The 288,358-nt window shown below is 37.4% G+C and overlaps 1 protein-coding gene and 1 pseudogene across 1 annotated transcript; both read left to right on the forward strand.

The window, feature by feature from the left end:
• Positions 1–778: 778 nt before the first annotated feature.
• ADGB (androglobin) lies at positions 779–175,642 on the forward strand. Its single transcript, XM_032873132.1, has 36 exons — positions 779–910; positions 26,032–26,194; positions 31,197–31,289; positions 34,259–34,330; positions 36,361–36,570; positions 48,588–48,727; positions 51,222–51,308; positions 57,167–57,369; positions 59,273–59,413; positions 60,891–60,985; positions 75,142–75,316; positions 77,113–77,203; positions 83,258–83,387; positions 89,071–89,104; positions 89,996–90,179; positions 91,051–91,114; positions 94,468–94,570; positions 97,247–97,388; positions 98,992–99,106; positions 102,587–102,754; positions 107,149–107,284; positions 107,932–108,069; positions 110,264–110,357; positions 113,783–113,917; positions 114,418–114,571; positions 119,564–119,751; positions 123,730–123,914; positions 136,130–136,329; positions 138,689–138,800; positions 147,655–147,824; positions 160,090–160,266; positions 161,687–161,789; positions 164,327–164,533; positions 169,862–169,952; positions 170,842–171,028; positions 175,371–175,642. Exons 1-36 carry the CDS (start codon positions 837–839, stop codon positions 175,554–175,556), a joined length of 4,947 nt encoding a protein of 1,648 aa, XP_032729023.1. The 5' UTR covers positions 779–836; the 3' UTR covers positions 175,557–175,642.
• Positions 149,541–157,892, forward strand: LOC116876695 (annotated as a pseudogene).
• Positions 175,643–288,358: the final 112,716 nt, after the last annotated feature.

Consider the following 288,358-nt stretch of genomic DNA (forward strand, 5'->3'; position numbering starts at 1 on the left):
TCTCCTGTTTACAAATGAGTAAATGAGGCTCAAAAGGAAAATCTTGCCAAAGGCAACTAGTAAATACCGCTATGGACAGGCAGAGCATTAGGTTTGAGCCTTAATGGGTCTTGGTTTGCTTGGATCTGTTTCTTCTCCTCCAGTGCCTTCCCAAGTGAGTGTATCAAGGACCTCTCGACTCTATGACTAGGATTTATTTTTTTATATGAACAACGGAGACACTGGGCTTTTCCATCACAGACTTCATTCATTATTAGCAAAACTTGAGCAACTAAGGGTGTCATGATCTCGTCTTCCCTACAGGGATCCCCCTGCACCCACCCTATTCTCCTGGACAGCCCTTTTCAAGCCATTAGCCATTCGGAGCGTCCATAATGTGTCCTTAGTTGAAACTGAAAGAGCTTGCTCAGCGGAGAGAAGACCAGGGGAGAGGCGACATCGCATAATAAACCGTCTTCAAATAATTGAAAATCCAAAAGAGAAGAATATGTCTATGGTTCCCAAGAGCAAAGCCAGGTAGAGCGGACCTGATAGAGCTGCGGTTTATGAGAGCTGCCCATCACCCCTAACGTCAAATCCATGCCAAGGCCCCCCAGATTTCTCCCCAGTCACCCCACCCCTAGGCCACCTGGAGGTGAAGACCTGAGCTCGCCGCGCCAGCGTCCCCGGTCGCCGCCCCCAGAGCCGCTGCGCTAGAGCCGAGGGGGACCCGCCCTTCTGCTGCAGCTGCGAAGCCGGCGTCTCCTTGGCAACCACGGACGCGGAGCGGCCCCGGTGCCACTCCTCGCTCAGAGCTCCGTCGCCACTTGTTTCCCGGGTCTGAGTCTGCCTCTACCATGGCCTCCAAACAAACCAAAAAGAAAGAGGTGCATCGTATCAACTCGGCGCACGGATCGGATAAATCTAAAGAGTAAGAGACCTCTGCCTGCCCGTCCCGCCCTGGCCTACCCTGGTCCTGGGGCTGCTCTCCTGCCGCAGGCTCTGCCAGGGCGGGAGTGGGGCCGGCCTACTCGCAGCTCCTCTGTCTTCTCTGGGAGATTCATGCTCCCATTCCTTCCTCATGCCTACCTCCACCCTCCCCCTTCCCAGAGCCCCTGGTTTCTCTGCCTCAGGTGCCCAGTGGCACTTTTGGTTTCCCTCCGTGAACCTCCCACTCTTCCCGCCCCTCCCCTCCTTCATAGCCCACCCAGGTACATCCTGGGGCGCAGCTGCCTGACGAAAAAGGCGTAACTCAAAGGATGTCCCGTTAGGGTCACATCTTCCTGGCCCCAATAATGACACACACACACACACACACACACACACACACACACACACACAGAGAGAGAGAGATTTGAACTCAGTGCTTAATGGCTATTCCCTAGCTTCTATGGGCCCCATCCAACAACTAAAGAACTTCTATCAGATGACATCGGAAGTAAAATGGTTTTAAAACGTTAAACCTAGGGACGCCTGGGAGGCTCAGTGGATTGGGTCTCTGCCTTTGGCTCAGGTCATGATTTCCGTGCTAGGATCAGCCCCCTGTCAGGCTCTCTGCTCAGAGGGGAGCCGGCTTCCCCCTCTCGCTGCCTGCCTCTCTACCTACTTGTGATCTCTCTCTCTCTCTGTCAAATAAATAAATAAATAAAATCTTAAAAAAAAAAAGTTAAAACTATATAAATATATGGTTCATGTTACTAATGTAACTCCTTTCCTACACACATCCCCATAGTCCTGATTCTCTAGTTCCCAGTTCTGTTTTCCCTCCTAAGCAGGCTTCCAGCTATCTGGCAGATAATCCATTCAATTTATTAACTTAAATTTTAGATACTATATTACATATATAAGTGATTTTAACAAGATCTTATAAATCAGGTCATTTTAACATTTACCAAAGATTTTCATTCTTCTGGGTCCAAGTCTTACAAGGCCCTATAGGATCAGACCCCTATTACTTTTCTAACTTTACCACTCCTTTGTTCACATACTAGTCTCCTGTCCACTCCCTGGAACACCTGTGTTGTTCCTACCTCAGGATCTTTGCACTTGCTGTTTCTACTGTGGGAAAGCTCTTCTCCTGAGATTTTTATGTGGTTTTCTCCCTCACCACCTTTAGGTTGTGTACCTAAATGTCATTTTCTTGTGTCAGCTTCTTGGGCCAACTGGTTTAAAATCATAGCCTCCATTTTCTTGCCCTCCCTATTTTGTTACTTTATCTTTCTTGAAATTTTTATTCATTTAACATACCTATATATTTTGCTTTTTAAAAATTATGTTTACTTATATATCTTCCTGATAGAATGTAAGTTCCACAAGGGCAGAGCTTTTTTTTTTTTTAATATACTATTGACTCCTTAGTATTTCAAGTGATTCTTGCCTTGTACATAGCAGACACTCAAAAATGCTTATGTAATGAGTGAATGACTAATTAAATAAGAGATTATAACAGGGTTGCAATGGAATTTTTGAATATATAAAAAAAAACCCTTAGTCAATGATGGTTATAATTAATGAACTTTGATGGCTGACAACTCTCAAGGAGTTTTGGGGAAAATCTTTGACTTTAAAGAGTTTATGTCCTCAAAGAGATGAGATTGTTAACTCTCATGGGCGGGGGGTGGGGAACTGACCAAACCAGATACCATAAATCATAGTACATGGCCTGGGCCAGTGATGGTTGTCACATTAGAGAGACAAGGTGCTTGCTGGTAAGATTCTAACTCTTTCCTTGCAAGCAGTTCCCATCTCTTTTTGAGATGATAATGTTATTTCCAACATGTTTATTTCTTCCAGAAAATATTTGAGTTGAGTTTATTGCATCAATAAAACTGTATATGTCAATTAATGAAAATACAAGTGTAAAGGCAAATAGTTACACAAAATCTAGGCTTCGCTAGAAACTATTGAGCATCAACTCATTAGATTTTGCTGTACATAATATAATAAAATGTGAAGTTTATTATAAATCAAGTCTCCCTTCAAAATTTTTCTGGAAATTCAATCATAGATATCAGGCTAAGTCATCATCAAAAGATAAGGTGTCACCTGCCTGGGACCTAGGTAACAAAGTCTATCAAGGCTTCAGTGTAATTGTCATTTGGAATAGTCTGGGGATATTTACAGTAAGCTTTTCTACATCATTTTACTGTACCAATAAATGCAACCAACTCTAACATGGTCCTAGACATGGAAAGGAGAGAAAGGGTCTTCAGAGCTTTGAAAATAGCAATCTCTAGCATACCTCTTTTATTCCCTCAAATTATTGGTCCTAATGAGGACAAATACCATGTCTGGCTCTCGCCTAGCATGGCGGCTAATACTGACCATTTCCACTTGTTGATTAAATGAGCTCATAGTTTAGTGACCCAGCTTGGTTTCCATTCCTTCTGAATTAGATTAAAGCCTGGTTCTCCTTCTCTTTCTAATCTGTTTTGCTGAGATGGCAAAGTACAAAAACTGAGAACTTACAACTGAGAAAGCAGAGTCATCTACATCCAGCTCTGACCAAATTCACATGTCAGTATGACTTTGAATCACCAAGCAATGTCATGCCAGTGAATTGAGTTGTCAGTCCTTACATTAGATTCACTTACTATCATTTGGTCTATTTTCCTGTCTCAGGAAGGATGGAATTTCTGTTTTAGGGTTCATTCTGGCACAAATTTTCTGTAACATTGGACATGTCATTTTTCTATTTTGACATTCAGTGTTTTTCTTCTTTAAATGAAGAACCACCTAATTAAAATTGCCCCAGATCCAACATCTGTCCTCCCTTTTCTGCTTTATTTTCCCCTCCAGCTCTAAACTTCCATGACTTCATCAGATTAAAAACAAACAAACAAACAAACAAACAAACAAAAAAAACCTCTACTGTGTCCAAAATGGGTGAGGGAATTTTGTTACAGTTAAGTATTTAACACTTTGATTTAATTCATTTTCCTAGTAGAAGTTATCTTTTAAAAATTCTATGTTCAGGAGCAATAACTGTCGTAACAACTGTCACAAATTATAACTTTCAGTATCAAATATCTAATGATAATTAAAAATTATAAACCAGTCTAACTTAATCAATTTGAAAACTGATAGGCATGGCAAATACACCTTCATAAGTTAGATGCTATTAGAAAGGTTTATAGTGACACTTTAAGTCAAAACTTTGATTTTCTTGGAAGTACTGAATATAATCCTTTGTGTTATCATGGCTAACTTAAAAGAAAGAAAAGAAAGTATGCCTTTTAAATATTAGCAGTTATTAGAAATGTTGAAGCTTACATTTGTAAACACCAAACTCTTTGGAACTGTAATGGGCAGTTTGAAGTGGAGACACAATTTGGTGTTTATACTAAGCAAAGTTTTGTTTCACTTCCAATAGCACCTTCAAACCAAGCTTAAACAAATAGATAATCTGTTAAACTAGCAAGGATTATGCAACCTTCCAGATTCTTAATGATGATGAAATATCATTAACCCTCTTTCCAAAACAGAATGAAATCTATTTCATAATGATCAGTAATCTATCCTTACTGACTGAAATGCACATCTAAATATTTTGTAGACTTCTCAAAAAAGAACAACGTATCAGTCCATACGAAAATTTGAAAACAGGACTAATTGTGATCAATGTTATAAAAGCAACATAAAGTAGAAGAATAAATATCTTACTGAGGATTAAATTAAGTGGGTTCTTGGTCATCAGAGGTTCAAGAGGGAGAGCGGATTAAATGAAAACATGCCATAGTGGTTGGTAGATAATATGTTCCTCCACCTTCAGGGATCAGGAAAGAAATTCCCCATGAGAGAGTGGGAAGGTGCCTATGGCACCATGTCCAGTCCTCATAGCTCCACAGAGGAAGGCAAAGGTAAGAGAGCCAGTGGAGGACAAAACAACTCAGGGCTCACAATGAGTTTTGTGATTTCCCAGATGACTTCTATTGACCCCAACAACTAAGGTCAATTAACAAATTTAAAAGGTTACTTCCTGTGACAGAAGCTTCCTTAGAGCAAAGCTTTTTCTTTATGTCAATTTCTCAAGAGTTCAGTGAGTACTTCTCATGCACAACTCACTATGTAGGTCTGAGAGGACAAGGAATTGTGAAACATGGTACCTTCTCTCCGGGGATATGTGGTCTAGGAAGAAAAAATATCCCCTAAGATTCACACCGAAGTAACTAGGAGGTATATGGTGATTCCACATTGGTCAGGGGTACTTGTTGGAAATAATGCAAGAGGCCGCATTCCATGTTCGCATGGAATTAGATGAGAGACATCATGAGAGTCCTACAATGAGGGCTCTATAGGGAAGAGGAGAGGAAGATCACTTCCAAACAGAGGAGGTCTGTTCTCACTCCTCTACCAGCCAATCCCCAATTCAGAAGGCACAAGTTAGCAAATTGGTCAGTGCAAGCTATGGGCCTGTAAATGGCACAGAAAGCCAACCAGATGGCTGGCTTAGAGTGTCTGTGTCTGAATGGACTGGCCCTTAAAGCATCTAAAATGAATATGCAGCAGAATGAGAGGGACGGATTCAGGGATTTAAACTTAATTAAGGGATTTGAAGTATAAGGGAAAACACGGATGTTTTTCTATATTAAAATAATGATTTATGAGGAATAATTCGACTCTTGTCTGCATGGACTATATGTTGGATTAAGAATCATAATAGCAAGAAATGGATGGTGGTCTGAGAAAATGGGGAATGCCTGATTTGGAGAGCTCTCCATGGCAGTGAGGGACATTATGAAAGGAGAACTCTCAATGATAGTGAGGGACATTTTTTAAAAAATTAGTTTCAGAGGTAGAATTTAGTGATTTATCAGTTGCATATAACACCCAGTGCTCATTACATCAAGTGCCTGCCTTAGTACCCATCACCCAGTTATCCCTTTCACCCACCTGCCCTCTGTCCAGCAACTAGTGAGGGACATTTTTATTTATTTATTTTTTATTTTTAAAGACTTTATTTATTTATTTGAGAGAGAGAGAGAGAGCATGAGCAGGGAGGAAGGGCAGAGAGAGAGGGAGAAGCAGATTCCTGGCCAAGGAGGGAGTTCATATGGGACTCCATTCCAGGATCCTGAGATCATGATCAGAGCCCAAAGCAGACACTTAACTGACCAAGGCACCTAGGTGTCCCAGTGAGGGATATTTTTAAAGGGGAACTGTCAATGGTAATGAAAGACTTTTTATAAAGAGGGTGCAGAGCTGATCTGTAAGACAATTTTATTGTCGAAGACTACAAAAGCCAAATTTCTGATCTTCAGTTGCGGTGGTAATACTTATTGTGATGTCCAGGAAATGATGCCACCCTGTCTGAAAGAGAAAAGTGTAAATAAAATTCAGTGGCAAATTTCTGAAGGCCTTGCCTGGTTTATCTGGCTTATCTGCATTCTCTCAGGGCCTGGTACAGTGTGTGTTTAACAAATGTGTATAATTTAATTGAGTTGAACTGGAACCCTGGTGGGGTTGCTTGGCCATAAAAACCCTCTGGGTCAGAACCAGAGTGAGACTGCAAGAGTAAGGAAGATGGCCTGTTGGACATACTCCAGAACGCAGGGTAACTCTTGGCACACACTAGGGCATTATATAAATGTCTGTTGCGTATCTTTAAATAAAAAATCTCAGCCCCAAAGTTCTGCTTAATGAGGACCATTAATAAGTACCACATTTGTCTTGGGGAATGCCATTGGTTCTCTTTTTAAAATAAACCTAATCTGGGATGCCTGGGTGGCTCAGTTGGTTAAGCCGCTGCCTTCAGCTCGGGTCATGATCCCAGGGTCCTGGGGTCGAGTCCTGCATCGGGCTCCTTGCTCCGCAGGGAGCCTGCTTCTCTCTCTGTCTGCTTGTGCGTACTCTCTCTCTCTGGCAAATAAATAAAATCTTAAAAAAAAACCTAATCTGTACATTTAAAAATTTATTAAGATTTTTTGTGGTTTAAGAATCATCGCCAGCAGTGAAATCTATTTTTTTTTTTTTTTTTTAGGATCACCCAATTTTTAATTTGTTTAGTTTTGGAGAAGAAATGGTTCCCTCTAAAGTTGATTTGGTAACATTATTAGAGAAGTAGATGCTACCTTAAAAAGATGTAAGTTTATAAACTCATGAATTTGTATTTCATTGTTCCCTAAAAACATAATCAGATGTGTACGTTGAAACTGGTAGCATTATTGCTAATGCCTCTAGATGTGCAAGCTAATGTTGCCTTTATCAAAGGTGAGTATTTAAAAATATTTTCATTGACTTTAATATTTCTTTGACATTTCCAGGTCACAGTTTATTTAATTCAAGGGATTAAATAATCTATAAACTGATTATACTACTTGGTATGAGATGAAATGGCTAAAAAGTGTATTTAAGACAGATTAAAAATAAATCTTTGATATGAGCTATATAATTTGATATGTTTTGTGTAATGTGAAAAACTGAATAGAAATATTACTACTGGGGCACCTGGGTGGCTCAGTGGGTTAAAGCCTCTGCCTTCGGCTCAGGTCATGATCTCAGGGTCCTGGGATCGAGCCCCACATCAGGCTTTCTGCTCGGCGGGGAGCCTGCTTCCTCCTCTCTCTCTCTGCCTGCCTCTCTGCCTACTTGTGATCTTTGTCTGTCAAATAAATAAACAAAATCTTTAAAAAAAAATATTACTACCACTTTTACCCTCAACAAAGAAGATGCGCATATATTGTCATAAGAAGTATAGGTTCAGGCTAACTAATTCTAAATTCTGGGACTACACCTCTGCTAATTTGTAGGGCTGAATTCACATATGCTACATGTTTAAAGTGAACATTTACTTCTATTTTGCATGGGTTTTTTTGTTTGTCTGTTTTTTGTTTTTGCTGGTGTCAAAACAAATGCTGTGGTCCAAATACTTTATATTTATTTTTTTGCCATAGGATGAATATCAGAATTACATATATTACTCCAGTTGTAGTTCTTAAAAAAAAAAAAAATCACTGCGCCCTTTCTACGCTCGAGGTTAGTTATAAATTAGTGTGAAAGTCTCCAGCTTGTAAAACCTCATAGATCCAGAGGCAAAAGGAGAGGAAGCAGGAACAATGAGCTGTTTTGCTTGCTTTGGTCCCAGGTATGAGTCAGAAACACAGTGAGAGTTTAAGCAGGTAAGGTCAAGGTCAAAGGTGAAGGCTGTACTGCACACACTGCCAACAAGGCCCTTTCTACATACTATTATAATGAATGAATTAGCCCCATGTTTGCTACACCTTGGGTCAAAGTCTAGGAGAAATTAAGGACTGGTTTGCACCACCAACAAAGAATGAGGTCATGAGGAAACTAGCTGGAGTTAGAGTAAAAGAAAAACACCATGTGCTCTTTATACATATCAGCTTTGCTGATGGAAGGTGTCAGATCCTGGGAAGCTACAGAAGCATAAGGTCCTCGTGTACTTTGACTTGGGACTGGAAAAGCAGATGCAGCTGCCTCTTCTTCAGCTCTCAGTCCTCCTCCTGTCTTTCCAGAGGGTTTAGCTGCCTCCCAGGGAGCATGGGTCACTCCAGCTGAATCTCACCTCTCTTGCCCTTTCCCTGAGGTCTCTCTTCTCTCTGGCCTGCCCCTGCCTTGCTTTCTTTCTTCTGCCCCCTGCATGAAGTCATTCTGCAGTGGTCTCACTCACCTCTCCTCTCACCCATTTGTCTCCTTTTTGATCATCTAAAACAGTCATTCCTGATTAAAGTGGACTAAATTAGCATCTGTGGTCCTTTTCATGTAATTGAGCTCAGGTTCAAGTGGACAAATCCACTCGGAGGTGGTCTATTGCTCCAGGTTAAATATGTCTAAAATAGGGATCATATTTTTTCTCTCCAATGTACGTATTTCCCGTGTGGTTCATTTTGAAGAATCTTATTACCATCCACGCTGACCCTCTCGGACTCCAAAGTTCAGTCATGGTTGACTTTCCCCTGCCCAGCATCTGGTTTGTCTCTTTGTTCTTTTGATTTTACGTTCAAATTGCTTCTCTAGCCTGGCTCAACCTTCCTTTTCTTCCCTGTCATTTTCTAGTTTGGGCCTTTTGATAACTCCAGGTGGAACCCTTGAGAAAGCATTCCAACTTCCTTGCTTTCTTCCGTCTATTCCCAATCTTCTTTCTATGCAGTACTGTTAGTCATCTTCTCAACACACTATTCCACTAGCAGGATGTTCCTGCTTTACAAAAGAAAGAGGGAAGGGAGGAAGGAAAAGAAGGAGAGGGAAGGCATGGAACTAGCTGGCAGGGCCATAGCCCACTCCGACTCCTTCCAAACACTAACACACGATGGACATTCTCCCACTTTTCTACCTCTGTGCCATTCCCCATCCTCTTTTCTCTGCTTATGGTTGCTTTGGCCTTACCCCTGCCATTCTATGAATATCTTAAGATCTGCTTTTCCTTGCAGCCATCACGGATTGGCAAAATTAGAAATCATCTTTCTCCTCTTCTGTGCAGATAAAGCACTTAGTTTTTAACTTTTTTCAAGCCCTTTCACTTTTGCTTTTGCGGTTTTCTTACTGTGTGTATTGATGCTCACTAATTTTAACTTATTTGAGAACAGAAACTGAGTCTTAACCCATCTTCATATTTACTCAAGCACAATGTATTGAAAAGAAATGATGAACTTTAAAAATTAATATCCAATTAAATAATTTTAATAAAACCAAGAGGATAAAAGGTCAGCACGACAACCTGGCTTTAACTATTTTTAATTGAAATTTTTTAAGATTGCAATTTGTTTCCTTACATATGTGAGCTTTCTAAAGAGTATGGCTCAGAATGTCCCAACCCAAATTAAGTCAGTTGTGTAATTGTGTTCATATTCTAATTCTTTCAGGGTATTAGCTGACCCTACTTAAGAAGGCCTGCTGATTGCACAGTGGGCAAATAAACAGCCTCCCACTATGACTAATATTGTGTCTTAACTCTGAACAGCATGCTTGAAGAAAATAATGGCAAAATTCCAGACCCTCATTTTATTGAAGTTTTAATCCCCACAGTGAAAATAATCTAATTAAAGCACATATAAGACTGTGTATATGTAAATCAGCTTCTGATTTTCTTTCTTTCTTTCTTTCTTTCTTTCTTTCTTTCTTTCTTTCTTTCTTTCTTTCCTTCTTTCTTTCTTTCTTTCTTCTTTTTTGCTTAGAAGTCTCTAATGACTTTGTACCAGCTAAAGTTTTCTTTGAAGATTTTCAACTCTTAGACATTTTCTATTGTATTATTTAATCTTCTTAATTGATTTAAGAATTTTTAAAAAATCATTTTGTCATCTTTGCAAGGTATGTGATTAATGTGTTTTTAAGTTTTAAAAAATTATTTATTCATGTTTTAGGAATAATTGGATTATAAAATACATTTTAATACAATTATGGATTACTTTCATTATATATAAAGATAGTTTTGACTTCTTCCCAATTCCAAATTATTCAGGGTATTTAATTTATCAGGAATAGGTATACATGAAAGACAAAATATATAGACAAAATATATTTTATTGTATATAACTCAGTAATCAAATATATCATACAATATGGATTTAATTTTACTATGTATTATGACTCTAGGAATGGATAATATTGCTATCACGGTATGTTGTTTGGAATTTCCTTAATTTGCCTTTTATAATCCCCAGGCTTGTTTTCTTTTTATTTCTGAGATCAAGACCTGAGCCAAGATCAAGATTTGGATGTTTAACACACTGAGCCATCGAGGCACCCCTCTTTTTCTTTCTTTTTTAAAAACAGGTTTATTTTTTAAAATTCTTAAAAAAGATTTTATTATATTTATTTGGCAGAGGGAGAGAGCACAAGTTGGGGGAGGGGCAGAGAAAGAGGCAGTAACAGACTCCCCACTGAGCTGGAAGGCTGACAAGAGGTTGATCCCAGGAGCCTGGGATCATGACCTGAGCCTAAGGCAGACACCTAACTGACTGAGCCAGCCAGGCAACCCTAAAAACAGGTTTATTCATGTAAATCTGACATACAGAAAATTCCATGTATCTAAAGGATATGTTTTGATAAGTTTTGAAGTGCATCTACACACATGAAAACATCAACATGATTAAGACAATGAAGAGATTTACCTTTCAAAAAGGTTTTCATGATTTCTTGGTGATCCCTACCCTCTGTCCCTTCCTCACCCCAGTCTCCAGGGAACCACTCTTTTGTGTTCTGTTACTACAGATTAGTTTTAATTTTCCTAGAGTTTTATATAAATGGAATCATTTATACTCTCTGTGTGGTTTCTTTCATTCATTATATTTATTTTACTTTCATATTCTTTCATGTTGTTTCTAGCAGGTAGTGTAGAATTGGTATTATTTCTTCATTGAATATTTAGTAGACTTCACCAATGAAGCCACTTGGACCTGGACTTTTCTATGTAGGGAAGTTTTTAATGACAAATTCACTTTCCTTAATAGACACAGGGATACTCAGTATCTCCAATCCAACCTGTGAGTTATTCTGAATTTATGTCCTTCAAGAAATTGTTCCATTTCATCTAAGTTATTGAATATATGGATTTAGAGTTGTTTGTAGTATTTCTTTATTCTCCTTTTAATGTCTAGAATCAGTAGTGATGGCCCACTTTGGCTTCTGATATTGGTAGTTTGTGTCTTTTGTCTTATATTCTGATCAATCTGACCAGAGTTTGATTAATTTTGATGATCTCAAAGAACTGGATTTTGGGTTCATTGATTTTTCTCTATCATTTTTCTATTTCTATTGATTTGATGTAATCTTAATTTTCTTGCTTTATTTAGTTTAGATTTTACCAGTTTAAGGTAGAAACTGAATATATTGAGACTTTGATTCTTTCCTCATATAGGTTTTTTTGGCTATTATTTCTCCCTTATGTACAGCTTTAGTAGGATCCTGTAAATTTTAATGTTTTCTCCATCTTTATTCAGTTCAAATATTTTCTAACTCCCTTTAACATATTGGTTAATCATAATTGTTTTATTTCAGTTATATTTATATCTTAGAATTTTCCAGATTTTTTTCTGTGATTTCTAATGTAATTCCATTGGTCAGTGAAGATACTTTTTATAATTTGAATTCTTTTTAATTTGTTGAGACATTCTATGTCTTAGATCGTGGTATATCTTCATAAATATAATGTGTATTTGTGAAAAGAATGTGCATCTTATTGTGATAAAATGTTCTATAAATGTCAATTAGGTCAATTTTAATGGATATTGTTCTATATAGTGTATCTTCTGCAGCCTTATTGATTTTCCATCTGGTATTTTTTTTTTTCTTCCACTTAAATTTTCTGCTGATGAATGCTTTCAGTTATTTATGTCAGGAAAAAAGTGTTTATATCATTTTCACTTTTTAGAAATATTTTTGCTAGGTGTATAATTCTAACTTGACAGATTTTTTTCCTTTTAATTTTTAAAAGATATTCCCTATTCACTTGCATTGTTTTTAAGAGAAATTTGCTGTTTTCCTTTTTCTTTGTTCCTCTGCATGTAATATGTGTCTTTTTTTTTCTCCAGTTATTAGCATTTTTTTTTCAACAGAACTTTTAAGTCATTTGCTTATGTTGTACTTAAGCATGATATTCTTAATGTTTCTTGAGTTTCAGGCTAATTGAAATTCCTGAACTTGTGGATTTGTAGTTTGCATTTAATTTTTAAAAGTTTTGATCATAATTTCTTCAAATATTTTTTTCTTCCTCCTAGCCCTCCTTTGAGGACACAAATAATCCCCAGATTGTTTGAAATTGTCCTAGAATTCACTGATGCTCTGTTTATTTTCAATTCTTCTTTATGTTTCATTTTGGGTTATTTCTATTGTTATTGTTTTAAATTCCTTAGTCTTCAGTATTTTTTCTCAAACACTTTAGTTTCCATTTCAGGTATTTCAATCATTTTTTAAAAAATCTCATGTGTAAAAGCTGAATTTCTCCTCCCCAAAAAAAAAAAAAAATCTCATGTGTATGAGAAACTACACAAGATCAAAGAAAAAAGTACTCAAAAGGATTGGAGGACTCACACAGAGCTAATTCTATTGTTATCATCCACAAAACCCAAAGTAAATAGAAAGAATGGAATAATAAAGATTAGAGAATAAATAAATGAAATAGAAAATAGAAAAACAATAAATAAAATCAATAAACCCCAAATTGGTTCTTTGAAAAAATTGACAAATGTTTAGCTAGGTTGAATAAGAAAAAAAAAGAGGAAAAACTCAAATTACTAAAATCAGAAATGAAAGTGGGGACATCACTACCAGTTCTATACAAATAAAAAGAATAACAAGAGTTCTATGGACAATTGCATGCCAACAAATTAGATAACCCAGATGAGGTGGACAAATTCCTAAAATTGCAAAACCTACTAGAATAACTCATGAAAAAACGGAAAATCTAAATAAGCTTGTAACTACTAAGGAAACTTAATCAGTAATCAAATATCAATATCTCTCAAAATGAAAGGCTTTGGACCTGATGGCTGCACTGAAGAATTCCACCAAACACTGAAAGAAGATTTAATACCAATCTTTCCCAAAATTTATGAAAAATTAAAGAGGAGGGAATATTTTCTAATTCATGCCATGATGCCAGCATTACCCTGATAACAAAGCCAGATACAGACCAAAAGCTTTTAAAGATATTGAGGCAAAGATCATCAACAAAATCATTGCAAACAGAATTCAGAGAGGTAGTGAAAAGAATATACACCCCAGCCAAGTGGGGTTTATTCTTGGAATGCAAGAATGGTTTAATTTATGAAAATAAATCAATATGATACACCATATAAACAGAATAAAGATAAAACCCACACAATTATCTCAATTAATTCAGAAAAAGCATTTGACAAAATTCAGTGCCCTTTCGTGATAAAAACACTCAACAAGCCAGGAATAGAAGGAAAGTACCTCAACATAATAAAACCATACATGAAAAGTCCATGGAGGATATCATACTCAATGATGAAAAGCTAAAAGCATTTCTTCTGAGTTAAGGAACAAGACAAGTGTGCTCTCCTTCACCATTTCTGTTCAACATAGGACTAGAAGTATTAGCCAGAACAATTAGGCAAGAAAAGAAAATAACTTAAATTGTAAAGGAGAAAGAAGAATTCTGTTTGCAGATGATATGATCTTACATGTAGGAAATACTAAAGATTTCACAAAAAACGTTAGTACAATAAATTCATCAAAGTGGCAGGCTAAAAAGTTCACAGCTCACAAAAATCTGTTGCATTTCTATACATGGACAATGAACAATCTGAGAAGAAAATGACAAAAACAATATTTACAATAGCCCCAAGAAGAACAAAATACTTAGGAATTAAACCAACAAAGGAGGTGAAAGACCTGTACAATAAAAACTAAACAACACTGCTAAAAGAAATTAAAGGCATAAAAAAATGGAAACACTTCCCATGTTCATGGATCGAAAGTCTTAATGACATTTTAATGTCATTACTATCCAAAGCAATCTACAGATTAAATGCAATTCCTATTAAAATATCAGTGATTTTTGTTTTTTGCAGAAATGGATAAACTCATACTAAAATATATATGGAATGGGTGACCCTCTGAAGATCTCAGTAGTTCTTTCTGTGAAGCTCTCTGTTCTAGTCTCAGTCTTGCAAACTCTAGCAGCTCTGGTCTCCTCCAGGCTCTCACTTCCTGTTCCTCTACTCAAGGAATCTGCTATGATATGCCTGGATGACCTCTTCTTGCACTACAGCCACAAATTCTCTCACAGCCATAAACTGAGGCAGTTATAAGGCTCACCTCATTTGGTTCCTATTTTGTGAGGAGCACCATCCTTCATCACTTGATGTCTGCCTTGAAAACCAGTTTCATGTGTTTTCTTCAGGTTTTGGTTGCCTTAGGTGGGAGGATAAATTCAGCCCCCATTATTGCAACTGAAATGAACATGATATCTCTTCGGTTTATTACCTAAATTTTACATTTTATTTCTAAATATTAAGATAGGAGGGTTTGAAGCAGTATTTACAAATATATATCCACAAATAATATATTGCAGGTATGGGTACAATTCTTTCCCCAAAAGTGAAATCCTAAATTATATGTAATTGCCAGTATATATTGTCTCCTAAAATAATGGTTTTTGATATAGTAGAGACATCCTGTTATAAGAATTTTAATTAAAAGAATGCAACTTATAGATGTGATGGGGATAATCTTTAATCACATTTTTCATAATAATTATCTGTGTGCTCATTTTTTAGCTGTATAGAAACTTCAGAGTTCCTCAAGCTTTCTGTTTTAAAACTGATGGTCCATTTTGGGTAAATATTACATACTGTATATCTAAGAATAAAATGTTCATCTTTGTACAGTGGGCAAAGTGTTTACCTTGCTGTTCACCTTGTATTGCATCCCCACCTAATTTCCCCACTGCTTTGCACGATATGCTCATGCAGTGCTGGAAAGCTCATAGTTCCCTGCACCCACTCTGCTGTTTCTTGCCTCTGTCCTCACTCTTACGCTCTTCTCTCTTCTTACTGATGCCCTTTCTGCTTTCACAACCTGGAAAATTTCTCATTATCTTTCAAAACAGCTTAGATGCTATTCATCTCCAGGAGTTTTTCCTAATTGCCTTACATTGGGCACAATGCCATCGGTGAATGCGTCCATCTCTGCGGATACCACATTATATTGACATCATCTGTTTACCTGTTTGAATTCTAAAATAAACTCAAGATTAGAGACATGTATTTATGAGGCTGTAACCCTATCATCAAGCACAGAGCTTGTCACAGAGCAGGTGTTCCAATAAATGTTAGTTAAAAATAAGTGAACTGTTGGGTGAGTGAGATGCTTTTCTCATTCTGAAACAGTATTTTTCTAAAATGTTTTAGTCTCCAGACAGATTGGTTGATTTGATCTTTATTAAAAGAATTCTGCATTCTCAATTTCCCATCTACCTAAGGCAGAGTTTATACTGAGTTGTTTTCTAATATCAGGTCCACTCTTTCTGCTCTTTCTCCGTTTGGAAGTTTTAAATTTTATTTCTTGAAGGGTCTTTGCAATGGCTTGAATATTTGTTAACCCTAAAATTTGTATATTGAAATCCTAATCCAAATGTAATGATGTTGGATATGGGCATTTGAGAGGTAATGAGGTCATGAGTGTGATGCTCTCATGAATAGGATTTAGCATCTTTTTAAGAAGAGGACAGAGAGAGGGGCAGCTGGGTGGCTCAGTTGGTTAAGCATCTGACTCTTGGTTTTGGCTCAGGTCATGATCTCCTGGGTCGTGCGATGGAGACCTGTGTGGGAGTGGGGAGTCTGAAGGATTCTCTCTCTCCCTCTGCCTATCCCCCGACTCGTGCATGCTCTCTCTCTCTCAAATAAATAAACAGATCTTAAAAAAAGAAGAAGAAAAAGAAGAAGAAGAGGAGGAGGAGGAGAGAGAGCTATCTAGCTCTCTTTCTACCATGTGAGGACACAATGAGGACTTGGCCATCTGCAACCCAGAGGATGTCTCTCATTAGAACTTGATCATACTGGCATCTTGATGTCAGACTTCTGGCCTCCAGAACTGTGAGGAATAAATTTCTGTTGTTTATAAGTCATGCAATCCATGGTATTATGTTAGAGCAGCTCAAACTGACTAAGACAATCCTTATTTTAAAAACAGATTTATCTTCAAATACTTTCCTATATAGTCTACAGTTACCATTATTCCTAAAGAAAAAACAGGCACACTGTGTCCATCAGAATTCCCTTTCCCATCTCACTTATTTTTGATAGTTTTTAAAAACCCAAAGTTATTGTAATCATTATTTGTTAGTAGGAAATATTTTTTAGAATTTTACCAAAATATATTGACTCATTTGTTTGCCATTGCTATTTGTAGCCTACACTTTCAATCTAGGTTCATTTCCTGTTTTCCTTAGATAAATCCTTCAATAAATATTTGTATAGGAATCTATTATGGTAAATTCACAATTTTAAATATTTTTCGATAATTTAAGATAAATGTTTCTACCTCACTTATAAATAAGAGTTTAATTGGATCTTAATTTCAAGATTGACTGTTATTTTACCTCAGCTTTGATGATACTACTTCCTTATTTTACTGTGACAGTGATTGCTGTCAATTTGATAGTTTTTACATTTATTTCTTTGTGTAGACAGATATTTCTTTATGTAGATAGATTTTCATCTTCATCATTTATCTACAATGTTAGTTGATATATCTAGAGACAGATTTGCACCCCCTGACCTCCCATTTATTTTATGTTATTGTTGATGTATTTTTTTTTTCCATCTGAAGACATATCTTCCATCAATTCTAAAGATTTTTCAGCAGTCCTATTTCCAGATATTTCTCCCTACCCCCATCCTAACTATTTTATCTGTCTGCACCTTCTTTTAGGCATACCCTGGAGTTCTTCAATCTATCCACATCCTTAGTTCACATTTTCTATCTATGCAAACATTTTATTTTGTTTTGTTTTGTTTTTTAAGCTTTTATTTGAATTCCATTTAGTTAACATACAGTGTAATATTCATTTCAGGTGTACAGTATAGTGATTCCACACTTCCATAGAGCACCCCTTGCTCTTCACAAGTGCCTTCCTTGTGCTGTGTCACCTATTTCACCCATCCCTCCACCCATCTACCTCCCCTCTGGTAACCATCACTTTGCTCTCTATAGTTAATAGTCTGTTTCAAACACTTGATTTTAAAAACTCTACCTTTTAAATCCCTAGTCCTCTCCTTTCTTTGGCTTTATTTAGCCTATTCTTTCAACAGCTGATGTTGTCATTGCTGCAATTTTCCAATCAATATGTCTTTGTTCATATTGATCTCGTTTTTTGTTTGTTTGCTTAATATCTTCCTGTGCTTGTTGCAAAGCAGAACTTTCCCTCCTTTATCTTTTCAGTGATTCTAAACATTTAAATATCTCTTAAATTTGCTACATTATTCTCTTTTCTTGGGTGTGATTTCTTTTTTTTTTTAATTTATTTACTGACTGTCCTTTGTAATTTTTAAATTTCTTTTTTTCCTTTTTAGTGTTAGTTTTTCAGTTCACATTTTGTAGGTATTTTAAACTCATGTATACTGTTCTTTGCCATGTGGTTGGGATGGTTTTCCAGAATAAGTCACTCCCTACCCATTGCAACATCCAGTTGTGATACACTGCTGAAAAGGATAGGGCAGTTGTTACAATATTGAAATACTTCCTTATCAGTTGACAAATAGCCACTTTTTTGAGGTTTCCAAAGAATATCTCTCTCCTTTTGGACTCTGACCTCTCTGAAAACCTCATGACCTATTCATAATTTAGTTACTAATTGATTAAGGGACCAGCAGAGGGTCTCTAGCACACTGTTCTAGCATACACACAATATAAAAATTTTCTGATTAGAGGTGCATTTTTGTATTAGCCTGCTCCCACCCAAGTCTTAGCATTGGGAGGTTGAAGGCTTTTCTCCCATATGGAAAGTGCTATCCCTGATACCACCCGCCCATTCCCATTTTTTTTTTTCTATAACCAACCTATTTCCTCATAGAATCATAGGAAAGTGACACATTGCCTGTTATGCCATAAACTATAGGAAGAGTTATACCAGCCCAAGTTCAAACTTAGAAGCTCATGAGTAGCTCTAGTCACATGATCATTCATGAATCCTATTTCTGATCTCTTGACACTTACAGGGTAAACTTTGCTTCTTTTCCAAAATGGACTTAGAGATTTTAAGCTTGGACTACCACTGCTCGAATCTAATTCCAGTACCTACTTGTAGATTGCACTATCTCAACTCCCTATGCACCCCTACAGGTTCTTTCTAATTAGTGCATTGACTTCTTTTTTAAACTGAGATATAATTTACATATAATATTATATTAGCTCAGGTGTACCACATAATGATTTGATATTTGTAGATACTGAGAAATGATCACCACAGTTAAGTCTGGTTAACATCTATCACCACACATAGTTAACAAATTTTTTTTTCTTCTGAGAATTTTTAAGATCTACTCTCTTACCAACTTTCAAATATGCAATACAGTATTATTAACTATAGTCGTCATACTGTACATTACATTCTGCATGACTTAGTTATTTTATAATTGGAAGTTTATACATCTTGACACCTGCACCCATTTTGCCCATCTCCTTCCTGCCTCTGCAAACACTCATTCACATTTTTCAATGTCTTTTAATCATGAGCAGTTCATTTCAGTCACAAATATATATATGTAATTAATAGATATATTAATTCCATATATATAAGATATATATATGTATTTTATATATAATCATCTTAACAACTCTAAACCTATTGCTTATTTAATATATCATTTTTATGTCATGATATTTTATGTCATTTTCTGTCCAACTTGAACTGCTGTTGTAAATTTGCTTCCTTTCTGCTGTTGCTTTTCTTTTCCCCAGGAGCATCTTCATATTTTATGTATCTACTCTGGAAATCAGCCCGTTGTCTGGCTCTGTGGAATTTTTTTCTCCCTCCAAGCATCAGTTTCCTTTAAAATATCGTTTGGCATTTTGAATGTACAGGCTTGATGTTATAAACATTCCTCATTGACATTAAGTTTTTTAAAAATAATAAATTTCCATAAATATGCTTTGTCTACAGATTTCTAGCCTCTCCTAAAAGTGTGGGTGAGACTTCCTCTATCTCAATAGCATATTTAGACTCACTGTGTAGAAGGGAGTATTTAGTCATATATTCTGAGGATATGTTTATCTTTCAAATCTCTTATACAGCTTGTAATTTTAATGGATTGCTAGTACTTGGGTATGTTGCTATGAAATAAAATAACTCGGGTACCCCTGATACTTTAGCGTGTCAGGTGTGATTTCTCTGCATCTATGAGTTTTCCTAGAATTTGGCACTATTTATCTCCCAGTATTACCAGTTCACACATCTTCAAAAGTCCTGAACTACTCCTGCATTTAAAGATTAGCTTGTTCTCAGAATTGATGAGACCAGGAATACTGTGCTTTGAGTGTCTGAGGGTCTCAGCTATCCCATAGCAGCAGGTACATTCTGGCAATGAGTGTCAAAGGCACACTGTGCTGACTGTTTCAAAAGTAACATATTTGAATCAAATCTACTGTATATTTGACATTGGGCCATATTTTACTATTGTTTATATTGTGCGTGTAACACTATACGTGAGCTATTGAGCTGGTATGAAATGCCTCAAATGAGAGTATTTTTTAAGTGATCTTCAACACAGATAGAATCAAATTTGATATGTTTACAAGGGAAGTAGGCCAATTAGTGATAAAGCTCAATAGTTTAGGGGAGGAAGCCAGAACATTTATTTACCCTTGACAGAAAGAAGAGGAGAGCAAAACATAATCTCAGCAGAGCCTTTATTTTTTTAAGAAATTAGATCCTCCCCTTACAAAAAGAACTTTTAAGGAGACTGAGCTTCCTGAATGAGTTAAATTTTATCATGATTTTGTTGGCTACATAGTCATGGATTTCTTTTTATCTCTACAGTTGTACCAAACCTGAATAAAGCAGAGGTACTCTTAGTTTACTATTTTATGCCTTTGTTTTCCTATTAATATTTTGAAAAATTTCCCTTTCTTCCTGAAAACTATTCTAATCATCTTTCTGTCACCTTTTCTTAGATGCTTCTTAGAAATACTCCTTTACAATGGATATATTCTTAGACTTTCTTTTCCAGCAAGATAGTGGATTAAGACAAAAAACAAAAAACAAAAACAAAAACCTAATACTTACAAATGCCTACCTAAAGAAATAAAAAATCTTCAGAATCCAGAAATGAGGAGGGAACTGAAAGTCAGGATGTTTTAACTCTAAGCTGAGACTATAGCTTCCCTGGGGAAGGCTTAGCAGTCTTACGAAAGTAGATTCTTTTGTTTTAACATATATAGGACAAATGAAGGAAGGGAGTGCTCCAACCTTGGATAAAGGCATGACTTTCCAAAAGTTTAATTCTTTTTAAAAAGGTGAATAAGAAAAATCTGCCTTATAATCTTAGATTATAAGACAGTTAGCTTTTCTACACTTAGTGTCTGGCTGGAAAATAAAAAAATCTTCCTTGAGAAATGGAAATCTTGGGATTGAGACTTATGTAGGTTTGAGATCTGATTTTAAAGTACTTATGGGTTCCTGGATGCCTTCTTTATTTGGGATTTCTGAAAGAAGAAAATTCCATATTAACATTGAAAAAGCATTCTTTCAATACAGGATTGCCTTGGGGGAAGGGGATTGGAGAAAAAGAACACCCTGATAAGGATGGGCTCATAACAGAAGTGTCCTAAAACATGAGAATATACCAAAAACCAAAAAAAACACAAAACAAAACAAAAACACAAAAAACAAGAAACAAACAAAAACCGACAAAAATCACAAGAAAAAATAATCAAATGTCAAAGACTTAAGATAGCAAAAAGTAATGTATAAGTAAATTACCACGTGTAATGATATAATGATTTATAATGCTAAAAGTCATAAAAGAAGAAATCCAAACCCTAAAAAAATAATTCTACCCTTTATATTTGTCAATGTTAACAATCAATGCTAGCTACAATATCAAAGAAGCAAGTAGGAAGTAATCAATGTTAGCTACAATACCAGGTAAACCCCAAATCACACAGCAAAGGATATTTCTCATTTATATTAGAGTTTGATGGGGAGTTTAGGAGTGGCCTTGCATGTGCTAAATAAGGATTGTTGGCTCTTTCCATCTTGTGGCTGTTACTGATGAGGGAACAGAAGGCAAGCTGAGGACAAAGCAGAAGCTGACACCCCACAACACCCCCCAAGCCCCAGATGGTATCTATGTGACATTTCTCATGCACTCTTGGCTCCCTAAAGCTACAGAAAGGAAAAACAAATAGTTAACTTACAGAGATCACAATCCTGCAAGTCTCCCTCGGTTTACAAATGTCTTAGCAATCTATAAGAACAAAGCACTTCCATCAATAACCTAGCTTTGAAGGAAGAAGGAAATGTAGATACAGTTAAACGTTCTTATAACCTGCAGCCCATTGACAGATACTTGAAGCAGGCAGAGTGTAATGTTCCTCCAGGAAGCTTCCAACTATCCTAACATTAATGCCTTGCTGGGGGGGCGGGGGAACAACTTTAACTTGACAATGGCAAGGCCTCAGGTATCCTGTGAGTCTTCTTTAACATATGAAAATTCTTTTGAAACCCCCATGTTCCCTACCTCCCTCAACTCCCAAGTATATAAGCATCCACACCTCACAACCCTGGTGCAACAGCTCTTTCTGCCCACGGGTCCTGTCCCAGGGCTTTCATAAAACCACCATTTTGCACCTGAGATGTCTCAAGAATTCTTTCTTGGTCATCAGCTCCAGACCTCACCCCACTGAACCTCACCTATATTCCAAAACCCCACCAATTACCATTTCCCAAGATCTTCTCTGAAGTATTGAGCATGCGGACAAGTATGTCATCGGATGTTTTATGAGCCTGGAGGTAGGATACAACATATCTCCCCATACATGCTATTGTCTAAAACACCACCACAAAGTACCAGCCAAACTGCAAAGGACTGGGAAATATAAGAAATGAGGAACAGGACTGGTAAGCCATCTGATCAACTTTTACCTATTCATAAAACCTTGAAACAGTCCTAATTAGAAAAGATAGTAGTAGTATGTCAAGACATTCATTCTTTTAGTTCATGTAAATAGAAGGCAGAGAGGGAGACAGATTTCTTACGTTATCCAGGCACTATTTCAATTGCTGGGGATAGAAGGAGTGAACAAAAAACCCATGGATCCTACTCCTGTGAAACTTAGAAAGCCACCTGTGGAAACACACAAGCACCAAAGGATTAGTGAGAGAACCATCAAGTGCTATAAAAATGAAGCAATATGAAAGGAGGCAAAGGGGTTGCTATTCTAGATAGGATGTTCGAGAAAGTCCCTCCCACCCCCTGCCCTAGAAAGTGAAATTTGAGAGAGAACTTTCATCTTCTTGCTGCTAAATTCAACATTTATTTGTTCATATTTCATTTTGTTGATCTATTAGCAGCATTTGGATCTACTGTTCATTCTCTTACTTAAAAAAATGTTTTACTTGACTTTTAAGGCATAACCCTCTACTGTTTTATTTCTGTTTCTGTTTCTTAATGCTGCTATAATAAAATACCACAAACTTAGTGGCTTAAACAGTACAAAACTATTATTGTGCAATTCTCGAGGTCTGAAGTCCAAAATGGGTCTTACTGAGCTAACGTGAAGGTACCAGCAGGGCTGCTCCTCTCTAGAGGCTCACAGAGAGAATCCATTTCCTTGCCTTTTTCAGCTTCCAGAAGCTGCTCACTCTCTTGGGCATGTGGCCTCCTCCCTCTGTCTTCAGAACCAACAGTTTTGCATTTTTCTATTCATTCTTCCGGAGTAAAATCTCCCTCTGACGACTTCTATCTCCTTCCACTTTTGAGAACACATGTGACTGCACTGATCCCATGCAGATACCAGGATAACCTCCCATCTCAAATACTTAAAGTTGTCTATAAACCCTCTCTTGCCAGGAAAGGTAACCTATCCCAGAGTTCAGAAATTCGGGTGTGGACATGGGCGGGGGAGGAGCGAGAGGTAGGGGATGGGGAGGATGTTATTCTGTCCCCCACACTCACAGACTGCTTTTCTCAGTTTTCTTCCTACTCTTTCTGACTTTTCACATGGAGTATCAGAGCAGGTATACAGCTATACTATACTGATAGTCAGAATACTGAAATATTTTAATATTGATTGTGGAATAACCTTAACAATAACATTACTAATAACCCTGAGCCCTAGACATTTCTGTCTTCTGCTTGCCCTGAGCCCCTGACCCACCCTGAAGACCTCATACTCCTGACCCTGTGACTCAAAGTAAATAATATCTAACATAACGAGGCTTTAAGGATTGGTCAATTGCTCACCAGTTGTTAGGTGTCTTGAATAGCTTTAAGTCTTAATAGCCTGAAGTCTTAAGACTTCAGATATCATCTAAATGCTGATGACTCCAATTTTCACTTTTAGACTGATTCTTTCTCCCAAAGCCTTAGAATCCTATGTCTAACTAACTATTCAACATCACCGCAAACATGTGATATGCTGCTTTACTCCTTACCTCTGTTCTGCCCAAACCCAGAGTCTTCTGTCTTGCAGGAAACATCAGTTCAATCTATGGGCTTTCTCTTAAAAACAGGGGCCTCTCTCTTGCTGCCTCACCGTCAGCAACCTGATCCAAATCACCATCCGCTCTCACCTGTTATTTCAGCGCCTTCTAAATTCTCTCTCTTGTTCGCTTTGCCCTTTTCTCAACATAGCAGCAGGCATGAATGATTATAAACTTCCCTGCTCAAAACTTTCCTTTGGCTTCCTTTCTCACCTAGGGAAATCAATGTCCTTCCTTTGGCTTCCATCACCTTTATAATCTCTGCATCTCCTGTTCCCTCTCTGAAATTACCACCTTTTACCTTCCTTCAGCTCTGCTGATGTCTTTATTCTTCAGATAAGCCAGGATGCGTTCCGCATCTGGAAGCCTCTGCCTTGGTGCTTGTACTTGCCTTTTCCGGTCTCCAGAACAGCCTTCCTTGGATCCACACGGTTTGATCCTTCATGTTCTTTCCCCGTTGAGTGAACTATTACCCTATGATGCAGTGCTTTCCTTAACCACTATATTAAAATGATGTACCTTAACTCCTCAGCTCCCCCTTCCTATTTTTTAATTCCCCCTAATTTTTCCCTTTCTAATGCACTCTATATTTTAGTTAATTTATGCTGTGATTTTATGTTTCTACCCACTAGAATATGAACTCTATAAGGGTAGAGATTCTTGTCTGGTTTGTTCACTGCCTATCCAAGGGTCTAGAGCAGGGTTGTAGTCATTCACAGTTAAAACTTGAAAAATTAAATGTGACATGTATTTTAGACTTTAAAGGTTACAATAATAAAGAAAAGGTAAAGTCAAGGTTTAGAGATATAAAATTGCAACATAATAATGAGTGTATAAAACAAGTCCAACTTCTCTGTAGATAATTAGTGAAAATATATCACAAACTTTAAATATGCATGTATTTGGGTACTTTACATTCTCTTATTAAAATCTATCCTAAGAAAAGAATTAATAAGGTATGAAAAGATTTGGGAATAAGGAAAGCCTCTGAAAGCTTGTTTATAATGGTGAAAAAAAGGGTGCCTTGGTGGCTCAGTTAGTTAAGAGCATGCCTTTAGCTCAGATTATGATCCCGGGGTCCTGGGATTGAGCCCCGTGTTGGACTTACTGCGCAGGTGGAGAGCCTGCTTCTCCCTGTCCCTCTGCCTCTCCTCCTGCTTGTACTTTCTCTCCCTCTCCCTCTCTCTGTGTTAAATAAATAAAATGTTTAAAAAATATGTAATAGTGAAAAAAATTTTAAATCAAAACCTTCAAGTTTTTAAATACAGAAACTTAGACAAAAGGAAGTATATTTATACAATTGAACAGTATGCAATCATAAAATTTGTATTTAGATAAATTCTCATCGACATAGGAATTATTTATAATATACTGATAAATGGAAATAAACAGTCTATAAAGGGAATGTGCTGAATGATGCTATTTTTGAAGAAGGAATGTATATCTTTGGACAGTTGTTAACAATGTGGTTTATAGAATGGAGTGGGAATGTCTTTCCTACTTACCTAATATTTAAAAAATTGTATTTTAAAATAATGATCACATAGCATACTTATACTGGGAAAAATCAAAATTATATTTGTAATGATCTTCAGAAAGCCATTCATATTATATGTGCAAGGATTTTAAGTGTGAATTGCATATAAATATTCCCCTTCATGGCATTTTATGTGTTTATGATGAATGTCCTGCATTAGCAAGTAGGGCCTGAGGCTCAGAATTTGTTTACAGAATAATCTCTTCAGGTATTTTAGTTTTTTTGAACCCCAACCTGTGGAAGCTGTCTGGCTACAGGTGACAACGATTGAAAAATGTCTTTAACATGACTGCTGACAAGACCATTAAAGTTATACCATGCAATGAACCCAATATTTTACCTCAGAGATTTGACTTAAAACTAACCCACCTCCCTGCTCTGTTTCTAGTCAGTACTACGTGGGCAGTAATGTGCAACCTAGCTCCGTTGAGCAAAAGAAGGGGAAATTCCCAATCTGGCCAGAATGGAGTGAGGCTGACATCAATGCAGAGAAGTGGGACGCAGGCAAAGGTGGAAAAGAAAAGGACAAAACGGGAAAAAGCCCTCTATTTGTAAGTCCGCTTGAATGTGACTAGAGCTCATTTTAGTCCTAATTTTATAGTAGCATAAGATTTGTTAACATGGGAGAGTGCTCATTCTTCTCCAGAGGCTCCCTTCAAGAGAGAAATTTTGTCTTTGTCCACCTGTCTCCCTCCATCCTGCCTGTCTTTCCAAGCCTTAGACCTGGGCTTTTCTAATTCCATTTAAGTAAGAGAAAGGAGAGAGATGATCAGAGGGTCATAACGAAATAAAGGGGAAATTGATAGAACAAGTCAGATAGTAGATTTTGGACAGGGTTGGGAACAAGTCATTTAGAGTAGTTTAGAAAATGAAAGCCCCATCAGACCTGTGAACTGTTATCTGGTGATGATAGGAGATTTTTTTTTTTTTTAAGTTGTTACTGTGAGATAAGGGTTGAATCTCTTAATATCGCCCCCCCCCCTGAAGATATTTGGGGAAGGATCTCAGGTACTCTTTGTTTCTCTATGGCCATTGAAACATGATGTGTCCCTGGGATTGGAGCTGAGAACAGTGTGCCTACATTTTCCAAGTATATATCTTAGGTTCTTTTGCCTTTTTAAAAATGTTTACTCTATTTCTAAAGACTTCTTTTTGAGGGTATGAGTCTGGGTTGCATTTTAAATATGACCCTTTGGGGCATCTGGGTGGCTCAGACGGTGAAGTGTCTTCCTTCGGCTCAGGTCATAATCCTCGGGTCCTCCCATGGAGCCCAGCATCAGGCACCCTGCTCACTGCTCCGTGGGGAGACTGCTTTTCCTTCTGTCTCCTGCTCCCCCTGCTGGTGCACGTGCTCTCTCAAATAAATAAAGAAAATCTTTTAAAAAAATTAAAAAATAATATATGACCCATTTATTTGGTGCAACAATTCATTTAACCAAAATGTTTATGAAACACAATGCAGTTTCAAAACACAAATAAAATTGCCAGAATGACCATGATGAACTCTGGGGTGTTTATTTGCATCGAGAACTCTGGAATGGTTCTTATTAACAATTATATTTAGTTCACAAAATGCAGAAGTATAAACTGCATAATTCATTACAGTAATTTGTTTATAAAAGATTACAAATGTAACTAATTGCTGGTTCTGTTAGTACCTGAACAATTTCAGATTAGGAAAGTATGAGGGAATACATTCTTTTCACCATACCTAGGGTGACTGTGGAACTTTTAGACAGACAGGGCTTTTGAACTCTGTGGGTTCAAATGACAATGGTCATAGTCTACATATTTTTAACAGAAATTTACAAGTAATGGGGGTTGAGTGTGAATGTACGTCAGGAAGATAGACTGTGCAAATCCTCAGGTAAGCCCTGAGCTCTAGAAAAGACCTAAAGACAAGCCATTATAGAGTGTGAAGGATAACAGGGTGAAGAGCAGCTGTGCCTGAAAACTGAAATAGGAAATAAGATATAAATAAGATATAAACTGTAACATGTTAGGGCCCTTAAAGTGAAATGGGACTTTAAAATAACTTTAAAATAACTGAATTATTTGTAAGGGAGGAAAAGCCTTTACCAGGTGACTACTAAGAAATCCTGCAGATCTCTGGGAGGTTAGGCATCAAATTCTGGAACTTACCAATGTTATTAAAACAAGGGCACATCTGTTGAAAGAACATTTATTGGAGGCAAACCATTGAGACTGGAAAAGTAACGTGTGCTGGATACTTGATGCCCATTTCATTCGGGGGCAAAATATAGGAATGTTGCTAAGTGAACATCAGACTCCAACCTTGATTCTGTGATCCTCGGATCATGTATAAAACTGCATGATTAGGGCAGCACCAGCCCTCCTCCTGTGGTGAATTGGGACTATTCCAATGGCGTGTGACACTTCAGAACCTGAGCCAACATTCCATTCTGCCTCTGCCATCTTCATAAGGCCGAAGAGTATCAGGTCAAACCCTGGTTCTTACAACAGCCCAGATACCATATGGGATACAATCTTGTTTCCTACTCCCAGTTCTGTTCTACAACCTCAACATTCACGGCTGTGAAGTGACAGTCCCTCATGGGAGTGAGTGGTGGACACCCCAAGCATGTCACATTTGCAACATCCACAGTTTACCAGGGTCAATTACCTTAAGCATCTGACTATAGCAAGTATCCTTGGAATTTTATAGAAAGTCTCTTCTTTAGATGTGAGGCTAGTGATCAGGAAATCAGCATCAGATAAACTAACCCTTCCTTGTAATTCCAGAGTCAAGTCTCAATTCTTCAGCTAAGTGACAGCAACAAAAAGACATGGTGGGTGAACCAAACTGAGATATATATAATGAAACATTGTAAGGTGCATATAATAAATACACCTAAGGCAAAATGACATAGAAAGATTACCATTTACCACTAACTTAACATGGAGAAAAGGGAATCATACCAGATTATGATATGGTAAACTCCCATTTGCCTTTTTTTTTTCTCTCCTTAAAGACATTTAATAATTCAAGGTATGACAATGAAAGGCCAAACAGAAAGTAGTGGCTGGGGTTTATGCCAGTTTTTCTGGGCTGGAGAGAGAGAGGATATTGACTGGGGCTGCGAAAACAGCCAAAACTAGAACCCAAATCCCAGAGGTAATTACAGAACCACAATCTGAATATTTCCCATATAATCTTATTTCAAGACATTTAACCAAATCCTAAGCTATATGAGTGAAGATTTTGCTGCTGAGCAAATGAGTAAAAAACAACAGTTTGGAAGTTAAATAACAAAATATTTCATGATGCTATGGCAAGAGATTGGAATTTAGGGTATACCAAGGTGAAGGGACTCAGACACTCCAGCTTTTCAGTGAGTACCCAAACATGGCTATAGCATTCTGTGTTGAGTAAGGGTAAACCAAGCCTACACCAGCCCAGTCAAACCCTGAGACCCAGTGTTGATGGGGTCAAGTTCATTTTGTACTTTGCCTGCCAGAAAGGATGAAATCCTCCTCTCTGGAGGAAGGTGTCATTATTTAGGACCCATATACATTTTTATATGCAACATTTATCGTACAACCCAAATTTATCACACATGAAAAGAATTAGGACAAAGTGGCTGAAAAACAAGAGGAAAATTAAATAATAGAAATAGATCCATGAGTGACTCTGATTTTGGATTGTCAGATAAGGGACTTTAAAATAACTGAATTATTTGTAAGGGAGGAAAACAAAACAACATGAGGCAACCCCGGAAGTCTAGTGTGTCTCTTGGAAACGTCAGTCTATTGTTCAGGGACTCCTTCTTGGATCATTTTCACTAGATATTGGGATTGCCTTTATCTTCATTCAAAATATTTCAGAATCTTAAATATGCTCCAGATACACATAGACACTTTGTGAAAAAGCTCAGACAGGGCCCTCAAATATAACCAATTTCTCAGGTCACACTAGCATTTGGATAAAAATGAGATTACCATAAAAATCACAAAATAGTATTTTCTTCCCCCTGTCATTATTAACTGAGGTGAAATTTAGTACTCCTTATTTTTCAATATAGATATTTTATATTCCTACAGCATTGTTTTTGTACTCCCAGCACTTTTCATTTTCTGTAAGGCTCATTGCCACAACTTAATTATTTTAGGATCTGTGAGAACTTTTACACAGTAGCTACTTGAAATCTAACTTACTATATTCTAGCATTCGAGAGTAGATATTTGGATATCATTCTTCCTCCAGAGCTCACTAACTGACTCATTCTAAGGACTCAAAAATTAATAAATTAATTGCATTCCTGGGCATTTACCTCCGAGAAATGGAAACTTACGTTCATATAAAAACCTGTAAGCTATATACAAAAATTTATAGCAGCTTTATAAGTAAGAGCCCCAAATTAGAAACAGCCCAAATGTCCTTCAATGGACAGATGGTAAACAAACAAACAAACAAATATCCATATCATGAAATATTGCTCAGCAATAAACAAAACAAACTGTAAATTGATACTTGCAACAGCTTGAATGAATTGAATATCCCGGGAATTAGGCGGAGAAGGAAAAAAGCCAATCCAGAATGTTACATGCTATATGATTCCATTCATATAACATTATTTTTTTTGAAGGTTTATTATTTGTTTATTTGAGAGAGAGTGCATGCATATGAGATCAGAGAAAGGGGCAGAGGGAGGAGGAGTGAGAATCTCAAGCAGATTCCCTGCTGAGCACAGAGCCCAAAGCAGGGCTTGATCTCACGACCCCAAGATCATGACCAGAGCCGAAACCAAGAGTCAGACTCTTAACCAACTGAGTCACAAAGATACCCCTCATATAACATTATTGAAATGACAAAAAGAGACCAGATTAATGATTGCCAGGTGGTAGGGATTAAACAGGTGGTAAGGGGGTGGGAGGGTGGGCATGGCCATAAAAGGGCCTAGGAAGGATCCTTATGTTCTTGGAACTGTGGTATACCATGACCGTCAACGTCAGTATCCTGGTTGTGACATTGCACTCTGGTTTTGGAAGATTTCCCACTGGAGAAACTGAGTAGAGAGAACACAGGAACTCTCTTTATTATTTCACAGCATGAGTTGTGAATCTATAATTATCTCAAAATAACATGTTTAATTTTAAAAATTAATAAATGAAAGTCAGATCCAAGGTTCAAAAATTTCACTGACATACAATCATATTTATGATTTTTTAATTTTCCCAAGTAAAAACAAGAAAAATCTTTTCAGTGCAAAATATGTCCATATCTGGCCCATCCAAATTGCTTTCCTACCATACCTACCTCACATTCCAAAGCAGCTCATGCTCATTTTGATTGCTTCCTCTGCAATAAAATGTTACTCAACAATTGAGGTTTTGTTCACTAAATACAGTATTATTAACTTCCATATTCACCAAATACTCCATGAGCTACTTCTGAGAGCAATTATACAAATTGCTCTATAAATGCATATTTATTGATTGAATCTATGAACTTACTGATTTTTACTAGGATTGAGTTGTTTTCATATTTTTAGAATCATATGGAGACAACTCAATATATATTTTTTTATACAGCATTTTTTTGAAGACCCCGAAGGAAAGATTGAATTACCACCGTCGTTGAAAATTTATTCCTGGAAACGTCCACAGGATTTTTTAATTAATCGGGTAAGAAACATTTTCACTACTGAACAAAATACATGTTAACTATGAGCTATAATATCCTAGTGATGAAAATTCTCATTTTTAAAACAATGTAGGATAAATTTTTCCCATGGTATTTAGTAAGAAAAAGGAATTACTTTTTGACATTTAATAGAGATAAATGTGTATCAGCATAGTTTAATATCACTTGTACTGGCAACCAAGAGCATATTGAAATTTTGTGTAAAGTCTTGAGTTTTTTTTTTTTTCTTTTTTACATGATATCAAAGAAGAGCCTAAAACGTGTGGGAAGTTATTCCTTAATTTCTGACTGACAGAATTACCCTTTACTGCTGCTTAGCAGGAATTTATGTGGGCTGAAGGTTGTTTACTCTAATGTTTATTAGCATTAATTTTCTAGCCCAGGAGACTGGCACTTGGCTCTCTGCGTTCTAGGTATTCCTGAAGCATTTCCCAGGGGCCATCTTCATTTCTGGACTTGACACGCAGCCACTTGAGTCACATTGACTGGGACATCACCAGAGAAGCCATCCTTTAAAACAGCATTATGTACATGAAAACTTTAGATCCACTGGTCTGCCTTCTTAACAGTCATGTTAGTTTGAACATATTTGCTGTTTCCAAGGGTCTAAATCATCACTAACTCCTTTTTTTTTTAGTTTATGACTCTCCTAGAATTTTCATTTAATGCACGGAAAACCAGTAGGCTAAAATAGTTATTTAGCATTAATCAAATGGTTGTAAAGGAGCTGATTCTTCCATTGGCTATGGAATCCACTGAATCATAGTTTCACACAAAGTGATTTTATTCCTAAAATTTTTAGCGTTTATAAGCACCACTACTATTGCAAGAAAATACAATTTATCCACCATATTTCCAATTGCTGTTACTAACCGAGAAGGTCAGATAATCCTAATTACAAAGATATTTAGTAAAATAAAAGAATAGGATATATTTCCAACAGAATATTTATTGAATGCCTACTTGTAAGCTATTTTAAATAAATCAAATGTCCAAGCCTTTAAATTACTTATAATATTAGATAATACTGTTATGAAGAATATAAGTTCTTTGGTGTTAATATAGTGTACTTAATAATAGTGTATTATTCATAATATTCAGGCTCTGTGCAGTGGAAGTGCAGGGTTTACATTCCACGCAAATAAAGGATATTAAGTCCCTAAAGTGAGAGTGTTTCAAATGTGAATAAGTAGAAAAGTTTTACACCACTTTTTCTTTTTAACATACCTTAGTTCTGAGAGATAACACTTGTATTATAAGTGAATTCATCCGTTGTTGGTGGTAACACTTCTCCCAACATTTATCGTAATGTTGCTGCCCAACTGAACACCTCTGTTCTGTGCTGACCTCTTCCTCTTGATCTTGTGCACAAACTCCTCTTGGAGTGCTGACCAGAATAGCCACAGCTGAAAGTCTAGCTAGCTAGGATAGTCTTAGAATAATGTTTTTTTAAGTTTTAATGTCTAGATCCACAGTGGTAAGTATATTTTACATGGAAACTCATTATCTGTGGGCATACAGAAAGCTTAGACAAAAATTTAGCAGAACGATAACGACCTTCCTACATGAGCTTGACTCTATTCTACTCTAAGCCAAATATGAAGTCGGAGGACACGATTTAAGTCAGAGAGAAGCTAAATTATGAACAAACTTAAGAGCCTGGATTCAAGATATCACAATCAACATGGGCTATACAGCTGAGGAGGTTAACAAGCTCTGACCACTGAGGGAATGATCAGTTTTGTATATTTCTGAGAATCAGGTGTGAGTGGTTCAGGTCCTTGAGTAATGATGATACTGAGCAGATGTAAAGTGTCTGGAGATGGATTCTGTCTCAAGGACAAGTGTAGGGAATAGAGACCTCCGTGGAGACGTCCACCTTAATATTTGCTGCCTTTTACACACCATTGGTTTCTATCTTCTACCGATTGGCAGGTAGCTATTAAGTCGCCCACCTCGAATTTTAGTTATTCAATATTTAATCTATAATCAATTTTAATGTAGGTTGTTATTGTTATTTTAATGTAAGTTGGCGAAGAGTGTGGCCATTTTAGAAGTGCAATTAGCCAAAACAGAATTTAAAATATACGTTTTTGTATAAAATATTTTATATAATATATATCGAACTTACTATGGTCATAAATTATAAACTAAGAGTCAACTCAGGCCTTCAAGGTAGTTTCGGTTAATTTCTCTCACACATAAAGAAATATTTTATTGAGTTCTCAAGATGCTCGTTATACATGTGATTGAGAGTAGTTGACGACATTAGTTTCCATGAAAATCTTTTATTAATCAAAACCATATTTATGTTAATTTGATATGTTAAGTATATAAGCTTGATATGAATTGTAACAAATTTTTAAAAATTGTTATAAATCATATGTTCCCTTATTATGTTTATTCCTTAGTGATCTAAACATACAAAAGCATCTTTAGATATATACCAATTAAATAATGACCACCATATGATTTTTTTAAAGATAAGAGGATTTCAAATTTGGCAAGATTTTAAAAAGCTGTCATACCTAGTATGTTTTATCAAAGGGATGAAGATATTTTTCCTGCTAGCATGTGTTAACTAAGCTTCAGGTTTAACTTGAAAGGCTAATTTAAATTTTAAGTCATTTTTTAAACTCTCAGACTATGTGTGTATGCATGCTGAGACCATCTGCATATATTATATCTTATAACATTTCATTTGTATATGAAAATACTGTGTTTGATAGGCATTACATTATGAAGTGAATGGCACCCATAGCTCTAAAAGGGTTATCTTATGGAATAATGAGCTTCACTTATTTTTTTTTTCTTTTAATTCCTCTGGTTGTAAGAAATGAGATCAGGTTTGACTTGTTTATATTGCATGAAACTATATTTCATTCAGCTACATTTCCTTTATTTTTCCTAATGAGGAATATCTCTTTTTTACATATATTTTTAATTTCAGGCTCCAGTAGTTGTGAGAAATGAAATCCTGTTTGATTTGTTTTCAGCAAATGAACATTTACTCTGCAGTGAGGTATGTAAGGAAGTTTTAACTGAAGCCTGTTTTCAGGCTTCATTTTCCATACCTGCTTAAAACAATTCCCAGACCGTCAATTTCAGTTCTCCCTTGCTCACCTCTAAGTTTTGGTGTAACTCAGTATTTTATACACCAGACATTCAAAGAGGTAGAGAAGCCTCTTCAGTTAAGTTTAATGAGCAGATGGTGGGAAAATGTTAGCATTAGCTTTGTTGTGCCCCTACTCTGCTGCCCCATAAACCCAAGGTAGCTGGGATCTCATGATCTGGGCTTTCTCCTCTTAGTACAAGTGCCTAGCAATGGACAAGAAGTTGCTTGGAACTTGCTCTATATAGTGCTCAAGGGCAGGGCATCCTGATGTTGTTTGACTTGCTAATACAGGGAAAATCTCACCTAAACACCTCCATCTCTCCACCCTGGGTTTTCTCCATCAGAAGCAGACTCTGTTCCACTTCCCTAAGGCAGTTATGTCAGAAGCAGGTCTTTTAATTTAAAATTATTTTCTCCCAGAAAAAAATTCTGTGCCAGTGAGAATTAATAGTCATTATTGATTCAAACACTTTGCCTTTCTTATCTTAAATATCTTTTTTTAAAAAGATTTTTATTTATTTATTTGACAGAGATCACAAGTAGGCAGAGAAGGCAGAAAGAGAAAGAGAGAGAGAGGGAAGCAGGCTCCCTGCTGAGCAGAGAGCCCAATGTGGGACTCGATCCCAGGACCCTGAGATCATGACCTGAGCCGAAGGCAGCGGCTTAACCCACTGAGCCACCCAGGCACCCATCTTATCTTAAATATCTTGACCAAGATTAAAGTCAAAACATTTCTTTCTTCAACCAGGTTGTACTGAGTAGTATAATATTATCTCTAAAGTGTTTTATATTTTAGCCTAAAATATGCTTATTTTATAATCCAAAGCATGCATAGACTTCAGCTTTTTATTTTTAAAGGAAGTATAAAATATTCTAGCAAAATTCCCAGGTATACATGCAGGAAGATACTTGATTTACCTTTCATTTTCAACTAAATTAAACTTGGAGAAATGTCCTAGATAATGTAAATTAAGGAAAACATGAATCTTATAAGGTTAGTCTCAAGTATTTAATCTTCTTATAAACCAGGCAGTTAAATGCAAGACGATTATTTCAGAAAATCTCATGCTACTAGGGTAATGTCTTTACTTAACAACCACTGTGATCCAGAGATTTTTTTAAATACATTGTTTCTATTCCCTATAAAATGCTGAAAAATAGATAGCATAATCTGCATTTTACAGACAGCATTACATAAATTGCAATTTAAAGATGGTGAAATGACGTTCCCCAGAGCAGAAGGATCTGAAGGAAAATTCAAATCCTGGTCTGTTTACACTACAAAGCTCAACTCCCCACTGCGCCTTCTTGCCCATTGAAAACTCTGCAAGTGGGGATTTTGTTCAGAGCCCTTCTGCCCCCGCAGATTGGCATAAGAAATATGAGACTTAGAGGATATTTAAATGTGTGTGCAATTTTCTTTCTCATATCTCATTCCTTGTCTAGCTGACCCTATTGACATAGAAGAGATCATTTTCTTTGCAAACTTCTCAACGTTTACAGAGGGGTAGCTTAATCGTTTATAAAAAGTTAATCCCAAAATAATATCACTGCTTTCAGGAGCATTCATTCTCTCTCTCGCTCTCTCTCTGTGTCACACACACACACACACACACACACACACACAGTTGAAATGAAGGTCAATGTCAAAAGGAGGTTAGTGTCAAACCACTAGTAGTTTACTCTGGAAGACAGCTCTTAGCTGAGTGTGTTTAATATTAAGTCTTTTTAGCATGTATTGTGACTATATTTCCTGACAACAAAGGCAAGAGCCATGACTTTATTCTGTAGATCAGAAATCAAAATGTGAAGCACATTACAAGTAGAATTTAATATGAAGAAGTAGATTGGAAATAGGTTTTGACTGGTTTCCCACCTAAATTACAGTACCAACAAGGGAAGAACAACTGATTAACACGAATGGCTTTTGTCTCTAGCTGATGAGATGGATTATCAGCGAAATCTATGCAGTGTGGAAGATATTCAATGGAGCTACTTTGAACAATTATTTTAAAGGGAATGCAGGGGAACCACCTCCTCTCATCTGGAAGCCCTGGGAACACATCTATTCTCTGTGCAAGGCTGTGAAAGGTCACATGCCTTTATTCAATAACTATGGGAAGTATATCGTGAAACTTTATTGGATGGTAAGTTAGGTCACATTCATGTGCATTGAAATTCGTCTGTCCTTCATATTGAAATATATTTGTCTTACACGCGGTTACCTAGGCTATTACAAGATACAGGACATCAATTGTGCAGACACTGGGAAGATAGGTCCTACGTGTGTAATTTGGGGTCAATAACAAACATCGTTGTTTGTCCTGAGACCCCAATCCCACATGCTTTTTATACTGCAGTTGCTTGGACCATGGAAGGACGGTCCTCTGCTATCTCTGTCCCGTCAGGCAGGTGGCCTGGGTGGACAGGTGGATGCCTGGGGCTCTTTTCTTCCTCCTTTGTCTGTGATTGTGGATGGGGTCTTGAGCAGAGGGAGTGCTTGAGCCTGGTCCATTCTTTCTCTCCTGGTATTTGCTGCTCCTGAGGAGCCTGGTCCCACCCAGGCTTTGCCCTAAATTTGAGATTTGTACTCAAGTTAACAAATCTTGGCTTGACAAGACGTTTTTGCTTCTGCCTGAAAAAGAGCAAATGGGATAGTAGAAATAGAGAATTAAAAATCCCCTAGTTAATAAGGCAAAGTAGGCTCACACCACATTTGGCAAGACTAGATTACGAAACACCTTTGAGTTTTTGTTGGTGGCTTCTTTCTAAAGGCCCAAACTCACAGGCAGGGCCAGCTACATGTTTTACAGAGCCCCGTGTTAAAATGAAAATTATTAAGAATGTCAATATGGTGATAGTAGTACTTAAAAAAAAAAGAGCATAGGGTCCTTCTAAGTGTGAGGTTCCTTGTGACTGTACAGGTTGTATACCCATGAAGCTGGTCCTAGTCACTAAGGAAGAATGTTCTTGAACATTTGAGGATGTGGAGAAGTATGAAAAGTTAATCATTCCATTCTGTATTTCTAAAGAACATGACTTTAACCAGGGAGCCTGGGCCAATCTTTCCTGGGATGGGGGATGCTGAAAGGGCAATGCTTAGGAATTAATAGGATCATTACAGCAGGAAGGTAAGAGTAAAGAAGGTGGTATTAGTCTCAGATATCTAAAATAGGATTTTTGGTGTTTTGATGTTTATTGCAAGACAACAGACTTTGAAAGTCAAGACTTTGTGGGGAGAGAAAATGACTTCCTAAATGTCTTTGTTTTCCTTATTTACCAAGCAGGAGGCAGATTTGGTAGACAAGAGTTCAAAATTTTAATGTGCACCAAGGAGTGAGAGTGAGGCTGTGGTGTTAGGAAGGTGGGTGCCCTGTGAATATGGATGAGGGATTACAGAGAGAAAGCAAACACAGAGGTCAAACATCAGGGTATTTGCCTCCTTCCCCATTTTCCACACATTTGCTTACACTTGAGGTAGGAGCGAGTTCTAAATCATTAAGTATTACAAAGCAGCATCAGTAGAATATTAGACCAACCCCATTAATTTCTCTTTCTCTGCTTCCTGACATCCTTCCTTCTTTGCAAATTTCCTTCTGGACAGAGGTCAACCTTTATTAACACTACATCTCATTTTACAAAGACACGGTGATTTATTTCTCTTTAATTGTCCTGATTCCTCATAAGCCCAAATCCACTTGGATTCAGAATTAAAACAAAAATATTTACTCCAATTTGAAATTTCACTCCAAACCAATTATTGGAGCAGTCTAGAAAAGGTAGCCCTGGGGAAAGGAAGGGCCTGATGTCCAGTGGCTTCTTCTAGTTTCTCACTGGTCTCTCCTGAGGAATGGCTTGTGGGGCCTGCTGCTAAGCTGTTGAGCACTGAGATAGAACTTGTTCCATATGAATTATTTTTGTAGACAATTTGTTGACCTGAGCTGAAATCAAAGTTGGACACTGACCTATTGAGCCACCCAAGTGCCCCTTTTCTTATCCTTTTTAAATATCATATTGCTTTAGTTATCACAAATTTATTGTTCGATTTAATTTTTTAGAACAAAATCCACCTAATATTCTTTTGCTTCAATATTTTCTTAACATATATGCTTTTTGAATAAACATTTTTGTTGGTACTTATCTCTGAACACATTTATAATAATGTATCCTTTATTTCCTCTATAAAAGGGTTTAGTGTTTATCATCCTGCTCAACTTCTCTCTTGAACATTTTATTTTCATCCATCTTTCATTCAGCTGGAATGTGCATTCCAGAATTTTATTCACTTAGAATATATATGCTGTATATTTTGGGTCATTTTAAATACTGAGGTCTATTTTCCTTTATATATGATTATTATATGAGTGTAATTTGCTTACATATGGAATACTTGGATAATACCATTTTGTTTTAGAACACAACAGCCAGGGTCTGCATATCCTCTCGGTGTAGTGTTAAAAACACTCATTCTGAGGCCTTTACTCTATACCTTATCTGAAACCCTAATACCTTATCTCACCAGTCCCTGCTTCATTTTTTTCCAGAGCACTTGAGTATGGAGTGCTCTGGAAAAAACCCCACCCCATACCCCATCGTAGTGAATTCATCAGTGTATGTAAAAATATGCAAGAAGCTATAGCCCTCTAGATGCTTTCTTCATTCAGGCATTTTGCTTCAATGTATATTTCTTATATTCATATATTGGTCCAATCTATAGGGTTTTTTTTATTACTAAGGTACAGAAGACACACAGGTTACATTAGTTTCAGGTATACAACATAACAATTCACTAAGTTTATACATTAAGCTATGCTCACCACAAGTGTATCTACCATCTGTCACCTTTCAGCTGTCATACTGTCATTGACTGTGTTCCCCATGCTGTATCTTTTATTCCCGTGATTTATTCTTTCCATAACTGGAAGCCTGTATCTCCCACTCCCCTTCACCCATTTTGCCCATCCTCCCATACTCTCACTTCCTCCACTCTAGCAACCACCAGTTTGTTCTCTGCATTTATGGGTTTTTGCTTGTTATTTTATTCATTTGTTTTGGGTTTTGTTTTTTTTTTTTTTGCTTCTATGTATAAGTGAAATCATATGGTATTTGCTTTCTCTGACTGACTTATTTCACTTAGCATGGTACTAGCCTCTAGGTCCATCAATGTTGTCACAAAGGGCAAGATCTCATTCTTCTTTATGGCTGAGTACTATTTCATTGTGTGTGTATGTGTGTGTGTGTGTGTGTGTATCCCGCATCTTTTTCTATTCATATATCAGTGGACACCAGGTTGCTTCCATATCTTGGCTATTGTAAATAATGCTGCAATAAACATAGGGGTGCATATATCTTTTCAAATTAGTGTTTTAGTTTTCTTTGTTTTTCTAGTAGTGGAATTCCTGGATGACGTAGCATTTCTATTTTTTGAGGAACCTCCATACTGTTTCCCACAGAGGCCACACCAATTTACATTCCCACCAACAGTGCACAAGGGTTTCTTTTTCTCCAATATCCTCTTCAACACATGTTATTTCTTGTCTTTTTTATTCTACCCATTCTGCCACCTGTAAAGTGATATCTCATTGCGGTTCTGGTGATGAGTGATGTCGAGCATCTTCTCATGTGTCTGTTAACCTGTATGTCTTCTTTGGGGAAATGTCTATTTAGAATCCCTGTTAATTTATTAATTGGGGTATTTGTTTTTTGGTGCTGACTTGTATAAATTCTTTATTTATTTTGGATAATAACTCCTTACTGTAGATATCATTTGTAACTATCTTCTCCTACTCACTATGTTGCCCTTTTCATGGCTCTGTCCGCTGTGCAAAGCTTTTTATTTTGGTGTAGTCCCAATAGTTTATTTTTGCTTTTGTTGTCCTTGCCTTAGGAGGCATAGCTAGAAAAATGTTTCTACAGTTAATGTCAAAGAAATTACTGACTATGTTTTCTTCTGGAAGTTTTATAAATTCAGGTCTCACATTTAATCCATTTTGAGGTCGTTCTTCCATTTAGAGTTTATTTTTGTGTACGGTATAAGAAAGTGGTCCCATGTCATTCTTTTGCATGTAGCTGTCCAGTTTTCCTCAGCACCAACCATTTATTGAAGACACTGTCCTTTCCCCATCATGTATTTTTGCCTCTTCTTTTGTCATAGATCAACTGACCATATAAGTATGGGTTTATTTCCGGATTCTTTTTTTTTTTAATTTTATTTAATTATTTGACAGAAGGAGAGAGAGATCACAAGTAGGCAGAGAGGCAGACAGAAAGAGAGGGGAAAGCAGGCTCCCTGCTGAGCAGAGAGCCGGATGCGGGCCTCTATCCCAGGATCCTGAGATCATGACCTGAGCTGAAAGCAGAGGCTTAACCCACTGAGCCACCCAGGTGCCCCTGGGCTCTCTGTTCTATTCCATTGATCTATATATCTATTTTTGTGCCACTACCATACTGTTCTGACTACTAAGGATCGTGGTATACCTGAAATCTGGAATTATGATACCTCCAGGCTTGTTCTTCTTTCTCAAGATTGCTTGGGGCTCCTTGGGTTCTTCTGTGGGTCCATATAAATTTTAATCTTATTTCTTCTAGTTCTGTGAAAAGTGTTGTTGGTATTTTGATAGGGATTGCATTGAATCTGTAGATTTCTTTTGGCAAGAAGGATATTTTAACAAAATTATTCTTCTAATCCATGAACATGGGCTATCTTTCCATTTGTATCATCTTCAATTTTTTTTTTCATCAGTATTTTAAAGTTTTCAGAGTACAGGTCTTTCACCTCCCTCATTAAGTTTATTCCTAAGTATTTTGTTCTTTTGGGTATAATGGTAAATGGGATTGTTGTCTTAATTTCCCTATCTGCTACTTCATTATTAGTGTATAGAAACGCACTGATTTTTATATATTAATTTTGTATCTGCAAGTTTACTGAATTCATTTATTCTAATAGTTTTATAGTGAAGTCTTTAAGATTTTCTATATATAGCATCATGTAATCTGCAAATATTGCCTTCAGTTCCTTTTGTAAGGTAAATACACAAGCCAGGTCACTCTACTCCTGCTAGTTTTTCCCTATTTTGGTGTATTCTTTTAAAATTGGAATTGTAGTCCTTGAAAGGTTATTGAATACTGATAGCAGTGATAATAAATAGATAGATGCAATTTTTACAGGACAAAAAACAAGGACTTTGCTCTCTCAGAGGCTGCATTCATGCGATAGGGAGATGGTACTTTGTTTTCTGGTTGGTAGAAATTTGTTCTCTCAGGGCCAGGGGCAAATATTTTTACTTGTTTCTACCTAATCCCCAGATGGCAGGGCTGAGTCAACATCTATGTGCATGGCAGTTGTAGTAAAGAATTAGAGTAACTTCTTTCTGACAAGATAAACATTTTTTCTTCTTTTTAAAAAATCTCTTTCTAGATATATACAATTTAATTTTTGACTTTTCCCTTCTAATTCTAGTTCAGTATTTATATGTCTATTCTTTGTTTTTCACTTCAAATATTTGAGAAACATATTCATAGCAATAAGTTCTGTTACCTTCTACTGCTTGATTTGGTATAAGGAGATGGACTCATCTTGGATCTACACTTTTCCTTCCCCTGTCACCTCTCCTACACTTTGAGTCTTGTTCCCCTTGCTGTCTTTTTCTTTTTTTCCTTTTTGTCTTCAGTTTCTTGATGCTTGCTCACCTTTTTGTTATTGGACACTGATTTTCCTTCTCTGCCTTCTTGCACATGTATCTTCTTCCCCTTTCCTGCTGTCCCTCCAAGCATTTGTCTTAATCATTCTTTGAAGCAAACCCTCCTGTCAGAAACTCTCTGCCTGACATTTAAGGTGCAGATTTTTACACCAGCATATCATTTTCCCCATAGAAGTATTTCTACTATTTCCAGTTTGTATTCTAAGGACCTGGAATCAAAGTTCTTCGACACCAGTCAGACAAATATTTGTTGAGGAGCATGAGGAACAATGTTATAAAACAAAGAAGTTCCTCTTTTCCTCTCCCTGGAAGTGATGGTACACTACTGGGGCCAAATGCAGTTGGGTCATGTTCCTTCTGTTTTCAGCATTCCTCTGGCCCCTTGATAGAAGCAATTAAGTGAGCACTTTCCACTCACAACATGTATTGCTCTCGGCTGCTTTGCTGGGAGTGTCCCAGGCACTGTCTCTGAATAAACAGGGAAAACATACACATTGGGACCAATAATTTTCTCCAGTTGCCATCAGTCTATCGATATGTTAAAAAAAAGTATTAGCTTTTGTTTCTGATAGACCCTTACACTTCTTAAGGACAAAATTATTGTCAAATTCAGAGTTTCTTAGACAGTAAGGTGCAGAAAACCACCAGTACCAACATGACCTCTTTTGTTTCCCGAGCCCCAGCCCCGACCCCCTGAGAGAAGTCTCTGGCCAAATCGTGCACCCCAACATTTGAAGCACATTCTCTCCCAGCCAGTGACATTTTTGTTCTTTAAGCTTGAGCAACAGTGTTTTCAAGATACACCATGACAAATTTTTTTTCTATCATTAAATTACTGTATACAAAATAGAAATGTTTTTATTTCATTATTATTAGCATTGTAAATGCTTTTAGTAAAACAAGTTCAAACATTATTAAAATTGTTCAAAGTAGAGAATGAAAATTCATTATTGTTCTGCCTACATGGACAATCATAATAAATGATTTATGTGTATCTTCCTAAACATTTTTCTTATAAATATATATAAGCCTACTACATATAATTTATAGTAATAGTGGGATGGTATGGTACTTCCTATTCTGTAATGTATTTTTTTCCCCTAACTCTAGGTATTATCTATACTAATATATATACTGATCTACCTTGTACTCCTTTGTTCAAATGTAACAACAACCATACATATTTTGTTAATTTTATCTTGACATTTAGATTATGACCAGTGTTTTACCAATACAATTCTGTAAAATAGCATCTTTGTGTATATATTTTGCCCATTTATATGACTATATTTTTCTGGGCTTTCTACATGTGGAATTATTTAATTATATACAAACTCTTTTTTTATAAGTATATCTAAGCTACTTTTACATTTTAATTTCTGTGCAATTTGCATTTGATATAATTGGGATTTAAGTCTGTTATTTTATTACTTGTATACTCTGTTACTTCTGTTATTTACTTTTTTTTTTTTTTGCATCTGTTTCCCTTTTTCTGTGTGTTTCTTGAACATTCTTTGGGATTCCATTTTGAGTTATTTCTGGGGTTTAGTGTGTCTCTGTGTATTACTTTCTTGTCTAGTAGTTGCTCTAGGGATTAAAATATACATGCTTAGCTTTTCACAGTCCAGTAAGAGCAGCATTTTGCCACTTAGATTAGAACATAGATAGTTAACCACCATTTGGGCCCTTTTATGCCCCCCCCCCTTATAGCATAGCTGTCTATATATTTTCTTTCTACATAGTAAGAACCTACTCATAAGTATTGTTTTTAAATGTCAAATATAATTTTTAAAGCTCAAGAGGCAAAGAATACTTTATAATCATTTTGTATTATTGTATAGCCATACATAGTTTATACTTTATTTATAGCTATACCTATGTTTATATTTTTTTCTTTGCTCTTTATTCATGCCTGATGTCCTAAGATTTCTTCCAGTTCCTTTTTTTTTTTTTTTTTTTTAATAAGAAATTCCTTTTACCATTCTTTTTTGGGGCCAGTCTTCTGGTGATAAATTATCTTAACCTTTTTTGGTCCAGAAAAAAAAATTTTTTAAAGGTTCATTTATTTATTTCAGTGAAAGAGAGTGCAGAGAGTGGGCCAGAGGAAAAAGGAGAATGAAGCTCAAGCAGACTTCACACTGAACACGGAACATAACTTGGGGCTCAATCTCACGACCCTGAGATCAAGACCTGAGCTGACACTAAGAGTCAGACACTTAACTGAATGGGCCACCCAGGTGCACCTTGTCTGAAAATGTTTTATTTCACCCTTATTCCTAACAGGTATTTTCACTCAATACAGCGTTGTGAGTTGGCAGGCTTTTTTTTCCTCAACATTGACAACTAGTTGGCTATTTTCTTCTGGCTTCTGTGGTTTCTGAGGAACAATCGGGTGTTCTTTTCTCACTAGCCATTTTAAGGCTTTTTTCTTTGTCTTGAATTTTCAGAAGTTTGAATTTGATGTGTCTGGGCGTAGATTTCTTTGGGATTATCCTCTTTGGGATATTCTGAGCTACCTGAAATTGTTGGGTCATGTCTTATGACAAATTTGGAAAGTTTTCAGCCATTATTCATTTAAGTGTTTTTCCAGCCCCACATTCTTTTCCCTCATTTCTGGGGACTCCAATGACACAGTAGTTATATCTTCTTCTCTTGTCTCACAGATCTTTGAGGTTCATGTCATTTAAAAAAATCTACTTTCCCTTGTTCATAATTTCTATTGAACTAACTTCTAGTTCACTAATTTCTTTGCTATTTGCATCTGGCTATTGATCTTTCCCTATGTTTTCTTTGTTTAAGTTCAATATTTCTGGTTGTTTCCTCTTTCACATTTTTTTACTTTGCTGAGATATCCTTTTTTTATTTGTTTCAAGAGTATTCATAATTGCTTCCTGGAGCATTTTTATGACATCAGCTTTACATTTCTTAACTAAAAATTCCAAATTCCCTGTCCTTTCAGCAATGTGGTCTGTTGACTGTACTTTCTCATTGAAATTTAGATTTTCCTGGTTTTTGCATGATGAGTAATTTTGGATAGTTTCCTGGACATTTTTAGTGTTCTATTTTATGATTGTTTTATAATTAAATTTTTTATTTAGCACGTACTCAACCTGTTTAGATTCAGAGTACACATCCTGGCTCACTTCCGTGGGCTGTGTTTCAAATGTTACTTTAGTTTATAAAGCCTATGCAATGCTACTTGGCTCTGCCACTCTTGTTTGTTATCCAGACAATAAGACTCCATCCCACAGTATCCTGAGCACCACCAGGGGTGGGGGAAGTGTACCTCCTCATTCCTGCATGGGCAGAGTGGGGAAATAAGAGTTTTTCCAACAGGCTCTACTAATGCAGAAAGCACTTCCTCCTTACTGCAGAAGGAAGACAGAAGTCCTAATTCTGCCCCCTGACTCCACTGGGGAGAGAGACCACCTTGTTTACTTCAGGACAGGCAAGGAAGTCAGAGTTCCACCTTCAGATGCTGTATGGGAGGGGCACTGCCTTTTACCCTGGTGAAGGTGGGGAAGTGCAGTCCGAGCTCTTTCTTCTCTACATAATTATGCTCATTCAGGTTACTTGCTCAAATCTCTGTCCCTGATCTTATGGAAGTGTGACTGATGTGATTAATTAAAAAGCATTTTTTATTATCCCTTTAGCATAGTCATAGGAGGAAGAGGATATAAATTTATGTAGGTATTTAGTTATCTTGACCTAGGAAGATATTAAGATTCCAATATGACTACATTCTAAAGTGACTTTTGGTAATTTATATTTATACTAATAAAGGAGGGCATCCTTCTTCATAAGCATGTAAAGTAATTAAATATTTTGATAGTCATTTAAATTTATGTGTTGCTAACACAGTAATCTCAGTAAAAACTGCCCAATATTCATCATTTACATGCAGTTAAAAAAAAAGGTGTAAAAATGTTTCAGTGTTCTATGATAAGGACTCAAATAAGTAAACTCAATGTTCTATGATAACATCTTATATATATTTACATTATATACTATTTATATATTATATATTTATGTGTAATATATTTTTTATTTTATTTTTTTTTAAGATTTTATTTATTTATTTGACCAACAGAGATCACAAGTAGGCAGAAAGGCAGGCAAAGGGAAAGGGAGAAGCAGGCTCCCTGCTGAGCAGAGAGCCCGATGCGGGCTTCAATCCCAGGACCCTGAGACAATGACCTGAGCCAAAAGCATAGGCTTTAACCCACTGAGCCACCCAGACACCCCATGTAATATATTTTTTAAAGTATTTATTTGAGAGAGAGAATGAGCATAAGTGAGGAGGTAAGGCAGAGGGAGAGAGACAAGGAGACTCCCCGCTGAGCCCCACCAGCTGGGCTCCCAGGACCCTTAAATCATGACCTGAGCTGAAGGCAGACCCTTAACAACTGGACCCCCCAGGTGCTCCTATATATATAATATTTAATTTCTTCATAAACTTTAAGGAAGCAATCCAACCAATGTATTAATATCAAGGAATCAAAAAAATTCCTAAGAAAATTGTGATACCTAGTTAAATTATGTTTTAGGTATATAATACTGAACGCATTTCCCAGTTATTTTCCATAATAGCTGTTTTGAGATGCAATCACATGCCATGTAGTCCATCTATTTAGACTGTACAGTTCGATGGTATTTAGCAATTAAAGCATTCTCAATTGAGATAGGTTATTGATTAGCTGGAAGCAGATGGCATTTGTTGAACTGGTTTAAGTTAAGTTCCTATTTTGGCTTAAAACTTTTCCTTCATAGGGATTCGGTTGGTTCCTTCAAAAATTTTTTGAAAATTAAAGTGTAGAAAGGGAACTGCTATTATTAGTTTTTCATTGTGGTAAAATATACATGATGTAATATTTAGCATTTAACCGTACAATTTGAATGTACAATTCAGAGGCATTACATATTTTTGCAAGGTTGTACATCCATCAAGACTATCTTCTTCTACAACTTTTTCATCATCCCAAACAGAAACTCTGTACCTATTAAACAGTAATTTTTCATCCTCCTCTTCACCCAGTCCCTGGTAACCTCTATCATGTCTTTTGTCTGCAAATTTACTTTTTTCCAGATACATCATATAAGTAGAAGTATACAATATTTGTCCTTTGTGTCTTACTTATCTCACTGGGTATTCTTTTGGGTTATATCATTTGAAATTAGGAGAGTGGCTAAACTCCAGTGTTTAATCCTGTCTTGCCCTATCTCAACTCTTAGGGAAATAAGAAAGACATGCAACCACTAAGGCAGGCGATATGAGTTCAGACTTACATGTGCCATGCAAAGAGACCAGGTTTCACCCTATTGCTCCTATCTACTTATGAAAAGTGGACCGTTCTTTGAATCTTCACTTGAGATGTTAACTTCTTGTGAAGACTTCCACAAGCTATATTTGTCACACCTTCTTTTCTGGTCCTAGAACATTTTGAACTATTATATTTGATATTGTTTGCGTGTATGTCCTCCCTCACTAGACTTGAAGCAATGCAATGGTTTAGGCCAGGTGTTTTCCAGATTTTTATGTTCACAGAGGTCGCACTACTGCTGAAAATATTTCTTGGGCAAGGGAATAAATCCATGATAAAATTTCACCTGTAAAACCAAAATCTAAAAAAATATATAGTTTTTTGACTTCATAATCATTAATATTATTATTTGTCTTAAACTTTTAATTGTGAAGTCATATGTATCAGGAAAATATATCATGATTTTATTAAGTAAAGTATCAATCAACTTCATGTTAAGAATTAGATCTTTAATTAGGAGCAGAAGCAATCCGGTAATTAGAAGTTTAATATCACTGACTCCAGCAGGATAATCAATAATTACTTATATTTGGGGAATTTGTGCTATGACTAAGTTGAGTTATTTAATTATGGCCAAACTTATCTATGGCTATATAATGTTTTGGTTCTGCTATTGGAAACTCTTTAATTTACTGCGTTATGTAGGATGGGGTACCCAAGAATATGTTTACGAGACTTCAGAAAGGGGCGCCTGAGTGGCTTAGTCATTAAGCATCTTCCTTTGTTTGGCTCAGGTCATGATCCCAGGGTCTAGAATCGAGCCCCACTTTGGGCTTCCTTCTCAGGAAGTGTGCTTCCCGGGAGTGTCCCACTCCCCCACTGCTTGTGTTCCCTCTCTTTCTCTCTCTCTCTCTCTCTCTGTCAAATAAAATTAAAAAAAAAAAAGACCTCAGAAATAGTGACATATTTGACATGATGATATCAACATATCTGTTGATATAGATAGGGATGTGCTGACATTACGTAAAATAATCCACTCAAATTCCCAGCCATGGTAGTATTGAAAACCAGTATGCTAGGCTTTAGATGTAAGAAGCTAAGGTAAAATTAAAAAACACTGAAAAGTCACATCAGTGCTGTACAATAATGGATGAGAGAAAATAATATTAGTCACTGATGCATTCCTTTTTTTCTCCTGTTTAGGGTTGCTGGAGAAAGATAACTATTGATGACTTTCTGCCTTTTGATGAAGACAACAATCTATTGCTTCCAGCCACAAACTGTGAATTTGAACTCTGGCCAATGCTTCTGTGTAAAGCTATCATTAAGCTGGCAAATGTTGAGTACGTGGAAGGAAGAATGATCACTCACTTATATAAAAACAAAAAGACAACAGACAGCTGTACATCTATATCATACAGCTTTATTTTTTTAAAATCAATGTAAAGGAGTTTTCTTTCCAAACAATGTAAATGTTCTAATATAAAAATGAATATGCCAAAATCACTAATTGGAAATATTGGGTTAGCCAGCAATAAGATAGCATTCTCCCAAGAAAAAATATTCAAAAATTATTCTATATCCAATGCTTTCTTGCAAATAGCGAGTGATCATGAGAAATAATGTTTTGGCTTACTGTGAGAAAAAAACTTGGTTTGTAGGGGGAAATATTGGTTCATCTAAATACAAAATAATATATCCTGGATCCAGTTCAAATATTAGGTTCTGTATGTGCAGCAATAATTTACTAATCTTGAAAACCTGAACTCTTCTGAGGGATGTCAGTATGTTCCTCATGTTTTTGGTAACATTGGTCCCTTTTAATACATTTGTGATGAAAACTACTCATATCTGCTTCAGTACTTGTGAAATCTGCTTGCATCTTCCATTCCTGCATGTCTTGTGCATCAACGTATATGAGACATGTCTGCTGTGTTCATTCTCTTGGCTTCCACCTACAGACACCCCAGGCCAATCCATCCCCCACCCAGCCATGCAAAAATAGTTTAGATGCTTGCGTTGCAAAGGCACGGCAACTTTGTATCATTGCTCAGTGGGAGAATTCTCACATACATGGCACTGGCTTGAATTTGATACCTTTCACCCTCCTACAGTGTGTGAGAGCATCTCATTCTCAATGGAACACCCACAGGCTCTAACAGAGACCACTTCAGCCCTTTGCTCAAATCTCAGCCTCCTCCCCTTCAGGAAACATAACCTTGTCTGTCATCAGACCTCTGATCTGCTTTTTGTGGATTTTGTTTTGGCTCCCCTTTCTCTCTCTTTCCCATGGCTACACAACAAAACCAGCCACTCCTACTGCCATCCTTGTCATCTCTTTTTTCTCTCACCAACCCTTGATTTTCTGTTTGGAATTTGTTTCACCCAGCTCACAACTCTTAATTTCAATGATTTTTTTTTTTCTTTTTTAAAGAACTCAGCCCAGATCTTTTTAGGTAGCTGAATAGCACTAAGTATTCATACTGGTGACAGCTATGTTTGTTTGTTTTGAAAGAAAATAATGTTCCTCACGTTCTTAATTCTCAGACCTAACTTGAATTTCTGAGAATTAGAGCTGACTTAATATCAGCGAAGTGTTAAACCTGTGACCTGGAAAATTGGAGTGGCAATTTGTCTTTCTTAAAGCTACAGTTCCATAGAATTTTATAGCAACCTAAGAAATAGGATTATTTTTATTTAAAAAAATAGATAAATCCAGCATGAAAATAAAGGACCAGACTAGATTTAAGACATTTCTGAGGCTTTCTAGTGGATACCTGAACTGTGTGGTACAACTTATATTTGTCTATACATTTTTCCCTCAGATTTAATAGTATATAGCAATTATTTTCATATAAGTTTTATCTTTCTACATTAAAAATTAATTTGCAGTAATTATGTCAATACCACTGTGAGCTATGCAAAGGATAGATCATTATTTTTTTTAAGATCATTTATTTATTTATTTGACAGACAGAGATCACAAGTAGGCAGAAAGTCAGGCAGAGAGAGAGGAGGAAGCAGGCTCCCCGCTGAGCAGAGAGCCCGATGCGGGGCTTGATCCCAGGACCCTGGGATCATGACCCGAGCCAAAGGCAGAGACTTTAACCCACTGAGCCACCCAGGCGCCCCCAGAACATTATTTTTATGAGGTTTTCCAGTTGTTTCCTAAGTAGGATTATCCACAGAGGAGTTTAGACTAGACTGTGAACTACCCCAAGTGATTTTTGTTATCTGTGACATATGTAGACACATCAAAATTCATAATATGGGGTGCCTGGGTGGCTCAGTGGGTTAGGCCTCTGCCTTTGGCTCAGGTCATGATCCCGGGGTCCTGGGATCGAGCGCCGCATCGGGCTCTCTGCTCAGTGGGGAGCCTGCTTCCCCCTCTCTTTCTGCCTGCCTCTCTGCCTGCTTGTGATCTCTCTCTCTGTCAAATAAATAAATAAAATCTTAAAAAAAAAAGAAACTGAAATCACAAGGATAAAAGACACTGTTCTATTTTTTAAAGAACATGTTAGTATACTGAATATATAAAATATATATAATCTAAGTTTACATATTTTATAATATATGTGAATGTTTTATGTATATGACATGAATATTAGCATATCTTTTTAAAATAAGGCTTATAGCATGTTTCTAAAATAAACATGAAATTTTATCTTTGGATCTCTAAACACTAACAAAACAAATCATCTGGCTTTTGCAATAGTATTTTCTTGTATTTAATAGGTAACCACTACAACCCCTACATTTTTCGTGGCTGTATCATTGTTTATTATTATTATTATTATCATTGCTACTAACTACGCTATTGTGCATTTGCCTCTTTAGCATCCATATAGCAGAGAGGAGAGAACTAGGGGAGTTCACTGTTATCCACGCACTCACAGGATGGTTACCAGAAGTGATCTCTCTCCAGTAAGTTTTACCATTAACTTCTTCATATATTTTTTTTTCTTTCTTTCCATGTAATGTTTCTTGAATTAAACATTCTTAATCTTTAAGAAAACATCAAGAAATGACATATTTTACAAAATGTTGGTTAAAACACTATTTTATAGTATTCTATAAAATTCCTTGAGAATTTCAGGATAAATTCTGTTTCCTTAAAAAGACTGTGAATTTACTCTTTAAATATCTGGATTACAAATGTGAAAACAATGTTAATTCTTTATTATGGTAAACTATTTACATGCATTCCTTTATATTATACAGTTACTACACTTATTCAATACAGAAACATAAAGGCAACTTTTAATTAGCCACACGTATTAGGAAATAATAATAATGAAATGCCTACTAGGTATTAGGTACTTTAATATAGTATCTCTAATCAGAAACCACAGTCTTGAAAATATTTAATCATTCATATGGCCTCATCAGCTGGGTATGTGTCATTACAAACAAGGAAACTGAAGCCCAGAGTGGTTTGGTTTTTATAAAATGAAATCCATAACTTAGTTATTGGATCATCTCCGATCTTTGATTTTTATTGGAAATGTACCATTCTCAAAGGATCCAGGTTAGAGGAGATTGAATTCAGTCCCCAGTAACTTGGATTCTACCATCTGAAGCATCTTTTCAGCAGGATAAACTAGCTGTTGCTTGGTTCAAATAAACATATCTGCAGGGTGAAAAAAAAAAGAAGAAAAGTAGACCCCTTCCTCAAGGGACTGCTTTCCTGAAGGGAGAGCTGATCATGATTTTTAGGGGATGATCTAGATAGGTCTTCTCATGGAAAATCCTTTTCTGATATCTAAGCAAAGAGAATATTCTTGAAATACTATGGGTAATGTTAGTGGAGGGAGGTTTAAAATGAGGCTTAAAACTGGGCTTTTCTAAATTTTTATCTTCAGCATTGATGGAATGCTTATAATTGTGCCTTGATTTTTCCTGTGCGATAGTGAATAAATACAGCAAAGACATGAAATCCTCAGAAGTCCATTGAAAGATGGTGAAGAAATAGGAAATCAAAATAATTTACAACTAGAAAATTAGTCCATTAGAAATTGTGAATTATCTCTTGCCAGAGTCATACATGAAAACTGAAAAGTGTTTCATACACTACCTTAAAATTAATGATAAAAATTTTGAGAAGTTTTAGACGTACTCTTTGCATGAATTTCTGGTTGCTATGCAATTTCTATGAAGATGATATAAAGGGGGAAATCTTGAGCTTTGGAGTCAGAACGATATAGCTAGATTTATGTTCTGACACTTCTGTTTCAAGCTGTGTGAATTTTGCAAGTAATGTAATTTCTCTGGGCCCCAGTTTCTTCATATGTAGAGTGGGGATAAAGTGACCTATTCTATATGGTTGTTCCAAAGATAAGTGAGTAGGTGATAGAAAAAGTAGCTACTGTACAATAGACACATAATTACTGTGAGTTTCTTTTCCTCTCTAGTGACTATCACTAGATTATTTAGTATTATCTAGATATATGTATGATAATTAGTAGTTAAACTTTGAAAACAGGGAAAATTCTAAAGAAGAATATGTGAGACTGATCCAAGCATTCAAAGTTATCAGTTTTCTCCTAAATACAACTAAAAAGTAAAAAAATACATACTTTGATATGTATGATTTATAATTTTTCCCATGAGTATTCTGTCACATTATTCATATAGTTTAAAATTATAATATACTATAAAATTGCAAAATTTATTTATGCATACCTATGTACTATTAAATGAAAAGGATGTCATGAAATACTATATAGATGATTGTCAAGAAATGTTTAGGTTGAAATATGGAAGCAATTGCCATCAGCCAAGGATGCAAGTGGGGGTCAGGTAGGGTTTCATGGAGAGTGTTCTCACTTGGTCTGAGTCTTTACTGAGTTTGTCTGAAGAAAAGGATGGAGAGGCCCAGTAAGGGCAGGAGAACAATATTCTAGGTGCCAATGATGTATTCAGGAGTGGGATGTTTCTGTTACCAGGAAGTATTAGAATGTGAAGAGAAAGCCTCTGAGGGACCTGTAGGAGTGTTCATGGTTTTACAGGGGTCAAGGAGAATTAAAATGCTGAAGTTCCAAACTTGTGTTGACTATTAGAACTTTTTCCCATGTGAAGATCAGTTAGGATGAAAGTGTTCTGTGGCATTTCCAACAGGCATCTTCCCTGCCACTCTCCTGTGGGAGTACCAGAGGGAAGCACTGGTCTACATACATTTATTGGCCTTGCCTCTTATGTTTTCCTTCAATTAATGCAGTTTTGCCATTTGAAAAGAAAGAAAAAAACCTTTTGACCCTCCATATAATAATAGAAACAATCAATGATATGTCTCTGTGGATATAAGAAGATGATTTTAAATGAAGAGATGATTAGTTCCTAGGCACACTTCTCTGATGTTGGCATAGTTCATCCAGAGTAGAGCAACTGGTCACCTCGCTTTTTAAAACTGAAATATAATTGGCATGCAATATCCTGTTAGTTTCAGGTATTGATCATGGTGATTCAACATTTTTATATGTTACTAGATGATCCCCGTGATGTCTAATCACCATCTGTTAAAATATAGTTATGACATTATTATTGACTATATTCTCTATGCTATATGTTGCATCACCGTGACTTATTTATTTCATAACTGGAAATTTTCAGTTAATCTCTTCGCCTATTTCACTCCACCCCAATGCCTCCCCCTCAAACAGCCAATGGTTTATTTCCTGTATCTGTATGTCTGTTTCTGTTTTCTTTTGTTTGTTTGTTTTTTTTCAGGTTTCTGGCTCAGGAATTTTTTTTTTTAATTTAATTTTTTCAGTGTTCCAAGATTCATTGTTTATGCACCACATTCAGTGCTCCATGCAATATGTGCCCTCCTTAATACCCACTAACAGGATCACCCACTCCCCCAACCCCCTCCCCTCCAAAACCCTCAGTTTGTTTCTCAGAGTCCACAGTATCTCTTGGTTTGTCTCCCCTCCAATTTCTCCCAACTCACTTCTCTCCATCTCCCAATGTCCTCCATGTTATTCCTTATGATCCACAAGTAAGTGAAACCATACGATAATTCACTCTCTCTGCTTGACTTATTTCACTCAGCATCATCTACTCCAGGCCTGTCCATGTTGATACAAAAGTTGGGTATTCATCCTTTCTGATGGAGGCATAATGCTCCATAGTATATATGAACCATATCTTCTTTATCCATTTGTCTGTTGAAGGGCATCGTGGCTCTTTCCACAGTTTGGCAACTGTGGCCATTGCTGCTGTGAACATTGGGGTACAGATATTTGGGGTAAATACTTTTGTTTGTTTTGTCTTTTACATTCTACATATAAATGATATCATATGGTATTTGTCTTTGACTTTTTACATTTAGCATTATACCCTCTAGATCCATCCATGTTGTTCCAAATGGAAAGATTTCAATCTTTTTTTATGGCTGATAATATTCCATTATATATATATATATATATATATATATATATATATATATATATAAAATGTGAGTGATATTCATACATATATATAATATGCCACACCTTCCTTATCCATATCTTAGCTCTTGTAAATAATGCTGCAGTAAACACAGGTGTGCACATATCTCTTCATACTGGTGTTTTCCTTTTATTCAGCTAATTCCAGAATTGGAATTGGATCATATGGTAGTTCTTTTTTCAATTTTTTTGAAGACACTCCATGCTGTTTTCCATAGTGGGTGCACCAATTTACAACAATGCATAAAGTTTCTTTTTCCACATCTTTGCCATACTTGTTATTTCTTATTTTTTGATAACAGCCATTCTAAACGTTATGAAGTAAAATCTCATTGTGGTTTTGATTTTTATTTCCCTGATGATTAGTGATGCTGAATATCTTTTCATGTATCTTCAATTATCCGTATGGGTTTTTTTTTTGAAAACTGTCGTTTCAGATCCTTTACCCATTTATTAGTTGGAGAGTTTGGAGTTTTTGGTTCATTTTATTTTGTTTCATTTGCTATTGAGCTGTATGAGTACTTCATACATTTTTAACTCCCTGTCAGATACACAATTTTGTAATATTTTCTTTCATTCAGTAGGTTGTCTTTTCGTCTTGTTGATGGTTTCTTTTGTGATGCAGAAGCTTTTCAGTTTGATATAGCCCTACTTTTTATTTTTGTATTTGTGCCCTTGCCTTTGGAGTCAAATCCAAAACAAACAAACAAAAAACAATATGAGACCAATGTCAAGAAACCTATGTTTTCTATAGGAGTTTTATGATAAAACCATATAAAGCCATGCATTCAAGTCTTTAATCCATTATGAACTAATTTTTGTGTATAGGTAAGATAGTGGTCTGGTTTCATCCTTTGGCATGTGGCTGTCCAATTCTTCCAACACCATTTCTTGAGGAGGCTGTCTTTTCCACACTGTGTGTCCTTGACTCCATTGTCAAGTTCATTGACTGTATATAGATGGGTTGATTTCTTAGTTCTCTATTGTGATCCATTGATCTAAGTGTCTGTATGTCAATAGTATATTGTTTGATCATTATAGATTTGTGACATAGTTTGAAATCAAGAAGTGTGAGGCCTCCAGCTTTGTTCTTTCTCACAATAGCTTTGGCTATTAAGAGTTTTTTGTGGTTCAATACAAATTTTATGATTTTTTTTCCTATTTCTCTGAAAAATGTCATTAGAATTTTGATAGGGATTGCATTGAATCTGTCGATGACTTTGGGTAGTCTGGACATTTTTACAATATTAATTCTTCCAGTCAATGAGCACAGAATGTCTTTCCATTTATTTGTGTCATCTTCAATTCCTTTTATTAATGTCCTATAGTTTTAAGTATACAAGTCTTTCACCACCTTGGTTAAATTTATTTCTAGGTATTTTACTCCTTTCGATGAGATTGTAAATGGGATTGTTTTTTTTATTTGTGTTTCTGATGATTCATCTAGTGTATAGAGTGCAACAGATTTTTGTATATTGATTTTGTATCCTGCAACTTGACTGAAGTCATTTATTGGCTTTATAGTTTCTGGCGGCGTCTTTTGGGTTTTCTATGTATATTATATCAAATAGCGACCATTTTACTTCTTCTAATTTGGATGCCTTTTATTTCTCTTTCTTGCCTACTTGCTTTGGTTAAGAACTGCAATACTATTGAATAAAAATGGTGAGAGTTGGCATCCTTGTATTGTTCCTAATCTTGAGGAAAAGATTTTAGATTTTCACAGTTGACTGAGTATGATATTAGCTGTGGGCTAGTCATATATGGTCATAATTATGTTGCGGTATGTTCTCTCTATACCCACTTTGCTGAAAGTTTTTATCATAAATGGATATTAAATTTTGTCAGTGTTTTTTTTTCCATCTATTGAGATGACCTTATGATTTTTATCATTCATTTTTAATGTGGTGTATCACATAGATTTGCAAATGTTGAATCTTAGTTACTTACATCCCTGGAGTTAATCTCACTTATTTAATGTGTTATTGAATTCTATTTGCTAATATTTTGTTGAGGATTTTTGCATCTCTGCTCATCAGAGATTTTGGTTAGTAATTTCCTTTACTTGTGGTATCTTTATCTAGTTTTGGTATCAAAGTAATGATGGCTTTATAAAATGAGTTAGAATGTGTTCCTTCTATATTTTTTCAGAGTTTGAGAAGAATTGGTATTAATTATTCTTTAAATGTTTGGTGGAATTCACCAGTGAAGCCTGGAGTTTTGTTTTTGTGGATTATTTTGATTGCTGATTCAATACCTTTGCTAGTAATTGGTCTATTAAGATTTTTTATTTCTTTTTGATTTGGAAATTAATGTTGATGTGTTTTATCTAAGCCCAGGATATATGGACAAAGTATGGGAGCTCTTGAAAGAAATATTGCCTGAATTTAAGCTGTCAGTTGAGTCCAGTTCTGAAAGCAAAATAGCTATGTTAGATGCCAAGTTAAAGGAACCAGTGAAGGACAGCAAAGACTTCAAACCTGAAGGTTCAACGACAGCTCTAAAGGTACCTGAGAAAAGTGACAAAGCTCCAAAGGGTAAGACATTTCATATTCCAATGTCATTCATGTGTTCAATATGGATATTGTGTATAAGTGATTTACAGTCATTGCTGAATTTAATGATTATTTGTTGTCATTATCATTTACTGTGTTGTGAAAATAATTAGGATCTTATCTTTCTAGGATTTTAGAATTAGTAATGTTGTTTACTAGATGTTAGTTATTATTCCACATTTTTCTCTCTTTAAAAATCAAGGGCAACTATATATTTTGATGATACTGAAGTAATGTAGTATTAACATAGGAAGACACATTAAGCATCAATTTCCATCAGACACACTTCCTTATATGTTATATGTAGAGTGGAATGGAGCAAAACTGCAAAGGGGAAAGTTGTCCTATTTTGTCTTTTTTTCTTCTACCAAGGAAATTCAAAATAGACACAGTATGGATTTTGATTTGCTGACCATTTGTTGTAAGGTTGAAGTTCAAATTTGAAAATAAAATAATGTCAAGTTATTTTCAAAGTGTAAGATCGTAAAGTGAGAAACATATTGAATAATTATTTTATATTTTCTAAAATATTTCATATAGCTATGCATATGAATAATAATGTTTTTATAGTAAAGTAGAATTAAATATACTAGGATGTATTCAGATTTTTATATACCTCAAAAGCATCTATAATGATCTTTAAAATATTTGTTTTATGAAATCTTATATTTTGCCCAAATTTTTCCTTAGCAAGATCTTATCTACCAGCATTTAACATGCAGAAGTTATTGCTATAAATGTTCCTCAAGAGTTTACCAAGATCAAGTGTATGAGTGTTATCTGCCTATCATAAGCCCTTCTTTTTTTTTTTTTTTTAAAGATTTTATTTATTTATTTGACAGAGATCACAAGTAGATAGAGAGGCAGGCAGAGAGAGAGAGAGAGAGGGAAGCAGGCTCCCTGCTGAGCAGAGAGCCCGATGCGGGACTCGATCCCAGGACCCTGAGATCATGACCTGAGCCGAAGGCAGCGGCTTAACCCACTGAGCCACCCAGGCGCCCCATAAGCCCTTCTTTAAATGACCTAATGTGCATTAGTTTATGAAAGGAAACAGAAAAAGAAGGCTGATTAAATTTGTTTTACCTAGCATATCTCAAATTAGTTTGAACTTAGGAGCCTTTTTTCATGTATCACAAATTAACACACGTATATCCATCCATTCAGATATATTATTTTCTGAGTAGAATTCCAATAAATGTTCCAGGAACTAACAATAATCTGGTGAACAAAATCAGATGTGGAACTTATCTCCTAGTGCTTATGATTAGTGAGAGAGACTAACATTAATTTTAATTCTAAAAACCATTACTGTATACTAAGACATGAGCCTTGAAGGAAAATACAGAAAAGTATGGGAGTGCATACTTAGTCTAGGGCATCATGGAAGAATTCCCTAAGGAATTTTGAGCTATGTTTACAAAGATGAGAGGGATTTCTTGAGGAAGATGAGGGAATGTGGAAAGAGCATTTTCTGTGAGAAAATAGTAGATATACATCTTATGATGCTGGAGGAAGAATGAGAAAACTAGCCTCATTCTAAAATGAGAAAACTAACTTAAAATTATATATAGTGTATAAAATTATATATTGTTAGATATATATTATATTCAAATGATCATCTCCATTTAGCAAAATAAATGTATACTCAATAACCAATAATTTTTCATGTCTTTGGCAGTACATTGCCAATTTTCAAAGTTTTCTATTGTTTTATTTTGATGTTTCCAATTAGAGGTGAGTAGTGTTTTGGGAAATTTGTGGCTATTGTTTTACATTTAAATAACATTATTGTTTTGGCCACCTTTTCAACATAATAACTGAATAAGTAATATAATTTGAGATTTTGTAGTTAAAAGATTTATCATATATATTTTTAATATGTTAGAAAAAGCAGATGCAAAAGATGTTGGGAAGAAAAAGAGTAAAAATGGAGAAAAAGAAAAGGAAAAAGAAAAATTCAAATGGTCACTTCATGCTTCAAGACCCTCATCAGATGTACAGTACTCACTGCAGTCTCTGTCAGATTGTAAGATTTCAGTATTCTAGAATAATAGCTATTTTAGCTGTCTCCTAAAATGTTGGGAAAATTTGGAGTTTACAAAGTTGGAATACAACTTTGGAATATAAAAGTGTATTGCCTGTTTAGACATATCTAAATAAGCTTGCTCAAGTTTGCCCATAATCGTTGAACTCTCAAATCAACATGCATGCATGTGGGGGCAAAGCTTACATGTGTGACTGAAACCAAGGTTGTCCCAGTTCTTATGGTACAACAGTCACAGAATTGTTTGCATGGAGGAGGACATATACTCATAAATGTATATGTTATGTATTAACATATAACAATCTGTTACATATTGTTATATATAGCATATTATAATATATAAAACATACTACATAAAATACAATCATATTATATGACACATTGTAAAATATCCATAAATATTGATATATAATTACATAAGCTATATAAATATAAAATATAATTACATATTAGTATATATAAATATATGTTAGTATATGTTTCCTCTGTATAAATAAACTATATATATATATATATATGTGTGTGTGTGTGTGTGTGTGTGTATTCCTAGATTCAGGTCTCTGCTCCATGAAAAATATACAAAGTTTAATTTAAATGTAAAAATATGTTTTCATAAGTTTCATATATTTTACCTTTTAATCTTTTCTAGATTGATCCTGGTTCATATTTAACTTGTATTTTGTGGCTCTAAAAATATTATTCTTTAATAAATATCCAATACAGTTCAATATTAGTGCTTGAATTTGTAAAGGGATAAAAAAAACTTTTTAGTTAAATATAAAGATAATAGAGAAAAATAAATTATACCATTTTAGCCAGACTCTTTAAAGAACAAACGCATACTGAATCAAATATAGTAATTTCAGGTCTGTTAAGAAATATGTGAAAAAATAAGTGATGCTCAGAAACATTAAATATTAAGTAGCTCATATTGTACACCTGAAACTAATACAACACTGTATGCTAACTATCCTGGAAATAGATGATAGATAGATAGATAGATAGATAGATAGGAATTTCCTGGCCAAATGTATCTATGTTTTCTTTCTTCTTGAAATGACATAGAAAGTTCTAGCCTGCTTTAAATTCAAAATAAGTTTTTATTTATGAAAGCTAAAAATATTTCAATTTTAAAATCATTCCTTTTGAATATAATCATGTGTAGACTATTATAAGTGACATTTACTAATAGCTAGAGTTTTTTGATAACTTTTTTATAGTGACATAAAATGATTTCTTAAGCAATTAAAATGTATTATGATGAAGGCAAAACTAATGAGATGTTCTATAAAATAGATGCATATGTGACATTTAACATTTATTAAATGCATTTACAGTCATTTACCTATTTTCACCATGCAAAGATGTGCTCATTAAGGAATTTGAACAATCTGGAATGATCTACTGACAGACCCATTCAGCTAGAATTTCCATGACATGGTATATGTTTTTTCTACAGGTTCTTCAGCAATACAGTCACCACACATGGTTGTATATGCTACGTTTACACCCCTATATTTGTTTGAAAAAAAGATCTTTTCATTAGAAAAAATGGTAAGCGCTCAAGGCCAGGAAGCACAGTACCATTTATGGTGTGTGTGTGTATGTGTGTGTGTGTGTGTGTGTGTGTATGAGTATGTGATAGAGTGTGTGTGTGTATGAGTAGGTGGATGAGAGAGAGAGGGGGCAGTGGGGAGGGAGAGCAAAAATAGAGAGAGAGATTATTTGTTGTCATAGAAGATATATCAGAATTTAATTAAATTCTATACCTGGATTTCAGTCTACTTATCTTTAAAATATTAGACACTTGAACACAGGGACTTGGAACATTCAAAATTATCTTAGATGATTGCAATAGTTTCTTATTTAAAAAATGTATAATTTTTTCCATTCTAAGCAAAAGAAAAGGCAAATGAGTTATATATTTCAGTAAGAATCATATAAACATATCTAAATTACCTGTCCATAACAGATCATAAATATTTGTTTAACATAAGATGATTTAAATGAACTCACAACCACAGCTGGTAAACTACTATTATAACCTCCTTATAATCTTTAGATAATATACACAAAAAATGTTAATTGATTTTTCTTGTAAGTCTAACAATTTGGAGGAAATTTAGAAAATATATACAAAGTCATTGGAATTAAAATATTCATAGTATAAATACCTAGACATACACAATGCTAACATTTTGGGATATACCCTTTGATTTTTTTTCTTCTGTGCATATATTCTGTATAAATATGTGTATAAACTGTTTTACACAGTGGAATTAAATTTTATGAATTTATTAAATTTTAGAAGCCAGTTTTTCACTTTACACTCTATCATTAATTTTTTTTCATGATGTTAAATATTTGACCACACAATATTTAGTAGTAGTATGGTGTATTTAGGTTTCTAAACATGTATATATATATTTAAGTAAATTAAGTAAACATGGGTATATATTTAAATATATATATTTAAGTAAATATATATTTACCCATTTCTCCCACTCCCACCTTCTGCCTCTGACAACTCTACCAATCTGTTCTCTATTTCTGTGAGCTTGTTTTGTTTTGTTTTGTTTCAGATTCCACATATGAGAGATCATGTGGTATTTGTCGTTCTCTGACTTATTTAACTCAGCATAATGCCCTTGAGGTCCATCTATGTTGTCACGAATGGGAAGATTTCATTCTTTTTATGGCTGACTAATATTCCATCATTCCATTTTCATTTTGCTGCTCTAATAGTTTGGGTTCCACTGCCTTGTCTCTGAGCTGACTTATCCTTTCTATCACTTCTAGTCTGTTGCTGAAGTTTTCTAGTGCATTTTTCAGTTTAGTTACTGTATTCTTCAGCCCTTTGACTACTCTTCATTACTTTCTTGTATTTCCATCTTTTTGTTGAAGTTCCCACTGTGTTCATCCATTTTTCTCCCCAATTCAATGAGCATTTTTATGACAACTATGCTAAACTTTTTATCAGACAAATTACTTATCTCCCTTTTATTAAAGTTTTTCTCTGAGTTTTTATCTTGTTCTCCCTCTCTCTCCTTTTGGAACATATTCCTCTGTTCTTTATCTTGCTTAATTCTATTAGCTTCTATACAGGTGATGAACAATCATCTCTCTCAGTCTTGAAGGAGTGGCTCCATGCAGTAGATGAAGCTTGTCATTCAACCTTGCCTCAGTTCTGGTTGTCACTTAAACCTTTGTGTTTGTCTGGGCAGAAACTATCATATATTTTTTTAATTTTATTTTTTATAAACATATATTTTTATCCCCAGGGGTACAAGTCTGTGAATCGCCATGTTTACACACTTCACCGCACTCACCATAGCACATACCCTCCCCAATGTCCATAATAACCCCACCCCCCTTCTCCCAACCCCCCTCCCCCCAGCAACCCTCAGTTTGTTTTGTGAGATTAAGAGTCACTTATGGTTTATCTCCCTCCCAATCCCATCTTGCTTCATTTACTCTTCTCCTACCCCCTTAACCCCCATGTTGCATCTCCTCTCCCTCATATCAGGGAGATCATATGATAGTTGTCTTTCTCCGATTGACTTATTTCGCTAAGCGTGATACCCTCTATTTCCATCCACGTTGTCGCAAATGGCAAGATTTCATTTCTTTTGATGGCTGCATAGTATTCCATTGTGTATATATACCACATCTTCTTTATCCATTCATCTGTTGATGGACATCTAGGTTCTTTCCATAGTTTGGCTATTGTAGACATTGCTGCTATAAACATTCGGGTGCACATGCCCCTTCAGATCACTACGTTTGTATCTTTAGGGTAAATACCCAGCAGTGCAATTGCTGGGTCATAGCAATTCAACATTTTGAGGAACCTCCATGCTGTTTTCCAGAGTGGTTGCACCAGCTTGCATTCCCACCAACAGTGTAGGAGGGTTCCCCTTTCTCTGCATCCTCGCCAGCATCTGTCATTTCCTGACTTGTTAATTTTAGCCATTCTGACTGGTGTGAGGTGGTATCTCATTGTGGTTTTGATTTGTATTTCCCTGATGCCGAGTGATATGGAGCACTTTTTCATGTGTCTGTTGGCCATCTGGATGTCTTCTTTGCAGAAATGTCTGTTCATGTCTTCTGCCCATTTCTTGACTGGATTATTTTTTCTTTGGGTGTTGAGTTTGCTAAGTTCTTTATAGATTCTGGACACTAGCCCTTTATCTGATATGTTGTTTGCAAATATCTTCTCCCATTCTGTCTGTTGTCTTTTGGATTTGTTAACTGTTTCCTTGGCTGTGCAAAAGCTTTTGATCTTGATAAAATCCCAATAGTTCATTTTTGCCCTTGCTTCCCTTGCCTTTGGCGATGTTCCTAGGAAGATGTTGCTGCGGCTGAGGTCGAAGAGGTTGCTGCCTGTGTTCTCCTCAAGGATTTTGATGGCTTCCTTTCTCACATTGAGGTCCTTCATCCATTTTGAGTCTATGTTCGTGTGTGGTGCAAGGAAATGATCCAATTTCATTTTTCTGCATGTGGCTGTCCAATTTTCCCAACACCATTTATTGAAGAGGCTGTCTTTTTTCCATTGGACATTCTTTTCTGCTTTGTCGAAGATTAGTCGACCATAGAGTTGAGGGTCTATTTCTGCACTCTCTATTCTGTTCCATTGATCTATGTGTCTGTTTTTGTGCCAGTACCATGCTGTCTTGATGATGACAGCTTTGTAGTAGAGCTTGAAGTCTGGAATTGTGATGCCACCAACTTTAGCTTTCTTTTTCAATATTCCTTTGGCTATTCGCGGTCTTTTCTGGTTCCATATAAACTTTAGGATTATTTGTTCCGTTTCTTTGAAAAAAATGGATGGTACTTTGATAGGAATTGCATTAAATGTGTAGATTGCTTTAGGTAGCATAGACATTTTCATAATACTTATTCTTCCAATCCAGGAGCATAGAACATTTTTCCATTTCTTTGTGTCTTCCTCAATTTCTTTCATGAGTACTTTATAGTTTTCTGTGTATAGATTCTTAGTCTCTTTGGTTAGGTTTATTCCTAGGTATCTTATAGTTTTGGGTGCAATTGTAAATGGGATGGACTCCTTAATTTCTCTTTCTTCTGTCTTGTTGTTGGTGTACAGAAATGCAACTGATTTCTGTGCATTGATTTTATATCCTGACACTTTACTGAATTCCTGTACCAGTTCTAGCAGTTTTGGAGTGGAGTCTTTTGGGTTTTCCACATATAGTATCATATCATCTGCAAAGAGTGATAGTTTGACTTCTTCTTTGCTGATTTGGATGCCTTTAATTTCTTTTTGTTGTCTGATTGCTGAGGCTAGGACTTCTAGTACTATGTTGAATAGCAGTGGTGATAACGGACATCCGTGCTGTGTTCCTGACCTTAGCGGAAATGCTTTCAGTTTTTCTCCATTGAGAATGATATTTGCAATGGGTTTTTCATAGATGGCTTTGATAATATTGAGGTATGTGCCCTCTATCCCCACACTTTGAAGAGTTTTGATCAGGAAGGGATGCTGTACTTTGTCAAATGCTTTTTCAGCATCTATGGAGAGTATCATATGGTTCTTGTTCTTTCTTTTATTAATGTGTTGTATCACATTGATTGATTTGCGGATGTTGAACCAACCTTGCAGCCCTGGAATAAATCCCACTTGGTCGTGGTGAATAATCCTTTAATGTACTGTTGAATCCTATTGGCTAGTATTTTGGTGAGAAATTTTGCATCTGTGTTCATCAAGGATATTGGTCTGTAGTTCTCTTTTTTGATGGGATCCTTGTCTGGTTTAGGGATCAAGGTGATGCTGGCCTCATAAAATGAGTTTGGAAGTTTTCCTTCCATTTCTATTTTTTGGAACAGTTTCAGGAGAATAGGAATTAGTTCTTCCTTAAATGTTTGGTAGAATTCCCCCGGGAAGCCGTCTGGCCCTGGGCTTTTGTTTGTTTGGAGATTTTTGATGACTGTTTCAATCTCCTTACTGGTTATGGGTCTGTTCAGGCTTTCTATTTCTTCCTGGTTCAGTTGTGGTAGTTTATATGTCTCTAGGAATGCATCCATTTCTTCCAGATTGTCAAATTTGTTGGCATAGAGTTGCTCATAATATGTTCTTATGATTGTCTGTATTTCTTTGGTGTTAGTTGTGATCTCTCCTCTTTCATTCATGATTTTACTTATTGGGGTCCTTTCTCTTTTCTTTTTGATAAGTCTGGCCAGGTGTTTATCAATCTTATTAATTCTTTCAAAGAACCAGCTCCTAGTTTCATTGATTTGTTCTACTGTTTTTTTTGGTTTCTATTTCATTGATTTCTGCTCTGATCTTTATGACTTCTCTTCTGCTGCTGGGTTTAGGGTCTCTTTCTTGTTCTTTCTCCAGCTCCTTTAGGTGTAGGGTTAGGTTGTGTATTTGAGACCTTTCTTGTTTCTTGAGAAAGGCTTGTACCGCTATATATTTTCCTCTCAGGACTGCCTTTGTTGTGTCCCACAGATTTTGAACTGTTGTATTTTCATTATCATTTGTTTCCATGACTTGTTTCAATTCTTCTTTAATTTCCTGGTTGACCCATTCATTCTTTAGAAGGATGCTGTTTAGTCTCCATGTATTTGGGTTCTTTCCAGATTTCCTCTTGTGATTGAGTTCTAGCTTCAGAGCATTGTGGTCTGAAAATATGCAGGGAATGATCCCAATCTTTTGATACTGGTTGAGACCTGATTTAGGACCGAGGATGTGATCTATTCTGGAGACTGTTCCATGTGCACTAGAGAAGAATGTGTATTCTGTTGCTTTGGGATGAAATGTTCTGAATATATCTGTGATATCCTTCTGGCCCAGTGTGTCATTTAAGGCCTTTATTTCCTTGTTGATCTTTTGCTTGGATGATTTGTCCATTTCAGTGAGGGGAGTGTTAAAGTCCCCTACTATTATTGTATTATTGTTGATGTGTTTCTTTGATTTTGTTATTAATTGGTTTATATAGTTGGCTGCTCCCACATTAGGGGCATAGATATTTAAAATTGTTAGATCTTCTTGTTGGACAGATCCTTTGAGTATGATATAGTGTCCTTCCTCATCTCTTATTATAGACTTTGGCTTAAAATCTAATTGATCTGATATAAGGATTGCCACTCCTGCTTTCTTCTGAGGTCCATTAGCATGGTAAATTCTTTTCCACCCCCTCACTTTAAATCTGAAGGTGTCTTCGGGTTTAAAATGAGTTTCTTGTAGGCAACATATAGATGGGTTTTGTTTTTTTATCCATTCTGAGACCCTGTGTCTTTTGATTGGGGCATTTAGCCCATTAACATTCAGGGTAACTATTGAGAGATATGAATTTAGTGCCATTGTACTGCCTGTAAGGTGACTGTTATTGTATATTGTCTCTGTTCCTTTCTGATCTACTACTTTTAGGCTCTCTCTTTGCTTAGAGGACCACTTTCAATATTTCCTGTAGAGCTGGTTTGGTGTTTGCAAATTCTTTCAGTTTTTGTTTGTCCTGGAAGCTTTTAATCTCTCCTTCTATTTTCAATGATAGCCTAGCTGGATATAGTATTCTTGGCTGCATGTTTTTCTCGTTTAGTACTCTGAATATATCATGCCAACTCTTTTCTGGCCTGCCAGGTCTCTGTGGATAAGTCTGCTGCCAATCTAATATTTTTACCATTGTATGTTACAGACTTCTTCTCCCGGGCTGCTTTCAGGATTTTCTCTTTGTCACTAAGACTTGTAAATTTGACTATTAGGTGATGGGGTGTGGACCTATTCTTATTGATTTTGAGGGGGGTTCTCTGAAACTCCTAGATTTTGATGCTTGTTCCCTTTGCCATATTGGGGAAATTCTCTCCAATAATTCTCTCCAATATACCTTCTGCTCCCCTCTCTCTTCCTTCTTCTTCTGGAATCCCAATTATTCTAATGTTGTTTCGTCTTATGGTGTCACTTATCTCTCGAATTCTGCCCTCGTGGTCCAGTAGCTATTTGTCCCTCTTTTGCTCAGCTTCTTTATTCTCTGTCATTTGGTCTTCTATATTGCTAATTCTTTCTTCTGCCTCATTTATCCTAGCAGTGAGAGCCTCCATTTTTGATTGCACCTCATTAATAGCTTTTTTGATTTCAACTTGATTAGATTTTAGTTCTTTTATTTCTCCAGAAAGGGCTTTTATATCTCCCGAGAGGGTTTCTCTAATATCTTCCATGCCTTTTTCAAGCCCGGCTAGAACCTTGAGAATCGTCATTCTGAACTCTAGATCTGACATATTACCAATGTCTGTATTGATTAGGTCCCTAGACTTTGGTACTGCCTCTTGTTCTTTTTTTTTGTGGTGAATTTTTCCGCCTTGTCATTTTGTCCAGATAAGAGTATATGAAGGAACAAGTAAAATACTAAAAGGGTGGCAACAACCCCAGGAAAATATGCTTTAGTCAAATCAGAAGAGATCCCAAATCGTGAGGAGGGGGGGAAAGGGGATATAAAGAGGTTCAGAAAGAAAGAAAGAAAGAAAAAAGAAAAAAGAAACAAATAGAAAAAGAAAACCAATAATGAAAAAATATAAAAAGGAAAAAAATATATATATATATTAGATAAACTAGTTAAAAAACGTTAAAAAAGAAAAGGGTAAAAATTAAAAAAATTTAGCAGAAGAAGAGAAAAATAATTGAAAAAGAAAAAAACATTAAATTAACTGCAAGGCTAAAGAATCATGGGGAGAAAGCCATGAGTTCCATGCTTTGCTTTCTTCTCCTCTGGAATTCTGCTGCTCTCCTTGGTATTGAAACTGCACTCCTTGGTAGGTGAACTTGGTCCTGGCTGGGTTTCTTGTTGATCTTCTGGGGGAGGGGCCTGTTGTAGTGATTCTCAAGTGTCTTTGCCCCAGGCGGAGTTGTACCGCCCTTACCAGGGGCCGGGCTGAGTAATCCGCTCGGGTTTGCTTTCGGGAGCTTTTGTTCCCTGAGCTCTCTCCGTAGAGTTCCAGAGGACAGGAATGAAGATGGCGGCCTCCCAGTCTCCGGCCCGGAGGAGCCGAGAGTCTGGGGCCCCACTCCTCAGTGCGCCCTCAGAGAACAGCGCCCAATTGCTCCCGTCACCCTGGCCTCCGGCCGTGCTCCGAGCTCACCGAGCCTGCGAGCGGTTCAAGGTAAACCCGAGCTTAGAGCTCACTCCTCAGCTCTGTCCCTGTAGCCGGCTTCCCCGTTCTAATACCTGTAAGCTCTGCGACACTCAGACACCCCCAATCCTTCTGTGACCCTGCGGGACCTGAGGCCACGCTGACCCCGCGTGCGCTTCACCCCGGTTAAGCCTCTGGAGCGATGTCCCTCAGTGGAACAGACTTTTAAAAGTCCTGATTTTGTGCTCCGTTGCACCGCCGCTTGCCGGGAGCCGGCCCCTCCCCCCGCGGTCTATCTTCCCGTCACTTTGGATTCACTTCTCTGCCAGCCCTCCCTTTCAGAAAGTGGTTGATTTTCTGTTTCTAGAATTGCTGTTCTTCTTCTCTTCGAACTCCCGTTGGATTTGTAGGTGTTTGCAATCTTTAGATAAGCTATCTAGCTGATCTCCCGCTACCTGAAGTAGTCTCAGCCTGCTACTTCTCCACCATCTTGACTCCTCCCCCCGAAGCTATCATATTTTTAATAGCTTCCCATCAGTGAGGATGTGCTAAGACCTGTCAGCATCCCTAAGGGGAGGACCTTAGCACTTAGATTCAGGCAATTTGGAAGTCAGAACTATAAGCTGCAGCTTTTAAAAGTATGTAAATATACATAGTCCTCAGGCTTGCAAGTGACCAGGCTCTCTGGTGGTGTCCCCTGGTTGGCAGCCACAGAAAGTTGGGGCTCCAAATGATCAAAAAGCCCTTTTCTGAGATCCCAGTGAGTGGCAACAAGGCAGAGGGAGCATCCAAGATGGTGTCCACAGCCTGTTCTCCTTGAGAGCAGATAGCTCCATAGTTCACTAGGTGTGTGCCAAACCTGATGTCCCTGAAGCCTGCATCAGGTAGGCTCCAGGGCAAGCCAAGAGTCCTGCTTTAGAGGCTCAATTTGCCCCTCCACAGTGCCCACAGGTGGCAGCCTGCCAAAGACTGTCTCTCCACTTGCCACAGTCCTGTGGCACCCAGGAATGCAAACCACCACTTGCTACCAGAGCCAGACAATCAAGAGGCTTCCTTAAAGTGGTAGCTGCAAAAATCGGGGTGCCACCCATAAAAAGCAGAGCACCAGCCACGTGTAAATCCCCTCTGCAGGAGACACGGGGACTCTGGAGTGTGGTGGAGGAAAGAACAAAGATAGTGCTTGCCCTCTGAGGTCTCTGGGAAGGATCACTGTCAGTCCCATGATGTGTGTTGAATTAGAAATCTGCCCCTCAGGCAGCAGCCAGGAGGATTACTTAATAGGCCTCCTCCATGGAAAGACTGACCTGGATCTGTTGCCTCTCGTTGTGCCCCAGGGGTGGCAGGTGGTTAACAACTCTTTCTCGGTCGGTTATAGTCTGGTGGGAGCCACAAGCGCAAGCTCCATTGGTTGGAGAGGTGTCCCCTGGCAACAGTCACAAAAACAGGGCAGTGGATGGGAATATGAGCTCCTTTCCGGGTGTCACTAGTTCTTATAGTCCCATAGGACCAGGAATGCAAGTTCCCTGGCCTCCAGAGCCAGGTGGTCAAGAGGCATTCCTGGGTGGCAGCTACAAAGATCAGGCATCAGAGGCTTATGGAAAGCATCCTCCAGGAGATACTGGCATTCTGGAGCAGAAAAAGGGAGAGTGTGAAGCTGGCTCACTGTCCCCCCCACCCCACACCCGGGTTCCTGGAGAATGTTCCAGCAGGCACCTACATGTGTGTGTATGAAATAAGATGCTGGCCCCTCAGGACGAGACTCTAATACAAGCAGGTGAGCCTCTTTCATTTTGGGTGCAATCAACCGGACTTGGATTGGATATAAAAAATACTTTTCTCCTTCCCTTTGGAAAGGGTGAAGTCCACCAGATTACTTGCTCTTCACTCTGCTTAGACAAACACAATATTGCACTTGGAGCTTACCGAATCCTAACCCCCTGGGGGGCTCCCAGACATGCAGCACTTTGGTTAAAGATTTCTATGTGCTCTGAAATCATTTCACTTAAACCATGAGAAGACTAGGTGGTGTAGTGATATAAACATAAATGTTCAATGGGCTAGTTAGAAAGAGCTAGATAGTAAAAATTCAATGACAGTTTGGTTGAAGTGTAAATCATCCAGGTGGCTGCTCATTGCACTTTACTATACAGTATATTTATCTTCTAGATCATTTGCCCAGGCGGCATAATGTTATATCACTCCTTCTCTTTCCCTCCTCCTTCCTCCAGCTTCTCCTCTTCTGCCTTCTCTTCCTTTTCCTGCTCCTTTGTCCTTTTTGAATAGAAACCATTTCTTCATGAGAAAATCTGCCACTTAACAGGGGTAATACTGTCAAGATGACAGGGCACAATGTGCCTTTATGAATGTAGAGACAGTGGCAGTTTCTCTAATTTTAATTCAAAGTTAATTAACTTTAGTCATTGGCTAAATCCAAGTACATTTCCTTGACCTCCCACCAGATTAAGTCTCTGATTCAGATTTGAGCTGGCCATCTCTCTCAGGCCTCAGTTTTAAAAAGTAAAAGTTTATGTGGCACTGGCCCAGCTGTTGTCTTACATATTCCAGAGTTTTAACACCATGGACTGCAAAATGACCAGAGCCGTGCTTTGGGGAGTGCCATGGTCTCTTAATGGGAAGTACTCCAACACTTCTTAAAACTACAAAATATAAAAGTGCTTGGCTCTCCTACTGAGAAATTAGTATTTAAACACAAAGTTAGTTTTGAATTTAAAGGACAAAAAAGATCACCCATGTTTGTTGTTAATTCAACACACGTCTATTAATTACCTATTATGTGCTAAACAATGATTTAGTCTTTGAGGACCTGATAACAAGCAAGACTAACAAAATTCCCTCCTTACAAAACCCAGAGTCTAATGAAGAAGACAGATAAGCCAACAAGAGTAATAAAGTTAGAAAATTGGTACAACAGAGATCATACAAGGTATCTGGCATATAATAGAAATAGTGTTCAAATAATGTGTGTTGGATGACTGACTAACTGAATGAAGTTAGCGTAATAAACGGGAAAAAGTGTGCTCAAAGCAGATGTTTCTTTTGGAAAGTCTGGAGATAAAGGAGAGCTCACTGGGTTCAGAGAAGTACTTGAAATTGAGCAAATGGCAAGGGGAGAAGACTAGAGGCAGCTTGAGATGTGGGAGGGAGTCAGGACCTACAAAGTGTTATAAATCCTTCCTCTGGGGGTTGAAAATGGCTTAAAGGACCCAGAGGTTCAGGAATTAGCCCAATGTCTGTAATAATATCAAATGAACTATTTCACCCATCTCCCCACCCACCTCCCATCTGGTAACCATCAGCTTGTTCTCTATAGTTAAGAGTCTGTTTCTTGGGTGAAATAGATGACAGGAATTAAGGAGCACGCTTGTGATAAGAACTGGGTGAATTATTGAATCACTGTAGTGTATACCTGAAACTGATATATATTGATAAATCAACTTCAAGGCTGTAATAAACTGGCTATAGCCTCAACGGTCTCCCTAACTTACCTGCTGATTCTTTTCCATTAGTTATTAGGCTAATCTAGTTCTCCTGGCCAATCAGAATGAGATACAATGTTTTAAAGAAAAATCAATAGAAAAAGAATTCTAATAGAGTTTTGTTAAATGCAGTACGTCGTTAAAAATTATAGCCCAAAGGCAATGAGACCAATAAGTAAAATAAAGGCAATACTTTACATTTCTTGAAAAAATTTGTCCAGAATACAACAGAAAGAAAACTTGGAAAGGAACAAGATGGCAGGAATTACCTCATTTTCTTGCTTTTGGATATTCTAAATAGTTTTAGTTTTATTTAAATAAGTAATCTGCAATTTCTAAGAAAGCCACCCACTTGCTCAAACTCCTACTTTTAGATGATTTGAGGTATCTGGCTGGCTCAGTTGGTAGAGCATGTGACTCTTGATCTCGGGGTTGTGAGTTCTAGCCCCACCTTGGGGCTAGAAAAAAAAAGGAATGTTTGAGGTGGGATGGGCCAGAGGGGTAAAAGGGTCTTGGGGGCAAGGAAAATTCTAATATAAGTCTATACATGAAATATTCAAAAATATTTCTCGAGTGCCTACTTAGGGTTTCATCTGAGTGAAAATTTACCATTCTAAATCTCTCTCTGCCCCTTACTCTAATCTAAGAAAATATGAGGTCCTTTAACAAAGTCTCTCAATATCAAAATATAACTGTTATCCAAATTATTATAAATTATTACATCATTCAGAAGTATCTTAAAATATGTTAGAAATAAAATGACGTATGAGAAATCAGCTTACTTTCCTTAAATCCAGCTAGTATTTTTGTGGATTATTCAAACAATACAATAAGTGTTAATACTCTACTTAATTATTTGACACGAGACCTTACATTTTCAAATGCTTTAAATAACTTTATTTCCTGATGCTTTATGGCTCCAAAAAGAGTAAAGAATCTACATATTTGTTTGCAGTTAAAAGAAGGATTTGAGATGTATAGACCAACTTTAATGAATAATAAAGTATCTGGAAATGATTCAGTTTATAGATACTACTTTGAGCAGGGCTTCTATTTTGGAGATAAAGTATAAATTTTTTTTTGAAAGATTTTATTTGACTAAGAGAGACAGCCAGAGAGGGAACACAAGCAGGGAGAGTGGGGAAGGGAGAAGTAGGCTTCTCACAGAGCAGGAAGGCCTACATAGGGCTGAAGGTATGACCTGAGCTGAAGGCAGATGCTTAATACCTGAGCCACCCAGGTGCCCCTCAGGTATAAATTTTATAGTGTTCTTTCTTTGGTTACTACCCTGACGCATTGCTTATTGAATAACATAAATAAATTCTCCCATAAATTCCCATTTTGAGTGATGGGAAACTGTTAAACTTGTCGGGGTAAAAGTTGTAGAAAAAGGTTTAGACTTTAGAATATCTATGAGAAAACATTTTTAAGCCATTATAATACCAGAGGTTTCCACTTTTTTTTCTCAAGAAATTGCTAACATTCACCAAAAAGATAAAGGAGACGTAACAATTTCCCTTTTTTTTTTTTTTTTTTTTCTGAACTGGGTTCCACTCCCAGTATGGAGCCCAACATGGGATGTGAACTCACAACCCTGAAGTAAGACCGAGCTGAGATTAAGAGTGGGATGCTTAACCAATTGAGCCACCCAGGCACCAATCCTCTGCTTTTTTTTTTTTTTAATTTAATTTAATTTATTTTCTTATAAACATATATTTTTATCCCCAGGGGTACAGGTCTGTGAATCGACATTGGGGAGGGTATGTGCTATGGTGACACTTCACAGCACTCACCATAGCACATACCCTCCCCAATGTCCATAACCCCAGCACCCCCAACCTCCTCTGCTTTTTAATTAGGCCTTTTCCCCCCTTAAACGTTGAATCACTTTCCTCTTTATTTGGCATATTTTTAGCACTTTTAAGTGGCTTTTCTGGACTCGACAGTGCACTGATAAGCTCTTTCCAATTATTAATTAATTATTACAATCATTAGTTATTCCCTGGATTCAGAAAGAACTGTTTTATCTCACAGACACCCCACCTATTTTGCTTCTCCCGGAAGTATAGACTGAGTTATAGAGAAACAAATCACCAGGGCAAGGCATGTTCTGGCTGAGGCAATAATTTGTAATAGGCTAATGGATGGGTTTCTGGTCCTCATTTAAATGACCGTTTTATAAATTTACATTTTCAAGCGTTGCTATTTGCAGAGAAATCAATAATGCAAAATCACTAGGAAGAAAAATAGTTATTGGCAAAACTGACTTAAATGTACTTATTTTATTTTACTTTACTTTAAATGTTTCAACATTTAGACTGCGAATGCCAGAATTTGCTACAGAATATATTACTTTAACTCTCACAGACTTTTTGATTTCTTATGGCATATTTCAGCCATCAGTGAGTAACTGAAGTTCTCCTTAAACATGATTCTGAATTGTTCCAAAGCAACACAGCAGCTTTAGGAGATCTGAATGGTTGCATAGGGGAAACATCTTGGAGAATTACTTGATTTGGCAGGATTTGGGACAGCCTCTCTCCTCTGGCTTTCTATGAGTGGCTCCATTGTCCGGAGAGATCATGGGGATTTCCTGTGGGAGAGCCTCTTTTTGAGGGTGAGGTGTAAGCTACAGACAAGGAACTAGTTATTACCACATTGACCTGACCTACTAAGAACAGTGGGTTTTTTTTTTTTTTCTTTAATACTATGTAGCGGTTGCTGGTGACTAAACAAACAAACAAACAAAAACTTCACATATTAAGCACTTTTATCAAATCTTTAACTGATTGTAATAATAATGGTTGATTTATTTTGGACCAAAACTGATGTGCTAAGATTTTTTTTTTCCCCAATCTCAGAAGATCTTAAGCTTTTAGAACTGAAAAGTGGCTTCTAGCTCTAGTCTCTCATTTTGTATATGAGTAAGCGGGGGCCTCAGAAAAATAAAAACACGAAGAGAAATACAAATGGTAATAGTGCTTATGTTAGGAGGTGGAAATATAGGTTATTTTTCCTTTATTACCACTTTATTGTGGTAACAATATTCTTATAATGACAAAAAAGTGCTTTATTTAAATGCACAAGGCAATTTCATGTATCCCTTTACATGTGCCTTCTTCCCTTCAGGCTGGTTCTGCAGAGAAGCTGAGAGAATACGGCCTCTCCCACATCTGTAGCCACCCCGTGTTGGTAACCAGGACTAGGTCTTGCCCCCTCATAGCACCTCCGAAATCACCTCCTGTACCTGCCTGGAAACTCTTTCGTCAAAAAAAGGAAACTGTTATAACAGATGAAGCTCAAGGTATTGTTTCTGTTGTCTGCAAATCTCTCTAACAAGCCTTTCTCTGCATGAAGGTCTAATAGTTTCATTTGTAATGAAAGATGTATATCAAGGCAAACCACCTAACATTATACATAAAGCCTACATTCAATTTTATATCTAAATTTTATGTCTTTAAAGGATCAATTCGCTACATGTCAGAAGCTGAGCAGTTTGGTTTACATCTAAACTGACCAGCCATGGCGCCTGGGTGGTTCAGTTGGTTGGGCATCTGCTTTCAGCTCAGGTCACGGTCTCGGAGTCCTGGGATCGAGCCCTGCGTTGGGAGTCCCTCCTTGGGGGAGTCTGTTTATCCCTCTCCCCCTGCTGCTGCCCACCCCCCCCCGCCCCCGGCTTGTGCTCTCCCTCTCTTATATGGATGGATAAAATCTTAAAAAAAAAAAAAAGAAAAGAAAAAGAAAAAATGGTTTCCTTAAAATAAATAAACAAATTGACCAGCTATATATATCCAGGCCATTCTTTGGGTGAGGGTATTGTTGTCATTCTTGTGACAGAAAATGATTTATAACAAATAGTAGAAAAAATGTAAAGAGCATATTTAAGCCACTGGTGTGAAATCACTCTAGAGTGCCCTGTAGAACATAACTTTTGAATTAACTGATTTATGTTTAGAATAGAAGCTGACCTTTGTCTAGAATATAGGAATGGAACTTCTGCCCTGGACTGGCTCCTATGGGAATGTTGTTCTAAGCCACCCTGAATGGCTGTTGGGCTAGAAATAAAGAGGTTCCTGCGGCCGTGGGGGGTGAGAGGGGCAGGGGACTGTACCCACCTGGCTCTTATTCTCAGTTCACTTCTAACTTCTTCACAATCTAAATTCTTCACAATCCCAAAACCTTCAATGTTTCTTCCCTCCAAGTCTTCATTCTTACTCTATTTTTTTTCATGAGCACCAAGTTTGAATGGCAAAAGATGTGAGCAAGGGCATTAATTAAAAAAAAAAAATCAATTTTAACATGGAAGCATGAATCTGAGCAGATGCAATTAAAAAAAGGAAAAAAATAATAATTTAAAAATTATGGCTTGGCAGAATAGCTCACAATTTTTGTTTAGGCTACATCTACTGCATTTCTGTGCCTAATTTAGAACTTGCAGTTTCTCATAAAGGATGATAAAGAATTGACCTGTCATGGATTATTTATCTATATATAGACCTCCGTGCCTGTGGATATATATATCTTTCTTATTCCAAAACACTTCAATTGCTTTAATTGTCTTTGTTCAAAAAAGCTTTTTTTTTTTTTTTTTAATGGCTTTTGTGTTTGTCTCCTTGCTTTTGCTTTTTCTCCCTTTGTCTTTGCTGATTGCTCATTGTTTTCTAATTGTATTCCTCCAGCAATGGGGATATCACATTCTAGAGGTTTTCACATTAGGGGTCCTGTTAACAGGTCTGTTATACCCTCAGGAACAATGAAGGCAAAGCCTCGGCCCGCTTACTGATGGCATCACTGGGAAGCTCAGAAGTATGCTTTAAGCCAGTAATAACAAGGAGACGTTGTTAACTTTCTCCCTTGAGACTTGATTCCTTCACGTTTAAGTCTGGAAAGCAACAGAGAAGTAGACTTCAAATATCTAATATTGGCAGGATGTATAAAGCCTTTCAATATAAAACCTACGTATCCCAGTACATTCCTATTTCCCTCTTTTGAAATTTGTTGGATAAATAATTAGTGTTATCAGTACTATAATAGATGTTAAGTTATGCATTTAATCTTAGAAGATTTTAAAAAGTACATTATGCCACATGTTTCTTTTAGAATTAATAACAGAGAAGCCCGAACAATTTCTTGAAATTTCAAGTCCGTTCTTGAATTATAGGATGACTCCATTTACCATTCCAACAGAAACGTAAGTATGTAACATTCTTTCCCACAAATACATCTTGCTGACAAATGAAGTATTTTGTGAATTGTGTGGTTAGAAATGTATGCTTTGGTGACAGATGTACTAAACTTTGTATCACTGCAGTGATTACAGGAAAACAATACTCTTAGATTCTTTTTCACAGTAATAAGTAGAGAAGATAAATCCTGAATAGGTAAAAATAAAGCTTAACTATGCCCGGCTTTACAGCTTTGGCTACTGTTTTAGAAGAGTAAAGTACTTCGTTTTACTTAAACATTAACACTAACAAATGCTTTTGGTTATCTGATAATGAAATCATAAGAGCAGAGGATTGTCATAGAAACCAGAGAGATGAAGTGCGTCAGTCTTAGGGAAAAAAACAAAAACAAAAAAACTAAGTAGAGCAACAAAGACAATCAAGAAGTAAAAGGAGGAAGAGGAGGAAGAGAAATCCAAATATACTAATATTTGTCTATGGCAAAAGGGATAAAAATAAAGACTATCACCCTGAATCTAAAATTTCTAATGAGCTCAGAGAAGTGAACAGCAAGTCCACAAATAGCAATAAATGAGAAGAATTAGTGAGTGATATGAAGGGAGAATATGATTACCACCACTAAAACAGTGGTAATTTGTTATGCAGTGTTAAGTAACTAACACATGGGTCTATACCTATGTCGAAGATTACCAAACTTATAGTCTAAGCTTGTGCAGCTGACTGTACTTCAATTATCCATCAATAACATTGTAATGCATAAGGATAAATAATAATGTGTAAAATGGTTTTAATAAAATAGGAATTCTAGGAATTCAAGAATTCAAGGGATACAATAATAGCTGAAAGTAAGGATTCAACAGATGTGTTTCATCAGAGATTAGATACAGCAAAAAAGACAACTGGCAAAATGGAAAACAGATCAGAGATAATATCCAGACTGAAAGATTAAGACTAAACATTAATAAGTAAATGGGGAAAAGTACAATAAAAACTAAAGGGACAAGTTGCAAAAGACCAACATATTTGCAAGTGGGTCTCAGAAATAGAGAGATGGGAGAATAATGACAAACTAAAAATATAATGGCAAAATATCCTAAAGTAAAAGAGAAATAAAATCAAGTCAAGAATCAATCAGAAAGTTCTGACATCAAGCAACGTAAACACAAAAAAACCTGCAACTAGACACATCTGGGTAGAACCGAAGACAGACAGGGTACAGGGATATGTAGGGATAAAGTCAAAGTCCTGCCTCACAAACCAACATGGATGAATGTCACACAAAATCATTAGACCGAAGAAGTCTGGTGTAAAAGGTACACGGGTTGCTTTTAATTATCCTCCTAACAGACATTATGCAAAGAAAAATAAAAAGCAATCCATGGTCTTGGAAGTCATGATGGTGGTTTTCGGTGGTGAGGAGGTCCAGCCGTGCGTGGGAGACACTCGGTGCAGCTCAGGGGGCACTGGCAACATTAGTATCCCTTGGTCTGAATCATGGTGACATGGTCATGCTTCTTTTGAGATTTTTTCAGCAAGTTTTACACTTATGATTTGGTCCTTTGTTCAATGTCTTTTAAACTTAAGTAAAAATGGAAAAATGTTCCATGCTCCTGGATTGGAAGAATAAATATTGTGAAAATGTCCATGCTACCTAAAGCAATCTACACATTTAATGCAATTCCTATCAAAGTACCATCCATTTTTTTCAAAGAAATGGAACAAATAATCCTAAAATTTATATGGAACCAGAAAAGACCGCGAATAGCCAAAGGAATATTGAAAAAGAAAGCCAGAGTTGGTGGCATCACAATTCCGGACTTCAAGCTCTATTACAAAGCTGTCATCATCAAGACAGCATGGTACTGGCACAAAAACAGACACATAGATCAATGGAACAGAATAGAGAGCCCAGAAATAGACCCTCAACTCTATGGTCAACTAATCTTCGACAAAGCAGGAAAGAATGTCCAATGGAAAAAAGACAGCCTCTTCAATAAATGGTGTTGGGAAAATTGGACAGCCACATGCAGAAAAATGAAATTGGATCATTTCCTTACACCACACACGAAAATAGACTCAAAATGGATGAAGGACCTCAATGTGAGAAAGGAATCCATCAACATCCTTGAGGAGAACACAGGCAGCAACCTCTTCGACCTCAACCGCAGCAACATCTTCCTAGGAACATCGCCAAAGGCAAGGGAAGCAAGGGCAAAAATGAACTATTGGGATTTTATCAAGATCAAAAGCTTTTGCACAGCAAAGGAAACAGTTAACAAAACCAAAAGACAACTGACAGAATGGGAGAAGATATTTGCAAACGACATATCAGATAAAGGGCTAGTGTCCAGAATCTATAAAGAACTTAGCAAACTCAACACCCAAAGAACAAATAATCCCATCAAGAAATGGGCAGAAGACATGAACAGACATTTCTGCAAAGAAGACATCCAGATGGCCAACAGACACATGAAAAAGTGCTCCATATCACTCGGCATCAGGGAAATACAAATCAAAACCACAATGAGATACCACCTCACACCAGTCAGAATGGCTAAAATTAACAAGTCCGGAAATGACAGATGCTGGCGAGGATGCGGAGAGAGGGGAACCCTCCTACATTGTTGGTGGGAATGCAAGCTGGTGCAACCACTCTGGAAAACAGCATGGAGGTTCCTCAAAATGTTGAAAATAGAACTACCCTATGACCCAGCAATTGCACTGCTGGGTATTTACCCTAAAGATACAAACGTAGTGATCCGAAGGGGCACGTGCACCCGAATGTTTATAGCAGCAATGTCTACAATAGCCAAACTATGGAAAGAACCTAGATGTCCATCAACAGACGAATGGATAAAGAAGATGTGGTATATATATACAATGGAATACTATGCAGCCATCAAAAGAAATGAAATCTTGCCATTTGCGACAACATGGATGGAACTAGAGGGTATCATGCTTAGCGAAATAAGTCAATCGGAGAAAGACAACTATCATATGATCTCCCTGATATGAGGGAGAGGAGATGCAACATGGGGGGTTAATGTGGTAGGAGAAGAGTAAATGAAACAAGTTGGGATTGGGAGGGAGACAAACCATAAGTGACTCTTAATCTCACAAAACAAACTGAGGGTTGCTGGGCAGAGGGGGGTTGGGGGGGGGTTATGGACATTGGGTAGGGTATGTGCTATGGTGAGTGCTGTGAAGTTTGTAAACGTGGAGATTCACAGACCTGTACCCCTGGGGGAAAAAAAAATATATATATATATGTTTATAAAAAATAAAATTATATAAAAAAAAAAAAAAAACAGTAAACTTAAGTAAAACTTCATGAAACATTTTGAATAGTTTATATTATAGGTCACACAGTGACCAGGAGTGAGGGGTTAGCTTTCTTTGGATGTAGGGAGATCCGTGACAGGAATGTAAGCTGAGGAAGAAGAACAGTTAAACTTGAGATCAGAAGTCAGTTCGTTGCATTGTTTTACTTTTAGAGCCTCTTTACATCACAGCCAGTTAATTGACATTGTATGAACTCTATTTAAGTTGAAAATATTAGATTCTTCAAAGCAGTTACTGTCAAGGCTCCGTCAGTTCTGTGTACCAACAGCTGACCATTGAGAAGGGGGTTAGGAGGGACCCCTTGGTAGCACTCCTCTGGATAGTCCTTGGCAGTTAGTAATGTCAAGCCTTGAGGGACAGCTTTATCAACTGAAAACATGGTTTGCTGCTACTTTGATTTCAAAAATTTGTTACTGTTACAAATTTGTAAACCCAGTTTTCTTCAAACTTTTGTTTTAACTCTTCATAAAATCTTATTTTATACTTAAATCTATGAATTTCCATAAAAGTTTTAAATATACTTAGTTTTGAAATTTATTTAAATATTTTAGATGGCATTTGCTACATCACTATGTTTTGTTATCTCCCTAAGAACTTAAAAGACAGAAATCATAGGAAACAAAAATCTTGCCAAGTATTTAAATCTTTATTAAAGTTCAAATAATCAAACTCAAATATTTTGAGAACCTTAATTTTTCCTATATATGCTATTAGTTTTTACAAACCAAAATTTTCTTTTATGTTGTAACTTAATCATGAAGCTAAAATTAAATATGTCATACATTTTAAAGCCTAATTTGTTGGATTATGTAACATGCTAAGTTCTTTCATATGTTACAAATACAAAATAGCATATCTACATAGAGTTTTCCTGAACTTAATATAAAAATGTTAATGTTTCATAATTTTTCTAAATTTTATACTATTACCCACTAAATGATTTTTCCATTCCAAGTAACTTTTTAATCCTCTCTCAACTGATGAGATTGCATACTGATCAGAGACTTTGTGGATTTTGAAAGCCAGAGCTGCAGACTATCAGGACAAATTTTCTCATGACCCAGACTTTTACAATCTCTGTGTCAATAAGCACAGGTTGGTTTCATAGCCTGAATTCCCTGAGTTACTCCCTTACTCGATTTTCTTATATTTTCTTTAAGCTTCATTATCTGGTCAAGGTGGACAGAAGTCTAAAATCCAGGTCTAACTGACTCTGACACCTGATTGGATTCAACTAGTCACTGTTTGAATCTGTTATATGTTTCCTGGCTTTATTCAGTCCACCAGAGGCAAAAACAAAGATGTGAATGACATTTCATCCTACATGAAAGAAAGGTCGCTTGTCCTACTTTGCTGTGCAGTCAGAGTTCTCAGGTCAACATGAGTGCAAGCCCTTTTTTTGGCAAGTCCTTGAGAGTGACTGCTATCACAAGTGATTTTCCCTGGAACTCTGTCTCTGCGAGCAACATGCCAAACTGGCCCATTCTTGGCTCCTGGCCTTGTGGGCCTCAGAACCTCACAAATATGACTGTGCTACCCTCTAGTGGCGGTTTCAGGTAAATCAGACATGGTTAGCTTGAGGCCAATTAATTAAGAACTCTTCACTGAACACAAGGAAAAAAAAGAAAGTGTAGGAAATCTGTATACATGAAATTTAATTTTATTTTTGTGAAGTATGTAACCTAAAATGTATTTACCATAACAAATGTCTTTTTATTGTGCTTGTAAACTCGGAATGACAATGGCAATTCAAGGTCATTTCAGCAATAACTTGAAAGAAAATATCCTATACTTCTGTAGCTAGTATGAATGTCACAGTTATAAACTCAAGTGTTCAAGACTCACTCAGATTTCTGACTCTGAGTCCCATTTCATTGATACATTATTTTAATACTGAGTTAAATCAGGTCTAAATTCAAATTCCTACATTCTCATCATCAACATTTAAAGATGACCACCATAGTTTTAAAATAGCATTCCAGAAAAGTTTTACGACAGTGCATTGACTGATATGGATATTTCTTCAGTAGTGTAGAAGGCAAGTCAGTGTTTTTAACAGGAAAGAAAATTTGTTATCAGATATAAAAGGTGATAAAATGAACAAAATCAGAAATTCCTACTCTTGACAAAACTGCTGTTATTAATGTACAACGTAGTATCAGTCTATAAAAAAGAAGGAAATCTTGCCATTTGTGACAACATGGCTGGACCTTAAGGGCATTCTGCTAAGTGAAATAAGTCAGAGAAAGACAAATGCCATGTGATCTCACTTGTATGTGGAATCTAAAAAGTCAAAACCAAACACAAACACACAAGATACAGAGAACAGATTGATGGTTGCCAGAGGAAGGAGGTACATGAAATGGGTAAAGTGGGGTCAGAAGTTACAAACTTCCAGTTATAAAATACACAAGTCATGAGATATAATGCCCATGACGATTGCAGGTAACAATGCTGTATTGTATACTCGGAAGTCGCTAAGAGAGGAGATTCTAAGAGTTCTCATGACAAAGAAAAATGATTGCAACTATGTGTGGCAATGGATGTTAACTATGCTTGTGATCATCTTACAGTATATATGAATATCAAATCATCATGTTGTACACCTGAAACTAATATGGTGTTATATGGGAGTTATACCTCAATAAAAAAATGACAGTTATTTATTAGTAACTTCAAATAAGAAATTAGGATAACAAAAGTTTTTTTTTTATTAGCCATTTTGTACAGTCTTTTATTAAGAAAGGGGTGCCTCCTAGATTTGATTTATCATCCATTACCGAGAATGATGAAACCTCCACCATTAGCCAGCCAGACTTAAGCCAATTGACAGGAGCAGTTTCTCAGGTAACTATGTTACTCTTATTATCAGCCCAATTCTTACTTATAAAATATCTTTTCTTAACTTGTGAAATATATTATACACAAAAGACTGTATAACATGCAATTGAACAGACTAAAGAATGTTATGAAAATAAGCTTTTTAGATTATAAAGTGACATATTCATTCCTTATAGAAGTCCTTTGTGCGGGGCACCTGGGTGGCTCAGTGGGTTAAAGCCTCTGTCTTCGGCTCAGGTTATGATCCAAGGGTCCTGGGATTGAGCCCCATATCGGGCTCTCTGCTCAGCAAGGAGCCTGCTTCCTCCTCTCTCTCTGCCTGCCTCTCTGCCTACTTGTGATCTCTGTCAAATAAATAAATAAAATCTAAAAAAAAGAAGAAGAAAAAAAAAAAAAGAAGTCCCTTGTGCATCTCCTATTTTCCATTCAGAGTTTGGTGTTAACCAAGCCCACACTCCTCTTCTTCTTCCTTTCTTTTTTTTTTTAAAGATTTTATTTATTTGAGAGAGAAAGAGAGAGCCATGAGCAGTACAGCACAAGTAGAGGGAGCAACAGAGGGAGAGTGAGAAGCAGACTTCCCGCTGAGCAGGGAGCTGGATACAGGACCCTGAGATCATGACCCAAACTGAAGGTAGACTCAGACCAGCTGAATCACCAGGCGTCCAAACCCATACTCTTCTAATTTTGCCAATTACATATATACATTTATAAACAGTATAACCTTAGTTTAATTGTTATGTAATTTTCTTTAAATGGACCCATTAATTCCTCTGGGACTTCCTTCACTTATCATCATTTATGAGCTTTACCAGGTGTTGTATGTCATAGTTGATTCATTTCAACTGGTTGAAGATATCTAATATATAACCAAACTGCTTTTTTTTTAATTGCCACATTGTTAATGGCTATAGTCATTGCTGCTTGTTTCTTTTTTCTTCTTTCAGATTTTTATTTAAATTCTAGTTAGTTAGCATAAAGTGTAATATTGGTTGCTGGAGTAGAATTTAGTGATTCATCACTTACATGTAATACCCAGTGCTCATGAAAACAAGTGCCCTCCTTCATGCCCATCACCCATTCAGCTCACCCCCCACCCACCTCTCTCCATCAACCCTCAGTTTGTTCTCTGTCTTTAAGTGTCTCTTATGGTTTGCTTCTCTCTCTTTTTTTCCCCCTTTCCCATAAGCTCATCTGCTTTGTTTCTTAAATTCCACATATGAGTGAAATCATATGACATTTGTCTTTGACTATTTTGCTTAGTGTAATATACCCTAGCTCCATCCATGTTGCTGCAAATACCAAGATTTCATTCTTTTTGACAGCTGAGTAATATTCCATTGTGCATGTATACCACCTCTTCTTTATCCATTCATCAGTCAGTGGGCATTTTGGCTCTTTCTGTAGTTTGGCTATTGTGGACATTACCACTATGAACATCGGGAGCTTCTTGTTTCTTACTATGGTAAGCAGTGGTACAATGACCATTCTTGTATGTCCCTGTACACATGTTCCAGCGTTTCCAGAGTTCCAGAGTTTGTAACCTTTTATGCACTGTGGCTCCTGTTGCCAATTTTGTAAAACTTCAGCACACAATGAAAATAACTGCATCTGTGTATTAGTTGAGTATCAATGACAGGGAACAGTGGAAAACAAAATAGCTGTTTGGGTTAGCACCATGAGAACACATCACTTCACTGTTTGGTGGAGGAATGACTGCTAAGTATAGTTGCCAAATGGTTGGCCAGCTTCAGGTCACGGAAGTATCTGTAGAGAGTAACACATGACTACTTGAAACCTAACAATGGGCCCAACAATTGCAATTTCAGAGTAGTGGTCAACACATGTGACATTTGAAGATATTTGCAACAACTGTAAATATATGTAAAATAGTGTAATTTCTTCCATAAAGTCACAGTTATTGCTAATAATACTGTGGCTTACTTACCTGCATTGATAAACCGATAACTGAAGAAAATGCTGAACTTGGACTAAAGATGAATTTTTTTCAACTCTCCATGTTCATGGATTCCTGAAATTTTAACTCTGGACCCCAAAGGACACTCGACTAGGAAGTCCTGGTCGAGAATGTGAATCTGGGAGCATAATTGATGGGTCATGGGACATTTACCCATTTGACATTACAACAAAATGCCAAACAATTTTCCAATATAGGTGTATCAATATCCACTTCTGCCATCCCTGGATAAGAAATTTCTTTGTAAGGCATCATGGCCAACACTTATATTACCTAATATTTCAAATTTTGCCAGTGTGGTAAGTGTCAAAGGGTATTTATTGTTTAATAGGTAATATATTCACATGTTCAAAAATAAAAATATAAGGGACCCTTAGGTTGCACAGTCAGTTAAGCATCTGATTCTTGGTTTTAGCTCAGGTCATGATCTCAGGGCTGTGAAATTGAGCCCCATGTCAGGTTCCATGCTCAGCACAGAGTCTACTTGGAATTCTTTCTCCCTCTCCCTCTGCTCCTCCTACTCATGCTCTCTCTCTCTCTCCAATAAATAAATCTTTAAAAAAATAAAAAATGAAAATATAAGGCATACATGAAGAACTCTTGTTTCTATTAATATCCTTCTCCATTTTCATTGCTCTGCACTCCATAGGACATTTGTTGCATTTTGTTATGCAAATTCAGAGAAACACAGAGATAATATTCCATAACCTCCCTTCTTCTATTCAAAATTTAACAAAAGAGTTTTTACTTAGTAAGTACTGGAGATAATTTCATATTTATACATAAAGAGTGTTTCTATTCTTAAAGTTGCATTATATCTCTTGAGGTGACTGAACCCTAGTTCATTTCTACTCACCTCTCTAGATGCATAAGATACCTTGCAGGGCACACCACTGCATTCAAGTGAGCAATTTTTTTTTAGTATTAGTTGAAAAGCAGACAAAAAATTGAGAATGAATAGATTTGAACATTTTTAAAAGTTTTTCTTTAGTTTTAAGCTATTCCATGCAGTAGTTTTAGAGAGTCAAGAACACCATAAAAATAGTCAATCTGTCTTATTCCTCCTTATTCCCTTAGTCTTCCTCCCCGGAGTCAATCCCTTTTATTAGTGTTTTTTCTGGTGCGTAGCTCTCCATTTCTAAATAGTAGGCACGCACACTGTTGTTGTTGTTGTTTATCAGCACTGGTGAAAATGCTTGGCATATGGCAGACACAGTTACATATTTATTCGATGATGGGATTCTATTATTTCTTGATCTATCAGTTTAGATATTACCCCTTGTTGTGGAAGATAAGTATTTAGTACGGCTGTCCTCTCTCACAATGGCAAACCTTCACTTTCCTCTGCCTTCCAGATTAGTTTACTTCAGAAGTCTTTGTTGAATCTACATTCTAGCTATATAAGGATAATTACTGTGGAGACAATAAAGAAAAGAAATTCCCATGTCTGTCTGTCTGTCTGTCTATCTATCTATCATCTATTGACATATCACACTTTATTTATTCATTCATCCATCAACGGACACCTGGTGAATAAAACCAAGAATCAGATGCTTAACTGACCATGAGTGTAAAAATATCTCCTTGAGATACTGCCTTCAGTTCTGTTGGGTTTTTATCCAGATGTGGAATTGTTGGAACACCTGGTAAGTCTACTTTAATTTTTCAGGAGCTACCATACAGTTTTTCACTTTATAATCTCACTAGGAATGCACAAGACTTCCAATTGCTCTACATCCTCACCAACATGCACTCTTGTTTTATTTTTTTTATAATAGTAGCCATCATAACGGGTGTGAGGTTATAACTCATTATACTTCTGATCTGCATTTCCCTAATGATTAGTGATGTTGAACATCTTTTCATATGCTTTTTGGTCACTTGTATATCTTCTTCGTATAAATATCTAAGTCCCTTGCCCATTTTAAAATTAGTTTATTTGATTTTTGTTGTTCTTTGTATAAGTTCTTTATATATTGTTGATGCTACCCTTTTATCAGATACATGATTTGCAGATATTCTCCCATTCCACAGGTTGCATCTTCCTGGTATTGATGCACAGAATTTTCTATTTTGATGTAGTCCAGCTTATCTATTTTTACATTTGTTATTGTTGTTGTTTAGTATCATATCCAAGAAATCATCACCAAATCCAATGTCATGAAGCTTTCCCTCTGTTTTCTTCTAAAAGATTTATAGCTCAAATCTCTTTGTCTTTGTGTCAACCTTGTCACCCAAACTTTCTGTTGAGTTTATCTCACTTTCCTATTTTTAATTTCTAAGAGCTCTCATTCTTCAATGTATTTTTTGTAGAAGTTTCTTATTTTGTAGATGGATGTTCTCTGATCTTTCTGATATTACCAATTTAAAAAATGTATTCCTGTATATTGTTTTTGTTTTCTATTAATCTCTCCACCCACACACTTTAGTTTCTTTCTTTGATCTAAGTTTCCTTCCTCAATTGTCTGGTGATACTTTGTTGCATATCTATATCCAAGGAATTCATGACATTAATTTGCTGATGATTGGAGGTGGCTTTATAGAATGGCTAGAGCTTGTCAGCCAGTAGGATAATTAACTTAGGATAACTGGGGGATAAACGAGCTTCATTTGGGGGTGAGATTAGCTCCAAATGTAGATTCTTTGGGGGTTACCCCTTAACTCCACAGTTAAGAGTCTTCTAATCTCCCTCCTGGGGTGGAATGGGTCACAGGGATTGGCATACACTTATCCATCAGTGTTCTTACAGCCAAGCAGCACAGGGGAGCCAAGAGTCTCAAAGTTCAGCACGTGGACTTTCACTTAATTCCTCCCTTCTCTTTAGAGTAGCTCTGTTTCCCACGGTACCTGTGAACCCAGGTCTGGAGATTGCTCATTTAATTTCTCCATGTGAAGAAATTTCCAGTGTCCTGTGTAGGCAGAAGAAGGCTAGATGTTAAATCACAAAGGATTATAGCAAAATGGGGATTTGTCTCTTCCTTAAATAGTCATTTAACCCATTCCTGTATTTTGATATGAGGCCGTATAGCATTCTCTCCTTCTCAGATGCCCACTAATCATTTCTGGGGCCCTAAGGCATGTGATGGGCTTGCTTCTCCCTCGCTTCTCAGGTAGCTCTGTTCTGTTATTACCTGCATCTCTTTACATCATCCAAAATATTGTTACCATCATCCATTATGTCTGAATGACTTTGTACCCTTTAACCTTTTATACATATTTTAATTGTGTCACAGAGGAAATGGAGTTGCACAAATGAATTCAACTTCATTTCATTTGGAGGAAGCATTTTTATAATTTGAAACATACCTTTCTAGTTTCCGTACATTAACTGCCAATTATAATCTCATCTCATTGTATTTGATCTGTAATCACATCAGGTGCTTCATACCAAGCAGAATAACTACTTGAGGATATTATTGTTTCAATTTAACTTGTATTTTAAGACTCAATTATTTAATAAACTCTCATATTCTGGGTTTTAATTTCACAAATTTAAACCCTCAGGCAATTATTGAAATAAATTCACATCTTTGAACTTTAAGGTTAAAAACAAAGTTTCTGCTTTACCATGTTTTAGGAACTATTTGCAGAAATTTATTTCTTCAATGATTAAAAGACAGTATTAACTCTTTTAAAAGCATTGGTGCTTTAAATAGCTAACATGTTTTGCTGAATTTATAAATGGTTTCTTAATGTGTTCCTTTCATTTCACAGGGTAATGTTATTTCACAAGCTATACTTGGAAAAGGTAAATTAATAATCTCATGACTTTCACAAACATCAAAACGCAAAAAGATCTCTGCTTCTTGACAGCTCTTAGAGGTCCCTTCTCCTGGCTCTTGGTGGCTTGTCTCCAATGTCTTCTCTGATGTGTTAACTTTAATCTGCTTTGGGCTAGAAAACTCAGATAATCTCACTTGTTAAATTCATTCTTAAAGTCAAAATCAAAGATATCTGATAAAGGGCCCATGAGTACAGCTCATGTGTTTTCATACATGTACTTGATGATCAAAGCAAGGAAACCATCACCAACCAATTCCTCAGTTCCTAAATATAGACTTGGCCAATCCTCAAATCTAAAGAAGCGTTATGTGGCATGTACATATGTAACATTTTGACTCAGGAAGCCTATAAGAACTTTATGACATCACTTGATCAACATAAAATAAGATGTAGAATTCCTAACGATGTGAAAGCATTTAAGTGGCTTCTGAAATGTATTTGTTGCGATAGCTCTCTGTTCTCCTTTCTTCTGATGCATGAGCTACCCCTCCCTCTTCCTCTCTTATATGAACTTGTCTGCCTATAGCAGATGTCAAATACTTAAACTAGATAATTTCTGCTGTATCTTTATAATCTGTGAAGAATGGTCACACAAATTTATGAAAGTGATTTCAGAAGTTTTGAACACTCTGCTATTTGTTTAAGTTAGGATTACATTCTCCTGGGTGTTTGAAAATGTGTCTCTGCATGGGCCTCCCCAAATTTGAGGCTTGCATGTAAATGATTGCCTCAGGAAACATTTTTTTCAAAAGTAGAATTCAATATGCAAATTGCCCTCTATAATTTTCCATATCTCAATAACTTAATATTTAATGATGTAGGTGCAATTGATATGTTTGTCTTCTGCTATGCACAGACGAACTGATAGACCTTGGATTGAATGATGCAACCCATCAAGGGGAAGGATTAAGTTTGGAAAGAGATTTGGTCAGCCTGACAACAGCAACACAGGATAAATCACAGGAGGAGTTTGCAACCATAAATAATAATGTTTCTAAAGAAATATGGTTGGATTTTGAAGACTTCTGTGTTTGTTTTCAGTAAGTATAAGTTTTTTAATGTGTATTAAATATAGTGGATATATAAGCCATTAACTTTTACCTATCATTCAAAAGAGTTAAACCAATATTAGTCTGATATTGATATGATACCCAGTAAAAATGTTAGAGAGAAAAATAAGTGAGTTGATAGTCCACATAGAATATTAATAATAGCCAAACAGATCTCAGGCCAGTGTCTGCTCATCCTCAGAGACTTATTTGTTGATGAAGTGAAAGATAGTTTACTTACTGAGAGGGATCATTTTTGTCTCCTTTGGATAACTAATTCAATGCAGTTGTTACTCTTTTCCCCTGGCTTTATTGACCTAAGAGTTGATAAATAAAATTGTAAGATATTTATATATCTTAAATATATGTATATATGTAAATATATATCTTAAACATATCTAAATCTAAATATAATATATATATTATATATCTTAATGTACATGGTGATGAATCAATATACATTATGAAAGATTCTCCCTATCGAGTTAACACATACAACACCTCACACATTTGCCAATTGGTGGGAGGAGGCAGGAATATTTAAGTTATACTCTCCTAGCAAATTTCAGTGATACAATCCAGTATTATCAAGAACAGTCACCATGTTATATACATTAGATCCTCAGACGTTATTCATCTTAAAACTGAACGTTTGTATCCACTTACCAACCTCTTCTTATCTCCCCCACCCTCAGCCCCTGGCAACCACTATTTTCCTGGGTTGTTGTTATATAAGTTTCTTTAAATTTTCATCTGTCTTTTCTTTGTTCTGCCTGTAATCATTTGATTCCATGAAACTTAGCATGTAGTACTAGTTCATTGCATATTGTGACAATAACCTGATATAAATAATGTTTTTCAGGAACATATATATTTTCCACAAGCCCAATTCATATTGCCTTAGCTTTCAAAAAACAGAATTCAAGGTAAATATATTATGATCTCTTCTCTTTTCCTTTAATGTAAATTTTGATTAAATCATGCTAGTACAAAACACCTTCAAATCTATCAAGCATTTCCAAATTTGTAATTATATTAACAAAATCAATTCCTAGAGTCTTCTACTGATCTCTTGTCCAGACAACAAGCAAAATTCTGCTACCTTGTATCTCCAATTATGATTCATCTGATTATGTTCAATCCTGAGCTGCATTATTATGTAAATTCACTTTAAAAATGTTTGACTTATGAATAACTGAAGCACAAATAAATTCACTATATTTGATTTCAACTAGTGTCTATTGAATTGCATGCTATTCCTAAAACAAAAGCACATTTCTACTACCATTTCTGCTTTTTTTGTCCATGTTCTTCTGTCTACGTGGAGCCCGTTCCCTTTCATCTTTATTGCCTTCATCTGGCTAATGCTAGAAGTCTTTCAGAACAGCATCAATGTCCTTGACTCTGTGAGACTTTCTTCCTTGGCCACAGAGTCTAGGTCAAGTACCCTGCACTCTGTGTGACCTGTACTTACCCTTCTCTGTGCTCCTCCTCCCACCCACCTGCTTGATGTTATCATCTTAAGAAGGACTGTCCTTTTGTGTATTATTCCAATGCTGGTCCAGGGATAAGGCAGAAAATCAATGAAAAAATTAAAGACTGAATTAATAACAAATCTCACATTGTGTGGCATTCTGGAGAAAACTATGAAACATAGTCTAGGAAACTGGCTTGTACTGAAACTCTTATATTGCTCGTAGGGGGCATTCAAGCCCCCAGCGATAATGGCACATCTCTATAAGGCAGAGATGGGGGAAGAAAAAAGTGTTGGAGATGACTTTTCTCATTGCACTCATATCAGATGAAGATGCAGGCAAAGAAAACCTTTTGAGCATTTTTCATGAGGTGCTCTTTAGCTGGATGTCTGCTCTGAAACAAAGGATCAGGTCCCTAGTAGTGCCTGGGGGGAAGGTAGCTGGGAGAAATGGTCAACCTAGCTCTGGAGTTTATCTCTAAAGACACCCAGAGGAGTGCTTTGACTTTATAAAGATAACAACACTGCTAATCGGGAATAACTGAACCCAGAGTATGGGGTGAGGATAACATACAGTTTACAGGTCACTGCAGCATATTTCCATATTCGCACTGTGGGCAATAATAAGAAGTCATTTAGAGGTGCTTACTCTGTCGGCTCTGCACTAGGTTCTTTATTGTATTAACTCCGCATAGCAAACCCTAGAAAAGGACTATTATGATCAACATTTTTCAGGGAAGGAAACTGAGGCAGGTCAAGGCTGAGTAAACTGCCCAAGACCACCCACCTGGTAAGTGGCACAAGCATCCTGAGAATTGTGCCTGATGTGAAGCCTATCCCTTTCTCACTAGTTCTTCCCTCTCACTAGGTTTTCCGGGTTGGTGGCCTGGAACCAGGCTGCCTGGTTTTGAATTCATGTTTCATTTGGGGTGGGATCTGACTAAGTTCATTCCTTTTTGCCTCCATTTTCTCATCTATGAAATTATTGCAGTAAGAGCCCTATAGATAGGGTTGGGAAATAATGGAGAGAATGTATGTAAAACACTTAGAAGAATGCCTAGTATTAACAAGGGATAATCAGTGTTGGTGGTCATTGTTACTAAAGGCAGTTTGGTTATGCATTTGCTATTACACAACTATCCCAACACATGTGTGTGTGTGTGTGTGTGTGTGTGTGTGTGTAAAACAATGGCCAACTGTTCTTTATTCTGATCCTATTTTTACAAAGTGATGTAAATACAGATTTCTCAGTCCCTTCTTCATTCCCCTGAATTTTTTTTTTTTTATTTTTAACATCAATGGTATGAGAAAACAATAATTTTTTCTTAGAGGGCTTTGGAATCCAAACTTGAAGCCTTTGGGATGGCCTGAAAGGAAGGGTTGGTTGTGGTCTAAGGCCAGGCATTCCTGATTTTAGTGGCCACAGGCACTACCAGCTGAGCCCGAGGCTCCTTCTAGCACATTCTATAGATATTCCATTGGTGCTCCATGTGAAGGTGGGCAGGGGGTTCCCAAAGGTGCCCTGTGCAGGCACCAGAGCACCTCCATGTGACCTCTAGGGCCACACTGTCCCTAAATTCTCAGACTCTCAAAAATGGCAGCAAATGAGCTCTGTGCAGAAACTCCTCCTCCAGCATGCACAGGTAGGCTGGCAAACCCAAGCTTCCTTCATAATTTTAGAGAGTATATTCTTGCAACAACTGCCTTTATAACCAACGTGTGGCAGCCAGAAGGAAACAAAGAAGATACATGGCAAATGCTTACTATTGAAAAATATTGGGGGAAGCAATCATTTAAAACATGGTCATGTTGTATCAAGCATTTCCAGCAATCTTGTCACACTTGATTAAATAACAAGGTTGTGTTTTTCACAGTATCACTAGAGATTTTTCTTTCATATTTTAAATGTTTATTTAAATATCATTGTGTAATAAAATGAAAGCTTAAGTCTATAATAGCAATGAAATTAACATACTTGCTATATGCCATCTGTCAGAATTATGTTGAAGCACCAGTCAGTTGAGAGGCAATAAAAGTACAATAGTCTCAAAGACCAGTCCTGGAGCTGGTCAGTAGAAAGACCTACTTTTGACTCTCAGCTTTGCTATTTGCAAATTCTGCCACCTTTGGCAAATTACTTATTCTCTTTGTGTTTCAGTTTCTCCATCCACGATTATGCATATAATAGTACCCATTTAGGATAGACTGAGTTCATGTTCATGTAACCCTTACATGGCTGTCCTTTAAGGGAAGTTCTGGTTTTACTCAGTACTCTCTTGCATCTTCCAAACAAAAACCCAGCCTGGTGCATTGGTGTTCAATGGCTGTATTTCTGAAGATACTGTAAAAAAAGGACAAAAGTATTTATATCACATACCACCCTGCAAAATACCTTAATAGAACCCATTAGACATTTCCATTCTCTGCTAAGGTTACTCTGTGGCCTATTATCAAGGACCAATATATATTCTTTGAGCACTGCTCAGCTTCCAGCCCAGTCTCCTCCATTTGTTATTTCTGAAACAAGCATATCCCTTTTCTTTGCTCTTGGAGAAGAGTTTTGACTCTCTGTTATGGGACAACCAATCTTACACACAGGTCCTACAGACCCATCTTCCATAGACTATTGCCAACATTTACCTAGTGTGATTTTCTTCATATCATGAAAGCTGTGAAATATTTATCATGGTGTCTAGGGCATAGTAGGTTCTCTCTAAATGTTAGGTATTGTATGATTATTACAAGTGGCAAATACAGCATTAATAGACTAATACTAAATTCAGTGATTTATCTGATTTCTTGCAGTTCTCAGATGAACGTGTGCCCTACTATCTATTTGTGGATAGTCTAAAACCTATCGAACTGCTGGTTTGCTTTTCTGCATTGGTACGATGGGGAGAATCTGGAGGTAAGAGAGCTTTGAGAAAATTAAAGTCTTTTTAAATTTTTAAAAATTTTTTTTAGTGTAAATTATAGTCTTAAATCCCAGCTTACTTTCATTCAGTCCAGGGGAAATACAAGATGTTTAAGCTGTAGATGCAGGAACTTATTTCCTCTCCAGAGTCTCTAAGAAAGTCTTCCTTACATCACCTTTTAGGAGGCTCTTCCTGTTCAGACATTGTGGGTTATGCTCACTCTTGCCACCTACACCTCTCCTTGTCTTAGTCCTGTGTTCCCCTCTTCGGCATGATACCTGTTTTTTTTTTTTTTTTCTTTCCCCTTCCACATGTCATCATTCTTGAGTCTTTTAAAAATCTATTAAAAAACATGCAATCTTTCTTTGATTTGACAATTCTGAAGCTCTTTTATGCCATCTCAGCTTGGCCTTTGTTTTCATAATTATATTCTAGAAGGTACCTGCCTTATAACTGTGTCATCTCAAACATCTCAATTTCAGGCTCTGACTACAGGACCTGACTCTCCAGTTCACTCTTCCTAAAACCCTTACTCTTACAATCCTTTGACTCCTCTGGGACCACCATCTACTGACCTTCCTACTTTTCTCTGTCCTCCTTCTCCTCATGTCCCTATTTATCTCATCCCCAATGTCCATGACCCGCCATTGTAATGGTAGCCTTGGCCATACCTCAGTGTGATTGCTTTTCTTTCCCTCTCAGCTTCCTTTCCTGGCAAAACCCTGATATTGGTTGATTCAACAGATCAACTATGCATCTTACCTGTGTGCATCAGAGCAGCTAAATGTAACTAGAGAAAAAAATAATCCTATCAGCTAGCCTCACTTTCAACTGAGGGCCGCAGATTTCAAAATGGCCCTTAAGCACTGCCAATGTTTCCCTGGTTCATGCATTCTCCATTCTTGTCCTCATGGAAGACTATCTCAAACCTCCAGATATCTCCAACAGTTGTTCTTATCCTTGTGCATTTTTAGCTAATGACCTTACTGCTATTTCCACTGGCGGGATAGACAAAAATCAAGAATGACCCACCTCATCTTCCCATAATGAGCTCTTCACAATACTGGTCATCTTCCCTCCTGCTCTCATGGAGGGACTATTCTTGCTTCTTTCTGAGACAAGCCCCTTGCACATTTGCACATATGCACAAAACAACATTCTTCAAGTCTCTGTCCTGTTGGGTTAAAGTTAAATCTGTTTATTTAAAAACAGGCTAGGAAACAGCATTTTTTCCCCCTTACCAATCATTTTTACCTATGGTTTGTTTTTAATCTTACCTGTACATTTATTTTTAACTAAGATAAACTTGGATAAGCAGATCACATTTTCCCTTTTAAAGAAAATATGGATAATCGAAAGTTTTCTTGATTTTGATAAATAAAATTCAAAGTAGTACCTCCTATTTCAGATGAAATAATGGTTTTTACTGGATTTCCCAAGATCAGTCATGTTAATTCTATGTGATCAATGAAAAGCTATGGCTCTTATAGAAAAAGCAAAGCCTAAACAGCAAAATCAAATCATCTATAGTTCAAATTTATAATACCTGGCACTGTGGAGGTACAATAAAAATTTGCTGAATACTGACTATTAAATGTCCTGCCAACTTTGACAGCAGGGACTATGATTTTCTACTCAGTTATACCCAGTGTTGTGAATGGTGTCTAGTGTAGTCATAGACAATAAGTATTCATTGAATAAATTTGCCAAACTTCAGTGGTATAAGCTTAGTATATCTACTAACTAATAACTCCTAAGCCACACCATGTCTTTAAACATTGAAATTCAATGTGTGCGGAGGTGTTTCAGGTCATGTTTTGCCCTTATATGCTCAGGTTATAAACAGTGTAAAAATATAAGCTAATTCCTGAAGATGTAATGTACACCAAAGTGACTATAGTTAACAACACTATATTGTATATTTGAAAATTGCTAAGTGAGTAAATTAAAGTTTCTCATTACAAGAAAAAATATTGTAATTGTGTGTAGTGATGGATGTTAACTAAATTTTCATGGTAATTATTTCACAAGATGTGCAAATAGCAATCATTATATGATACACCTAAAACTAATAAAATGTCTTGTGTGAATGTTGTCTCAATTACATTTTTTTAAAATTTAAAAAGTCTTTTGACCTTAGCTACGGATGAAAATTAGTTAATATTCTTTATTCATTTTAAGAGGAACACTTAATATGAAAATTAAATTTTTGTCCATTATTTGCTATTTCTACACATAGTCAAAGCTAAGAATCAAAATTAAAAACTTCGATTAAACAATGGGGTATTTTGATCTCGCTTTGCCACTATCTTAAGAAAATCTTTTATTTTCCCAGATGTGGTGTCTTTCCCCTTAAAACTGCATCTAGAGAGATATTGTGATTTTTGCCACAGATGATTAAATGGGATAGTCTTGTCTGTACTTTTGTTAACTCTCCCACTCCTGGTTTCTTTAGTGAGAGATGATTCTGAGGAGGAAAAATTGACAGGGAGGAAGACCTGAGTCTCACCAGTGTTATTTCCAGTAGTTATTTACCCAGAGTATTTTCTCTGGGTTTTATGAATAATTTCAGAAAATCTCTAATTCCTGATATTATTATTGTTACTAATGTTGTAAAGGCCAGCTAAACTGTCACAGTCAAATTTTAACATTTTTCCCTCTCCTCCTAGCTTTAGCAAAAGACAGCCCCCAAATAGAGCCTGGACTGCTTACAGCTGAATCAGTTTCTTGGAAATCTCTGAAGTCCCGGGAACTTGTTACAAAGATTCATACATATGCTACTAAGGCTACGGTAGTTCGCCTGCCTGTTGGGTATGGAGTGACTTCATTTTTCCCATATGAAGAATTTTTTGAAGCCTTGTAAACCACTGGCTACCAAATAAGTAAAAATATGGGACCTAGAATATTGTCTCCTGAAGTGATTTTGTAAGAAACAGAGCTATCACTAAGATTCTTGAGAAAAATAATTCCATGAACAAAGAAATTGAAGAAATGCTGTTCAGTGAATCTCCTTTTGGAATACTCATGATTGTCAAAGTCTGGTAATTTCTTAAGGAAGAATATAGTTTAGGGGCACCGAGGGTGGCTCAGTCGTTAAGCATCTGCCTTCAGCTCAGGTCATGATCCCAGGATCCTGGGATCAAGCCTGGCAATGGGCTTCCTGCTCCGCGGGAAGCCTGCTTCTCCCCACTTTCCCTGCTTGTGTTCTCTCTCTCGCTCTCTCTCTCTCTCTCTCTGTGTCAAATAAATAAATAAAATCTTAAAAAAAAAAAAAAAAAAAGAAAGAATATGGTTTAAAATAGCATTTCTTAAAATTCATTTATTAAACAATCTTTTTTGTTTTCTGGTAAATCTTATATCCCTTGGTAAGAACTATGATTTTATTTAAAACCAGATTGACAAACATAGCATTTTTTCCCCTATGGTTTCTATATTTTTAACCTGTGGTTTGCTTTTAATCTTACCTATAGTTTTATTTTTAATTAAGATAAATTTGACTGAGATAACATTTTCCATTTTAAAGAAAATATGCATAGTCGAAGCTTTCTTGATTTTGATAACTAAAATTCAAAACATTACTTCCTATTTCAGATGAAATAAATATTTTTACTGGATTTCCTAAGATCAATCATGTTAATTCTATGTAATGAGTGAAAAGCTACAGCTCTTATAGAAAAAGCAAAGCCTACACAGCAAAATCAAATGCTAAAATAATGTGTGGCAAGCACCCAGTATTCCTAGAAAATAATAAATTTTAGAACTTCAGAGTTTCTCACTTCTACCCTAAAAACTTTGTCATAGAGAGACTTTCCCAGAAGTCATTATTTTGTCTGAGTGCTCATCCATCACAACAACCAAAAACAGGCAATTAATAAAGAACCTTCTTATATATATCCAAGTGTTTCCCCCAGGACCTAATCTATCTGCGTGAGTGTTTTAAGAATGTTCCAAGTGCTCAGTAACTGAGGAGAAATGAGCATTGCTGCTCTCAGTGATACCACAACCTGGTAGGAGAAGCACAAACAACATAGGTGAAATGACACATTTGTGAGGAAATGACTATGAAATGAATCTGAAATCTACAAAGCCTTAAGCACCATGAATTATTGTTAGGGAAAAATCGAGACTCATCTCCTGGGATGTGACTGCGGTGTGTGGCAGAGATCTCCCTCATGGTCAAGTTCATCATTTAGTATAACTATTTTCTGTCCTATATAATTAATGCAATTATATCCCATGACCTCTGATGATTCATTCAGAATGAAAATTCAAAGGTCTTTATCCCATCTGTGTTAAAAAATTCAACTCACTAATGTTTGACTTCATTTGAGCACAGTGTCATCAAGCAATTAACAGAGGTTAGAACTACAACAAAGGAGCCCATTGGTCCTTACATATTTTCCATTGTCTTTAGGAGACATATGCTGCTCTTCACTGCATACTCCCCAGTAGGACATTCCATACACATCTGCAGCATGGTGACTTTTGTCGTTGGAGATGAAGATGTTGTGCTACCCCACTTTGAGCCCGTAAGTATTTAAGCAACCATGATTTTGTGTGTGTGTGTGTGTTTCCAAAGACTTGGAACTAAATCATATTCCTTACCCATTTTTCTTTTTACCTTTTAAAACTGTTAATTAAGAATTAAGAACTAAGAATTTTAAGAAACTCCTCCCAAATGTATTTATGTATAATAAATAGTTTAAACTCTGTAGAGATACAAATAAAATAATTTTAGATTTTCTCCAACTGCCTTCACCTCTGCTCTGTGGAATTCCCTGTCACATCCACATTTTTGGTAGATCCCATAGTATATTGGTCGTTTGGGTTGTATAGAGGGTCAGTACAGACCTTTTCATTAAAGTTTAAAATTGTGGTATCAGATCGTTCTTGTACCCCTTCATTGACCTAAGGAATTTGAAGTGTTTGACTCTGGAATTCAGGGAGAGAGGATCCATGGATAATTCTGTCATTCTTGTTCATCTCTTCTTCTCTTGGCCTCTTCTTAGTTTCTCTTACTCCTCTGTTCTGAAGCATCTGAAAGAAGAAACAATGTAAACGAACCCAGCATTTCCCCTTGAGATCCTGTCTTAGTTTTAGATGATCTTCATAAGACATCTTCTTTAGATATGTTGCCTGTTGCTTTTGGGAGGGCCCAATTTGTGTGGGGCACTCCTGCTGCACAGTTCAGTTTTACACCCTTTACCAAACCCATCTCCATGTAGAACCTCTTCATATTAATGAAGCAGGATCTTCTCAGCCAGTCAGTAAATTTCTGGGCCCAGGTAGCAACAAGATGCCTCAGGAGCAGCTCTTTTATGTTAATGTTGCTGTGGCCCAGATGTGCTTAGTCATGAATTCTTGCCTCTCTGGGCAGTGGTTGTATAGGATTGCCCATGGCTGCCCCCTCTCTGCTGTGCTATTTCTCACCTGTCCTCTCCCTCCTGCTCAATAGAAGGAAGATCAACAAGCTCACCTTATACATACATGTCTCTTATTCCCTTAATTATGTTTATCTTGTTTATTTTAAATTCTTTTTTTTTTAAAAGATCTTATTTATTTATTTATTTATTTGACAGACAGAGATCACAGGTAGGCAGAGAGGCCGGCAGAGGGTGGGGGGAAGCAGGCTCCCCGCTGAGCAGAGAGCCCGATGCAGGGCTCGATTCCAAGGCCCTGAAATCATGACCCAAGCTGAAGGCATAGGCCCGAGCCACCCAGGTGCCCCTGTCTTGCTTATTTTAAATTCTTATTTCATTTTTTATTTGTTTCCTTTAAAAAAAAAAAAGATTCTGCTTCAGGTAGTATGGATTATCCAGTTTGTCTCTTTCTTTGGGTGACTTAACTTTATAAATGTTTAGTTATTTTAGTCTGCGAACTCATCTTTCCCTGGGGTTATCAGTTCCTCCATCTTGTAAAAATTACTGGGCCTGAAAACCAGGCCCTATTATTCTTCAGTTCTAATGAAGAAACAAGAGATAGACTAGTCCAAGAGCAGAGAGACAGAAACTCCTCAGAGCCATACATGATCACTCCCAGTGCTGTCATTAAACCAATTTTTCTGGTCATGGCTTCACCTCAGGGAGAAACACCATTGAGAAGATGCTTTCTCTAGGCTTTCAGAGGCTGGGGTAGAAGGTAATAGAATGGCAAATGCATTAAGGGGGCAATTCAGTTGCATCTGTCTTCATCTGGTCACCCCAGCAGGGTATCTGTACCGTCCAGGCATAGCTGCTAGGCCATTCCTCACAATTTCTGCAGGGAACCAAGGAGCAATGATGGCACCATGGTGCACCCTAGGAAGGAACGAAAACACCTCACAATTTCACCCTCTTCATGTTGTCTCAAAGCACCCTCTTCTTTGGGTACCTCCTCCTCTAGCCACCAACTACCCACTACACACCGATCAAAATAATCTGTAAACTCCTTTTCCTCTCGGGGTTCTCTTCTTCTCTCTCTCTCTCTCTCTCCTCCTTTCTCTTTCTCTGCCCCCCCACCCCACACTGACTCTCTTTTTGATTTTGACCTACAGATTTGCAATTTGACATCCAATTTCTTTTTTCCATCAGCTTTATTGAGATAAAATAGGCAAATAAAATCATAAGTTATACAAACTGTACATTGTGGTCATGTGATATACATAAACATTGTGAAAGGATGCCCACCATCTAGTTAATTAACACAACCATCACCTCTCATACTTATCTTTTTGTTGTTAACAACATTTTTTTGGGGGGGGGTGACATTTGAGTTCTGGTCTTTTAACAAATACCAATTATACAATACGGTGTTATCCACTGTAGTCACTATGGTTTACATGTAGATCTTCAGACCTTGTTCATCTTGTACTTGAAGGTGTGTATCCTTTCATGAACTGCTCATTTTACCCACTTCCTAGCCCATGACAACCACTTTTCTACCCTCTGTTTTTGAGTTTGTTTTTAAATATTCCACACATAAATGATACTGTGCAGTGTTTGTTTTTCTCTGTCTGGTTTATTTCACTTAGTATAATGCCTTCAAAGTCTATCTATCCATGTTGTCACAAATGGCAGGATTTCCTTCTTTCTCATGGCTAAATAATATTCCGTTGTCTCTGTGTGTTTGTATGTGTGTGTGTGTGTGTGTGTGTATAAGGTATAGATATATAAAATATATATGTGTACATGTTACACATATATACTACAGCTATACATATATATAGTTATGTGTAACAGATATATAATATATATACACACACTACATCTGTATTTATATATGCACACACATCTATCTATACACACACACACATTACATCTCCTCTATCCATTGATCCACTGATGGACACTTAGGTTGTTTCCATGTCCTAGCTAATATATATAATGCTACAATGAATATGGGGATGCAGATATGTTTTCAATGTCCTGTTTTCATTTTCTTTGGCTGTATATCCAAAGTAAGATTGCTAGAATAGATGATAGTTCTATTTTAAATTTTTTGAGGAACTTCCATACTGTTTTCCATATCCCTATCCCCTTTTTGCATTCATTTTCTCCTCAGAGTCAGTAGCAGGAGGGAGCCAGAAGCAAGAGGGAGCCAGTTCATCCTATTATCTTTTTACCTTTTTCACCCTCTTATCTTTTTAATCTTTATCACTCTCTCCCTGAACTCTTCTCTGCCCATCAGTTCTCCAATCCCACACAATTGTGTCAAAGTAATTCCTAGATGTCCTTGGGACTAAGTCTAGGTATCAATACTCTGGAGAAATTTCCTCTGGCTCCCAGTATGAGGTAGGTGTCCTTCCCATGTGTCCCCACTACAGCAGGAATTATAACCCTTGTTTTATATCTTTGAGATCATAGACCCTAGGAAAATGCCTTGATCAAGCAAGGGCTTCATAAATAACTATTGAATCAACTATATAGAAGAGGTTTAATATACTAACAGAAATTAAATATGTATAAGCTTAATTACACTTAAATAAAAATGAAAAAGAAAGTAAGGCTGGCTGCTATGCTTTGTCTTCACAGGAGAGCTACCGATTCATAGAGCAGTCTCTAACGATTTTGAAAGCTGTTGGAAATGTGATTGCTAGTTTCAAAGATAAGGGTAAACTCTCTGTGGCTATGAAGGATTTACAAGCGGCTCATTACCCTGTACCCCTCCACAATAAAGAACTAACTGCACAGCACTGGAGGGTAAGCACATCCAAGTTATGATGTTTCTAGAAGGATAATTTCCATTTGACAAAAAAAATATATATCTTATAGTAGGTGATCTTCAAAATTTAGCCTTTAAAAAAGACTTACATACATTTCACAGAGAAAGAGAAAGAACTTGCAATAATAAATTTTTGAAAGAGGTGTCTCAGAAAAAGGTAGGAATATAGTTTCTTCTTTTATTTTCCATAGAGAGAATTAAGCCTTTCTTTTGTAATTTGTATTTGCCCTTATAGTATCTTGTATTCTATCTGGCAACTCTACCTGGGACATAGTTCACCCCTAATTGAGAACTGTTCATATACAGCATGAATAATCTGCAAGAAATACCTGCCATGATTTACTCTTCAACCAATCTGATTTCCCCCCTTAAGTGAACTCTGTTATCAATCCACTCTTCAAGGTGATGGTTCTAGATGGCTTAAGGCGGTATTCCCAAACCTTAAAAATAAGCAAATAATTAAATCATCATAGGACTAGAAAGTTGTGGTCTCCATTGCTATATCTGGCCCTGAAGCCATAGTTGGTATTCAACATCTCTCTCTTCTACCAACCATTCTAGAGTTCCCCTTTCTTCCATCCAAAGCTTCAGCTGTTCTTGTTGCCTAGTGGGTGACCTAGACTTTTAATCCTGATGAGCCCAAGACCTTGATTGCCTTACTCTTTTTAGGCTGTGATTAATCATTTACTGCGGAAGCACCAAGAAGTGTCCCAGTGAATTCAAACATAATTCTTCTTGTCCCCATTATGGAGTAGAAACCCTAGTACTTCATGACAGTCAGGGTAAATTCTCCCCACACAACATTGTATTTTTCTTTTCTCCTATTCACATACCAGAATGAGAAGCTCAAAGCAACCAGGCCTATATCATAACTTAGGTTTATTGTAAATCATAACACATTGCCTGATGGAAACATCCGTTGCCTTCCATCCCCAGGAATTAGGTCCTCCAATTTAGCAAACTGCCTGTTGGGACAGAGAATACTAATTATTGCAAATGGACCACTGGAAATAATGGTGAGAGAGGCCAATCTTACTTCTAATTTTTGAATCCCTGTGTGTCTTAGCTTTTACAGATACAGCACTGCATGTTGGTTTTTGGTTCTGTTCATGTATATCGTGCCCTGGAAGATATCATGTCAGTTCTACAAGATGTCATCCTTAGGATGGCCTCTTAGCTGAGACTTTTATATGCCATTTCAATTTACCAGGAATTTTGTCAGTTCCTTCTGCAGTATATATTAGGCCCATTGAGTTCGAGACATTCTCCAGTGGTTAAATCTTCTCTGTATAATATGACCTTGCTCCAAGGGGATGTTAGGTTGGATCTAATGTTTGTAAATCAGACTTTCCATAACTCCTTGGACAATGATACTGGCAGAGGCACCAAAGAAAGAGAAAGCAAACTCATATTTGAGGTAAGTGTCAATGCTAGGAAGGACAGATGGAGACAGGAAGTATTATGTCTGAATTTGCTGGGACATTTCTTGGTGCTTCTGAACCCCCTTGATAGAAGCCCACTGAAATAAACTTGCCACCACACAGCTGACTGGAATCCCCGGAGGATGATATTGTATTAAAGTTCCTGCTACTGACAGATTGCTAAGCCTGGGTAAAAGAGAGCCCAAACTATTGGAACCATTCGCAGTTCCTGTCCCTGCCACCCAGATTACTTGTGCATGAATCTGCGGTCACTAGGCCAGATCTAATATGTAAAGGACCTTTGTGCATGCTTCATTTACACAAAAGGGAGCTATTTTGTTAATGAAATACTTTAAATTTTTGAATACTTTTACATTTTTATATTAAAGAGTTATGTGACTTTTTTTTAGAGCCACATCCCATAAATCAATAAATTTCAAATTTGTCTACCATAAACAATTCCAGATGGGTCAGGTAAGTATCCCACAGATAAGGACGCTCTCACTAGTGAATAACACTAGTGTGTTTTCTGGGAGGTCTTTCATTAGCATGTTTACAACACAATTGGACAAGGTGATCTTTCTTTGTTTCCCACGGTGCTCAAATCTCCTAGAGATCTTTCTTTTGCGTTGGATTCTGCTCAAACCTGATGGCCTTCTAAGTCATTCAGTAAAGGATTGGAATAATATTCCCCAAAGCAGAATATTTTATCAGCAATTCCAGAGAAGACTATGAAGGACTGGCCTCTTTCTTAATTGTAGTATCTTATCCTTTATCTTAGAAGGGATGTCCCAGCATGCCTAATCCTCTAAGACCCCTGAAATCACTGATATGGTGAATCCATGAATCTGTGAGAAGATTATTCCCTACTCTCTAACATGCATGTGTCTTAATCAGGATGTCAGAGTAATGGCCCCTTCCTGCCCTCAGGTCTGAATTCACTGCTGTCATCAACATTCACACAGAACCCAGAGTGATATCCTGTAGAACACCAACATGATCAAGGACACTGAACACTTAAGTGTAAGAGAGTAGGAGGATTAATATAACCAGTTATTTTTCTTATTTTTATCTTAGACGCTGAAATACTTAGAGCATTTTGTTAGCATGGCACAAAAAACAAATCTAACTCATTTAAGTCATAACAAGGAGTTAGATGTGCTAATTTATTATAAGGATATAGGGAGGTCTTGGCTCCCAAGGATAGGAAGGACTCAGTGGAGAACTTCAAAGAAGGGATAGACAGCCTTTGGAACATATCTTCTTCATTTTGTTTTTCTCCTTGTAAACATGTTGTCTCTACTCCTAAATTCATATCATGGAAAAACTGACTCCTGACTTGCATCACTTTCCCATATGAGGCCAGTTTAGAATGTCTTGATCCTGATTTCAAACTATTCAACCAAAGTAACAATGATTTGCTCAGCGTGGGTTAGGTGGTTTCTTGCAGGCTTATCCGCCATTGTCAGTTGATGGGACAGTTACAAATATAGATTATGAGATTAAGTCCCTGTCTCTAAACATATGGAGAGGGGTGAGAAGTAGTCAGAAAATGTGGACTAAGCAGGAAGTACAACAATCATATGTCTTTGAAGAGCACTGTACTTCACCAATTCTAAGAGGCACATTTCTTTTCACACTTTAACATGAGAAGGAAATCAGAGTGTGTCTTGTAATTGGTGGTTCCTTATAGTCATTGCTGGCCAGGTAGCCTTCAGAATTCTCTGCACACACATGGACATGTTCATAAGGGTTCATACTGTTACTGCTTCAAAAGAAATATGTGTATTGTTTGACAAAGGCCTAATCCTTCTGGGAAGAGAATTAAATGACATTAGAGAGCCTCTGAAAGAAAGAAGATAGCAGAAGGATTTTCCCTATACCAGACTGATACCCCTCCCCACCTCCGGGGCCCAGGGAAAAGAGAGAGAAGGAGAAGAGAACATGGCTAAAAGTCATCACAGATGGTGTCCCAGGCACCTTACATAATCCACCAAGCACATTACTCCCTGTGGATGAATAAGTAGCTAAAAGTAATCCAGCAGCAAGGTGCTGGGCCTTGGTTGGCATTCTCAGTGGAAAGACTGGGTAAATGGAATCTCAGAATTTAAAGACAAAAACTATGAAAATAAAATTGGAAGAAGGAATATGTGTTCTGGTTATGGTCTAAAAACCTTCCATGGGTCTTCTTTGGTAGGATCAGGAGGGAGTCAGCACCAGCACTTACTGACGGGGGTCGGTGGTTTGAGTGGAGCCCCAGGGACAAAAGTGGAATGCACTTTAGCCAATGGTGCTTCAAAGCTTGACAACATAAAGGACAAAATTATATAGGAAAACACACATAATAAATATCTTCAAAAAGTGACTTGCAAGAGTAAGAGTTTGAATATGAATGTTTTCAGAATTCTTAACCCAAACTTAGGCAGCTTATTTTATTTTTTCATGTGTGTTTCAGTGTGATGAATGATGGAAAATCTCTGTCTAAACAAATCTAAAAGAGCTTTTTCAGTAGGAAGCAAGTATTCGTAGATGAAAATAAGAAAGAAATAAAAAATCCAAACAGCATATTTTCTATTTTGGTAGCACATGAAACAATAGTGTGTCTTACAGTGGATGACATTTTAGAACAAATGAGATATTCAATTTGCTTAATTAAGGACACAGGCCATATTTTTCATCTTACACTATATCTCTTTAAACAGTTATATTCTGATTGAGGGTACATTATAAACGTCATAGTGATTAAATTTTATTAAACTAGAAATGGTAAGGTGGTAAGTAATTTTGCTCTCTTCCTGGGTGAGTGAGACTTCAAAATCTTCTGTTATTGTGCATCTGAGAAATACGTATTTTTATTTTTAGAGTATTTAAAGTTCTTTAGAGCCTCTCTGGCCAGGTAATGCTATTTTCTTGGTTTAAAAAAATGTACTAACATATTTTCTCTTTTTCAGGTTTTTCATATTTCTTTATGGCGCTTAATGAAAAAAACTCAGCTAACAAAACCTCCTCCCAACTTTAAATTTGCATTTCGTGCTATGGTTTTGGATTTGGAGTTACTCGATTTCTCCTTAGAAGAGGTTTCTTTAGGTACTGAATAGTTTAGATACTCGTTTGACAGAGGGCTTTCTAGGCTTATAGAAGAGAAATAATTCGTAAAAAGCACAAAGTTTTTGTAGAGTAGGTAGACTAGAGACGTGGAGAATTCAAGCTGTGCTCTGGGAAGCCTAGAGTCTCCAAGGATCTGTCATGTGTCCTCAACTTCCATATTTCCAGGGAAGCCCAGAATTTCCCTGTTCTATTTGTTTCTGCCCTGAAAGACTATGAATGTCGCTAACATTTATGGTATAATTTAAGGAATTCTGGGAAGATCTTCAGATCCAAGTAACTCTCCTTTCCTGCTCTCCCTATGCTATAGTCGTGCAATTTTAACATTTTCTTTCAATTTTGAGAGAAAACCCTCACTATTTTCACAGAAGAATTAATAGTAGCTCACTCATGGGTCAATATGTAGTGTTTCCCTTTTCCAGAGTGTTTACATTCTAAAAAAGGGCCACTTGCAGAGCACAATATTAATTATAAAGATAAATCTATCTTTTATTAATTATAAAGATAAATCTATCATTGTGGCACTTTATATGTCAGGGGACTTTAGCAGTTAAAGGCATTGAAAACTGGGGAAAGGATTAAATACTTTAACTTAACCTTCAGTCCAATTTTTTTTTTTCTCTTTCCAGCGGAATGGGTCCATGTTAAATACTCTCTACCAGTGAGTGATAAAGAATATTCTCCCGAGGAAGTAGCAGCAGCGATTAAAATTCAAGCCATGTGGAGAGGGACTTATGTCAGATTGCTTATGAGAGCTAGAACACCAGGTATCATGTTCCAGTCATTTATAAAATAAACTTGTGTATGTAAGAAGGAATATTTGTGTGCTAAGGAAAAACATTTTGGAGTTGTCTTACTTTACTATTGGGCTAACTCTTTGTAACTCTATAAATGTTGAATTCCAGGGCACCTGGGTGGCTCAGTGAGTTAAAGCCTCTGCCTCTGGCTCAGGTCATGATCCCAGGGTTCTGGGATCGAGCCCCGTATCGGGGTCTCTGCTTGGCGGGTAGCCTGCTTCCGCCTCTCTCTCCACCTGCCTCTCTGCCTACTTGTGATCTCTGTCTGTCAAATAAATAAATAAAATCTTAAAAAAAAATTGAAATTCCTTGAGGTCAAAATGCATGTCAGCACCCTTACTCTCTAACTCCCAGAATTGACCACAGTACCTGGCACAGAGTAAGCACAAAGCAAATATGTGCTGGAAGAAAGAATGAAAGAGTCAGTGAAAGATCAGCTGTGTCTTCCCAGTCTGTTGTGAGTCTTAAAACACAAGACAGCCCATCTTTTCCTCCATGCATCTCCAATGCCTAGCAGAATGCTACAGCAGTTAGCTTCAGCTAGGTCATGGATATTTTTATATTTCTAGACCATTTTTCAAAGAAATAAATGAATGAATGGGTAAATGAATGAATGAGCTGAATGAAGGAAGCTTTCATATGTCCCCGTGGTATATGTTTAGAGTACACAGGATGTGTTTGTAGTGTATTCTAGCTCTTAATTCAAATTATCAGTGTATTCTATTAAATTATCTAGGTATGTACAATGAACTTTTTGTGAAAAAGGTTATTTTATTTTAGCTTTTTATCAGCTTAAAATAAAACACTGCAGAGGCAAAATTATATTTAATCATTTTCATTCTGCAGTTTTTGTTTCATAAAAAAAGTCTTACCTCCGATAGAATTCTTTTTGAGGGTTTTATTTACTTGAGAGGAGAGAGAGAGAGAGAGAGAGAGAGAGAGCGCTTGCAAATGCACAAGTCAGGGGAAAGGGAGAGGGAGGAGCAGACAATCCCCTGAGCAGGGAGCCCAACTCTGGTCTCCATCTGGGGACTCTGAGATCATGACCTGAGCTGAATGCAGACATTTAACTGATTGAGACACCCAGATGCACCATCCAGTAGAATTCTTTGATGTACTGAAACATTTTGTTGTAAAATGTCTCTATTTGAAGAATTTAATGGGAATAATCAAAATGTCCATCTCAGGAGGGAAAACTACAGATACACAAATGTAAAGTTAATTAACTATATTGTATAATTGTGTGTGAGAAAAATATTACTGTTGCTTGATTTTGCTATTATTCTATTAGAAAAAGTAAAGATAGATTTATCATATTAAATATATAGTAAAATATATTTTTTGTCCATATATGCTGTAAAAATTATGTTTAAACAATGACTTTCTTTCTCTTTTGAGACATAAAAGCTTGAACAACTTAATAATGTTTTAATAATTAATAATATAGGCATTTCTTTCACTTAAGGCTTATGTATGTGCACAGCACATATGTATGTGCACAGCACTGTTCTAAATTCTGACTCTGTTGAAGTCAGGTAAACTGACAGTTTCTGCTTTGATGAATCTTGTGTTCTAGTGGTGATAGACATACAGTAGACAAGTAAATATATTAAGATATCAATTTCAGATGCTAGTAAGTGTTATGAAGAAATTACAATAGGATAATTTGGGGAAAAGTCAGTTTCTGACATGTTAAATTTGAGCCAGCTAGCATGTAATTTGCATTTTTCTTACCATTTTCATTAACTCTGAAACAAATGCAGATTATGGGATTGAGCTTTAGGTGGGATCCCATTAGCCATTGTTTTTTAGAAAAATTGGATGAATTTTTTTTTCTGTCGTTAAAAACTTTCATAAGGAACTTTTGGTGACAAAAGATCTCCTCATATAAACTCTTTGATGAGACTCTTCAATTAGATCAAGGAACACTTTGTGATTTTTAAACTGAAGATGAAGGGAAACAGCACAAATTGATGAGCAGAGCTGTTGACTGGAAGTTTATAACTTTATATTTTAGCAAAATTTTGCTGCTAATAAAGCCTGTGGCTTTGGATACCACCTTGTAAATTTCAGCTTCTTTATCTGTAAAGGGAGAGCTTTGAACAAGATGATCTTTCAGGCATCTTGCAGTTTTTATGTTGCTATTTTTAATTACTATTTTTAGATACAATAGAAAATGCCAGTGTTGCAGATACTCTTCAAAAAGTTTGGAGTATATTGGAACCGAATATAGAACAGTATGCAGTTTCTCTCTTAAGGTAAAGCAGTATAATGAAGTTTCTTATTATAGTATCTTGGTATCCTTCAAGTTCCCGTTCAAGTGTTAACATGTTCATTGAGTGTTCCTAATCACCACAGTGAGAAACCACTTCTTCAGAACTTCCACAATATTTTATCTGAAGCATTCCTATGGTACTTGTTGCTTTTGATTTATTGTAATTATACTTAACTAAGATTCTAAACAGAAAACCTCTGAGAAGCAGAGCAAAGTTTCCTGAAGTCTTATGATGCTGATGTGACCACAGTCAGAGTTGAGGACCTACTAGGGGAGGGGACTCCAGCAAATAATTAAAATTGTCAGTTGAGGGGCGCCTGGGTGGTTCAGTGGGTTAAAGCCTCTGCCTTCGGCTCAGGTCATGATCCCAGGGTCCTGGGATCCAGCCGCGCATCGGGCTCTCTGCTCAGCAGGGAGCCTGCTTCCTCCACTCTCTCTCTCTGCCTGCCTCTCTGTCTACTTATGATCTCTGTCTGTCAAATAAATAAATAAAAAATTGTCAGTTGAAATCTCTGAACAGTAACAATCTAGAAACAGGGGTAAACTGGAAGTAGACTGAGCCTCAGCAAAACTGTACTGTAGCCACAAACCATATCTGAGCAAGAGGATAACTTGAACAAAACTAAGAAATTATAAATTATAAATTACTTATATATATATATGTGTATATCTATATCTATCTATCTATCTATATGCACATACAGACATATATAAAAGAAGCAAAGCCTCTGGTGATGTTGGAGTTAGCAAGCAAAATCTCCAAACCTGATTGTATTGGTAATGCCAAAGAAAATAAAGAGTAAGAAAAATTGGATCAAAATTTTAGATGAATAAAGCAGAGGCAAATGGAAATTACATAAATGATGATTTTAACAACTATATTAAAGATTTACTTGTAGATTTAACAGCAGATTAGTCAGAACAGAAGAAGAGATTGGTGAACTTGGAGATAGGTCAATAGAAAAGTATCCAAACTGAAGCCTAGGAGAAAATGAATGGGAAGTAAGAAAGGAGCATAAGGGACATATGGAATATGCTCAAAAAGTTCAAATATCATCACTATAGCCCTGGACTGTAAAAAGATAATAAGTGAGAACTTTCCAAAACTGGTAAAATGTATCAACTCATGTTCTCAGGAGACTGCAAGATGACTCCATGCAGAAAGGTTACAAAGAAAAGTATTCCTCGACTCACTGCAGTCAAACTACTGAAAAAAAAAAAAAAAGACCAAAAGAAAAACCTTCAAATCAGCCAGAAAAATAATGCATATTATCTTCAAAGGGGAATCAACAAATAGCTATATACAAAAGTAAATTCATGACCTAAAGCAATGAAAAAAGTAGATGTTAGGTATAAGTTTTTAAAGAGGTCTAAGGTTATAGCATTATGCAGAAATGGTAAAAGTGGGGCACCTGGGTGGCTCAGTGGGTTAAAGCCTCTGCTTTCGGCTCAGGTCATGATCCCAGGGTCCTGGGCTGGAGCCCCGCATTGGGCTCTCTGCTCAGCAGGGAGCCTGTTTCGCCCCTCTCTCTCTGCCTGCCTCTCTGCCTACTTGTGATCTCTCTCTCTCTGTGTCAAATAAATAAATAAAATCTTTAAAAAAAAAAAAAAGAAATGGTAAAAGTAATAATTTAGATGAAATGCTAACAGAGGAGGAATGCATGATACCCTTTCTAGCAATATACTAATGAATTTAGGAAGAAATAAGATTAATCTCACAAATCTTCTGGAGAACAGAAAAAGAAGAAACACTAACCAATTCATAATCTTGATTTAAAAAATTCAACAAGGTCAGTAAAAAAATGAAATTGCAAACCAATCACCTTCTTCAAATTGCAAACCAATCACCCTTTGAATAGATGCAAAAATATGTAATAAAATATTCAAAAATTAACATTAGAATTAAATAAAAAGGAAAATGCCTTATAATTCAATGGGCCTCTCATTCCCAGAGATATAATGTTGGTTTAAGGTTAGAAAATTTATCATTTTAAGTCAGTATAATAACACAAAAGCAACAAATGATTTGATCCTCCAGATAGATTCAGTGAAAACATTTGATAGAATTTAACATTAATTCAAAATTATTTATTTTCTTTTGTTTTTAGAAAACTTGGATTTTTAGAGAAGAAAAATTTAGAGAATTCTTTCATTAATACATTATTGGTATCTGGTATTTTCAAGACTTAACTACAAACATGATTAGTGGTGAAATTTTGAAAGCATTTTCTTGGGTTTAGAAATGAGACAAAAATGTCTGCCTGATAACTTCCATTCACAATAACCCTGGAATAATTTTGAGGACAAAGTGTCAATAAAACAAAATAAAAGTCATTAGGATTTGAAGGGAAAAATAAAACCACCACTGTTTACAGACAATATGAGTGTATAAGTAGAAAATATTTTAAAATCTGCAGAAAAATTATTAGAGTTAATAAGAAAATTAAGAAAAGTTGCTGGAGACAAGGTCAATATAAAATAACAAATGGATTTCTACTTATAAGCAACAGACAAATAAAAACTTATATATGAAAATATATCAAAATGTAAAATAACCTTAAAAATAATGAAAAAAATCATGATGAACCAAATATCAAAATTTTAAACATGGGGGAAATCGAAATCTATACAGACCTCTAATACAGAACAATTTTCTATGGCCATTATGGCTTCCATCCCAGCTAATTCCCATAGACATTATACAAAAGACCCTAGATTGCTGGTGCTACTGAAGCTAGATCCAGTTCCTGGCCATGGAAGGAAAAGAACCTAGAGTCTCTCTTACATGACTTCCATCATGCTCTGAAATATGCCACAGCCTTCCAGGGGCAAACACGGAGAAATCTCACTCCATAATTCTTTTAACCAGTTGCACATAACACTCTCTTATGGGCCAGAAATCATGCAGAAGGAAAACTGACATTCTCCCCTTGATCATGGCCTTAGTTTTTTGTTTTAATCCTTTTTTACAAATCCATTCCTTACTTTAAACTCTATTCTACTATCGATTCCCATGACAATTCCAGACCTTGAGTGGACCTCACCCAGATTCATTGCTACTTTGCCTCTTCCTGTTATCCTACCCTTGTAGCTTGAGCTTTGGTGCTGATTTCCCACCTCTAAACTGTAATTACTTTCTTGATCATGAATTAAATTCCCCTTTGATTAAGAACTTCAGATAACTTTAAAGACCTTTGAGAGACATCTTTCATGCTTGACCTGGAATGGGCTCCCTGAACTGAGTGCCATGCACTATGAACTCCATAGCCTTTGATCAAGGACTCAATCCAGCCAACAACAGACTGGGATACTTGTGTTATTTTTGCCTACTTATTTTTTTTTGTAAATAAAAACTTATTTTAAAAGTTGCCTTTGTCATTGGAACTTCATTTATTTTTACATTTCTAGACTAATGTTTAGAAGCAAGTGCAAGTCTATTGAATCTTATCCATGCTATCAAGATGAGGAAACTAAGATTGTTTTTGCTGACTATACTGTGACTTATGCAGACCAGCTACCAAATAGTTGGTTTATAGTATTCAGGTGAGGCTATCATACATCCGTATATGATGTCATCTTTAAATAGCATGCAATAGTCCTATGTGTAGAGTTTTATTTATGGTAGTAGTGAAAATATGAATTTACAGATTTTCACAACTTAACACTTCTTCCCCATCTGTTATGCATAAATGAGATATTATAGGAATTTTACCCATATTTCTTTAAATAAAATATGAAGAATGTGACACTTATTAGTATTTTTACGAGCATGATAAACAAAATAAATTGATGTGTTACCAGTATAGAAAGAAATTATTTAATTTTCAAGCAATATCATATTAGGTAAAAGTCATGAATTACTTATAAAATGGGATTTCTTAAAGGGCTTGCATTTACATTACAAAATAGTATATTAATAATTAAACAGTATGTATACTGTGTAGTTATTTGAAATTTTAGACTTTTCTCTTTCTTGCTGAAACCAAATTTCAAACTTGCTTTATGATTCACGTCAAGATGAAGTTCATTCTTTTTCATTACAGAGAAACATTTTTGGTTCCTCAAGATATGATTTTGGTTCCCAAAGTATATACTACACTTCCAGTCTGCATGCTCCACATCGTTAATAATGACACAATGGAACAAGTGCCAAAGGTATTCCAAAGAGTGGTGCCTTATCATTATACCAAGAATAAGGTATGTGTAAAATTTATTCTCCCCATATGTTAGATTGGCAGTGAGAAGCCAGCACCTTCGTAAGAGTCCAGGAGCAGGTAGAGCAGATGTGCTTTTCAACCTACTTAACAGAGGAATAGGGTCCTGGTCTTCTTCTGTAGAAGTCCCATTTATCTGACAGCCCAAGGTGCTTAATTTGAGTGCTAGAACATTCATCTCTCAGCTCTTTTTTTTCTTTCTCTGTGAAGAAAATATGACAAAAGGAAAGCATTGGAAATTCCTATTAAAATCATAAAATCATACAAATCCTTAAAATGGAAATGGAGGTGAAGGTGTACTGATTTAGTCCAATTCTTCAATCAAATTAGCTGGTTGTCTCAGTTTCCCACTGGGTTTTTATTCCATCCCTAAATATTTCAGAAGATTGTGCTTACATGGGCACTGGTCACCCACTACCCCCAGTCTTTTCTAGGGCTACACAGATTCCTTAAAAAACACTTGCGCATTATTCCTGAAGCATGATAGACCTTGATTTCTGATGATCCCTCTCAAATCATGTTGCCTTTCTATTTGTATCTCAAATTTGTGTTTTTGATTTTTGATTATTTCTTCTAAGAGGGGAAGCATAACAAAAGGGCGTATACACCCACACTGGAAACTGGGAGATTTGTTTTGGCTCTGATTTCACTCTTTCATTCTTTACCTATATGGCTTTGAATCTTTTCATTTTTCTCTTTGAGCTATGGTTGTAATCGATTTTCAAAGTTCATTTCAGCCCATGATTCTGTGTATTACTTTGCACACATTAAGACATACTTATCTAATAAATACTGGTTTATAGGAATGAATGATAAATTTTTAAAAAACATTAACTCCACAAAAAACCCAATTGCTCTTTTGAGTTGCTTAAGAGGTTTTTTAAAATTGAAATTTAAAAATTTTTTAAGGCTTAGAAGGTTTTTGGGACACCTGGATGGCTCAGTCAGTTAAGCCTCTGCTTTTGGCTTAGGGTCATGGGAGCCAGCCCCACGTTGGGCTCCCTGCTCTGTGGAGAGCCTGCTTCTCCCTCTCCCTCTGCCTGCTGCTCCCCCTGTTTGTGCTCTCTATCTCTCTCTCAAATAAAGAAAATCTTCTTAAAAAAAAAGAAAAAAAGCCTTGGAAGAGTTTTAAGACTTCATTGCAACTCTTAGTAGCAATAAATGAGAGCAGTTTTAGCTTCGCAGCAAAACTGAGAGGAAAATACAGAGATTTCCCATATACACCCTGCTCCCACATGTGCACAGCCTCTCCCATTATTGACAAGCCCCACCAGAGTGGCACACTTATTATGTTGATCATCCTACCTTGAAACATTATAATCCCGCAAAGTCCATAGTTTATATTATGGTTCACTGTTGGTGGTGTACATGCTATGGGTTTGGATGGATGTAAAATGACATGTGTCTGTTATCATGGTATCATAAAGAGTGTTTTTATAGTCCTAAAAAATCCTCTGTGGACTCTTAATCTCACAAAACAAACTGAGGGTTGCCCGGGGTAGGGAGGTAGGGAGAGGGTGGTTGGGTTATGGACATTGGGAAAGGTATATGCTATGGTGAGTGCTGTGAAGTGTGTAAACCTGGTGATTCACAGACCTGTACCCCTGGGGCTAATAATACATTATATGTTAATAAAAAAAATAAAAAGAAAAAAGAAATGCGCTTATAAAAGTAAAAAAAAAAAGAAATCCTCTGTGATCCACCTATGTATTCCTCCTCCCCCTCCCCCTGACCTTTTGTGTGTCTCCATAGTTTTGTCTTTTCCAGAATGTGGTAAAGTTGGGATCATATAGTGTGTAATCTTTTCAGATTGGTTTCTTTCACTAAAAAACATACATTTAAGATTTTTTCCATGTCTATTTGTGGCTTAATAGCTCATTTCTTTTTAATAATAATATTCCACTGCTGCTTGTATCAAAGTTCATCTGCCTATTCACCTACTGAAGGACATCTTGGTTGCTTCCAAGTCATGGTAATTATGAACAAAGCACCTACAAATGTCTGTGTGCAATTTTTTGTGCAGACATAAATTTTTGACATAAATACCAAGGAGCACTATTGCTGGACTGTATAATAAGAATATGTGTAGTTTTGTAAGAAACCACCAAACTGTCCTTCAAAGTGTCTGTACCATTTTTCATTCCAGCCAGCAGTGAATGAGAGTTCCTGATGCTCTGTATCCTCATCGGCATTCGGTATTTCCAGTGTTATGGATTGGGGCTATTCTAATAGGAATGTAGTTGTATCTCATGGTGGTTTGAGTTTCTCTGATAATATACAATATGAAACATCTTTTTGTCTGCCTATTTGCTGTCTGTATATCTTTTCTGGTGAGAAGTCTGTTACAAGTTTTAACTAGGTTTTTTGTTTTCTTATTGTTGAGTTTTAGGAGTTTTTGCATATTTTGGGTAACAGTCCTTTATTATATGTGTCTTTTGCAGATATGTAAGTGTCCAGGAATAAATTACTCAGGAGCCTTGCAGTTGTTTAGAATAGTCAGTTTCTCTCTTAAAACCCTATCTCTGGTTTAGCTTTAGACTTTCACTTATCGATGTCTATCCCACCATTTTATAACACTTTTTTTCCCTCAAACTTTTTCTCGGAGCCTAGACAAACACAAAATCAGAGTCATGTCATTTTATTTTGCTTCTGAATGCATTAGTACCACAAGCTCAAAAAATAATGAGAATTGCAATAAATCTGTGCATTATACAAGTAAAAATACTTTGGCCTATATGAATTTATCTTCCTTTATTTCCGTCCCCAAAAATAATGTTAAAAGGTCTTTATTGGTGTTAGGGTTCATGATCAAAGGAACGAGACTGATACAAAGTGAAGGTCAAGCAAAGCTTTATTTCGCGCCAAGCATCAAGAATCAAACTGACCAGTCAGGGCTGTCTCTTACGAAAAGACGACGACGATGATTCCGACAAGGTCACTCCCAAGAAGGCCGCTCCGGACGAGGCTGCTCTGCAGATGAGGCCGCTCCCTGGTCAGAGCAGTTCCCAAGAAGAGGCCACTCCCAAGAAGGCCGCTGCTGATGAGGTCGCTCCCCGGACAGGGCCGCTCCCAAGAAGAGGCCACTCTGGAGGAAGCCGCTCCCAGGACGAGGCCGCTCCCAACGACAAAGAGGCGATGACGACAGCGACGATGACAAGGAGGATAACACCAATGACACAGACTCTGCTCCCCATGACGCCACTCTGACAAGGCTGCTCCCCAGAAGAGGCCACCGCTCCGGACAAGGCTGTTGCTAATGAGGTCGCTCCCCGGACAGGGCTGCTCCCTGGACAGGGCTGCTCCGGCGAGGCCGCTCCCTGGATAAGGCTGCTCCGGCGAGGCCGCTCCCCGGACAAGGCTGCTCCCTGGACAGGGCTGCTCTGGCGAGGATGCTCCCCGGACAAGGCTGCTCCGGCGAGGCCGCTCCCTGCATAAGGCTGCTCTGGTGAGGCCACTCTGGAGGAAACCTCTTCCCCGATGATGCTGCTGCTGCTCCCGCAGGGCCGCTCACTGAGGAAGCCTCTTCCCAGATGAAGCCGCTCCCTAGAATGACGCAGCTCCGGCAAGGCAGCGGCTCAGGGTTCGCAGCGAGGTTGCTGGCGTCTGGGCCATTCCCCGAGGCGCCGCTGCCGAAGGTTGCGGTGTGTGGGTGGGACCACTGGCGTCGGGCCACTGGTGTCTTGGTGGTGGCGAGGCTGCTGGCGGCTTGGGGCCGCTGGCATCGGGACTGCTGGTGTTGGGGCCACTGGCGGCTCGGGGCCGCTGGCGTCGCTTATAGCTCTGACAAGAGCTGTTAGAGCTCCTACAGCTCTTACAGCTCTTCTTCTTCCCTCTCCGACGACTCTCCTTCTTCTGCTCCCGCCGACTCTTCTTATTCTTCTTCCTTCAACAGCTTCCTTCTTCCCTTCTGACAGCCTCGCAGACCAACCTTTATGGGAGTGGTTGAGCCCCGCCCCTACACAGACAGCCAATTGAATCCCAATTCACCCCAGTGGATATACGCGCACCCCACGGATTGGACGTCTCCACCCAGCCTGCCCCTGCCCCTACATCCGGGGTCCACAAGCAAGTTCCTCTAGGGGAGGGGCAGGCCCTTACAATTGGTGTTGTAATTCTCATCTCATTATGGGTATTGAAATTCTGGGTAATATCCCTAGATGTTTATTGCAATGTGTTGAATTCATTCTGTCTTATATATTTTTACTTTTTATTTCTGGAAATCTAAACACATCAGAGAGTTTCCTCTGCATCAGAATTGACTGGAATACAAATCTATATTTTTCTTCCTTATTAGAAGTGTCTGGAATTACAAACTCAGAATTACTTTGAACTTTTTATCTCATTATGATATCATGCTCTTGCTTCACTGACATTTTTGCCAGATGGATATCCAATTATATAGAACCAAGTTATTACCCACTATGATATTATCCCAGGTTACTTAGCTGCTTCTTTTCCCCAACCTAAAGAGCTCATCTCCATACTCCTATCTGGGTTCCCTGGAACCAGATCTGTTGTTAACTTGATAGCTTTATCTGTCAGTTGTCATCCTGAGGGAATTACATTTCCATAAATGCTTCTGTTCTTCTCATCTTGAATTTAAAAAACAGGGACATTTCTTAGGAAGTTACTGAGCTACTGCAGGGTGATGCAGTGATAAAAATCTACCTTAGCCAACATTAGCAGAATTGGAAGAAAATTTAACAATCATATGTCAGAGTTACACACTTTGTGTTATAGCTTGAGAACCACACAAACAAAAGTGTTAGAGTTACTAATTTTCTATGAAAACATGTAAGATCCTCTATGAGGAATTTCCAAAATGTAATGCTAATGATTTTCTTTTATCAAGAGATCTTGGGATTTTCATGTATATCAAGATAATAAAGCATTTTACTACCGTGAAGCCATGTGTTGTACCTTTGAGAGATCAGTAACAGTAAGCCTTACTTCTGTCTAATTCTCCTTCCTCTAGAAAGGCTACACATTTGTGGCCGAAGCATTTACTGGTGACACATACGTACCATCCTCACGATGGAAACTGCGCATCATTGGGTCCTGTAATCCACTCCCATGCCTATCTCGAGAGTCTCCATGCAACACTTTTACTATAAAGGAAATCAGAGATTACTACATACCCAATGATAAGAAAATTTTATTCAGGTATAAGTATATGACAGAAGGGAAATGCCCCAAATTGGCATTTTTTGTCACCAGTTGGGTGCTAACACGTTGTCCTTCACCAACTGTGCCTACAGAGGTTGGACCTCTAGATAACACACAGGGCTCAGGGCTTGACCATGCTTAACTATTAATATATGACTATATTATTGAGGAAGTAAGGGTCACCTGTAATCAAACAACCTAGAAACAATCACTGTTAGTATCTTGTTATATTTTCTTATGGTGTTTTTTCCTAGTCACAGATTAACATTATTGAAATCATAACATAATTAGTTTTATAATCTGACCTTTTTACTTAACATTATGGTGTGCACATTTCCCAGTGCCGTTAAGGCATTTTGTGAACTCTTTTTCATAATTACATGGTAATCATTTGTAGGAAAATACAACAATTTACTGATTATTTTTTTGTTACAAACTTCCCATTTCTACTTTTTCTGTAGCATTAATAGAGATGTGATAGGTGTACTTTATTGTAAATATTAAAGTAAATTCTTGATTATTGTCTAAAGATTTATTATTTTAAAGAGATTATATGTTTTAAACATTCCATATATATTGGTAAATTTGTTTACTAAAGAAACACCTAAGTCTATTTGACAATATATGTACAAATATAATTTTCTGCATTCTGGCTAGTTTTCCCCTCTAACTCTTATTTATTTGTGTTTTAAAACTTTTTGTCTTTTAAAGAACTAACATGCATTTTTGTAGTATAAAATAGTGGGCACGTGGGTGGCTCAGTCATTAAGTGGCTGACTTCCTCTCAGGTCATGATCCCAAGGTCCTGGGATCGAGGCCCACATCGGGCTCCCTGCTCAGCAGGAAGCCTGCTTCTCCTTTTGCCAATCATCCTACTTGTGTTCCCTCTCTCTCTATGTCTCTCTCTGTCAATATATACAGTATATACCCAGCATTTGTTTTTGTTTTTATATTTGTTTATATATTTTATATGTAGGTAAAAGTTGAGAGAAAATACTGAAAGAAAATATATGAACTGGGGCTAATAGCTGGGGCAGAAAATTCTCTTTTTTTAAATTTTATTTTATTTCTCAGTGTTCCAAGGTTCATTGTTTATGCGCCACACCCAGTGCTCCATGTAATACATGCCCTCCATAATATCCACCACCATGCTCACCCAACCCCCACTCTCCTCCCCTCAAAAACCCTCAGTTTGTTTCTCAGAGTCCACAGTCTCTCATGGTTTGTCTCCTCCTCCGATTTCCCCCAAGTCACTTCTCCTCTCTCTTTTTAATTTGTCTGCCTCTTGTCATGTATCTGCACATTGGCTATTAGAAAGAAAGCAAGGGAAAAAAGGAAAAAAGTAGGAGGGAAACATACAAGCAATAAAAAATTACAACTGTGATAAGATAGTTTAACTACTCTGGCAGGAGGCCACTGTATCACACTGCAGGACCACTAACAGGCTAACGAGTGATATTTAACCCAATATCTAAATTAGTCCTAGAAGCTGGTCCTAAAGTTGTGAAGCGTAGTGGGGGGCAAGGTGAGGAGGGAAGTGCTTCATGAGCAAATGGGATAGTTCAGAAATTAAGAAGTGTATGACCTTCTCAGGGAACTGAAGACGTTTGTTTGCAAAGTGGGGTTCTAGGGGGCTCTGGCAAGGGTAAGGGCAGAGAGGCAGGCAGAACCCTTTCCTGAAGAGCCTCATAAAGCAAGAGATTAAGACTTTATCTGAGAGGCAAAACATGCTTTGAGGAGTTTTAAGAGAAATGGCCACAATAGACTTGTGTTGAGACACTATGCTTGCAAAGCATGGATTGAAAAAATACATATTTTAAATATAATTTCTAAGAGCAGAAATGTTGTTAGAACCATATTATTGTGAAATTATATATAATCATAAAAAGTACAGAATATGGAAGAACGAAAAATTCAAAAGACTGCAGTGTGTTGAATGGACAACGGGCAGCATAACTGGAGACAGAGGAACCAGACAGGAAGAAGCTTTGAAATAACCCAGGTGTGTTCTGATGACAACCTGGAGCCTGTCAGCGGAGTCGTTTGCTAGTGCTGCCATAACAAAATTCCACAAAGTGGCAAAGTAGGTGGCTTCAATAACTGAAATCAATTGTCTCATAGTCTCACGGTTTTGGATGCCAGAAGACTGAAATCAAAGTATCAGCAGGGATGGTGCCTACTGAGTGCTGTAAGGGACAAGCTATTCCATGCTTTCTCCTAGCCTCTGGAGGTTTCTGATAATCCTTGGTGTTCTTTGACATATACTTATCACCATGGTCTTTGTATTCATCTTTACTTGGCATTTGCCCTGTGTCTCTGTTTCCAAATTTCCTGTCTCATAAGGACATCTATCAGTTATTTTGGATTAAGGCCCACCCTAATGACCTCATGTGAACTTGATTCCCTCAGAAAGAAATGTCCAAAAAAGGTGACATTGTGTGGTACTGCAGATACTCTAGGTCCTGGACTTCAACATAGCGTTTATGGCGGGGCACAAATGAAACCATACTAGGCAGTGACAGTGGATCTGGAGAGAAGAGAAAGGGTTTTAAGACATGAGGAAGTCAAATTGACAGCCCTGATTGGTTGGGACTCCTGGGATCTGACTTGGGATCAGGGGACAGTAAGTGTCCTTTACTTAGTGGTTATAGGGAGAAAACCCCATTTGCAGGTTGGGCAATAGGAAGATAATTAGTTCATTTTAGATGTTAATTATGGGTAGGTCAGTGAAATGTCCAAGTGATATTGCATAAGGAGTGGGGCTGGAGGCACAAATCTGAGAACTATTATTCTGTTTCTGTCCATGGAAATGCCCAGGGAAGTTTGCTCCATAACAGTCAGACTTGGACAGAACATTTAAGATTCTCTGATACTTATAGGAATATCAATGGGGGGAGAAGTCTAAAAAACAGCAACACCAAAATAGGAGGTACAGAAGTTGCTACACTTAGAAGAGTTTTTGAAGAAGAGTAAGTGAGGGTTGATTCAACCTTGTCAAATTCTCCTGAGAAGTCAAGAAAGATGAGAATTGAAATTTCTACAGGGTGGCAACAAGCTGCTGAAATTTGCAAGAGCAAGGTTAGCACTTCTATTGGGGACTGAGTAGAATATCGTGAGCCAATAGGAAGAGATGGGGTTGTGGACAGTGACAATCAACAACTCTCCTTTGATGTCAAGCTGGGGAGGAGTGAAAAAATCAGCAGAGGCTGTACCTCAGGGTGTGTTTTTGGTTTGTTTGTTTGTGTTTTGTTCAGGTGAGACCTTTACATGTACAAAAACAGATGGCAAGGAGAAAAAAAGAAGGGGAGATTTAAGATACAGGAGAAAGACGAGATTCAGAAAAGCAAATTTCTAGAGCAGTTGAGAGTTTATAAGGTCCTGAGCATTTGTGAAGATTCACCTAAACTAGGAAAAAGAACTCCAACAAGATAAAAAATGAAACAGAACAAAATGTCTTCAGTTGTGTCAAGAGAAGGGTTGGGATTGTGCTATACTGTACATTTTGTCTTTTTGTAAAAGCTTTCCAATTTGTAATGGTAAAGGTTGAGAGTACAAGTGGTGGATACTAATTTTGACTTCTCTGTATTTTTATGAATCAAAGAAAATGTGATAAACAGTGAGCTTTGAAGAATGCTGTCAGTTATCCAATTGGAGAGGAAGGTATAACAGGAAGTTTTGGTGTGTCCGTAGTTCGCAGATCTTTCATGTTTTATAAGTGTTTATCATATCTAAAAATAAGTTATATTTCCTGCTTGGGATCTGATGATAATAAATGTCCTATGCTATTTCATTTTACTATAGTGTATTGAGATCTTTTGTTACAGTCTATAATAGCAATAACATTTCCAGGATTTGGGTCAATTTTACACAATGGATTTATTTTAGATTACCGTATTAGCAAATTATACAGTTTCCTCTACTGACATGAGGGAAAGATCAACAAACTGCTTAAAAGTCAAATGTTTTCCTTTATAGGTATTCCATTAAAGTTACTTTACCGCATCCTGTTACAGTACAGGTACGCACATCTAAACCAGATGTATTCATCAAGCTACAGATCTTAGAAAATGAGGAAATTATTGTCAGCTCCACTGGGAAAGGCCATGCTATAATCCCAGCAATCAACTTCTTAGGGAGTGAAAAAGTTGTGAGCTCTCAGTGTAAGTGTGTCTCTTGCCTTTTTAAATGTATTATTTAGATCTGTAAATAAGTATTTATGTGTATGCAACTGATTTTAAATTATTTTATTTAAGGTAAAATAGGAAAGAAGCTATTATTTATATCTGTAAATATATCTGTAAAACTTGTTACTATTTTTTAATAGTAAAGTATTTTTTAAAACTTTCATTTGTGTGTCAGATTAGTCTCTGAAGATCAATAGATAGTTACAATTCTACTTTAAAGACTTTCTTATATATACCTTCTTAGAATTCTGATTAAGAAATAATATTTTTATTACCTTGAGAGAAGTTTTCACTGTTCTTTTATCCCTAATTCATTATTTTAAGAAATACTCTATAACAATTAATAGAACCTTTAAAATCATTACTTTTAATATAAGTCATAAGAATGATTAATTAATAAAATAAAATTGTTTCTGAAATAATGGAAGACAGAGATACTGAGATACATATGCAATTATTTTTGTAATGATTCTGACCATAAAAATAATACATTGCCCAATGTAGAAAATTTTGAAACAGAAAATTATAAATAAGAGAACAGTAAGTCCCTTATGCTTTTCCTGAATTCTGCCATTATGTTTTTTTAAATAATTGATTATATCTTTTTTTTTAAGGATTTATTTATTTATCTGGAGCACCTGGGTGGCTCAGTCCGTTGGATGTCTACTTTTGGCTCAGGTCATGATCCCGGATCCCAGAATGGAGCCCTGTGTCAGGGTCCCTGCTCAGCGGGGAGTCTTCTTCTCCCTCTATCCCTCACCCTGCTCGTGCTCTCTCTCTCAAATAAATACATAAAATCTTAAAATATAACGGTTTATTTGAGAGAGAGAGACTGCATATATGGGGGGCAGGTAGAGGGAAAGAAAGAGAGAGAATCTCAAGCAGACTCCCAGCTGGGTGCAGAGCCCTACATGGGTCTCAATCTCACAACCCTGAGATCACAACCTGAGCTGAAATCAAGAGTCAGACATTTACCTGACTGAGCCAACCCAGCATCCATAAATAATTGATTACATCATATAGTTGACTTTTGCATAACAATTTGTCGCCACTATCCTTTCTGAACTCTCATTCTCAATAGTGCTTATGTTGATTATCTTAAGTGTATAAGCAAATTACTAAAAATGACTTTCTACCTATCTTATAATATTTGAATGTTTCTTTTTTTTTTCTTCTTCTTCTTTTCTGTCTTTTTTAGAATAGATGCCCCTAAAGCAGGGCTCTCTTTATTTTTTCTTATTAAGCCCGGAAACAATATGTGAGTTGTCATTGTAGCCCAGGAATATTCCCTTCTAATATGAGTAAGAATTTGGAGGACCAGAGAATTAAAGACCTCACACTATAATGGCACAGGGAAGTGGGAAATATACTATATTAGATTAGTAAGACTGAACTTGAGTACAATTGCAAATTAAACAATTCCTTTGATCCTGTCTCCTTTTTCTCCCATCATTTGCCCTTCATCCCTGAATATATCCAGGGTTGTTTTCAGTACTCAATTCACATTACCACACGTGGTTTTCATTCAAATCTGCCTGTACTCTATTTATATCTTTTCCTTCGATATGTTAAGACTGTCAAACTACTACTGTTAAGTTTTGCTAGTCTGAATGCTGCTCTTACTCTTTAAATTGGCTCTGTTTTCTTCGTTCTAATCTATTCTACACAGATTTCATAGTTTGCTTCATGCAGGGATACCTTAATTCCAAAATTTTAGCAGGCATAGCATATCAACACTCCTATGGTATTTGTGGTCTCATGTTTTGTTTTTTTTTTCTTTATATAACTCATTAACAACAAATCCTTTGTTTCAAAGTAGAGTCAGGGGCACCTGAGTGGCTCAGTCAGTTAAGCATCTGCCTTTGGCTCAACTCATAATCCCAGGGGCCTTGGTCAAGTCCTGTGTCAGGTTCCCTGCACAGTGGGGATCCTGCTTCTCCCTTTGCCTCTGCCACTCCCTATTGCTCATAGTTTTGTGTCCTCTTTCTCTTTCTCTCCCCACTCTCTCAAATAAATAAATAAAATCTTCCAATTAGTAGAGTCTAACACTGCTTATAGTTTGTCACATAGGTCATCATTATTTCACTTCATAGGTTACTATTTCCAAGAAAATTACACATAATCATTTAAATAATTTTATGAGTTTACTTATGGCAAAGAAAGGGACAGAAATGGAGTAGAAAGGTAATTGGAACAGAATTCAGAAGTTAATCCAAAATTAGTCATTATCCAAGATTGTTCTTCTCTTATAAGATATTTCTATTTTCACATTTGTGATCTTCAGTATAATTTTCTTGGATTCCCTTCAAACATGTAAAAATCCATCATTTTCCTTCTGATTGCCTTGACTATGTAGATTAATTAATTTGAGAATGGACACCTTTATAGTACTGAATTCATATGCTAGTAAAAACTATTTCTTTCCGTTCACTCATGACTCTTCATGTTTCACAAATTAGATTTTAAAATATCTCCATAGATACTTATAGAATTGTTACTGTGAGCTAGATTATTTCTTGATTTAGATTTCAAACAGGTTATCATTTTTAAAGGGATGCTATTAATTTGCATTTATGAACCACATAAGCAGACACTGAAATTCCTTTTTCCTTTAAAACATTTTTTAGCTGCTTCTCTTAGAAATATATTCATTTATGAATTCTTTACGACTTGTATATCTGGAGTACCTCCACCAATATACATGTAAAAAAATGTGTGTGTGTATGTGCACATAATATTTGTAGGAGAATAGGATAATGGCAGACTATAATATTTATTCTGTAAGCAAACATTCTGTTGTACTAAAGAAGAAATAAACTCCATTGCAAAGATTTAGAAGGCTCTGAAGTGACCCAGTAACAAAATCTTAAATATAGGCTCTTCAGGTTTTGATTTATCTCATGAGAATTTGAAAGAATGTCATACAATTTTTTTAAAAGATTTCATTTATTTATTTTTTGACAGAAAGAGACACAGTGAGAGAGGGAGCACAAGTAGGGGGGTGTGGGAGAGGGAGAAGTAGGCTTCCTGCTGAGCAGAGAGCCTGATGTGGGGCTCCATCCCAGGACCCTGGGATCATGACCTGAGCCAAAGGCAGATGCTTAAGACTGAGCTACCCAGGCACCTCTATTTCATATAATTTTTAAGAATAAAATCTTATACCAGTACCCATGCTATAGGGTTAATATTAAATTTGGAATTTTCCACAGATTTTACAATCTAAGAAATTGGGTCTTTGAGAAAGTACTATGGATTAGGGATAGTAAAATATTTTATTTCATATGGCTGTATAAGACTCAATTTTGTTGATGATATACTATAATTAATGTAGTCAGTCACCTAGTGATAGTGATTTGTGATAACTTTAATTTTATATTTACATAAAGAATGCTTTTTTTTTAAATGCATGTATATTCTTGTCTGAACTTGTATATGCATATATATTGAATAAATGCTTAGATGTAGAACTCTGGGGTTAAGGGTATGTACAGTTTAATTTTGGTATATATTGCCAAATTGTCCTCCATGGAGTTTGCCTAAACTTACCTTATTTTATCCTTTATTCTAAGTTATCATATTCTTGACTTTTATCAATGTGACTGCTAAAAATATTAATTTATATTATTCTTAGAGTTAGTGATGTTCAAGCATGTATGATTTTATATATCTTACTTATATTCCTTTTATATTTTCTTCTTCAAAATTTTTCTGTGTGTTATGCTTGCTTTTCTGTTAGAATTAACTTTTTTTCTGATTGATTTGTAGATTCTCATGTATTAAGGAAAATTTTCTTCTTTTTTATATATGGTTAAAAGATGGATTGAATGAATGACATAATGTCTGAAGGAAGTAATGAAGGAATTACTTCACAAGGGTAGAGACTGTGTCATTCATTCTTCACTGCTAATCAAAGTATAATTTATATAGAGGAAAAGGCACAAATCTAATTTGATGAATTTGGTAAGTGCATACACTAGTGTGACCCACACTTCTAACAAGATATAGATATTTCTATTTACCCACAAGATCTCTCAAGGCCATTTCTATTCAATTCCCATCTCCCCAAAGATGTAACCACTGTTCTCATTTTCATCACAGTATACTAATTTTACCTGTTCTAGAACTCCACGAAACCCTACAAACACTCTTTTGGCACTGGTATCTTAAGCTCTGGATAATGTTTTTAAGATACGCTCCTATTGTTGCTACTGCATTTCCTTTTATATTGCAGAGTATTATCCCATTGTATGGAAATACTACACTTTATTTATTCTTTTATTGGGCATATAAGTTTATTCCAGTTTTAGAGTATGATAATTAAAGCTGGTAGAGACATACTTGCATATTTTTTTAACAATATTTTCATTTTTCTTGAATCAATATTCAGGAGTTGAATTAACATGCCATGGCTTGACATATGTATATTTTATCTTTTTTGACTTAGCCAAAAAATTTGTCAAAGGGACTCCATCTTTTTACACTCCCATCAGCAAAGTGTATGTGTTCTGGTTTCTCCATATTTTTGCTAACATTTATTGCCAATGTTTTTTATTTTAGTCATTCTGGTGGGTATTTAGTGCTATTTCTTTGTGATTTAAATTTTCTGACTAATGATGTTGAGCTTATTGGGCATATGTGTGCTTATTGGCCATATGTATAACTCATTGACTGAAGTATCTATTCATGCATTATGGACATCATTATTTTTAATGGGTTGTCTTTTTTTATATATTCTGGATACACATCTTCATCAAATATTTGCTTTGCAAAGACAATCTCTTGTCTTTTCATTTCCTTAGCAATAGCTTTTTAAAAAAAAGATTTTATTTTTTTAATTGAGATAGAGTGAGAGCAAATGAGAGAGAGATTGAGAGGGAGTGGGGCAAAATAAGAGGGAGAAGCAGGCTCTCTGCTGAACAGGGAGCCTGATGCAGGACTTGGGACTCATGACCTGAGCAGAAAGCAGACCTTTAACTGACTGGGCCACCCAGGTTCCCCAGCAATAACTTCTTAAGAGCTTTTAATTTTGATGAAGTCAGTCATCATTTAGAAAAAAATTACTAGTGCAGTTTGTGTATTATCTCAGAAATCTTTCTTTAATCCAAGGTCATAAAGTTTACATGTCATATTTTATACCAAACATTTAATAATCTCAACATTTGTGTTTAATTTTATGACCCATCTTGAATGTTTGTATATAATGTAAGGTAGAGGATCTGGTTCTATTTATTCCCATATGGATATCCAGTTATTCTGACACTATATGTTGGAAAGCCATTATTTTGCACATTAAATTCCCTTGACACTTTTGTCAAAGATCAATTGACTATGTGTGCATGGGTCTGTTTTGGAACTCTATTTTGATCAACTGATATTCAATCAATCAATATTCCTCTTAGTCCAACACCACTTTTCGTGAAAATTGTAGCTTTAGATTTTGATTGGGATTGTGTTGAACTTGGGGAGAATTGGCATCTGAACAAACTGAGTTTGCTGATCCCATGAACACAGTATATCTCTCAACCTATTGATCTTTAATTTCTCCCAACAGTGTTCTATACTTTCAATGTATTGACTTTACACATATTTTCTTAAGTTCATACCTAAATATTTTGTTTTTATATTAGTGCCATGTAGGACTAGGAATGCGTGTACTTTAGATCACTTGATATCTGTATTAATTTCCTAAGGCTCCTGTAACAAATTTCCCCAAACTGGGTGGCTTAAACCAACAAAAATTAATTCTCTTATAGTTCTGGAAGTCATAGGCTCAAAATTAGGGCATTGTCAAGGCCAGGAGGATTCTCTTGTTCCATCAAAGTTTCTACAAGAGAATCCTCCTTTACCTCTTCCATTTTTTGGTGGCTCTTCACATTTCTTGGCTTGTGATGGCACACCTTTGGCAATCTCTGCTTCTCTCTTCACATAGCCGCCTTCTTTCTGTGTGGCTTTTTGTCATGTCATTTTCATTCTCTTTTAAGGACACCCATCATTATACTTAGGGTCCATACTAATCCAAGTTGATCTCACCTTGGGACCTTTACCTTAATCATAGCTGCATATACCCTTCTGTCAAATAAGGTCACATTCTGGATAGACCTATCTTTCTGGGCGAATCACATTCCACCCACTACAATATAATACTAGAGGCAGTTTGCCTCTATTCATTTTTTTTCACTCTATGCTTCTATTTAGATCGTTTTGATTGCTTATCTTAAAGTTTACTAATCTTTTCTTCTGATTTAACTATGTGCTCTTAAAGTCAATCCAGGAATGGGGCTCTTGGGTAGCTCAGTTGGTTAAGTGTCTGCCTTTGGCTCAGGTCATGATCCTAGGATGCTGGGATCAAGGCCTACATCTGGCTCCCTGTTCAGCAGAGAGCCTGCTTTGCCCTCTTCCTCTCCCTGCTGCTCTGCCTGCTTGTGCTCTTGCACTCTCTGTTAAGCAAATTAATTAACTAATTAATTAATTCTTAAAAAAAATAAAGTGCATTCAGGAATGTGTCATTCCAGATACCAGATATAGTCTAACATTGAATTTTTTGATTCTCTGTTCCATTTTTCTGTTGATATTCACCATTAATTCTTTCAATATGTTGATCTTTTCTCTTAAACCCTTAAACACATTTCTTTTTTTTTTCTTTTTTTGGCCATAAGTAATGACAATTTTGAAAAATTTAATTTAATTTAATTTGTGTGTGTGTGTTCCAAAATTCATTGTTTATGCACCTCATCCAGTGCTCCATGTAATATATGCCCTCCATAATAGCCACCACTAGCTCACCCAATCCCCCAAACCCCTCCCCTCCAAAACCCTCAGTTTGTTTCTCAGAGTCCACAGTCTCTCATGGTTTTTCTCCCCCTTCAATTTCCCCCAACTCCCTTCTTCTCTCTTCTCACAATGTCCTCCTTGTTATTCCTTATGCTCCACAAGTAAGTGAAACCATATGATAATTGACTCTCTCTGCTTGACTTATTTCACTCAGCATAATCTCCTCCAGTCATTCATGTTGATACAAAAGTTGGGTATTCATCCTTTCTGATGGAGGCATAATACTCCATTGTATATATGGACCACATCCTCTTTATTCATTCATCTGTTGAAGGACATCTTGGCTCTTTCCACAGTTTGGTGACTGTGGCCATTGCTGCTATGAACATTGGGATACAGATGGCCCTTCTTTTCACTACATCTGTATCTTTGTGATAAATACCCAGTAGTGCAAATGCAGGGTCATAGGGTAGCTCTATTTTTAATTTCTTAAGGAGTCTCCACTCTGTTTCCCAAAGTGGCTGCACCAACTTGATTCCCACCAACAGTGGGGAAGAGGGTTCTCCATTCTCCACATCCTCTCCAACACTTGTTTACTGTCTTGTTAATTTTGGACATTCTAACTGGGTAAGGTGGTATCTCAATATAGTTTTGATTTGAATTTCCCTGATGGCTAATGATGATGAACATTTTTTTCATGTGTCTGTTAGCCATTTGTATGTCTTCTTTGGAGACGTGTCTGTTCATGTCTTCTGCCCATTTTTTTGACGTGATTATCTGTTTTGTTGAGTGTTGAGTTTGAGGAGTTCTTTATAGATTTGGATATCAGCCCTTTGTCTGTAGTGTCATTTGCGAATATCTTCTCCCATTCCTGGTTGCCTCTTTGTTTTGTTGACTATTTCCTTTGCTGTGCAGAAGCTTTTGATCTTGATGAAGTCCCAAAAGTTCATTTTCACTTTTGTTTCCTTTGCCTTTGAGGACATGTCTTGAAAGAAGTTGCTGTGGCTGATGTCAAAGAAGTTACTGCCTATGTTCTCCTCTAGGATTTTGATAGATTCCTGCCTCACGTTGAGGTCTTTTATCCATTTCGAGTTTATCTTTGTGTGTGATGTAGGAGAATGGTTGAGTTTCATTCTTTTATACATAGCTGTCCAATTTTCCCAACACCATTTATTGAAGAGACTATCTTTTTTCCACTGTATATTTTTCCCTGCTTTGTCGAAGATTATTTGACCATAACATTGTCCATATCTGGGCTCTCTACTCTGTTCTAGTGGTCTGTGTCTGTTTTCGTGCCAGTACCATGCTGTCTTGGTGATCACAGCTTTGTAGTAAAGCTTGAAATCAGGCAGTATGATGCCCCCAGTTTTGGTTTTCTTTTTCAACATTTCCTTAGCAATTCAGGGTCTATTCTGGTTTCATATAAATTTTAGGATTGTTTGTTCTAGCTCTTTGAAAAGGACTGGTGGAATTTTGATCCGGGTGGCATTGAAAGTATAGATTGCTTTAGGCAGTATAGACATTTTAGCAATGTTTATTCTGATCCATGAGCATGGAATGCTCTTCTATCTTTTTGTGTCTTCTTCAGTTTCTTTCATAAGTGTTATGTAGTTCCCCGAATACAGATCCTTTACCTCTTTGGTTAGGTTTATTCCCAGGTATCTCATGATTCTTGGTGCTATAGTAAATGGAATCAATTCTCTAATTTCCCTTTCTATATTTTCATTGTTAGTGTATAAGAAAGCAACTTATTTCTGTGTATTGATTTTGTATCCTGTCACATTACTGAATTGCTGTATGAGTTCTAGTAGTTTGGGGGTGGAATCTTTTGGATTTTCCATATAAAGTATCATGTCATCTGCAAAGAGGGAGAGTTTGACTCCTTCTTTGCCAATTTGAATACCTTTTATTTCTTTTTGTTGTCTGATTGCTGTTGCTAGGACTTCTAGTACTATGTTGAACAACTGGTGAGAGTGGACATTCCTGTCATGTTTCTGATCTCAAAGGGAAGGCTGTCAGCTTTTCCCCATTGAGGATGATATTTACTGTGGGTTTTTCATAGACAGATTTTATGAAGTTGAGGAATGTTGTTCTCTCTATCCCTATACCTTGAAGGGTTTTAACCAGGAATGGATGCTGTATCTTATCAAATGCTTTTTCTGCAACAATTGAGAGGACCATGTGTTTCTTCTGTCTTCTCTTATTCAATTGTTCTATCACATTGATTGATTTGTGAATGTTGAACCACCCTTGCATCCCATGGATAAATCCCACCTGGTCATGGTGGATAATCTTTTTAATGCACTGTTGGATCCTATTAGCTAGGATCTTGTTGAGAATCTTGGCATCTATATTCATCAGGAATCTTGGTCTGAAACTCTCCTTTCTGGTGGGGTCTTTGATTCATAAAAAGAATCTGGAAGTCTTCCTTTAGTTTCTATTTTTTTGCAACAGCTTCAGGAGAATAGGTATTAGTACTTCTTTGAAAGTTTGGTAGAATTCTCCAGGGAACCATCAGGTCCTGGGCTCTGGTTCTTTGGGAGGTTTTTGATCACTGCTTCAATCTCATTACTAGATATTGGTCTATTCAGGTTGTCAATTTCTTCCTGATTCAGTTTTGGAAGTTTATAGGTTTCCATGAATGCATCCTTTTCGTCTAGGTTGCTTAACTTATTGACATATAACTGTTGATAATTTCTGATGATTGTTTCTGTTTCCTTGGTGTTAGTCGTAATCTCTCCCTTTTCATTCATAATTTTATTAATTTAGGTCATTTCTCCTTTCTTTTGGATTAGTTTGGCCAATGGTTTATCAATCTTATTGATTCTTTCAAAAAACCAGCTTCTAGTTTTATTGATGTGTTTGATTGTATCCCTAGTTTCTATCTCATTGCTCTCGAGTCTAATCTTATTTTCCTTCTTGTGTGTGGGGTTGGCTTAATTTGTTGTTGATTCTCTAGTTCTTTAAGGTGTAAAGAGAGCTGGTATATTCTGGATTTTTCAAATTTTTTGAGGGAGGCTTGTGTGACTATGTATTTCCTCCTTAGGACCAACTGTGCTGTATCCCATAGGTTTTGGACCGAAGTGTCTTCATTCTCATTGGTTTCCATGAATTGTTTAAGTTTTTCTTTGATTTTCCAGTTAATCCAAACATTATTTAGCTGGGTGGTCTTTAGCTTCCAAGTGTTTGAATTCCTTCCAAACTTTTTCTTGTGGTTGAGTTCCAGTTTCAAAGCATTGTGGTCTGAGAATATTCAGGGAATAATCTTAATCTTTTGGTATCGGTTGAGCCCTGATTTGTGAGCAAGTATGTGGTCTCTTCTGGAGAAAGTTCCATGTGTGCTTGAAAAGAATGAGTATTCTGTTGTTTTAGGGTGGAATGTTCTGTATATATCTATGAGGTCCATCTGGCCCAAATGCACCATTAAATGCTCTTGTTTCTTTATTGATTTTCTGCTTGGATGATCTATTACTGAGAGTGGCATGTTAAGATTCCCTACTATTAATGTATTCATATCAATATGACTCTTTTTACTTCTTTTTTTTTTTTAAAGATTTTATTTATTTATTTGACAGACAGAGATCACAAGCAGGCAGAGAGGGAAGCAGAGAGAGAGAGGGGGAAGCAGGGTCCCTGCTGAGCAGAAAGCCTGATGTGGGGCTCGATCCAAGGACCCTGGGATTATGACCTGAGCTGAAGGCAGAGGCTTTAACCCACTGAGCCACGTAGGTGCCCCAATATGACTCTTTGTCTTGATTAACAGTTGGCTTATGTAGTTGGCTTCTCCCCTATTGGGGCCATAAATATTTACAATTGTTAGATGTTCTTGGTAGATAGACCCTTTAAGAATGATGTAATGTCCTTCTATATCTCTGACTACAGTCTTTAGTTCAAAATATAATTTATCTGATATGAGAATTGCTACTCCAGCTTTCTTTTGAGGTCCATTGGCATGAAAGATGCTTCTTCATCCCTTCACTTTCAGTCTGGATGTATCTTTAGGTTCCAAATGGGTCTCTTGTAGACAGCATATGGGTGGGTCCTGTCGCTTTATCCAATCTGCTACCCTGTGTCATTTTATGGGAGCAATTAAACCCTTAAACACATTTCTCATAGCTATTCTAAAGTTTTCATTTGTTAAAGTTTTTCATTTTGTTTTATTGCTAACTCCAACATCTGTGTAATTATTTCTATTGACCTTTTTTCTCAAATTATGTTCATATTTTTGGCTTCTTCACATATCAGACTGATTGTGTGCTGCACATAGTACAAGCTATATTGCTAAGAGTCAAGATTATGCTCTCTTCATTGAAAGAGTTTTTAATTTTGCTCTAGTAAGTGGTTTATTGACAGCTTAGTTTAATCCTCTCAAGACTTTGTTCTAAGCTTTCTTAAATTGGGTCTAGAGCTTCCATTACTCTAGGGTTAGCATTGTACTAGCTTAAAGAATAGCTTTTGTTGAGTCTCACTTGATGCCCTGTGTTTTCATTAAATTTTCATACTTTGGCAGAACTTTAATGTCTTTCAACACTGTACAAACTTCAGAATCTCCATTAAGCTCACAATCTCCTGGGACTTGTCTGCCAGGCACCATTAGATATTTGTACAAATCAAGTTTAGAATTCAGTTAAAGACCCAAGTGGACACGCTATGTGTATTTCTGGGTGCCATACTCCGCCCCCGCCTCCCCCCCCCCCGTACCCTGCCTCACAAATTTTAGTTGTCTCAGGAGCCTCAAACTATAATCTTGCTTCCTGAACCTGACAATACTGCTGTTGACTGCTTGGACTCTGCTTCTCTGTGCCATAGTCAAGAAGGCGCTCACAGGCAGAAATCTGCAATTTTTATTTTTTCATGGCTTTGAGTAAATCCAATGCCCATTATTTTGTTATGGCTAGAACTGGACTTTCTCTGTGATTTACTTATGTTCTCTCAGTGTATGTTTGATCAATTAATTACACTGGGCACGTTTCTATTTTTAATCCCTCCAAATGGTAGTTCTATTATCTTTTAATTACAAAAAAATGAATAGAGAAAAAATAAAATGGGAGTCTTATATAAGTGTAATAACACACACACACACACACACTGAAGAAGTCAGAATGTATGTTATTAGTTTAGTGTCATTCAAGTGACACAAAATGAATGAAAACTTGTGGAATTGTTGTACATTCTTTTAGCAATCAGTGGTTACTCAGAATATGCATTGCTCTATGCAAGTCACAGGCTTTTATATAAGTTTCTTTAAGACTGGAATATCTCCCAAGAGCCAGTGATATTGCTTTTTATTTCATTAAAAGAAAACAAATTGACCTGTTCCTTTGAGTGTCTTATAAAAGGATATACCTAAAGAACACAGTTAGTCATAACTATGCATTTCACAGATTTTAACTTAAGTGTAATAAATCTCTCCTTTTCAGCTAGCAAACAAGTTCTTTTAATGCATTCTGCATCCAAGAAGGAGCAAGAATGGTACAGCAAGAAGAAATCTACCCAGGGAAGTCAGAAATCCTATAAGGGCAGACCTGCAAGTGCAATCGTAGACCCTGGGCAGCCCATTCTGGAGGAGGAAGTTGTCAGTATGCCCACCATAGAAGAAAATGCTAGCACTGCACAGCAGGTATAGTTATGTTTAAGAGAATCCTTTGGTGATTCTCTTACCATTTAGGAATAATATGGTATTACTCCTAAAAATCTAACAAATATAATGATGATTCCTTTCCTAAGCATTATCAATATGTATATGATATTTTCTATCTTCATTGTCTCCAGTGTATAGCAGAATCAAGGGATTGAACATTATTTAATGGTTTCTATGTGCCAAGATATTAAAATAAATAGCAAGTTTAGTGTGTATACTAACTCTATAATGCAGATGTAAATATCTAATGTTACATGAGTTATGAGGCTCTCTAATTATGAAAAAAGGTCACATATTAATAAAAGCTAATTTTTATATATCTTAAGTTAAAAACATATATATGTATATGTAAAATAAAGGGCAATTCATGTAATTTCAGAAAAAAATGATGTATCCATCAGAAACAAAACAAATAAATAAATAAAAAGAAATAAAAATAAGAGGCTAGAAGTAAATCCTAATATGACTAATGACAATAAACACAAATTAAATATTAATCAATTAAAAGAATAAAAAATTAAAGTTAGATTAAAAAGTAAGATTCAACTATAAGTAGCCTAAAAGTGACACTTTTTTAAACAAAATGGAACTGAAAATTCAAAGTTGGACTGAGAGAACTGTGATGATATATTAACATCTCAGGGCATAGAATTCATGAAGGATATTGTGTAAAAATAAAAGGAAGAATATAACAAGCAAATATGAACATAACTAATATAGCATAACCTAACTGTCCAGGCTCAATGAATAAAAAGTAAAAGTTGTTTAGAATTACAGAGAAAAATAAAGTTAGTCAATAGTTGCAGACTTTAATAAACAACTCTCAGAAACCAATAGATTGAGCTAAAAAAATACATATGATTACTAGTATTTGAAAAATTTAAGTATTTATTGTTTAGATATTTATATAGAACACTCACTTACTAAATTGAGAATATACTTTTTCAGAGTACACATGTGAAGCCTCAATAAAAACCAAACTATATTTTATAGATGTTATCCAAATATAATGCAATAATACAGAAATTAGTAAATAACAACTTAAAATCCCATAAATGTAGAAGCAAAAGAGAATATGCTAAATAGTTCTTCAGTTACAAAGAAGAGCAAAAAAAGAAATGAATACTAAGAACTCAGTAACGACTAAAAAAATACAAATCAAAATTTATAATGACATCTAAAATAGCATTTAGTGGAATGTTGACTTTCAAATTAATCCATCAGAAAGTATGAATGGTTAAAAACAAGTGAGCTAAACTATCATAACAAAAATTTAGAAAAAGAGCAAAAGAATAACTCAAAGAAAAAAGAAGAAAACGTTTTAATGAAAGTGAGGTAGAAATTAGTAAAACAAAGAACAAAATTTAGCAAGATGCATTAGCTCTAAGCTTTTTTTTTTTAAAGAATTTTTTTTAAAGATTTTATTTATTTGACACACAGAGAGAGATCAAAAGTAGGCAGAGAGAGAGGTGGAAGCAGGCTCCCTGCTGAGCAGAAAGCCCAATGCAGGGCTCAATCCCAGGGCCCTGAGATCATGACCTGAGCCAAAGGCAGAGACTTAACCCACTGAGCCACCCAGGTACCCTAACTCTAAGCTTTTTTAAGATGATTAAGTGGGCAGGCTTCTTGTAAGACCAGCTAAGCAAGAAAAAACAAAAAGAAAAGAAAGAAAGAAAATGTAAATAAATCAAATACAGAACAACAAAAATAGAGTGGAGGTATAAATGCAATCAACAGATTTAAAAAAAAATTAACTATTAAGCACAACTCTATGCTAGTGAATTTAGGACTTAAGGGAAAAAAGACATAACAAATGCCTGGGGTGGGAGAGGACTGGCAAACTACTTTAGGAAAAGATAGAAAATATAAAATAATAATAATAATAGTAAAGAATAATAACATTGAAATGATAATCAGAGTTTTACCTTTCCAAAAGTCATAGGCCCAGCTTGCTTCACAGAATAGATCTAACAGACTTTCAAGGAGTAAGTTGTTCTAGAAAACAGAAAAACAACACAAACTTTTCAATCCTTTTAAAGAGATTACCATAATCCTGACGCCCAAACTGACAAGGAACAAAAATAAAATAAATGAGTTTCATTTTTAAACATGGATGCAAAAATTATAAACACTAGACTATACAATTGCAGGTGTGGGTGGGGATGTGAGGATAAATTTTATAGACTGTGATACTACAAAATTTTGGAGAACATCGGATAGCATTTGACCAAATTATGATTGTGTGATATAGAAAATTATGCACTTATTATGTGCTTATTAGGCATATACTATATTTATTCTTATTGTTTGTGTTTAAACATCACGTTTTATTTCACAGGTTAACAAGTACATTATACAGTGTTTGGTATTGTACAACAGTTGGCCTCTCACTGAAAGTCAGCAGACATTTGTTCAAGCATTGAAAGAATTGGAAAAAAGTGATAGCAAAGGTATGCCCTCCTAAATGTTAGTCATATACCTTGTATTTTATATAATTATTTAATAGTAAATTAATCATGTCATTATTAAAACATTATTGTTTACAATTTGCATTTCATATCCAGTGGCATTTTCTGCTTTGTTAATTGATTATGTCTCAAAATCTTTACTGCCTGGTTAGTAAGAACTAAAAATATATGATTATTTAGGCCTAGTTTAAATGTGTTTAGTCCAGTTAATAAAAATAACTTGATGATTATCTAAGAAGTGTACAGAAGACTTTTCTGTTATAAAATTAAATTTGTCTAAGTTGTTGAGATAGTATAACCCTAAAGTTCTTAAAATATTTAAGAGAAGGAGAGTCCCTGAGTGAAAAAGGATTCAGGTTTATTTTTTCAAATAGAAGCTATTCTCAAAATTCCTGAGCAGGGAGTTCGATGCATTAGAAAAAGATATTCACAAGTGGACCCACGTAGTTCAAACCCATATTGCTCGGATCCCCTTGGTGTCTCAGTTGGTTAAGGGTCTGCCTTCAACTCAGGTCATCTGGCTCCTTCTCATTAGGGAGCCTGCTTCTCCCTCTGGCTGTGCTCCCCCTGCTTGTGTGATCTCTTTCGCTGACAAATAAATAAACAAAATCTTAAAAAAAAATCCATATTATTCAAGGGTCAACAGTATTTGAGAACACGATGCCTTTGAGGTCAGGGAGTTCCATGGATTATTACCTGTTCAATCCTGCATTATCCATAGTGCAGACAATGCACACAGTAATCACTCCATGATATTTGTCAAGTAAGTGAAAGAAAGGATACATCTAAGCTACTCTTATTATTGTTATTGACATTATTTACTAATTGTCAAAAACCCTGTTCACACATTTGCTTACTTATACTAACTGCATGAACCTGTTCATTGAAAGGCTTGATAGAGGTTTATCACCAAAGTTAAGAGAAAGCTATTATTACTGAACTAAATCTTTGTAAGAAGGGACCAATTCTAGGGCAAGACATCAAAACCAAAGAAAATTTATAAAACTAATGACACTGAGAGTCCGCATTTCCTTTCCACTGTATTGTGTGCATCCACAGAACATGCATTCTATGGGAATCTTGAACTTGTTTGCCTCCCCACTGCCCCTCTCGTGGTGGGAAAGGGACTCTGCCTCAGCCTCATCATTGCACCTCTAGAACCAGGTAGAAGCTGTTAGTAAATGTTTGTTGAATAATGCATGAGTGTGCAATGCTAGGAAAAGCAGGAGTATTTCACTTCTAATGGCATCCTGGCCTGGGGTCTTGAAAGGATTCTGGGCTGTTTTGGGATCAGCGAGAAAGAGTTGTGACCTTTCGTTGGTGTCTAGCATGGACACATGTAGAGAAAGTGGTGAGACCAGAACCACATTGTTGCCACCTCTTTGCTATTCATATGTGTTGTGTGTTTCACCCACGCCAAGTGCCCTGGAGCTCAGAATTTATTTCTTGAACGAGGGGCTGAGTTACTGCTTACCAGTGATGTACATAAAATCCCCTAAGGCAGATATCCTTTCCCACATCCCCTAGGTAAATTCATAGAATGTGAGTTTTGTTGAAACATTTCTTCCTTCTGCCTCTACGTCTCCTCTAAGAAGCAATACCCCACTGCCCAGCACCACTGAGAATATCTGGAATAGAGAGCAGATAAGACTTCAATTTAGAATTCTTATTTACCAGAAAAGACTGCAATTATGATATGAATAAATGGCATATGGAAGCTGAAAAGCCCCTTAAATTAATTATTATCTCCATTTTCTCTATAGTCCAAATCAAAATCTCATAGTTTGTACTGTGCTAAAAAAAAAAAATCTAGATATTTTTCCAATATAAATCAACAGAAATCTGCTTGAAATAACAGATAGTGCAAATTACTGGGTGATTTTGTGTCCCGCCTCCTAGAAAGAAGTAAATAGTATCTGCTTAATATGAATTGAATTAAATATTTTATGCTAAAGATTTATGTGCAAATAAAATACTCATAATTATAAAAATAAATCAAAATAATAGAGAAGCAGCACTGTTTTATGTGAGCATGTGTGTATGATGTATGTTCTGCAAAGATACTATTTCTTTTTTTGTTTTTCAAGGAAAATGTATAGTACTACTAGATTTTACATTACCGTTCAGGGTATCAGGGATTTTAATAGATCAGAGATCGAGAATCAAATCCTAGGTTTTGGTTTTTGTTTTGCCTGTGTGTGCTCTTTCATGAGTTGTCTGTAGCTCTTTATACTTCTGATTTCTATATTTGAATATTCTGTTATGCCTGTTTTGACAAGCTCAAAATAGTCATGTTAACTATTGTTTATAGCAATGATCAGTGTGAACTCACACCCACATGACAGGGAAGAAATAATCCCAGTTTAAATCATGAAAAGGAAACAACAGAAACAATATTTCTAAATCCAGGTGGGGATCCTGTTCATGGGGAACACCTGTTTCTGAATAATGTTCCAGCAAGATAGAAGAAGTGCACACTGATAAAGGAGATATTTGTGAAAACATTTAAGCCATTCAGGAAATGAATAATGCTGTTAGAATAGTGAATGAGGTGTTTTCTTGCCAACTCTCCAAGGTGAACTTCTAATGTCTAAAAAGGTGCAAAATACCTTCAAATACGCTCAAGTCTAGTCAAATGCAGGTTTAAAAATTTCTGTGTGTATTTTCTTCAATAATTAGAAATTTGTTCCTAGTATATGGAAGTTTTGTGAATTATGTAGACTTACATAAATCTTTAGAAAAAGAAGAAATGACACTTTGAAGTGAAGACGAGTGTGTGTGGAGGAGTGGGGTTTGAATAGTTTGTATGATGAAGTCCTGAAGAATACCAAGCAGGGGAAGTGAACTTTGTCTGGAAGTGAAAGTGACGAGAAGACTGTGTCTCAAAAGATATGCGGGAGCCTATTTTGGACACACCTGACTGACAGGACCTCCTACCAGGTGTAAGGTGTGGCTGGAGAGAGACTAATTCCTGTCAGAGGAATATGCAGAACAGAGTGACCAGGAAAGCCCTATGCGCGTGTCCAACTCTTCAAGGCCATTCCCCTTTTCACCTAGGTCAGGAAGGATGGGGAAGAAAGATCCAGAAATGCTTTCCTGTGCTTAGCTCACAGAAATTCTTTATTGTTAATATGAACAGTTTATCTACTATTAGACATCGGTGACCCTACATTGCCATTACTCTTCAAAAATATATGAGTGGGTCCCAGAGCAAAAGGGAAAAAAAAAGTAGAGTATATACCAATATGTTGAAACAATTATGTCTCATTTGTAATAATTTAATTTAAAATAAAAAATTTATAAATCAGAAGTTTTATTTTTTTATTTTTTTATTATTTTTTTAAATGTTTGTTTTTTTATTTATTTGACAGACAGAGATCACAAGGAGGCGAGAGGCAGGCAGAGAGAGAGAGAGAGGAGGAAGCAGGCTCCCTGCCAAGCAGAGAGCCCGATGTGGGGCTTGATCCCAGGACCCTGGGATCACGACCCGAGCCGAAAGCAGAGGCTTTAACCCACTGAGCCACCCAGGTGCCCCAAATCAGAAGTTTTAAATGAGCACCTACTATTTTAGTCAAAATGAAGCAAAACAAATCGAAAAGAATATAATTGTATTTTGTAAGCAAAAAGAAAACACTGGAGAGCTCTAGAATTTTGATTATTATGATTATGATTTTGTTTTTAGTGCCATTATGGGCTTCTTATTGTACTGTGTCTTTTCATATATTATCCTCAATTCTCATGAAAAAGTCTGAGAGATAATTATTACCATCTTGATTTTACACATGAGAAAATGAAGCTTAGATGCTGTAAATAATTTGCCTACATTTACACAGCTGGAAGAAGCAGAGTAAAGAGTTTTACCTACATCTGACTTACTCAAAAGCCCAGAACATTTCCACTCTACCAATATGTCCTTTAAAGACAAATGTTAGTAGCATTGACACAGTACTAATGCTCATAGAGGTTATAGTGGGTAACATTTATGTCAGAAGCCTTGTGAAGGTTTTATGTGGAATTGAGATAGGAATTGTCAATTGATAAACCGATGAGGTGGATGCTGTAACTACTGTCATTTTATACACGACAACACTGAAGCACACACCGTTCATGAAACTTGCCCATGGTCACACAGCTAGTTACTGGCACACCTGTGATTTTGAATGGGAGTTAATTATCTATTAAGGGTGTCTGGGTGGAAAAAATAATAATACATGATAGTACCAATTTCAAGCCTTTATTGTGTCCTCAATAAATGCCTTTATTTAGGGAACTTTATTTAGGAATATTTCTTTATTGAACATACAAGTTTGCATAAAGGGTCTTACCATGTTTTCCCTGAAGATCTAATAAGTTTCTCACCTTAAGTTGTTCAACACAAATGGAGTTCCGTAAACAAACCAATTTGATCAACAATCATATTTAATACATTTAGGGATATTAATGGATAAATGTTAAAATTCCAGAGGAAACTAAAAAATTAATATCTGAAGTAAACAGTAGTATAATTCATGAAATAGTATAATGTAAAGTATAGAGTTGGGTAATGTTACAAAACTATAAATATATAAATTATAAAATATAAGGTTTTTGTAAGTTAACATTTATTAGACTTATGGTGGTGATCATTTTGCAACATGTACAAATATCAAATTATTAAGTTGTCTACCTGAAACTAATAGTGTTTTATGTCAATGATACCTTAATAAAAAATAAAAATAAAAAAAGAAGGAAAAGAAAAGGAAGTTACTGTTAAGTGGAGAAATACAGCATAGCAGCAAAAATTCCTTAGACTACCTAAACCTCAGTTATTTATCACCTGAGAAATTAGAATAATAACTCCTATCTTTCAAAGTTGTCATGAAGTTTCAAGATAATGTATGTAAAGTTTCTAGAACCAAGTAGCCCTCACAAAAATGGTATTCTCATTATTAGGTACTTAACTAGAAAAGAAATCTCTGGGAATAATTGCATCTTCTTTTTTGGACATAACATTTGACAATTTTATGTGTGAATGAGCAGCTACCAAAATTAAATTACATGTTACATTGTATCAGACATTTGCTGCTGAAAGCAGCCAGCAAATAAATTCAGAATTGAATTGTATTATGAACTAGGAAATTTTTTTCTCTTATAAAAGCATATGTTGGTCAATCTTATGAAAGTCAAGCGGCTTTTGAATTCAGAATAATCAGTATCACATAAATGTGAATTTTTAGGCAGCCAGCTTGTTTAAATGAAAACATATCAATGTCAACTTACATGTGTCAATTATATTTACAATTTAAAACCTAGAAACTTCAATTTTAAGGGTATGATGTATTTTTAAAAAGATTTTTAAATTTTTTTGAGTGTGAGAGAGCACAAGCTGGGGAGTGGGGTGGAGAGGCAAAGAAAGAAGCAGACTCCACACTGAGCAGGGAGCCTGATGTGGGGCTGGATCCCAGAATCCTGGGATCATGACCTGAGCTGAAGGCAGCAGTTTAACAGCTAAGCCACCCAGACATCCGGGTATGATGTATTTTAGAAAAATCATGACTAATACCTTCAATCTTTTAAAAAAGATTATTTATTTATTTATTTATTTATTTATTTTAGAGAGAGAGAGTGGGCAAGAAAGAGAGCATAAACTAGGAAGGGATGGGGAGGCAGAGTCAGAGGGCTCAATCCCAGGATCCAGGGATTATGACCCAAGCTGAAGGCAGATGCTTAACTGACTGAGCCACCTAGGCACCCCCTAATGTCTTCACTTATTAACTTAGCTTACTTTTTCAATTATAAATACTTTAGATCAAATAGAAATTAATCAAATTTTTTTCATTAGTGTATTGGTACTCTAATTTAAAATTTTATGTATATCCTGAATTCAGTGGAAATATCACATTTACTCATTTAAATTTAACATTTAATTTCTGTGAGAAAGAAAATATTTAATTTTTTCTAAAAATTCACATCTTTATAACTCACAATAAAAAAGTAAGGACTACATCAAAAGAAATGAATTCTTGCCATTTGCGATGACGTGGATGGAACTAGAGGGTATCATGCTTAGCGAAGTAAGTCAATCGGAGAAAGACAACTGTCATATGATCTCCCTGATATGAGGAAGTGGAGATGCAACATGGGGGGTTAAGGGGGTAGGAGAAGAGTAAATGAAACAAGATGGGATTGGGAGGGAGACAAACCATAAGTGACTCTTAATCTCACAAAACAAACTGAGGGTTGATGGGGGGAGGGGGGTTGGGAGAAGGGCGGTGGGGTTATGGACATTGGGGAGGGTATGTGCTATGTTGAGTGCTGTGAAGTGTGTAAACCTGGCGATTCAGAGACCTGTACCCCTGGGGATAAAAATATATTATATGTTTATAAAAAATAAAATTAAAAAAAAGTAAGACCTAAAATATAACTGCATTCAACTCAGAATATTTCTGTTATAAATGTTTAGGAAGCTTGTCCTCTGGTTAACATGAGACAACAGTGCCACCTTTAGTGTATTTTAATACCTAATTTTTAGTAAAAATTGCTTGCTGAGACAGGTGACTTTTTCTTAAGGAAATAGGAATTGGAGGATCTAGAGCAGGTAACACTTTGTGCTACCAACTACCACATACATAGTTAATTGTGTTGTTATTTTAACGTCTTTTTGCCAATATGTTACATTTTTATGTTACTGGTCTGGGCCTTTCAGGTTCTAGTCTATTTGTAAAGTCACATATGTACTTTGTTTATCATTCTCAAAATCTTTGTTTTCAAGTCCTACCCAATTTTATTAGCATGACTATAACACTATTTTCTTATATGCATGGTGTTTCCAATTCATAGTCTTTGAAGAAACCAAACATGATGAGATTATCATCTATCTATCTTTTATCTGTCTATCTATCTATCTATCTATCCCTCGTCTAAAGATTTTCCTGTTTACATTTACCAAGTACAATCATACTTGGTAAATATATACCTTATCCTGAGCAACTATTCTAGTTTAGAAATTATGATAATGTTCTAATCCCATTTAGTTTTTAGTTCCTGGATACATAAATCTGAATTTTAATCATAAAAATATGTCTCTGTAACTTTTATGTCTTATTATCCACTGAAGATTTCAGTCTCCTGTATTCTGGATAAATGTAAGGTAACATAAGAGGAAAACTATTATGACTTAAGTCATAAAGCTAAAGGTCTTTTCAAGTTCATTTCCTCAACAGATACTGCCTGAGCATCTCTTCTCTGCAAGGGGTATATTAATTTATGTCAATGGTCATTTACTCTAGAACCCCTCTAATTATATGAATATGCAATGCGAGGTCACATTTTTCACAGGTTTTGAATTAGTACGATATTTATTCTTATACCTTACCGATACCTTACTGCTCTCAACACATACAGTTTCCCTAAAAAGCTTCACATACTGAAGTTAAACAATCTGATCATGAATACATACTATGAATTCAGAATTATACTAGGTGAGATTAGGAATCAAAATGAGGTGTATAATGACATTCTGGCCTCTAGAGAACTTGCAATGCATGGGAGAGAAGGTTACTATACTGTATGCCATTAAAGAATAAGGAAATTATTTTATTTTATATATTCATAACGTAAAGAAAGAAGATGATGTGCCCCTGGCACCACACTATGTGCTCACCTATGTAAACTTGAATATTAGAATATGTTAATTTGAAGGGAATCAAATACACCTACATATATGATTCAAACTCTAAGACCTATGGATAGTGAGAAAAAGAGAGACCAGAAATACTTATTGGGGCTGTTTGAGATTCAATTTCAGCTCACATTTGTTAATATCGTAAAACCCAGTGTGTATGATACCAGGTACAATCCTATTTTAAATGACCTATATAGTTTATTTGTAAACCCCATAGGCATGGTATTGACATCTCCATTATACAGAGGAAAAAACAAAATCAAAAGAATGCAATAAATCTGCCAAAGTGAACCTATTTAGTGGCTGATTCAAGATTCACCTCCAAGTCATTTGATTACATGACCAAAGATTTTCCCTAGTACAACAGTTCATAGCAACTGGGATTGTTGACAGAAAGACAAGTTGCCCCCTTGTAAAACTGTGGTACTTATAGTCTCTTTGCAGTCATGCAGGATAATCTGCCCTAATTTGAAAGTAGCTAAAAACTGGCACGAAGCCATTCTTGATAATTACTACTTAACTTTGCTAATGGGATGACTTACAGACTCCAGTTTTGAAAGGGGCTAACATGTCCTTTGAACTCATCCTTGAATGCTAACTCAACCCCAACAGCTGGGGGAATGTAAGCAAATTTTTGCTTCTGCTCTGTTGGGGTGCTTTGAGAATTAAAAAAAAAAAAAAAGAAAGAAACATAGTAAAGATTCAACAAATGTTATCTGTTCCTTTGCCACTGGATATGTAGAAAGAATGACTAGAACATAATGCAAAAAGCCCTTCACATCCTCCTTTGAGGAAGCAGAGGGAAGAGAATAATACATGTGATACCAGAGATGAACACATTCAGTACTGTGGTGGAGATCCTGGCCAAGGAAATTAGGTGAGAAAATGTACTGAAAGCATTCAGATTGGAAACACATCAGATAGTGATAATTTTTGCCTAATCTTACAAATATGTCAAAACCTACTGAGTTCTCCACTTCAGTGGTGTATGGTATGTGAATTATCTCTCAATTTTGTAAGAGAGTCACACAGATCTTTATAAAATATTTCTTTAAAAAAGAAAAGAAATCCAAACCTCTTCAACTAACAACATTTTACTGACTTGCTCCCCTTTTCCTGCATGACATGATTTTATTGTTGTGATTCACTGGTTTCCATTTTTATGTCCTCTAGCTCATGGAGAGAAACATGAGGAATTAGTTACCTTGGGAAGCCCAGATTCCCATACTATTAGTGAGGGGCAGAAATCTTCAGGAACTTCTAAAACAAGGAAAGGCAAGGAAAAGTCTTCGGAGAAAGACAAGACATCCAGAGAAAAACAAGTCCCTCGCTTTGAGCCTCAGGTGGGTGTGCTACTTTTTCTCATTGGAGTCATTTAATAAATGTATGTCCATTGATTCCCCACTTGTCTATCTCTCCCAAGGACAAAACTGAAAAATTCCACCTCCTTGATTCTAGCAACCATCTAGATAACCTTAAGGACATTCCTTGGGCACCTTTTGCAAGCTGCTTTTCCCAGTTCAGTATCGAAAATCATTAATCAAACTTTTAAGACATGTATGTCTATAAGACACTGTTTTGGGGCCTTGGGTTTCTAATATTAATATTATACAGTCCCTATCTTCAAAGAATTTGCAGTCTAGTGAAGGCAACTGAAGGTAAAGTTTTAATGTTAAATATTGCATGTGAAGTGGTAGGAGGAAGAGGTATTTATTCTAGCCTCTTTCTCCTGGAGGAGCCAAATCCAGACCTGAGTCAATGAACAAAGATATTCTAAGGTGAAAATGAACACAATCTCTGTGTTTTGTTTTTCTGGTTTTGTTTTGTTTTGTTTTTTTCTTTTTCCAGCACTGAAGTATGAGAGATGGGGCTGGAGAGGTAAATAAGAGTCAGAAAGAGAAAGGCCTTTAAGCCTCATTAAGAGGCTGGGATTCTGTTTATAGCCCAGAGGTCATTCCTTCCAAATTCCTTCAGGGCCAGTTAGGTAATTGCAATGATAGGGGTAAAGAAGAGGATGTGGGGGCAGAGTTGAGGAGTGTGAGTATAGGCCTAAAGATACTCAAATTTAGGTTATTTAAAAACACTGAACTCAAAATACCTATGAGGATAAAATCTTCCCAACATTTGTCATCACTGTTTAGGCTCAGCAAGGCTGGGGGTGGGTTGGGAGACAGGAGGTTAAAAAAACTTATTGACACGATCAGATTTATATTTCAGATATGCTGGTGGCTTTTAAAGGTATACAATTAAGGGGGGGAAAGACTAGGGATGGGGAGAATAACTCAAGAAAGTACTGCAGTAGTCTAGGCAAAAGAGGGCAAGTTGTATCAGGTACAGGTAAGAAAGGAAGAAGAAGACAAAAAAGAACTATCAAGGAAACAAATAGTTTATGTAGTTATTAATTCCAAATGGGTGGTAAGGAACAAGAAAAAATAAAAGATATCTCTCAGGTTTACAGCTGAATCAACTGAACAGGATGTTGGTACCACTAGTATAGGACTTTAAAGGGAAATTAACAAATTAGGGGAAGAGGCAGTGATCATGTCCTACAATTCAGTAGTAGAAAAGCTGTCCACCTGCATTGCCAAGTTTGCCTGTCTGTTTATCTGTCTTTCTTTTTTTTTCTTTTTAGATTTTATTTATTTATATGATAGAGAGAGTGCATGTGAATATATGTGTGGGGAGGAGGGACAGAAGGAGAAAGAGTCCTGAGCAGACTCTATGCTGAGTGCAGAGCCCGATGCTGGGCTCCTTTTCGTGACCCTGAGATAAGGCCTGAGCTGAAACCAAGAGTTGGATGCTTAACAGACTGAGCCACTCTGGTGCCCCACCAAAGTTTAATTTCCTAGTTGGAGTCTGCCTTTGGAAACATGGTGAAATAAAGAAGCTTAACCTGACCTCTGCTGAGAGTAGAATGGAACTGATGAGGGGGGAAGGGTAACCCCTTGGGTGGGGCTCTTCCCTTGTGTTGGAATTCAGTTGGCGCAGGCTGACCTAGTCAATGTCAGTGCTGGGAAGAGGCAAGTTGCCAAGGCTGCAGAAGTTGCAACCTGCATCCCATGAAACAGGAAGTCTTGGAAGGAGAGGAACAGCTGCATTTTTTGTGCTCACCCAAAGATTATTGGGGGATAAGTCACATCAGTCTACAAAGAGTTTTTCATACAAGCAAAATAAGATGTAAATGAACCAGAAGAGAAGCAGATTCTATGGTAAATCCTGTTATTCTTTGAACACCCATAGTTTACATATTGAAATTTTAAAACTTAGGGCTTCAGCTCCCAAAGGACTTATAAAAGTGATCATCCCTATGTCCTATTTTTATTTACTTTTTTTTTTTTTTGGTAAAGATTTATTTACTTATTTGAGAGAGAGAGAGCACAAGTCAGGGGAGGGACAGTGGGAGAAGAAGAGGGAGGGAATCTCCAGCAGATGCACACAGAGCCCCATATAAGACTCAGTCTCAGGACACTGAGGTCATGACCAGAGCTGAAATCAAAAGTTGGACGTTTAACCGACTGAGCCGCACAAATGTCCTATTTTTAAAAATACTTTGAAATTTGTCTTGAAGGTTGTTTTTATCTGTCAGAATGTAATGATTTCACATTTACCTCAAGGTAAAGCAAGTTTAAGATTATTTAAAAAAAAATCAGTTAGTGGCTGGATAAAACAGAAAAACATTAAACAAACCATCAAATCTCTGAAGAAATACAGTGTTTAATCAGCAAAAAATACTCTTCTGGTGGGGGGATGTCATGTGAATGAAGACAAAGATAGGCAAAGTAAAGCCTTTTATTATACAAATAGTATTACCATAAAATTTGAAGAGTCATTCCAATTTCTATCAAATCATATTAATTCAAACTTCAGGTGTAAGGGAAAAGATGCCTTATAAAAGGAAAATAAACATTTCCAGGATAAATCAGAAATTAAAGATAAACACATTGAAGAAGAAAAATCCAGTTCTCCAGGTCCTAGCATCCTGACTGACAGAAGTTGTGCTCATATTTTCTTTATACCCTATGGACAAGCCTGCAAGCCCCACTGCGACAGCTGAGATTCTTCCAGTTTCAACTAAACAAAGTCCTGCTAAACTTACTTACCCCATTGAAGGTGTACAAGCCTAATAGCCAGTTATACTGGTGGGCTTATCTCCAGATCAAAGTATGATTGAGTCAGAAGAATAAAAACAGGTGATCAAAGCTGAGCAGACTATGGCAAAAACAAACAAGCAAAGGAGAGAAAGAATTTATCTCTTCAGCAAGAAAAGAGTACAAGGGTGAATATTAATGACAGAACCTGAGCTTTAGTTCAAACATTAAGAACAACAGACCCAAAGCTTTGCATTAATAGGATTGAAGAACTGACTCTTTATCTGCTGGAATGTCTTGAGGGAAAAGAAGAGGATTTTGTAGAAAGAGTTAATTCATATTTATTACAACTGATAGAAGAATGGTGCTCTTCAGGCCTTATTTGGCTTCATGAAGCCAATGAAAAGAAGAGGTATCCAAATTCTCACAGCTGATGGCAGAGGAGCAAGGTGATGTGGTTGCTCTTCAGATACTTTGAAAATTAGTTGAAGTTACTTAGAACCCATTTCCTCAGCATCTTGACTGCATTGTAGGTATAAGCACAGGGCCATATGAGCTTGCATATTTGGGTTGTTTCATAGGGCCTTGGATGAATGTGAGGAACTTTATAAAAAATTAACATCACATATGTTTTTATAAGATGTCATTGTTAAAGCAGTCAAAATGAGTTGGAGCCAGGCATTTTATGAGTCAAACATGGGGAAGTACTCTTAAGGTTAGAATGGGATATGAACTAATGACTGAATGAGTAAGAAGTCCCAGCTGTGTTGTGGTAGCTGCAGTAAGTACCATGAAAAACAGCGGAAGAATGCCAAAAGCTTTTGTGTTAAAAAACTATGATCATTTCCCCAGAGTCAATTCTCACTCTTTGGGAAACTATCCGTATAAAATGTGGCAGGATATTTGAGCCTCATCTGCTACTCTAGGCTACTTTGCAGAGTGTACATTTGATGAAACAATCTTCATCAAGGTGGTTTGCTTCTGAATAACTCCTAAGTGTTAGCACTGCATGAGCATAAACATTTTGGCCAGATATCCCATAAGTACATAGTATCCCTAGGCACTGGACATTATAAGAGACATGTGAGAGATACCATGATATATGTAAGTTTGAAAACCAAACCGTCTAATGTTACAAACTGCTATAGATATGGAAGTCCATATAGATCTTGATGATTTATTACTTCCTGATATCTATTGTAGATTTAGTCCTATAATGTGTGAAAACATTATAGATGAAAGTCAAATGAAAAGCTGAAGTTGGAAGGGTTGAGGTACATAAAAAAAGAAAAGAAAAAGATGGCAGAGGAGTAGAGGACCTTCTTTTAACCAATCCCCTGAATTGTGCTGGATATCTACCAGACTGTTCTGAACACCCATGAAATCAGCTTGTGATGTAAGAAGATATATCTGGATCTCTACAAACAGAATATTTTAGGTGGTTAGTCTTGAGGTAGGAAGCAGGGATTCATGATTCTGCGGGCATACATCAGAAGATAAATGGAAGGGGGAGGGAGCCTCCGGGATTCTGTGCCACTGGAGCACAAAAGCCTCCCATACTGGGGACTGGGCACAGACTTGCAGACTGGTAGCAGTGAGGAAAGGACTTTATGGCAGCACCCTAGACTGAAACCTGGAGCTGCAGGGACACAATTGGGAACTGGGGGCGGCTGGAGGTTTTAGAAGCACAAAGGACAGAGATACGCCTGGATCTGGAAGCAAGAGCTCAGAGAGCTGCTGTGGGGCTCACAACCAGGATGCTGTGGTTTTTGGCAGCACAGACAGAAGTGGAGACAGTGTGGCCTGGAGAGCTCACTGAGGGGCAGACTGCAATCTCTCTGTTCTGAGACAGAGGTTTGGATACAGACACTTCTGCTCTGACTCTCAGGGTGGGGGATGCAGAAAGCTGCCAGAGAAAGCCACCAGAGAATAAAAGTCCCCCAAACCTGGTTTTCACTGAGCCTATTCCCCCTCCACAGGGGGCAGAACAATTCTACCCAAAGAGGGTTACCTGAGTAACAGTGTGGCAGTCCCCTCCCCCAGAACACAGGCTGGAAGAACAAGAGGCTGACAACCCTAAGGTCTCTATAAAACAAGTGCATCTTCCTTGGCTTGGGGTCAATAATTTGGACTCTGTACAATCCTTCAACCAGCCCTCAACAGAATGACTAAGAAAAGGAACCCCCAACATAGGAAAGACCAGAGACTATGATCTCTGTCACAGAAATAATGGATATATAAGCAAGAGGTCAGAAACAGAATTCAGGGGAACAGTTACACAGACAATAGCTGGGAAGGAGAAAATCATTAATGGCAACATAGATTTTCTAAGGGCAGAAATGAGAACTGATCTGGCAGAACTTAAAAAGTACTATCAATTAGATCCAATCTAGTCTAGATACTCTAATAGCTAGGGCAAATGAAGAGGAAGGATGAATTAGTGATCTAGAAGATAAGCTGATGGAAAAGAAGAAACAGGAGGAGGCCTGGAACAAACAGTTTAAAATCCATGAAAACAGAATTAGAGAAATAAATGATGCCGTGAGACATTCCATTGTCAGAATTGTTGGGATCCCTGAGGGGGTGGAGAAAGAGAGAGGACTAGAAAATATATTTGAGTAAATTGTAGCTGAGAATGTCCTAATCTGGGGAATGAAACAGCCTTAGTGTCCTAGAGGCAGAGAGGACCCCTCCCAAGATCACAGGGAACAGACCAATGCCCTGGCATGTAATAGTAAATCTTGCAAATCTTAGAATCAAGGAAACCATTGTAAGGGCAATTAGGGTGAAGAGATTCCTTACGTACAGAGGGAGGAACATCAGAATAATGTCAGACCTATGCACAGAGACCTGGCAAGCCAGACTGGCAAGACGTATTCAGGGAACTAAATGAGAGAACATACAGCCAAGAGTTCTTTATCCAGCAAGACTGTCACTCAGAATGGATGGAGAGATAAGGAGTTTCCAGGAGCAGCAGAAACTGACACAATATGTTACCACTAAGCTGGCCCTGCAAGAAATATTAAGGGGGGTTCTATAAAAGGAAAAAGATCCCAAGAGTGATACCAAGCAGAAATATATGGAGACAATCTATAGAAACAAGGACTTCAGAGGCAACATGATTGACAATAAAATCATATCTTTCAATAATCACTCCCAATGTGAATGGCCTAAATGCTCCCATAAAATGGCACAGGGTTACAAATTGGATAAAAAGACAGGACCCATCCATATGCTTTCTACAAGAGACTCATTTTGAACCTAAAGATACATCCAGACTGAAAGTGAAAGGATGGAGAACCATCTGTCATGCCAATGGACCTCAAAAGAAAGCTGGGGTAGCAATTCTCATGTCAGACAAATTAGATTTTAAGCTAAAGACTGAGTTAGAGATACAGACAGACACTATTTCATTCTTAAAGGGTCCATCTAACAAGAAGACCTAACAATTGTAAATATCTATGCCCCCAACATAGGAGCAGCCAACTACATAAGTCAACTGTTAACCAAAATAAAGAGACATATTGATAATAATACATTAATTGTAGGGGACCTTAACACTCCACTCTCAGTAATAGACAAATCATCTAAGCAGAAAATCAACAAAGAAACAAGAGCTTTGAATAGCATACTGGACTGGATGGACCTCATAGATATATATAGAACATTCCACCCTAAAACAACAGAATATTCATTCTTCTTGAGCACACATGGAACTCTCTCCAGAATAGACTACATAGTGGATCACAAATTAGGTCTCAACTGATACCAAAAGACTGAGATTATTCTCTGCATATTCTCAGACCACAATGCTTTCAAACTATAACTCAATCACAAGAAAAAGTTTGGAAGAAATTCAAACACTTGGAAGGTAAAGACCATCCTGCTCAAGAATGTTTCAGTCAACTAGTAAATCAAAGAAGAAATTCCATAATTTATGGAAACCAATGAGAACAAAAACACATGTGTCCAAAAACTATGGGTTATAGCAAAGGCAGTCCTAAAGGGGAAAACATAGTCATTCAAGCATCACTCAAACAGAAAAATCCTGAACACACAAACTGTCTTTACACCTTAAAGAACTGGAGAATCAATAACAAATTAAGCCTAACCCACACAAGAAGGGAAATAATTAAGATTAAAGCAGAGATCAATGAATTAGAAATCAGAAATACAATAGAACACATCAACAAAATTAGAAGGTGGTTCTTTGAAAAAATTAAGAAAATTGATAAACCACTGGCCAGACTTATCCAAAAGAAAAGAGAAAGGACCCAAATTAATAAATTTATGAATGAAAAGGGAGAGATCACGACTAACACCAAGGAAATAGAAATGATTATCAGAAATTATTATCAATAGCTATATGCCAATAAATTAAGCAACCTGGAAGAAATGGATTCATTCCTGGAAACCTATAAACTACCAAAACTGAAACAGGAAGAAATTGACAACCTGAATAGACTAACATCAGTAATGAGATTAAAACAGTGATCAAAAACCTCCCAAAGAACAAGAGCCCAGGACCTGATGGGTTCCCTGGAGAATTCTACCAAACATTCAAAGAAGAACTAATACCTATTCTCCTGAAGCTGTTGCAAAAAATAGAAACTGAAGGAAGACTTCCAGATTCTTTTTATGAAGCCAGCATTACCCTGATCCCCAAACCAGGCAAAGACCACACCAAAAAGGAGAATTTCAGACCAATATTCCTGGTGAATATGGATGCCAAGATTCTCAACAAGATCCTAGCTAATAGGATCCAACAGTGCATTAAAAAGATTATCCACCATGACCAGGTGGGATTTATCCATGGGATACAAGGTGGTTCAACATTTGCAAATCAATCAATGTGATAGAACAAATCTGCAAGAGAAGAGAAAAGAAACACATGGTCTCTCAATTGATGCAGAAAAAGCATTTGACAAAATACAGCATCATTTTATGATTAAAACTCTTCAGAATATAGGGATAGAGGGAACATTCCTCAAATTCATAAAATCCATCTATGAAAAACCCACAGCAAATATCATTCTCAACAAGGAATAGCTGAGAGCCTTTCACTTCAGATCAGGAACATGACAAGGATGCCCACTCTCACCACAGTTGTTCAACATAGTACTAGAAGTCCCAGCAACAGCAATCAGACAACAACAACAACATAATAAAAGGTATTCAAAATGGTAAAGAAGTCAAACTCTCTCTCTTCACAGATCACATGATACTTCGTCTGGAAAACCCAAAAGACTCCACCCCAAACTACTAGCAATTCAGAAATTCAGAAATGTGGCAGGATACAAAATCAATGAACAGAAATCAGTTGCTTTCATATACACTAACAATGTAACTGTAGAAAGAGAAATTAGAGAATTGATTCCATTTACAATAGCACCCAAAACCATAAGATACCTTGGATATGTAACCAAAGAGGTAAAAGATCTATACTCTAGGAACTACAGAACACTCATGAAAGAAACTGAAGGCACAAAAACGTTCCATGCTCATGGATCAGAAGAATAAACATTGTTAAAATGTCTATACTGCCTAGAGCCATCTATACTTTCAATGCCATTCTGATCAAAATGCCAATGACATTTTTCAAATTGCTAGAACAAACAATCCTAAAATCTGTATGGAATAGAAAAGACCCAAATCGCTAAGGAAATGTTGAAAAAGAAAAACAAAGCTGGGGGGCATCATATTGCCTGTTTTCAAGCTATATTACAATCTGTGATCACCAAGACAGCTCGATACTGGCACAAAAACATAGACCAATGGAACAGAAGAGAGAGCCCAGGTATGGACCCTCAACTCTATGGTTAAATAATCTTCAACAAAACAGGAAAAAAATTATACAGTGGGAAAAAAAAAGACAGTTTCTTCAATAAATAGTGCTGGGAAAATTGGACAGCTATATACAGAAAAATTAAACTTGACCATTCTCTTACACCATACACAAAGATAAACTCAAAATGGATGAAAGACCTCAATATGAGAGAGGAATCCATCAAAATCCTAAAGGAGAACATAGGCAATACCCTCTTCGACATTAGCCACAGCAAATTCTTTCAAGACAGTCTCCAAAGACAAGGGAAACAAAAACAAAAATGAACCTTTGGGCTTCATCAAGATAAAAACCTTCAGGCACAGCAAAGGAAACAGTCAACACAACAGAGGCAACCCATGGAATGGGAGAATATATTTTCAAATGATACTACAAAGGGCTAATATATGTATCAGAACTATAAAGAACTCAAACTCAGCATCCAAAAAACAATCAAGTCAAAAAATGGGCAGAAAACATGAACAGATACTTCTCAAAAGAATACATATTAATGGCTAACAGATGAAAAAATATTCATCATCATTAGCCATCAGGAAAATTCAAATCAAAACCACACTGAGATACCACCTTACACCAGTGAGAATGGCAAAAATTGACAGGGCAAGAAACAACAAATCTTGGAAAGGTTGTGGAGAAAGGTGAACCCTTTTACACTGTTGGTGGAAATGCAAGTTGGCACAGCTACTTTGGAAAACAGTGTGGAGGTTCCTCAAAAAATTAAAAATAGAGCTACCCTATGACCCAGCAATTGCACTACTGGAGATTTACCCCAAAGATACAGATGTAGTGAAAAGAAGGGCCATATGCACCCCAATGTTCATAGTAGCAATGTCCACAACAGCGAAACTGTGGAAAGAGCTGAGATGCCCTTCAACAGATGAATAGATAAAGAAGACGTGGTCCATATATACAATGGAGTATTACTCAGCCATCAGAAAGGATGAATACCAAATTTTGCATCAACACGGATGGGATTGGAGATTATGATAAGTGAAATAAATCAAGCAGAGAAAGTCAATTATCATATGGTTTCACTTATTTGTGGAACATGAGGAATAGCATGGAGGACATTAGAAAGAAGGGAAAAATGAAGGGGAGGAAATCAGAGTGGGGGATAAACCATGAGAGACTATGGACTCCAAGAAACAAAGTGAGGGTTTTAGAGGGGAATGGGTAGGGAGATGGGTTAGCCTGGTGGTGGGCATTAAGGAGGGCACGGATTGCATGGAGCAGTGGGTGTTATATGCAAATAATGAATCACAGAACACTACATCAAAAATTAATGATGTTCTGTATGGTAACTAACATAACAAAATAAATAAGGAAATGAAAAAATGAAAAATCTTGCAAAAATATTAAGTCAAGGAAAAGTAATTCTGCAGAAAATTAATGACTGGATAAAACTAAAAACTAACATGTTTGGTGGCCTTCCACTCTTTGAAATTGTGACAAATGGGCACATATATAATAAAAAATGAGAAGCTTGTTCAGAAAATCCACTATTTAATAAGGAATTGTGGGATTCATCCTGAGTTAACTTTGAAATGCTCCTGAATTCTGGGGAATACTGAAAAAGATGGTGTTTGGATCAGTTTGCATAGCACCAAATGTATTCTTGGTTACAGAATTCATACCGGAATTGGGTTTTTAGGATATTAATAACTAAGCTTTAGGAATCTTAATATTGTGCCAGTTGTTTGGTAGACCTTGGTGTTTTATTTTTTCATGTTTTAAAATGTATTAATACATGTGCCAAATAAGAAACTGAAAACTATTATATTTTGTATTTTTACTTTAATTACCATAATCATGTTGAATTTATTTGATCATTGATTTTATTTCATGTGGAAAAGCTAATTTCTTCTTAAATTTATATCACTTATGTTTTCACTAGCTACATTTTATAATCCAAGTGCTACTTTTATTGTAATATCTAAATGGATACAGAAAAAGAGAAGTTTCTCTTCCAAGGGATTATTACTTTTGAAAGGACCAGATACAGTTTTCTTTTTAAAATTAGGTTATTTTAACATTGTTTTGTTAGAAAATATAGGTGAAGTGGTTTCAAGAAAGTATTTTGTTCCTCTTGAACGAGATAATGTTGTGTGTTAACTTTTCTAGCTGTAGCTCCAGTTTATCATTTAGTGTTAAGAAATCAATTATTTGAAGGCACTGAAAAAATATCCTTATCATCAACAAAATAAATTATTGAAATTTAAAACAAATTGAAATTTAAAACAAATAAGCTTAACTCAATCCATAAACTCTTACAGTGCCCCCCTAGTCCTTCATTATACTCCCTTTCCTGATCCCAGAGTTTCTGATTAACCCATTTATCAAACAATATAAAAGATGATAAAATCTTTTGTACCGTGTTGTAAAAGGAAGAGAGAAAAGAATTTCCAATTGTGAGATTTAAGTTCTCATCAGAATATTAGAGGAATATTGTAGAAAGCAAGGAGATCTTTTTGGTAACATTGAAACCAAACTGCCCACAACAACTTTATTCAGTGGCCCTACCGATCCCTGCTTCCCCATCTTCATTATTCAACATGAATAATTGACAATTGTCTGAATCATGTGTACAGTGCTAGTAACCACATTAGATTCAAGCCTCTCTCCCTACCAAACTGTCACCAATGAGCGTCACTCATCTAGATATTTCAAGTCCTAGGGGCACCTGGGTGGCTCAGTGGGTTAAAGCCTCTGCCTTCGGCTCAGGTCATGATAACAGGGTTCTGGGATCGAGCCCCGCATCGGGCTCTCTGCTCGGTAGGGAGTCTGCTTTCCTTCCTCTCTCTCTCTGCCTGCCTCTCTGCCTACTTGTGATCTCTGTCTATCAAATAAATTTTAAAAAGTCTTAAAAAAAATTTAGATATTTCAAGTCCTAAATCAATCTGCTCTCAGCTTATGGCTTATAAAAATAAAAATAATCCTAGAAGATATCAAAATGTTACTTTCATAATGAATATATATCCAGTGTATCCACATGTGGCATGATCAACTATCCCTACCCTAATTTTTGTAAAGAGGTGCCACATAACTCTAAATGTAATTTAGAATTTTTTTTCTTTACAATTTTAGATAAAATTTGTTTTTAGTGAAATGCAGTAAAATTAATTATACAAGTCAATGAATTTTGACTAGTGCATTCAATACTGTAATCTACATCTCTGTCAAGGTATAAAGTATAGATCATTTCCATAAGGTTGGAGATTCCCTCAAACCTCTTTGCAATGGACTCTGTCATCTTCACACCTCACCCCAGGTAGCTGTTTTCGCCTGTTCTGGAATTTCAAACAAATGAGTCACCCAAGTTGTATTCTTTTGTGCTCAGCTTCTTTATCTCAGTATGATGTCTATCTGTAAGATCCATCTGCACTATGGTATATTTCAGTAGTTTATTACTTTTTATTGTTAAGGTAGTGTTCAATGATATGAATATATGATAATTTGTTTATCTATTCATCAATTGATAGACATTTATATTGTCTCCTTTTTTGGCTATTATGAGCATAAAGCTGTAATGTATTTTTTTGTCCCAAGTATTTTTGTGAACATGTGTTTTCATTTCTCCTGGGTACATACTTAATAGTGAAATTATGGGTCGTGAGCTAAAATCCAGACCTTTTTGACTGGAGGGCAATACCTAACCCAAAGGTTTTTATTTATCAGATATCCACTGTTCACCCTCAACAAGAAGACCCAAATAAACCCTACTGGATTTTGAGGTTGGTCACAGAACACAATGAAGCAGAATTTTTTGAAGTGAAAAAGGATACAGAACGAGCAGATGAAATCCGAGCCATGAAGCAAGCCTGGGAGATGACTGAGCCAGGAAGAGCTATCAAGGTCACTTGAGTTGGAAAAGTTGTTCTTTAACTTTCCATTCCTAGGCACCGGTCTGAAGTGAGAGCCACGACGGTGAAAGCACATAGTCTTTCCTTTAGGAACGGTATCTGGAATTTTGTTAGACACTCACTAACTACATGTTAAGACCATATTTAAACACACTGTGAAATGTGCAGAATGGCTGATACCAGATGACTCACAAAAGGGAAGCACATGATGGTGCCACTTTATTGGTCCAAACTGTGGGTTCCCTCGTTTTTTTTACGTAGTGTGGGCTGTATTGATGTGGTTTTGGAATATACATGAGGTTCAGTGGGGTGAGGTCTGGAGCCAATGACCAAGAAAGAATTCTTGTGACGTCTTTGGTGCAAAATACTGGTTTATTGAAGCACAGGGACAGGACCCATAGGCGGAAAGAGCTGCTGCTCAAGGTTGTGAGGGGTGGCTGACTATATAGTATGGGGTTGGGAGAGGTAAGGAAGAAGAGAGGTTTCTGAAAGAACTTTCATTGTTAAAGAAGACTCACAGGATACTAGAGGCCTTGCGACTGTCAAGTTATGTTGTTTTACCCTCTAGCAAGGCATTAACATGAAGATAGTTGGAAACTTCCTGGAGGAACATTATACTCTGCCTGCTTCAAGTATCCATGAATAGGCTGCAGGTTATAAGCACATATAATTGTATCTACATTTCCTTCTGGAAGCTAGGCTATTGATAGAAGTGCTTCGTTCTTATAAATTGCTGAGACATTTGTAAACTGAGGGAGACTTGGGTCTTGCAGGATTGTGATCTCTATAGATTAGCTATTTGTTTTTCCTTTCCTTAGTTTTAGGGCAGCCAGAAAGAGCCTGAGGAATGTCACATAGATCCCATTGGCGGGGGCGGGGTGGGGGGGGTTTGTGGGGTGTCAGGTTCTGCTTTGTCCTCAGCTTGCCTTCTGTTTCCTCATCAGTATCCATGTCTGTCCTCACACTCCTAAGTAAGAAAGCATAAACATGTTTAATATGGGTTTTCATGTACTTTGAACAGCCTTGAGTGGATAAAAAGCCTGTGCTGCCCCTTGTGGAATATACATACTTCACATCTCCCTCCCTACTCTATGTAAGAATCATCGCTATAGTGAGCCATTATTACTCATATGTGTTTCATGTCCCTACTCAGGGTTATTAAGCCAGATGAGAAAGGTTCAGGAGCAACTGGACCTAAGGCTGCATGCCTTGTGTATCCATTCTAAGACTGCTTCTTCGTTAGCTCTCAGAAAGAACTGTCAGAATTATGGATAGCTTAGAATTTGAGTTTATTGGATAGTAAGAGCTGGCCTAGTTCAACCTGCCATTATTTATTCTCACTTTCCTCTTTCTTTCATGCACTCTTGAAATGTTGTTTCCTGGGCCATTCATTGATAATGTTTGTTCTTTAGGCTTCCCAGGCTCGCCTGCATTACCTCAGCCGGTTCATTAAGAAAATACCGGATGCGGACAGCATGCCTGTGTCTGAGAGCCAAACCAAAGCTCTGGAGGAAGGTCAGTGAGCCCTGCCCCAGCCACCTCAGAGCATGGAGCTGTGCTTTGCACCTCTTAAAAGACAGAGGATTCTACAGGATAGGAAAATATATTGTGATTTTTTTTTTTTTTAATCAAGCAGATGTTTGCTTTCTCCCCAAGTAGATATGGTTTCCTCCATTTAAGAAAAGATGAAACCAGAAATAAGAGTGAAGCCTAGGTCAAGATAGCAGTGTGTGAATTTGAAGGCAGGCCCACGATTGTTAATCTGGCAACTTTCTAGTAATAATAGCTGTGAATAATAACAGTAAGATAAAGCTAACTGCTTTTATTGAGTGATTGTTGTGGGCCCAGAACTGAAAATACTAATTATTTCATTGAACACTCGCATGAATTCACTATAATCTATATAGTATATTATTTATATTATAATCACAATATTATAAATCTATAATATGATTTCTGGCTTATCAATAAGGACACAGGCCCAGAGTGATTTACTTTGCAATTTGCTAAATTCACAAGATACCCAGAGACAGGCCAGCTTGCAGATAGCTCTCCATGACCCCAGAGCACCTTCACTAACCCTTCACTGCCCCTATCTATAACCTCCTTGGGATGCCCAGGTAGGGCGAAGACGTTAACATCCCTAACTATGCTTTTCCATGTTTATGTTCTTAGGAATGCAATTCAATGATTTTTATAATGATAATGCCCCTTAACTTTTTATATAAAGAGTATAAATAGCAAATATCACCCTGATTTTGTTTCCTGGGATGGGTACTCTTCACAGAACTGTTTATCTCCTTTTAACCTACAACAGCTATGAGGTAGACACTATTATTCCTTTGTACAGATAAAGAGACCAATGCTCAGAGAGTCATCAAACTTCCTAAGTCACAGATCTAAAAAGTGATAGAGTAGGATTTGAAATATTTCTAACTCCCAAAGTACTCACTTTTCTAAGTGTTAAAGTTTAATGTCATATCGAGAATACAAAAGTGAATAGGTTTTATTATGATTCTATCATCTCATTATTTTAAATTTTATTATTTTATTAGAGTTTATTATTGTTTTTAAAAATATATTAAGTTATATGTAAAGAAAAATGTTGCACAGGACATTTGTTAAAAATGACGAGGAACACTATTCGAACTATTGCAATAGGAGTCAAGACTGTTGCAGTAGGAGAGAGAGAGATTGAATTCAACTTTGAATACAGCAGGGACAAGTGGGGTTTTATAGTGACTAGGTAGGGAGTGGGTGGAAAGTTACCCAGAAAACTTGGTTAGATATCGAGGGTAGGGGGAAGAGAGGAGCTGGATTGGAATATCAAAGCGGGGGTGGGGGGCATTTCTTGATAAATTAGTCCAGCAGTATTCTTTGCCTAAACTGGAATTCACAAACCAAGGACAAGGCCTAGTCGAGAGCAAGGCTCAGAGGAGGCTGACCTTGTCCTACAACATTCACGCAGTAAAGACACAAATATTCACTGTACAACTTGACAAATTTTTATATCCGTACACATTCTGGAACCACCATTATCAAGATATAAAACACTTAAACATCCCCAAAGTCTTCCTCATTCCCCTTCCGTCAGCCATTTTCTCCCTCAAAGTAACAACTAGTCTGACCTCTATTACCCTGTTTCCATTTTGCCTGTTCTTGAACTTCATATATTTGGACTAATACAGTATATACTTTCCATCCCTCACCATGAAATGAAGCTCTTCTAACTTTCCTTTTGTCAGATTGGTAAAGTGTGTTTTAGAAGAAATTTGTCTATTTTATGTAAGTTAAACTTCCTAAAATAAATTTATTTTTAATTTTTTTTGATCCATTTTGTCTGAAGGGTTCATCAATTTTAATAATATGTTAAAATGTGTATTTATTTTAACATTTCTCCATGTTTTCAATTACTAACCTATTATCACCTTTTATTCAAAGCAGAATATAACATTAATTAAATTATCTGCAATTGATAAATGGGGGGAGAATGTCTGTATAACGTGGAAGCTGTGATAGGTTTTACACAGTTTTTTCTCCCCCCCGGCGTAAATATCTAGAACAGTGGGAGCAGAATTGTAGCATTAAGGAAAAACTTCCCAACTTTGCAATTTCACAAGCAAGAGCTCTTCTCACCTCTATTTTAAGATAATTTTAGACAAGTGCCTAGACACAGGGCTCCCTCTCCAGAGAGAACCACATTCACATATATTTCCCATACAAGGCAGTTTGCTACCTCCTCCAGGGCCCACCCTAGCAGTGGTCCCAGTGTTCAGAGATCCCATTTCCACTTGCAATGTCTCACCTCCCCAAAGCCTCTATTTTTATGTGATGTGTTGGTATCCTGAGGTATGCTTCCAGACACATCGGTGGTCCGGGCCATCCAAATAATTTCTGAGGCTACCAATGATTATTATCGCTAGTGCTCTCGTTGGAGGTGGCAAAGCTTTCCAGTCTGCTCCAAACCTGGTTCCCACAAGCCCTCGCTACTTTCTGCATATGATTTTATAGAATACAAGCTCGTCTTGGCTAACGCATATGTCGTGTTGTAGTTGAAACTCTGTCAAGTGCCACAAGAGAGTCAGACACAAAGAGTTCTGTGAGTTCCGATAACAAAGATGTCGTGTCGTCAGGGAATATGCTGTGGAAGAAGTGGCAAATGGGGAAGGGCTTGAAGGATCTTTCCAAATCGGGGAGCAGCGAAAGCGGAGGAACGTCCCCAGCAGGGAAGGAGGAGCAGAGCGTGCGGAAGGAGATCAGTAAGTGGTGTTCTCGTTTGTAAGAAAAATATGTACTTGGAAATAAGAATTCTGGAAAGACACTGACAAAACACATGTGATGTGTAGGGTTATAGCTAGAAAAATACGTTTTTTGGATTCATAGGTCTTCCTTTTGTTTATCAGAGTTGATAATCGGCTCAATGACCTTATTGCTCAGTAGTTAACTTAAAGGTAGAAGTGGGCCAAAACAAAAAACAAAAAACACACAGCAGGTATATTTTTGTACACTTCCATGTGTCTATAAACACTAAAAATAAAATTGCAGTGACCACGCATGCCATTGTCACCAAACACAGATACTTTTTTTTTTTTTTTTAAATCTACCATAGGCTTCATGGTATATTTTCTTCTTACCTTTTATAACAAATTTTAAATATTTGGATTCTAAAATTTTGGAGGAGAGGGGTGAGTTTTTAGTGGTGCACAAGCCACGCCGATTTGGTTCATTTTTGTATAGTGGGGATTCGTATTTGTTCACTAAAATCAATGTAAATCCTCTAGGGAAGTTTTTAACAGAGCAATGTCTTTCCATGCCGGTCTCCCTGAGGAAGGATTTCCTCTGAGCAACTCCTGGATGAAAGGACTAAATTGCTAAGGGGCTAAGTGTCCTCTGTGGTTGAAACAATAAATCTGGCTGCCTATAAGGGATCCTGAGTCGCTTGCTTGTCCCTGAGTTGGAACCACTACCTACGGTAGTGAGGTGAATGGCAGGGGTCAGCTGGCTGTCGCGTTCCGTGACTGTGGCCCATTTGCCTCTCACATGGAGCTACCTTCTCCAATTATACCTGTATCAGTAGCAAAAATCTTAATCTTTATTTCTCTACTTGTTCAGAACCCAGGCAGGTAAGAAAGATATTTTGAAAGGATGCTTCCTCAGAAACACCAACAGCAATGGTTCTTTTCTCAAAATTGCTAAACCAGTCTGGGAATTTTTAAATTAAAAACTGCTTATGGCTAAACCATGTCCTTGAAGGAGTTCCACAAGGAAGAGGAAAATTCCAAAATTCAAAGGGCTCTTTTACTGCACTAACAGGAGATTCCATTTTTTTTAGCGAATATTTTGAAAGTAGGCACTCGTTTAATAAATAATGATATACATGATGTAACACTAAAACTTATTTAGAATAACAGCTATCATTCTATATTAATATTTAATTTGTAGAGTGGTTTTACATCTATTATCTCACTGGAGCCTCTATGAACTAGACAAAGCATATACCGCTATTTCTGCCTCAAAATTTAAGTGATTGATAAATGTCTCACGCGAGGTCAGGAAGCTGAAACAATGTGCCGTGAATCAGGACTCAAATCCTAATTCTTTTCATTCCACATGTTGTGATCTCTAATGGAACATAAACTTTTCCTCACACTTGGTTAAAGACTTGTGAAATGAAAATCTAATTATGTTTGGAGGTCGACCTGTTTATATGCTAACAAAGTAATTTTTTTAAGTTGCAAAAATGGAATATAATCATGATTCTTCACTCCAGCCTTGGCCAGTGTGTCCCCTCGGTCATGGTGTGGAATCATTTTCTGCGCAGAGCCCCAGACCAGTGTGTTGGGAGGGACTGCTTCTGTGTCAGTTTTCGTGATCTTCATTTCTTCACACTTTCGGCCTTCGGGCTTTAGACCTTTCTATTAAAGTTCACAGCACTATGAAAGAGTCTACTTTGGGATGAAAAGGAGGGGGTAGGAAACAGGGAGGAAAGGTAAATTTGAATGGAAATGGAAAACTGAGGCCAAAGTGGTCTGTCCTCAACCAAAAATGTCTTCAACACATTCTGAAATGTGTTTTATTATCACTTTTATTGAACATAAATAATATATGTATAATATAATATATACTATATTACATGTAAAATAAAATATAAATTTACTCACACAATATCAAGAAAAGTCGACCCCTTCTCCCTCCAAGAAAAGGTGTGCTATTTGGTTTCCAGGACCTCTTACAGCACTGAAACATGGCCATGGACTTTGGGTATAGGGGTTGTAGAAGGAATCTTGCTTGAGAACAATGGGTCTGGTTGTCCAGCTGTTCTCTGGAACTCCATGGGATGCTCTTACCTCTGCTGTTGGTGCCCCATATTAGCCCTCACTCCTGGAGAAGCATTACCTGTAAGAGATTACAGACCCTGGGAGAACTTTGCATGATCTGGTCTCTTTATTCCTTTGAAATTTGGATTTCCCACAAAACTGTGTTATTCGTGGGTGATTGGATGGCTCATTTGCTTAAGATCTGCCTTTTGCTCAGGTCATGACCCCAGAGTCCTAGGATCAAGTCCCACATCCGGCTCCCTGCTCAGCATGGAGTCTGCTTCTCCCTCTGCCCTTCACCTCACTCATGCTCAATCTCTTTCTCAAATAAATAAATAAAATCTCTAAAAGCAAAGCAGAAAACCCCCTACCTTATTCTTGCTACTTCCTATTTTCATACAGTAGGTAACTTAGAACAATTTCCTTCATAGTACCAGAGGGCATATGGAAATGATATTACTATGGATTTCACACCTAAGCATTCTTTCTCAATACCAAAGCCATTGTCAAGTTCAACAATCTGAACATTGCTTTCCACTTCCCCTTTACCTCTGGGAGCCTCTAGAAAATGCTTTTTACAAACGTTGCAGGTGATCTTTGTCTTTATTCCCACATCTTTTCCCCAGGCTTCACAATCACTATGCCCTTGAACAGCGATTTTTAGACTTATCTATGGCGAAGTAAGTTTTCTCCCTTAGTCCGTTGGAAACATACAAGGCTGTCATAATACACTCACACCCTATTCTGACACAAAAGAGTTTAGTAGCCAGAACATGAAGGTGAGGGGCGCCTGGGTGGCTCAGTGGGTTAAAGCCTCTACGTTTGGCTCAGGTCATGATCCCAGGGTCCTGGGATCGAGCCCCAAATCGGGCTCTCTGCTCAGCAGGGAGCCTGCTTCCTCCTCTCTTTGCCTGCTTCTCTGTGATCTCCATATGTCAAATAAATAAATAAAATCTTAAAAAAAAAAAAAAAAGAACATGAAGGTTAAACTTCTCTGCCCCTTTCCTACACCCTCTTCTGTTTAAATATATGTTATCCGGCAGAAGGCAAGAAAACACAACTATCTAATTAATCAGTGAGTATTTACTTTCCAGTTAAAGTCAGCAGAGTTAGTATCTTATCAAAACAACTAATGTTTGAAATGCCAAAAATATAGCTAACATAAGTAGATATGTTCATAAGAAAAGCAAATGAACTTTAGAAATCTAAGATCCCATAGTCATCACAATGAAAAAAGAAAAGTTATTGGCTCCTGGTTCCTAAAAAACACATTATAAAATGTTAATTCTTCAGGAATGTTTTATGTTATAAAATGAAAGACATGATTGAATTGATGTTTTCATCATAGAGTTGAGTTGGGATTTTTTTTATTTCACATGTACCATGTCTTCATGTATTTTCAAAAAAATGAATAATTTGTACATCATGTTTAAAATGTTTTTTAAAGGTTTATATTAGATTGAATTTCTGAATGAGTGATCACTTTTAACAAGTTGTTACAAATTAAGCACTTTCCAATATTGTGGGAGGGGATCACAACCCTGTGTAAAAAGTAAGACTAAATAGTCTGTGGGCGTGAGACGTCCTGATGGCAAAGTTAGGACTTAACATAATCTCTCCCCCAAAGCACTAATAAACTGAAAATTAATTAAAAGACATGTTAAAACTCTGAAGGCATATAACTAAATAAAAAGTACAAGATACAAGATTAATATACAAAAATTACTTTCATCTCTACATAATATCAATGAGTGATCAAAAAAGAAAATTAAGACCCTTTTATTCACAGTAATGTCAGTAATAAATGTATGGAAATAAATTTCTAAAAGTGCAAGACCTGTATACCAAAAACTACAAAATGTCACTAAAGGAAATTTTTAAAAATCTAAAGAAAGGAGGAGGTAGTCCATGCTTTGGACTAGAAGACTCAATTTGGTCAGATGGCATTTCTCCCCAAATTGATCTATAAATTCAGTATAATCTCCATCAAAATTCTAGTAGACATTTTATAGAATTTAGCAACCTGATCCCAAAACTTACTTGGAAATGCAAAAGACCTGGAATGACCAAAGTAATTTTGATAAAGAAACAAGGGGGAAGATCTTCACTTCATGTTTTCAGAATTTATTTTGAAGTTAACAGTAATCAAAACACTATGATTTGGGGCCCCTGGGTGGCTCAGTGGGTTAAGCCGCTGCCTTCGGCTCAGGTCATGATCTCGGAGTCCTGGGATCGAGCCCCGCATCGGGCTCTCTGCTCAGCAGGGAGCCTGCTTCCTCCTCTCTCTCTGCCTGCCTCTCTGCCTGCTTGTGATCTCTCTATCAAATAAATAAATAAAATCTTAAAAAAAAAAAAACAACACTATGATTTGACAGTTTCTTAAAAAGTTAGATGTCATTTTACCATTCTTAGTTACATGGACTATCCAGGAAAGACAGATCTATAGAGACAAAGTACATCAATGGCTGCCCTAGGCTTGTGATGGGAATGAAGAAGGGCTGTAAAAGGCACAGGAGATTTTACGTGGAGAATGGAAATGTTTTGAGACTGAATTTGGGTGCTGGTCACACAACTCTGTAAACATATGAAAAAGCATTAACTTATACTTTTAAAATGGGTGAATTTATGGCATGTAAATTATACTCCAATAATTTTTTAAAAAGGAGATTAAATGTCCTGTAAACTCTGAGTGGTTAATATTATAGTCTCTAAAATCTCCTTATTAAGTTTGTTTTGTGCGTTCATATGTGTTTCGGGAGTAGAAATTTCCTGCTAACTTGATTGTCAGTGTTTACCTGCTATATATTGCCTACTCCACTGGATCTGCAAGTTTCTTAAAGTAGACTACTGTGTTGTAATTATTTTTATATTCCACCCCTGGTGGTGTTTATGATGGTTTTTACCTCTAGAAGAAACACTTTAAATATTGGGTCATTTAATTTGTGTATGATGAAATACAGCATGACTTTTACTTCTTGTCTCCATCACCATTTAATTACCAGTGTGGTAACATTCTGTTACTCTTCTTAAAGAGTATATTCACTTTGCCATCTCCCTCAAGTAACTGTAAGTATAGTAACACCAACTAGAAGATAAATATGAAATAGATTTTAATAAAGTTGCATTGAATCACATTAAAATCATATTAGACAAGTCCAATCAATGTTTTTTTTAAACAGAAGATATTATTTTTAATTAAAATAAGATATAACAGTCATGTAGGCAGTGTTGATTCTTTTTTTGAAATCCTGGAACTTATTTTTTTAACAGGATCTCGTTCACGATCCCCAACAATTTTGGAAATGTCTCCACAACTTATTCGAAAAGCACTAGAATGTGTAAACTTAACTCAGTATGTACGGTAAGTTTTAATAAACATGATTAATGCAGACATCTGTGTTCACAGAATTTTGGATACATTAATAAGCAGTTGCTAAACAACTGAAAATTTGAACTTAAATGCTTAATATGCATCAGTGTATTCAAATTTTTAGGAGTACATGATTTTACTCCTCAAATTTAGCAAATGTTTTATTAAGTCAATCATAAAAGCATTTGAATATTTTCTGTAAAGATTTAATTTGTAAGTTGATTAAGGTGAGTTGAGCTGCAGAAAATTCCTACTATGCCTGCGGGCATTATTTTTTTTTTTTAAAGATTTTATTTGTTTATATGACAGACAGAGATCACAAGTAGGCAGAGAGGCAGGCAGAGAGAGAGAGGGGGAAGCAGGCTCCCTGCTGAGCAGAGAGCCTGATGCGGGGCTCGATCCCAGGACCCTGAGATCATGACCCGAGCCTAAGGCAGCGGCTTAAACCACTGAGCCACCCAGGCGCCCGCCTGCTGGCATTATTTAAGTACATTTAATTTTATCAAGAACCAGACAGTAGGATTAACAGAGAGAGATAGTTACTCAGGCATACTTATAAGTTTGAAAATATATTCAACATTATTTAGCTGCATAAATTAAAAAAGGAAAGACCTCCAAATAGTCTCATACTTTTCAACGCCAATTCCATGAACACCTCATCGGAGGAAGCATCTGATTTTCCTTGTACTTTCCTAGAATTGTTTCCTAAAATATTAGTGACTCAATAAACGGAGAATAGCCCATCAACAGATAGTAAGTTTATCCTTTCTATTCCTAACATTTGATTGGATTCAGGCCACCGCACTGTTCATATAATTTTAAATTATTTGAACTCCAGCATTCCAAAATGATTTATGCATCTCTTTTGATGTTTTTATAGAAAAACAATGGACTTTGACCCTCTGCTGCAAACAGAGGAATTGAACCAGCATCAGGCAATGCAAAAGGCAGAGGAGGTACATCAGTTCCGCCAGTACAGGACCAGAGTCCTCAGCGTTCGAGACATTGACCAAGAGGAACAGCTTAAAGTAAAGGACAAAATCCTGGAGATGTATGGGGAGATGCGGGTGAGTCTCAACATACAGAGTACGGTTGACACATTCCAAAAAGATATCGTAGACTCATACAGGACGTGGGTGGAGAGCAGTCTTGAAAGCGTTTAGTTCCCAACTCCTCAGAAGAGACGGAGGATGGGTGAAACACACCGAATTTCACTTATTTCCTTAAACCCCTCCAAAATGCAGTATTGAGGATCTATCCACAAAGATGGGAGGAAGGAGAGAGAAGACAACAACAAAATATGTGTGTAGGTAAAGAGAGCTGGGTGAAGATGGTATTAAGAGATTTGAGGCAGCCAAATTCTAAGCTGGTAGCAGAACAGTTCTTAAAATAACCCAATTTGCTCCATGGAATCCCTGAAAGGCTCAGAAATATGTCTAGTTGGCACATCCTCTTGCTTGTCCAATAGGCACCTTCAGCAAACCTCTGCCAGTCCAGATTCTATCATTCTTGCCCTCTTTCTCACATCAACCCAAACGTATCACCTGCACCAATATTCCCCACTCAGGAAGGGCAGTTGTACTCTCTCAGTTGCTCAGAGCACAGCTTTCAGAGACATCCTTGACTTCTTTCACCTCTTTCACCTAATCCATTATCAATACTTGTCAGCATCACCTTGAAGATATACCTATAATTCAATCACTTTTCGTTCTCTCTATGCCTACCACCCTAGTCCAAACCACTGGTGTTTTCTATTCAGAGTTATCGCCACAGTCTCCTGACTGATCTCACTGCTGCCATCTTGTTCTTCTACAACGGAATCTCTGCTTCAAACCAAAATGATAGTAACCATCAGGAAAATGATTTTATCCTGTGGTAACCAACAGCATCAGTGTCTCAGTGGCTTAAGACAGGGGTTAGCAAACTTGTTTTCTGTAAAAGACCAGATAGTAAATATTTTTGCCTTTGCAGGTCAGGTATGGTATCTACTCAGCTCTGCTGTTCTTCATACAAATTCAGTCAAAGATGATGTCTACGTGTGTTCCAGTAAACCTTTATTTAGAAAAATAGGCAATGAGCCAGATTTTTCCACAGGCCTTCATTTGCCAACTCTTGGGTTAAAACAACAGAAGAGTATTTCTCCTTCTAGCTGCATGTAGAGGGAAGGTCAGCAGAGGGCCCTTCTCATCACATTTATGTTTCATAGTCACATTTCACTGGTCAAATCTAATCACATGGTCACATACTACGACAGTGAAGGAATTAGCCTTGTGGACACCTTGATTTCAAATTTCTAACATCAGTAATGCTGAAACAATAAATTCTGGTTCCTTAAGATACCCAGTTTGTGGCACTTTGTAACAAAAGCCCTAGCAGACTAAAACTAAGACTAAGACTAAGAGTGCTATGCTACTTTATGCCTGGAGGAGAACTGCAAATATTTTATGAGTTGCACTAGTGGTGATCATAGTACATAGTGCATAGTACATAGTACATAGTACATCTCTAAAATTTCACTCCTGTAATGACTTCACATTTCACTAAGAAAAAGAAGTCTTTATTATGGTGTCTAGAGTTCCATATAATCTATATAATCTAGTGCCCGATTTCCTCTCTGATCTTTTTCCTCCATAATTCTATCTGCTTTGCTTCTTTTGTTTTTTTCCAAACTGACTTCACCTTTCCACTAATAGTCAGACATGTTCCCACCTCTGGGTCTTTAACTTGCTCTTAACCTTGTCCTGGAATGTTCTTCCCCCTAGAGAGCCAAATGGTTTACAGCTTCACTTTCTGAGATCTTATATCTATTGCTATTTTATTAGAGAGATCTTCTCTGGCTACCCTTTTACAGTTAGCATCTCTCAATATCTGAAGGCCCACGCTTGGCCTTATTATTTTCTTTAAAACAATCACCCTATATGTGTTATTTGTTTATTGATTTAACATGGAAAGGTATGTTTATTTTATACATATTATTTATAAATATTATAAATATTGATTTATCATATGAAATATATAATATATAAGCATATATATAAAATATGTGCACACTTTAAATCTATCTTCTATAGAATTTAGTTTGAATGTGAATAGGATGTGTGAGGTATAAAAACCCTAGTTTTGGTTGAATCAAACTTAATAGAAACACTGTCAGTAACACATTTCTTATTAGATGGGAGAAAAAGATACCAATCCTCAAGAGATTACTGGCCTATATTAAACTTACTTTATCCTAAATCCTTTAGATGACTTTCTCTCTCTTTTTAATATGGTACTACTACCATGTTGCACAATTGATTTAGCAAAGCCAATTTTATTGTGGTGGATACAGTAATTTTCTTTCATCAAAAGATTTGAAAAAAGTCTCATTTTGACATTCAGCTCTTCCATAATCTCTACCACAATCATGCATGTTGCAAAGCCACAGAAAATTTCTCAAAGAATTTAGCAATGCAGACAAAACAGTCATTTCTAGATGCTTCTCTTCTGGTTAACATCAGTTCATTATTTTTTTTTAATTATATCATTTTTGAAACAGGAAACAATCAACAGGATGGACCATGATTGTGCTCATACTATCAGAAACCCAAATGAAATAAGAAAGCCAAAGCTTCTTAGGAAAGCTACATTGGGACTTAGTTATATCACTGCTTTATTAGTGAACATTTTTAGTATGGTGCCTGGAGCTGACATTAAGCTTTGAAAATTACCCTTCTTTTTGAAAATATAAACTATAATACAAATCTAGTTATATATATGTATATTTTGAAAGTAGAATCAGGATTTCCTGATGGATTGTTGGTATACTATAAGAGAAAGTAAAGAGTCAAGAAATGCTCTAAGGTTTTTGGCAAAACAACTGATCAGGTTGAGTTGCCATTGGATCTGATGGCTTGAAAGAAAAGACAAAGATTTCAATTTGGGACATTTTTGGATATACCTATTGTATCAAAAAAAGGCATTCTTATGTATCTATTACAGTCATCTGGAGATACTGAATAGAAGTTAGATATATGGTTCTGGAATTTGGGAGCAAGATCTGGGCTGGAGATTTAAAAAGTAGGGGACCCATCAGTGTGGAAATGGAATCTAAAGCCACGGGGTTAGATAAAACCACCAAGGAAAGAAGTCTAAGATTTAAGACGTGGCCATTTCCTCATTAAGAAATAAAGGAGAAGAGGAGACGTCAGCAGAGGAAACTGACAAGGAGCAGTTAGTGAAGTAGAAGAAAAGTCAGTTGGGCCTGAGGTCCAGAAAACCGAGTGAATCAGTTGATCCAGGAGGAGAGGGTAGGGGTAAGTAAGAATTGGACCAAGATGTGGTCTCTCAATTTAAATTAAACTTGAACGAGAGCCAAACTGACGATAACAAAGATAAGTAGTGAACTGGGTGATGGTATTTGAAAGTTCTTCAAATACATGCCAAACACATTTCATCAGGTCTAGTATAAGTAACTTACTAACATAGTACATCAGGTCTAGTACAGGTAACTCATTAGTACAATACATCAGGTCTAGTACAGTAATTCACTAGTACAGTATATCAGGTCTAGCACAGTAACTCACTAGCATAGTACATCAGGTCTAGTACAAGTAACTTACTAGTACAGTACATCAGGTCTAGTATAGTAACTCACTAGTACAGTACATCAGGTCTAGTACAGGTAACTCATTAGTACAGTACATCAGGTCTAGTACAGTAAGTCACTAGTATAGTACATCAGGTTTAGTACAGTAACTCACTAGAATAGTACATCAAGTCTACCACAAGTAAGTCACTAGTACAGTACATCAGGTCTAGTACAGGTAACTCATTAGTATAATACATCAGGTCTAGTACAGTAAGTCACTAGTATAGTACATCAGGTTTAGTATAGTAACTCACTAGAATAGTACATCAAGTCTACCACAAGTAACTCACTAGTACAGTACATCAGGTCTAGTACAGTAACTCACTAGTTCAGTACATCAGGTCTAATACAAGTAACTCACTAGTACAGTACATCAGGTCTAGTACAGTAACTCACTAGTACAGTACATCAGGTCTAGTACAGTAACTTACTGAGCACAATTACGGTGAGAGTCGCTCTGAGCTGCATATTTTCTAGAGATTATATTTGAACTCTTGCCTATCTCTTCACCTTTCTGTCTCTTTCTCCTGCTGATGCTTTTATTCACCATTTTGTTAAAATCTCATGTGCCTTTTGTTGCTGTCTCATGTTTCATGTGTTGATAAACATTTGAGACCATAACCTAATTTTTTTGGTCTCTCTTCTGTAATTTGCCATAGAAATCTATTGGCATGAGGAAGGGATAAGGGGATTGTTTTGTTTTGTTTTTTTAATTTTTTTCTGGGACCATGAGCTTTTATTAGTAAATCTTAATTGCTTAGGATTTTGTTTTGGAATAGGACTCTTTAGATGAAGCCCGACAGAAGATCTTCGATATCCGGGAAGAGTATAGAAACAAGTTGCTGGAAGCTGAGCGCCTAAGATTGGAAGCTCTGGCTGTGGAGGAAGCAACAAGTCCAGTGGAGCCAGAGAAGAAGACGCTGTCTCCAGACACACAGAAAAAAAAGAAAGGAAAGAAGAAGTAACCAGCAGGTGCCCAATACTTGCCTTTTTCTGGAGAGGAAAACGCCCTTTTTCTTTCCTTCTTTCTTTGCTCCCTTCTTTCCTTCCTCTCTCTGTCTCTCTCTTTCCTTTTTTTGTAATCTATAAACTTTCCTGTTGATAAGGTATTAGGTTTTCCTTCTTAGAATGCCTTCCTGCATTTTAATGTTCAATTGTTGGTTTCTCCCAGAAAACTATAATTTGAGTAGCCATTAGAGTTTCAATTTTTCTAATTTCAATAAAAGTGCCTCAAAATATTTCAAATACAATAACATTGATGTGTTTCCCTCTGAATTGCTGCATTTTTGGTAAGCAGTAAAACAAGATCATGAATGGGCTAACAGGATTGCGTTTGAAGACTCTGAACAATAAGAAAAATAACTATGGTTCTTAGAGGAAATTTTGTTTCTAACTGTAAAAAAATATTGTAACTTTATAATATCTTTAAAATATGCTTCAGACTTGTGCTTTTTTTTTTTTTTTCCCCAAAAGCTGAACTTCCAGAAATGTCCTTCACTGGGCGAGAGCTGTTGTGGGTTAAGCTCAATCAAAGTGTTTGAACTCAGAATCCTGACAGTCAGGTCACCCAGACACAAAGACAGTGACCACAAATACATCCCTTGTCATCAGTCCCAGCACTTTGTTTTTTGTAAGTCACAGTGCATGTTCTCTGACACCAGTTTTAGAAAACTGCAGTAGATTAACTGAGGCATGTAACTGGAAATGGCCTTCTCCCAAAAGCACACTTCTAGTTCATGCCTTCCTGAGATAAAAACTCCAGTGATATATTGTAATCAGTCAAAGCTGGGAGTGCCTAGCTAGCTTAGTTGGTTAAGCTGACCCTTTGCTCAGGTCATGATCCTGGAGTCCCGGTATCCAGTCCCACATCAGGCTCCCAGCTCCGTGGGGAATCTGCTTCTCCCTCTGACCTTCTCCCCTCTCATGCTCTTTCTCTCATTCTCTCTCTCTCTCAAGTAAATAAATAAAATCTTTTTTAAAAAGCTGTTCCTCTTTGATAGGTGATTTTCCTTTTTTCATGTACTTAAATCTTTTTAAAATGTTTAGTTATATATATACATATATATGTAATTTTACTTAAATATGCAAACACATGCACTTTTCCTCTATTATTCTTTGCCTAACCTTTTTTTCATCACCCTGTGATCTTCCAACCCCACAAAATAATACACGATAACAACATAGTACAAATATTTCTATTCTTCACTCATCTGATATAATCATAATCAACATTTTATATCATGACCTATTTTACAAAATGACATTTTATTATACATTCTTGACTGTGTCTTGATTTTACACACCAAACAATACAAAATCTCTCTGAGACAAAAGTAATTCATTCTTTTTAATTACTGTGAAATATTTCATGGTACAAATACATTGTCATTGATTCAGCTAATTCTCCTGTGATAATATTTGCTTTGTTTCTAAATTTTTCTGTACAAGAAAAACAGGTAAGAATAGAAAAAAGGTAGCAAGATGGTAGACTTAACAAAGTATTTTCTAATAAAAGGAAACATAGTGTCTGACCTTTAAAATAAAGGAAAAATAAAATAAAAATATTTTGTAAAAAGATACTAAAAATATTATTATATAAATAAATGCTTGGAGTGACTACACTGGAAATACATGGGACACAGAACGCCAAGAGCAATGTTCATGCCTATACTTGGAATCACTGACAATGCAGTATGTACAAATAAATACAGACAGATTTACACCTGGTTTGTAATTATCACTCAAATGTTTGGAATAGTGTTGCCATTGGTGATACATTTTTCAAAATGGTGAACAACCTTGGTAAATTTTCAAAGATCACAATGTTTCATCTGCTTACACTGCCTTCAGTGTAGATGCATTCCTTGAAACATTCACTGAACTTTAAAACTTTGCAAAAAAATACTTATGTTTTAAATACCTTCAGAGTTAGGTTCTTGAATCATTAATTTGCTCTCAGACTGCATAAATTATGGGCCATTCAAATCATAGAGAGGTAAGATAATTCTTTGTTGCATGTGACTCTTTCGAAGATTGGGGGTATCCAACATTCTTGACATTCAACCAGTAAAAATAGCAATAGTTCTCTGCCATTCTTGGGCCAATCCAAACTGCCCCTACATTTTTCCTAAATATCCTCTAGAGGGCTTTCACTGTCCTCACTGAGATCACTTCCATGTAGAAGAACAGTAAAGATTACTAAGAAGCTGAAGATAGTAATGTCTGTGGATAGTAGTTAATAAATAACTCCATTAGAATGCATAGCAGTATAAAGACCCTCAATTGTGTTGATTGAGTTAACCAAGGTGTGTGTATAAAGTATACCAACTTCCTACAATCCCTAGACCATTGTCTTCGACAAATGTATGGTTTCTCATTCATTTTCAGTTTCTTTCTCCATCTCTTATCATCTACCTCTTTACATCTTCCCAAGTACTTCAAGGTCAACTCTCCATCCCCTTTCTCAGGGGCTCTTGTAAGAGCAGAGAAAAATCTTTTTCTTCTGCAGTCAAAAGCTTGCTTCTGAGTAATGATCCCCAGGGTGCAACTCTGGTGATAATGAAACATCATTATAAGAGCAATTTAACACCTCATTGTCTCTAACACCTCCACTGAAGAATAGGATTGTGGCTTTCCCTTTTGCAAAATTAAAGTGTCCACTAAAGTGTTTTCTGAAATGTAAGAAAGGACAGCCTTCATTTAAATGAATCTGAAAATTGCTGACAAAAAAATCTTTTAAAAAATAGAAACCAAGCTTTCAAAAACAAAAAGATTTCTAGTCTCTGAGCCCTCTGTTTTGTATAGACTACTTTCAAACATTAAAAACATGTTGCATGGTATTCTGATGTTTATCTTGTGTCTCTAACTCATTTCAATGAAACTCTTGTATCTACTGCCTCTTGGAAAATAGAGAAGTAGAAGGGAAGTGGCAAGAAGAGCCATATAGTAATGGAATTTGCCTCAGAGAAGAAACTGCATGCCCTGAGCTACATCCCAAATGGGATCATTAATAACAAATTAATAAAAGTTTCAATGACCTTCCCATTTCTGAAATTAACATTATGAAGGAACTTTGTTTTAAGCTGGTACAGTATTTTTTGTCTAATCAATTATAAAACAAATTCTATTCATCTTAATTTAGATAAAATAGTTTCCAACCGCAGGTGTGTTTTTATGGAACAGTTTCATTACGTATTGAAGACTTGGCATATGCTTAGGCTAAATATCCTTGTTTTTGGTATGGGCACAGATGGCAGCATCAACACACAGTATGATTTATTTTTTAAGTGAACCTATATAACAAATTACCATTGTATGATAATTTCAATCCATAAATAAAAAATCTGTTTATCCAAATAAACCAACCATTTTTAATACATTTTATTAATTATAAAAATTCACTTGCCTAATGTGTAAATCCTTTTCCCATCTGGCATAAAATATAATGACACCCTTTATTTTCAATGTTCATCAAACCATTGATTTCAGAATCAGAAATTCAGATGGCACATGGATATCTTTTTCATTCCACATTCAACTGTGGGTGGTTGATATATTTATACAGATACAAAGAAAATTCATTAAAAATGATGTTTGGCTTTGTGAAAAAGATTCCAAACTAATATGTTACACAGTAATGACTTATTAGCTATTAAACTGTTGAATAATATAAATCAATATAGCTTATTGGTGAAACTGGGATCAGTTGGTTAACATCTCTGTAGTATTTTACAGGTTTGAATAGAAAATTTTCATGCTGTTTTCAACAGGAAGATTAAAGCTGTGTAAATGGTTAAAATCATATTAGATACAAACTCACCAATGACTATTTGACTAGTGATAGAATTACTGATTAAATTGTTATACAATTAATAGGATAACAAAATTTTTGCTGTATATTTTTTCTGAAGGAACTTTGAAGTTTTCCTGTATTTTTTCATGAACTTAGCCAATTTTTTTTAATTTTAGTTGCTTCTGGAGTAGCAGGTGCCCAAAGTCCACATATTTTACACCATAATGTATGAAAAACATTAAACTTTTGGCAGATATTAAACTTCTGCCTAAGGCCATCATTTCTGGAGCAAATCATCTGAATCATTAGCTATTAAAAATAAGACTTCATGGAAATAGTTTTTAAAATGGTCAACTTGAGGACGCTTGGCATCTGCCTTCGGCTCAAGTCATGATCCCGGGGTCCTGGGCCCGAGTCCTGTGTTGGGCTCTCTGTTCAGTGTGGAGTCTGTTTCTCCTTCTCCCTCTGCCCCTTTTCTCTTTCTTATGCTCCCCACCCCTCACTCTCAAATAAAATCTTAAAATAAATAAATAAATAAACAAACAAACAAATAAATAAATAAAAGGTTTAACTTGAATTCAAAAGCTGCTTTCCAATTTATGATTCATACAGACTGCTTGTATTTACTCTTGCTTTTCATTTATCAACATTTAAATCATCTCTGGCTCTATAAAGACAAAGAGGAAGAAAGCAGGGGGAAATCCAGAGTTTCATTTGTGGTTTGCAGATATGACCAAAAAAAAAGTCCTAAAAGGAGGTTAAAATTCCTCATGAGATACTCATATATGATTTGCAGATTTCAACAACTGTTGGCCTTCAGGAAATTGGATGCTTCAGATTTGTCCGATAAGCTTTATTTCTTCTGTTGCATCATTACTGTTTAACTAGCTTGTCACATTAGGGCCATTTCTAATACTTTGTGTAAAGATTTCATCTCTCTGTTGTACAATGGCTTTTATGTTACTTGAGTGCAAGGACTATATTGTAATTGTCATATATTATGCATTTTAATCACCCACAAATCATAGCACAAAACCTTACAAAGTGGGCCTTCAGTAGATTATAATCAGATAAACTACACTATTTCCCATTATGTGGGCTATTAAGCTGATGTTAAAATGGGTCCAAAGCAATGTTTATGATCATTTTCAAAAATGTATCAGATTAGCCTTCAAGTGAAAATATTGAAAAATACAGTTTATAGGACCTGAAAAAAGATTCACACCCCTAAGAGACTGTGATAATACCAGATGGCAGGTTGTCAACAATGGTATTCTGCAGTGTTCACAGAAGATATGTATCATAGTCTAGTCAACAAAGCTTCATTTTCCAAATAGGACCTTAATTTATATACCACTAATGCAACCAGGGAACTCATCATGTTCATGCAATTAAAGTAAAAATATTCCAAACTGTTACTAGTGATTTGGGAAACAGAGGCAAAAGAAATGGAACTTAAATTAAAATCTCCTTACAGCTGGCTTTGCCCAGGGATAGATCCTGGAAACATGCAGAATGTGACCTTCCTCAAGGAACTCGGGGCTTCTTTTGTGCCTTAATGTTTAAAAGGAACCTTATCTTGGCAGCTGCTGGCCCCTCAGTGTCCTAACAGCCTTGTTTCCACATTCCTTGGAGACTTGTGAGATCCCTAACCCCACTAATTAAAAAGTATGCAATCTGTCACTGCTCACAATCCCACAATAGCTCTTTCTGCTCACAGGTCCTATCCCATGAGGAGGGAAGGGGGGAAGGTATAGGCAGAAGAGATAGGAGGCTCCTGGCGACCCCCTGACTGGGCTCTGAAGCTACTCCTGGCAGGTGGAGACCCTGAGATAGAGCTGCACAAGAGATAATGGAACAAACCAAGAAGGCACAAGAATCTCAAAGGCCTCAAGCTTCCCAGTCAGTTCTCAATAAACGACTGGCACTAAAAGCCCTCAGTGGCAACCTATTGAGACCCCTCTCACTCTGGAGAGCTTTCTTTACTACTCTCAGCTTCACTTAATAAGCTTTCACTTCACTTCACCCTTTTGTGTCCATGAGATTCATTCTTCAACTCTGTGAGACAAGAACCCTGCAATCCTGCAACCATAGTCCCTGGTGTTTACTCTTGTCTTTGGCCAGAGGAGCACCCTTTTTTTGTTGTTTTTTGCCCATTGCTGCCACACAAACCCAATATGTAACTGTAGATCAGACTCTTAGCCCTCAATCGGAAATGAGAAGAATGGAAGACACATACACACACACACACACACACACACACACACGCACACACTTCACAGCAACTCTGAAATTCCTCAGTACAGACAAGGTGAAGGCCTCCTTCCCACCCCCCAAGAAGTGGGGAAGTCCATGATCAGGTCTGACTTTGTACTCTAAAAAGACTGGTCTGTTTAGTTGATATCCATGGCCCCTGGTTTCATCTTCTGAGAATATCTTCTTGTCTCTTATACTCTTGGGGCACATTTGAAGTGGTTGTTGGAAAGTTCTTCTTGGAAGTTGACCAGCCTTTGTATCCCAGTTCCTCAAAATTCATGTACATATGTTACAAGCAGGCATAAGTTAGTAAGAAGTAAGAGTATAATTGTGGTCATAATCAAAATATTAAATGACATTGAAGATAAAGTAGTCGTTTCCATTCTTCTCAGAAGTCTGTGGCTTCTATAATGGGCATTTCCTGTTTCTGCCTACCCTGCATCCTTTTCTGCTGTTGTTTTGGTAGTAGTAACAAAAGAGCTGAAGCTGAGTCATCATGAGACTGCTGCATTAGTATCTGCTAAAGACTTGAAGTCATTTCTGGTCTGGGGTTTTTCTTCAAATCTATGAGTCACTCAAAAATATCTCCAGAGATTTCATTTCTTCTTAAGTTAACCAGAGTTTGAGGCTCCTGGGTGGCTCAGTGGGTTAAGCCTCTGCCTTTGGCTCACGTCATGATCTCAGGGTCCTGGGATCAAGCCCTGCATAGGGCTGCTCTGCTCAGCAGGGAGCCTGCCCCCACCCCCCACCTGCCTTCTTGCCTACCTGAGATCTCTGTCTATCAAATAAATAAATAAAATCTTTAAAAATAAATAAATAAAACCCATTCATTTCAATCTTAGTCTGTCCTGACCACACCTAAAACTCTTTTTCTGAAGATTTCCCTTCACAAACCTTCTACTAACTTTCCTTTGCATTCAGGTTTTGTCCCAAGCCATTTCCTTCCAAACAACCATCTCATTTAGGACAAAATTACCTTCTTTTACCTTCAACAAAATGCATTCCCATTCCTTTTTTTTTTTTTTTTTTACATATCTCCTACTTTTCCGCATACAGAGCTGTTTCCCTTATTTCCATCAGTCTTAGTTGCAGTTAGCAGAATTTTGTACTCTTAGAAACACCTTAATCTCTAGTGAAGACTAAGTATTAACCAATTGTGAACCGTTACAACAGAATTCTTTAGATGGCCAATTTATGAATCAGTTAAGCATAAAATATGTTTACTAACAGATTTAATATTCTTATTTTCTATGCAGTAAGAAGTCAAAAGCACAAACCTATATCCAGTAATTAATAACTCAGCATTTTATTTTATTTGAAAAGACCTAGATGTCTAACAAATTTAATTCCATTTGTCATCCAAACAAAATTATAAACTTTCAGGTTACCAAGACTCTGAAAGCTATCTCAACAATTATCCATGAAAACTTTGAGACAGACAATGAACCATCAGTTTAGTCATCTTTTTGCTAACAACCCAACAGAGTTAACACAAGGTTATTTGACCTTCAGTAAACCTTGATAGAATAAAAGTTTCACATTTACTGCTGTAAATTCCAATTCATGTCTATCTTAATTAAACCAACAAACTTAACTTAGTTTAAATACTGACTTATGTTCCACCTGGGCCCACCCCATTTTCAGTGTTTACCTGAGACACAGGTGGAGAAATTTAGAGTGGGAAGTGCTATGTCCGGTGGTGCTTTTCTTGCTCCTTGACAGTGAAGAGAGAAGGAGCCGTGCTGCAGGAGGCACTGAGGATGGTCTAGAGACCAGTTATCCAAACCACATCCAAGTTGGCACAGAAACAGGAGAAAGCGGGAGACAGAGGAAACAAAGTGCTGCCAGAAGGAAGAGAAAGGGTTCCCGGTTTTAGAGCTCATCAGCCAACAAAGGAGCAGACACCATGTTTTCCCACCAACAAGTAGGGGAGAAGTTAGGCAGTCCATGTTGAGCCAGAGAAGACAGGGAATTTCCCCAAAACAAAGGGAGTTTTGGCAACTGCTTGGGAATATTCCTTAAAGTCTCCATCCCGAGTTAGACTAACCCCAGTTGGCTCCAGTTATAGCCATTAACATGAAAAAATGAGTGAGGGAGAAGCCTTCACATCTATTAGGAGGAATATAGAGAGATAAAATCAGAGTCCCCTTTGCTAAGGATGGCCTGTGTATCCTCCAGCAACCTGGGTTTACCAGGCGGTGGCTTACTTGGATAATTATCACCCAATATGTCAGGAGGGAGTTTACTAGTTGACCCATTCAGGCAAACACATTCTGCAAAAGGCCCTTAGGTTGTGGTCTTGGTGTAGAGCAATGAAGGTATCCTAGGTCTGTTTGCCCTATTTCCTGCAGAGGAGATCTAATTGATAGATCCACTGAGGCCATGCAGTGTTCCAGGAGCTCAGTCCTTTCCTAGGTTTTACAATGCAATTTGTCTCCAGTGGGTTAAAAGGCACCCCAAGGTAGAGCCCTTGGGAACTAAAGAAGCTTACTGAGGCCATGGTCCCAGAAAAGTAAAGAAGGTCCATTACCAAATCTCCCCTGACTCCTGGGTGGAGTCCCACGCAGGATATGTCAGAGGTTCCCGTGTGTCAAAAGCGACTGGAGGCATCCCTTAGACAAGACATCGCTATTGACTGTGGTCCTGCCTTCCCATGAAGGCATTCCTGCCATAAAAGGCCCTGGAGGGGTGCCAGCACCCCTTCCCTACCCCATCACATCCTAGGCTGCCGATGGGTGCCTGGTGAATGGACTAAAATACCGTTCCATGCCATGCCATCATCTGTACTGAAGGTTGCACACTGTTCTGCCATTTTAACCCATAGAAAATACTAGAAAATTTTACAAGGGGAAATTATTGAATTTTATAGCTCTAAGTAGTTAGTAAAGGACACTGACAAGAAACAGTAAAGACTGAAATCCATCATGGTCTAAGCGACATTCCAACACATATGTTCCTTATAGCCAACTTCCCTAGGAAACAGTCCCCAACTTCCCTAGGAAACAGTCCCTGGTTGGGTTTTAATTCAATCGGGTACTAGTTTCGTCTGGCTCCCTGTGGAGGTCCCGTGGCCAGAAGTGGCTAGACAAAGGATGAAAAGGGGATCACATTAGATCCATCAAGAGGAAACGTCACATGGGAGTTTTAGATGGGCAGCCGTCCTGTTTACTTAGGTGGCTGTCCCGTGCCCAAGACAGACAACTTTATATAAGAACAGGAATAAAGAGAGGGCATCAGGTTTCTGGATCTTATTATCATTCCAGCCAGGGTACTAACTTCAAGCAAAGGCAGACATTCTCCTCCCCATAGAGTAGCCATGGGCTAGAGGATTACAGCCTGTGCGATCGACATGAAAGTGTTCCAATAAGACCATACTCTCTGAAAAGCCCCTGAAATGAGAGTAAAGGAAGAAGTGAGAAAGTGCTCACCAATTTTGCACCGAAGCTCAACGTTCAAATGTAAAGACTCAAAGCCCCACGTTTGGGAGCCAAATGATGAAGTTTTAGAATATAGGTGAGGTTCGGTGGGGTGGAGTCCAGAGACGATGACCCCGAAAGAATTCTTGAGGCATCTTTGGTGCAAAACGGTGGTTTATTAAAGCATGGGGACAGGACTCGTGGGCAGAAAGAGCTGCTGCCCCAGAAATGTGAGGGGTGGCAGGTTATGTGGGATGGGGTTGGGGAGGTAAGGAACTTTCATATGCTAAAGAGGACCTACAAGATACCAGAGGCATTGAGGCCTTGCCATTGTCAAGGTCATGTTTCCCTCCAGCAAGATTTTAACATTAAGATAGTTGGGAGAGGAGCGCCTGGGTGGCTCAGGGGGTTAAAGCCTCTGACTTTAGCTCGGGTCATGATCTCAGGGTCCTGGGATCAAGCCCCACATTGGGCTCTCTGCTCAGTGGTGAGCCTGCTTATCTCCTCTCTCCCTCTCTGCCTGCCTCTCTACCTAATTGTGATCTCTGTCAAATAAATAAGTAAAATCTTAAAAAAAAAAAAAAAAAGACAATTGGGAGATTCCTAAAGAATGGCACCTATGTCCCACCCAGGAGTGGGGGTGGGAGAAGGTTGCTGGGTGTCAGCTTTCGCTTTGTCTTCAGCCAGCCTTCCGTTCCCTCATCAAAAACTACTTATATTTCAGAATGAGGGCTCTATACCTGGGGTTTGGGTGGACTTTAGGTGACCTGTGAGCCTCCTGCAATTATATAGATCTTCTTTTGGTGAAAAAAAAAAAATAGCTTTGATCAGATATTAAAGGAGTCTGAAACGCATAAAATTCTAACGATTACTGCTCTACAAATTTACTTTCAATTTTTCATTAGCATAAGGGATAGAACTGAAAATTATTCTTTTTCTTTAAAGAATGCCTTAATGCCTATAATACTGATGAGGAAACAGAAGGCAAGCTGAGGACAAAGCAGAAGCGACACACCCCACAATGCCTTCCATCCCCGTGGGATCTACGTGACATTCCTTAGGCTGCCCTAAAGCTAAGGAAAGGAAAAACAAATAGCTAATTTACAGAGATCACAATCCAGCCAGGAGATTTGAGTCTCCCTCAGTTTACAAATGTCTCAGCAATTTACAAGAACAAAGCATTTCTATCAATGGCCTAGCTTCCAGAAGGAAATGTAGATACATTTAAATGTCCTTATAACCTGCAGCCACTGACAGATACTTGAAGTAGGCAAAATGTAATGTTCCTTGAGGAAGCTCCAGACTGTCTTCATGGTAATGCCTTGCTCAGAAGGAAAAGCAACCTTAAATTGGCAATGGCAAGGTCTCTGGTACCTTATAGGTCCTCTTTAGCATATGAAAGTTCTTTTGAAATCTCCCTTAAAAAAAAAAAAGAAAAAGAAAAAGAAAAGAAAAGAAACTTTCCTTTTCCTTACCTCCCACAACTCCCAAGTATATAATCAACCAACACTCAAAACCACGCAGCAGCTCTTTCTTCCTGTCCCTGTGCTTTAATAAACCACCTTTTTGCACCAAAGACATCTCAAGAATTCCTTCTTAGTTGTCAGCTCTGGACCTCACCCCACTGAACCTCACCTATATTCCCAAACCCCATCATTACCTGTAGAAATTTACTTGGAAATAAACCTATTCAATATTAGAATGTATCTGCAAAAGACATCATGAAACTTATCTCCCTGGAAGTTCTTAAATACAATGTAAATTGTTTGATTTATATTTGTCCTTAAAAAGATTGAGTTGGACATCTTGTGAATTCTATATTTTTAAGATTCTATCTTTTGGGAAAATAATAGGGTGGCATCTAAATACAAAATACCAGAAGGGGTCAGAACTTCTGGCCAGCTGTCATTAAGGACATAAGTGCAAAGATATTTAAGTGGAAGGTGTTCAGTTGAGAAAGAAAGGTGGAGATACTTTCTTCAGTTCTACTTATGGGGAAAAAAAGGCAGAAGGAAATGTAGATAAAACTAAATGTCCTTATAACCTGCCGCCCATTGACAAATCCTTGAGGCAGGCAGATTATAACCTTCCTTCAGGAAACTCCCAACTGTCTTCATGTTAATGCTTTGCTAGAAGGAAGAACAACCTTAGCTGGACAGTAGCTAGGCCTGAGGGATCCGGGAAGTCTTCTTTAGCATATGAAAGTCCCTTTGGAAACTTCCCTTCATCTTTCCTCCCCCAGCTGCAAAGTATACCATCAGCCCTTCCTCACAACCCCAGTGCTGCTCCTTCTGCCCAGGAGTCCTATCCCTTTGCTTTAATAAAACCACCATTTTGGCCCGAAAATGTCTCAAGAATTCTTTTTTAGCTGTGGGATCCGAACCCCAACATTTTCTACATCAGAACTAGCATGTGGGAGGGTAAAGAACCGAGGTAGGTGCGGATTCATTGGCAGGCGCTGGTACACTCATCCAAATGAAATGTCAACATGATTTTTTTCCCCCAGCAAACAGATATCTTTATTTTCACAAAAGTATGAAACAGATTCAAAAACAATGGCAAGGAAAATAAGGAGGTTTCAATCAGGGAAAGAAGCAGAGTGCTTCTTCAAGTACACAGTTTGCAGGCTTGGGTGACGGTGTAAATTGGGGCGTGGGGCGGGATTCATTGAAAGGTGTTTCATCTCCAGGCAGCTCTTGGTAGAACTCGGCGTCTATCTCAGTGTGCACAGCCATCCTGTTCCACTAGTTAAAGACAGAACATGAAGAAGACTGCATGTGATTTACACTGCCAAGAGAATTTGGAAGATCAGTGTACTTATTCAAATTGGAATTTAGCCCAGACTCTATTTTTGTCAAAGGAAAAAAAAAAGGAAAAGAAAAAAGTTTATGCATTTTAATAAAGCACAAGAACATCAGTTAATTGGGGATATGGTACACATTTTTCAGGCTCTGAAATTTCTCTTCAATTCTGTATAAAGGGTCAAGCGCTGTTCTTGATATACCAGTATCTTCTTTATTGAAAAACATAGTTGCTTATCTATTGCCTTTTAAAATATCTGTGTGATAGATTCTGACTTCTGATCTTATTCTTGCTCCTCTCCACTAAGCACAACTGTAGAGTCTAGAAATGATGCCCCAGACAACCAAAGGGGGACCCTGGCAATGGGTGAGAAAGTGAGCTGGTTTGGGGCTTTAGTACTGGAGAAACGGTGCAGAAGCAGGCATCTTTCTGCTCCCCACACAACAGAGAAAGACGACCCAGACCATTGTTTTCTGATCACCAAATTGCCAGAAGAGGAAAGTCACCTAGGTGCATTTGTTAGGAGTGAGTTGGACAGTTCTGTAGTCAGGATGGGATCCTCAACAAGAAAATATGGAGTCAGGACAGCTAAGATCAGACAGCACTGATATCTGGTTTTGCAGCTTAGACAGGACTGTTCTAGCATTCTGCTCTGCAGCCTTTGCAGAAGTCACTTCTGCAAAATGTCCTAAAATAAGACAATTAACCGCAGAGCATTTGTCCCTATCATGGGCAAGGGACAGTTAAAGCATAAGCTGCCAGATGTCAGCAAAAAATGACCATCAGCACATAGACATTAACCTAATAGATACACAGACATGTGACCAGAGCCCTGATTGGCAAGACTCAGCACACCCTGATCGCTTAAGCTAGTTCCACAAAAGAGTTCATAAAAACCCCTAAATGTAGACACTCCAGGGACAACCCTCTCGGGAATCTTTGTCTCTGGGAGCTTTGTGCTCTTCCTCAATAAACCTTGCTCTACTGCCCACCACTCTCCCTCTGGTTCACCTCTTCATCCTTTGAAGCTGTGTGAACAAGAACTGGGGGCACTAAAGTCAGAGAACTCCTGCAACACATTTTTCTCCCTGTTAGAAAAGGAATCTCTCTCACAACCACAGGTGAGCGGACACCACTGTCAAGGATAACCAGCTGAGAGCTCCACTACAAATAAACAGAGGAAGGAAACATTGTCCTTCTTAGCAGGGCCTGTGACTCCCCTTTTTCACTTAGATACGAGGCATTTAGTGGAGCTGGTGGGAGGGACCCAGCTACAGCTGGCACTCGGTCAAGGAAGCATCTCTGTTTTCATGTGCCCAAGATTCTCTAGATCATAAGCTCTAGGGCAGCTAAAACAATGGTGACAGGAGAGAAATTACTATAACCAATATTAAGGCAAACTGCTTAGCTATCATGATCAAAACAATGAAATATTGTCAACGTCGTAGAAAATAGATCAATGGAACAGAGTAGAGAATCTAGAAAGAGATCCACACAAATATACCCTACAGATTTTTGACCAATGTGCAAAAGTATGCAACCACGTCAGTGGAGGAAAGATAGCTTTGCAAAAAATGGCCCCAGAGCAATGGAATTCCATAAGCAAAAGAAAGAGAGAGAGAGAAGAAAAATATAAAAGAACCTCAGCCTAAACCTATTGACTCAGACAAGATTTAACACAAAATAGACGATGAATTTAACTTGGGAACATAAAACTAAAAAACTTTTAGAAAAAAACATAGGACAAAATCTTTGGGACTTTTGGCAAAGAGGTTTACTTACAGTTGACATTCAAATCACAACCCCATTAGAGGAAAATTTGCTAAATTGACTTCATCGGAATTAAAAATCTGCTCTGCAGAACATCATATGAAAAGTCGAACTACAAACCATGTATCTGACAAAGCACCAGTATCTAAAATACATAAATAACTCAAAATCCATCATTAAGCAAATGATACAATTAGAAAATAGGCAAATAACAGTGAAGAGCTCTCACCAAAGAGGAAAAAGAGATTAAGATAAATAAGCACAAGGTGTACAACATCATTAGTAATCAGGGAAATATAAATTAAAACCACAATTAAATATTATTATATACCCACCAGACAGCTAAAAAAATATTGACAACAGCTGAGAAGGATAAGAAGAAACTAGATTACTCATATATTGCTGGTAGTAATATAAAACAGTACCATTGGTATGGCAAATTTGGCAGTTCCTCAAAAAAATTAAACATGCAGTATCATATGACTCAGCAATAGAACTCTTGGACATTTACTTCAGAAAATGAAAACTTTGTTCTCTCAAAAACTTCTACATGAATGTCCATAGAGGCTTTATTCCCAATCGCCAAAAACTGGAATCAGTGCATTGTACCTGAACAGTTGAGTGATGAAGTAAGCAGTGACAGACATGTACCATGGAATAGTACTCACCAATCAAAAGGAATGAACGATGGATACACATAACAGCATGGAGAAGTCCCTAGGAAATTATATTTGGTGAAAAAAGTCAATCCCAAAAGGTTACATCATTTATGATTCCATTTATATCACATTGCTGAAACGACAAAGTTGTAGAAATGGAGGACAAATTCACGGTTGTCAAGATTTGGAGAGGGGATCCTGGTTGTGTTATTAAGCACCATCACAAGGTAGCCCTGTGGGGTTACAAGTGCTCAGTGTCTTGACTGTGGTAGGAGATACACAATCCTACACAGGTGATAAAACTGTATAGTACTAAACACACATGCACACAAAGGAGTACAAAAAGAACTGCAGAAACCTGAGTAAGGTTGGTGGATGGTATCAATGTCAATATTCTTGATCTGACATTATATACAGCAGAAGCCTATGTGCTTGAGGATTTGGGGTTTGGGGTTTGCTTGGGATGGTCCTGACTATGTTTTTCTGGCTCTGTTCCTATGTAGGAACAGGCTGACTTGGAGTAGGTTAATACTGGTAGGGTCAGCTGCTCTCAGGAGCAATGAGTGGTGTGAAGAGCTCAGGACCCAGGACAGAGGCCATGATCCATGACGACCTCGATGACCCTTCTGAAATGCAGATCTTTCCTTACAAGCTCAGAAGCATTACCCGCATTTTTAATCCACATACCTGTGTTCCAAACCCCAAGGATTTGAAACACAACCTGAGTTATTTGAAATCAGTATGTTATTCCAGCTTTCAAAGAGAAAGTAAAACTATTTCATTAGTGTTTCTTCCCAAGCGACTTTCCCCATCTGTTGTACTTTAATTTGGCTGGAATTTTGTGTGTTGAAGCACACAGTGGAGACAAGTCAATTATGAGGTAACTTGATGCTTCATTTAAAGAGCTGTTGAAGTGTGAAATGATTCTCAAGCCTCAGATACAAGCTTGAGTGATGGAACACCCAGAATAACTCCTGATCTGTGAGGACCAAAAACCAGGCAGGCCAAGGGGAAGAAAGTTTGATGTAACAAGTTGATTTCCTTCAGTTTCCAGCAAAATTAAAAGTTCATTATGTAATTTTTGTTGTGGATAAAGCAAGGAATAAAAGCTACATCTTTATAAAACCGGAGTGAGTCCATGTCCTTCCCTTAGCTCTCCCATACCTTTCCCCTTTTAGTTTTCACCTTCCATCTAGCCTCCTCCTCATAATGTGGGGAGATATGCATTTGTTTATGTTTCAAGGAAAAGAAGGTCTCTTTGCTCCATGTTCTTTGAGTGCTTCCTATGTAGACCTCACTCTACCACAGAATGTTGTCATTGGGTAGATAATCTAAGTATGGTTTAGTGTTATTTTGCTTTCCTTTAACCCTCATTAGTTGACCTAAAAGGTCCCTCAGTTTCTGGTGGGGCAGCAGACAGAGATTTACTACCATATTTCCAGGAGCACCCAGCTTCCTTACCCAACCCCATTTATCAGTGTCCCCAGAAGGCAGGTGAGTGGAAATCAGGAACTCAGTATTTCCACATTAACCTCATGACCATGGCCCTTCTCTCAAAAAATGAAGACAAAAAAGAACATGAAAGAGAAGCAGTAATTAATAAATGGTAGATATTTATACGTCATGTGAAAAAATACATCTATTCCACTTATCATTTAAAATTTCACTACATAAAAAAAAACTTAAAAAAAATTCTAGCACTCAAAATAGTATGGGCAAAATGGGTGAAGATGGTCACAAAGGATTAAATAATTTTATGGTGTTCAAAATTTGAAGTCCAAAGCTAGAGGAACATCTTTACCAGGGAGTAGAGAGAGTGTGGAAATAGAACCAGTATTAGACCCAGGAATTGATAGTTGGGTTGTAGAAACATTTATTCAAACTTATTCAAATTTACATACTTATGTAAGTTATTCAGGACAGTGCTGTCATATGTGTTAGAGGAAAATGTATTCCAAAAGCTCAGTAGACCTTATAGGTTTATTTTCATTTTTTTTTTTTTTACAAATTTATTACATGTTCATTTTTAAATAAACTTGAACAATACAGAAATGTAAAAAAAAAAAAAAGAAAAAGAAAAAAGTAGTGCCCATAAATGCAATGTGAAGTTTATCTACTGTATGTGATAGTTAATTAGTTTATTTAACAATCACAAACACCTTGTGAAGTAATTGTTATTCTGGATATTCAGGTTAAAGAGAAAACTGAGGCTAAGGAGTAAAGAGTTAGGTTGTCCAAAGTCTTATAATTAACAAGTTATGGAGGGGCAGAATGTGATCCTTTACAGTATGTCTCCAGGTCTTAGAACTAATAACTAGTATTCCATATAAGCCCAGTAAAAATCACTATTAATAGTGTCATTCTGGATCATTCCAGATCATTTTTACAAAAACAAGGTCATAATTTATAAAATAGCCAGTAACTTGCTTTTTCTCATGCAATTATCATAGAAAACCTTGAACATCATTATGCAAAATTTCCTTAATACACCTATATCTTGTTTAACAATTTTAATTAATACCTGAAACCATGCCACTAAGTAGAAAGTAATGAAATTGCAAGGAAATATTTATATCAATTTTAATGAAAAAATTATGATTCCTTTCAAACCAACCTAAGATGCCAGAATGATTTTCATAGGAAAAATAGATTCATTGACAGTGAAATCAAGTTTACATAAGCAATAAGAAACAATTTGAGGGAAAACAAAATCTGTTTTTCATAAATATAGTAATGTCATGAAGGTTCTGTGTATTCACTGAGGAATAGACAGGGAGGAGTGGTGTGAGGGAGGTGTTCTAAGGAAGACCGGGGAAGGTCAGTAACTGACTTTCAGTCAGGCTTACATTACTTACATCCTAATTTGTTTAGATTTGACTTTGTTTGTGGTACTCCTTAATATAATATTTTAAAAGTAAAAACATTTTGACATATGTTGTAATTAAATTTACCTTTTTTTGTTGTTAGGACAGCGGAATTCTTTATTTTGCTTATATAGGTTTTGTCCACCATTAGTGTATCACAAAACAGTAGCCAGTATTTTTTCTGTCATGATTATGATACATAATTTATATCAGATCTATCTAAAAATATTTTTTAAGTATGTACAATAAACCCTATTAATGCTCCCCAATATCTGCCTAGACTCCCAGCCTCCAGGTAGATAAAGAAGGCTCTATGGCTTTTGTGGCAAATGGTATAGTCAGTGTAATGCGTGTTTCACTTCCATGCTGGAACAGAACACAGCCCCTTTGTGGTTTAACACCTGTGGCTTCTCTGTTGGTAGCAAGTGTGGGGTCTATCTATTTAATGTCAGAGCCATGAGACCCAAATAGTTTGGATCTCTGAGTCCCAGGTGGCAGACAAATAGCCATGGAGGCTCACCTCATCTGTGGTGAATTTTGCATGAATAAGAAATAAACACTGTGCTAATTCACTGAGATGTTACAGATACTTTACTACCCTTATGTTACCACATAAACTTAATATACCTTGACAAACAAAATATAATATACTATGACTACAAAATGAACAAATGATAGAATTTTCTTCCAAATGAATAGATAGTTGAACCCAAACCACCAACATGAGTAAACATCACAAATGTAAGCTAAACAAAAGAATGAATACACAATAGAATGTGTTTTAAGTGATTTCATTAATATAAAGTTTGAAAATAAAACTAAATTATTGTGTCAAAATTGGAAAAGTGGTTACCCATAGAAAAGGGAGAGTTTGCCAGGGGACGAGAAATTGTGAGATGACAGTATTAATCTATTTTTCATTTAAGTGATGGTTATATGAGCATTACCATATGTTCAGCAGAGATTTAAAACCGAATTTACATGGTGGTGTTTTTATATATGTTATAAAGTGATTTTTTCTCAGATGTATGCTGTATGTATGCCGATACGCATAGATTCCATCAAAAATTTTTGTTCACCAAAATTTAAAAACACATCATGGCTTTTTTCTCACCTGGGTATTATAACTAAGGTAAGGAAAATTCATTTTCTATATGTTATCCTTCACTATGCTCTTTTGTAATCTAGAACAAAATGACATGACTTGAGGAACAAAACTACTCACTGTTTCCTTAAAAACAGAAGCTCAAACACACTTACATTTCTCTGTCACTATTGCTCCTAATGTATTCTGACCCACTCATATTATAATTTTTAGCCAAAGTAGCTGACTTTCTTTTCTCAGAGAAACTTGGGGTTGTACAATTAAAGACTACCATATACTGGCACTTCAACAGATTGCAAAAGTCATGAATATACACAACTCAGATTTTCCTGACATATTTAAATAATTTTTCCTAATGCTCACTGCAATATCTGTAATTCTTATTCCTTCTGGGCTGGCTTTTTCCTTATCATAATAAATAGATCTTTCACTCACTGTTTCTTTGAGAGACCACACCACAAACTTTCTTAGCCCCTTTATCACCCTTGCAAGAGAATTTGACACAAAGGGACCTTTGGAGAGACAACTTCCTGGAGCATTCTGAAGATACTGTTTCACTGACCTCTGGTATCTATTTTTGCTGATAAGAAGTCTGACCTCAATCTAATTGTAATTCAGTTGAAGGCAATGTGATTTCTTTTCTCTCTGGTGGCATTTAAGATGTTATCTTGACCCTTGTTCTGCAATTCCACCTAATGTGTGTAGTGTGAGCTTATTTCTGTTTATCTGGATCAGCGCTCAATGTATACTTTCAATCTGAGAAATTATATCTTTGTTTGGTTCTGGAAAACTCTCAGCTGATGTCTCCTTAGAGACTGTGTTTATATAGTGTCAGAAATGATTTTTCTCAGGCATTCTCTCATGCCTCTACGTTTAGGATTTCTATGAGATCCAAGCTGGAATCCTTTCTAGTCACCAGGACTGTTAACATCTGTTTCATACATTTGATTTTTTTATCTTGCAGTGTCAAATTCTAGGTAAATGACTCAGTGCTACTGCACTCAGTCATCTGATAACTATGTCTTTTTTTTTCTTACTCTTTTTCTTTCTTCTTTTAGAGAGGGGGACAGAGAGAGAGAGATAGAGGCAGAGAAATGGCAGAGGGAGAGGGGGAGAGAGGATCTCAAGCAGGCTCCACACCCAGAGTAGAGCCTGATGTGGGGCTCTATCCCACAGCCCTGAGATCATGACCTGAGCCAAAATCAAGAGTCAGACACTCAACTGACTGAGCCGCCCAGGTACTCCTGTCAAATATATCTTGTTGAAGTTTATTTTCTACTGGGGATGTTTCTTTGTCTTTCCCAGCATGCTGCCCACCCCCCACCTCAATTTACAATTTTTTAATGTCCACCTATGATTTTTATGTCATTCTTTAAATTTCATAATTTCTTATTCCATTCAACCTGATTTCATAATTTGTTGTTCTTTATAATTTCATACTCTTCTTGAACCTATAATTCTGCACTCTCAGTGAAAAGATGTCCTAGTGTTACTTCTTAAATTTCCCTGTACTTCGGTTTTTCTCTTTTATAAAGTAAGGACAATAGTACCTGTTTCATAAGGCTATTGTCTTGAACAAATGATATAATACATGAGAAGTTCTTAGGACAATGTCTGTCTGGATATTAAACACAATTATGCTTTAATTCTATACAGAGTGTTCTATTACTTGTGATTTGTTGAAAATAACTTGAGTTTCTGTGTTGGTTTTGTTGGATGCCTCTTCAGCAATCGCTTTCTTGGGCTGTGTTCAAACTTCAGTTTGTAGGCTGAACTTAAAAGTAACGCTCTCTGCCTTCATCTTCCTTCCCTTTCTAGCCAGGCCCTTTACTATCGTTCAGTGCTCCTCTCCAGCAATGACATCAGAGACATCGAAAGTCCGTGCATGGAGCTGGCAGGTGGCTTGGCTCAGGTACTAGTTGTAATACTACTTTCTTCCCATCATGCACGTTGCACAAGTCACAGCCCTTGACAGTGAGCAGGCTTGTTTCTCAGTCTCCTTTTATTGGAGGGAGAAGGCCACCTTAGCTCCCAATTTTATACCCTGGCTTTGGCTATGGTTCTTTCCCATCTGCTGAGTATGTCTGGGCTCCATCACCCTATGGAATCAAATGCCTGTTTCTGTTCCTGGAAGCTCATATAGCCACAGATTCAGCTCTAGTTTCTACTGTGTGGTTCTGTTCTACCTTTCTTTCTTTCTTTCTTTCTTTCTTTCTTTCTTTCTTTCTTTTTTTCTTTTTTCTTTTGTTCTGTTTGTCTTACAAAAAATTAAATTTTGAGTGAACTACATCTTTTTGATTAACATTTTAAGAACTTTGTCTGTCATTCCTAATTATTCATTTCTAGGGAGGGAAGAGTAGTGAGGATGTGTGGGGGTGCAGTGGAATTCAGCTTAAAGCAAAGATACAGATGTAGTGAAAAGAAGGGCCATCTGTACCCCAATGTTCATAGCAGCAATGGCCACAATCGCCAAACTGTGGAAAGAGCCAAGATGCCTTTCAACAGATGAATGGATAAAGAAGATATTGTCCATACATACAATGGAATGTTACATCTCCATCAGAAAGGATGACTACCAAACTTTTTATCAACATGGATGGAACTGGAGGAGATTATGTTGAGTGAAATAAGTCAATCAGAGAGAATCAATTATCATATGGTTTCACTTACTTGTGGAGCATAGGGAATAACATGGAGGACATTAGGAGAAGGAAAGGAAAAGTGAATTGTGGGAAATTGGAGAAGGAGACAAATCATGAGAGACTGTGGACTCTGAGAAACAAACTGAGGGTTTTGGAAAGGGAGGGGTGTGGGAGATAGGTGAGCCTGGTAATGGGTATTAAGGAGGGCATGTACTGCATGGAGCACTGGGTGTGGTGCATAAACAATGAATCTTGGAACACTGAAGAAATAAAATAAAATTTTAGAAAAAGGTAGCTAAAAAGTAAATGCTAAACACCATCTTGACTAAAAAATACCCAGAAGCTTATGACTAAGGACTTCCCACTGTGCCAAAAACAAATTCATACAAAGCTAAAAGATACTGCATTCTGTGAAGCTAAAATCCCAACGGCATTCCAGAACCCTATCCTGGAATTCTCTAAACAGTGTTAGATGTAGGCATGTATGATTTATGAACCTACTTTCCTGCCATGTTGTTTTTTCCTTTCAGTCTTTTGTAGGGCTTGATTATCTGAGATGGACTCTTAAATGATAGCTTACTAAAGATTCTTAAATTTTTTTTGTATAAACAAAAAACTATTGAAAAGGTTCATATTTTACACATTTCACCTCTTATTTTTTGTAAGTAGTGGAAGTTTTAGGGTACAAATAAAGAACATTCTCCTTTACCCTTACTGGCTTCTAAAACAACTTGAGAAAAGAGACAGGAATCAGCAGTTTATTAGGAAGAGAAAACAGGATTGGAAAGCATGGGTTAATTTCAATCCACAATCAGATTTCCTAAAACATCTACCCACCACCCCTCCCGAGCTTACCAACCCCAAATTTCAGATCCCCTTTGCAAAGGCAGAGTGTACCCTGGAAATTATGTTACTGGGTGCACAGAGGCTGTAGACCTCTTGAGAATAGGATACCCTGACCCTGATAGACTTATCTCTGATGAGAGAGCCCAGTCTTGGCTGAGTCACCCACTCTCCAATCCTTTTCTCAAACTCACCCATCAGTTCAGTCTGTCTTCCTCAAGGGAAGAGAGTATAGGGCAGTGGGGACAGAGGGAAGGTGATCTAGTTCGGGTTTCCTCAGAAGCAGATCCTGAGGAAGAACTTGAATACAAACAGTTTATGTGGGATATGATCCCACTCCACAGTGGATTGGGAAAGTGAGACCCAGAAGGGACGGAAGCCAATATGGGGCATCAGTGAACACATGGCTACTAGGAGCCCGTGCCTTACTGTGGAGAGCACATCTGAAAGCTGCCCCACCCAGTCAGAGAGGCTCCTGGGGTATTATCAACCAACTCTTCCCATCATCAGAGGAGAGCTACTCCTGGAGACAAAGACTCTCCAGTAGTTCTGGTGGCCCCAACTCAGGAGAGCAAGTTCCTGTGGCCATAGAAAGTCCTCAGGTAGAGACTCCCATTTGGCTTGCAGGAAAAAAGCAGTAGACCTGAGAGGAGTGGTAAGTGTTGTGGGGATATGGGCGGGGCATTGCCAGCTTCTGTTATCCACACACAAGTGACTTTCCCTGGTACTTCTCAAAAGATGAAGTTACTATTTTATATAGGCCATGATCGTGCATATAACATAAGCATATAATAAAAGCATAACTATGACTTTTTCTTTCTTTTTTAAAGATTTTATTTATTTGTTTTATTTTAGAGAGTGAGAGAGAGCACATGTGCAAGCAAGGGGAGGGGCAGAGGCAGAGAATCTCAAGTAGACTCCTCACTCAGCATGGAGCCCAATGCAGGGCTCAATCTCAGGACCCTGAGATCACAACCTACGCTGAAACCAAGAGTCAGGTGCCTAACTGACTGAGCCACCCACACACTCCACTATGACTTTTCTAATATCTTACAGTTTCTATGGATCAGAAATTTAGGAGGATCATTCTAGCTCAGGGTCTGTCCTAAGTTTGCTGTCCAGATTTTGGCAAGGGCTGTGGCATGTGAAAGCTCAACTGGGGATGGGAGATCCATTGTTAAAATGGCTCACTTAGAAAGCTGGTGACAAGGATCTTAGTTTCTTGCCACATAGACCTCTTCAGGGGTTGTATGAGTATCTTCACAAGAAAGAAAAGGAGTAAGCAGGAAGCCTTTTTATGATCTCATCTTGGAAGTCTAATATCCTCACTGTGTTTCTATTCTATTTCTAGTAACAAGCCACAAAGTCCAGCCTGCACTCAAGGGCAAGGAAATTAGGTCCCACTTTTCAAAGGGAGGAGTTTTATACAAATTATAAACATATTTTAAAACCGCAACAAGTGCCAACTACTTCTATGTTCTAAGGTGAGGTGCTTGATCTCACTTCTAATTTTATTAGAGACTAAGATGGAAGAGTCCAGAGAACTTATCTGGATTTAGTTATGTTCCCTAAATCCTCCCAACATGGGAAGAGGGATGGGTGCCCCTTACCTTAAGCCCAAGTGAAAGGGGTTTTAAGGAGACTCTTTAAAGAGTTGTACCTGTGTGTCCAGGAATGTAAGGACTAGATTCAGAGATATGCTTGAAAAGTCTAAAGGTCAGAGGCCATGAGCATAAACCTCTTATAGGAGAATAAGCCACATGAACAGGCAAAGGTTTGAGTTTTTCAGAAAAGAAGTATGAACACCAAGGGGGAGCTGGCTGGAGATAATCTAGGAAAGAGTCACCCACCCTGGAGTCAAGTTATTACTCCAAGAGAAGGGCTGAGCACTGGAGTGCAGGGCCTGAGCTGGGAGTCACAGCTGACTGCCAGATGACAGAGGACAGGTACCTCCCATTTGTAGAGAACTTCAGGTCAAGGCGTCCAGAAAGAGGACCGCCAAAGATTAACAAACATCTCACGAGAGACCTTCAAACAACTAACATGGCTGTGGGTCACCAGCACTAGATGACAGCTGTCCCTGCCTCTAACCCTTTACAACTCCCCATTCGTCTGTTCCCCTGGACGCAATCCCAGAGGAATTAAAAAGCATCAACTAGTAGTGAGGACTCAGGGAGAAGGCAACCTTGCTCCCACCCTTCTGTCTGGTCTGGTCAAAACCTCTGTTAAGCCCAAGTTGGGGGAAGGAGAAACTTCAGACTGTGAGCATTCAGAGTTTGCATTATAACAGTTGCCTGGAATCATGTAATTATTAGACTGGGCAAGACTTTTTAAAGTCAAATTAGGGAATATATGCTTGTATTCAAGACCTCACCAAAGCCCTTTCCCCCAACCCAGGATGGAAAAAGAACTTTTTTCTTTCCACTTTTACCTAAGAGCTTTCAGATTTACCTAACTATTCCATTGCATTAAATGCACCAGTTACATTTCAAATGTTAGCTGGGAAGAGAATGGATTCCACTAAATTATGAAGCAGGTCATTCTCAAGTGACTAATAAGAAGCATTGTTTTGCTTCAAGCACTGACAGAAACTCTGTGCTATTAATTCTATTTTGAATCAAAAAATGAGAAAGGAAACAATCTTAGTTGTTCATGAAAAATTGGTCAGCTTCAAGCCTGGAGATACAATCCCTGAGGGCCAGCCTAGTCCAAGCTGAAACCTACTTTCATTCTGTGCATATCTTCACCACTTGGCTCCTTTCTAGCGATACACTTGCCCCAGAAGGGCTCCATCTGGTGCCACACTTCATGGTATGAATTTAACTGTTTCCAATCCCACCGAACTTGAATTCTGCCTTTCATTTTCATTTTAGTTCCCCTATTGTTTACACTCACCTGAGAAGCCAGTCCATTTCAGTGTATATGGGGAAAGAGAAACGTTCCAGAAAGAGTCTGAAAAAGATACTATTTCTGGTCTCAGTGAGTTCACCCACGAGTCTGGGCAGCAGTCTGGATTCGCCTAGACTCCCCCAGTAGGTATTGTTGTTCCTGAGTCTCTTGGATGAGTTTGCATCCTGTCCCCGCTCAACACATGGCACCTTGGTACTCTGCTTCAACCACCCCCAGGCACCCCAAGTTCCACAGGCTCCGTAGGCTCAGCAAGATTCTTCTGGCACATTAACTCCTAGAAACAAAGGCAGCCCTGCCATCCTCTCTTCCGAATCAGTTATGAGACTCCGAATTCTTCCCCTCTCCTCCTCTTCTTTATTCTGCTGTCTTCTGTCTCTTACTCTCTAAGCAGGAAGGGAGGACTTCACGAGATGAGTGCCAAGCAGTAAATATGGGTTGCTTTGAGGTCTTTTCTCATCAACATTAGCCCACTGACCCATCTCCCTATGCCTGTGTTGGAGCTTTGCACCCCTAGTTTTAGGAACCACCTTTAGGGTATGGCCTACTCTTAGTTTTGTTTGTTTGTTTTGTTTTGTTTTTGTTTTTTGCCTACTCTTTGTTATCTGTTAATTCGCCAATGGCAATATTTTAGCATTCTGTTTTTGCAATATTTATGCATAATATTGCATATGCATAATATGCATAATAATAAATATGCAATTTTAGCATACCTGTTTTCGCCCTTCCCAGTCTTCATTCTTTTATTCATTCATTGACTTGTTGATTCACCCCTGCGAGTTCCTATTCTGTATTAAGTCACGTCCTTCAAGATAGGAAAGTAAAGACCAGGGCAGTGCTTTTAAACCTTGGTCCATCCGCATAGTCAACCCAGAATCTTAAAAAGAAAATACAGATGCCCTGGTTCCACTCTCCAGAGATTCTGATTTAATTATTCTGGGGCACAGCCTGAACATCGGCGATTTTTAAAAGCTCCCTAGGTGATTCTAAAGTGCAGCCAGGATTGAGAACCATGAGAAGACAAGATAATAAATAACTTGAACCAAAATTAAATGCCAAGGATTCCCTAAAAGATTCTGACAGAATACTCTGGGGGCCCGCGTCTTTCGCCCGCACCACACTCTCAGCCCCTCAATCTCTACTCAGCCTGGGCACAAGGGAGCCATGGCTCAGGTGGGAGATCTGTCACATCTGTCACATCCTGAGCAAAGGAAAGGTGACAGTATCATTAACTTTTCCTCTGCTGAACAATAATGATACCTCCGTTCCGGAGGCAAGCGCACTGCCCTGCGGGAAAGTGGGTGCTGCCACAGCTCACCCAAGCTCAGCGGTCTTAAAACTTTGCAAAGACAAGTTAGAGGCAAGCCTCCAATGTCTCTGATACTCTTATTGCTAGATGATTCTCACTTCAAGGGAGATTACTGCGATTCTACAGAACCGGCACGCAGTTCGTCTAGGCTGGAGTAAAGGGGGAGAAAGCGAAGGACATCCCTGCAGTCTGTGGGTCCCTCTTCTTCTGTGATATGACGCACAGTTAAAAGCAAGAGAGGGTTGCAAAGCAGCCGCCCAGGCTTAAGGTACCCACCCCGGGCTGCCCTTGTCAGGGAGAGGCCTGGCTGCTCCACTCCCCAGTGCCCAGGCTTAAGAACGAGTCTACTGACTGATGCCTCAGTGGATGCTCTATGGTGCGGGGTTAAGGTTCATGGCTTCTCTTCCTGGGCAGAAAATTCCCTTCTGGTGGTGATGCGGTGAGAAAAGACCACCACACGTGGAGAAAGCATGGGGGAAGGAGCGGAGGGTGGCGAAAGCACCGTTTCCCCGCTTGTCCAGCAGGGGGAGCCTACGACCGGAGCGCGGGAGGATTATGTAACGCCGAGGGCGCATGCTCGGCTCCGGGACCGCCCGGCCGGCAGGTGCTGACGCAGGCCGGAGCCGGGGCAGAGAGGCACATCTGCGGCCCAAGTGGCCCATTTCCACTGAGGGGAGACCGGCTCTTAGGACTCTTCATCCTTCCCGTGAAACCCTGGAAACGGCTCAGTAGTTCTTCTGGTTGACTTGCTGTTGTGCACAGCTGTCAGCTGCTTGTGAACTGGGTGACCCTAGCTCAGGGCTCCTGCTTGTTTTCCAAAAGCTGTCGTCTTAATTTTAATTTTTTACACTAAATAATAATAATTATAGGCACCTTTTCCTAAGCAGCTCCCATATGCCTTCGCTAAGCTAGGTGCTTGACGTGCGCCGCGGATCTTTTTCAGCTCTGCATTTTTCTCTCCCGCATCCTGCAGTGAGGGGTCCCACCAGCGCCTTACATCAGCCTGTGCTGCTTCGCGAACACAGCTCGTTTTTAAAAGGGAGAGGGAGGGAGGAAACCAACCCTTTCCCGAATTTACTGGACTTATCAAACAGAAAGCTTACGTTTAGAGAACAAGCAGGGAACTGAGTATTGTTTGATTCTTTTCTCTTGAAATCAGTTGCATCTTGCGGCTATTTTACAGTTTAAGGGGTGTGTGTGTGTGTGTGTGTGTGTGTTGCTTTGTTTTGTTTTCAATTTCCCTCAAATGTGTTGGTGATCTTTTTTGATATCATATTCTAAAGAAAATACTGGTTTAAGAGGAGACAAAGGTACTATGTAGTTCTTTTTGGTAGGGTAAGAGGGTTGTTTGTTTTATCCCTTTCCCGTCTTAATTATACCATAAGGAAAATTATGAAATAATTTTTTAAAGAAGAAGAAAGAGGTCAAAACCCAGCTTCCTTCATTGAAGACAAGTTAACTGTGGCAAATTTGTCAAGTATAGATCTGGAAAATAAAAGAAGATAAAATTCATCCATAATCTTTTAGCCTAGAGATAGTTGTTATTTAATTTAGTGTATGAATTGATGGTCTTCTGTTCTAACATTTTAAATGCTATGCTACAAAGTGTTATAATAATATGTATACTGGTTTATAATCTGTTTTTCTTCTTTAATATATTGTGGCAATCTTTAATTCCTGCATAGTATGCCTTGTCATTTATCATATAAATGTAGCATGATACGTTCAGTTCATACCATAAGGATGGACATTAAATCTAATTCCATTTTTTTTTACAATGGTAAACATCACTAGGATAATAGTCTTTATATACATTTGTATTTCCTTAGGAAAATTTCTACCAGAGAAATTAAAGATCAACAGATATTTTAAGATACTGTGTGTTTGCAAATGCCCTTCCAGAAACATGGTTCCAATTTGTCTTTTCATCAATTCTGAGCCAACACTGATATCGTTCCTTTTTGTATGCTTTGCCAGTTTTGGAAGTTACAAATAGTATTTTGTTGTTGTTCTAATTTGTATTCCTCTGCTGTTTTCTTTTGAATTACTCAGATTTTCTTTAAGGACCTTTTCAACGGGCCTAGATTCTGATGTAAACAATAAAAGATAAGAGTGTGCAGCAGCCAAAGAAGAAGGCCTTGCCGTGGGAGGCACTGGCATTTAAGACATCTGAGACTCGATGAAACAAAGCCCCTTGCATAGACTGAGGCATTTATAGAGACTCGGGACCTTTAGTGGGAAGGATTCATGGCCAAGAAAATCAGAGAGAGACTGTGCATAGGGATCCAGGTTGAAATAATGTTTAAATTTGGCTACTGAGCTTGAATAACTGGAAGAACCACCACGTGGGATGCCTGGCTTAGTTGGTTAAGCTTCTCCTTTGGCTCAGGTCTTAACACCAGAGTCCTGGGATGGAGCCAGGACTCCCAGCCCAACTCCATTGGGCTCCCTGCTCAGCGGGGAGCTTGCTTCTCCCTCTGCTTGCCACTCCCCCTGCTTGTGCTCTGTCTCTCTCTGATTAAGTAAATAAATAAAATCTAAAGTAAGTAAGTAAATAAATAAATAACCCACCATGGCCGGAAAGACTAAGCACAAGAATTCTGGTGATTTTTGCTCCCAAGGTGGCCTAATAGAAGGTGAGATTGTTGCATGGGGGAAGAGATGACCTTTCAGAAGTCCTTTTTCACCTGGTGTCTCAAACCCCATAACCGGTTTGGACGTACAGGTATGCATTCATGCATAGTTGGGTATGCATGTCTTTGCAGATTTTGTCCCTTCTAATTTTCACTGAGTGTTAAAGGGATAGGAGCCTCCCTCCGCTAGGAAAGAGAGAGACAAGTAGGAGATAGTTCTGCTTTGGGGAAGGCAAGTCAATGTACAGAGCCACCAATTTACTGAAACACAGTTTGCCAAGTGCTCAATTTGCAAGACTTTGGGAACATTTAAGAAGTTTGTTTTATCCTTGGCCTGTGCTTTCTCCTACCCCCTCTAAGAGGTTTGCCAAAGCTGCTTTGCCTGCGAGGCAGGGTCAAGCTCAGAGGCAGAGGTAGGGATAGGAACTAAACTAAAATTTATAAGCAAAGCCCTCAAAGAGTCAGGCTATTGGTCATTCATGAAATTAATTTTAGTAAATTAGCTTTCAACATGGCGCCTGGATGGCTCAGTGGGTTAAGCCTCTGCCTTCAGCTCAGGTCATGATCTCAGGGTCTTCGGATCAAGGTCCGCATCAGGCTCTCTGCTCAGCACGGAGCCTGCTTCCCCTCTCTATCTCTGTCTGCCTACTTGTGACCTCTCTCTCTGTCAAATAAATAAATAAAATCTTTAAAAAAAAATCATCTTTCAGCAAACTGGCCCAGAGCCCCGTTATGACACCTTCTTCTAGAAATCTCTCCTTTCCTTTTCAGTCCTTTGTCATCCAAAGCTGTACTTCAGCTGGACCTTGAGATTGCGCTAGTCATAATTATAACCCCAGAACTCATTACTTACTTTGGGACATGAAGGTTTAACTATTAGCTGGATCAATGCTTATATGGAACCTTAGAGGACTTTTGATAATGTCGAATAATACATTCAAAATCCATGAGATGGTGCTGATTTGAAAATAACTTCTCTTACCTGTTCCAGCCTGCCTTCCAGCTCCATCTGTGGTCCTAGGGCCTTAGTGAGCCCCACTGTTGGACAGAGAGGCCCCTGTTCCTCATGAGACATGCCCCTTCCTGTGACCTCTTTATAGCCTGATCACCACCCACTTAAAAAAAAAAAAAAAAAAAAAAACTAAACTAAAAATAAATAACAATTCCTGCTACCACCACTTGCCTCTGCCTCTGGCGTGTGTGACTAGGTGTTTGATCCACCTCTGGACAGAGACCTTTGAAAGCATGGAGACTGGCAAGGAGGGCAGGTCCCTCATGGTCATCTGGCCTGTGGGAGGAGAGATAGGAGGGAGCACATATTTTGCACTGAGATTAGCTTCCTGCCAGTTTTCTCACAAGTTTTCCTAAAAGTTCATCTCCTTCCCAGCCTGATTACATTTTCAAAGCCCTCCCCCTCTGTGGTAGCTTTGATAGCTGCTAGCCTGTAGGGAGAATTAAGGGGATGGGGATGGTGGAAAGGGTGAGTCCAAGATCAAAGCTATCCTTCCACACATGGGGTCAAAGCAGACATTGGGCGAGCTCTCTTCGTTGGCAGCATGCCGTTATGGTCTCTGTAAGGGAAACACAAAGTTTAGTTATACAGTTACAGCGTCCAGATGGATAAAAATGCGTTTGTAAAAATTTCGATACAAGGTGTTAATGCGCTAAATGGTAAGGTTCCAGGAGAATCATAGACTTCTCAGGGCACCACGAATGTTGGCAGAGGTGGCCTGAGAAGCGAAATCGTGAGTTTGGTGCTGAAATGATTAAGGAAGAGGGAAGAATGAACTGAAAGACAATGTCAAGGGCACATTAACATATGGCCCTAATGTAAAAGAGGAGACATAATTGAGGAGTGTATGTGGAACACTTTCATCTATCATGTTGGAAATCTAGCAGGTGACCGAAGTCAACCTTAAAGAACCCTAGAGCTGAGGATAATTTGTCTGCAGGGACAAATCAGATTTGCTCCACATCAAGCATGGAAACATTAAATATGTAGCCTTATTGCTATATTCATAGAGATATAGGTACATTTTTGTGAATTAAGACAGATCATAACCCAATAGATAACAGACTCTTTGTGTTCTTTTTTATTTTTTTTATCCTCATTCTACCCAACAGAAGGAACAATTTCATGCTTTACAAAAGGCAGTGTCACCTCTGATCTATGAACCATTTTATTTCGAACACAACTTATTGTTACAATTTTGTCTACTGCTTGGTTGGGAAAAGGCCTTTCTATATCTCACTCATGGCAGAGCAATCCAATTTTCTTGTAATATCCATCTGGTGTTTATATCCATCTCTTGAAATGTAGGGGCTATTAGAATTAGATCAGAAATATTCCATGTAGGATGGAGCCGAGAGTCATGTCACTGACAACCAGAGAGAAAGGGAGAGAGAGAGGGGGGAGAGAGAGAGAGACGGAGAGAGAGGGAAGCAGGGAGAGAAAAAGTAATAGCATAACAGAGGCCGAATGGACGCCCTCATGGATCTCTGGAAGGCTGGCAGCACGTCCTTCCTGATCTGTCCTTGCAAGGTTAACTCTGAGGTCCTGGATGGCATTCACCTTTGGCCTGAGTTAGCAGGGCCCTGACCCATTCTAGTGTGACCATGTGTTTAGCTTTTCTCTGTAATCTCCAGAATACACGGTTTTGTTATCCTGTGTCATTTCAGAAGGCCCACGTCAACTCTTCCCACCATTTATTTGTTGACACTAGGAATTCTTCTTCTTCCTCCTCCTCCTCTTCTTCTTCTTCATTTTTTTAAAGACTTTATGTATATATTTGAGAGACAGAGAGCTAGAGAAAGTGAGCCAGGGTAGGTGGGGATGGCCAGAGGGAGCAGCAGAGGCCAAGAGAACAGCAGGCTGTCCAGGGAGCAGGCTGCTTGATGCAGGGCTCGAAACTGCAACCCTAAGATCATGACCAGAACTGAAGACAAACACTTAACTTACTGAGCCACCCAGGCACCCTAGGAGTTCTTTTTTAGGAGGAACAAATCTTTTCATTCTGGTTGAAATAAAGCTTTATTTCAATGGTGGCATGTTGCTTTTAGCTCACTCTTGGCTCTACAGGCTCTACAAGGTGGGTCTCAGAACTTCATCTAGGAGCAAGTTTCTTTGCAGGAAAGACTGCTTAAGGGTGGTGGGTCATGCGCAGCTCTCAGCAGAGGGGGAACAGAGGCTGGAAGTTTCAGACTCATCTCAGGACGTGGAGAGAGGGCATGACCTCCTTTACTCTCTATGTTCTATTTCCAAACACTTTCAAGGAATTCAGTATATGTATTAAAAGCCAAACTACTACAACTGCATTATTTGCATTAATAATTTGAGTCTTCAAGTTTGTTGCTTGTTGAAGGACTGTATCAGTTTGTTTCTGACAATCAAGTGTTTTTCTTTCAAGTCAGGTACTAATGCTGCCCTTGCTGCATGCTGGCCCTCCAGCAAGAATTATGAGTTATGTGTCAAAACAAGAAGGATCGTCTCATTACAGAATTATGGCATCATCAACTAGAAAGGGAACTTCAAGGTCACCAAGTTCAGCTTCGGAGATGATACAGGAATTCTTTTTACAGCATCCTTATAGGGGGCGCTCAAGTCTCTACCCAGGTAGGTATTCACCCAGGCTGGGGCTGTCCAGAACCTAGAGGAAAACCCATTGTGATGCCCAGGAAGCTCAGTTGTAGGAAACATTTGTATTGTTTTGAGCAAGATATATTTTTGTATAACCTTGGTTGATTGGCTCCCCACCAGCAACCCAGAAAACAGTGCATTGCCTTTGACCTCAGTGCCCCCTAACTGAAAGTCAGCCACAAAATACACGGAGCGTGGGAGTAAGTTTCTGGAGTCCCATATTTGCTTCTTAGCTCTGCTAGAAATCAAATGAATGACCTTAGCTTAAATTCTGTATTTCCCTGAGGATGTCATTGGTGAGTTTCTTTAAACATTTCAAGTGGAAAAAACTTGTTAATACATTGAAGTATTTTAGTTTAAACAGAGATATGGTTTAACTATTACTTTTTATAATGCAGAGTTTCAAACATATACAGAAATTGATGTGATAAGATAATGGAAACTCCTGGTAGTTAGCACCCAACTGTAAACATATCCACTTGTAATTAATCTTATTTCATAAGACCTCCATCCATCCTTCCTCGGTGAGAGGATGTGGTTGTCCACACATGACCAGCTTTGCCACTAATTGGCTCTACTCAGGATAGCAAGTGCTGCTGAGAAGTGGAGGCTGTGAGGAGGCTCGGGGAAAGGTGGAAAGTGGTGAGGAGCTGCTCACCTTCATCCAACGTACCTCCTCCCTGGGTTTTTCTTGAAGCAAATCCCAGATACCATACCAAATCATCCATAACAATTCAGTTTTCTAAGACCTAAGGACTCTGACTTGTAACAACCCCAAACCATTATTAACTTCTCCCAAATTAAAAAAAAAATTCCTGTATATTTTAACTATACAAGAAGGTGTTCACATATCTCCAACATGTACAACTCCCCACCTTGCCCTCTGTCTCTCTTTGCTTCAATCAGGATGCAAATAAGGGCCTATCATTTCAATTAAGTCTCTTTTAATCTATAGGTGCCCCTTCTCAATTTCATTTTAATTTTTTCCTTACAATTTTGTTAAGGAAACTAGATTAGTATACAATGTGATTAGTATACAATCGGTAGCTTTGTGAATTTGTACTCTTTTGTTGTGTTTTTCATTTTCATGGGTATATCTGTGTAGTAATATACTAGAAATGGAATTTCTGGATTAAAGTATAAGTGTACATGTAATTTCTCAAAATATTGTCAACTCTTGCAGTATTGCAAAATATCTCCATAGGTCTTATACCACTTTGCCTTCTTGTCTTTGGGAAGGCTGTTAAACTGATGTGTTGGGGGTTGCTAAAGATCTAAAATTATGGAATATTTGATGAGAACTCCCATGTTTCCATGGATCTTCTCTTTTTCAGGCTAAACTTATTTTGTGTCTCACACATTTGAGAAATATATCTTCTGTGTCTGCAGCCATTAATAAATTTTTAAACAGGAGTGGATTGGGTAAGACACCTTGACAAGTGTCAGAAGAATTCCAGGCTGACATTGGTTGACCATCTTGGATTTATCTAAATGCACATCTCACATTTTTCCATCTATCATGAGATTATATCCAGTGGCACTTGATATTATAATACTGTCGTCTACATCTTTCCTCTAAAGGACAGTGTAGTGTACTCATTAGGGTGACCTCTGAACTTAGGCTACTTGGGCTCTATCTTGTCCCCATCATTTCATAACTGTGTTCCATTGGATTGGTTATTTAAATTCTAGTGCCTCAGCTGTTGTGATGACTATAAAAGATAACATGTAGAGTCCCTAAAACAATACCTGGCGAGTACTAAATCTTTCCCAAGCATTTGCCATAAGATAAAGCTACTAATCTGATAACAAGCTCCAAATAAATGAAGGTAATTTTGCAATAACTATTCCTTTTGAATGTGTCTTATCTTCTATAGCTCACCATTTCCTTCCCTAAGTATTTTCAAGGTGACTTAGAATTCTTCCTAAGGGTTTTTCCCAGGATTTACATGCAGTTGTCTTTAATCCTTTTCAGTTAGGATTAGGTTCAGCTGCATGACAGATTCTCCATTAATAACATAATCTCATTCAACTAGACATGTTTTTGTTTTTTGTTTTTCCTGAAATATCCGGGGTAGACAGTTCAGAGGCAGACATCCCATGGACCCACGAAGAATCCAGGTTTTAATAACTACCTTCACTATTCTCAACATTCAACTTCCATCCTTCAGACTCTGGTGTGGTCCAAGAAGTCTTCACTACAGGATGATGGTAATCAGAACAGCGAAGAGACAAAAGAGCCACACTTTCCAGCTCAGGGATCTTGGTCAACCCAGAAATCGTATTGACACCTGTCCTTATATTTCATTGACCAGAATATTGTCACATGGCCTTAGGAAGCTGGAAGAGAGGCTGAGAAACGCATATGGTTCACTGAAAATATTGTCTCCGAATGAAATCAATTTAGTTAGTTCTGTATAGGTCACTGCAGTTCTGTTACTAAAGAAGAAATGGAGACTAGCTATTGGGATAGGCAACCAGATGTCTCTGCCACAGTATTTTTGCACCTTTTGACACCTCTCTCATTCTCCATGTGTCATCCCATCAACAGTGATGCTGTAATCTCATCAGTCACTTATAAGAACTTGGGATAAAATTTCTCCAAATGGAGTAAAGAAAGAAATGTGGTGACTCTCATATTACAGTGGCTATTGGAGTTGAGCAGATGAATAAAATAGGGCCATACTTTAGTCCCTATATGGGTCTGTAAAAATTGATTCTTCTTTATGCATTGGCCCTTCCTTTCTCTAATCTAACCACTTTTGGAAGTAGATAGTGAGCCTTTTTCTATTGCAGTAGTTCCTTAACCTGCCATATTATCAAGGTCTTCCAAGATTGTATCACTACAATATTTTGAGAATCTCATTCCTTTTGAGCTATCTTTACTTTTTAAAATCTTCAGTCATGGAATTGTTCCTATATTTTCTTTCTGATCTCTTAAAAACCTGTGTATTGTGTTTTCTCTGTATTTCCCTCCAAGTTTATTATGAAAACTAAGATGACATGGTTACTGTCTCCCAACATCCTTTACCATTTCCCTTCACCTCACATTTTATTCCTAGTTGCTCTGACTTCAGTCCATAATGGTAATTTTATTTTTCTTTTCTCTACCTTCTGAAAAGTGAGCCTTGTGACAAAACAAGTTAAGAATTCTCAGAAGACCTGCATGCACCAGGATGATTCTCTCTGCCAATATTCATATGATCAAATTTTAAAATTGAGCATTGACTATGATTCAGTTATATTGTCTGCATGCACAGAAAAGGGAAAAACAACCACTGTATGCATGGGGTAAAAAAAATCAGACCGAGTGATCATTATGTGATAATGTATTAATAATAGATGGTATAATGAACCAAAATGAGCTTGGCAAAACTCCCAGGTACTTTTCGTAAAATAATTTCCATGATCTGCTTTGCCTGTGAAGAGTACAATACATTATCCCACATTTACTTAGGAGTGGAGGGCTGGCACAGATCCAAGGACTGGGCCGGTGACTCTATTCTTGGCTCTACACCTCTCCAAAATCCTTGGCCTTTCCCCCTTAGAGTGTATGTATTTGTGGGAAGGAGCCTAAGACTCTGACTGTGCTCCAGAGACTGAACTCCCATATCCCTGAGCTCTTCCCAGCAAACAGGCATGGGAGCCCCTCTGATAACTGCAGAAATCCATTTCCTGGGAAGAGTAGATCAGTTCCCGTTGTTCATTTGAAATGATGTAGTATAAATGCACATAACAAACTGTATGAAATCTAGTAATATATTTCCTTATTATATTATTCAGCAATACAGTACTAAGGTTGACCAGGTGATGAAGCTAACCTTCAGAGGTCCATGATTGGCACAAGAAACAGTCAATATATGGGAGAAATAACAGTTACAAAAGGAAAAGCTGGGGCTTGCTTCTCACTCCAAATTCTGTATTCTACAACAAGGTCAGTACGTGCTTCAGTTGTACCAGTCATCAGCCCTCCAAGGAGTTAGATCATATGTCCCTAAATCTTCAAATATTAATTTATGTGTTAAATTAAATTACATGGGACAGGCCATGGAGAACACAGAGGAACTATAGCTGGAGTTTCGTGAGTAATCTGGTTTGGACATCAGAACTAGGTGTGTTCTGTGTTGCAGCTTCAACACCCTAGAAGAAGGACCACTAGGGCATATGTGTTACACAGCATTGTTGACCTGCACCAGAAAGGTTGCTCTCGGCCTTTGGCACAAGAAGGGCAGTGGAAGTGAAATGGAGTTATTCAATGAGAAGCTCAAATCCTTTGTTGGTTTGCAGAGTGTTTTAGTTTAGCAACATGCATTCTAAATTCCATATTTCAAGTTTATTTCCATAAGCAGGGTTTTGAATGGGGTTTCATTCACTTCCACATACTCATTTATAAATTATGGGTACCGAGAAAGTAATTGTGTAAGGAAGAACAGAGCAAAGCTATTAGGAACCTCTTCAGTTATCTAACTTATGTGGTGCCTCTGAGAAGTGTTGAGCAGAGGCTTGGTAGAGAAGTGGAGAAAACCAACTTGCCAGCAGCAAAATTAATAATAGAAATAACCGAATAAGTACAGATATAATGCCAGTCCTTGGCAGGCTATCTCAAGAGCACAAGTAATCTTCTTATATATTATTTCTCTAACTGTACTTTAATTATTACAAGATCCTATTTGTTTTGTAGCAAACCTTGAATATGTGCTGTTAATGTGCCACATGGGGTGAAAATATGGTGGTCCTTCAAAACTTAAGAAGAATACATGTGCAAGAAATTATTTTGCTTACTTAACTGTACATTAAATGGCATTATCTTATCAGTAAAATGGAGAAAATGGCCAAACCTACTAAGGTAAAACATTAGTTTAAGTATATTATGTTTTCATTCAAAATTAGGTGTTCATTAAACAATTATAATAGAGGCTGCTCTCTGAAGATTCACTAAGTTTCTTCTTTCACTTTTTCTAATGTATTCTTCCCATGCCTGTCCATTTCAGCAGAGCATCCACCAACACATTTAAAGTCCATGAGCTCTTTAAAATACTGGATTACAGAGTTTTAGAATGAGAATTATCTACAGATTAGTTGAGATGATGATATTCACGTGTAGCCAGGATGAGTCACTTTATTTCAGCTTTCTGTTTAAGATTATATCCCTTTTTAAATTCCTATTCCCTCTCAATTAATTTTTGAAGCCCAACAATTTTTATTAGAAAAATATCCGCTTATTTTAATCAGGTTCCCTCTTACCAACTTAACCAAGAACACTACATGCTTACTCATTCCAGATTTTTTTTTTTAAGTAAAAATGCCTTTATTTATACATGATATAATTATTGGGTGGAAAATCCAAAGAAGGACAGGTGGTGGGTCAAAGAGAGGGGAAAAATACAAAATCTGGCAAACACATTAACAAAGTGGATACCAGGCTCTATTGCCAGAGACCAGATCTGCATAATCTGAATTGATTCTTCTTGCCTAACGCTCAAGGCCTTTTTTTTTTAAATTAATTTATTTATTTATCTTTATTTTAATTATTTTTTTTATTTTCAGCATAACAGTATTCCTTGTTTTTGCACCACACCCAGTGCTCCATGCAATCCATGCCCTCTCCAATACCCACCACCTGGTTCCCCCAACCTCCCACCCCCCGCCCCTTCAAAACCCTCAGATTGTTTTTCAGAGTCCATAGTCTCTCATGGTTCACCTCCCCTTCCAATTTCCCTCAACTCCCTTCTCTTCTCTAACTCCCCTTGTCCTCCATGCTATTTGTTATGCTCCACAAATAAGTGAAACCATATGATAATTGACTCTCTCTGCTTGACTTATTTCACTCGGCATAATCTCTTCCAGTCCCGTCCATGTTGCTACAAAAGTTGGGTATTCATCCTTTCTGATGGAGGCATGATACTCCATAGTGTATATGGACCACATCTTCCTATCCATTCGTCCGTTGAAGGGCATCTTGGTTCTTTCCACAGTTTGGCGACCGTGGCCATTGCTGCTATAAACACTGGGGTACAGATGGCCCTTCTTTTCACTACATCTGTATCTTTGGGGTAAATACCCAGTAGTGCAATTGCAGGGTCATAGGGAAGCTCTATTTTTAATTTCTTGAGGAATCTCCACACTGTTCTCCAAAGTGGCTGTAACAACTTGCATTCAAGGCCTTTTTGTTGTACCTGAGTAACCAGGGCAATTTATCCCATCTCACCTACTTTGCTTTCCTAAAGCCCCAGGGATTCTTATGCAAACCGATATACCTTCCCTTTAGGATTTAGGGAGGGCAACCTTTCTCAAGTGGTTGGAGGTCTTGGTCTGTTCTTCCCCCAGGACAGTAAATGTCTCTCCAACCTACACAGGCATCACCAAGAGGGGCTTTAGGTCACCCCGGGCAGAACCAAGAATATCTGCCCCAAGGTACCTCACACAAAGAAGATGGTGTGTGCTTACAAAAGGATCCCACCCCCACTCAACACCCAGTAATATCTGGAATTCCTTTGCTTTGCACAAGTTCTAAAAGTGAGGGATAGAAATAGTCACAGGTCATGTCTTTCCACTAGCCCTAGCTATTTTTTGTGACTTTGGGCAAATTGTTACATTTCTCTGTAGGGACAGACCAGGAATTTTCAATCTTCTTTAATAGAACAGAAGTTTTAAAAATTTTTTTGTTTTTTGTTTTTTGTTTTTTAAGTCAAAAGATTTTTTTTCACCTGGAAGTTTATAAATATGAACCTTTACCATAATGTTCTCAGGTGTTGCTGAGCCATGACTTTATTTCCTAAAACTAATTTTTAATGTATGACTCCGAACCCCCTAATTTGTCTTCTGTAGGAAACTTGATTCAACCAATTCCATTTGAAGCTAACAAGATTTGATGATTTCTCAGTCACTATGAGTTGAAAATTCAGACATATTCAAGACCATTTAAACTTTTTCTAAAATTTCCTCATCTGGAGAGGGACATGGTAAAACTGAACATGGTAAAATTGAAGACAGTATTTCCAAGGGGAGTCAGGACACTTTATAATTTCACATTTGTGTATCAGCTGTGGCAAATGTCCCAGGATTTATTTATAGAACAACTTCCCCTCTGTTCACACACAGCTATCCTCAGCTCACCCTCCTCTGTTCCCTAATCCATTTACTCTTTTCCCATCTCATATGTTGCCACTTTTAATATTTCCTCTAAAAGATGAAGAATATAGGTTTTCATTCTCTATCAGAAGTGGTGTGTTGGTTAATATTATTTGTTGACTGGCTACAAGGTTCCCAGATTTAACATTAGCTTTGTGTGTGTCTGCAAGGGTGTTCCTAGGTGAGTTGAGTGTTTTAAGCTGGGGGCCATGGTAAATCTAATGCTCTCCCCAATGTGGGTGGGCACCTCCAAACTGTTAAAGGCCTGAACAGAACAAAAGGCGGAGAAAGGAAGAATTTGCCACCTTTTTCGTTTCTGTCTGTCTCCCTGCTCAAGTGGGGCATCTCATCTCATCTTCTCCAGTCTTTGGACTTGGATTTGTACCATTGGCTTCCTTGGTGCCCAGGCCTTTGAACTTATGCTTGGATTAGATTATACCATTGGCTTTCCTGAATCTCCAGCTCGCAGATGGCAGATTGTGGAACTTCTCAGGCTTCATAATCACGTGAGTTAATTCTCATAATAAATACATTTCCATATATATTTATATGTAAATATATGAATCCTACATATAAATATATAAATATTTGTATATACCTATATACACATATAGTGTGTGTGTGTGTGTGTGTGTGTGTGTGTATATCCTACTCATTCTGTTTCTCTGGAAAATCCTGACTGATAACAAGTAGATTAAGAGATAAGAGACCTAGCTGTGCCCCTACTCCACTCTCCATATGACTTTGGCAATTCACTTGACCTCTCTGAGGCTTCCTCATTAGTAAAATAAAGAAATCAGATGATTTCAAAGCTTCTCCCACTTCTGAAGTTCTATGACCTATGAATTCTGAATGCTCAGGTTCTTGGACTCTCCCCATGTCCTCTAGAACCACTCGTATAGCTTCTCAAAAATAAATACCACACAATTATAGTCTTTAGCATTTCTACAATTTACATGCAGTTCAAGTAGCCCAAGAACGCTGGACTTGTTGTCACTTACTTTAACCTTTTACAGCTCTCTGGACCTTTTTACAGATCTCTGGACATAAAAGTTTTGCCTTCTACTGTAAAATTAGCAACTTGAGGTATTACAGCCACAGGGGGAGAATGTAGATTTGAGACTGAAGCACACTGGAAGTCAGGCAAGCAAGGTTTGGACACTCTGACCTCTGAAAATGATTCACCAAGTCCCTCTGGTTCCTATAGAGTAGACATAACATCTTCAGTACCTACTTCATGGGATGGTTGTGAGGCGATAAATCCCAAAAGCTGACCAGACCAGACTTACATTCACTTAGTCACCTGCCACCAGACACCATAGCTATAGGCCTCCCCAGACTAGAAAGCCGTTTATTCCTGATAGGGAAGTATGACACATTCTCTAATATCCATTTGATCATATGTGTAGACAGATAGATAGATATCTCAGCACATTGTATAAAATGTAAATTAGTCATCTTCTGTTATCACAGTAATCACTTTTAGAATCTTTACATCTTTGTTTATGCCATTTACTCACTTCTTGAATGCTGTTTTCTTCCATGAATAAATATCCAACAAAATCCAAACATTTTTATGGAAAAAAAATCTCTCTGATAGGAGTTTCCGCACCTACTTTTATTTTAGTTATTTTTTTGCATGTAAATTTTTCTACTATGCATATACTCCTGTGGGTCACCAGACTGTGTCTTATACACATTTATACAGTCCCAAAGCAGCTAGCCTACAACACTTCACTTATAGAAGTCAACAAGTACTCAGTATGTAATTGATAAAGAATTAATGAAAACAGACCCAAGAGCCCAAAAATCATTTCTTAGCTATGTAACTTGCTTGATTTTGGCTTGCCATATAGTTAGGCAGGGCAGAGGGTATTTCTTGACTTGCCTAAAGTGGTAGTTGTTATATATCTGATGTCATTAAGCCCATAGCCCCAACTGCCCCAGATCCTTTCCATTTCTGAGCATGTCTGTTGGGCAGAAAGTAAAAGTCTTTATAATAGGACTAGACATTTTAATAGCCCCTGGAGAAATAAAAGCACTTTTTGAAGGTTATTTTTATTTTCTGAACAAAAGCAGTCTATGCATAGAACAGCCAGGAAATGTGTAGTAATTAGAAAAAAATATTAGGCTGTTCTCCTGAAATCTTAATACAGATAAATGACATTTATTGAATTTTTATCATATGCCACAGTATTGGATGCATTATTTCATCTAAGTTTCTCAATACACATCATTATCTCAGTTTTCCAGACAAGGAAACTGTGATAGAAAGTTGTCAAGCCCATGGCTCAGGGCAGCAACACAGATCCCAAGTGACAGAATAGATATCTTGGCCATGACTAGAATGCCCTATCTGGACATAAGCATTTTTGGAATTTCAAAATAAGACTGTTTCTCTATTCCGTGACTCAAACTTTGGTCTCTAAGATATCTGAATATGAAAATGAATAGGACTAATCATGATCACTGTATAACCTCTGTTAAGTTAGCCATGAATCTTAGTTATCTTCTCTCTCTCTCTCTCATTTTCTTTGGAGAAACTAAAAAAAAGAAAACAAACTTGGTTTCCAGGAGTTGTCAACCATAGTCACTAGAGGAGTTTCACCAATGCTACGGATAAACAGGACCCTATGACTTTTTGCCCCAGATTTTCTGTGCATGACTGAGGCATCAACAACCAGCAGAAGCCAAGCAACAAAGATACCTGTTGTCAGGTGCCTCTGCCCCACAGAGAAGCAGGAACTCCCAGCTTGCTTGTACCGCTCTGACAAATGCCAGAGGTATAAGGCCCTTCGTGTCACTTTCTTCCCACCAGGAGAGTCATCGAACAGCCCATTGGTAAACCATTTCACCCAACAGAGGAGGTTGAAAGGCAGCACCTATTCAAGCCAAGTGCTGGAGAGCAGAGGGAGAGAGGGTCATATGGGATTTGGTATAACGGGGAGCAAGCTGATTCTTCCTACACATGGTACAGTTTTTACTAAAAGGAAATACAGACTGGGAATTCTGATCATTGAAGAAGCCGCACACATGGCACAGAAAACATGACTAGATGTTGAATCTTCCACAGAAGGACCTCTGTGTGGCTGAGTGATCTATAAACCATCAGACCTGAAAAACTGCTCCCATTTGTTCTATCACCTAACCCAACACTAAGGAGCTAAAAGTTGAAAGCACCATGTCTCGCTTCTTCAAACAGCTCTGGAGGACCACTTATATTACTTTTTAAAATTTTTTTAAATTTTTTAAAATTTTTTAACCATTGCCTGACAGCTTCATCGGTTACTGATCCATAAAAGATGCAGGTGCATTTCATGCATTTTATAGACATTGGCAACACTGGGCATTTTCCTGTTTATGCCACTCTCCAGTCTATTTTTTTCTCTAGTTCCCAGGCAGGTATCTTTTCTAAGGACACAGGCAAGGCACACAATCCTTCTGTGATTGCAGCATAGAAGCATCCCGCAATACTGAGAACCAATGACCTCATACTGCTCCATACAATAAAATACAGGGTGGCCTTAGCAAAAGGAGTCAGCTGAGTGTTTTACAAGAGAAGAAACTATAAAAAGAGTGTTTTGTTTTTTTTTTTTCAGATTTTTCTCTTGCTATAATCTGCTCAAGCCATATTTTATTGGTGCTCATTACCAAGGTAGAGAGTGATAAATGTGGAAACCATAGAAACATATTATGGCCAAATTGATGTTGCTTCGAAACCCTAGTGACTCACGCTGTGAAACACTACACATTATCCATCAAGGTGCCTCCTGGACTTTCGTCAAGAGGGCCTTCCTTTCACGTGCTCATTCTGGCTCAAGTTCAGCCACAAACTCACTGAGAGAGTGGATGGGCCTCTGAAGTAAAAGACACCGCAAGTCATTAGAAGTTTCCCAGAACTGACGAAAAGATGCTACAAATTGCATATCATCTTTGACCAATTTTATCCAACCTAATACCTTAAATTATAAGGCATATTTAAATACAACTAAATATTTAAGACATTTACAGCGCTTGCCCCACCCTCTCTTTTTATTTATATTTATTTATTTGTATTTAAATTTTGCGAGTTAACATACAGTGCAGTATGGGTTTCCAGAGTCGAATGCACTGACTGATCACTTACAGACAACACCCAGTACTCACCAGGGGCGCTCTCCTTAATGCCCATCCCCCAGCTGGCCCATCCCCCACCTCCCTTCCTTCATCAACCCTCAGTTTATTCTCTATCATTAAGAGTCACTTATGGCTTCTTTTCCTCTCCTTTTCCTTTTTTTTTGCTTCCTTTTCCCCCTTCCCATATGTTCATCTGTTTTCTTTCTTAAATTCCACATCTGAGGCCCCCACTTTCTCTTGAACCAAATTATTTCCCTCTGCTTTTTAAAACTTGATATAACTACATATATTGTCAATGTAGTATATCCATACAAACGTTAAGTTTCAATGTTATACAGCTGATAAAACTAAACACATCACAGTAGGTTATTAAATTTGTGAGTTTCCCAAACTTATGAACACATAAAGCCAACACCACACCTCGAAGAGTGTCATTAAAACAGGTTAGAGAGTTCTTTTGTATACGTAATCTTGAGCTTTATTGTATACAGTCTTGAAAGTTAAATCTATTTCTTAACTAGTATATGAGCTCAGAATATAATATTATATAAACACAAAGTTTTGGGTAGTTTAAATATAAATGATAATCTTAAATTTTTGATTACTATTTTTGTGAGAATCAATGATGCAAAGTTTCTGCAATGTAAGTGAATAAGAGTAGGAATTTTCAAAATAAACTTCAAATATTTATTGACTGTGTGCAAGGTACTTATGTAGGTGATGCCATCTCTGTGGGATGGATAGCAAAACTAGGAGAGTCTTGGCCAGTGCTCCAGCCCCACTACATATTTCCATCTGATCTCATCATCTCATCTTTTAAGATGGGCCTATTTCCTATGACGATGACAAGTCAAACATCAGAAGACTGATTCTTCTGATGATGGTAGCTTTGATATGTGGTGAAGTTTGAATCATCATTTAAAGCATGCTGACATAAACATAGCTAAAATGAAATAAACTTTTTATTTTTTGTATTTTAATAATATCTACCTTTCAAAAATAGTTACAAAAGGAATAAATGTTCTGTGCAGATAAGAAGCTGAAAAATCACAGAGAAGCACTCGTCTATAATCCAGCACTGATATATAATCCTTCACTTTTTGCTATTTACTATTCTTTTTCATTTGTTTAAATATTATTTTACAAAAATAGTGTCACACTCTGACATCTTACATTTTATTTTTTGGCTTTATATTGTGAATATATTCTCTTACCAGTAAGCATTTTCTATTAACACTTTCAATGACTAAATATAAGTCTACAGTAAATATATAACATAATTTATATAATCCCCTACTCAAAGAAACTTTAGACTTCTTTAAATTGACCTTTTTATGAATTATGCTGATTGAATATATTTAATTTTGACTCCATCTTTATTTACTTCTGATAGACCCCTAAAACTAGTAGGTCCAAGTGTATAGACATTTTAAAGGCTTAGGAAATCTATTTTCAAATTGCCCTTTAAAAGTTTATTTCAGTTTACTTACTCCTCAGTATGAAAGTGCTCGCTGTCCCACACCCTAATCAACCCTAGGAATTATATATCCTTCATGTCTACCCATTTGATCTGTGAAAAGAGGTCCTATTATTTTTTCAGTTTGCATTTCTATATTAATGATATTTAACATTTTTTTCATAAGGTTGATGTTTTTTAAAAAATAACCTGTGTGAATTGCCTGTTCATGCCTTTTGCTTTTTATGATATATAGATGACTATATTTTCCTTCTCAGTTGGTAGGAGTTTTCCACTTGTTCAACACAGGTTGAAACATTTCCCCCCTGTTGATCACTTGCCCTTTAATTCTGTTATCTCATACTGTTCAAGTGCAGAAATCCTCATGATAGCTCATCAAATCTCATTTGTTTTCCCTTATAATTTCTCTTTTCTGTTTTATTCCTTTAAAGGTCTTCTGAACCCAAGACATTTGTTCATATTTTCTGGTGGTGCTTTTACAGTTTTATCTGCATTTAGTTCTTAAATCCACTTTGAACATATTTTGGTATACAGTAAAACACAGTACTTGCTCCCATATTCGTATCTTAGAAAGTACACATAGAAAATGATTATTTTATGATATTTTGGAGTAAACAAATGAGACTGTTCACAGAATTTATTAGCCACTCCTGTCTCTAAGAAGATGGCATCCCAGCTCATCTACAACCCACTACTGGCATACCACTGGCACTTCTGCTATAAGTATATTATAAAATAAGTATATTATAAAATATATTATATTATTTATTAAAAAAATAATCAATCATCCAAGTTATTGAGTAATTCATTCTTTCCTCACCCATTTGAAATGTCATTTTCATTGTATGCTAAAAACATGTATACATGGGTCTTTTTCTGGTGTCTCTATTGTTTTGTTCATCTGTGTGCCTGTCCTGACACCAACATGACCCATTTCACATTCCATAGCTTTGTAATATGTTCAAATCTCTGGCAATGCAAGTTTTGTCTTAAAATTTTCTTTCAAAAATGGTGAGTCTCAGCTCTTTATCCTTCCAAATGAACTTTAGAATGTTTCTCAAAAATTCACGTTTGAAAGGGATTGAATTAAATATAAACATCACTTTGGAAAGCATTGACATCACACAATATTTTGTTTTTTCCATTTGGAAGACATTTATTCACATCATCTGTGTGACTCTCAATGAACTTTAGTAGTTTTTTCCATATGGGTAGACCCTTCTTTTAAGGTCTTTGCTATGGGTTTTTAATTTTTGTTGCTATTTTTAATAATATCTTTTCCCCATTATATTTTCTAGATGACTGTTATTTGCATAAAGGAAAATCATAAATTCAATTTGTACAGTCACCAGACTATTAAATATGGTCCATCTGTTTTGCCATATTCTGTTTGTAAGGACACCAATATGGAGAAAAACACTGTCCTCTGATAACAGTCTTGGGAGTGTACAGCATAAACTCAGAGCATAATTCCACATTACTTGAGTGGTTTCTTATTTTATATTTAAAAAATATATTTGTATAAATGGCATCCATGAAAAGACAGAATCACAGAATATTCTTTTCATCTTCTCAATTTGATTTTAGCTTTTATACCTAAAAATGTTGGAAGATATATTCTTAAAAAAACAAATGGTTTAAAGGCTAAAATATTCCATATAGTTACTTTAGAATTTATAGGCATTTAGATTTTTATAAACCTCTCTGACTATTTTATTTCCCCAAATTATTTCCATGCTCAATAGCGATTTCACCAATGGTATTTGTGATGGCAAGACACAGAGATAATCAGAACCAAATTGGTGAATTTTATAAGCAAATCTCCTTTTCCTACAGTGGTATCATTAGTTAAAAAAAATCAAAGATTTCAATAAACATTTTCAAAGGTTCAAATCAAGTTCCCAAGTCAGGAAACAAACAGCTCTAAGTTATTTCTTCTTCCAAAATTGGGCTGAAAGAAAATGGTTGAGCAGGTTGTGAAATGCTATCGGCATCTTGTAGAAGGATGACTGTCTTCCAGGCTTGCAGATGCTGTGTTTTAGAGAAAAGGAGAGAAATCAGCAGATCTTTGAGTTTTCCTGGGACTAGACTAAACAGATTTTTAAACCAGTTACATTCAGCTACTTCAGGTGCATGAAAACGGCTCTCAGGCTTTATTGAATTGCAGGTTAATAGACAGGAACTAAATTAGGTCTATAATTTCAGATGTCCTTTTTTAATGACTCATTTTTCTGTCAATAAAATTGACAACAGAGACCAGCACATTTCCTTAGCCCACTTCTGACCGGTCTTCTTGAGTCATGTGACCCAGTCCAGGGTTGCCAGATATAGGCTGCCCTTCTCTACTGGCCTTTTCATGGAAATAAGATTAGAGAAATGTAGCCTGAGCAAACCCAGGGAGGTCTGCAGCAGACATGAGGGATGGCATCAATCATTCACCAGAAGGTCTCACATAGGACATTTTCATTGATAGTGCAGACTTTATTTGTGTATTAAAAGATGAATTACATTGCTTTTCTGGTAAAAGTCATCTCCTTTAGCATGGGGCTACTTTACTGACCTCAGAACCTCCTAAAAGATTCAGATAGCTTATCTCTTTCAGAGACTAGAGAAGAATCTCTTAGACAAAATAGGGAAGTTAGGTTTAACCATAAACTGAAGTCACATAAAGAATTTGCAAAATGTGCTCATCACAAGGAATAAAAACTCTAGTAATCCTTTTCAAACGGGGAAAAAATGGATAACCCTCAGCTTTATTCTGACATTTACTCCCCTGATACCAAAGTTGTCGTTTATTGGTTAATGTACTCAAATAGACTGTAGTAATTCAAGATTTAAAGACAGACAACAAAGAGACAGCGATATAAGCTTGCCAATGGGGTCATATTGTGATATGCTAAATAAAAGCTATCTTGATGATAATCCATTTTGCACACACATACACCCCTCCACTTTTAGAAGAGAAAAATTAAGAAGTCTAGAGAGAATTACGAGGTCAAGTACACAGTTTATATCACTAAGATATGAATACATGTTAAGCATCATTAATTTTTTAATTTAATTAATTAAATGGAAAGATAAAAGAATATTTTTTCAAACTAATGCTAGCTGTTCAAGAAATAAAAATGACAAATTTATGATAAGATGCTCATTCTCATTCAAAGTAAAAAAAAAAGAAAAAAAAGAAAACATTTTGCATAGATTAAATTGACAACGATATACATTTTTTTAAGTTAAATAACATGCTCACTGACCAGGATATGGGAAACTGGCATTCTCATCTTTTGTTGTTGTGAATGTAAGTTGGTAGAAGTTCTATAGAGAGCAATTTGGGCATATCCATCAAAATCACAGATGCAACCTAATGTTTCAGTAAGTGCTAATTTGAGGAAATGATTCTACTGATATACTCCCACTCATGCAAAATGCTTTTGATAAAGATATTAATTGAAGAATTGCTGGCACAACCAAAACAAAAAAAAACAAACAAAAAACTTGAAAACAAGTGTGTATCAGTAGAGAGCTATTAAATATACAGCCTTGGCTTTTAGATGTGAACAATGATATAGGACCTCTTGGAAGGATAAGGCAGACAACCAGGTAAAAACTCATGGGATACAATTTTAATGACAAAACCAAAATGCAGAATAATGTGCAAAATACAAGTCTATTTCCACGTATAGTCTTATCAGTGCATGGATTAGCTCCAGAGGGATGTATTAAAAAAACAACAAAAGTGGTTACATATGGGGATAAAAATGAGAAAACATTTAAATTTATATCATACACAGATGTTACCCAGAGCCAAAAAAAAAAAAAAAAAGAAATTAAATGGAGAAAGAAAGAGAATAAGAAAACATAAAAATATTTCTTTGTGTGCAGTCAACCCAACATAATAAGTAAAACACTTACTGTATGATAGGCAATATGACTTTATTGGTAATTATTCTATCTGTTTTTATAGGATTTTAGATTTTTAAAACATTTTCCTAAAGTTGGTGCAGGAGATCTATGTTTGAAAACTTGGTCCCATGCTGACTCATTGCCTAATTGTGAGGAAGTCGTTTTATCTTTTTATACTTTTATGTCTTACTCTTTGTACAATGACTATAAAACTTCTTTCTATCTTTTCAAAGCCAAATGTAATGCTGAAAAATAAACCACAGAGTGGAATGATTTCTCTTTCTTAGCAAGCATGCTCCCATAATTCTAAAAATGGTTTCCTTGTAATTCTTAGAGAAAGAGTAGATTATTTTAATGTTATTCTTTTTAATTCAAAGAATTATTTTCCTAAACCTTTCCTTTTTCTTGTGTTTTCTCTGATTTGAGTTAACATATTTTAGCAACTTCTGTTCTCATTTGGGTTTTTGATGTCAGGCTTTATTTAGCTGCTGCTTCCAATGCAATGAGTTACCCAACCTTTTAACATTACCAATCTCATCTTTGCAACTACCATGTGTCTGCCCAGCCTCCCTGAAGCACCTTGGGTACTCTGTTTTCATACAGTTCCAATAATTTTCTTTCAGATTTCCACCAACCCAGGTTCTTGCTCAGACTGTTGTTAGTTTTGCTGAGGCTAGGAGCTGCTGTCAGCTTTGATTAGATTCTACTTCTCAGCTACAAGTATATTGTGGAATGTGCTTCCATAATAAAATTTAGTCTGAAATAGACTGTGTGCTAAAGGTCAAACTAAAATAGCCTTTGGCTTCCCCCTAGATTCTAAATTGATGCGCTAGTTCACAAATCTCCTCTATTTGTTTGCAGAATGGCATAACCTTAGCGGAAAAGAGTTCTGATAATCTTCCCAGCTCACCCCATTATCTTCCGGTGGCTTTACTTGGAATGGTTGGATTCCAGGAGTCTGAAATCCTTGCTGCTCTAAAATTTGATAATCTGGATCAATCTAAGTTCTCTCCTTGCTGGAACCCCCACTGATATATCTTCTTTTAATTGTATATGCTGTCCTCCTTCCCATAGGTTTCTGTATCGGTTCTACTCCTAGGCTAGTCCTTGATAGACTTATATAATGCTAGTACCACAAGGGAATGGGGGAGCTCTTTAAGTATTGATTTATAGGAGATAACCAAGAGCCCAGTGAGATCTCAGACACTAGAGTAGAAGTGAATCTCAATTACAAGGCCTTTATTAAGTACCTATTATGTAGCCTCAAATAGCATTTAATATAGTTGGGGAGATGGGACATGGACACATGAATAGGCTATAGAAAGTGGTAAATGATGAGTACTGAATAAATGGTACATAAATTAAGACATCTTGGAATTGAATAATCAAAACCCAATCACCTCCAGCTTGGATAAGCATGGAAGACTTCTTGGACAATTTCAATTGAGTTTTTAAGGATGTGATGGACTTAGGCCATTGAAGTGGGGGAATACTACTCATGGGAGAGAAGGCATAAACCAAATAGAAAAGGAGAAACAAGCAATGAAATAGTTTCAGGGTACAGTGAGAAGACACAGTAGCTGGAATGGAGGTTTTTTGAAATGTAGTTCATAGGCCTTGCCATACCCAGAGAGCCCTTCTTTCAGAAACTGTCTAGCCCACAGCCTCCTGCTTAGGCAAGAAGACCTAGCCTCCCTCCCTTTTTCATAATTCAGGCAAAAGACTCCAAAATGAGCAAATTACCACTATGATAGTGTTCCGGTGTGACAGCCTCTGCCCAGAAGAGGAGAGAGTGCTTTGTTAACTTATGTATACCAGTACCAGCCACCTTTAGAGTTTGAAGATTGGTCATGTGTTAGCAGAAGGAAACAAAGACAGCATGACAGAGTGACCAAATGGGACATGATCCCTCATTCACTCCCTTAGATCTTGAGTCTCTTTTTGGCATCTGCAAGAAGGCAACGGTCCCAGTGGTTCCTATAAGAGACGAGCAGGTTAAAGCTCATGGGGCAGGGCTCTTAACATCAGGCTCTTAACCTGGGAATTTATAGAAATATCCATAATGCCTCAGCTCCCCCACCCCAGTGGTCAGAGAAACTGGACTACCATGGGGTAAAGATGAGGAGAGCACAGAGGCCATGCTGTCTTTCAACTTACAAGGCTTCTTTCCCAGTATACAGATTGTGGGACTTAATCCATTTATAAATAGCATTACCTGGAGGAGAGACACATATCTTTGTCTTTATTTGGAGAGGCAGTATAGCATAGGGGTTAAGGGTCCAAAAACCAGTCATCTAAGTATTTAGAATTAAATCCCATTATTAGCTGTTTAACCCAGGGCAGGTTACCATGTCTCTGGGCCTCCCATTCCACCTCAGAGGACAACCAGGAAGATGGCACCATTTACATCTATCTCACGGGGCTGTCCCAGGAATTCTATAAAGTACTTAGCACAGAACACAAAGTAAGAACTACATGAGCATTGTTAAATAAACACAGCCTCTTTTTATTTCCATAGATTCCATATAAGTACAGTGGGTACCTCACGGATTTCTGTCCCATCTCAGGCCCCTATGGACTTAGGTAACAGTCATTTTCATAATGAATATATGATACGATGGCATAAGGAGTCCTGTTTGGGGAGCCTGCTAGCAGCATAAATAAAAAAGGTACATTTTTTAAAAGGACTCCAAAATTTCTTTCTTCCCACAACATGGAACAGCAGGGAGAGAAAACTATAGGCCCTCCTGTTGGGACTACAGACCCCATGGCAGGACAGCAGGACAATTTCTCTCCGTGTGCAAGAACACGGCCCATTAGAGTGGCAAGATGGCCAGAGCAGTAACACAGGGGTCAGGTCAACAAAGCCTTTTTAAAATCACTTGTTATTTGAAGTTCTCTAAAGCTGAACAATGACAGCAGTATCTCAAACCCATGCAAGCTGACAGTCACTGCCACGGCATGGCTTGGCTCTGTCCCCACCCCGTAATGGCAGACCACAAGCAGAACAGTGGAGCCCTCAATGACAGAAAGAGGGAAGGACTTGAGAGCCCAAGCCAGTGACCAGCAGTTTCTGATGACAACAGGGCTGACAAAATCTTAGAAGTGCCAGGTTTTCAGGCCAATCTGCTTTCCAGTCTCATCGAAACACCCTTGAAACTTGGGGTGAGGTAGGGTGGTTTGTCTTTCTCTCCAAGCCCCCAGCAAGAGTCTTTGCTGACTTTAGACCCACATGAGGCTTTTCTTGGGTTCCCACACACCTAACATCTAGCAGAGCCTCACTTTTTGAGCATACCTCACCCCATCTGTGCTCTCTAGACACGCATTTTCTCGGTCTTCACCTTGCTGATCAAAGCAAGATCTTTTCCTCTCCCTGAAACTGCTCTATCTTAAAACCTCCTTCCTCTTCTGGTTTCAATTGTCCTCCATCTATTCAAAATACTTGAAAGGACATTTTCTTCCCAAGCATCACTTCAGCACAACATTTCCTTTCTCAGAATTCTGCAGTTGCTCTTCATTACTTCCTGAATCCCATTAAAATCTGACCACGGGCTTCACTGTCTTCCAGCCATTGGACTCCGCATCCTCCCCTATTTTATTCTGACCCCGACTCCTATCTGCCATCAGGGCACCTTCTGCTGCCATTAGAGAATGTTACACATTGTCCTCCCCCTCACCCCTCATGCTGCCTCTTCCCTCTGAATACACCTGCCCCACTCTTGCCCCAACGATGGCTTTAAAAACCCTCAGGATGATGATGGCTTTCACTCAAAAGTTGCTTAAAATTAGCTTTCCCACACAGGAAATCATTTTTCTTCTTCCTCCTCAATTCCTGAGAACCCTGCCGTGATACATACAGAGGATGATGAAGAAGATAATGGTGAGAATTTGAATAAATAACAGCAACAGCTCACATTTGGGTGGAAGGTTGCAGTCTGCCTATCAGCTCCTCTCACACACACACTCCCAGTGTTCTTGTGATAATCGCTCTTCTTTCATTAGCAGACACCGGGTCCTAAACATCTTTCTTCTTCATGCCCTCCTACATTTTACATCGTGCTTCACATACATGGAGTGAAAGAAAGCTAGATAGAAAAAATGAGTTTTTACTGTATGGTTTTAGAAAGTAATTTCTCCTCGAGTCTTTCAGTTTTCTCACTTTAGAGGTTGGGATGTTAAGTAATTGGCTCCCCCTTCCCTGTACCAGGAGAGCTTTGAAGATTAATGATAGAATTATGAAAAAGACTCATTTTCACAAAATCACCAAGAGAAGAAGTGGAATTTAAGAGAATTGGAGCCCAAAGGGGCACCCAGACTGATCATGTTCTCCTGTTTCCTTCCTATATGCATTCCAGCATAAAGGATATGATATAGGCCCAGCTAAAGAAAGAATATGCCAGAACCTTAAAGACTTTATCCTAAAAATCAAGATACACACTGGCCACTAGTTCTGTTGACCAGTAGGTTTGACAGAAATATCTTTCAATGGTATACAATTAACTGAGCACATAATTCAGGCCCCTGAGGCAACTTCCAACTAAATGTTCATCATTTTTACAGGCATTAAAACCTATTACCTTGAGGAAGAATGTTCTCAGGAAAGATAGTCTTGGATTTGCTTTACTAAATCAGCGCTCTGAAATAACGTTTGCTCTATTTTCATATTTATTGAGAAATGTTGTATTCTGGGTACTGTTCCTCCCTTAATTCTGGCAAATATTTAACATGCAATCCCATGAGATGTCCCTTTTGGAGAACGAAACAATCTTTCAGAGCTGTCAATTATTGCCACTTTTGGTATTTTACAATATTCTACCCGTTTGTGCTTTATGTTTTTTAGAAACTACATTTTTTTTTTTTTTTAGGGCAGTGTAACTGGACCCAAGGTATATTTAACCATAATGAGAGCTTCTCATGAATGGAGGAAAGTGAACAAATGTAGTAGAGGAAAAAGGAGGAAAGAGGAAAAGGTGATCAACACAAAATGAGCATAGACATGGTGCCTGATGGGATGCTAGGTATTCTACTCTAATGACATGGTAAACATTTTATTTTGAAAAATTTGAAAATATCCTACAATAAACACTTATATACACTTCATTTATATTTACTGATTGTTAACATTTTGCCCCATTTGCACACTTTTCTGTGTCTCTACACTTGTCTGTATTATCTGTAGATAAGATGAAATGTATATCTATATTATATTTGATATAGATGGAGAGAAAGGAATATATACATAGACATATATTTGTGTATATGTAAAAAGACACATTTATTATGTATGTGTGGATGTATATGTGGCATGTAATATATGTTTATATTTATTATATAAGTATATTATTATATAAGTATATGTATATAAGTATATATAAATATATAAGTATATTTATTATATAAATGTATATGAGTATATATATATATAATACAAGTATATATATTTTTTCTTTTTTTTTTTAAAGATTTTATTCATTTATTTGACAGAGAGAGAGAGATCACAAGTAGGCAGAGAGGCAGGCAGAGAGAGGCAGGGAAGCAGGCTCCCCGCTGAGCAGAGAGCCCGATGTGGGGCTCGATCCCAGGACCCTGAGATCATGACCTGAGCTGAAAGCAGAGGCTTTAACCCACTGAGCCACCCAAGTGCCCCCATAATTATATATTTTAAAGGAAGTTAGAGACATCATAACACCTCACCTCTAAATACTTCAGCATGAATCTCCCCAAACCAAGGATGCTCACCATAAAATCTGTACCATTATCACTCTATTAGTGTTATTATGTTTGATGTCTTGGAAATGTCTCAATTATAAGATCACTTATAATTTCTTAATCATAAAAACACATTTTCTTATAATTTGAAGGGAATATGGGTTGGAGAATAGGAAGTCTGAGAATATCCTTTTCTTCAACAATGTTTCACCTATCTTAACATCCATTGGTGACCCTGGATTGTTTATTACAAAAATAATATTCCCATTTTCCTGATGAGGAAAACAAGCTGTACTTTCTTTATATTAACCAACTCGTGTGTGGCTGAGCCAGGTTTCAAAACAAGTCCCCAGACTCATAATCTGCTGCTACCTGGTGTCATGACACCCCATTAAGTTCATGATGAGATTGATTCCAATTCCCATGCCACAATCCAGAAAATAGCCATTGCCCTTCTTAAGACTCCTGTAAATCCCTCTGGGACTTATACTTTCATGGGTACTCTGGGTTCCAGCTTCCTGGCCCTGATGGATTGATGTTTGTTAGTCCACACTAACCCTAATGTTAAGCCCAGTTTCTTCCTTTGATTTCTATACATAAAGGAGCTTCTATGTGGGTAGAAGACTTTATTGAAGGTTTGTAGAGATAGTAAAGAGAAGGACAAAGTTGACTCTGCCTCTCTACTAGGAATCTGGAGTTGAACATTAGACATTTCTGTTCTTAAAAGTCATTTGTCTTGCCTCCATCCTCCCAGCCTCACCTGCCAAACTTCTCTGTATTCCTCCTGTTATGAACACAGAGATGAACTTCCTTGAATATTTTGATGGAAAATAATTTAGCCGTAATTCCCTAACTCCTACAGTTAATTCCACTGTGCGTGCCTTCCAATGTGTATCAAAACTTAGCCAAAGCTTTAAATTACAACCTGGTCAAGATTTGATTAAGCGTTTGGCTTCCACTTCTTTCTCAGATTCACTTCTACTCAGAAGGTAGAAGTGGACTTCTTATTATACAGTATCTTGGGAAAATCAATTTATTAATCTAAGGCCCTAAAATAAGGACAGACCCTAGCTTATATATTTTAAATTTCCTTGGAGGTAAAACACTAACTATGGGTCACTGGAAGGAGTGGTAAGAGGTTGGTGGGTTTTAGTTGAAACAATGTTAAGGATTGGGTTTCAGATTTACCGTAGCTGGTTTGGGACTATACATGGTGTTAAGTTTTCCCATAAAAGAAAGTGACATTTACGTGTATAAAAAGAATAAGGGGAAGGGAAACTTTTTATAGTGATATTATGGAGTAAATTTAGCTATTTGGGAAGTGATGTCAAACTAAATGAATTATTTTCTGCCTCTGAAAGAATCAAGACAGAATCTTGAAAGGAGAGAGAGATACCAAATATTCCCACATCAGACCAAAATCTCAACCATGGCCTGATTTACCATAAGAGAGAAGAAAGCCAGTCACGATCATAAGAGAGTTTGCAAAAGTTGGCTTAATTTTGTAAATATTTTTGGAATGTTTTATGAGGTTAGTCATTTTTCAAACACTGTCTTTTTCTATCACAAAGACCGATACAGGGAAAAATGTCAGAACTTTAGGGAACTTCCATGCACACTTTCAAAGTTGTACACACATCTAAGGAAACTTTTATGGGTATTAAACATTAACATATTTTATTCAAATGTTCCCCCAAACAGAATCCATTCCCAAAACAACCAGTTTCCCCCAAACAGCCACTTACTCCAGCGTTTTCTTTTAGAAGTACAACTTTGGGGTATCAGACTGTGAGGCATTCAGTTTATCTAACATATAGCCTTTCATTGCTTTGAAATCTAGAAAACGATATTGATTTCTAGATGCTGTTTTGGGATGAGAGGAAATACAAAATAATACAAAAGGAACAGAACAGCCTTCCAAAGTGTCCAATTTTACATGTATTTCAGCTTGTCCCATCAAAGCAAACAGAATTTGTAAATGGGACAAGGCCCCTGGTTCTCTTGGCATAAAACTGAAAGACGTCACTCTGAGATGACAGTACTTTGCTTCCCTGCAACCATTTGATACCATCTGCCCACTTCTCCTCCCCTTCTGGGTCTCCCTGCTCCACATTTTCCAACCATCGATTGCTTCTGAGATTTGAAAGAGTTTTCTCCCCTGTGGACAGGTCTGTGCCAGAGTTAATAAAAGTTTCACCATGATGTGCCTCTCTCTGCTGACACCATCTCAAGAGAAATAATCAGACAAGAGCTATTTCTAAAAGGAAAAAAGAAAAGCCAAGGAGAATTAAGGTAAATTTAAGACACTCATCTTTTGAAGATCTCTCTGCTGAAAGGATTGAGATGAACTGCTCCCCACCTTGGTGCCCTCTTCTTCCAATCATTGTTACAATCTCCTGTGGACAGACCTGCTCCATACTTATCTACGTCTGGCTTCCAGAAATTATGTAGACAATACAGAAATGGTGGAAAGAGCATGGTGACAAGTCCAAGGTCAGCCAGAAGGATGACTTTGAAAGCCTGGGGTTAACAATGTAAGGAAGTGTCCGTTTTTTGGAAGGGGAATTTCAGAAAAGGAAGTAAGAATAGGCAGGATGGAAAAAGCTGGGGAGAGATGCTGGTTTGCCCTTGGTAAAAAAACTCAGATAGCTCTAGGGAACCATTGGCCAGCCATTTATGTTCTAAGAGAAAGTTATATTTTCTAAGAGAAAGTTATGTTTTCTTTCTAGGAATAGAAAATAGAACAAATTATACACATTTCCCCCAAACTTAAAAGGAATCCATTAGCCTTATAAAAAGATTCAGTTTTTTTAATCACATAATTATTGAATTATGGTGCTGTGATATAACAAATAATATATTGTTTTATATATTTTTCTTAAGCTTGGTATGAGTTAGGCATTATAAAAGCACTGCTTGGATTACTCCCAGTTTCTAGATGAGGAAATGAAAGTTAAAAGAAACAAAACAGGGGTGCCTGGGTGGCTCAGTCGGTTAAGTGTCTGACTTTAGCTCAGGTCATGATCCCAGGGTCCTGGACCGAGCCTCGCATCACACTACATTGGGCTCCCTGCTCAGCAGGGAGTCTGCTTCTCACTCTCCTCTGCTCGTGCTCGCTCTCTCTCTCTCAAATAAATAAATAAAAATCTTAAAAAAAAAAAAAGGAACAGAACAACCTTCCAAAGTGTCCAATTTTACATGAGTAGTAACTGGTGGAACCACACAAACCTCCTAAACCTACTGAAGACCCTATACACTAAAGCTGGATTAGCCAATAGAAGAAAACTCTAAAAGAATATTTGGGGTCTATGGGAAATCGGGAATTATGAAATCCTAATATCCTATCTATGGCTCTACCAGTTCCTCCAAAATGGACTTCTGGTTAATTTTATTGATGCCACTTTAAGGCCAACCAAAAAAAATGTAGGAAAAAAAAAAAAAAAAAGATCCCCAAGAAAGGGTAGTAAGGGTAGATAGGAAGGTAGAAAGATAACCAGCTGTTCTCCCATGGCCATGAATGCATTTGACCAGAAGAGATTCACACAAAAGGGGCGCCTGGGTGGCTCAGTTGGTTAAGCATCTGCCTTTGGCTCAAGTCATGATCCCTGAGGCCTGGTACCAAGGCCTGCCTCAGGCTCACTGCTCAGCGGAAGTGCCTTCTCCCTCTGCTCCTCTCCCCAGCTTGTGTTCTCTCTCTTTTAAATAAATAAACAAAATCTTTAAAAAGAGAGAGAGAGGGAGAGAAAGATTCACATGCAGTGGGGGAAAGGATGATGAAAGATGTTTGCCAAGAAGAAACAGCATTGCAAACTTGCCTGATGGTGAAAATGCTCACTTCTATGAGGCACCAGTTTTGAGGTAGAAAGAGAACAGGGAGCTCTAACTAAACCAAGCTGCCTCAGTCTCCCCAAAGGGAAGGATGTAGGGAACTCCTTTTTGCCATTCACAAGTCACAGAGTCTGACATGGTAATTGGAGCCTTAAAGTGGAAATGCATACGGGGTTCTTAATTGTTTCTAAATCCCTGCTTCATTTAAGCCTTCTGGGGTAAGTAAACACCAGCAACACTTTCCAATCAAACTGGCAAATATTTTATCTTTCTGTTTGCTTCCAGTCAACAATTTTCTTCGATATTTCAGCTGGATCAGTGTTCTGAAATGGGACTTTGGAGAATGAAGGCCTTTCACCTTGCATTAATTCCTCTGCCTGCCCAAAAACAGAAATAGCTATGCACTGCTCAGGAGTCTCCCTGCAGATAAATTAGCTAATGTCTGTGGGGGATAATGAAGATTAAAGTGGTGCGTGTACAATTGTCATGAATAATGAACACATTAGCTATACGTCGTTACTTCAAACACACGTATTACAGCTTATCGATTAGGGAACCTGTGACATTTTACTAGGTGATGGCTCAACTTAAAAGGAGACCCTTTTGAAAAATGATCTACTGACTTTAAATAAGATTTTAAAATAATTTTACTATTTCAAACCATTAACTGTTTATTTAGGATCCCATCTTATATAGTCATTCATTATTGGCCAAGTTGTTTTGAGCATTTCATAAAAGGATTTCAAATAGGGCCAGATTTTTTTTTTTTCTGACCTAGTTGCTAAGGGCCCTTCTTGAAAAAATTTTCAGAGAATTGGAAAACATAGTAAGAAAAAAATAAGTAGATCTGAATTATGACCTCCTACCCACTTGTCGGACTTCCTAAGTCCTCCTGTTGCTGTCACTTAGCCCAGACCCTGGTGTGACCCACCTGACGTGCTTCTCCCAGCTGTTCCCTCTAGTCACTTACCCCCTCTATTTACCTGTCCAATCCACCCCTATTCTGATATCTGGATCCATGACGAATCTTTTAGATTTTGGTAGTGGTTTATGTGCCCAAGCAATCGTCTATGGTAACGGATTCTAGAATAACTACAGGTAAGTAACATCTTCACCTTTTCACGTGGGGCCTCCTTATCGCGTGTTATCTGTACTCTAAGTTCCGCGTGCATCACAGAGATTGTTGGCCTGGTCCCTGTCCTCTTGGTGTCGACTCTGTGACCCCTGCACTCTCATCACTCCAGGCATTCTCTGTGCTCACCTCAAACCCTCCCTTGGGGATCTTTGGCCCATTATTTATTGTGCAAACTGTAAATCTGTTATGACATGTCCCTTGCCACTTTCACTGGACGAGTTTCTTTACTAGAAAGAATTTTAAACTAATCTGCTCTCTGTGGCTGCTAGTTGGGAATTTTATCATTCTCAGAGACAGAGCCACAAAGGAGAAAGCCAGTGAGAAAGAGAAGCTCAAGTGATTCATGTTTGAATGAAATCCTAACATAAGAAAGCTTTCCAAATGTGCATACAGTTTCTGCTGCATCTGTGTGTCCAACACACAGCAGGGAGTTGCATGTTCTGCTTATCTCGGGGACCACAAGGCATGTTAAAAATGGTTCCAGATCTTGCTGCCATTCCCCACTAATACTGGCAATGCCGGCACTGTATGGAAAGGCAGAAGTCCTCGTGGAGGAGGAGATAGAATGTCTACAAGAAGGCAAGCTGAAAGGTCTGTCTCTCAGACACTGCCACTGGCCGTCTCCAAATTCAGGGCTGAGTTTGGAGCATTGGAGAGAAAGGTGAGGGAAATGAGCTGTCAATTATTTATATGGGATTCATGGAGAAGCAAAAAAATTTTTCTAAAGAAACTCTTTGGCTGAGAGGGAACATGTGAAAAGGCTGTTTCTTTATCTTGGTGTTAAATGAACTTCTTAAAGCTGAAATTTTTAGCTTGGCTTCTGTGGAACTCCTCACGGTTCATGGTGGAGGGGTAGGGAGGGTTCAAGGGAGAATTCTGCAATTGGACACAGAGTCATGTGGTGTGTACTGGGTAAGGAGAAAATTTCAAGGATAGATTTCTTAAATGTTCTCAGGGTATCAAAGGATAGTTCATGACCTCAAAACATGTATAAAATTGAATAAAAATTACACATGTAGCAAATTACCCTATGGAAATACTACAGTTAAATATTGTTTCATAGAGGTATGATAAGGATGATCAATGTAAACAAAAGATACTATTTACTTATTGTTATCATTATTTATTGCTCCTTTTTGATGCACAAACCCAGTGGCAGCGGGATACCTCATGGAAGGCAGTGTAGGTCATAGGATTAACAGGCCTCTGGGATCCTAGGGAGTCATGGCAACTCTCTAAGCCTCTTTTTCAACTCTAAAATTAGGATTAGTTCTTGTGATATTTCAAGTGACCTTTCAACTCTGAACTTCTACAGCACAGACCTTTCCCATACTATGATTTAAATGTTTGTGCTCAAGTATATACATTAAATGCAAACTTTTAAAATAAAAAAAGAAAAGTTAGGTTAAAAATCCCAAGCTCTTGCATTCTCTAAAAGCCTCTCCAAAAATTATGGCACTTTGACGTAAAAAAACACTTTGTAATATCGACAGAATTTGGCCTGAAGCACTACTTGCATATGGTTTGGTGGCAGTCATTGAAAAGAGAATTACAGTTTTGGGGATGCCTAATTTATGAATGACTAAACACTGGCAGTAGTTCTTAACCTTTAGTCTACATTAGAATTACCTGGAAGGCTTGTTAAGATACAGATTTCAGGGCACCAAACCCAAAATTTCTGGTTCAGTACATTGTTGGTGTAGAGTGTGTGAAACTGTGTTTCTCACATGTTCCCAGGTGACGCTGAGGCCCTTGGTCCATAGACAGCCGGCCGTTTACCTCTGCCCTACACTAATCTCCACATTAGGAGGTTGCCTGGACCTCGGAACAACCCGTTTTGATTGTCACAAAGGAGGCTTAGATCTGTCTTTGTGTTTGTGTTTGTTTTTTTCTTAAATCTCTGAGAGAAGATAAAAGATGTTTAGAAATTCGTAATTTTGTCAGAAAACTTTGCTCCTTACATCCAAGTATAAATTTATTCTCTTAAATTAGCAGTTTCATTGACTTATTCTGACCTCTAGGTGGCAGCAGCTGTAATCGCTCTCATTTCCCCAAAGAGAAGAAAAGAGCTGTTCGCAGGTTTAAGAGAGAGAGGGAGGGAGGGAGAGACTAACAGCACTGAGCCTCAGGTCTTGGCCAGGCAGAAGCAGAGGCCAACATTCCAGTCACGGCTCCAGAGGCATGAAATGAATAATGTCCCGGGAATCCTGGGGGACAGACAGCACGGGCTTACTGGCACGTATTTGCTGTCACCTACTCATGACAACTCACTCAAAGTCAATTTGGGATTTTTGGTTTGTTGTCTTTCCTGGGCTTGAACCTAATATTTTCTCAGTACCTGTTTTTTAATTCCACAGAAGATACTGCTGTGTCTGAGGAACCAGAAATGTGGCCGATGAGCAAGAGAGACCAAAGCCCCGCCTGAGCTCCAGTTCTACTATGTAACCTTTCTGAACTCCTACTTCCTTGTTAATCAAGTGGGAACTAAGTGGATTGTCACAAGCCCTTGAGGAAGCTATGCAGTTTCTTTCACTGCCCATTGCCTGTAGGTAAATCTTCATTAACCATATGCTCTATCCCACACTTTCAAAGGTCACGTATATATCAGAACTGTTTAGATGACACTTAAGTGAAATTTGTCAACTTTTATTGATATACAAACTCCACTTTCTACATAGTTAAATAAAACCATTGTATTAATATTTTAGACACACTGCTAAGTCTTAGTAAAACTCCTCTTAAATTTTCAATCAGTAAGTAGGGCTTATCTAGGAAGTGTTTGGTGAGCCTACTAGGTTTAAGGTATTATCCTAGACCCAAGAGGGCCAGGGTTCTCTGAGCAGCAGCAGCAGCAGCAGCAGCAGCAGCAGCACTTGGGAACTTTTAGAAATGTAGATTCTTGGGCCCCTTCCCTGAACTGCGGAGTCCAAAACTCCAGGGTGGGGTCAGCAGTCTGTATTTTAACCAGATCCCCAGGTAATTCTGCTGCTTCCTGAAGTTTGAGAACCCCTGCCCGTGGGAAATTCAAGAAAGTATGAAACAAGCTGGTGCAGTGGAGATCAGACTTCAACTAGCTGCATACAAGATGCTGTGTAACAGCTGAGTGTGACAGAACTTAGGAGTTCCATGCAGAAACAGGGCACTTTAAGATGGAGTATTAATAGAGGTATTCATAGGGAGGGTATAGTAATACGGTAAGGAGTAAAGGATCTTAAAATGTAGAGCAAGGGAGAAGGACAAAATAAGCTGCAGGAAGAGTCTGAGCTAAGTTTTGGAAGGAGGTTCATGATTAATTCAGAGAAACTCTGGGTGTTGAATCGGAAGAGGCAGAAAAGCATTACCTCATGGAGAATTTGGAACACTGTGCTGGAATTTACTTGCAAGACAGTGGGAAGCCACTGCAGGCTTTTGGGAGAAAGTTACTCTAGCTGATTTTTATTTTAGAAAAATAGAAGTAAGGTGAGGGATTTGGCGTACGAGTTTAGAGGCAGACAATGATGTGTTGGAGCTCTTCTATGGGTGACTCTGAGTCCTAATTTAAGATTGCCAATGTGCCTTAAAAACTGCAGCATTGCAATAAGGATGACATGGTTTGTTTAAATGAGAAATGCTACCAGTCACATTGCATTCTGATGTTACATAAATCTACATCATTTGGTTAAATTAACAATTGCTTATTTGAATGCTTTAGCATTACAAAACAAATAAAATGAAGTAAGATAGCATTTCTCTTCCCTAGCTTTCCTGTCATGCAAAAATATGCTTTCAAGTTAGTAGTCTTGTGCTTATGTGTCACCCTAACTTCTTCTTTCCTGATAAGATGACCTGATCTTTCCTGTTTACCAGTCCATCTGGCATGTTGGTCAGTTCCTTCTACCCTTCATAAGATGGTTCCCATTCAGAATCTCCCTACTATTTATAACACTCATGCCTCTCCAGGTAGTTCATTCTAGACATCACTGGAAGGTCAACCACGACCTCACCTCTTCTTTCCTAAATAGACCCATCCCCGCCCCCAAAAGTCATTCTCCAGCTGGGAATGGTCTATGTATTATTGGTCAATTTAGTGGGACTTGAAGAATGGGTAGGGACTTGGTAGGCACTGGGGAGGGAACACAGGAGCTTGAGACATATTTGGAATAGCATTTTGGTTTCTTTTCACCTAACTTCTTATGAGCAGTGATGTTCAGGGTCTAGGTGTTGATGACCCTGTTTTTAAAACTTACTGTATGATCTTTGGTTTCTCATTCTCTCTGCATTTATTCCTATTCAAAATGGACATAATCCTTGGAGTTATAGCAAGATATGATGATTAGCACAGGGACTCTTACTATCATTTCTAAATTGTTGCAAACAAATTGAAGCCCATTCATCTGAGGAAAAAAACTATCCATCTTGACCATTAAATTGTTAATAATGGAGAAGATAAACATTGGCTATTATAATTCAATGATGTCTATTTTATTCTAAGTATTTAAAAAGAGAATAGGGTGTAGTTTGTTCAGCAAATGCAGAAGGAGAAACACTAACTTCAGTCATAGAGTTGAAGTACAGAACTCTTACATAGCAATATACACTCACTTTAATTTTTAAGACTATAATACATCAAATTATGCAGAAAGTAGATTTTAAGATTTATTCCTGTAAAATGAAAGAGAGGCATTGGTTGGCTCTACCAATAAAATCGTAAAATTGTTTTTCAAGTTAATTTTACCCTAATGTCAGAGTACTTTAACCAACACTTTGGGCTATAGTGATAACTATTCCATTTCACACTGAAGAAGAGCATCAAAAAGAGAAGGAAGTTTCTTAAATTCATATATCACAGAGTAGAATCTCCTACAAGAATTACATCAGTCTCAGTGTCACAGGCAGGTCACAGAGGACATTTAAGGCAGTGAAATACTCTGATATTGTAATGATGGATATATGTCATCGTGTTTGTCCAAGCCCGTAGAATGTATAATACCAGGAATGATCCCTAAGGTAAACAATGGACTTTGGCTGATTATGATGAGTCAATGTAGGTTCAATTCTTGCTTAAAAATAGGCTATTCTGGTGATGCTAATAACGGGGGAGACCTAAAACTGCTTTAAATTTTTTTTCTTAAGAAACCTGGCTCTCTTTTTCCTTAGGATGGAGTTAGTGCTAATTGGACCATAAAGATCCATGAGGATAAAGTAGGAGCTTCCAGGAAATTCACATCAGAGAAGGGAAGAGAAAGAGAATTCTGTAAGAAGTCAAAGCCCATTGAAGTGACCAAGATGGGATTTTAGCATCATGCATTGATATGTAAGAATATGAATGTTAGTATTAATTAATAAGATCCAACACTGTCAACTCCTGGAACATGGTAGAATAAACAATAAATGAGAACCACAGAGAAGTACTCTTTGTGAACCTGAAAATAAAAAAAAATACATGATCACTCTTTATAAAACCATAAATCAATTCGTGATAGATCATAGCAGATATATAAAAGTCATCTAAAAAAATCTAGAGTGAGTCCCGGCCCTCAAGACTAGACAACAACCTGATTATGAAGTCATATCAAGACCTAAAAAAATGTCTCCTTAGAAGTGGAGGTGGCCTTATCATGGAATCAGAGAGAAGGGAGTCAACAGTAGTAACAAGAGTGGGTTGGAGACCATAAGATTTGAGTGCATGAATATTCTTGGCTATATAATATTCACCAGAATCATAAGTTGAGAGAGGTTTGAACTGAGAAGACCTGTATCTAGAGTGATTCATGGTTGGGATTTAGCTGTGTAGGTGAAATAGAACAGGTGAGAAAGAACATTAATAAAGTGACCAAAGTGATACACAATAGGGTCTAAGTTGGATGAGAAAGCAGTAAAGGTGGGAGGAGGATGATGGATAGAGAGGCAAAGGAATAGTGGGCTGAAGCCCTTGATTAAGCCGAAGAACAGAATTTGTGGACCTTGGGCTGAGAAAGCTGAAAGCAAGTGTAGGACCCTGTGATCAGAAGAGGGTCATGGTGAGTGCAGGATCACAAGAATGAAGAGCTAGTATGGGGAAAGGTGAAGGTTATTGGACCTAAAAAGATAAAAATTCAAGAGGTCAGGGTGTTATGTGTGAGATCCATATAAACAGGAGAGTAACTCATGATGGAGAGGAAGCTTGGAAGGAGAATGAAGTTGTAAGCCTCGTCTTCCAAAGAATGTGGGAGAGACCTAAGAATTTGGCAGAAGAATGAGATGAGAGATGGTGATTTAGCTGGATGTTCCAAGTCTCAAAAGAGCAAGAATTTTTACCTGAGATGGGAGGACTCATGATGTGGAAAAAGCTTGGAGGATGAGAAGCATCCTGCCCAAGTTACTGGAGTTAGGGTAGTAGATCACCCCTAGTGAGGGAAGCAATGTCATCAGGGTGAGTCAGGCATCAGGGAAGTCAAGAATGTGGAGGGAATGATGAGGGAAGGAACCTAAGGTATAAGGAGCTATGGATATAGGAAAAGAATAGGCACCAAAGAAAAGCTGAGGGGGGCAGGGTGAAAGGAAAAGTTGAGTAATAGGAAGAAAAACACAGACATGTTTGGGCATTAAAAGTAGGAAGAAGACAGAGGGAGAAGAGCTTTCATTCTGGACAGTCACCAAAGCAACAGAGACAGGAGGCATTTGTTACATCAGTCTCCAGTGACTGGGAGGAGATATTGTCAGGAAAGGTTGGATAAAGCTTCCATGGAAAGAATTAATTGTGACCTGTGTCGATGGGACGTTTTAGGGTTGGGGAGGTTGGGCTACATTAGCCATAGGAGAGAGACAAAAAAGGTAGGGCGAGTGTTGAATTGGGGCAAGACACTTCTTTTTCACTATCTGTCCTCAAATCACCTGGAACCCAAAGGCATGTTAGCTGAATGCCTCTAAGAAAATAAGCTGAACCTCTTCTCCATTCCTTCCTGGAGCTCCTGTTCGGCTCAGAACATTTCCTCATGTGAGTACTCTGAGCCACTTGGGTATAAACAATGTAGATCACAGAAGAGTGCACGCACCAAAGGAAGATAGGCATCTTATAAAATGTCCACAATATTGTAAATATTTTAACATTTAGGTGCCAGGAAATTAGTGTGTTGAATCCAGGACCAAAAAGTATACTGCGTTGTTGTAGCACTCGGTAACACTGCAGAGCAGTACTTCATACCTTCTACTCTATCATTCTTTTGAGAGGATTGCAGTTCTCCTTGTGTATACTGCGGTCCCTGTCTTCCTTTGGCTTAAAACAATATCTTACAAACAGCAGACTTTGTGAGAAGAGATAAGAGGATTTGGGATTGTCCAAATGCAGCCTGTGCAGACTAGGCTCTTATCTGTTCAGATTTCCTTGCCTTCATTAACTATTAAATGCTAACCTTTCCTATTTAACAGGAGGAGACTCTAATTTTCCACAGCCTGATGAGATATGGAGGTCTATCAAGGCCACGTCTTTCACAGCTCTGCCTCCTGGAAGACACACACATACACACACACCCCCAAACCCCCTCATTAAACATTTCTAACCACTGTCATGATTCTATTTGCCCTTCTCTTAATCTAGAGCTGGTTAGCTGAATTTGATGTTCTCTGTATCAACAGAGATTATGTCTACAAGTGCTCACAGAAAATAATGGAAACAGTCCTTGTAGCTACTTTGGCTTGTGGGGTTGGTAAGTCTCCCCCAGGCATAGTCTGTCTGTGCCTTGAGGTGTCTGGTGGTATTCCTGAGCTGTGGCTCAGTCCCTTTCCCTCGACATTTCTCTTCTCTTTTGTTGTGCATTTTCCCTTCCTAAACCTTTGAACTTCGCTGAGTCTGATCACAGAACATTCTAATTCCAGAAGCAAAATTCTGAAAAATCACCTAGTTAAGTGTTCTTTCACATTCAGATAAGGTGGACATAATTTTAATTTTTTGCAAATTAACTCCTGAGACCCAGGGCTGAGCTAATAATTTGTTGCCCCTTTAAACTGATGGTTTAAAAATATTTGTTCAACATGTATTAAGGAGAAAGGTTATATGTTCTTGATGGTGGTGCTGAAAAGGAGGCCTGCTCCTAGCTGTGCTGAACCCTTCTGAGTAACTCAGTTTTGATCCCAGACGCGCCTAGCACCCACTCTGCAAGCATATGCTGTTTATTTCCCCAACCCATTCTCCTGAGAATCAGGTTAGAGATTCTTTATCATAACCTGAGCATGAGTCTTGGAAGCCTCTGCACTCATCCCCAGAGTCTTAACAAAGTAAATCTTCTGACTGCTTGTCTCTAGAGGAATTCTAGTAAATGTGATTTCTTCTGCTTTTTATATCCCTGTTGATATCTTTGACTTAGTGACATTTAGCTCTCCTTATAGATGGATGCCCTGGGCTCCCTACCCTTTGACTCAGCTTGGCTAATAACTAAGGTCCCAAAAGATAGACAAATGTACAATTTTAATGCTGTTGTGGCAATAAAATAACAAGGGAATGCCGTTCTATAGAGCTAAGTGATGGCCAAAATTGGAAACAAAACTCACAAAGATTTTGATAACTGTTAAAGTTTCTTTTTCACTTAACTTTTTAATGCCGAATTCTAAATTTTAAGGAATTCTAAAAATTTACCAATTAACTGAGAAAAATGTATTTGAAGGGATGTATTTATTTCCATTTTAGCAAAACAGTGGGCAAATTTTCTGCTCTATGGTTAGATACAATGTCTAAGGCTAAGTATAAGCAAAAAGATAATGTGGGGGTAATTTTTTATTTTTACTTTTTATTTTGGAAAATTTCAAGCATAAGCAAAATTGGACAGGATGGTAAAATAAGCCCCTATGTACCTGTCATTTAATTTCAGTCACTTGACTCACATGACTAATTTCATGTCTTCATGCCATTACCTTTCCCACCTCCACCAAGTTTTACAAACTCTCAGAAAGCTAAGATGTATCAGTACAAACAAGGTGAAACTCCATCAGCATACACAGAAAATTCTCCTTTTCAGGATTTTTAAATGTGTGTCTTCTAATCAACTTAATTGATTTTAATTTTAAGGGTAAAAAAAAAAAACAAACTGGCTTTAAAAGAACTTTTGAAGGACGCCTGGGTGGCTCGGTCCGTTAAGCCACTACCTTCGGCTCGGGTTATGATCCCAGGGTCCTAGGACTGAGTCCCGCATCGGGCTCATTGCTTGGCGGGGAGCCTGCTTCTCTCTCTGCCTCTGCCTGCATCTCTGCCTGCTTGTGCTCACTCTCTCTCTGTGTCTCTCTGATAGATAAATAAATAAATAAATAAATAGAAGAACTTTTGAGGGAAAGATCTGAATGGGTCAGCTCAATATAAATTAGTTTCATGAGAGAATTCCTCAACAAATAGGCACCATCTAAACCAACAGAAAAAGTGGTTTTCAGATAGAAGAAATCATCATAGGCTCTTGTCTTGTGGGTTCTTCGCTGAGATGCTATCTTTAACTATGAACACCACATTTTAAGGAGGATAATGTGCAAATAATCCTGGGGAACCCCTAGAAGTGGTGAAGATTCTAAAAAATCATACAGGGAGCAAAAGAATAAATGGGCATGTCTCATTTAGATTGGAAATAATTAAAAAGTTGAGAGACAAGAAAACTTCCTTGGGTAACTGAATCATTGTCCACTGAAAAGGGACTCATTTTGCCAAATTAAAGATATGGTGGGTTTTTTCTGACCCTTTGGAGATTTCTTTTGGTTTAATTTGGTGATAGATTTTAGACTTTTTAACACTCTTTATTGTAGTATAAACTACATACCAGACATACTAAAAACTAAAAACTATCTTTCAGATGCCGACTGTTTTCTAAAGGAAAAATGGATCAAATATGGATTTGAAAAATACTGTCAATATGGGCTTTGGAAATGAGTAATTTAAGCATCCCTAGTAATGATACCTTGGGAATCTCCTAAGGGGGGGATGAAAGTTATTATTTTATTAAAAAAAAAAAAAGAACTAGATCTTAGGGACATTGATCTATGAATTGAACTTTCTGGAAAAGAAGGATAGGTTAATAAGGGAGAGGGAAAGGAAGTGTGATTAATAACAAAAGAAGCCAGAAGATCAGAATATATCTAACACTTATTACTTCTTTTTTTTTTAAATATTTTATATATTTTTAAAGATTTTATTTATTTATTTGTCAGAGAGAGTGCACAAGCAGGCAGAGAGGCAGGCAGAGGCAGAGAGAGAAGCAGGCTCCCTACTGGACAAGGAGCCCGATGGGGGACTCAGTCCCAGGACCCTGGGATCATGACCTGAGCTGAAGGCAGCGGCTTAACTGACTGAGCCACCCAGGCGTCCCTAACACTTATTACTTCTTAAAACAGAGTGTAAAATGTGATTTCTAAACCTCACTGTGAGATGAAATCAGATAGTTTAGGACAAGTTAATGGTTTTAAAGCAATGTATTAACTTGAAAAATTCTAAAAATTCTTTGTTTTTAAAAATAGGAAGGAAAAAAAAACCTTTAAAGCATGAAAGATGTAACTTAGGTTCAAAAAACATTTCTATTGATGTTTTAAATATCTAAATGGGGCATCAAAATGGCTATTAAATCTTCTCTGAAGGACTTCACAGTAGAACTGATTCTTCCCTGTGATGTTTTGATTGTGTCTTTGTCAGCAAGCAGGTGCCCAGATACTCCTGATAACCAGCCTGGTGACAATCTCAGGAAACGAGAATATTATTCTTCGGTCATAAAATCAGTGATTGTAAAGTGCTTTTTAAAGAATAATGGGAAATACAAAGTGAAGGATGATGTGTTCCATGTTTAAGGAGCTGTGATGTGTGCTGATCCCATGGACCACGGGAAAGCTGATCTCAGCTTCCCCTCAACCTCGTCGCTGTCTCCCCCCCACCCCCACCCCAACAACAAGAGCTGTGTAATATGCAGAATCTTTAGGAGGCAGCACCAACACCAGGTGAACAGTTTACTTCAGCCTGTTTTTAACAGTTTTTAACAGTTTTACTTCAGCCTGTTCAGATTGTTCCCATGTTTGGGCAAAAGAAATCCCTCCTAGGAGGAAGGACGGGCTGCAGACAGTGCTTGGTGGTGCCTGTGCTACCAGGCCCCCAAACCGAATGGCTGGTAGTGTGAGCTATGTGCAGAGTTGTGTTTACGGTGCAGGTGAGTGAAGCATGCAGACCACCTGATACTCTGAGTGCCTCTGCCCTGAGCATGTACCATTGGGCTGGAATTTGTTTCTTTTCTATCAAGAGCATAAATCTAAAATCCCAAACAACCCGATATGGTGTGACAAGTGCCAATTTCTCTATAGTAATGTGGGCACACAGTTATTTTCCTCCGTCTCCCTTTCAAGAACTTGGCGTGAACCCATGTGGGGCATCACTGGGTTGGTAATCTAAGCTAAGGCTCCATGTATTGTCACAATATTTCAGTTTAGTTATAAGATGTAATTTAAATATGAAAATATGGAAAATCAAGTATGAATATGTGCTAAAATTCTATACTTGGACTTAGGAAAAAACTGTAATCTGTATGGAAAATACCAGTTGTTTTTTACGAAATCAAAAGAAATCCTTGGGGGGCGCCTGGGTGGCTCAGTGAGTTAAAGCCTCTGCCTTCGGCTCAGGTCATGATCCCAGGGTCCTGGGATCGAGCCCCACATCGGGCTCTCTGCTCAGCGGGGAGCCTGCTTCCCTTCCTCACTCTCTCTGCCTGCCTCTCTGCCTACTTGTGATCTCTGTCTGTCAAATAAATAAATAAATAAAATATTTTAAAAAAATAAATAAATAAAATAAATTATTAAAAAAGAAAGAAAGAAAGAAAGAAATCCTTGAGTATTTCCAGATTCTGCTCTCAACAAGACCTTTTCTTCTTAGCCTGCTATGATCCCTCCAAGAAAAACCCATTTGATCATCTACTGGGCTTAGTGTGTAAAAACATCAAGCCCAGGGCTAGTCTGGTGCCAACTTAAGTCCACCATTTGTTAGTTTTGGTGCATTGAATAACTGCTTGGTGTGTTGGTTTTCTCATCTGTGAAATGGGATTATATCAGATTCAACCACACAGTCTGTAGAGAAGACATATTAGATAAAACATGCAAAAGAACCCAATGCCTGGTGTTTAGACATCTGTTTCTTGATGAGCCAGGTATAAGCCTGCCTCAGTGCTTTGCTTGATCCTCTCTTGTGCCACACGTATTTGCAAATCTCACTCTCCTTTGTCCTTCAAGTTTTGACTCCAATGTCACTTTCTCAATGAGGCTTTCCCTTGCCACCTTACATAAAATGACAACTCCCCCTCAATGATCTCTCTTTCTCATTACCTGCTTATTTTTCTCCTTAGTTCATATCCTCTAATGACAGTATATTTGACTTGTTTATTGTCTGCACACAGTACTCACTATAAATATTAGTTGAATGAATGAATGAAAAGACACGCATAAGCCACTCTTACAACTAATGCACTTTTTTTCGCTTATTGCCATAAACTCTGATGCGGTATCCTTCTCCATTCCCTTTTTGTGTATTTTCCTCCCTTACGTTAGGTCATGAGCTCCTATTATTTCGTCGTCTTCATGTAACATTTGGCAGAGACTTGGTTTCTCTACAGACTCTAACCCCCACAGTGAGGGCCCATATCTCTGGTCAAGTTTGCACAAGGAAGAAGTAAGTTCACCTTCTTACACATTTCTAGGTACAACAGGGTATGATGAGGCTCTTGCTTGTGTATGTATCTCTGACAATTGATCCAGTGGTGCATCTGCTACTTATAGGACTGTACATGTAGACAGGTTACGAGACCGTGATGCCAATTTATTGAAAAAAAGTAAAAAAAAAAAAATGTCTTAGGATTGATTGAGGTTTTGTGCATGGGCAGAGTGTGAACAATGTGAGAGTATTACATTATAGGGAATGGTGGTGGCAACATCAGCGGGTCACAAGGCAGTATCATCAGTAAAAAACCATGAGTCCTAGAATCTATTATCATAATCATCATCATTTGTCATAGCTTTTGAGATTTTGCCTGAGCTGGGATCTATAGTGAAGTTGTTCTCAGTTGACTCCTTACAATACCCACTTCCATGAACATAGATCATTCCCCATGGTGCATCCTGGCACACTGGGCCATCACACCCTTCATGTGGTGTACACATTATAATTTTGATGAACAACTTGGAAAGACAGGAAGAGGATTTTTACTCTGAGGAATATTGGTTTAGCATTTTAGAAAGTTTGAAGTAGAGGCAATTTGGAAAATGTAGTGGTAGGTATCTCCATGAGATGGCACTCATTATCTTCTTTACTCTTTATTTAAGTTTTTAACATATTCATATTCATAGTTATGGAGTATGGATGTACATATAGGCATATATATACGCACATAAATACGTGTGTGTGTTTATCTTTGGTTTTATGATTTACCTAGATCATTCATATTCTTTTAATAATTCAATCACATTTTTTACAAATTGTCATTCATTTGGGACCCTTGAGAATCCTGGGACGGGTAGTGGTGGGGTACTATGTTTGGTGGGAGAGGGAATCATTAGCTTTATCCTCTTCACTTCCACCCTCTGCTCTTTTTATGCTAGAGGACAAAAATACGAAGCTGCCTGCGAGCCTAGGAATCTATGCACAGTAGGCAGGGATGAAGCCCAAAACCACAGAGACAGAATAAACAAGAATGTAATGAGATAAGCTATTTATAGAAAGAGTACTATCTAGATTGTTGGGGGACTGAGCAGGCTGGTAATTTGAAAAGCTAATGACTCTGTAGAAGAACCCCCCCCACCCAGAAAACAGAGGTTCACTTGCTCCTGTTAGCATCTGAGACCTGAAAATAACTCTCTTCTCCTTTGCTAAGTAAGGCCAAATATGAATTAAAATAAGATCTCCTGTATTTGAGGTTCTCTCACTAGCCACTGCGTCCTGGGCTCCGGTTAGAATGCTCCACAAGTGACAGACCTCAGCATGGATTTTGAGGTCACAGACTCAATTGTAGTCAACTGGAGAATCAACCAGACTCTGGATCATTATGGCATAATTTTGTTTTCATTACATTAGCACTAAAAGGGGGGAAAGAGCAGGAATTTAGACTCTATAAAAAAGCACATCAGATCATCTATGGGGGAAATATGAGCTTCTCAGCAACAACATCAACCCCTATCAGCAGGCTGGATGTTGCACTCAAATTGACCTTGTAGGCATTCAAACCAAGTAGGCCCTTGGGAGACAGAGACGGAGAAGGCACATCTCGCATTTTCTCATGTCACACCTTAACAAATGGCAACCAGTCCCACCTGCCTTTTCAGGAAACTCTTCTTCACGTGGCCCCTTCCTCACTCAGAGAGCCCTCTGCATTAGTTTTCCTCTGTGTAAATCCCTAATATCATGCCTTATATTTATACAGCACTGGGTTAATTTCACAGTATTTTGACATCTAAGAATCACCTTCATTCCTTTTAACCACAATACTATGGAGGTTGACAGATATGTTCATCCTAATTTCACAGGTAAGAATCCTGAATAGGGGAGGTGACTTATCTGAGGTCACAAAGGAGACAGAATCAAAGTCTGAAATGGACAGAAACTGGTCCCCAGACCAGTAGCACACTCTGCCTCTGCATGATCATGTGAAAAGCCCAGTGTTGATATATCATAGGAACTAAAGGCTCCATTTCCTTCCCTAGCAAAAACAGGAGTAGGGTAAGTAAGTTAACACTGTCTTCCCAGAGGATATATTACATGTGGTGATTTCCGTCCCTAAATATTATTTGCTATAACCTTCTTGAGGATGACCTCAGAAAAAAGGCACACTGTACTAAATTTCTTCTTGTCCCCAGACTGGATTCTCATTCTAACCACTGCCCAATTCTTTTTCAGTACTGCCCCAGGTATAGCAAAAGAACTTATTTTCATATAGCAAGGGTGTTATTCAAAAGACAATTTGAACATTCAAATTGTGTGTTTTGCCATTTGCGTGTTTTTTTCCTAAAGCTAGTGTTTGGATAACCTGCAGGGAAATCTTAAAATACCCTGAAAATGAATGTAATTTCCTATCTGGTAGACACACATATATAGAACATTGAATCATTCTCAGTGCATGTGCGTGCGTGTGTGTGTGTGTGTGTGTGTGTGTGTGTGTGTTGGAGAAACAGGAGATGTGTTCTTTGGAAAATAGCTGATCCATAAACTCTCATTAACTCATAGGCCAACAAGTCAGTGCTTTATTTTCCAGTCCTTTCCTACTAGATTTAGTCTGAGGATACAGAAACAAATCAAGAAAAAAGCCAGAAGTCTGAGGTATAAAAAGTATCAAAGAAACATTCAAATTTGCCTTCTTCCAAGATCTTGTTCAGGCTACCCAGAACAGCCTGAGACATGTCAGACCCATGCATGGTTGACGCGACTCTACCCAGTAACTTTCTGCTCACTGCTTGGCAACCAGCAACCAGCATGTTATTGTTCCCATGCATACATATGCATAGACTACGCCTGCCTCTCTCACATTCTCATTCTCTGTATGTTCTCTGTGTATGTGTGTGCCATATGTATGTTTAAAACCATTTTTCTCTTTGAATTTTGGCTGCTTCTTATTTTTGAAAGACCAAAGGAAAGGAGTTGAAAGAAAGCAGGTTGCATAAAAAAATCTGTTTCACCAAGTTGGCTTCAGACTCCTGTACTTGTACTTACACTCACGCACACACACACATATGAAAACCTCTTTTACCCTCTCTGTCGTGATTTAAATAATTAATAGCTGCTTTTTCTCAGGCCCTTTGGAATAAGTACTCTCAGGGATTAGAAACTCCACGATTCCTCTGCCAAAATGCAGCAGATTCTTCTTCAAAGCTGTGACCCTGTTGATTTTGCTCACTGCCAAATTTCACATCATGAAAAAATAGCTTGATATTGGAGTGATTAAATTTCAGGGAGAGCTGACAGAATGGAGTTCTTCAAAACCCAAATTCTGCCAATTTTGATGTCTTTAATTTATTCCAACAACCATTTAAGTCTAAATGCCTCCATTTTAATCATATTAACAGTAGATTACAAAGACACTGAACACCCAGAGAACTCCAGTTGCAAAATCAACTTGGCTCTTCCTCCTCTTCTTTATGTTTGGAATGATCAAATATCTTCTGGCAGAAGCCATTAGCCAGAGCCAGCTCTTTTGTAATTTCCCTTTGAATCCCTCTGTTTCTTCAGCCAGAGGCCTGGACCTTGGCACTTGCCCAGAGAGCACAGGGGAAATAAATGCACCTACTATCCAAACAACAGCAAAGGTACTGAGTTCTCCGTGCCAGCATTTAGCTAGCTCACCTTGAGAGCTCACATTTTCCTCGTATATGACTGGTGCTACGGAGAATTAAGGTTGAAACTAACCCACATCAATTCACAGCAACTCAGAGCCCTGGTCTAACTGGCATCATGCTCTAACCAGGGAAGCAACAGCAATGGCCCCCCAGACCATGGGCTCTTGGCCCCTCTTTTGGATGTTACTAGTCGGTAGTGTATTAGGCCTTCAATGGGGCCAATGTAGAGATCTGTTCAAGCCAAGCTTGAGCCCTTGCGAGCTTGCCCATTTCTCTGGTAGTGTACTCCCATAAAGCTGCAGGAAACCTGAATATTTAATGCAGATATTTTATTTGAAACCAAGCGCCTCTGTTCTCTAGGGTCTACTTTCTGTCACCAGCCTACATCACAGGAAATAGAATAAACATTTTTCCGCCCTGCACAAGCCAAGCTATTTTCATATTTTGTTTCCCAGAAGTCATCCAACTGCATGTGTGCACAGATTCTAAAAACTCTAATAACTCCTCACTGTTTTTGCAATATTGCCTGGTGGGTCCAAACCTGGGCTTTCCCCTGAGCCAGCCCGTGTGTACCTCCCAGGAATGCCCCTCACTAGGTGACATGCAGCAAGCTAATCATGCTCTCTGAGATTTGGTTTTCTCCATTATTAAGGTGGAAAAAAATAATTCTATCTCCTTATAAAGTGCTACTGTGAGAAACAAAGGAGATAATGCACAAAACGTACTTAACAGAGTCTGGCCTATAAGAAGTGCTTAATAATGCACTTAATATAGTAAGTGCCTAAGTGCTTTGCCAGTTGTATTGTTAATATGATCATTATTAATATTATCCACTTATAAATGGCTTAAATTGAAGATTTATCATGACTTGATAACTACACAGAAAGAGATGAGGAAGCTATAAGCTACAAGAATTGCTATACAGGAAGGGCTTTAGGGCAGCAATGTACTTGGAAGAGGAGCTGGGGTATTGCCTTGTGTTGCATTCACATACTAAGCACACTCATTTTCCTTAGATTGTGTAATGATTTAAGGTGTCTTGGTGAATATAGGCAGTGATGGAAACCTATGACACCATCCTACAAGATATTCACATTATACTCCTTCTACTCTACCCCTTGGGTATTCCACGTCAGACTTTTCCTGAAATCTTGTCTCTGATGGTGAAGAACATTTAACGATTTTTGAAAATTATTTTATAAGTATCTTATTCCTGCTTAAAAAAAATCTTTGAGATACACTGTGAAATAGAATCAAATACCTAAGCACAGGTGGTTTTCCTCCTTTGTGCTGAATCAAGGAAGAATCTTCTAAAGCTGGGTTCTGTTGATAACCTTGGGAGATATCACTACAACCTTTATGGGTGGAATCCCATACTGAAAGATGAAGTGAATGAATCATATATGAGGTAATTTTCCTCAATCAGGCAATAAAGGTAATGGAAAAACAAGATTTTTTTAAAGTTTACCTTTCATTCAATTGACATATACTTTAGAGTATAAGCAAGAAGGCTTTGAGATTGTGAAATGTGAAATGGAATGTTTCTGGTACCTCAAAGTAGATAGAAAATCAAATTTCTGTTCAATAGAAGTCAGTAATATTCTCATATATTGGTTGAAGACTTGGATCTAGTTCAATAAACAAAGCTAGAATGGGCTATTTTTTTTTCTTGAAATAATAGGCCCTGCACATAGAGATTCAGACTCAAAAGAAACGGTAAAATACAAGTATGAATTAATGCCATCTCTGAGCTTCCTGAAAGAGAAGATTCCCTAGCCAAAGAGACAAATGAAGTGTTAAAATTTCTCACCTCCTCCAGGAAGAGTCTGATGTTTACATTTGAGAAGGGAGACTGAAATCTGGGGGGCATTCATGGGTCCTCGAGAAAGCAGAGTCTACTCTTTTTTTTTTTTTTTATAAGTTTTTATTTATTTGGCAGAGAGAGAGATAGTGGGAGAGAGAACACAAGCAGGGGGAGTGGGAGAGGAAGAAGCAGGCTTCCTGCTGAAAAGGGAGCTCACGATCCCTGGACTCTGGGATCATGATCTGAGCCAAAGGCAGAGGCTTAATGACTGAACCACCCAGGTGCCCCAGCAGAGTCCAGTCTTATGTGGCTGTCTGTCGAACTCAATAACATTAAGGCTTTGAGTTTGTGCCCTGTTGTCTTAAACTGTCCTGGAATTAGGACACTGGGTTCCCTTTTGGTTGGGTCCTTTGAGGTGTATACTGAATTAGGTATAAATAGTCAGTCAAAGAACAGTCAGCCCAACCACTGGGGATTGGTCATCAGATATCTGGATTAGTTTGCTGAAAACACCAAAGTATTCAGCCACTGAGACTTCATAAATGTTACTCGGTGGCCATCTTTAAAATGTGAGTAAAGGCCAATCACACTTATTTAGAGACATAGCCTTGACTAGAAAACTACTTCAGCCAGCTACATGTCTAAGATCTAGAGAGAACAGTCTGTGGACCAGAAAACAAAAAGTCTCTTTAAATGTCGCATTTTCTTGGAGGGTTCTAGGTCTCAGAAACTTAAAACACTTACAATACATAAGGGGAAATAAAATTTCTCAAATGAATAGGATAAAAGAAACAAGGTTTTCAAACTTGTTATCAAAGTTGGGATTCTGAGCACCAAATTCATTATTTTTTATAGAAATTTCTTTTTGGAAGCTGAGGATATTTGGAAGACACTGTTTCCTACAGAACAATTTGATGAAGCACAAGTAACTTCAGACTATGCACAAGAGGACATGCGTCATATTAACATGTTTCTAGTTGATGTGAAGATACGTAGTTTAGCTCCTTCAGAACAATCTGCAATAAAAGAAATATAGTGACACCAATAACAAAGGTAGAGAAATGACTTTTCTTATTTACTCTTTATGATACCACTTCTGCCAAGCTGCTTTTCTCTTAGACATATAGACTCTGAAACTTCAGTGTTTTAATCCTTACCAATATTCTTCTAAATCTCTTCTTAATTTTTACTTCCATCTTTGACACCAACTATCTGAGATAGTTGCTGATCTCTTTGTGTCCTGTCATTCTCTCCGGCTTACAGAGCCCGGGTCATTTATGTGGATGTAGAGCTATCTTTGGAGGCAGACCCGCTCAGGCACAAGGCAGTCTGATGATGAAGTACCTTTCCCATTTACACTTGTGTAAAAGAATACCATCCACTTATCTGCAGTGTACTTCTCGAGTAAAGCAAGTTAGAGACTTGTTCCTAGGTCAGCCTTTGTGTCCAATTTCTTTTAACTCTTAATCATTCTGGCAGCAAGTGCATTTGCCATTAAGTAGACCCATACTGTGTCTTTGCATATAGTGTCTCCAAGTATTCGGGAAAAATCTCAATGTCAGTGCTAGACAAAGAAATGTAATAAAACAAGACTGGAGAAATCAAGTCAGTTACTTAGGAAAGTACACCCAATTATGATATAATCTGCACAGTATGTACCATGAGTATTTTAGAAATAAAGCAATGTTGTCTGTAGGGAGAGATGAATGCTGAAACTAAACAGTTTCTGAAGAGCAAACATAAATGAATGTACTGACTCTTAAGACCTTGGCATAGAGAAAACAATGATGAGTTGTTTTGACAAATCCAAAAAATGTTTCTGTCTCTCCTCTTTCCTATGATTTGGCATCTCTTTTACCTCATATTGATTTGTTCCTCATTTCCCTTGCAACAAAATTTACCTTCTTGTAAACATATCATATGATATTCTTTCCACAAAGACTATTCTAGAGCTTCTACCTTCTTGCTAAACGATTTACTACTTTTTTGTTCGTACCTTTTATTACTTCTCCTTCCACTGCAAAACCAAAACCAAAACCAAAAATTTAACCAGCACAGAAGAAAATGCTACAAATTTCCCAAATTATCCAGGGAGTGAAGACAAAGATGGATATGGAGTTCTGTGTAGACTGCCATCTCAGCTATACAGATGAATAGAACTAAGGCTCCTTTGAACCTCAAGTCTTTGTCTCCAAGAGGATCTCCAAGTCTGTCTTGTAACCAGATTGTTAATAACTGCTCTTCCTGAATCTCCATGTTACAGTGGGTGGGCACACCCCTTCCTACTTCTTCCCATGTGTTCAGCTATGGTGGAAAGATGGAGACAAGATGAACTTCCAAGGGGGAAGAGGATGCTGAATTCAGCCAATAGAATTGTGAAAAACAAGGTCTCTGTCATTATGGATACTTAATCACACTTTCCTTTTTAAAGTTTATTTTTATTTTTTAAAAGATGTTATTTATGTATTTAACAGAGACACAGTGAGAGAGGGAACACAAGCAGGGGGAATGGGAGAGGGAGAAGCAGGGTTCGCATTGAGCAGGGAGCCTGACGTGGACTCAATCCGAGCACTCCAGGATCATAACCTGAGCCGTAAGCAGACATTTAACCAACTGAATCACCAAGAGTCCCTGTTTTTTTTTTTTTTTTTTTTTTTTAAGACTTTATTTATTTGTCAGAGAGAGAGGGAGAGAGAGCGAGCACAGGCAGACAGAATGGCAGGCAGAGGCAGAGGGAGAAGCAGGCTCCCTGCAGAGCAAGGAGCCCGATGCGGGACTCGATCCCAGGACGCTGGGATCCTGACCTGAGCCGAAGGCAGCTGCTTAACCAACTGAGCCAACCAGGCGTCCCAAGAGTCCCTGTTTTTAATGTTTAAATTTTGTCTAATGTTCCTGACCGGAGGTTCCATTTCTTTTCAAGTGCTAAGTTGTTTCTCAAAGGTAAATTCTAGATCACATTGTTCTCATAGTCTTCACCAAGGTAAGGACTCCTCAGATGTGCACAGAGCTGTTTGAATAAAGCATTTGTTTCTTCAGGCAAAATGTATGTCCTCCCTGAAGATTGCATAGCCAGACACTACGGCCCTCTTCTGCCTTTTCCTCTCCTCAGAGGGGATCATATTCCTGATTGGGAAACCATGATTATTGAAAAATTAAAGCTGAATTGAACAATTTTCTCTGGATTATTATCAGGATTTAACCTATATTAAACGAGCTAGCTTTTGAGTTTTAGAAGTTCAGCTCATCACATTGCTTTCAGTACCATGGCTTTAAAACCTGTAAATATGCCCCAATCCAAATCTTATGTTTTATAAATGAGAAAACAAGGCTGAGAATGGTGAAGTGACTTACTCAAGGCTACATAACTACCTTGTGAAAGAAAGTGGCTGGTATCCCAGATTTTCTGATGCTTTCATTTACTGCAACATAAATGAAAAACATTTTGCAATAGTTCCACAGATATGTATGTGAAGACCATATGCACCCATTGAATGTGTTTAAATTGATCTTCATGTTGAGAATTCTTTCATATGTGGGTCAGTATTGTATCTCCCTCAGAGTGGAGTAGCCCACCAGTGCCAAGATGACCTCCTAATCATTCAGCTAGAAGACAGCTGACAGTTGCTCAGCACTGTACATTTATAAAGGGCTTTTACACACACGTGCTGGCATTCTTCCCTCACTCTAGCTCTAAGAGGTTGATATAATTAATAGTTTTACATTTTAAATGAGGACACCAAACATTCTCAAGTAAAATCCTCTCTGTTGCTCAAACGACAAGACTTCATGTTGAGAAAGACCTTGCCCAAGCTTGGGATCCATTTAGATCCCTTTCAAAATTAGTGGGTGTGTCTATACTCCCTTAGCTAGAGAGTCCTGAGAGAAGAGCTCTGCTGGATGAGATTCAGAGAGAGCACGATCTGAGTTCACATTTTTGCCCCATGCAGCACACCTGGGCAGGTACACACATGTGCTTACATGTAAGTTTTGAGGAAATGGCATATGAATGATTGATCTCTCTAAGTCTCTTACATTTATGATGATGAATCCTATTTTGTGGTACCCCAGATTTAAAATCTTAAATTAGTTTTGAGTTGGAAAGCAATGATAGTTCCTGTTAAGTTATTTTGGACAAAAACATTTTGTAAACAAGCAAGCATCGAAACAAATATTTTTGCTTAAACTTCTACTTTATGAATCATTTAAGAAATGCACACAAATCATGGCAATGTGTATTTTCCCCCTCTGGATGACTTTTATTTCAACTCTTCCATCTCCAAGAACATTTTCAATTATTTATAATCACATTTTATAAAGTTGCTTTGCTGCTAGAGCCAAGATAAAGGCATATGTAATTTAGCTTCACATTTTATTTCTGTCTTCACCAGTAAGAGATCTGTTTTCCCAAGAGGGTTATACTGTCATGAGGGGATATTCCAATAGTTCTATTGAAGTATATAAAAGATATTAATATTTTTTCTAAAATGAAAAAGACAAAAATAAAATAAAATAAAATAAAATAAAATGAAAAAGACATGTAACAAAAGCAATTTTTAATATAAAAGTGGATAGTGGTGCACACTGGTGGTTAGTGTTCATCCTGAGAGGAGACCCAAAATATAGTCCATCTAATATGAAAATAAATAAAACTCTCACTTCTCTAAGGAGCCTTAATGCAGAAAGAAGAATATACCCAATACACTCAGAAAATTAATAACATATCATTAATAGGAACATTCTGACTTTGCCTAAAGTCATCAAAAATAATCCCACTGTCATGGAATTGTCAGAATTAGAGAATTGACATGGAGAGCAACAGAAAAAGAACACCTAATGTAGACCAGAGACAGAAAGATGGCCTGGGCAGGACTGGGAAGAAAGTGAGGTATGGCCTAGGCGTTGCCTGTCTCCCTTCCCTGCTGCTCCTCTTAAGGTCACTCTGGGGTCTTGCATCAGCATGCCTCCTGTGCCTGCCTCCGAAATGCCATCCAGTCCCTGCTCCAGCCCTACCCATCTATTTTAGGTGCTACTGCTAGAGGCAACTGCTCTCAACTTCCTGATTCCTTAGAAAACATTCTGATGAAATGAAGCTCACTAAGGCGTTTGTGACTGACAATGGAGACAACTGATCACATGCCCCTGATCACTGACTGTCCATGAGATGCAAGCCTTGGCTCAAAGTGCTGACAGGAGGTAGAGTTTTTGACCACTAGCCTTGTTAATTGTTCTAGAGTAAGAAAGTATTAAGAAAAGGAAAAAAAAGAAGGAGATCTGCGTTCAAGGTCTGGCTTACAATCAAGCGACTCTCCTGCCTTGAATAAGCCACATGTCCTGTCTATTGAAAAAGTCACATGACCTGCCTATGCTTTCATCTCGCCAAGTAGTTAATGAAGATTTAAAGGGTGTTTTGTGACAGAACAAAACAGATTGCCAATTATTTTTATTACTGCTGGTATTACAGGAGTTTCAAAATCATTTTGTCTCTCCTGTATATTTCTTATGCAAGACATTAAGACTACTACTATAGTTTTCAAACACCAACAATATAGGACACGCAAAGAAAATCAGAGTAAACTAATTTTCCCTTCTTTTGCATTCATTTTTGTTTCTTTCAAATACAAAGATTCACACCTAACTACTGCCCGATGGACTTTCTACCCTTAGAGCTGGTCAGTATTTGATAAAGGAGTAGGGAAAATGCAGGTGTGCAAGAACCGGGAGCTTCTGAGCCTCGGGTCTCCCCAGGCCCTTGGGCAGGTGGTCAGCGGGGGAGGTAGTGCACCTGGCCAATAAGCCTCTCGCAGCTGGTGGAGAGCTTCCCTGTGGGCTCTGCTGGCTCATGGGCCTGCTTCTTCCCTAGCTGTGCAGTTCAAAACTGCTGATTCATGCTCATGATACAAGTCTAATGACCATGAATGTGCTCTGATTTTTTTCTTCAGGCACATTTTCTTGGTAACCAGGCTCATGAGATGCTAATACAAATTGGCAGACTTGAACTGAAACAACAAAAATACGTTCTGCCACTTGGAAGGAACAAAGCACAAAAGACTCCAAGGCTGCCCTTTTGCCTTGGGTTTTCCTTTCAGTGGTGAAGGCTCACAGTAAGTGCTCAACAAAGAGACGGGGCTTTCAGGGGAGACCCATGGTGACCAGTAGGATTTTAAATCACTCTAAGCAGTAATTCCTTTCATTTAAAATAAATTTCCTTCGAGCCCTTTTAGTAATGTGGCATTAAGAGACTCTCTGCTAGTTTCTCTCTTTGTGTCAAATAGCTCTGGTTCAGGAGCATCTACCAAATCCAGGAAGGCAGAAAAGTCACATTTTGCCTTTTCTCCAAATCCATCTTGGCCACAACCTGGCCGCATCTTGCTTCTGAGTCATATAGGAAAGGTTCATGGGAGGTCAACCCAGTTCCATAGACTAATTTGGAGTTTTAATGTATTGCTGTTGAAATAATGCTTAATCTCTTCTTGTCAGCTGGCTGGGTGATACAATGATATTCCCCCGTGAAAGCTGAGGAGCACAGCAAGTCCTCCTTGGACAGCCGGCAGCAGACAGCAGCCTCACAAGAAAGCGCAGAAGATTCTGCAGAAGAACCACACAGATATTCCCAGAAAGACAATTCCAAGACCAGTTCATTAGTGGCTGTGTTTTCATGGCACTGCTAAGTGGAATGCCAGGGCTGTTGGCTCCTGTTTTATTAGGGTTCTCCTCTATCTGACTAGGACTCACATATTTTCTGACCACAGACTTGGAATTTACTGTAAAGTGAGGGAGCCGATATGAACCAATCAAAATTCTCCAAGCAAATTCAACTCAGATTTAAAGTTGTCTCTATTGTGAAAAGAGCTTTTTCTTGATTATCTGGGAATGGGTCAGGTAGGAGGGTCTGGGTGTTAAAGATGGTGTTAAGATGTTAAAATAAACAAACAAATAAATAAACAAATCACCTTGGGTAATTTCATGCCAGAGGCTACAACCTCCTGTTGATAAAAAGGAAGATGTTTAGTTTCAATTGGAAAGGTCATGCTCTGCTACACTGATTTTAAAAGTGATGTGGTGATAAGCATAGAAAGGGGTAAAGAAATTCCTTACAAAGCAGAATGAAGATGAGGATTTTTTTTTTTCATCACAAAGGAATAAGATTCAAAACAAAGTCCTGAGAAAAAGGTCATTTTGAGATACAGAGAATTATAGGTTAGTTCTAATTTGTTGAAGTTATATAACCTGCTTCTAACTGTTTCTTTAATCAGTTTAGCACTTAGAACAATCTTGACATGGTTATTACCACCTTATAATAAAAGTACTAAAAATGAAAATTTTATTTTATCTTCTGCATTCTGGAATTCCAAATCTTAGTGTCATCTAAAAAACCCAAATCCTACTTTATCTTTGGAAGCCATCCAGACACAACAATCTATTTAGAAAGAGATTGGGATAGGATAACGATAACAGTGATGGTTGGATTAACCCTAGATGATGAACCAAGAAGAAGCAGTCACCAGAATCCCTTCAGGTCCCTAGGGCTGTCACCAAGTAGCACTGTGGGCAATATCTGAAGGCTGATCTCTGTGAAACTGGAGGGCTCCAAACATCACTCCCATGAGGAGTATCCAGACCCACAGAGGCCCAGACAGAACAGCCCTTGCCTTTGGACTCTAGAGAAAGTATCTAGGAAGGAAGTTTTTAGAAGGAAGTTATGTTAAAATTTCTATCCTCATTATTTGGATGCAGAAATGAGGCACAAAGCAGTCAGTAACTCCTCCACATTCCAGCAACCAAGGAATGAATTAGAATCCATTTTTTTTTCTGCCCCGTGCCTTAACTTGGCCATCCATCTGACCATGCCACCTCCTTTTGTGAAAGGAAAAGAAGAAATAGAAGATTGGATAAATCAGCACAAAAGCTGAATTCTGAGGTCATAGATAAATCCAAGATGACACAATAGGAGCAATTTTCCAATGATCTGTTGTTTGAAGACTGGGGACTAGACACAGGTTCCAGGAAGGGCCAAGAAACAAGGTCCATTTGAAAAGTAATATTTGACCCAGAGCAAGTATATTGAACAAAATTATGAAAAGTTGATCCTGACATCATATATTTCCTTCTAATAGCTGGCTGGGTTAGTCAAGGAATTAAATTATCTATCCATACCCACCCCCCACTGTACCCTCCCCCAACTAAAGAAGGGCTAATTCAATCCTCCAAGAGCCTTTATCCATATCCCAAGTAGTTGAGCGGTAACAAATGATTAACATGGAAATGGTCAAAACATCACGTCTTGCCTATGCAAAAACTATCTAATGGAAGGAAAATATGTTGGATTAAGAGTCTGCTTGTTTTAAGACAGAATATGTGAGGAGAGAAGGAATAATAAAGGCAAAGATTAGGAAAACAGAAAAGATGGCAATAAAACTGGACAGGCCAGAGGAGCCTTGACTTGGTACCATTGACCTCTCTGATCTTGTCCTTGACAATGGTCATCTTGTTCACCCTCTGTGCCCAGCTCCAGGGTTTGTACTGTTACCTGGAAGGCTCTTGTTCCCATTAGAGTATCGGAGCTGTGGCCCAGCTCTGTTCAGGACCCCAGCCCAGTCCATGTTATGAAAGGAAAACAAACTGCAATGTAACAACTGGAAGTGAAGACTCTTTTTTTTTAAGAACTATTTTTTTAAGAGTTTATTTATTTGTCAGAGAGAGAGAGAGAGAGCACGCGCACAAGCAGGCAGAGTGGCAGACAGAGGCAGAGAGAGAAGCAGGCTCCCCACTGAGCAAGGAGCCTCATGTGGGACTTGATCCCAGGACCCTGGGATCATGACCTGAGCCAAAGGCAGTGGCTTAACCAACTGAGCCACTCAGGCATCCCAGAAGTGAAGACTCTTAACTAAGAATTTCCAAAATGTTACTGTGGACAACTGACTGAAATAAGCAAAAGAGCAAATACCTTCATTGAACATTTATTGAGCAAGTACTATATGTCAGTTATCATACCAGAAAGTCTCCCTGTTTGCTCTTTGAATGTTCTTAAGAACCATAGATGTGGAACTGTCCCCATTTTACTAGCATCAAGGTCATACTGCTATAAATGAAAGGACTGGTATTCACTTCCTGGTAGATTTTAATTTCCAACTAATAAAATACAAGTGGGATTTCTGCACATATGGTAAATGCACGTAAATATTTCAAAATGCATGATGATTAACAAATATCTTTGTTATAAAACTATAACAGATTATCACAGGCCAAAACTTGATGAGGTAAAATTTTCCATCTATCATTTTGAGCACAATGAAATCAAAACAAGTAATCCTCAATGAGAGGAGTCAGGGGAAGAGGAGCACATCAGTATTACTTGTGCAACGTGTTCAAGCACATCTTCCATTCCTATTCCCTCCCCACCCCACTTCACTTCCTTTGGTCAATGTTATTGGTAGATTGTGTCTTATTCCTTACAAGTGCTCAGCCATTAAGAGAAAAAACAAACAAACAAACAAAAAAACCCAAAAAACAATGTCCTGACATCACTTTGTAAATTCCCACACAAGCAAATGTTTCTATGCTTCTTCATTATCCTATATATACGGGATATGTCATTCCCTATGTCTAGGATATATTCTTCACATAAAGGAATTTCTAGATAATCTGTTCTCAAGTTATTTAAATTCTCATATGTTTTGGTAGTTCATTTATGTCACATACAATTGTATGGGTACAATAGTCTCACGATAAGACGAGTAATTTATATCTTTTATTGGCCTCATTGACATACTCTGCACATACACATACAATTTCATCAAGATACTGACTTCTGATCAGATTAAAAATAAAGTAACTTACTTCATTAGAAAATAACAAATCTCCTAAAATGGTATAGGAAATGATTTCAGTGAATCTCTCTACTTTATCATGTATTCATTAACTTAATCAATATTGATTTATTATTGACAGGTACATGCCAAATAGTTGGGCTTTATCTGCTAAAGTAAAATTTATGTCCCTGCCTTGTTGAGATACTCATTTGCTTATTTTGGAGAAATTGCTTTCAGACTATGGATGTACTGAATGATACTAAAGATATTCAGAAACATCAAACTAACTGTTGCTTCACTCTTGAATGACTATTTTTATTGGAGATAAAGCATTCATGTTTCTCAGGTGACACTTTCCAGATGTCAGCATTTAGTAATAATTATTAGTAATGATTTAGATCACTGCCACTTAGCTTGTTATGTAGGCTAAAATTTGGGCTTTGAAGAACACTGAGTTCATTAAACTATAATGAAAACATGGACCAAACATACTGAAATGGGCCCTATGTACTCTAAGTACCGTAGCAGTGCTGATTTAGGGAATTCAGAGTAAAACTGATCTGTGGGTGGATCTACACCAGTAGCCTGCACTATAATCCCCAAGTCACCAGAAGAATGAGAGGCACCTGGGACTGGCAATCTTAAGGCCTGCATCTGAATCTTAGTTTGCAAGTTTGGAAATCACAGATAAATCTCTTAATCTCTCTGAATTCCTATTACTTCATCTGTAAAGAAAATAATGGTTTTGTTCCTATCACTGGAATCTTATAAAGATCAAATGATCTAAGGTTTGTGAAATGTTTCAGAAATTGTAAAATGATACAGTATAAAATACTAGTTCTACAAAAATTTTCAGAAACTGTAAAATAATATATTAAAGTATTAGTTTTGCTACCAATGTCAAAATTTTATCTTAAATTTTATAATCATATTTAGGCTTATTTACTATAATATACTTGCTCATTATAAACAATCTCCAAGATTCAGAGAAGGGGCAATGTAGTATAAAGGCAAGAACTCAGGGTTGGAATCAGCTGAACTTGAATCCCAGGTACATAATTTATTGTCCAAGATCCTTTGCCCATGTTGCTTCTCTGAACCTGTTACTTCATCTGTAAAGCATACATAAGGATATCTACTAGCATTAAAGGATACAATGTATGTAAACATGTAGTACAGTTGCTCAGTAAGTAGACACAATCAATGAGAAATATTTCTATCATTACAAAGTTATAATGGTCTTTGTTCTCCCCACTAACCATGGTTACAAATGTCTTTCTGGCTCAAGGATTTTATCATATTCTGCTAGTTTTTTAGTGTGCTCTTTTTTTTTTCTTTTCGTAATCCTTTTCCAAAAGCAAAGGATTCACAACTACCATAACTATGAAAATGTATTAGATATGTAATTAACAAGTTAGTACTACAGTTATTTGTTATGCTAGAGGTTATATCCTACTAAGATACCAGTGAGTCTGGTTTGAAAGGTAACATAAGAAGAGGGTCATGTGCAATTGGAGACATGTTCTTATCAAGGTGATTCTTGTTGAGGTTATAGCTTCACTTTGGTACTGTTGAATTTTGTATTTTCTTTTTCTTAAGGTGAATGTTTTGAAAATATTATCTCACCTGAAAGAATCTGGTAATTGGTAAAATGATGGTTTGTCTACGAGAGAACGCACTGCTGCAAAAAAAAGTCCGATTTAGTATCATGACTTTTATTCAGTTTGAATGCAGAATTTCATGGCTCATCAAGGAGTAGTAAGCTGGTCTATCATAAGAAGTTGTCTTTTTGCTCATTTTAGAAATTTCCCTGCTGTTATCGTGTGTGTGCTTTTGAAAAATCAACACTATTAAAAGGAAGGGGGCTGGTAGTCTGTTCTCTTTCCCCTCCCTCTTTCCAAGTTCACTGTGTTTGCCCTAAAAGTCCCTCTCAGAGCTTTCCCAATTCCTCCCTGCAGTCCATACTATTGAGTGTCATAGCTTATGAACAATCATCATTTCACATTAAACTTACAGTTCAGCTAATGTGATGGAATGGTTTCCATGCCAGAATCTCTTAATTTCTTTTTCTTTCTTCCACACAACTGCAGACTGGAACCAAATGCTTAGTCAAATATCTTTCTTACCTAACAAACAAGAGGTGAGTGTTTTCCTGTTTTTCTTCCTCTCTCACCCTTATTCTCTAACTCCTTCTGAATTTATAGAACTGGCTTTAATTATAATTTAACAATGTGCCAAGGGCCCATCAGTGATCCTCCAGATGGCTCAAACTGACCCATGAGAGTACCTTTCTTTCCAAATTTGATATTCAAATAGCCAATATGTTCCTAGCAAGAATTGACTAAGCAGGTGACCTGTCTATTTGCAGTTAGTTTCTAATTACCTGCTTTCTGATGATGAATACTAATATTGCTTAATATTATTGGTCTCCTAGGCATCTCTCTGTATTTTCCCCTTTTGGATTTTGTGAATACTTACTCTGTGGATCAGTTGGAGGGAAGCCTTTAATTAAAAAAAAAATTCATTATTTAAACCTGTTTTTCCTTCAGCATATGCTACAACTTCTGAATGAAGGTCTTAAACTTCATGATAAGGAGTACCAGATATTTATTTGCAAAGAATTTCTGAGAAAGTGAAAAGTATAGCAATAAACAAATGAAGAGAAAGGAAAGATGGGGAAGACTAAGGTACTATGTTTTACATCTTCTTCCATTTCCCCTCATCAAATTCCCTGCCAAAGTGTTTAAAATAAAGTTATATAATACTAATTTGGTTACTGTAATGAAGTACTTGTACCATCAGCACAGATTCTGTATTTCTTTTATCCTCAAATAATAGAAAATAAGGGCTCCAGAATGATCCTAAGAACTGTAAATGAATCAACAATGGCAAAGTATTTTTTAGAAATAGTAGCATGTGCTTGTGTGTGCATGTATGAGTGTGTGTGTGTGTGTGATCCCATTGCCTTCCCTGATCTAAAATCAATTAATATAACAGTAATATTTTTATAGTAAATAGGTGAAAATATTCTTTCTCAGTTTATTTGAATTGTCAAAATGTTTTTATCAAAACTAAAGAAGTGGAACTACTATTAAAATTCTAGCAGACTGTAAAAATGTGAAGTTTATATTCATACATAAGTTCATATGTGAGTAAACCTAAAAGCTTTGGTTTTCAGTGTCTATTCTGAGTGTTCATGGTAATTCTACTCAATCATTTATTCAATTATTTGCTCACTTGGCAGACCTACTATATGAATATATACTAGTGGAGTGAGGAGGGTAAAAAGAAGAAAACTAAAGGAATTTTGAGGAAATTTCAAGCAAAGTGTAGCACATGGAGGGGTGCCATTTATGATTTTTATCTTGCTTTCTCTACAGCATAAGAGGAGGGTCACAGCGGACGTAGTTGAGAGAATGTAGATGGCTTTCTATGCCATACTCTGGAACTAGGATTTAGCCCCCTTTTCACAGATAAGGGGGAAATGGAATACCTTTTGAGAGGGTGAGTTTCACATATTATTGAATTTCAGTGGATTTTCACTGTGACAGCTGTGTGAAGGGTGTCTGGAGAGCACCTGAAACTCCAGAAAAATACATATAGGAGACCATTGCCATAGTTGAGGTGAAAGATGAGAAGGGCCTGAATTAAAACTAGAGAAGTAGGGATTTACAAAGACACAATTTATAGGTTGTAGTGATGATTACACATCAGAGATCAAAGAAAGACACCAGTCTAGGCTTTTTTGCTTGAACAGCTGGGTAAACTTCTAAAATGAAGAATGAGGAAGGAAAGGCAGGTTGGTAGAAGATGATGAGATCAGATTGGGACATGTTGTGAAGTATGAGACATAGCTTTGTGGTAGAAAACTGAGGCACATAGGTCTCAAGCTCAGTGGGGAGAGGCCTGAGATGGATAAAAAGATTTGTTTGTCAGATTGGGAGTCAACAGCATAGATGACTGTTGAAATCCAGACAGTAATGAGATTTCCCAGAGAGAGCCTAGTTGGAGGAAAAAGTCCTAATAACAGAGCTCTGGAGAACACAAACACTTAAGCTATCATTTAAGAGAAATTAGAAAAGAAGGATTTTTTAAATAGGAAGGAAGACTGTCAGGACAGAGTCATGATTTAGAAGGGAAGGGAAAAAAACACTTTCAAAATTAAATAAGATGAGGACTGAATGATAATATTGTCTTCACCCGTAATTATGTCATTGGTAAACCATGCCAGAGCAGATTAGTATAGTAGATTGCAGAGGCTATGACCAGTAAAATTTAATATGTACCAATTTTATCAATGGATCAAGTCATCAATTCTAAAAATTACTCAGAAATAACTTATTCAGGGGGGCTCTCTGCTCGGCGGGGAGTCTGCTTCCTCCTCTCTCTCTGCCTGCCTCTCTGCCTACTTGGTATCTCTGTCAAATAAATAAATAAATAAAATCTAAAAAAAAAAAAAGAATAAGTGCATTTAAAAATGAAAGTGCCTGTATACGCTATATATAAAAATGTTTTCTAAAAGAAAATTCCTTCAAATTAGAAAAATTCTGATGAAAATAATTGTATTTTGGGAATGCAAAGCCATGCTTTTGGCCAACAGATACTGGACTAGCTGTACATAACTAGAATGCTAAATAAAATATATAAAAATATATAAAATAATGTTTTCAGACATTGGACAATAGGCAGCACAGGCAGTATCTTTGGGAATGGAAATAAGAAAACACTCTCATCGCCTGTGTTTTCTGGCAGAGGCAGAGGCAAGGGGAGGAATCCATGCAAAACACAAAGATCTCATTAACCAGAGTTTGGAGAGATTGGGGTATATGGAATAGCAGGATAGAACAATGGAGAGAAAGGAGTACACTCAGCAAGAGCTCCAGAAACCTACACAGGGCTATCCTTGAGACTCGGTGTAATAAAAAATTGTCCATGTTAGGAACACTTACAAGGTTGAGAAAACCATCAGGGAACAGTTCAGCAAATGTTGAGGTGTGCACAGAGCTGGACCATTTTGTAACCAACCAATCAGGGTAAAAGACCTTAATGCACATCCTGAATAGTCAGTAGAGATCAGAGAAAGACCATGATTTAGCATAAGGCCTGATTTAGCTATATAATAAAACATGCTTGAGACCAGCCTTATCAAGTTTTAAAACAAATGTTGAAAAGATCAAGCTTATTCCCACATAAATAGATTTCTGACCAAAACAAATCCAATATTCTTTAAAGGAAGATAATAAAATCCAGAATTTCAACAATTAATCCAGCATATGCAAAGAAACAGGGAAATAAGACCCATAACTGTAAGAAAAAATTAATCAATAGAAATAGGCCCAGAAATCATTGAGGTGATAGAATCAGTAGGCAAGGTCTTGAACAGCTACTATAAATATATTCAAGGATTTAAAAGGTATAGTGAACAAAATGAGAAGAGAAATTGAACTTATTAAAAATCAGAATTTTTAGAGTTGAAAAATGCAATATCTAAAATTAAAAATTCACTGGTTGAGCTTAAAAGCAGATTCAATGCTAGAGAAGAAATGGTCAAGTGAACTTAAAAGCAGAAAATAGCCTCCAAATAGAAACACCAAGAAAACAGGTTTATATGGATATACTAGACACCTTAGATTAAATGGACAAATTTCTTAAAAAATTTAAATTGATAAAGCTGACATAAGAAAATGGTAAATCTAAATAGCCTTAAATCTATTAAAGAAATTGAATCCTTAATTTAAAATCTCACAAAAATAAAAGCAAAAAAAAAATCCAGATCTGGATAGCTTCACACAATTTTATCAAATGCTTGAAGAAGAAATAACCACAATCATACATATATTCCTTAAGAAAATAAACATAGGGAACACTTCTCAGGAATTACATTACAAGATAGTGAGAATCATTTCAACAAGGACTTAACACAAGTTCTTAGAAAGGAAAGATTTCTTCTGGATATTATGGTCAGGAACAGAGCTACAGAGAACTGGAAAATTAAACTTACACTTAAAGGATCTCTATAGGATGGAAATGGGTCATTCATTCTAATTTGGGGGAATGACATAAAATAACATGAAGCAAGAAAGCATATATGCATGGAACATTAAACACAATTAGACTAAGTCACAGAGTAACCAAAGATGCCCTAACACAAGTGAGGGAGTTTGAATTTTATTCCATAAGCAGTTGTAAAATCAATGATATTTTTTGAGCATGGGAGTGGCACATACAATAGAGATTTTGCAATCTTGATTTCATAAAAGCTATCTGGATTGAAGGGAAGAAAGCTTAGTGACAGAGTAAAGAGGAAAAATCTCTGAAATAGCTTGGAATGTTTCTTTGGGAATGGAGAGAAAGACACAGTGCCCAGAGGAAGTCTAGCCATAGATTCAAAGAAGAGCAGCTACAAAGTTAATCACATTTTCTAAGTATTAAGGTAAAAATATATATGAACTAGTCTATATTCTAATTCCCAAGCTCAGAGAGAACCTCATATGGTGTGGACTACTAAGATATCACTATGAGAGAAGATAAATATTATTACAATTTATGCTGTGGTTTTGGTTGGAAAAGATACTTAATTTAGTCCTATATATCTACACATGAAAATTTAGGTAAGATCCATATAGTTCTTTCCCACATTTTTTTTTAACATGAAGCCTGGTTCAAGTAAATTCATAATGGGAAACAATTATACATTGTACATTTACTGGATTTTCTGTTGATTTTAGGAAGGTAGATTTATCTACTGAATTTGAAAATTATCAATACTGATTAAATCAGTTAAATTTGAAGTCATCCATAGTTTAATTTTTTTGTTCTCAACTTGAAATTTAATGGGTACTTTTTTCTCTCTTCAGTTAACCAAGGCTCATGTATATATATCTCTGAGGTAGCACCGAATTCTCTGTGAATATTATCAGGGGACTAAGGCAGAAAAAAATTTGATATGTTGTGATTTTGCAGCAGTAAACAAACCACAGTGAAGGAAGCAGCAATTAACATTGTGAATTTGTTAACACCACCATTGATATAAAAGAATTTTCTTGACAACCAGCCTAAAGAAAGACTTGCTGTTTTTACAGTAGTCTTCTTTAAAGAAAAATCAAAACAAACAGAAAATCTTTAAGAAATGAATAAGTGAAGGATGCAGGATATTTATAAATACTTTGAGTTTGTTCATTTGACTGAATATAGAAAATTTCACTTGCCCATTCTTTCATTTATTCAACAAGCATATGCTGAATACTGTTCTCTCTGGGACCCTGCAGTAGCTTGAAGTGAGTGAGTTCCAGAGCCAGCCACAAGGGGAAGAAGGACATGTACTCATGTGACTACAGAAAATTTCTGTAGGTAACACTGTAAGCAAAAGCTTCCTTTAAACATTTCCCTATGCTTGAAAAGAATTCTTTTTAAACATCATGGAAACAAAAGAAGGCATAACAACTTCAAGTTTCTGTTTTACTATTCACATCAATTCTCGGAGATTTTAAATATTTTCCTAGCCTGGTGCAAACCTTCTCTCCTTAAGAATTCATATTGCACAAAGCTAGTGAACATTTATTGTTTGACGAAAACTGTGATAAGAGCTGTTCCTTTCCTGGAAAAACTCATAGACTAATGGTAGGATGCCTCCCATTTGTATTACCCTTTACAATTTACCAAGGGATTTATTTTTTAACCTATTTGGTCTCCATAACATCTTGTGAGTTTGGCAGGCAGTCAGTTCTATTTTTCTAGAGATAAGTTGGAGCTCTAAGACTTTGTGTTTGTACTTCTGGTGAGTGGTGGAATCAAGACATGAACATGAATCATCTAATTCTTAGTTCAGTGTTTTTTCAAACACAATATCCCGTACCTATATGTGTATGTGTGTTAGTAATATGTGTGTATTTATCTATTTATCTACCGTCTATCTATCTAGTCATAGGAAATGGGATTACTTAAATACATTCCCTTTCAAGTTCTCTGTCCTACATAATTTGCGCTTATGGAATGGTGAGTTTAAGAAAATATTTTCTTAAATTTTTTCTCACTATATTAAATTATGGCTCTATAGTTGGGCATCTCATGTTCAGATTGGCACAGGCTTTATAGTTATATAGGATCTATTGCATGCCAGGCGCATTTCCTAACTACACCATATGTGTTAAATCAGTTAAATATCAGGACAGCCTTATGAAGTAAATTCTCTTTTATCCCCCGTGTATATATGTGTGTATTATATATATACTCACATTATATATAAAGCACAGAGAAGTTAACTAACTTGCCCAAGATGATACAATCAAAAAGTAATAGAAATGTAATATGAAGCAATTTGGTTCCAGAGCTAGCACCATAATATATGATGACATTTAAGAGGGAAAGAGTCTTATTAGCCAAGTACAATGTCTGATGGAGACTTCAGTGGTTACATTTTAAGGCAAATATTATTATATACCATGTAATACATATAAGGTGAATTTCAAATACCTGTCTGATAACATTTTGGCATGGATTGTTTCATTGTATGAGCTGCTTGCTATTTACATAGCTTAGCTATTAGGATTGGGTCACAAGACAGAAACATTTTAAGGTGGATGAATGTAGAATGATCAAAATCATGAAGAAACTTCTAGAAGATTATGACAATACAGGGGTTGTTGTAGAGGAGCACTAAGAAGCCATGGGAATGCTATGGAGACACTGAAGGCTTAGTCTGTGTTAGAAAAGGGCATAATGGGCCCAAGAGGAAGGACCAGTGTCAAAGGATATCCCATAAGGAGTTCTCAGTCCAGGAAGGAAGGCAGATACATCACACACAATTATACTATCTTGAGGCATATGTTGAAATAGAGGTATGTGCTTGGTTCAAAGAGGTTTCAGAGGAATGCTGATTTTACCAGAGGTAGGAAGAAAGGTCAAGAAAAAAGACATGTCTGGGGAGACAGCTTCTAAAGAATGGATAGATCAGGCAGAAAAGGGGTTACGTAAGTGGTTATGACAATGTTTTGATTTCTAAAGCATTTAAAAGTATTTCAAAAGCATAAAATGCTTAAAGCATTTTAAATACAGAATAAAACATTTTATTTTACTATTAAAGATAGTATATTTCAGGAAATTATCAAAATAACTGATAATAGTTTCTTTTCTGCCACAGGTTTGAATTGGTAATAAGCCAACCACAGAGCACCAACTGTGTGAGAACTAGAGGAAGAGGCCATCACTATAGGAAGCAGTGGGGAGGGTAGAATTTAATGAGCTTCTATTACATAGTATTTTTTGGTTGTTGTTTATATCCTTTCACTGAGTTTTCAAAACAATGCCATCAGGTGGTATATGCCCATTTACAGATGAGAAAACAGAAGTGTAGAGAAGTATTTGCTACCAGTAAATAATAATCTAAAATCTGAATTCAGACAGGTTTGTCAGTTCCGAAGTTCATGCTCCATTCACCCTGAATTTTCACTCTAATCTCTTCAGGAAATACAGATATGGAAGGTCTATCAAGGACCTAAATGAACCGCTGCAGCAATGCTCAGCAAACCCATGTTCAGGGTTGGCCAAGTGGAATCTCTGGGAGGAAAGAATCAGGGGATTACCAAATCTCTCTTCCTCCTCCTGCATGTTCTTAGTTTTGGTAAGATTTGAAGCAAGATGTTTCTTTTGTTGCTGTGTGTCTTCATCTCTGGATATCTGATAAGGGTTGTAGGACAAGGGAGGACACTGGAGAGAGGACTGTGTAGATTTTGGCTATGTATAAGAGTTTGAGGAAAAGGGAAAGATCATGCCATCTCTACTTTGCCCAGCTGAGTTCTCCAGAGCAGAAGAGCAGAGAAGGCTTCAAAGAAAAAGCCCCAGGTAGGAAAAAGTCTGAATTTACTTGTATTAGCACCTAAACACAATTGTAGGTGGCTGAATAAAGCATAAGTCTCATAGAGGTAAATGTTCCTTAATGTACATCATCAGAGGTAGGAACAGTTGCAAAAGCAAAGATGCATGCAGCCAGTTTTCCCACTTCTCACTAGTGTCATAAAGGGAAAGAGAGTGATGGAAATTTCAGATCTTTGGAAAAGAGACTTACCCTGCTGGAATATCAGAGGAGAGAGGAAAAGGTGTTCATAAGAACTAGGGTTGACTAGAGATCCAAGGAAGTGCTAAATGTAAAGGAAGTTAATGAGAAGGATAGCCGTCACCAGGTCAAGAGAGTTTTTACTACCTCGTATGATGCTCTTACTCTCTCTCTCTTCCTTATCCAGCATTAATTTCTCTCTCCTCTTACCAGGACCTTGATTCTGCTCTGAAGTCTTTAATAGCTTTTTTTTTTTTTCTTTGCTTACAGAATGATCCATGGTTCCCAAACAGGCATTCAGTATGCTCTACAATGTGGCACAACTTTCCTCTCCAACCTGGTCGTCTACTCTTTCTATAGGAAATCTTCACCATTAAATTGGTGTATGCCCCATTCCTAAATACTTTGTGCTTTCTTACCTTCATATGTTGGCTCTTCATATAGCCTCTACCTAAATGCTCCTCTAATTTCCCATTCTTGCTGTCTTTGAACTTTATACATAGTATGAAGCACACAAAAGTTGCCCCATAGAGCCTAATTGGGATTACATCTTTATGTCTCATCTCCTTTATATTTTGTAAATTCTTGAAGGTCAATAAAATGTCCATATAATGCATTATTCCAAGGCATAATTCCTTGTACATAATAGATACTCAATATGTAACTGATAAATGAAGATATTAAAAAGAAATTATGATTCTATTAACTAAGGAGATCTGGAAGGATCATTTGCTAGCATCTAGTCTAATGTCTTCATTTTAGAGATGAGGAAACTGAATCCCAAGAAGTTAATGATCTTGATCTTCATAAAAACTACTTCAGCCACAGCCAGCACTAAGAATAATAGCTAACATCATTTGACTATCTACCATACACCAGGCCCATCTAAGTCTTTAGTTATTTCAACTGTTTTAACCTTTAGCAATCCTATGATATACTCAATAAGCTCATTTGATAGAAAAATAGTATCATGCAGAAAGTCTGAATAATTCATACAGTCACATACCTTTGTAAAGAGTGGAATCAAGATTTAACCACACTTTGATTCCAGAGTATGCATGCTTAACCATGACTCCATTTAGTTGGACCTGTTAATCTAGTCCTCATTCTACTATGCCATTCTATCTGTAGGGTATACAAATATTGGCTGACCCAGGCCCTTGCTGGCTTGTAAAAATGAAAGGCTTATGAAAAATCACACACATGTAGGCATTCACTATTACTAATTTAGCTAATTAATATTACTAATAAAGCTAATAAAGAAAATAAAATTAGTACAAGCCAACAGCAATGTGATTTTAGTTGAGAAATGAAGTGTAGACCCTATTTAACAAAATTTAGTATTTTAGTCTCTACAATTCAGATTTCCTTACAGCAAGTAACAAACAGATCCAATAAAGGGAAACAGCCTTGGCTATTCTAAACCTGCCATCTCTTCAGTTTTTATTGTAAACTACTCAAGAGGAAAAAAAAAATAGGCCATGTTGATAGTTCTCATGGAGGTTTATGGATTTAGGTTCTAGTTGATGATGATGATGATGATGGTAACAATATTTCAATGCCACATTTTTTTCTGTGTATGAGTAAGCTTATTTTCTAAAGCTTCAGAAACCAAAGCCTATCTCAAGCAAGCCTATTTTGAATTGCTTTATGCTTAGTTTTCCCTGCTAATTAAATTCCAGTTTATAATTTATTACAGTGTTCCTTTTTCTCATTCACTGTATTTCTGTGTGAGCTATTTCTAGACTAGAATTTTTAAATTTTCTCAAGGAAATATAAACCTTGACTTTCTGTTAATTGTAAGAGCGATTGTGACCACAGGATAATTCTGGAAAAGCAATTAAGCAGTGCTTTGATTTTCCCCAAAGTTGTACATTCGTAGTTAAAATCTAAATGTCTTGAGGTTATCCTATCTGGACCCCATTCATAGGGAGCACCCTCCTCCCAACATCTTCTGATGCCAGCCTCTGCTTTCCCAGTGCAACCAAAGACCTTCCAAAAATACAAACTTGCTCCTGTTTTTCCACTGCATACAGCCCTTCTGTATTTTCTCCTTATTCACTCTCTTAGTATGGCAACTTCTTTGTGCCTTGGACCCTTTGTACTCTCCAGCCTCATCTCTCACCACCTCAGTTCCTAGCAATCAACTCACAACCACGTTGCCATTTTTCCCAATAGGAAATCTAGAGAATAAATCTAATACTTCTTCCTCATGACCATCTCTTAAGTATTTAAGTGCAGCTGTTGTTGGTTACCAGAGTTTTCTATTTTCCAGGTTAATTTCTCTGATTCTGGACATTCTTCAATAACTATGCTCTAATAAAGGATAAACTCTGTTAAAATGGAATTCAACATTTTGTTAGGATTTGTATTCTTCAGAGAACAGTGAGCTCTTCTCATTCTGCACACTTAATTTTCACTCATGGAAAACAAAATTTCATAAACCTTTTCATTATCCACAACCACTCAATTTGCCCTAGCTAACTAACACTTTACATTGATTTTCCTTATATTAAAGTTCCCCAAATCTGTTCTTTGCATTTATTGTTCTAAATATAGATATGGTAATTTATATTAAATTCTGTTGCATTGCATCTCATTAATTTTTAACTTATCATTTCACCCTATGTTTGCATCATTTAAAATTGGATAAATAGGCTGTCTTTGTCTTCATTCAATTTATAGATAAAAAAGTTGAAAAGCACAGGACCAAATGCCTAGTCTGTGGGCAGCTGCTATATTACTATGATTAAAGTCATATTTCACCATCTTTTTCATGAAGAAGTTTATAGACCTTTGACAAATATACTCTTCGCAAGAGTATCAAATCACATTACATTATCTTGGTGAAACCATGTTAGCTCTTTGTGATCCCAAAGCATCCTTATAATCATAATCCTTTTTGAAAGAACATTAAACATTGAAATCACAGATATTACCCCAGAATAAACCTTCTTCCTTTTAGAAAACTTAAAAAGAAAACTGAGATAAAGAAAAAATTCTGAGGAACTTCCTCTACTTTCCATAAGTTTTCAAAGATAATTTATAATGGCTCCACAAACATATCAGCAACTTTTTATAATGAAAGAAATATGATGTAATCATCTCTTCACCTCTATTATTATTTGATGTTTTTCATAACTGCAGTGACTCTACTCTTTCTAATGTGAAATTTTTCTTGAGAAGATAAAAGTAAAACAGGAGTTCATTTTCTAAAGTCTGAATTGGTTTTGATTTTACTTATATTTGCCCAAATCACACTAAATGAGAGTTGAAGAATGCTCAAAATTGTTCAAAAAACATTATTTTTTTTAAACTCCACCTTCTCCAGCAGAGTTTCCAAAGGCCATATCCTCTCTTCCATGAGCCGGTTTCCCCAGACTCACGAAGGAAGGTCAAATGGGTTTTGTCCATGTGCTTCTGAGTGTCTTGGTGGATGAATCCCTTGATTTGGGGTGACCAATGGTACTCCTTTGTCAAAGCCACTCCTGTTATCATGTCCTTCTTTCTCCTCTGTCCCTCCTGTCTGTGGTGTCACAGTTGCATTTTGCCACCCTAATGCTTTCTGCTACCCTGCCATGGACTGTTTGTGCACTGCGTAGTTCCCAATGGTTTCTCCTGCTCCTGCTCCTGACTACTCTGAAATCACTGCTGCTTCCTTGTCTTTTCCACTTGACACAAACAAGTCACCTTGCTAAAGCGAAGGAATGCCTTTCTCTCACAACAAGCTGTGTGGGTGTGTGCGCTATTACTTCCTCTTCTTCCTGGGATTCTCACACAAATCTTGGTAGATGGGGTCAGCTAAGTAGCACACACCCAGGCATACTACAAATTCTCCCTCCCTTTTGACAGAGGCTCATTATATTTCAGCACACTCTTGAATCTAAACTCTCTACTACATTGGGTTCAGGATAATCCAAGATAATCTCCCTGCCTCAAGGTCAGATGATCACCAGCATCAATTCTACCTGCAACTTTAATTCCCTTCCATGTAACTTAATATATTCACAGGTACCATGGATTATGACACAGACATCTTTAAAAGACCATTATTTTGCCTACTACATCCACTAACCTGTAGGCTTCATCTGTCTATAAGAAATACCTATGCCTTGCTCTAACAAACAGAGTTCTGTCTGACTCCAACACAGCCATTTCAATGTATGACCACAAGGCACTTGAGCTTTCTTAGGCATGACCAAGCACAAAGTTCTCTGTAACATTCAACTTCAAGGAACACATTTCTGAGTAGTCCTCTCTGTGGCACCCACTTTGGAATGCTATCGTATCTCTTCTTCTCTCTCTTAGAAATAATGCCCTTGTAGATTTTCTCTCCAGTCTCTGATCCTTTCTTGTAAATCCTTCACCTGGATTAATAGGTCCCAAACCATTTCTATAACATTTTATCTTTGTAAGTCTTGCAAAAGGAAATCCATTTTAGAACTATCTTAGTATTTGAAGCTCATTTTATTGGCACCTTAATAGAAATGTAATTTTTAATATCTTGTTACATGGTACCTTCAATTGTTTAGCATTATAAATGATTTTTTAGTGAATGTTCTTATACACACATCATTTCAAAAATATTCAAGATGTTAGATAAGTCCAAGAAATGAAGTTAATGACTAAAAAATATCCCCCATTTTCACTTCTGATGGACACTGCTAAATTGATGTTTATACAGGTTTATCTCCTATATACAAGTATACACTAGTTTACACTATCAGAAGCAAATAATTGTGGAAGACTGGTTTTCCACACTACTACTAACAAGACATGATGTAGACATTTTTGGTTTTGCCTATTAAATTTATGCTAGAATGTATTTTATTGCATTTCCCTTCCTCTGATTGGAAATGGACATGTTATGATTGAGAGCTATTTGCAATTATAGACATTTCCCATGTGTTTTTTATGTTTTAGAATGTAGAATATTCTGATCATTTTTAACTGACTTTTGAGAATTCAAGTGACATGAGGCCAAAGTGTGACTGGAACTAATCTTGAGACTCTCCCCAGGGGAAAGTATCAGGAAAAGAGGATATGAGACAACAAGTGTCAATAACCAGAGCCCAGACTCCATCAGAATCCCCTGATTCCTCTAAATTTTACTGATCACTTACCACTTGAAGAGTAATAATCATGAAGATATTCTTATGACTCTAATACTATCTCTTTCTCTCAGGAGAGGATACAGAAGTGGAGGCTCCATTCCAAGAAATGTAGAGGAAATCTTTCTTTGATTGGGCCTCAATCGGAAAAGGTCAGGGTTAATATTACAAGATCCTGAATTAAGAAGGAACATTCTTAAGGATACTGGCATATAAGTAATCCTTAAAATGTGCAGAAACTCTTAAATACAATATGTTACATTTAAATGGATAGGAAACAGATGACCAAACTATTTAGGCTTATTTTCAATTTAAGAAACTCAGGAGTCTATAAATATCAAAATAAAAATGATGCTTACTTAGAGAACTTTAAATTTTGTGTTCTTTCTCAAAGTTGGATAAAATGACTATAATGCTTTCTGTGTTATTTCAGATGAACTTTGACATTCAGTGCCCTTTAGTGTGGGTCTTACACAATTCAAGTTCTATATTGAGCATATAATTTATGTCCAATGACACGCTCTCTTGAACTGCTGAAGGAAAAAGACTCCTTCCCTGTGAAAAATATAGGGCCAGGAAATGAGAATGCAGACTTCAGGTGTTTTGATCTATTTAGAGAATCCTTGGTTCTGAATAATCCAAACAGATGAAGTTTTGTGACACTATTTAATGGTGATTAAAGTTGGATCAAAAAACATCCCAACGATAGTATAATTTACTGTGTTTGAAAAAAAAGTTTATTTGTTTTCAAGGCTCTTGCCCAAACAGTATAATAATTTTTCTCAGATGATCTTTCCTACCCCTTTTATTAGATTAGTATTGCCCCCAAAATAGTACAGGTAGTCCTCATTTTGCCCGGTAATGTAGGACCACAGAAATGGCCATGTAAGATGAGACCATACAGAGTAATCTTAACTGATGAGAAAAATTACAATTGTTCCATGACCTTTAAAGATATTTGTCAAAACTTTAAAACTCTTTTAGTGTATAAATAAAAGAAAATGTTAAAAAAAGTGTAAAAATGATATTTACTTAGTGTATGTTAATTTAAAATATTTCAGCCATTGAGAATTAAAATTATTTATCTGTACTTTCATCAGGAACAGTTTGAACAGTACTTGGGTTCTCCTTGTCGTTGTATAACTTAAGATACAAAGGAGTATCTTTCCTGCTTTGGGGAATTGTCATAGAGTTTTCTACATTTTGATCAGCTTCAAACATTTTAGCCTTTGTGCTTTCAATATTGTGAAACAACTCTGAGAGTTCTTTTACTGTGAAGAAGTTACCTTCTCTAGGACAGCTTTATCTTTTTGTCACAATCACTTTCCTCATTTGTTTTGGTAAGTTCACCTTCCCTGTATTTTCACTTAGTTTCTCCAACTGCGTGTCTACAGTCTATCAAATGGGCTAATGCCAACATTCCCACAGTTGGCCATTTCTTCTATAGTTCCATTTATGTTAACTCAATTTGCTATCACTTATCTTTTCACTGTACTCTCATCATTGTTGGCAAATTCGCTTTGTGTAAAATGTCACTTTAGGTCTATCACTCAGAGACAAGGAAACAATACAACTACACGCTTTGCTGTCTGTATGTGAACTGAATAACAGATGTGCAGTGACCAATCACAGACAAATTCTAAAAGTGACATGATTTGTCCCTGTTCATAATGCACATCTGTTATTGACATAATGATAGTAGACTGAAGAGCTAGCAGGAAATTTGTACCATATGCACTTATTCGGTTCATACGCTATTGTGATAGAAATTTGAACCACGTTGCTAGAGGACTGGTATTAATAAACCATGGTAGCTGAAATTCATGCATATGGGAACTGTGCAAAGCAAAGATTGACTTGCTATAAATAGGAATGATATATTTACTTCTTTATTCATAAAGTCTGCCTTTTGAAAACAAATAGCTCCTTTTTCTAAATCTAGTAGAAAATGGGAGAAGAAAGTGGACAAAATACTAAGATCTAATGAAAGATCATTTTGATGAAAGCTCTGCATTTTACTTTTTTTATCAAATAATTTACATAATATCTACTATGTTAGGAATTTTTCTAGAAGCTTTACAAACATCAGCCTTTTTAATAATCTTAGTAACAATGAAGTAGTCACCATCATTTTTCCTTCTTAAAGATGAAAAAACAAGAAGAAGTCAATTGTGTAAGGTTTATAACTTATAAATGGCAAGCATGATTCAAATCTATGCAGCCTGGTTTTGGAGGCTGTGCTTTCAATCACTGAATAATGCTGCCTTATATCATCAATCTATGTTGCTAATTCTGCAAAGTAACACATTATCAGGTCATTGCTCTTCCTGATAGAGTTAGGTCTATCTCATTCATTGTTGCAGTTTATGACTGTAGGTTCAGAATTCAACACACAAAACTGACATTATTTATGACAGAGATTACTAGGGCTCCACAGAGCTTAGGAGAGAGGTTGTGTCTTTCTCTCAGGGAAGTCATGAATGCAAAGGGAATGATTTGAAAGAAAGGGAATATAGCTGCTGACATCTCAGGATCTGAGTTAACTAGTTCAGAGGGTCAGAAGGGTGAAGTTCTGAGCATGAAGCTCTCCCTGAAGGTAGAAAAGAACACCAGAGATGATGGAATGAATAAGTTATTTACTCCATTTCTACTCAGATTACAAGGGTCTCTTTAAGGAAACCCTCCAGCTAACTTCACTGACATTTAAATGGCATCAATTTTACTTTGCTTTGCAAACAACTGTCCATGATTCCAGCCACTAAACCTGAGCATTATAAATTTAGTGAACCTGACAAACATATTAACAACTATATTAAGTAGACACAACAGTTAGAACACAACAAGTTCAAAAATATTATCCCATTTCTTTTATTAAATGTCTGGAGAATACCAGTAATCAGATAACTTAATCTGCTTCTCTGGAATTGTGGTTAAAGATTAAAATGGTTGTTTATTTTAAAATCATCTTGTGTTTCATGGCCACTTCCTGAGTGTCTGCTTGGTGCCTAGCAACTGCCAAGCATCCAATTTTCAGTGCTAATCCTTTTCTCTTTGGCAAGTAAAAAGAAAAAATCAAAGGTTAGGCAGGCTGTTACTAGAAATAACTTATTTAATAAAACAATATGAATTACCTAGAATGAACCATTCATGAATAGAAGGTCACAAAGAAGAACACAGTACAAGGTCTATTTCTCATGGAGTTTTTCCACCAATTTCCAAGTCCAGTTCCACGAGTTGTGGCAATTCTTTCATTATGTGTACAATAAATCTTGATTCCTGAGTTATTTCACTTAAAAGAGGAAAAAAGGGGAAGATCAGTATTGAATAAAAACTAGTAAATTTGCGTATTGGTGGTGGGTGGTATGGTAAAAAGCACATGAACTGATGACGAGACAGATTTGTGTTACAGACAAGTATTGACCCCAGGTAGGGATCGGTTTTCTTTAAGAAGAAAGAATTGAGCTATTTGATCTCTTAATTACCTTTAAGGTCAGCATTTGAATAATACTACAAAAGCCTTTAATTATGTCAAGGTCATCTAATAAACTAACATTCATCAGCTCATGACACTCAATGCTGAAATACCTCCATTGGGTTTCCATTTCTTTTAGAATAAAATCCACCTTCTTTATCAAGGCCCAGAAAGCTCTGAGTGATCTGTCTTTCCACAACCGTCTCAACCGTCTCTTCATTCACACCGCTCTCTGTTCACATGCCCAATTCAGTCACCCACACTTGGCAAAACTCAAGTCTGTCTTGAGGTTTTTACCTTCTTTTCTTTAACCTCCTCTGTCCACATCTAAGCTTATCAAGGCCTTCAATTTCTTGTCTTTTGGGTCTCAGCTCAAATGTCACCTCCTCCTTCTCAGAGAGGGTCTCCCTGTCCAGCTGACCCAAAGGAGCTTTTCCCAAAAAATCTCTATCACCTAGCCAAGTTTAATTTTCTCTGTAACAACTTGCAATGGTTTTATTCATTTACTTGTCCTTATCTGCTTTCTCCTATACAAATGCGTAACCTATGTGTAAGCAGGGATCTTATCCATCTTACTCCTTTGTGTACCCTCTGGAACAGTGCCTAATAGGCACTAAATATTTTGAGAATAAATGAATGGTCATATGCCACCAATGCCAAAGCACAATGCTTGGTACCTAGTGGGCATTCAGTAAATATTTTCTCAATGTAACTCAGTGAGTGAACTTGGTCACCTTCTTATAAAGGTGACAGTATGAATTATTTATTATTTGTTCTGTATTAGTTTCCTATCACTGCTGTAAATAGATTACCACAAACCTGATGACTTAAAACAACAACAGCTATTATTTTGTAGTTCTGGAGATCTGTTAGTTCTGGAAATCTAACATGAGTCTCATGGGGCTAACATCAAGGTATTGAAAGGGCTATATTCATTTGGGAATTCTAGGGAAGAATCTATTACTTTGCCTTTTCCAGCTTGTAGAGGCTGCCTGCATTCCCTGGCTCATAGCCCCCTCCCGTCTTCAACACCAGCAGTGGCCAGTTGAATCTCTATCATGCTGTATCATTCTGACACTGAAACTCCTGCCTTCCCTGCGATTTTATGGGCCTATTTGGATAATTCAGAATAATCTGATCTAAAATTCCTTAATTTAGTCACATCTACAACATTCTTTTGCCATGTAATATAACATATTCATAAGGTTCCAGGGATTAGGACATGGACATCTTGTGACGGGCCAATTATTCTGCCTACCACATTGTCATTTTGAATGATTCTGCAACAAATCACGCTTGTCTTCGGTGATCTTATGGAAACCTCTTATCTTTCAAATATGCAACATGGTCACATTCTGGAAAGGATTCCCCAGAATCTTATATCTCATTCTCCCATCTTAGGGCTATGGCCTGAGGGGGTGAGTAATGCTACTTTGCATACATTGAGCAAAGGTTTTACACTCCTACCACCTATGCATTTAAACAGCCTAAAAATAAGCAGATGTTGACATCTCTGGGCAGGCTAAAAATCTATTTCTATTGCTGGTTGAGGATAATTACAAGAAGGGAAAACACAAAATTTCTATTCTTACAAAAAGAGAAAATAAGGACAACACTGTATATTGTAAGAAGATAAAATTCAATGAGAGTCAAGGAAATTGCACCATTATTAGAAAGATCTATCTTAAGCCTGGAAGGCGGGGGGGGGGGGGGGAGGGGCTGTATGATAGACTCCAAAATTTGCATTGAGCTAAGGCACTCTTTTTCACTTGCCTAGGCTAAGTGGGTTCATACAATTAAGCAAACCCGGGGGCCTCACACATTAACTTGCCTTCGATATATTCTAACTGCCTTGGCACAGCTAGTATTTCTGGCATTATTTATGAAGGCAGTCTTGCTATATTCGCACAGCATGCAGCATTGTTCATAACAGGCTACAGATTATTGTCAATGAATAATGCCCCAAAATCTCCTAAACCTTTGTGCTTATACCTAGTAACTAAATAACAACAGCTGCTTTCTCTGTTCTGTTTAAGATTATAGCACAGCCATAAACAAACTACGAGTAGCAGGATCCATTCAGCATCAGTGACTACCACTGCAAAGTTATGAGATCATATTGTTCCCTGTTATACTGTAAACGATGTTCATACTAAGATTTCTTTAAGTTGATGAATCCTAAATATGGACATCAAATTTTCTGAAATCTCCTATTTCTTAAATTGTTAATCCAGCCAAAGTATAGAGCAGGTCTTGCTTGGGAATTTTCCTTTGTGAAGAGTAATCACAGAAATGGGAATTCCTATAAGTCATTCTTATCTCTGAATTATTAAAAGATTGCATGGAAGTGTATCTTTTAACATTCACTGGAGGGTTGGGCTTTTTCTCCTGCCAACCTTTGTCAGAGAGCTTTGGAAGAGGCTATTGGATCTCAAAATTCCCATTTCATGGCCCAGTTCGGTAAAGGCAAAAATCTCTCAGAGATTTCCCCTTTACTTCCTCTTAAAGGCCACATTAGAAACTCTTTACCAAAATCAACAGGAAAACTGTTGCTCCCATTGCCAAAACACTATAGAGGGAAATCTCTGTGCCTGCTGCCTAGTTTAACCTTCTCTATGAGACCACCACTCAATGGAAGACTCATGACTTAGAGAAGGTCATATAAATGAAGTGCCACAAACACTGGACACGGATGCAGAGCAAGAGTCTTGGACAGAACTGTAGTCGTGAGGGACTTCACCACCAAGGAGATCAGGAGTTTTCCCTCCTCTTCTGGATTTCACCTGGCTTCATCATCTCACCAGAGTGTATTTGTTTCCTGAGACGACCAAAACTAATGAATACAATCCAGGTGGTTTTAAACATGTGAAATGTATTCTCTCACAGTTCTGGAGTCCAGAAGTTCAAAATCAAGGTGTCAACAGAATGGTCCTTTCTTGGAAAGCTCTAGAGAAGAGTCTTTCCTTGCTTCTTCTAGCTTCTGGTAGTTGCAGGTTCTCCTTGTTTTATGGCTAGATAATTCCAGTCTCTGTTCCATCTTCACATGGCCTTCTTCCCTGTGTACATCTGTGACTGAATCTCCCTTTCTTTTCTCTTATAAAGACACAAGCCTTGATTGTATCATCAAGATGTTTAACTAATTAGATCTGCAAAAACTATTTCCATTCAGATGTTCCAGGTGGACATGTGTTTTTGGGTGGGTGGACACTCTTCAATCCACTCCATGGTATTTGGTTCCTCCACCTGGGCCAGGCTGCTTGAGAAGAATTGCATTCCCATGGCTCTCAAACTTCCCTCATTCTGCCCCTGCCCTATTCCCCAGGTCCTTACAAGAGGCATAGGGAACCTGGAGCCTGGACTGATGCTGAACAGAAAATTTCCCACCCTGCTGACTATCTCTCTTGCCCTGTTCCACAACAGCCAGGCTTTCTCCCTGCAGAATACCTAGGAAGGCTGCCTCTACCCAGTCTCCTACATCTCTGGAGAAACGGACCTCTGTCTCTGCAGTTCCCTTCATCTCACTGGAAGATTTTGAGACCTTCCACTCAGCACTTAGGCAACTTCAAAGTGTTCAACTTTCTATTTAAAATACTTTTTTATTTCTTCTGCAAACATGATGCAACTTTATTACAAGATTATTTTTTAAACACATCATAGTACCAAAAAGATAAAAATCATCATTGATCCTACCACATAGAGGTAACAACTACTACTGTTTAAATGAATTCCCCAACAATCTTTCTCCATCAAATATATAATACACTTTTTAAAAAGGAGTTAGGACAAGAGCACACATGTAGCTTCCCAACCCCTTTGGATCTCAGATGCACAAAACGGAATTAACTTATAAATTATTTTTATGATATGATAAACACCCAGGGAAAAAAACACATAAGAATGAGAATATTTTTAACTTGCTCCTTTCACATTCTGTCCTAATCATTTCCTCATGTCACTAAATAATCTTTAAAACACAATTTTAATGGCTGCTTATTTCATCTTATACCTTCATTACAATTAATGTAAATAATCCTACATTATGAACATTGGACCAAATCCAATTTTAATTAAATAATAATAAAGCAATATGTGCCTTTATTTTTAATCTTCTTGAATATTGCTGATACATTTCTTAATCAAAAGACAAAGAGACAAGATGCCCTGCAGCAGACAACTGGATAAAGAAGATGTGGTCCATAAACACAATGGAATATTATTCAGCCATTAGAAAGGATGAATACCTTCCATTTGCATCGACATGGATGGAACTGGAGGGGATTATGCTAAGTGAAATAAGTCAAGCAGAGAAACACAACTATCATATGGTTTCACTTATTTGTGGAACATAAAGAATAGCATGGAGGACATTAGGAGAAGGAAGGGGAAAATGAAGGGGAGAAATCAGAGTGGGAGATGAACCATGAGAGACTATGGACTCCAGGAAACAAACTGAGAGTTTTAGAAGGGAGGGGGGTGAGGGGATGGGTGACCCTGGTGATGAGTATTAAAGAGGGCATGGACTGCATGGAGCACTGTGTGTTATATGCAAACCATGAGTCATGGAACACTACATCAAAAACTAATGATGTACTGTATAGTGACTAACATAACATAATAAAAAAAAGACAAAGATGTTTTAAAGTTTTTGATACATGTAACAAAATCTCTAGTTTATAACAATTTATAATTCTACAATTTAGTTCATTATTCTCTTCAGACACTATTAACTATATCAACTTTGGCTAACTTAAGAGACAGACAATGTTAAAGCATTTTAATTTGCATTTCTTTTATTACAAGTAAGGTTAGAGATTCTTATATATTTATGAATCATTATACTTCTTTTGCAATGGTCTTTCCAAATTCTTTACCTATTTTTTTCTATTTGGATATTTATGTTTTCAGTAATTCATTTGTTTATTCAACAAATTTTTATTGTCTACATCGTCTACATTTCCCCTCAATCTAGCCAGACAGTGGGCTAGATTGAGGGGAAAGAATGTTAGATGTTAAGAGAAAAATGGCTGGCTTATGTATTAAAGCTACGAATTCTTTGTTATGTGTCATTAACATTTACTGGTTTGTCATTTGCTAATTTTGTGTTTGATAAGTATTGTTTTATGGAAGTTTGGGGGATATCATTTGTATTTTTCTTTACTTTGGGGGGCAAGAAAGGGGTTATTTTTCAGAGAAATTCCTCACCAAAATATCCAGTCATTGTTCTTCTCATTTGCTTGCATTTTCACTCCTTTCATATAATTCCCCATTTGGATTTTATTTTGATATATGAAATGAGGCTTTGGAACTTTCTTATTTTCCAAATGTTAATTATCCCAGTGCCATGAACTAATGATCTGTACTTTCTCATTGTTTAGAAGCTTGTATTTATCATAGATTAACATTTTATAACTATCGGAGTCAGTCTAAGATTTCCATTCCATTTCATTGTTCTATTCTTAGGCCAATATCACAGTATTCATTATTAAAGCTTTAGGTTTTAGTATACGACAGTGCCAATTCTCACATTTTCTTCACTCTCTTCTTTTTCCTGATCCAGTATAACTTTATTATAAACACCAAACATACAAATAAAAGACTCCTATGGAGTCTTTGATTGGAATTGGCATAATTTTCCTTTAGACTAAATCTATTACATTTAGTTCAACTCCCCTCAATTTCCATTTGCTAAGCAATTCTTCCTAATTATCTTTTACTCCACAGTCCCTTGTAATACACATCCCTAATGCCACCCTTCCAAGACCACACTGAAAAGACCCATTAGTTCAGGTCTTCTGTTTCAAATTTGACCTCATAAATGAAGAGAGTTGTAGGAAAAAAGGAAAGTTGTTTAGAACTTAAAAGAAAAGATTGTTTCAAATCCAAATTTTATTACCAATGCACATTTATAAATTAAGGTAAATAAAATGCACTTAATCTTTTTGTTCGTTAAAATAGTACAAAAATTTGATATACTTTATCCCAAAAGAAAAGTATTTCAGATACTTTATGATTATTAAAAGATTTGTTGACTAGGCTGATACAAGATAGCATTGTCTTGGAGAATAGAACAAAATAGATGTTTGCTAACATTTTTATTTTAACTATAAGAAATGCACTGGGTTAAGATGGCCATTTCCTGGAGCTTTTCACTCAATACATGTATGAAACTTTTTGCTCCTTCTGAATCTGCTAATCCAACATTGCTCTTGTTTCTTGCTGTCTGGTCTACAACAATTGCCTCTTGCTTTGGCCATCTTCTTTGTATTTGCTTATGAAAGCACAAGCTTAAGTACTGGATCACAAACAAA

Source organism: Lontra canadensis, unplaced genomic scaffold, assembly GCF_010015895.1.
Source record: "Lontra canadensis isolate GAN:19392208 unplaced genomic scaffold, GSC_riverotter_1.0 scaffold47, whole genome shotgun sequence".
Classification (NCBI taxonomy): domain Eukaryota; kingdom Metazoa; phylum Chordata; class Mammalia; order Carnivora; family Mustelidae; genus Lontra; species Lontra canadensis.

Excerpts from the sequence above, each read along its gene's own strand:
- ADGB (XM_032873132.1), top strand. The coding sequence starts at position 837 with ATGGCCTCCAAACAAACCAAAAAGAAAGAGGTGCATCGTATCAACTCG. Across the intron at positions 77,204-83,257 it reads TTTACCATTCCAACAGAAAC|CCATTTTGTACAGTCTTTTA; the intron begins GTAAGTATGTAA and ends TTTTTTTATTAG. Across the intron at positions 97,389-98,991 it reads GTAGTTCGCCTGCCTGTTGG|GAGACATATGCTGCTCTTCA; the intron begins GTATGGAGTGAC and ends CATTGTCTTTAG.